Below are 227,076 nucleotides of genomic sequence, written 5' to 3'. Positions count from 1 at the left end.
TATGAACCAGAGAAGGTGTGCGGGTGCCACATGGTGCTTTTCCCACAACTTGCTCTAATGATTTCATATCGCATAACAAATTGCAAATGAGCGTGTGCACACTGTCATCCAAAGCATCCCAGTAGCAGCAGCTGGTTACAACAATCTGCCTTGACAGCACACATGAAACCAGCAGCATGATGTGACATTTGCCATAGAGGCCATGTGGACATCAGTGTAGTATTTCATGCTGTGACTGGGACCCCTATCCTGCAGGCTGTGCAGGATCTGTCGCAGTGAGCTAGTATTGATCGGCCGAAGACAAGCTGTGGGCTTGGGTGCCCTTTTATTGTCTGGAATCTGAACATCAGAACTGCGTGGCTATATTGATCCCCTCAATGTCAAAGATGCAAGCTCACTCGTGTGTGAAAGCATCACTTTATATAAAAGAGTGACTACTGATCACCGTTTTGAGGAATTATCTGAAATATCTGGTCGAATTCTGTAAAACACCAGCAAATGATGTTGCTCTCTTCCTCCAGTATTATGTGATCCTTGAAAACTGCAGTCATTTCCTGCATTTCATGCTCACAGCCACTAGGGCGTAGTAGAGGATAAGTAAGCTGTTTGCCTCCTGGTGTGAATCCTGCCTCACTGTTTCATTCATTCCTGGGGGCCTTTCAGACAAAAGAGGATGTGAGAGAGAAACAGTGGCTGTTTCAGAGAGGAAGTTGATCTGAGAACTGAATGTTCTGCGTTTGTAACATTGAAACTGTGTTACTGATAAAAATAACCCCCCACCCCCCCCCAAAAAAATACAAAATCAATGAGATATTCCTCGAAATTGCTACAGGGATACTAATGTAAACACAATATTCAGTATTTAGTTGTGATCCTGTTGTACTCTCCTGTATTATCACTATAATATTACTAATATAAAATATTAGGGAATAATATAAGGGAAATGATGATAAAATATGACAATGCATATACATACAATTCTTCACATGATTTAAGAAAATAATCAGCAGGACTTTTGTCTTTTATAAACCCCTTGTATTGAAAGTCTGCAAGAGGGAGGAAAAAACATTAACCTCAGATTATTTGATCTAAAGAATTTTCCTGGTGCCTGTTGTTTCTTTGCGGTGAAGATTTCACATTCTGGTGTATCTCTGGAGCCTCAGTGATACATTCACCAGTCATCTGGCAAAGCCCTTTGCCCAGAGAGGAGAAGCAGCCTCTGCCTTTGTGCTCTGCTTGCCAGCCTGAAGCTCTGAGGGGGTTAACAGGACATGGAGACAGTTGGGCCGCACCCACTGAGCTGATTTGAATAACGCCGGCATTTGGCGCGAGGCTCTGAGGAGCCAGCCTTTCTTCATACCGGCTGTAGCTCCTCCCCCCACCCCCATGCACCCTGGAGTGGCGGGAAATGCTGGAGAGAGAGAGAGAGAGAGAGAGAGAGAGAGAGAGAGAGGGAGAGAGAGAGGGAGACTGTGCTGGCCATAGACCCAAAGTGCTTTTGCGCACCTTCTCTCTACCTGCTGTCATTGGGTTGCCCTGGAAACGTGCCAGACATAGTGTACATTGCAGGGAGGAAAAGGGGGAGCGAAAGAGAAAGAAAGCAAGAAGGAAATGCATGATACCAGTAGCCGCCCCACAACACACATACACACACACACCCTCCCTGTTTTGGCGCGAGACGGATAGAGAGATAATGCTCTCTCAGCGGCAGACTGTGGGTGGGGACAAAAGCAGGCATGAGTGGAGTGGGCCAGAACAAAGAGGGTAGCAGCCCGGACACCCCCCCCACACACACACACACCACCACATCCCCCATACACACATACACACACCACAAACGCCCCCCTCCACCCCCCAACAGCACACAGCCTGAAGGGTAGAAGCAAGGCGAATGACTATTATAACCTTAATCAGTCCTTCAAAGCAGCCAGCCAGGCTTGTCTGCCACCACCAGCCTCTTTGTTCTTAACGGCAATTCTTTCTGGGTTTTGGTTTGTTCTTCCCCACTCTGCACCCATGCGCTCAAACACACACATACACACAAACACACACACATACAAAAACATATCCTTGTTTGATTCCACGCGAGCTTCCTTTTTCTTGCTTTGTCAAAGTTGAGATAAGAGCAGGCGTTCCATCCATCCAAGGTAAAGGACACATGCCAAGGTCTTTTGCTAAAGTGGCATCGCAGACCATTTATAGCTCCCACACCGCGCTCAAATGACATAATTGGATTTCTTGTTAGTGGCTTTGAAAGAAACAATAGGGTAGGGCCATCCCAAATGTTTAGCGTGAGTGGGCAGCTGACTCAGAACTAACAGCTTTTCCAGGGGCAAATTTACCCTGAGAGAGAGAGAGAGAGAGAGAGAGAGAGAGAGAGAGCAGTTCCTTTTACTTCCTGCCTCCAGTGGGCCCAACACAAAACACAAAAACAGGAAGTCTGTGCTGCCTGTGTGTTTCCTAGGCCTTAAAACACTGTTGCTCTCTCTCTCTCTCTCTCTCTCTCTCCCTCTCTCTCTCTCTCTCTGTCTCACACACACACATGGTGGGAAGGAGGAAAGGAGGGCATTGATTATTACATAAGCCTCGCAGTAGTGGTCACTCAGACCCTGACGACAACAGCGGCCACATTCAAATCGCCGGCTGAAAAGAGAATTGTGACCACGCCGCTCGCTGGGGCAGGACAAAGAGAGGCTGGTGTGAGCGCACAGAGGCATCCACACACCATCCATTCACCATCTGATAAGGAGCGATCTGATAAGACACAGTGTGTGGGCTGTGTGTGACCTGTGAGTGCACATTTGTGGAAAAGCATTACAATGTGCACTGACGCACATTTTAGCACCGTGCGCACTCACAGCGGTAATTGGTAAGTGAATTGAGGTTTGATATGTGTGTGTTATGGGGGGGTCGGGGGGGGGTGGCATGGAGAACAGGGGGTGCATGTGTGGGGGGGATTGGAGTGAGGGACTGAACAAGGCCTCACGAAGAGACAAAGAGCAGAAGAAGCACTAAAGTGGTGATCTTGAAGGGGTTCTGGTGTTTGTGGGGGTGGGGTGGGACAGCTACCGGGTCTGCGGGGGGTTAAAGGGGACAGAGGAGGGGTAAATGCCCCTCTGAGTAGCTTGGGGGAGTTTGGGATGGGGGTTGGGCAGGGGGGGCTCAATGGGACTGAATTCAAAAGATGCAGCAAGTGTCCCAACTTCAACTGAGGCAACCTTATACTTGCAGAGCCCGAGGGAAACAATGGAACATCTGCTGACTGACAAAGCAAGTAGCTCACACTGAGATCAATGGCTTGTATGTTGCACTGCCACTCCAGCAGCAGCAACAGGTCTCAACGAATTTTCGGAGAGTTTACGAGCCGGGCACTAACTTGCACTTTGGAATAGATCGCTTTATACCTCCTTTGGAAAACATAACAAAACATATTTTCTGGCGGGAGAGAGCCTGGAATAAGTAGAAGCTGATTCCATGAGTGTAGAATTCACACTCTCTCACCCTTCACTCTGTGTGTGTGTGTGTGTGTGTGTGTGTGTGTGTGTGTTGGGTTGCCAGGGTGAGGGTAGCACAGCAGCTGGCAGTGTTGAGGCCCTTTCCCCCCTGCTCTCTCGTCCTGCTGCCCTGCTTATCCATTAACCAGCACCATGGTTACATCACTGCGGCTAAAGCCTCCTCTGACATCTCCAGTGGTGGAAGACCCTACAGACACCAGATTACTTTCATAGATCCTAATGCTAAATTTCCAGTCACCTCTCTTGATCCCTTAAACTCGGAATTTTCCTTAAATTGTCCCCCTCAGTGGTTTCAAAGTGAGAGAAAAAAAAAAATAACACATTTTTTTTCCCATATTGTACAACAGTGTCACGTCCATATTCTGTATTCACCGAAGCCACATCACACTTCAACTTGATTTAAATATTCAAACTCAAGATGCCACTGTTTTATGTCTGCACCATTACATCAAATGAAAAAATATCTGGATGTCTTGTGCATCATTTTATACACATTTCCCTGTAAGTCAGGGATAGGATATATTTTGTATCTCTGGAAATCTTGGGATCACACTCATTCTAATTGCTTTCTTCCTAGACGCTTCGCGAGTGTTTCTGGCTGTTAAAACTTCCAGCACGACTGCGGCGTAAACCTCAGGTCACAGAGTTTAGGGTGAGCCACTAGCAGCTAGCATGCTGTGACGGCTTGAGGATCTTTTGATGGGTCATTATAATCACAACCGTGGTGTGTCTATACCCAGATGGTAGTGGTGTTTACACTAACGGGATTAAGATTAGCCCCAGATTAGACGGGCAAGCTGAAAGGCCGCCTAGCCCCCACGCTACTTCTCCCAAATTCGCCTCAAGATCCCACCATGGACCCCTCTATGTCTGTCAAGTCGGTCTGGCGTACAAATGAAGGTGCTCTTTCAAAGTGTGGAAAAGGGCATATCAGGCTGTTGGTGTTACACAACAGGTGCAGCGGAGGAACTTTGGAGGCTTTAATGTGTTTATTTTGTTTTAAGGCAGAACAATGTGGCGGATTGGCTGAGCTTTAAAGCACAACGCTGGTATGACACAAGTCAGCTGGGGCCAGATGTAGACGGAGAGAGGAACATATACAGCATGTTCCAACTGAATCATCGCTGTTATGTAATGCTGGCCTTAGGATGGGGAGGGAGAGAGAGAGAGAGAGAGAGAGAGAGAGAGAGAGAGAGAGAGAGAGAGACTGAGCTAAGAAGACTGACCTACATCAGCAAATGGCAGAGATAAGTACCTGAGGGAAGGGCAAGAGCCAGCAGACCATTTCTAAGGGGAGACTGAGTTCAGGGAAGAAAGGATGTGGAAAATAGAGAGAGAGATAATAGGAAAAACAGGGAAACAAGAGCAGCGCAGGAAAGACAGGAAAGCAGTGAGCAGCGAGCAGTGAAAGAATGTGTTTGTGTTTTTTCCAGGATGTGAATGTGTGTGTGTGTGTGTGTGTGTGTGTGTGTGTGCTCGTCACTGTAGGCCCGTGGCCTCATTAGGATCAGATGGACAGTAGCTGCCACAGGCCCAGCTGAGTTCCAGTGACACAACCAGGATGGAATGTGGGTCAGTGGGCAGAGATATGGAGGAAAGTTTCTGCAAGTGTTTGGGTATATATATATATATATATATATATATATATATATATGTGTGTGTGTGTGTGTGAGAGAGAGAGAGAGAGAGACAGAGAGAGAGAGAGACAGAGAGAGGGGGGAAAAGGGAGAGCGAGTTGCGTTCAAGTGTGCGTATGTCTTCCCGCTTGCACACTCAACTCCTTCCTTGACCGTCAGCCACTTCAAAATAGAAATATGGGGAAGGGTGTGTGTTGAGGAGCATTGAGTAAGACGAGGATGACAGTGAGTCGACTTCTGCTCTCCACATCCGCCGACAATCCCCGCGCCACCACCAAAAAGGAAATCTGTGCATGCGACACTCAGCCTGAATTAAGTCTCCTAATGGGAGATTATTCAATTCCACTACGGCTCAGTCCTCATCTCTTGGACTGGAGATCATAAGCTCATCATAAGATAAGCCTATCTCTGTTCAACCTATATTACACGTGTTATGTTCACCCTCATGTCAGCTGCATGTAGGTCAGAGATAAGCAGGCCAGTTCAACCATGCTCTTAGAATCACAAACCAGTGCGGTGTGTTTATGGTCCGTTTCCTCCTCCGCCTCGCTATGTAAACACACAATGTACACATGCCATACAAACCAGGCCAGTCACAACACAACCAGTTGACATGGTGGAAATATTGCTCAGCATCTCTGAATTAAAATAAATAAATACATAAATAAATAAAGAATGACTACAAAACTTCAGAGGTAAGAGATTCATCGCAGTGACACTCGGGAACTTCCAGTTGTGAAAGTTTGGCCCCCCTCTTTCCAAGAACAGAGATGTTTTTTTGTTTTTATTATATTGCTCAATTATGAGACTGACATATGTTGCAATAATCAACACAGGCTCTTCTTGCTTCAGGATCACTTTTATACAATCATCCTGCAGGTAGTTTTTTTTTTTTTTTTAGCAATAAATGCCGGAGTGATGAGTATGTGTGGCCGTGTTCCAGACCGGGGATGTTTTCACCAGAGATAAGACTTGCTCATCTGCTTGTTGTGCTGTGCTGGAAAGTTGAGTCATTGTTCGAGGGTGATGCGGTGAAGTGCCAGTGGTAACACAGATGCACCTCAGACACGCTGGATTATCCCTAAGGTCATGCTCTGGTCACAGAGAAATCAACAAGGCACAGTGAGCCTGACTGTGTTTGTGTTCTGTGAAGGCGGTCTGAATGAGAGCAAAAGTGAAATGCCTAAAAATCGGACGCAGCACATTAGGGAGGTAACACAACCGAACCACTGTCAAAAAAAAAGTACATACCGCGCACACAAGTATAGCCATTAAGATGCATCCACTCTTTGATCTCACTTTCTACATCCTCCTAAAACATATTTTAAATCAGTTAACCCATCAATCAGGTTTCTTTTAAAGTGGTTCATAGACCGCATAGCCTACCATCAAATTCATGTCTGCTGTAGGTTCTGGGTTGAAGTCTATAAAGCTATAGGAGACTCAGTTCCTATAACGTCAAAGCCACTGCACGGTTCACAGTGTCTTAGAAAGGAGATGTATGTCAGCATACATGCACGCACAGATGAGAGAAGATTGCCGGCTGTAGTGATGGAAAATACATACAAAGGGAGGTGGAAGGGAAGACTGTGTGAAAGAGTGTGTGGGGAGGATATATAAATCAAAGTGAGGTTGCTCTCTGTAACACCATGCAGCCGAATCATCAATTCTCCACAGTCCCACCCTCATCACACACATCACACACTTCTGTCTGGCCACCAGTGCAGCGCTCGCATGCTTTCTTGTACCCTGGGAATACACCGACTTCTATATGATACAGTTCACTCTCACACACACACACACACACACACCAGATACATAGGATATATAGGGGGAGAGCAACATGTTGCAGCAGTTTGGAGCTAAAAGGTCCACTTTATCATGGAAAATGAATGCAGCATGCAGATGTGAGACAATGAAACACACATGGGCCGACTGCAGACAGCCACCCACGTTCCGAGCATGTGTGTGTGTGTGTGTGAAAGTGATCGCACATGCATTTTCAGAGGTTGTGGGCGCAGCATGAACCTGAAGAGAGGAAAATCTGGTCGGGCAAGTCCGTGGAGTCAAACAGTCAGAACGGAGCGCCTCGGAGGACAAAGGGACCCTCTTACCTCATCATTTCCTCCAGGAAAAAGAGCCCTGTTTGCAGGAATATGGGAGCACCAAAGGGTAGGCTTGACCCCTCTGCAAGCTCCCAGTTTATGGCCAGTATTAGAATTATATGCTCCTCTAGGGGTGGAGAAAATTGTCTTGTGAAACCCAGAACTCACTTGACAAACTTGTCAGGCTGAAAAAAAAACTGTGTACTTCCTGAAAAGGTGACATTCTAGTGATGCATCATCCAACACCATCAATACCCTGCTATGCGTCTGTGGTTTTAAAACTTTGAAAATTTGTAACAGATGCCCACACAGTCCTGATAGCAGTAAAGCAATGCCAACAGTATGTCTCTTAAAGAAAGATATTGAACCTCCGCAACAGGATTAACTTAATTATTGATTTCCTAAACGTGTGTGCTCCATCACTTCAGATAAATAAAGTGGTTGCACGGTTACAAGAAACATATCAGGCAGGTTGTCCCTATCTGATCCAAGGCCAAATATCTGATTGTATTGTGCTCTCACTTCCTGATATAGTATAGGAACTGTTATGTCACCACACCAGCTGTAGCTGATGGCAATCTCACAGTTTTCTCTCACTACATCGTGAGACTCGGTCAGGCATGTATTTGCTGCTATGTTGGATGAGCCGCTCTCAGTTTACCGGGTGAAAATGTAGACCTTGGAGCGTTCGGCACTGCAGAAATATCATAGACAGCGTTTCACAGAATGAGCCAAGGTGAATATCGTTATGCTGAATAGAGTCGTGCAAAAGGTTTCTGTCATCTGCTCTTCTGTTGTTTGTGGTTGGGGCCATTCAGCTCCATTAACTGAGCCTCCTGAGACCAGGAGCAGATTTTGTAAGGGAATTACTCCACTGTGCCAGAAAATGGTGCCCTTAGGGCTGAAATGAGGCCCACTCAACGGTGAATACAGGCAGGTGAAACACCAACCATTCCCAAGCCATAACAAAGGCTGCTGAGGTTTGAGACGGTTGCAGTTCAGGGTGTGCCTGGCAAGTCTATCCGGCTGTTCTTGAATGAAGCAGTTGTTTGAGTTTATTATTCAGATGATTAGAGTTCAAGTCTTTGTCAGCCAGACTTGCGGAGACTTGTTGGTGAGGTCACTGGTACATCAGTATCACTCACCGACAAACGTGCAATATTGTTGAAAATGATGCATATTTCAGGGTACGTCCACATATCGGTCACTTTGTTTACTTGACCTCCAATAAAGGAGCAGATAGGGGTTCAGAGTCAGGGAAACAGGTGACCACAGGGAAACAGGAAACTCTTAATATGCAGTCAAACACTCTCCCACTGCAAACAAAACTCAAGGCGGGCTGTTTGGTTAATGGCAGCAAGGCGCTAACTAATCTAGTGATGCCTTGCTAAGTGCCCTCAAATTGTGTGAGTGGCTCTCAGGGGCCAACAGCGAGGCCAGCTGTGTGTAAAGGAGGGCTGACTGGCACATGACACATGGACTTCAAAACTACAGATTCAGGAACAAAGGTCCAGGCCAGTGACAGGTACATCCCAAAACAAACACCGGGCAACGACACAGTGAACAGGGACATTAAACTAGTCTGGGTCCAGTAATGCAGAAGTGATTAAGAGAACATGGACTTTTGCCTCCGCATGTCAGCCACAGAAGTTCAGCACTTCACTCATGTGAGGTGGTGATGCTCACTCACTGCATACCTGTCCTGATAGCATCACACTGAACTGAGCTCAAAGTAGCAGTTCACACAATCCCTCTCTCCGAACCCAGGGGACTGTTCTAAAGATATCGATTGTGTAGTGTGTGCATGTGTGTGTGTGAGTGTAACCTAGTTCAGAGCACATCAGGTGCCCAGCATGCAGCAGCCACTGCAGAGGGGAGGATCCTCAGAGGTATCATACACACTTCAAGGGCAAATCTCAAGGACACGCTCACTCTCACCTCCTGTACACTTACTGTTAGCACACATGATGCACTTCTCTTAAACACTGCCTAAGAATCAGTGTTATGGAGGGTTAAATAAACCAATCATTTTGATAACCTGCCCCCATTTTCAGTCCGTTTGCATTCAATTGATGTTCTGAGAGGCGCTATCAAGTTAGCATGTTTCAAAATATATGTGGTATCAGCGAGAGGCATGATAAGCCAGAGGCATCTGATACCTCAACCTCTGACATTTAAATCAAGGTCTCATATCAATTTGAGTTTTCCTCAGGTTACCATAGAAACAGGTAAAAAAATTGTGCTCATGTTTCTGAAATGAGAACAAAATCACTTCGATGGCAAGGTCAAAGTGTTCGGAGACACCAACGATAAAAAAGCATTTGTATCCCTGAGAAATTTTTATAAAGCTGACAGAAGGAGGAGGCATACAGTAAGTTATTACTTATTAACAGCACGTTGCATTATTCTTCATCTAAATGGAAAAAAACTCCAGGACTCCAGGATTATATGCAAATATGGTATAAAAATTTAATGTTGCTGGCAATGTAAGCATGCATCAAAAAAAGCATTGAAAAAAAAAATCACACAAAGTGGCGGGTGAATATAAAGTACACCAGTGCTTCATATTTATATTTTTTTTGCCCATTTTTTTTATATTTTCTTAACAAAATAGAGGCCCTTAATGCCTGATGGCATGCTGTACAGAGGAGCAAAGTTCAATGACAAGTTGAACTTTGACAATGACAAGTGATTCTGTCTCCTTCACCAGGAGTGATAAGATATTATTTACATAATAATTTGTACATCAAATGAGAGCTATTCACAGAGTATTTACACTTTTCTCCAACAGAAGTGTGCAATAATAAAATTCATTGATAAGCCCAAGTTTGTTGTTTTCAGCACATACATCCTGTAGATTACAGATATTCACTACCACTAGAATTTTTTTTTTTTGTCATTTTTTAAAACAATTTCTCTCATCACACATCAATGCATACCTCAGTCAGAGCTACATTTATACAAAAACACAGTGCAAATGAAAATATAATTCACATGACACAAAGCTCTAACGTCCAGCCTCCGCCGTCATGGGTTCACAGGCCAGCCAAGAGTCAACTCATAGGAAGCTCATAGCAATATGAATGAGGCTTTTATTAGAAATGAAATCCATTGCTCTTCATACAAGGCATGTTATAATATAAAGTCCGTAGTGTTTTGGAAAGTGACAGTGAAGTTTATTTTGGAACCAGCTTATGTGGGTCTCAGGAGCGTTTTAAGTCGGCTAACTTGCGGAGGAGCTGCTGCTGTCGGGCTTTGAGCCGCTTCTTCTCCTGGACCTGCTGCTTCTCTCTGGTGTGCAGCTGGACCAGGTACTCTGTTGCCTGAGTCAGGATGGCCACCTTTGGGGTCTTGGCAGACTCCACCAGACCAGGGATCTGATCCCGCAGGGCCAGGAAGCGGGACCGAAGGTCATTCCGCCTCTTCCTTTCCAGGAAGTTGTGGTTCCGTCTGCGGTCACTGTCCTCTGTGTCGGAGCTCTGAGGACTGTCTGAGTTGGAGGCTGAGTGGGAGAGGCGAGCAGAGGAGCCCGGCTGCTGACTGGACTCCTGGCAGGTACGTTTGCACTGAGGTTCCTCCTCAGACTCGTCCTCTTCCTCGTCGTGCTCAGGTTCTGGCTCACTGTCCGGTGAGCGGGCAGCGTAGTTGTGCTGCTGCCGGTGGACAGACATGTGAAAACGTTTGGGGCAGGGGTCGGCACGGACTGTGATGGTCACCGGTTTTCGGCCATTCACCTGCCGCGTCCGGTTTTGCTTGCTCTCCACAGTGACAACATCAATTTCCTCCTCATCATCTGTGATGAACGAGAAAGACAACCATTCACCCATCAATACACAAAACCAAACTTTTTCAGTTTCACATATCAGTACATTAATAAAGAGCAAACTCTATATGCCACCACATCAGACCAAATCTAAATTTGACAAGATCTGGATATCTTGGGGGTGTAGATTCCCCAGGAAACTATGCAAACTAACATTCCTCAACATGAGGGGGGCAGAGCACAGGATAAGTGTTAATGGAGAAGTGGTCATCCATGTGAATGCCTGTAGGGATTCAGGCTTTTGTGAGTGCGGACCGAGCATATTCATCAACAATTTAAATGAGGAGACCGGTGGGCAGAGGCTCTGCCTCATTTGGGAAGTCTGAAAGAGTTTCTCTCACGGTCTGCCGCTGTGTGTGTGTAAAGTAATAAATCATCAGGGCTCCCATCATCCCGCCCCTCTGCTGCACTCTAATTGTAATGCAAAGCGAGTGGAAGACATTCTAAGAGGGGAAACTCAAGCAAAACGGCCGGGGGCGCGGTTTTTAAAAGACTTGACGGCGTAAGCACAGTGTTGAGAATATACATGCGCGTAAGTATGTCGCCAAAATGAGTGAGTTTAGGTGACTGCATTGCACTGGATGACCCCGCTGCACCAGACGTCAAGAGTTATGCAACACCATACTTTAGACTTATAAACAGGGATGCGCTCTGCAGCCCGGCTCTCCAAATTACGCATCGTTAGAGGGCAATATAATCCCGAGGCATAGGCAGGGTGGGGCAATTTAGTGCATGACTGGTTCCTTACCAGAGGAATCGGAGCGAGACTCGGAGCCAGACGACGCCGACTTCCTGCAGCTGTTTGCCGGGAAGGTGAGAACAGCCGCGGGGTCGACGCAGTCTGTCGTTGAGGCGGCCAGTGGCGCACCGGGCGAGACGCACTGCGCTTTGCTCGGTCTCACGGAGATCTGAGCCACCGGGGAGACGCCAATTTGTGCTGCGGTGGACAGCCTCCCACTGACTTTCTCCAGCTGCTTGCTGGCAGAGAAACTACTCCACATGCAATCCTGGATGATGATGGAGCTGAGGTTTCCGAACAGCTCTTCCGTGTCGTTTATAAACTGACCCTCGCACTCCTCGTCCTGACCCAGGACCTTGGACAGCCAGCTGAGCTTGTCTCCCGGGGAAAAGTGCACGGCAGCACCGCTCAGTGTCCGGGTGGGAGACATAGGAGGGGTGGGCAGCAGCTCGAACTTTTTCCAAATGTCCTCGCTTGGTGCGGTTGACTTGTAAAAATCTTCCTCCGTGTCGAAGTCGTCGAAAAAATAGTGCTGGTAACAGTCGAGCTCCATGTTCCAGCGGATAAGATCCTCTAGTGTTTAGACCAGGAACTGATAACAAGAAAGATGACACCAATAGCCTCTGTAGTGGGGTCTTCACACAACCTGAAGGGACAAATTGCAGTAATTAACAAACACGATCTTTTGGAGCGGACTTAGCGTCACTTTCCGGCAGATGCATGATCACATTTCAAATATCCATCTAATGGCCTATTAGGATATCACATGCCGCTAATAGCCTACTTTCTACAAATGGGACCACATTAATAATTGATTGCATCTTGCGGATGCTCCCTTTGCAGTGATGGGCTCAAACCGTCCAGGCACACAAGGTTATTACATAATGTAGTTATATATGAGCTACAGTTTTAATGCAGCACTCTGTGTACAGTGGAGCGGATCTTGGGAAAGGGAGTTTTACAGGAAAATCCGACAAATAAAACTACAACATTAAGGCATGTCCAGAAATGTAGGCTTTGTTCCAAATGCATCTCAGAGGGCAGGCATCCGATTCGGGTAGACACAAAAGTGCACTGCTTCACACTCTACAAATGGGCATGGCTGGAAGTCGGCTGCGCTGTCCTGTATTTCCTCCTTTGAAACTTTCATAGGTCGTCGATGGCCAGAATAAAACTACTCACCGGGTCAGGCTCTCCAAGAAACACCCAATGCGCAATTCAGGGCATGGAACATCTCCCAGTGAAACCAAACTCCACAGTTTGAGGAGGGGGGGAAATGGATAAAGCTGTCCGAGTTGACGAGATGAGGGCGTCACTTGTGGGGAAGAGAGATGTTGGCTTTCGCCGCAGTGAGTCTACTTCTTCTATCCGGCAAAAGCGCCGACAGGGCTCAAACAGGCAACTGGTCCGCCCCGCAACCTCTAATAGAAAGCCACAGTGCGTTTTTCGCGCCAGTGAGATATCCTGTTATAAGGTGATAAAGTGCAGGGAGGAGCCTCGCAGTATCTGCAGCGGTAGATCCGGGTAAGCCCTTTCATTTGCATAAAAGGCGGGGGAAAGTGCTCGGCCACGCCCAGCGCGCAGAGCCATTTGTGGTCATGACATATATTATGATAGTCATTATTTCTTCTTTCTTTCTTTTTCTCCTTCTTCTCCTTTATTTTGTTTAATCTCAGTAACAGGACCCCTTCATACAACAGCAGCAGCAAAATAAATACATAAATAAACAAACAAGCAAACAAACAAATAAGAATAAGAATAAAAACAACAACAATCATAATTATAAGGAAACTTTTTTTTATCTTTTTTTTTTTTATCTTTCAGGAGTCAGATTCTAAAGCTAATAGTGTAACTATAAATAGTGTCAGCTTTGTCCCAAGACAACGTGAATTTTGTCATGATCAAGCCTGAGGCACTGAATTCACCTTTTCCTTCCAACTGTGACGACTCAGTTTCATCCCGTACCTGCAGGGAGTGAATATTGTTCACTATACCCACAAACTTCTCCAACTGGCGTCTTTATTCCACTGAGTGGCGAATGATATCCTGCATGTTGCTGGATTAATATTTCATTACAGCAGCATGATCCAGTCCAGATATTCCACCAGGCAATTAGACGCTGTGACTGTGTCCACTCAAGGCAGATGTCTTTGTCCACTGTTTCAGCACCGTGAGGCACCAAGTCCCACCTCCACAGAGTATGATGTAAAAAATACATCAAACATTAGTTTCCAACTTTATTCTCGTTTCCATTAATCCCATCTGGGTTTCCATTAATCCCATCTGTCAGTGTGACACAAGAGGGGAGCATCAGGGGTCACGTTTAGCTTTTTAAAATATACAGCACACATGAACAAGACTTTGTGTGTGAACTGTACATGATTAAACACGCATGCACACAGAACTCCTCTTTCTGTTTTAACAAATGTTTCTGTCTTTTCTTCAGACAGTTAGAAGGCTTGTTTGTTCTTGTCGGTTTCTGTCTGTCCACAGGTGGATCATCCAGCTGTAACTGAAAGGTAAATATTTCGAAACCACTTTGGAAGGCAGACAAAGAAGCTGTGCAGCGGTCTTGAGCGTTAAATATTGACAACTTGTCATCTTGGTACCACAGCTGCTGTGGTGTGAATTTGTATGACAAAAGATGAGAACGGAGCATGCACTGCAGTTTAACCCAGAGGAAGGTGCATCGTTTATGAGGTGTATTCAAAGAAGACACTTGAGAATCTAAAACATTTACAGAGGAGGAGGGTGCATGTGAGTGTCATGTGTTTTAAGACAAAGGAGCACAAAAAGTACACAAGCAGCAGAGGTTCACAGCTTGAAGTGTCCACGAGTGTAAGTGAGGTAATCTTCCTCTCCGTGCTCATCAAACAAGGTAACATGTGAAACAAACATCACTGTATTCGGTCTTTAGGAGATGTTTACGGACAGGCTCTGCTAAAGACAAAAAGCACCCCACACACACACACACACACACACTCTTCCCCTTTCACATGAAACTCACACACTCACTGACTTGACATTCATGATAGCGGCTGAAATCATTTGAACACTGGCATAACGGCATTGAGTCAAGCAACGATGAAACAGAGACGTAAACACATTTCAGCGTCAGAATGGATTCCATGAAAATAAATGCTTTGTGCTTGGTGCCTTCAGGCAAGTGAGAGGTCAGAGTTCACCAACGTCCCGTGACAAGACAAGGTCACCATCGTATACCTCTGGCCCAGTCTCTCCTCCACCTCCCTCTACCCGACGTATTGATCAGAGGAGGCCATAGCGTGCCCACCCTCTCCTTAATTAAGCATCTCGCTGGTCGAGACAAAGCCCCAGCCACATTCAGGCCAAGTTAATGACACTGATTAGTGGGGGACATCTGTTGTCAGAGAGGGGCCTGAGGTCAAACACACTTACAGCCCGAGAGTGGCGTCTCAGGTTGGACGGGCAGGTCACAGTATGGGCGCTTGGGATTGCTTATGGTACCACCTGGCAGTACAACAAGCAGCTCAGCTCATTCCAAGTCGTGCCAGTTCATCATAAACCTGTCCCTGCATCAATCCAAGCCACTCTAGAGCCCATTGTCTATGTTAAATTACAAGAGTAAGAGCCGTGTGGTTATACTGCACACACCCATGTGATCTCGGTTGAAAATAGACCAAAAAAAAAAAAAAAAAATCAATACAGCTGTAAGCTCTCCACCCCCTTGTTTTGATAAGTATTGTTTATATACTTCTTAATTAAGTGCATATGTTAAAGCCAGACTGTGCAGTTTCAAAGGGGACGGTGAACCACTTTGTTATGACACAGTAAAAGATGATGAATGCTCATAAATTCTCAAAGAATTTAACGTATACATGCCTCAAGAGTTTTGCGCAGCTCTTTCACTCCATTACAACCCAAATATAAGGGCATTTTGCTCTTTTTTTCAGCATTTTTATGGACATGTAATATCAAAAGACTGGGATTTAAGAGACATTAAAAAGTGTTGCATCAATGCCATTGGATATCAGAGTTCAGATTATGTCATAATCTGAACTCTGATATCATATCAATCATATTCATAATGAATATGATTATGAACCTTTACATTAGTAGACAAAGTGGTGAAACTGCATAGTAAGTAGGTACATTGTGCTCATTCTGCTGTAATAACTAAGAATGGGATTTAGAATCAGCTTGTCACTGAGTTCCTCATGTGTATATTTTATTAGCATTTTAAGCCCTGTTTATACATTTTTACTTACTTCTGTGGGGCTTTGCTATGTAGACTGACACAATGACCTGTGTGTCATGATATGTATTGAATTGGATTGTGCTGCCTTTGCCAATTAAATATCCTAGTTGTAACAAGTAATATTCATGTGATGAGAAATGTGCAGATACTTGGAAGTTTTTAAGTTTTGGAGATCCTTCACTCATAAAGCCGTGTCTGACTTCACATCATTGCAGGTCATATAAATTCACGTCTCACATTGCAAAGCGGACCACCCCCCAATCTGCTATATCAGTAACGCCTCATCTCCATCAATGACAGGACAAAACTTCTGCCCAATAAAATTCAGATGAGGGCCTTTACCCTCCCTCTGCTCTTCCATTCTTTCACAAGGAATGAAAAGTGGAAGAAACTTTCCTCAGCAGGGACATTGTTGGGGTAACAATGCTTAACACTAACAATAGGCAGAGTCCCAAGTCATCTCCAACTTAACTTCAAGTGGTGGCCATTGTCCCTCATTGTTGGAGTAGCATATGTGTGAGGTGGAGAAAGACACTGGTGGTGGTAGTATGTGTGTGTGTGTGGGGGGGGGGGGTCTAGCTTTGGGGAGTACTCATGCAGGACACATTAACGCCCACCGAGTCGCCCAGAGAATACAGGACAGAATACACTGGAGGAATTTGGAGGTTTACGGGGACTGTCCCATGTGCGATACTAGGCGTCTAATGCCTCAACCCCATGACCTCTGTGACACAGCCACCCCTAATCCCACAACCTCTGACCTTCCCGTCACAACCCCCAAAAATACAACCTGAAACAGATTGAAATGAGTCCGGTCACCCTATGCTGTGAGAAAAGCCATGCAGATGAGGAAGCAAGAGAGAGAGAGAGAGAGAGAGAGAGAGAGAGAGAGAGAGAGGGGGGAAAAAAACAATCACAGAAAAGTGTTATTGCTCCCCAGGGATGTAAAACACCATAATATGACACACCCCCTCGAAACGCTGGGAAGCTGTCACTTTACTGCTGCGAATTAACAGCAGTATACATCGTCTATGTCTGGCTTTTCTTACATTACGTCAGCGTTTATCACTGATTACATAATTTGTGTTTTCATTTCTGCCTACTTAAAGCGCTTTGTAAATGTGTTTTGAGCGCAGAATAAATAAAGATTATTATTCCAGTATATACAGCATATTATATCTGTCCAGGTTATTGATTTAAGTCTTGGATTAGAAATGTGTTTAGACTCAACACTCAAAAAGCAAACATGCAAATCTTATGCCATAAATATATGGAACACTCAGTCAAAAACGAATTCCATCGCCTTGCATGTTATCAGGTCTGGAGTGTTGTCAAAATGGATAGTAAAGTGAATATCAGTACAATATTGGTTCTACACTGGTACAAAGTTTATTAATGGTACAGTTATCATTCAGTTCGGTACTGTTAACATTCAATACAGACTTTTTTTTTTTTTTTTTAACTTTAATTACTACTCTACTGCAACCTACACCAAACTGAAAATGGCCTGAATGAAAATGTAAAAAGCACTGAGCAGTTATGTGAAGTATCTGACATGATTGTAACATCACAAAGAGACAAGTCCTTGGACAAAGAGAGAGTCCAGCAGCTCTGTTGCTTCACTGCAGACATGAATTGAGCTTGGCTGCCACCTGGTGGTTTGTGCCAGCAACTGCTTGGGAAACATGGGTCAGAGAGGCAGGTCAACTGACAACTAACACAGTGACATAACACACTGACCCAGGACAGGCACAACTGTTGCTAAAATCTTCCACACGGAACTTTGTAACCGAAGAGAAGTTATGAAATATTAAGCTTTTATTCCATAGTCTATTGCAACACTAATGCATTTATAATTGTATTAGGCAATATGTGAAGATCCATTTCAAAGCTGTACTTCAGTGTTTGACAACAGCATTTAAATTGTAAAACCACTCAAAAAGGTAAACTTACATTCACTTCTAGCTGCTTGTGCTGCTGTCTTCACCAGGACTCCTTGGTGCAAGAATTCTCGTATCTCAGAGGGAACATCCTGGCTGAATAAAGAATAAATGAAAATAAAAGACAAAACAATTTGAATGTTAAATGCATGAACAACTGAAGATTTAATGCTTTTTTTCTTTGCAACACTCCGTCTTGCTGTCTTAAATGCTGTGCAGTGTCGACAGTAGTGATGCTTCAAAATCTCCACAGAAATAAAACAAAACAGACAGCATTATTGTAAGAGTGTTGCTTGTGAAATCTTTTATTGAACAGAAAAGGGGTGGAGGCACAGGTGTCAATGTGCTTAGGTACTTTTGTGAAGCCATTCAAGAGTATGTTGAAGCCATTCAAGAGTATGTTGTGGTCATTGCTAGATGATGACTCCTTCTTCTCCTTTGTCTTCTCCTTTGCTTGTCACCTTCCTCTGTTTGGAGGTGAGGAACTTGATTTGTCTCTTTGACTTTTTCTGAATTTTCTGTCCAAACTCCCTCTCATCCCAGTCTGCAGGGCTCCTCACCCCTGCATCTCTGCTGTTAAGTTTTCCCTGATGACAGAGAGTCCCGTTCTCCATGTCTGATACCTTCAGCTTGAGGGCCTGCCCTTCCAGCTCTTGGTGCAGTGCTGCCATCTCCTGGCCAAGAGAATCCCTCGCCTCCATGTCTTTTGAGCAGTGTTGTGTGCTCCCGGATGTTTAAGCTCCTCTGGTCCTGGAGTGTTTTCAGGTCCTGGATTTCCTGGCTCGGTGCTTTCTCCATTTCCCAGGCCTGGAGCCTCAGGGTGTGCTCTTGCTTGTTCAAGGCCCTCTCCCCCTCACGAGTTTACTGAAATCCTCTGAAGTACTTCCTTCTACTGTTGAAGGGCCTCCAGCTGCTCTGTTTCTACCTTGAGCTTCATGGCCAGGTCTTTCTGGAGAAGGTTCAGCTCTTCTGTCGTTTTCTTGAGCTTGTTGGAATACTCCTGGCTGCTTAAAGTCATCTGTCCTTGGATCATGTTCAGCTCCTCGGGTTTTTGGTGCAGTGTCTCCTGCACCTCACAGGCCTTGGTTTGTTCCAGGGTGTTCGGGGCCCTTTCTTTATGGAGCATTTGTGTCAGCTCCTGTATTTGTAGGCAGTGGTCCTCTTTCTCATAGCAGAAAGTCTTCCTGTCTGCCTTGCAGGTCATGTGCATTGTTGTTTTTAGGAGAGCCTCCCTCGCCATCTCAGTCCTTTCCCTGTCTGGGTGGCCTGTAGGAGCCTGAGAACTTCTCCTTGCGAAGCTTCACTTTCCAGTCCTCCAGTGTTTGGTAGACAGCCCTGTTTGCTTCTTAATACTCAAGCATACTGACCCCCTCCTCCACTGCATGACAGAGGTCCTCATTCTCATTGTGGAGGTCTTCATTTTTCTTGGTGGAGGTCTGATACATTCTGTGACTTAAACTTGGAGGCCTCTTCTGGTCAAGGGCCTTTCCCAGGAGAAGTTTCAGCTTCTGCAGTTCCTGATTAAAGTCAAAACTTCCACCTGCCATACCTTGTTCTAGCTGATGTTGGCAATGCTGTGATTTATTTTTAAAGATAGGCCTAGCTTGCCAAAAGCATGGACATTGTTCTCAGACTAAAATGGCATAATGGCAAAAATTTAATTATATGGGTATTTATTTATTTACTTATAAACTCAGCTACCTACTTATCATGATTATGGATGTTATGTGTTATAAAGTTTGACTATAAAACAAACAACAATAAAGAACTCTTTAAGGATATAAACTTGAAAATGAATAAAGTGTACTACATCCAAGGTGGCAGAATGCCCATTATCACAGATCTGCTGCCTTCCTTACAACTCAAAGCTCACTTTGTAGACATCATAAGACCACCAGGTCATAAATTACATGTAACCAGAGAGTAAAGTTGTACCTGATCAAAAAAATACAATGAATTGCAGTTAAGATCTATATCTGATTACCTGTTCCTTCAAATTACAATGTTGACTACTTTTCAAATCCTGAGGAAGCATGTTTTTAATTCTATATATTTCATTAATGCCCAGCAGATGGCGCCACAACATTATCTCAGCAGATGTTTTCTGTTGCAATAGTGACGCTGTATTCCCTCTTATTTCATTTCAGTCTGTTTTTCCATATAAACATATATCGAAACTGAAATGTATTCAGAAATGAGAGAATGTTTTGTTCAAGTAGAAAAACAACCATTGGTCATTTGGGGAAAAAAGTAAGTAGAAGTAAAAGTAAAAGTAAAAGTTTATTTCTAGAGTGAAAGGATGGAAATACAATTAGATTAGAGGCCAGGAACATGATGATGCATGGGACAGAAAGAGTGTCTGTTTATGTTCCTGGAACTGAATCTAACTCATCAAGGGCAAAAAGACACTCCAGGGAAAAGTGTGCAAGTGCGCACAAGCGTGTGTGTGTGTGTGTGTGTGTGTGTGTGTGTGTGTGTGTGTGTGTGTGTGTGTGTATGCGCGCGCGCCTATAGGCACACATGCTGGGAATCTACAAAGATTAAGATACTTTAGGTCACTGTGTGTCATAAGACCAGCTAATTTCCCTGTACCACCGGCCAGCCATACATGTGTCCTTTGTTTCCAACGCTGGATCAGCACCCAATCAGGGGCGAAAACGGAAGAAAAAAAAACTATTTTCATCTCAAACCCCAGCCCCCTCAGTAGCATAGCAGGAGCCAAGATTTTATTAAACATATCAGAGTACAGTGCATGAAGAGGATCAACTTGATCTGACAGATAATGACTAAAACGGTAATCTGAGATCAGCATTTCCTCAGAAAGGTTTGTTATAGTCTCTGAAGACCTTAAAGCATAAATTATATTTGTTTGCTGCACAAGTCTAAACTTCAGTATGGAGAGGCGTTCTCATGAATAGCTTCCCAACAATCCATAAACTCTGAAGTGGGACTTGCATGACCTCACACCATTTTTGGACTCCTCCTGTCCATGTTTGCTAACAGAAAATGACTGACTCATGAGATCAGCTTCACCCTCCAAAACTGAACACACAGACCCACGAGCAGTGCAGTGGAGCTTCATGGAGTCAAAAGGAAACTATGTCTGGTGTCTGTATGGTGTGTGCTGCTCTCTAAATGAGGGGAGGAGCGGACAATCAGCTGATGTAGAGGCCAAAATGGGAGCTAAAGGAGACATCAGGTCAGATTATGTATGTAAGGTGGGAGGAAAATAGGGAAGAGGTAAAGAATATAGAGGAGGGGGCATTGCATTTCCTTCTCTGCTGGGTGTGTTTGATGAGAGTGGAGTCAGGTGTGTTTTCTGTGCAAATGGTGGGAAGGGTTTGTTTAATTTGCTTTTTCCAGGTAAAACATTGTGTGTCCTCAGCAATGAGGTCAGTGGCTGTTTTTTGCCAGCATGAAGTCAAAAGAAAGAAGAGAGAAGTTTTAAAAGTTTCTGATTAAAGTGAGGAACTGAGCGGACAAGATAAAAGTAATAGGATACACATGAGGAAATCAAAAGCAGCACTTGTTGAGGCAGGGTTATTTAAAAATTGTGCAATCCACTTGCTAACTGTATATTCCTTCTTAACCCACTTAACATAAAGCACACACAGTGCATTCAACCCTAAAAGCTATGCAGCATACTGGCATTATATAAAATCATGCAATACAAGCCCCTGGTGTTAGTGAAAGGGAACAGGTGGTATCTAATTTCAGGAGCCCTGGGTTCACTCTCTCACACTCACACACACACACACACACACACACACACAGTGGGAATTAAATACCAGGCTCAGGAATAGACAGCAAACGTCCTCTCTTTCCACTCAGAGCTAATTTTGAATTTTGACACTTGGTCCACAATGTCCAGTACACTGGAGAGAGAAGTAAGAACTTAATGTAATGGTAATTAGTTCAAAATGAGGAAGCGGGGACCACTTTACATTTTTCAAAGTGATGTTTTGACAGTACTCTGTTGCCAGTTTCCCCCAAACCACAGGCTTCCAGATGATGCTTAAAGCCCTCAAGTGTAAAAATAAGACACACCACAGTTTGGATTTTCCGTCTGATTTATTTGCATATCATTTGTATCGACGGGAAAGCTGACATGTGGCAGTCATATGTGATGGGGCCCTCCCAGGGACGCCTGAGTGCCACTGTCTGTCTGCATGAGGCTGATAAGAAAGTTCTGTTGAAGCTGAAATTTACACCGAAATCTTCACTTCCTGCTGACATAGTAGCGGCAAGACACCTGCGGTTCTCGGTCTGATGCATAAAAGGAGAGAAAGAGAGTAAGACGATGAATCTCTGTATGAGTCAGCAGTGTCGCCTTTACAGGTATGACGGGTTGCTTGTAGCGTTTACAGCTTCTCGCCATCTCGTGTGAAAAAATATAAATATATAAATGCGCATTCCAATTCTTTTGCCTGAAACTTTCCCAAATTAGATCCTAGAATAAATGTGTTGCCTTTTTCATCTTCATCACCTACATCTTTTTTTTTTTTTTTTTGAGACGTGACGTGACGTGACGTCGAGGCGTAGTACTGAGCTTGAATGAGCGGGGGAGGCACCGAGGGACTTTCAGTAGACCGCAGACAAGCCGCACGGAGCTCTGAAACGGTTCATTGAACACGGGCACATTTTCCTTCATATCGACACTAAAAAAAAAAAAAAAAAAAAAAAAAAAAAATAGAAAAGAAAAGAAAAGAAAAGAAATTGCCCCATCCTCTTGACAGCAAATTGGGCGATGGCAAAAGGAGAGGGCGCCGAGCAATACGCGGTGACAAGTTTATTACCAGTGAAACCAATAAGTGCAGATGGAATCAAGATAGCAAAGGTAAGTGAATGACTTTTTTATTATCAAAATGTTGTCTGTTACAGCGAATTTGTTTGACTTCATGTGTTTGGCTACTCCTGTAGATTATTCTCCAGGGATGTTGGAGCGCAAAAACGCGCGCCCTTAATTCTAAGCACTTGTCCGGCGTTTTTTGAACAAGGCTTTAGCGTGATTACACGCACACACACACACACATCTAGTGAAGTACCCCATTCAGACGCTACACATTTCTGTCCACGGGGTTTTAATTTCACCCGGCTTGCCCATCTGCCTTCACGCAGCTGTTTGCTCATTACACATTTCCATTTTTAAAGGGGCCTCGTCATAATTAAAGCTGCCAAATTGTCCTACCACCACCCGGAGCTCCGCAGTCTTGTCAAATTAGCCCAATATTGACCGATGCAACCGCTGAACATCAGCCTACAGACAGGTGTCACACCACCCGAACTATCTGCAGTATCATTTTGCCTATGTGCTGTTATCTTAAGCTTTCGATGATTATTTGCATGATATCTGTGAAATAGAGATAAAGAGAGAATGTGATGATCATCCCTGTCATCATCCTCCAAGCAGCATGTTAGTTTTCAGTAATGCTGACATCTGGTCTCCACATCAAGTGATGCTGCAGCTGTGACATGTGGATTTGAAGCTGTGTGGAAGACCAACTGTGTGTGTGTGTAGCTGATTGGTTGTTGGCTGCAGGATGTGATCAAACTCCTGACTGTCTGCTGACTACTGACTGCTCAGCCTGAAATGTCACACTACCTACAACATCCTATTGCTAGAGCCAATGGTTGCGCTGCAGCCAGGCACAGTTTTTTTATGGAGTGTGTGTGTGTGTGTGTGTGAACTGGAGTGACCTTACATTCTCACACCACTTTCTAAGCGGCGTGTAGGACCAGACCACATCGTCATAGGGGATTTGTTTCTAATCTGACTTTCTGAGCAGTGGGGTGAGGAGAGCTGGCCAATCTCATTCCTTCACTGTAACAGGTTGTTTAACGTGCTATCAATTATGCCCAAAGTCTGAGAGCAGGCGGTGGCTTTGGATATCAAGGTCATGTTGGCAAAGCAGCCACAGTGTTAGGACGGTGTGGGATATGATTTTATCTTAATAAGATAAAGTTTCAGTCTGTACTTCTCATTTCAGTCATTTTTATTTCAGCAAAATGGGATTTTCAAGAAGACAGGCTGTCATAAATGTTGCATCAATACTTGGCGATACAATATTGATACTTGGGGACTGTGTATCAATAAAGTATTGCCACATAAGATATTGCAATACTATGATGTATCGTCTCTTCCCCCATCCCAAGTCAACGAGGCAGATTGAAGGGCTGAAATATACTGTAGTGCAGTCACAAGTGATGATCATACCGTGCACTGCTGTTTAAGTCACACCTCCCTTTGGAATATAAAGTTTTTCATTTTTAGACAGTTAACAGGCACAATCTGTTTCCAAGCCAAGTGATAAGTGGATCACAGCTCCGTTCCACTGCGTTTCTCTGCAGAAACACACGACCTCTTATCCTCACAGCTCATCTTCTCCACTCTCCTTTTTTTTCCAGAAGAGGGACGAGAGGAGCCGCCTGTCAGTGTGCAGTAAGCTGTGCTATGCCATCGGCGGGGCGCCCTACCAGATCACCGGCAGCGCCTTGGGCTTCTTCCTTCAGATCTACCTGCTGGATGTGGCCCAGGTGACTGAACACACCTCCACACACATGATCAGGCCTTACAGCCCAGGGCCTGAATGTTGATTTGTAAAATATGAATACCTTTGCATTTGCATCAACTGTATACCAAAACTAGATGCAAGGTTAACCATCAGTGGCCAATGGAGTAGAGGAGTTTAAAAAGTCAGAATCTGACTGTTGACTGTTCATTTCAGAATTCATTAAAATATACAAAATAGAAACTTTCTACCTATCTTTTTTTTTTTTTCAAGCATGTGCTGATTAGGCTGAGTCAAGGCCAAAGCTTGTGTTCACTCCTCGGAGCCTTGTATCATTTTAACAGTCTCCAGCTTGCAGGAGCTGGTCAAAAGCATTAGCCCAGACTCCTACTGCTTTGCTTTGTCACTCAATTAGTCAGTGCATCAGCAGGGCCCAGTGCTCACTGTAGGAACCTAAATAAGTCCGGGCAGCCCAGGACATGAGCTCATTAGAGCGATCTTGAATGCTGCGTTGTTCTTAAATGGCCTTGGAATGTCTGCAAGTCATGTTTGAGGCATAATCTTGCAGATGTAATCCACTAGTGGTGTCACTGCCCTTGTGAACCCTTGAAAAGAGCAGGTCAGCAGTGCCATATTCAGTAAAGGTTAATGTTTTCCCTGGAGTCTCACAGCTCTTTCTCCATCTCTGTTCCCTCCTCGTAGCTGGATCCGTCCTATGCCTCTATCATTCTGTTTGTGGGACGGGCCTGGGATGCTGTGACTGACCCGACAGTGGGCTTCCTCGTCAGCCGGTCCAAATGGACTCGTTTTGGCCGCATGATGCCCTGGTAGGTGCCTCAGTCACGTAGCGGCACACGTGCTTTACATTTTCAAGGTCACATGTTGTTGACGGGAGAGGAAATGAAATCTGTATGAGGAAATTAAAATAAAGGTTTGGAGGAAATTGAGAGGTTGAGTCTTTCTCAGAAATGTTTAAGCAAGTGGCCTTACTGTCAGGCAGAGAGAAAACACCACAGGAGCTGTGAACAGTAACCATGACAACAAGTTCAATGTAGATAAAGTTGAAGAACAAACAAGAAAGTGTGAAGACAGTCTGTTAATGTGTGAAGGATCTGCAAAAGTAAGTGCATGTTATGACTGCATTAGAGATCTGTATGTAAAAAAAAAAAGCTACAACAGTAATTAATGCACATTAATGAGTCTTACTGCACAGGTCTTTTTAAAGTGGTGTAATAATTCATTGCATCCATTGATTACAAATTCTGCAGATTCCACTGCGTGAAAGTATTTAAATTGAATAATTCACAATTCACGTGGAGTTTAGACCTTTGTCATCATGGCTTTTCTCACATTTCAGATGAAAAAGTATAGTTTTGCATTATTGCATGTGTTAACTGAATGGCTGGAAAAGTACTGGATGGGACCATGGTTTGCAAAACTCCAAGTGAATCATATCGCTCAAAAAAATTCACTGGTTTTAAAGCAAACCGCCAGCTTGCAAATAGTGATTCACACCCTTGCTCTTTTTTTTTTTTTTTTTACTTCTTCCTCGGTGCATGACCAGAGCCCACAAACCCTTCAACTCTAGCCCTCTTCATCAGTAATGGGATGTAACATTTCAAAGTCTTTTCTTTTTGCCGTGAGTCGGCGCTGTGAAAAGTTCCAGGAAGAGGTGGTGGAGCTTTGTTTGAGCCCTTGGCTAAACCGCTGCGAGTTTGCCAGTTGGTGCCAGAGGGCATAGACGGAGGAGAGGTAAAACTCTCAATGAAGTGATTAGCTTCCAAAACAAACACTGACATAAAAAAGTAGGCACCTCACTACAAGTCATGTTTGAATTATATACATTTTTTAATCTAAACATTGAGGTGCTATACATGAAACGAATTAGGCACATCACATTTGGCAAGGAAACTACAGGTTTTGGACTGAGATGCTTTGAAGAGTTGATGAGTTCTTAGTTACCACATATTTCATCATCTAACTGAGATAACATGGCTGTCATATCTTGATATTCAAATTCCTGGAAGAAGTGTGTTTATACAGAGATATCTTGATAGATACACAGCACTACAACCCTACAGCACCTGGCCAACTAGCTTTCACCCGTGTACTGTATGTAACTCAATATGCCCGTGCACACTGCTGATCCCCGGCTGCCATCGGCTTGCTGAGGGTCACAGTGGTCACCCAGGCTCAGTTTAGCCACTGCAGTCATATTAAATAGCAGAGTAGATGTGCTGACCACTTATGTGCACATGGCAGAGAACTAGTAGAATAAAAAACTCCGCCTGGGTGAAAGATGTTATTTTCATTTGCATGGGGACAGACCTAAATATTTTTAGGTTGTTTTTTTTTTTTTTTTTAACACAGGCAATTTGAATCATATCACAGGACCCTGAATGTGCAAAGCAGCATGCCGACTGTGCAGCCCCGGGCAGCATGTTGCGCGTGTGTGGGGGAGGGGACTATACCGGCTTCTCCTGCTGTGATTGGTCCAACCCACAACACACCATTGAGCCTCAGACCAATAGGGGGGTGCAATGTGTGTGTGTGTGTGTGTGTGTGTGTGTGTGTGTGTGTGTGTGTGTGTGTGTGTGTGTGTGTGTGTGTGTGTGTGTGTGTGTGTGTGTGTGTGTGTGTGTGTGATTTCCCAGAGTGACAGTTTTGGGCGGGGCCTGGCAGAATTGCAGGAAGGTTACCTTGGGTCAAAGGAAGGCCTGATGCTTGGCTGCATGTCAATGAGGTCATTGTTACACAGAGGCAAATGTGTGTGTGTGTGTGTGTGTGTGTGTGTGTTGGCTATAGGCTGGAACAAAGCTAACGTCCCAACTGTCATATGAGGGCCCGTCCCTGAGCAAAGAGACAAGGATGTCTTTCTAATTATTTGTGGCTCAATATCTGACGATTGGTGTTTGCTGATTTTGTTTGAAGTGCTGTGAATGATATTTGGCATTAAGTTATTTGAGGTGGAGAACTCATATTTTATCACAATTTATCACTCAATTTTCAGAGAATGCACACTATCAGTCTTTTAGGAGCTATCTTCACAAATGAGCATTTTACAGTGTGTGTGTGTGTGTGTGTAATGGAAATGTGCCTCAAGGTCATTACCAGTGCCTTACTGACCTCCAAATGTGACACACACCCACATGCACACACACACACATCTGTGCGCTGTGCATAATCAGCCATGGCATCGCAGCCAATCAAAACGCAATCTGACCTCTATTGCCAGATAAATGAAGCGATTAGCTCTCATTAACCTGATTCGGTCAGCCAAGAGCGAGACAGGAGGGGCTTTCTTATTTGCGCGTGTGCATTTACAAGAAGGGTGGGAGCTTCCTATGACCAGCCATGCGTGTTTGGAGAAGTGTCCCATTCAATAAACAAGCATGTCTGTGTGTTTAGTGAGATGATACGCCCCTGAGGGAGGGTGAATTCTCAGCCCCCTCCCCACCCAATAGCTCAAAAAAACGAAAAGGCAGATGCTGCAAAGCTGACTTAGATGTTTTAGCATCCCTTTTAGGGTGGGGGATGACTTCAGGGGATTTTAATGGTTGGTGTGTGTTGATACTGGTGCGATATAAAGGATACACCCTCTGTCCTGCTAGTCCTGTCAGTGTTCGTTTGCCTTTCCGGCGCAGCAGCAGTGACCATGTCTGCGGCCGAAATCTTGCCCTGCTGTGGTCGGGTGCACCCCCCTATCTGTCGTGAGCCCCTGCTTTCAAAAAAAAGCAGGGGCTCAAGAAAAGACGTGGTGTTTCCAAACCCAGACCTCGGTCTCCAATTAATACTGTCAGCAAGGTCGGCTGGAGGACATGCAGAGCTAAGGAATAGGCTGTTGAGATTCAACCACTGTGCGATTGTGAGCGAAGAGTGGGGTGAGAGTGAGGTGGGCCAGATTGGCTCCAGCGTACGGCCGGCCCACCCTCCTCTCCCGGCGCAGTTAAGACTGAGCCCATTCTCCACACACAAGCTCTAACACAGCGGGATTAGGGGGATTATTCACAAAAGACCCGCTTACAAAGCATCAGGGGCCAAGAGGAAAAGAAAGTGACTGTAGGAAAAGGAAAATGAAAGGCGGGGTTAAGCTACAGTAACCATTGGCAGAATGCATTAAACAAACTTCAGCGGATAACAAAGCCAGCACAGTTTTGGTGTGAAAGGTGTATCAGTAGAGTCTCATATGGGCCACAGCAAACCTTAGTGCTGTGCCATGAGGTGCCAATGCATATAAAATTGCCACCATGAAGTGAAGAAAAGCAATAATATAGTTGTACCAAGTCCATTTGAGCTCAGCAAGATGCTCGTCATGTAAGGTGAATCCCAACCTGTCTGATTGCACAGCCCTAAATGAAAAAAGAGAAAATGTCTCTAATTGTTTTACAATACAGATACATGAACATATCTCTGGTGTCATTTTAACAAATTTTAACTCTGATTTTCATGTTTTAACTGCACCGAATTATATATGCCTTCTGTATGAGGTTGAGGATGAACTCAAAAATATTTGGTGGTCAAGCTAGGGTATTTATCTCAGCTCCTGGAAAGTTAACACTTTGGAGTTAAGACTGTCATCCAAAGACAATGATACCTTTGAGAACCAGCTTTATCATACCGTCTCCGCCTGTTTCTCCCAGGATCCTCATATCTACTCCGTTTGCGGTGCTGAGCTACTTCCTCATCTGGTACGTTCCCTCGGTTGAGCATGGGAAGGTCCTCTGGTACCTCTTCTTCTATTGTCTCTTCCAGTCAATGCAGACGGTCAGTACCTCTTATCTCAAAGCTTTGATTCCCTGTTGTGTCATTAAGTGCATGCACCTCACTTTGGTTTGTGTGTGTGTGTGTGTGTGTGTGTTTGCAGTGCTTCCATGTGCCCTACTCGGCCCTCACCATGTTCATCAGCAGCGAGCAGAAAGAGAGAGACTCTGCCACCGCCTACCGTGAGTCGACCCTCCCACAGTCAAGAGGATTTGCTGTAAATGTCACTCACATGCTGACACTGTGACCATCCCTTTGTTGCTGTCAGGTATGACGGTGGAGGTGCTTGGCACAGTGGTCGGCACGGCGATCCAGGGGCAGATAGTGGGTGGAGCGATTGCCCCCTGTATCCCCACTGAGTACGATACCCCGGCTGGTGGGAACTCTTCGTCCGAGGGCGACGGGCCTCATATGTCGCTGGACACAACGGTGAGACTTGCGTCTGTTGGTTGGTGTCGCATAAAAGATAAATATTGGTAAAAATCCATTTGCACGTAACATGTTTCTTTGCACCAGTGCCACCTCATTTGTCTTCTCCGCTCACAGAAACAAGCTTACATGATTGCCTCAGGGGTCATCTGTGCCATCTACGTCTTCTGTGCTGCCATCTTGTTTCTGGGTGTGAAGGAGCAAGAAGGTGAGAGTCCATGAACCAACAGGACAAGTTTCTTAAAGCTGCGCTACGCAAAACTGACAAGGCCAAGGACCCTTTAGATTCAGCTGACAAAAAACTTAAAGGAATACTCCAACATTTTGGGCAAAATACCCTTTTTCCAACTAACTGGAAATACTATCCATAGGAACCAAACCATGCAGAGGTGAAAATGGTATCAAACATCTTGTCTCAGTCTGGGTAAGTCCGAAAAAGGGGATTTTGCCCAAAATGTTGGTGTATTTAAATAGATTACATGCTTTTCCACGTTTTTGTCAGCTGAGTGTAAAGGGTTCTCAGTTCAGTCAACCCTCAGCAATTTTTCATAGCATACTTTAAAGTTTGTATCAGCCTTTATCAGTTGTCTTTGGCAGACACTGTGCCACCTTCAACATTCAAATAGTTCTTTTTCTGTTACAACAAAACACAAATATACAAAATATTACAAACGTGGTTAGATTAAAATGTTTCTGATCACACTGGCTCACTGAAAATGTTTGCTGATATTTGGCAGGATGGAAGCTGTGAAACTGATTTTTGTTCTGTTTCTCTCCCCCATTTTTGGATAATAGATAATGTGCGAATGAAGTCAGAGCCCATCACTTTCTGTCAGGGCCTGAGGCTGGTGATGGGTCACGGACCGTACGTCAAACTTGTCTTGGGCTTCCTCTTCACCTCTCTGGCCTTCATGGTAAACTTCATTTCATAATCTGTTTTTTTTTTTGTATTCGACACCAAACAAATATTATTTTCTGGAAATCACGTCGAAGGGTCGCTGTTGTTTTTCCTTGAAAACGAGTCTTTATCTGTGTATCTTTGGCAGCTGCTGGAGGGAAACTTTGCTCTTTTCATCACGTACGCCCTTGGCCACAGGAACGACTTCCAGAATATCCTCTTGGTCATTATGGTGAGTGTTCCCATCTCCACCGAGGAGCTCAATACCTTACAGTCTCCATGTAAAATGGGAAGGACATCAGTACAATCAGCAGACAGCAATACCGCTCTGCTGGATGTAATTAAAATCTGGTCGGTTCTCCTCGTGGTGAACAGTAGCTAATCAGGATGTGCGGGGGTTTCCGGCAGTCTGTTGGGGGGCTTTCCTCACGCGAGGACAGGCATGGTCATGGGGCTGAAAGGGCACATTTTCAGGGTGAGAGGAGGTGTTGTTTGGGTCCCTGGGAAATCGTCCCCTGCTCACACACTCGCTCCACGATAGCAGGAGATCCAGAGGGAGAAAGGACACAGTGGAGCTTTTGTTGCCCAGGCGCTCCTTCAGTGCCACCATGGGAACGGTGCTTCGGTTGCCCCCTTTTTGCCATCGTTCACTACTTTCTGCTCTACTGCCTCCCCCTCTTATTAGGAGAGGAAAAAAAATTTGAGCGCTACCACATCAGCAGAGGTGGGAGTCAGCATGGAGGGTTCTACTGTATTTGGTCACTTTCAGCCACATTGGTATTTCTCAGGCTGTTCATTCCTCAGGGGCAAGCTTGTTCCTGTGTGGTCATTTGACACCAGTTGACCCCGTCCTCCCCAGAGGTCAAAGGTTGCCCACCCCCTGCATGGTTATGTTAAGACCCCACAAAGTACACTCTGCCCTTGTCCCATGACCTCTTCCTCCTTGGTCAGTTTATCCGGTTCCCACATTTTCCACAGTCCTTAATGAGGTCCGGTTTGCACAGCATTCATACTGACTGACCAAGAAAATATAGTCTTTCTGCCTTCTGTGAGGTCATTTAATAGTGATAACAATAAATTAAACGACAACTCTAACATGCTTTCCATCATTTCCAGCTATCAGGGACTGTCTCCATACCTCTGTGGCAGTGGTTCCTGACTCAGTTTGGGAAGAAGACAGCGGTTTACATCGGCATTACGGTTAGTAGAGGATGCTCGTCTTTGGCATGCATGTCTCAAAAGATAACTGGTGTGGAATCGGTTCTCTCAAGTCACGCAAACCATGTTGCCCTGTCCCTCCACAGTGGGCGGTGCCCTTCATGATCCTGATTGTCTCCATCAAAAGCAACCTGATCATTTCTTACATGGTCTCAGTGGCAGCAGGTGTGAGTGTGGCAGCAGCTTTTCTCCTACCCTGGTAAGGGGACGTTTATTTTCAGAATCCTTCCCCAAATTTCTAAATGTATCACTTGGTTTCGTTTTGTTTTTGGGTTTTTTTTTCTTTTTCGAATGGCTCTCTGTCTTTGATTCAAATGTTATTTGTCCTCGCAGGTCGATGCTTCCGGATGTGGTGGACGACTTCAAGGTGAAGAACCCAGACATCCACGGTCATGAAGCCATCTTCTTCTCATTCTATGTGTTCTTCACCAAGTTTGCCTCCGGTGTGTCGCTAGGTGTCTCGACCCTCAGTTTAGAGTGAGTTGGCTGATGATTTTTTTTTTTTTTTTAAGCAGTGTCAGATAGGCAGAGTTAATGGCAGCTTTGTGTAGTGAATATTGACTCTTCATCCTGCATCACTATACTGTGCAATTTGACCTTTTTCATCCTCTCTCCCACTCATTATGAGCGTCCTCCTCAGTGCTCATATTTGCAATTCCTTCTGCAGAACTCTGAGTGCGGAGGAAAAAGAAATGTATTTGAGTGGGGGATTATCTTGGTCTATACAGTCTCTATGAGATTAGCTCCATATTTACGGTCCAGCAGTCCAGATCATGTGGTCAGCAATCACATAATCCTTCAACTTATAATTAAGCCAAACTGTATTCACATCAACTCTCTTTTCCCCTCCATCCCTCCCTCCACATTTTTGCGCAGCTTTGCCGGATACATTACCAATGGCTGCTCACAACCTGAGACTGTCATTTTAACCCTGAAGATGCTGGTCTCCCCTGTGCCAGTGGTTCTCATTGCTGTGGGACTTCTGATATTCAAAACCTACCCCATCGACGAGGAGAGGAGGCAAGGCAACCGCGAAATGCTGCAGGCAATGCTGTAAGCGAGGCCAAATGCACTCACACAAGCACTTCTACACTTAGAGAAGAACACAGACATCTGCACTTTATTTATTCTGGCTAAACAAGGCCAGACAACTATTGTTGCACAGCAGGACTCATGCATGACCAGACCTGTCTCCTCCACTAAACATGCCGCTTTGGCCATAAAACAAGCCCGGTGTCCAATAGCATCACCATGCGATGCTAAATTCAGTTCCGTCCTGGCATGTGGTTGTATACCTGAGGAAAATTCAAATTAAATCCTCAAACAAACTGTTTACGGCCTGTCAGTGTCACACATTATGTCCCCTGTTTGGCCATGCCAAGTCCTTTGTGTGTGACTCCTGGCTGTTCTCCCGTCTTTTAAACAGGGACTCTGAACTGGACTCTGAGTCGGACTCTGCGGAGCTCGGGAATGTCGTGTAGCAGAGTGAGGCGGAGGAGGAGAAGCCAACCAGAAGGCCACCGCTGTCTTGCGTGTTTGCACAGGCTGACAAGAGGGACGAGACCACCAGGCTGGCTGGACGGGTCTTGTGTGTTTTGGGGTCATCTGGACTAACACAGGACAGACCACAGACCACAATGTGGCGGGCTGCCCTGACGCTACCTCAACTCGACAGGCCTCCTCCAGTGGATCACACAGGTTTACGGGGCCCTCTAGTGGCTGACGTCATCCTATGCATGACTTGAGTATTCTCGGTTTGCCATCATCTGTGGTTTGAGCTGCTGTTTATGTGTTTGTGTGTTTACGAGATTGAGTTTTTACCTGTGCAGTCTAAGATTGGAGCAAAATGTTACCTAATCTATTCTTAGGTCAGTGGGGGAAAGCTACACTACTTACACTTTTACACTTCATTCAGCTGCTAACCCCCCCTCGAGGGAAATATACAGTATCAGCCCTTATTTACAGGAGGGCATACCGATAACACTTCCACTGGGATTGCCATTATGTGGAGCTGCTAAATTTATGCTCATGTCTGTTTTTGGAGTTGTCTCCTGAGAGCGAGAGTTGCCTGTTACACATCTTTTCTGCTAACACAAAAGACGGTTCTCAGTGTACTTGAATTTTCTGGTGTAAAACGCAGGTTTCCATGGTATCACAGACTTGACTCTGGTGTATCTAGACCAAGTAAATCACTGCCTTACAACCACACATATTATACAGTTAGCTGTGCTGAGATTTTCTGTTGGACTTGTTTTTAACCAGACTGCGTATTTGGGTTGATGTTGGGGTTTTTTCTGTAGTCTTTCTTTTTGCTACCTAAAAGGGTTTCTCCTACAAACTTTTTGGGAAAGTGCTTTAAAAACTTCAATCTATCTCCATCAAGATTGACAGCCATTTCTGAATCCTAACGTGCTTTGTGTTGTCACAGAGGGCGACTAGACACTTTGAAGTCGTTTCAGTTAAAACCATGGTACTCCCCAAGGGAAGAGAAAGGCTTTATTTAACTATTTATTTTAACTAGATAATCCAAGGGATTATAATTTTCTGATAAAAGCACATATAGTACTAATTTGTTAACTTCTAGGTTGTAATAAATTCTTGTAAATATGAGGGTAAATCATGGGAATATGGGTGTTTGTGATGGTTTGTACAGATCGTAGGCTACTGTTTATGTATGCATGTCAAGTGTGTGTGTGTGTGTGTGTGTGTGTGTGTGTGTGTGTGTGTGTGTGTTTTATAAAGGCAATCTGTGACCCACATAACAAGAGATTGTCAAATCATGTGAAGAACTCAGACTTTGCCAAAATAATGAAGAAATTTGACTGGGGAAAAAAAAAAAACATTGAATCATGTCATGTTCTGGTGTTATAAACAAGCTGCTTTTATTCTGACAAGAGCAGCTTCAAACCACTTCCTTATAAAACACATCAGAACAAACTTTTCACTTCAGATGCCTTGATTTAATCTCAGTGCTGCCAGCTTTCAAACTTAATTTTGTAGATTAAATTCATATAAATAAATCTTGATCTGCCCACATTTTTTACTCTAATTTTTCAATCTTGGGGCATTTACATGGCACTGAATGAAAGCACATGACTCGGTGATGTTAGATGATGTGTGTGTATATGAAATGTAAATTGTACATACTGTTTTCATACGTTTGACCATGATGTGACAATGACCAATATCATGTAAATTAGTGAGACAAATTGATGTACCATAAATTAGAATATGTGAATAAACTCTAGCAAACAGTGAAAAGTCTTTTATTTTACTGCACACGGCGGCTACCAACACAGTGTGTCAGTGTGTTTATTGCAGAAACTGAGCAATTGATTTTTGTTTCTGTTAGTGGATTTATTTGTTTTGACTTTATTCTGACCACTGGATGGAGATCATGGTTTATCAGTCTTTAAATTTGCCATACATCACTGCAACTGATGTAAGGTACTATACAGAATATCTCAACTCACGCCACAAATGAACAACAGGGGCTCGCATTCAGTGGACAGGGAAGTAGATAGTGACCCACATCCCTCCTCAGGCGCTGCAGAGCAACTCATTGGTCTGCTATTGTGTCTTGGAATAAAAAATGTCCAGTGGGATGAGATCATTTCACTTGCTCCCAGTATTAATCACTTTGTTTCCTTCAAGCAAATAACCGCTGTTGCTAAGGGTGTATTAAGATAACCTCTTACTAACAGCATCCTGGAGTGGAAACAAAATGATCCCACCCTAATGACATTTTGTCAGGTTTTATGATTACCTGTGATTTGTGTGAAGACAATACGAATAAGTGCATATGATAATGTCTGCTGGAAATCTCCAATAATGCTTTTCAGTGGCTGAGTGGATGGTTTCTTCCAGTGAAACCTCCAGGCCCCTGTTTAAGAGGAAAGCTGCTGATTCGTTCTCGCCAATAATTACCCCCAGCTGTGACAGAGCAGCGGATTTACGCACAGATATACAGACAGGTAGGACAATCTTGGCTCTTGCGATGAAAACAAAGTGGCGTCTCTTGGTTTTTTGGAATGTTTTATCACTGGGCCTCGTCAACTCGGCAGCGGACACCCTTAAATCTCCGTCTGTATGGCGCCCCACTAGAGGGATAAAAGTTTCTAAATTGGGGGACCCAAAAAAACCCGCCGACACAATCAACTTGTCGACAACAGGCGACAGAGAATCCGGCCAGAAGTTTCCCACTCAAAACATGAGTTTCCCCTCACCTCGACGCAACACTGAGCTGCCACTGACATCTACATCTCCTTCTCCAAAACCCAAAATACGCCGATTTGTGCGTCCAGAAAGGCCCGAAGCAAAGATCAGCCCGGACTTTGCTTCCCTCCCAGACGTTTCCGTCACCTGCTCCACGTCTGACCTGGTTGTGCGGGTCAAAACAGCCTTCTATGGTTTTGGTGCAAATGCCGAGGAACTGAAATTGGGCACCTGCAAAAGCAATGGGGTTCTCGGTCCCTATGGCGACCTGCTCTTCACGTATCCCCTGACAGAGTGTGGTGCCAAGCGTGAGGTAAGATCACATGGTTGTTACACGCTCTTTGCGTTTTCCTGCATCCTGATCTCGGTTAATCCAAAAATATGACACCTCCCGACAGATGCCCCCTGGTTATCTGGTCTATAAGTACGTGCTCCACTACGCGCCCTCGCCAAAATGGTTCCCGAGCAGAGCGCATCGGATCGATGTCAACATTGAATGTCGTTTTCAAAGGTTAGACTTGTCTTTTGCCTTTTCTCGACATCTTATGTGTGTAAAGGCTCGTCCTCTCTAAACCTCCATCCTGGCCAGGTATCATCATGTGCGCCAACTGGCTGTGCGTCCCACCTGGCGAACTGCTGTTGTGCGTAAAAGGCTGAAGGCGGGTCTGAAGGCAGGTCCGAACGACTTCCAAGTTCAGCTGATGGATGGTATGCATAATAATCTTGGTACTATAGGGTTCAGTGGAAATGTATTCAACTCTGATAAAGTTTTCCAGTAAATAGGTATATTTGGTAGATTCATGCTGTGATACTTTTCAATGGACTATCTTAGGTCATTGGACCGGGCCAGTCAAGTCCAGAGTGTATCAGCTCGGGGAGAATGTTAATTTCCAGGTTTCTGCTTCACGTCTTCCCCCTGGAGGAAAGCTGTACATCAACAGCTGCTATGCCACACTTTCCAGTGGCTCTAAATCATCCATCAAGTACACCATCATCGACAACTTTGGGTGTGTACTGTGGGCGGTCATGCTTAAAAAATGCTGTGGCTTTGCCCTTGGACACTGACACAGAGTGGAGGTGTAAAACAATTACCATGGACTGATGTCAGTTCAAAGGCATATTGTTGTCCTTCACAGCTGCATGGTGGAGAGCCAGAGGGACCCAGGGGCCTCTCATTTTGTCTCTCCCAGAACAGATAAGACTCTGCGATTCTCCTTTAGAGCCTTCCAGTTCATTGCTAACCCTGACACTGAGGTGAGCGCAGGCTGGATGCTGACGTTTTCTTGCGTCAGTGGTAACACTGCACGATATTGAATTGAAACTACAAACAGCTGAAGTTTGTGCAGTTGGGAGAAAATCCTCCAGTTTAAAATGTTAAATGTGCATGTCTTTATTTTAGGTCTACATTCACTGCAAACTACTTGTGACATCAAAGGACCCAAGTCCTGCACACAAATCCTGCACCTACAGGGAGAGCAAGTATGCTTCAACACCACAGACAAAATCCCCCACCCGGACTGCGATTGGCTTTTCTTTCAGTGCTTGTTAAGAGGAATGAGTGATGTTTTGCCTCTGCCATGACAGGTGGAAGGCCCTTACTGGTGACGACTCCATATGTGAGTGCTGTGACTCACGATGTTTGATCCCTGAACCCCGGAGGGCCATGATGGAAGGTTTGTGATGTTGTAGCTATTTCTGAATAATTAGCCAGACAGTTATTTCTGGCAATAAACATTCTTACTTAAATTTGCCATCAAGGATATTATGATGGTTTTAATTTCCACTAACATGTCATCCCTCTAGCAGTCTAATTCTCTTTCACCTGGGGGCAACTACAAATATCCATGTCCCTTGACTGCCAAGTTTTCCATTGCAAATGTTGATGCTCCCATTACTGGTGCCATCCTCTCTAATTTGACTCTGTGTCCTTAGGCTCTGCCAGCAGCGGGCCGATGTTGGTCTCAGATCAACCACACAGGCTGGAAGATGGCTTTTTACCAGTTACAACATCTCTGGTCAGCATGAGCACACACAGCAACCCTGAAGACACAGTGGTGTTTGAGACCAAAATGAGCCACCAAACCACTGAGGAGATGCACAGTCCAGACTATGATGTTGATGATGTTGATGATGCTGTTGAAGACCAGCAAAGCTACAGACTCTTGCAGGAAGAAAAAAGCAGGATTATTTTTGACGGAGTGAAAGAAGCTGGATTAGATGAAGTAGGTTTCAGAGATGGGCTTTTTGAGGATGAGAGGAAAATGTCTGGTATGACAGATTTAGAGGAATTTGCAGTGGATGGCTCAGGGTATGTAGTTACACAGGATTATCTGCAGAGAGAAGAATCAGGATCACAGACAGAATCTGAAAGAGGACCAGAGCTGAGAGCAGTAGATGGAAAGGAAGATGATGTCTTCGATGAAAAGCAGTTGAGTCATCTACAAGAGCAGGGAAATGGACAGCCACCACATGGTGTGGGGGTGAAGGAAATGTTGGCATCAGAAATAGAAGTTGACTCACAGTCTATTAAGACATTGAGGGAGGATAAGGTGCAGCCGCCGGAAACTCAAAGTAAAGAAGAAAAAGGAGAAAAGAACACAGGTAGAGATGAAGAACCAGAGAGGGCGACTGTCTCTAAGACTGAGAGGAAGAAAGATGATGGTCAGGCAGAGGCAGAAACAGTGGATAGTCAGGAAATGACTTGGTATTTCACATGGATGTAGTATTAGTGCATCACTGCTCAAAGACTATTGTAGCCCACAGTAGGTTATTCTGCTGACACATTTCAATAAAAATACACAACACTGAAATGCAGCCAATCGCTTGTTCCTTTATGCTATAATTTTAATCAAAAATGTTGTATTACAGTTTTTCCCAATTGCTAAAACACATTTCTTGAAACCTCCACCCATTTTCTCAAAACCTAAAACCCAAATCCAAAGCCTCAAACTACATTCAGAAAACTCCAGACTTTTCACCTCAAAACCAGTTACACTGTGTTCAAAACCAAACAATGTGTGCAGATCATACACACAGCAAGTAAAAATATAGTCACCTCAGAGCATTCATCAGACACTACATCAAATAATTTAGGACACAGCATCCAGGGCACGTAGTAAACAGAAAATGGTCATTGTAAATGCATTTAGCAAAATAATATTGTAGTCAAAGCAATATCTAGACTACATTCAGCCTCTGAACGTAGTCCGCCTCTCTGTATGTTTCTGTCCATTTTAGATGAATGCACATGTGCCACCTGTGCACTGAAAACACTGAACTGGTTTTTATCCTGCCCAATTGGTCTGATCACATCATTAGAAACGCGTGTGTTCAGTATTGAGTTGTTGTGTGTAAAAGATGACAGCTGTGTTGGACTTGTGTTCACATTTAGCTGTCTGTATTTACAATTTTGCAACACGAGTGTATGACAGTGTGAAATGTGTTTAGTGACTGAATATGTGTTTAAGGTTTAACAAAAAAGAGCGGATGAGTTTTGCAAATTTTGTCCAAGTACCTGAACACTGTTTGGCCAAAAAAAAACACATGAAAATGGTTGAGAAATAAGAGAGTTATGATTTTATGTTATGACTATTACCAAAATATAAACAAAGGCTAAGACAGGAACCCCCGGTATCGCAAGAGGTCAGACGCTGGTCCGCCCAATCAGAGGCCACACTACAGGACGCACTGAGTGACGTAGACTGGGACTTAAGTAATTCATGAGCAATATTGCAAACAGTGTTTTCCCATGGTAGTTACAAGCTATGTGCCCACCGGCAACTATAGTTGCCACTTGCACAAATTTGCCCATAAACAAAAAACTATTCATCCAAGGTACAACATTTTTTGGGGGGTTATTCAAGAGACTTGTATGATTAAATACATATACACATGTCATGGTTGAAAACATCAGAATTTAAATTAAAGAAAATTAGCTCTTTCTGGGAGGGTTTGCTGCTGGCATGTTCTCGGGAGGAAGGGGTAGGAAGTCGACGTCATGTGACAGGAAGCACTTGCAAACTTTTTTTTTTTTTCTTAAAACCTTTGTCTAAGTTGTCTACTATCATGTAATTGAAGAAAATTATATGAGTAACATTTAGATTTTTTTATTTTGAGTAGAAAATGACAGGCATAGACTTTGGCAACTATAGTTGCTGGTGGGCTTAAATGGGTTAACTGACATCAAAGATGAAAGGAAATCTGTTCAAGGGAACCTGTACCACACTCTTCATAATATTCTGCTCACATTTACCTCATGTTAGATTTTCAGAAGTTAACAGGTTGGACCAAAGGTATATCAGTATCACATTTCTTTGACATTCCTCACATAGTTGACTGGTAACAAAGTAATGGAGAGGGCGAGCAGCCGTACAACTGTGCTGCAGGCTGCACTGCTTCTGTTTCAAATTAAACAACTTTACCAAAGTAAAACGCATAAGTTGGTAAAGATCAGTACTGTCAAAAATTAACACTAAAAAAATGTTTGTCTTTGATAAGGCTCAAGGAGGGACCACGTTTCAACCTCAGGTTCTCTGCTTAAGGAAGGCAGCTTGGATCACAAGATATTGCATGCTTTATTTAACCGAGATAGTATGTTGTACTTTATTTGCTGGTCCATGTTTGAATGTGGATTTTACGTTGTATTTGTACCAAAATTTGAGTCCATGCTGTCTGGAACTCACTGAGACTTGTCTAAAAAGTAGGTCAAACATTTAAAAAATGTATATTGCTTGTTTAAAAAAAAGGCCCATTTTATTTGATAGGCATGTTTTGCTGTTTAACCGACTTTATCATGACTCATAGTGTAGAAATTCATCTCTGGCCTTAGAGTTCAATTTAACTTCATCTTGATAGGGTTTCTACTCATTTTCCATTATTATTTTTTCATTATTTATTTATTTATTTATTTATTTCAGACTTAATGTGTTATCTAGATTTAAAGATTTTGGTTCCAGACTACCGGGAAATTATATTATTTTTATATTTATTATTATTATATTAAAATGGGGAACAGGGTCTGCGCAAATGTATGCAAAGGCCAGTAAAGAAATAGAGGAACACTGGATTAGAACAGTTGGAGAAAAAGACCAAGGATCCTCGACTTGAAAGCCACTCAGTCACTGGCATTTTTCTCTCTTGGTAAATGTTTATTCTGTTTATTACACATAATACATATTTATTAGATCTCAATCACTGAAACCAGTTTGAAATATATTACAATTCCACAGAAGGTTCTTCCAGACTTTGACCAATGATCTTTATAACTGTAATGTAAAACAAAGCTCTCAATTAACAGTAACTAAAAGCAACAGAAAATGTGCCTCAAAATCATGGTTCATCAGATTTTTCGTGACACTGATTTACATAAAGAGCTAAGCTCATCAATTTAAATATTAAAAGAAATATTAAATTCTTGATTGGATCTTCAAAGAGTTTGACATGACACTGATGTGGGATTTTTGATAAAACACCCCAATAAATTTGGACATCATGAGGGCCTTACTTTCTTATAATCCCCAATAGAATTGAACATAAAGGGAAAAATAACTTATGGTAAATATATTTTTAACAAACATAAATGGGTATATTCCCACCTCTGGGAAAATACAGAACAGAATTCCACAGCGCACATCCATAATGACTGGATATATTAAATATACAACTTTCAGTTATATTTACAGATGAGCGCTCATAACTCCCATGGTCAGAAGTACTAACTAGAAGCATTCAGCTTGCTCCTTGCTCCACTCAGCAGGAAAAGTAGTGGTACAATCATTATTTGACACTAGAGGGTGATATATCCTCATCTCTTACAGTGGACCACCATGAACCAGCACTACAAAGGTAAAGTTCATCAGACCCTCTGGCAAAGAAAATATATTTACTCTTAATATAATACAAAACGAGTACTTGAGAAATTTAAGACCCACACCATTAACATCAAATTCAGAGAATCTCTCTTTAAAACCCCAAATTCTTCAAAAAATAACCATCTTCTCCATCCAACTTTGGCTTTTTCTCTCTCTCATACATACACACTTCAACTTGCAGTAAAGTCCTTCCCATGTTAACTATTCCCAGGTCTTCTTCAGTCTTTCCAATCATGTTGACGTCTGTCCTCCCTCGGCGCTACCTGCAGTCCCATTTGGTTTCTCTGGAGTACCTGAGGTTGAGGAAAGATGGCAGAATTTAATTTAGTGTGTTGGAGAGACGAGGGGTAATATATTCAAATGGCCTATCTGAACCTGAGTTACACTCACAAAAAGTGAGTCTGTCAGCTACATCACCTCTTCAGTCATGCATCAAAGTCTAAGGGTTATGTGTATTGACTATAGTAGATAACGTCTTACCCTTGGTGCTCTCTGGCTGTGCTTCCTGTCCAGCAGTCTGCATTTGCTCAGTCTCCACACTGCTCTCTATTTCTTTGGCCTTTGGTTTGGGTTTCTTTGCTACAGGTGGTGGCACCTTGGCTCCCTTCTTCAGTAACTCTGTTTCATTTGCTGACTTTGTTACAGAGGAAAGCTCAGCCACTAGGTTCTTCTGGTTGTTTGAATTAGCCTCGGGTGAGGTCACAGTCTCAATCACCACCTTTTTGGTACTTTTTGAAAAGATAAAGCTGGCAGTGCTGGAAGGGGATTTGCGGAAATCTCCACCTAGTGGTGATGTTGGAGACGGCAAACTGAGGCGAGAAGTAGGTCCATCCTTTGATCTTGCTGCTGTCCTCAAGCGGATGGCCTCCTGCAGGTTCATGGAGGGAGAGGAGGATATGGCAGGAGGAGACTTCTTTGTAGGGGAGATAACTGTGGATGAAGAGGTGGGCAGTACCATGGTGGTCTGGGACTTTGAAATGGTAGGTTGTGAAGTGACTATGGCTGGTGGAGATGTGGATGTCGGAGAAGTTATGATCAGAGATCTTCTGATGGGTTTTTGAGGAGCCTCACCAGCAGCAGATGGAGCTTGACCCTGATTACTGGGATTCTGGGTCCTCATAATGACCTCAGGCTGGGTTTGGTCCTGAGGTTTGATAGGGTCAGGACTGCTATTGACTGACTTCAGCTTGACCACCTCCAGAAGGGAGGTAGTCATGGGAGTGGCCTCCTCTTGTGGGGCAAGGGGAGAGGTCTGCTCTTGGCTTCGGTTCTCTGCATCCAGTAGAGCAGTTTGGTGCTCAGTGTTAGCAGGAGCTTGGACAGGTAGAGGAGGAGGAGAGAGAATGTTTATAGGTGGAGGAGGGGTGTGTTCTTGAGTCATTTGTGGTGCATGGGAGGTCTCAAGAGAGGGTAAAATAGGGATTTCAGAAGGTGGTGGTGGAGAGGGCTCCTGAGCTGCTGGATGGCTATCATCAGTTTGTGGAGGCTCTGAGGGAGGAGGTGGTGGAATACTCTGTGGTGGCAAGAGTATGCTAACTGATGAGGAAGCTGGCTCTTGGGAGAGTAGAAGGGCAACTTCTTCAGCAGATGGTGGGGAGACCTCCTTTGGTGGTAGTGGTGTGGAGACTTCTTTAGGTAGTGGAGAGGAGACCTCTACAGGAGGTGGAGGGGAGACCTCTTTTGGTGGAGGTGGGGAGATTTCTTTCGGTGGTGGTGGTGTGGAGACCTCTTTTGGTGGTGGTGGAGGGGAGACCTCTTTCGGTGGTGGTGGGGAGACGTCTTTCGGTGGTGGTGGAGGGGAGACCTCTTTTGGTGGTGGTGGAGAGACTTCTTTCGGTGGTGGTGGAGGGGAGACCTCTTTTGGTGGTGGTGGGGAGACTTCTTTAGGTGGTGGTGGAGGAGAGACTTCTTGAGATGCTGTAGGGGAGACGTCTTTAGGTGGTGGTGGAGGGGAGACCTCTTTAGGTGGTGGTGGGGAGACTTCTTTCGGTGGTGGTGGAGGGGAGACCTCTTTTGGTGGTGGTGGTGGAGGGGAGACTTCTTGAGATGCTGCAGGGGAGACGTCTTTAGGTGGTGGTGGAGGGGAGACCTCTTTAGGTGGTGGTGGAGGGGAGACCTCTTTTGGTGGTGGTGGGGAGACTTCTTTAGGTGCTGGAGGGGAGACGTCTTTAGGTGGTGGTGGAGGGGAGACCTCTTTAGGTGGTGGTGGTGGGGAGACTTCTTTAGGTGGTGGTGGTGGGGAGACTTCTTTAGGTGCTGGAGGTGAACCCTCCTTTACTGGTGCTGTTGGAGCTGCGAAGGGCGGTGGTGGGGGGATACTTGGAGGTGGAGGAGGAATTCCTTGGGACATAAGATACATTTTGGGTGCAGGTGGTGGTGGTTGTGCAGCACTAACTACCTCCTCTGATGCAGCAGGCTTGTCCCCACTGGGGAGAGTTCCTGCAGCCACCCTAAGACATTCTGCATTGACCACTGATGCAACAGATGTGATTGTACAAGCAGAGTTAAGCTGCTCACTGTTTGAGTCTTGTAAAACAGCTGTACTGGGAATATGCTGCTCTGGTGGGACCTGAACTGGTATAACTAACCCCTCCACACTAAATAATGGGGGAGGTGGAAGGGGAAAATCCATTACATCATTCCCGCCAAGGATCCCGGAAGCTTGTTCCATTGGTGGAGGTGGTGGAGGCCACAATGACTCACTTGTGGGGGATACCACAAGATGTGGTGTTACAGCAGAAGCAGCATCTGAGGCAGCTAAATGTGTGTCCTGTTTTGTGGGGGGCTGAGGTGGGTGGTGTGGTGGAGGAGGAGAGGGAGCAGGGGAGACACGTACTAATGAAATGGCAGGTAATGTATCCATTTTCGTTTTCACTTCTGTAACTGAAGTGTTACTGTGTGTTGCCGGTTTGACCTCGTCCTGTTGCATTGCTGCTAGCCTCTGCTCACGTTTCTCTGCGACTTTCATTAACATCCCACTTAGTAACTCACTCACTCTGACCTTCTCGTCTTTTTCTGTGACTTTGCTATTTTCTTTCACATCTACATGCGGCTCTACATGAGCCAGTCTTTCATTGATCTCTTTGTGAACCTCTGAATTCAGCTCCACTGTGGAAGTGTGATCCTTCTGTTTTCTTTCTCCAGACATGCTTTTTACAGATCCCTCTTTAGATGTTGGAGGAGATTGCCTCTGCTGTCTCCTGTCCTTTGGATTCTTCTTCACAATTGCATAAGTATTATCTGGGGCTGGAGGTCCCAGCAACAACTCAAAGGTGCGTTTGTTGTGAGCCCACACCTCTGGGGGAGGAGGTGGCGGTGCATGGACATTGGGTGGGGGTGGGATGTTGAAGAGCTCTCTTAGGGCCTTGACTGAGGGGCTGGCAGTGACTGTGTCCACTGAAGGGTTGGGTTGAGGCTGGGGAGGTTCAGTGGACTTTTTGCTGTCAGTGACGTCTGGCTGTTTAAGAGGGGATGGAGCTGAAACTGTAGGGGCGGGACTGGACTTAGGAAATAAGCTCTGCAGTTTGACCAGGATGCCTTTTTTATGCCTCGGAGAGGACCTATGGGACTGTTTTGAGGGTTGAGTAGGTGTGCCATCTTGGCTGGAGTAGCCACTGGAGGGGGAGACAATTTTCTTTACCTCATTGTCCGGAGGTGCTTGCTTCTTCTCAGGTGAAGTGTCTTTGATGCCTGGTTCCTCTAGCTTTACAGAGTCCTCTTTCTCTGGTGTCTGCAGCTGGAATTTGATGGATGAACCCGTGGAGTCATCCATTGAACTGATGTCTGCAGAATAGCCAGGGCTGTCTATGGTCCTGGCGGGCATAGGAGAGGGTCCAGCCTCCTTTATCTGTACCATTTTGTTTTCTGTACTTTCCTTATCTGATGACAAGCTTTGGGGAGAGGATTCCCCTGAAATCACCCTTACCTCTGCCAGGTCACGTGACCGCCGTTTCATTTTATTGTGGAGGGAATAAGAACGGCTTGGAGGAGGAGGAGCTTTCTTTGACTTCATCACTGAGAGGCTACGTACAAAGGCACCATCTTTCTTTACCTCACCTACTTTGGACCTGGGTTTGCCATTAGAGGTGGATTTGGAGGACTTGCTGATAGACGAGTGGACACTGACTTTATCTTCCTTAGCAGAACTTCCCAAATCTCCATCCTGTGACTTTTGTCTAGGGGTGCTGCTGCTGGAGATGGTGGAGGAGTCAGACACCAGTGTCTCTGAGGACTCAGAATTGCTCCAACCCGAGCTGTCTGACAGCTTGGGCGGCTTGTGTTTGGAGGCAGAGGAGAGGGTGGAGGCTCGAGATGAAGCACGGGAGGAGGCTGGGCTGGCCAGCAGCAGGCTGCTCTTGCTGACAGTACGGACACTGTTGCGGCTCCGCCCACGACTGATTTCCACCACGTCAATGGCAGGTGGCATCACGGCATTTGGAATTATTTTTGACAGGTAGGTGGCCTGTGGGGACATGGACATGACAGGGCTGGGCGGCTGCTGCTGGAGGCTGTTGGCAGTGGTCATCCAGGGGACAGCGAGGGAATGGGGCCTCTGCTGGTCTGACAGCTCAGGACCAAAGCGGTGCAGCAGGGCCAGGTCATCCCTGTGGAAAGCCTGAGTGGAGTTAAACTGCTGGACTTGGTCTTCGCTGAGAGGCTGAAGGGTCTCAATGTTCTGAAGGCTGACACTGGTCCCCTGTTGAAGCTCTGCTGCCTGCTGTGGGCCATCAGTGGTGAAGGTATTGATGGTCTCACCATTAGGGAGCTGTTCCTTATCTAGTATTGGACTAATTGTCATGCCTGTTCTGTCCAGCCCTAAGAGAACATAGGAGGAGAGTAAATAAGAAACTAGACATGGAAAGTACATGGAAAAAGAACAAAATAAAAAATTCACTTAACAAATGCTACCATCCTCTTCCATTCTAAGTTAGTCCATGAAGTAGTTCATGCTATTCATAGAGAAACATCTTTCATAAGTAATGCATGTAAAAGATTATCTACACACCCAGTTCTTTCTGGACATGATGTGGGATCCCCATAACTGTCTTCCTGCTTCTCCTTCTGGTCTTGGCCTTCTCTGGCTTCTTGCCAGCGTTCAGGGGCCTGAATGTCGATCCTGTGTAAACAGGATAGAGACATGAAGATATAAGGTATACACAAAAAACTAGTCCATACATTCATCATACCTGTCAAATATTTACAGTAAGTACACGCACACATTTACAATAAGCACATTGCATAAGGAACAGAAGGGGATACAACTAAAGCATCTTATTCATGGTTGTGGTTACACTGAGCTACCTTGTCTGGAGATTCCAGAACGGGAAGATCTTGTGGAGACGGTCGACTGTGTAGAGACAGTAGAGGAGGCATCAGGGATGGTGCTGTCAGTCATAAATCCTCCACCATCCTCCTCTGCTTGGACTGTCACCGATGACTGTCAGGAGTGGAAAAATATATATATACATTTTTCAGAGGATAATGGTTTATACAAGTATGTTTTTGTGTTCAATAACACAGCAATGTTGGAATGTTGGAATGCTACACTTACAATGGTGCTTTCATCATCCTGGAAGTACACGCCATTGTTGGTTTCTGTGGGGAAAGTAAAGCTTTTCATTAATTTATAAAGTTATTTTTTAAAAATCTCATTAGTGCTCATGTCCTCATGTGTGTACCCAGAGGTGGAAAGTAACTAAGTGCAACTATGATTTGAGGCACTTGACATTTCCAAGGGAAATATTGCACTTTTTATTCTAGTCCAGTTACCTGATGGCTGTTACTTTGCAGAATAAGGTCTAGAATTCAAAACATACAAAAGCTCATAAACATAAAACCTACAATATTAGAATGATTCTTACAGGTTAATGCAAATGATTTAACAGTCTGAAAAGGACCATTATTTAGAAAGGATATTTGAGTGTTGATACTTAAGAACATACTATTGCTAACACTTTAAACAGAAGGGTTTTACTTTTAATGGAGCACTTTTAGATTATGGTATTACTACTTATAAGCATTTAAATACTTTTTCCCACTGTTGTGTAAACAATCTTCCACCCAATGAGCGCTGCAATAGGCTCCAGCACCCCACGGCCCTAATTAGGCTAAGCGGCTTGGTAAATGAATGAATGTGTACATAATATTTAGCAGTATGCAGACGGATGCTGACATGTTGATGCAAGGCACTCCCAGTCTGGAAATAAAGACTGAACTGTCACATTGTATGTATGATAGAAGCAGGATTTTAGTACCTTCTTGCTGCATCAGCTTCAGTCCTTCCTGGGCCTCAGTGTGAAGGTCCTCCAGGTATTTGGGCCTGCTGGCCTCAATGAAGACATTCTCCTGGAACAACGGGGGCACCTGGACCCTCTGCTCATCATCTTGCTTTGGGGCAGCTAGGGGAAGAAAGAGGGGAGAGGGGATCAGCCTGGATCAGCTCAAAGCTTTATGTTACTGTGTTACTGTAACAGCAGATAAGGCAGCCATATGGACAGGATGAGAACATCCAGGTATCTGCCAGAGATGCTTAAACATGGGATTAAGCGCCAGTGACTGTGACAGTGATTTTTAAAAAGGGGATTATCATATCAAAAAGCCATCACCACAAACATATGCTCTATTATTACGTTTAGTCTAGCCAAACAGACATTAAATAAGTGAAAGTAAAAGCGAAAAAGAACATTCATTAAATTGTTATGTGATTATTATAAAAAGTCTAAAACACAATGTCATAAAAACAAGCAACTCTCAAAGAAACTAATAATTTGCCATGTGATGTAACTTGTGTTAAGTCAAATGTGAGTTTCAAACACTACAAAAAGAAAATTGGAATTAACTTATTTATAAATTATTTATTATAGGTTTTTTAAAACATGCAAAATGAAAGAAAAACCTCAAAATTGAGTGTATTTATTTTGACTGAACACTTATTAAGTATTTCAAGTAATGAAACCTAACCTAGAACAAAGACTGAAAAAAAGAAAAGAAAAAGATAGCATGACAGAGGCTTTTTGTTTGTAATTAAATGGCATGCTGGCCACCTGGCACTTTATGTGACCCTGTCATGCTTGTGGTGCCCTCACACCTCTAGGGCACAATCTGGGATCAGTGGGCTAATAACCTGCTAAGAGACTTTTATGTAATGGTGACAGCTGCTCTACATTTAGCCGCCTAGTGAACTGTACTGTCGAGGCTGTCAGTACAAAACCATGCTGAAATTAGCTCTGACAGCCATGTGCTCAGTGATCACTGCTATAGTTAACAGCGTTTCCTCTGTAACAGTATTAGCGGTTCAGAATTCAACCTGGAGATAGGCATTATGTGACTGACTGCAGCACATCTGGTCAAACATAGAAACTCCAACAACCGGCATCTATAAATAATCAACTATAAATAAACAACATCTATAAATATTACAAATATCTATAAACACACAACATTCAAATTTAGAAGAAGTGTAGGCTCGTGTCACTTATCTATTACAGGCAATCACAGATAATTAGGCAATCTCAGACCAGCATGACAGTGGATTTTACAGGCAATACAATACAATAAATGACAACACACTGATTATTTTATTGCCTGTATTAGATGAACTACTTTACCCTGCCAATCCTGGGCACTTAGAAGTACTTGAATGGCTGGAGTGATAAATCAAATTCACTATGCTGCTGTGTGATAATTGAAAGCATCCACACATCAACAAACAAACTTCACTCACCTTTCCTCTTGAAGGTTGTTGGAAAGCAGTACAAATGACTTTGTTTGTTACTCAGAAGCACCACCATGGTTTCTCCTTATAATGTATAATGTATTCCAAGAGGTATGCAAAAGCTATGGCCAAGTGGCATAAATGGAAAGAGGAAGAGAAACAAAACACTGACAGATCAGAAAAAGCATCCCGGGAAGATCAAGACGGGATCACAGTCTTGCTTGTTTTTGATGAAGTTGTTTTTGTCATGGCAGCAGGGCCATGTGCAGCGCACAGGGACTCGGCCACCAATAGACAATCAGAGCTCAGACACTAATCCTCTGACAACGCCCCCCTCACCCCTCCCTCCTCCCTTTACCAATTTACCCAACATCCTACCGCTGCTCCCCATTGGTATACATGCTCACCCTGATTGGTCAGCCAATGCACAAATCATGCTGAGATCATACATGTAAACATTCTAAGAAAGCGAAGGCTGTTGTCAGGGATTTGAGGCTCAAGTAAAAGGGAGTTAGAGGGAATGGGGTGAATCCCTCTCACTTGAGCCGCTGCTTTAGCGACATTAAAGCCACTGATTACACCTCCACGTTAGGTCTAACAATGCTGTCTGTGCTAAAAGTCAATATGGAAATCTAGTAACTTCAACTTCCTGAGACTTCCATTAAAGTCATCTTCTACATTCTTTTGCCACAAGGGGGAGTAAGTGATTTGAAATGATTGATTCATTCCTCAAACAAGATTAAAAACATGTTTTAAAAAGAGCCCTGCAGCTCCACCGCATATGGTTACACATGTGAAAAATGTTCCCTGTTCCATTTGTACAAACAGGACACCAGAAATGCTCCTGTGCATCAAGAATAAAAAGACAAGAGAAAATGTTCAATTTCTCACAGATCTCCCAGGAGCCTACAATAAGTCAAGGAATGAATTAAACTAAACTTTACAACTCCTGAAAACTCTCTTTTCCTTTTGCTTCAAAGTTGTTTTTCAATTGCTGAACTTCTTCTTCTGAGAACTCATTTCTCTTTTCCCATCTTTGCGTTAGGACACCTCTAACTCATCTGGGGCAGAGGTTTTTTTTTTCACTTCCTGGTGCGCTGAGCAGACATGACATGGAATGTATGACATCTGAACAAATGGAAAACATTCCCATAGCCATGATCTTACTGAATGACTCAGACAAAAGCAGACTGAAAAGAAATGAATCACATGTGTTGCCAGCTGCCATTTACAGTACCTAACAACGGGCAGAAAATGACGCTCGATTGCCGTATGAATATTATTTCCACAGAGCCCATTGCTAAAGCAAACGCTTCATGGATACAAAACAGGAACGAAAAATTAGTACGCATGGGTACACGTAATAAGAACAGGACAACATGTTGCAAGCCTACAGGCACACACTTGATTGGAGAGGCCTAAAGTTAGGGGGAGGGTGACTTCCATGTTTGATAACGAGGGACCCACATTACCACTGGCCGTGTGATCACACTGTAATTGTGTCCATATTAATCTCTGAGATATTAAATACACCATCTGTCACTGCTGGACTATGACAAAGCTGGGGGTATTAACAGGCTGTGTACGAATCCCATCCTGATGTTTACAACAAGGATTTGGATCAACATGCCAAATCTAATGGACGCTATACTGTTTGTGCAGCTTAAAGTCACCAACATGCAAGATTTCTGCCTCCCATGAGGAAAAACAACATGGAAAAAGTCAGATTAAAAGGGGAATTATGATTAGTTTTTCTGACATTTAAATAATAGTGGATTTGAAGTGGAACATTTTAAGTAAGCAAACATCTGCTGGCGAGTATTGTTTTGGTAAAATATGACTTCTCTCTCAGTAAACAGAGCGATGATCAGAAGAATTCGGGAGTTCGGCTTGCCTCATCACTGTAAACAAATACAACCCGTGGAACAGATGGCAATGAAGAGAGTTTGTCAAACGCAACTATGGCAAAGCTTTCTGACAACAACACATAATATTTTAGCAATTTCTCCTCGCACTGCATTACCTGAACTGATTTAGGTAGAGTAACAAGGCTGTGAAAAGATTACGAAGGTCTCAGAGCCAAGATATCATTTTTGAGCCAAATGGCGGATAATGAAGGGCGTATCAGAGTATGAGTCTTAGCCCAGAGTCAGCACTGAAGATAAAGTGTCAGGTGTGTAGGCAGTGGCTTCAAATAGAGATCCACACACATACACACACAAACACGGACAAACTGAAGGATTCATGCTGCGACTGGAGGGACTTTTGATGGGGATTACACAGACACACATACCCCCACACACCCCATGCTGTCCCTGCCCTAACTTGCCCCTTTTCTCTTGTTTTGCACTGCCAGGCAGACAGCCATGCAGAGACATTCTCTCCGACTCTCAGGGTGCCGTCTGCCAGGTGCTTAAGCCTCTCCGAGCAGCACAAACCCGAGTGAACGCAGCCTGGTGACAGTGGGAAAAGGGCTGCAGGCTCGATGTGCCTGTTGTGATCGCGGGTGCATGTGTGTGTGTGTATATGGATGCACACCTGCCCGCAAGCGCATGCGTGTTAACAGGTTCACATCAAAGGACGCGTGCTCCACCGAGCTCTTCACAACTCTTGGTTTTCAATGAGTTCAATATAAACATCCATTCGTCAGAGCTGAAAAGAAGGAAGAAAGAAGTGTGGTGTGACAAGGATAACAGGCCGGGTAACTGATATATCTGCAGATGTCTGGCCCACAGTGTCACACTCAATTTCACCGTCAGACAACACAACCAGCACACACACCTTATCGTAATCCCCCAAAAACACATGCAAACATACATGAAGCGGTGCATGCACACGCACACGTCACCCTTTAAGGTCGTTACACCAATTTCATTCTGAACCTCCTCACCGCGTTCACCTGTCACCTCACTAATCACGCACACCTAAAAAGGTCAGGAGTGAGCGGGCCCACTGTTTTAAAAGTCAGTGCCAACTCCATGGCAACCAGGCCTCACTTGATAGGCTTTGCCATGAGCAATGAATCAAATCCCATTAAAGAGTGTGTAAGAGAATGTAAAATATTCAGGTCTGCACATGTACTGCTTGGCTAGAGAATGCATCCATACGTCCCCGGGGCCCTATAGTTCTTCTGTTTATGCAGGGACTATAGGATTGTGCAAGTTGCTAACATGTATGATGTGGCCAATGTCAACTTTTGTAATGTTTTGTAATGTTAATAAAAACTGCGTTTGAGCAAGACGGTATCTTTGGAAACATCTTGGCCATTAATACCATTTCAGATTTTACTTTCTGAGCATGCAATGCATCAGACTATGCAGATTTCTGTTATATAACAAAAACAAAAGTTCTTAATTACTTTTTATGTTGAGGAAACATGGGACTGAGGAAACATAGGGCTGTTTTCAGTTTTAAAGACATACACAGAGGGACCACAGGGTGAAGCCCCTTTGCTGCAGGCTCATATTAGACAGGATAATAGATTGAGTGAAACTGCCCCACATTCCCATCAGTACAACTTGTAACAGAAGTGTCAGAAGACACTAGTAAACAGACTGGATGAACCCGGGGTAAAGTGCTCGACAAACTGTTGTGAAAAGTGAGAGATTAGATAGAAAACTGTCGTAATATCCCAAATCTAAGCTAAATGGTCTATCATGTAAACAACAAAAACGGCAGACAATCACCAAAGGTGTTGCAGGCCGTGTCTGTAACTGCAGAAATCAAAGTGAGATGGAGTGAGAGGCCGACTAATTCACCTTAAATTTTACCTTTTCAGGATAATGAAAAGGTACATTGTAAAACAGCACCACTAGGCACTAAAACAACAGTTGGTGTTGGTGTTGCTGAGTGAAGGCTTATCAAATCGCCGGTCCTTGAACGGGCTTAGAGAGAACAGTGCGTTCTGGAATAGGAAACTGCATGTCAACGATTGGCATTGGGACTATCTTGACTCCAACGATGCTAAAACTATGCCACACTATTCGAGTTAACCTCCCAAATCCTCACTTTAGTTCTATAAATCTCTACAGTCCAGAGTAATCCCCATGAATCCATAACAGATTAATTTGACAGCCACAATTGTACTGATTGATGACTCACAAAACTTTCCATGCTCACATTTATCAGTGTCTTTGTGGGCTTGCCACAGTGTGTTTGCAATTATTTTTCTTGGGTGACAGCAACCTGCGTGGTGTGTGCAAAGCTAATGTAAAGTATCTGCATCTCTGGACAATAAAATGATCTATGATTTCATGAATAATAACTATTGCTGGTGGCCATCGTGCTTGGCTTGGTATCACTGAGACCAAACATGACAAAGCATGACAATGACCACAAGGAGCTTATTGAAATGTAACCCCAGCATAATTATACAAGAAGAACCAGAGGGCATATTGGCACTTAGTACACCTCTTCCACCTTTTGAGTGACCTGAACCTGATCTACTCCAAGAATAAGGTGTGGTGTCTGTTGGAATAAAGTCTTATCAAGCGCTTGTGGAGCCTTGTGATTTTACACAAGCGGCTGTGAAGTTGTTTGTTCTGCAGGAAGTCAACTTCTCTAACTACAGACCTTATTCCCACAGTGGCCATTTTGAGCTTATGCCTCAGTGAGGGAAACAGGCCACAGGAGTGAGAGCAGCCTACCACGACGAAGCACTGGGAATCACACAAACATTTATCAAGTCTCAGACACCCCACTGAAAATATTAGAAACAAATGGGTCACAAGCTGACGTTTTAGGGTAATACATTTAAACCACTGTGGCTAATTTGACATCTCTTGGGTCTGTCTGATATCCCGACTTTAAGTCCTGATATTAAAAAAACATTCAATAGCAGTCTGTGCTGATCATATCTCTGTAAACCAACACACTGAGTGACTGTTCAGGGCTGAGTAATTAAAAACATCTTTCAGCTAAGAAATCATTTTTGTCTATCTGAGCGAGTTGGTATGAATTTAGTGTCTGACCGATATGGGATTTTTGAGACCAATAATGATAGCAATTTTAGAGGGGAAAAATCCATAGACTATCAATATGGCAGCCGATATTGTCAATTTTTGAGCTGGAAAGAAAAAAGACCTTTTCTATGTGGATTGTGCAGTAATTTTGCACCAATCAGCCTATACTAAGTTATGCAGAAGGCCACTTTTTTAAACAAATAACTTTATTAAAGAATATTAAACATTATCATACAATGTTCCTGACATACACTGGTTCCCAAACAAGGCCTCAAGGCTCCCTGCCCTGCAGGTTTTAGTTTCAGCACTACTCTTTCACACCTGATCCATTTAAGGGCTTCATGCTGATTGGCTGAAACACATCTACCTGAACAGGGCATGCATGAAGGTGCATGGGCTTTGATTGGGTCAGGTGTGCAAGAGCAGAGCTGGGACAAAAACCTGCAGGACAGCGGGGCCTTGAGGACTGGTTTGGGAACCACTGATATACAGGATCAAATACACATTTTTTTTTTAAAAAAAAAGCACCTTTTTCTCAACAAATACACTGATACCAATATGATTCTGATATATTTGTGATCGGCCAATATCGGCTGATAATACTGGCTGACTGATATATTTCAGTGGGGCTCTGGTATGACATGAGACGATGTTGAGGAGGGCAGCCTGACTGACTGCTTCCCGCCATGACAGCAGTAAAGTGAAACCCTATGAGCACGTTTCTCAAACCTGTTTGCCTGCCCTCCATAGTTACTGTGTGTCTCCTGAGCACAGGTGAGCTTAGCCATCTTGGCTGCGCTCCACGCACACATGCATTATGAAACTATGTCATTAAAAGGTGCTGTGTGTCATCCATTGTCAAATTAACTGTGATATCTGGGTATAATAACTGGAAACAAAAAAAAAAAAACAACCACGCTAACCACGCTAGAGAAGACTCTTGTTTGTGCTAGTGTCAAAATGCCACATTTCCCGTAAGGCCACAGCCTGCTGTTGCAAAGAAAAGCTGCTTGACTTGTCCTGCCAACCAATGAATGGCAGCGTCCCATTTGCATGTGTTTTCCCTTTCACTTTAATGAAGATGGCAAACCCAGGCAGGAGTTTTGCCATCAGCCCGTCACTTGTTACTCCATGTGCCATGGCAAGAAATTGTGACACTGGAAGAACAGCAGTCTTCTTACTAATTTGTGCCATAAAGCAATATCCCATGGTGCCCTACAACAAGATCGCAGATTTTGTGCAAAATGCAGGGTAGAGGCTTGTAGAGGTTGCCACTCATCTCCACTCTGTCCTTGTTTACAGTGTATATTGTAATGCTACACATATCACCTTTAAGTAATAGAATTTCCCACCACATGAATAACAGCATACACAAACAGGTAAGTGACTTATTGATTATTCGTATATTTTTACAATCCTGCAAGTATAGAGAGGTCAGTTCTTCATAATCTCTAACTCCTTTCAACAATGAGCTCAAATAAGATGATTCATATGAAGCGGCCCTGGCATGCATGCCAGCACACTGAAACGCCAAACACACACACACACATACACACACACACAGAGCCCCCTATCTCCAGCTTCCTCAGAGAGATATCTTTATACAGCTCAGGAATGTGAGGAATCCCCAAGGGAGTGCATTGGAAAGACCAGGTGACCTCCCGCAGGTGCCATGTTAACACTGTACAACTTAATCCCTCTTCCTTCTATTTTGCTACCGTTCCTTCCATTGTGTTTGTTCCATTTAACGAAAAAAAAAAAAGCAAGATAATTCCTGTTCAAGCCCATGTGAAGCTACGACAGGACGTGACAGGCCGGAGTTGCATCAGAGAAGTCTGCTGTGGAGTTCTAAAGAGGATCGAGTAAAGCAAGAGCGCCGCAGGGGCATAAATCACTGCTGAGACACATGCGCACCCACATACACAGATACAAACACACACACAGACACAGTGACTTGAACATGTGTTGTAAACAAACAGAATTGAAGTAGCATGCATAAATACAGGATGAAACAGCGTGTGTGTGTGTGTTGTCGATGCAGAGTTAGTGGGCCAGTGGGTTTCCACACTGTGAGGGCCCGGAGGCCAGAGTTTATCTCTAAAGACTAGCTACCGTGCTGCTGCATTCTCCATGGTCAAACTCCATGCCTCTTGTTTACAATAACACATTCGTGGAAGAGCAAAGGGTAAACCTGCACGGGGGTTCAAAACTGAAAGGGAAGCCCAGTTACTGTCATCCTCAAATGAAATGGGAGAAACACACACATTAGGAGGCAACATTCTTGAATCCTATACGTTAATTGCGGGCTCCATTATCTGACCAAAGACTAGAGCATTCCCATCACATGAACGCAAGCATACAAACAATAACACACACACACACACACACACACCATTTGATCTGCTATGGGTGCCAGTCTAATCGCACTGTGAGGAAGAACAGTGTTAGTGGTGGGGTCAGGAAAAACAGAACCCCTTGTTCCTCCTTACTGTAACGGTCCTGGCATGGCCTTTAATTAACTGGCACCAGGCCAACATCTCTGCCCATACCAGGCATGCGGCGGGCAAGAGGCCCCTTTGGCATCAATACAAATCATCATCAGGGGCTCAGCTGGAGGTATTCCATTTTTTTTTTTTTTTTTTTTTTTTTTTTTGAGGGGGGGGTCTCTGTGCTTTCCCAGCGGGTTACACTGCCCCGTGTCCTGCCAGTAATAAAGGGCCTCTGAACGCAGCTTGGTAAATGCTTAGTTCCTTTTCTAGTCTGAGGGAAGCGTCTGCTGAGATGTTTTTGTGAGGTTCTTGCCAAGGCCGGCAGTCTGCAACTGCCACACACGTTCATTGCTAAAGGGCTAATAGCAGCACATATTAATGCCTTCTGGCACATAAATCACCATTAATGGTTGACACTTCCTGCTTTTATGATGATATCTATGACCTTAAGGCCTGGGAAACATCAACAAGTCATGTCATGTATTCAAAAAATGTTTGTTGTGGATGCATCATTCACACTAAAGCACCTGGCACGATTACAATGTTGGAAGGCCAAAGCTAACCCAAACAAACACAGACAAACAAAACTGAAATTATTACTTTGTACTGATTCTAGTCTATTGGGAGCGGAGTGTAGTGTTGTGTGGCAGGCAGCCTCTTAGCTGACCTTGGCAGGGGAGAAATGCCTTATCGCTCCACACAGTTTACTTTCTCTTACAAAACTCTCAGCTTCACACTTTTGTTGTAATCAGTCATGAGTCCTCGTAGCAGTATGCGTGTGTGTGAGGCAGCGTGATGATTGTGCAATGCGGTCCGTGAGCGCACGCATGCGCTGGCCGATGTCAGCGTGACGCAGTTGTGTATGCATTCATCACGAACCAACACCGCAAAGATGTGACTCCAAGTGTGTTTACACGTATCCATCTTCTCCAGTGAGGGGATATTTTAACTGTGAGTGACTCAATGAGGTTGGACCCGGTGGAAATCCCCCCCAACACCCTTCCAAGTTGATCCACCAGCTCTGGGCTTCCACTTGGAGAACAGGCATGAACAGAAAGAGGTAGGGCCTCTTCTGTCTGTAAAGCAGCCAAGACTGCACAAGCACTGCCAGACAAACACACATAAAACAGGCCTTACCAAACAGTTAGCTGCACTTTTTGTTTTCTTGCATGAGCTGACTGAACAAGACATGCTAGGACAATTAGAAACATTAGGGGGGAAAAAAAAGTATTAGAAGAGGCCTGACTGCACCACTGAGAAAAGGGTGTGATTCTTCAGACATTTGGTTGAGCGTATAGACCTTAAGTAAGTAATTAAAAATCACTGTATAATGACTTTAAAAATGCTGCGCTTGCACGACTTATTGCAAACAAGTGCACAAAACCCCACTGATACTGTTCGTCATGTCAACATATGAATGCAAACGTGCAAGCTCAGACACGATTTGCCTCACACGATTCTGGGAAAAGCTAGACTGCTGCTGCCATGATCATGTGAGTGTGTGGATTAGTGTAAAAAAAAAAAAAAAAAAGTGTCTAAGTGACAATACAGGTTTCAACTGAGCTGTGTGAGCATGTTAAGATACATACTCAGCTCCACGTCGTCTTTCCTACGTGGACGGCAGGCACAGCGCCTAAACCAACCAACATGTAACCTGAAGACTAGGTAAGAGCCAGTATCACGGAACAGGACAGACGGAGATTTCTTCACAGCAAACAAAGGCTGCCGAAGGTCAGAGGGCAGGCAGTGAGTCAGTCTGTTCAAACATCCATCCGGTGAACAAACACACTACGCCTGAGAGACAAGGAGCGAGATATTCAACTGGTTCTCGGCGCTGTTTCTTACTGAAATAAGGACTTTGACGAAACACAGAGAGAGAGAGAGAGAGAGAGAGAGAGGTTACTAAACTCCTCTGTCTCGAATCCTATCATTATGTTAACATACTTACAAAGAGCTGGTTGCTAAACTGTGATAATTTAACAATGTGGTAGTGCTGGGTCAATTCATTCATTTCAAATCTGAAAAAAATAGGTGTTGCTTTTGCGTCATTGTTCAATCATATGTATGTGCCACTGCCAACTAAACTTAATGGTGTTCAAACTGAGGTTCCGGGACGTCCAAAAGGCCTTGAGGTGGAGATTTAATGTCAGCAGTCCGAATCCATTTGTCGCTGTTCATATGACATCCAAACAACTGAATACTTGCCACAAACAAAAACATCTTTTCATGTCAGGAATCCTAACGCAAAAGCACTTTAAATGGGGGTCCACATCTTAATTAAACACAGCTTGGGGATCTGGAATATGAAAATGTTTAAAAACCCCTGAACTGAACAGCAGAGGTATAGACAAGATGTGAATACCCTTACAAAATACTGTAGTGAAACGGCTACATCTTCAAAAACAGTTTGAAGATGGGGCCAGGTCTGCGTACCTGTCTGCTTTCCCGCCTTCTGGACTCCTTTCTGCCCGCCGTGATGCGCAGCAGGATGCCCGTCCAAGTCTAAGTCAGGCCCGGGGCCCAGGCCCAAGCTCTGGCCATTGGCATTGAGGTCCTTCCTCTTCTTGCCTTTCAGCCAGCCCAACGCTCTGCCCAGGGAGTGACTGCGCTTCTTGTGGCCTCTCTTGGCAAGCCTTTCCTGGGCAAAAACCTCAACCACATCCTGGGGGATCAGGTCCCCTGTCCCCAGCGAGTCGCGATTTGACATACCACCTCACACTGGAGCTACACCCTAGAAATGAGAGAAGGACAGGGAAAAAGGAAAGGGGGGGTGGGGGGGTGTAAACACATCAAATTTAGTCACCATGCAAGCACAACAACTTACGGTAATCAGTGTGCATACATGTAAACATCGTTGAAAGAAGTTGCAGTTGGAAAAAAATACTGCGTCACAGAGCAATTTTAAGTGCAGCAAAGTATTATTCTTCAGACTACTCTGTTCCATATGTGCGTGTGTGTGTGTGTGTTTGCTGAGGGTGCCCTTGTGGGCAAAGCTCAGCCCAAACATCCAGCCTCCACAGACCCCCTCCTACCTCTAAACCAAACTCCACTGTTCTGCAAAGAACTGGCACTGCTCCCTTCATTCCATAACATGGAGTCATAATTCACAAAGCCCCACCCAAAGGCACCACACACAACTTTGCACACACACCTCCACCAGGCACATCAGCATGCTCAGAGCGGTACGAGAACAGGAACATAAACTTTCACTTACGTGAGCTGATGCATTTCTACCATATGGTTTCCATTCATTGGCAAAAGTTCTTCTCTCCCTTTGTGTCTTCTCCTTGTTATCTCTCATTGTCTTGCTTTTTCGCTCTCATTACAATGAGATCATCACTTTCCCTCTCTGTACCCTCTTTCCTGCCAAAATCCTCCACTTTGGGGCAGGTTTCCCAAACTAGCTCCTGGGGATCTGAAGCTAACACTGGGCTCCTTCCAGCTGCGCGCTTTATTAGACCCTTATCTCCATATCACAAGCTTAGAGCAGGAACAGGCCCCATGAGAGGACCGGAGTCAAAGCTTGTAACTAACAGATGAGGAGGAGTTTGGGAAGGTAGACGGGGGTGGATTTGAAGAGTGACAGCAGCTATGAGTCCCTTCGCACATTTGGACACAGAGCACGACAATCACTTGGTGACAGGATGATTTGTTGATGAGAAAGTTCATGAAAAGTCTTTGGCTGCCACAGTGGAGGATTCCTGACATGCATGAAACGAAGCACAGACAATTTTCAGCCCTTGCAGTGTGTGAGGCATGCAACCAAATAAACAACTTCCCATAACACTGTCTCTAGGAACAGTTTCCTGCAAGTGCCAGCCAAACACATGCGAGCTCGACCGCATAAACATATGCCGAGTTCCTTAAGACTTCAAGGTCCTAAATGAGACTTTTCACAAACAGCGTGTCTTTATCAAAGCTGAGAGGGAATTGTGATGAGAAATGTAAGACGGCTCTGGTTTGGATGGAGCCTTTTCAGGAAGATATGCACTTCCCAGAGCCAGATGCCCTACATACACTAGCAATAAATTAACCATTTATCAGTCAAAACTTGTCTTGACAATGTCAGAATTTCACTGCTGGAATCTGCACTCTGTAAAAGACATGAGGATTACTCACGTCTTGGATCACCGTGTATACATGTCCGAAGAGGCTAACATTGAGTTTAGTTTTGGCCTCTTAAGGGAAGGAGCTTGAATTCAAACTGAGGTCAGTGTTGTATGACTAGCGCGGGACGATGCTGGAAGCACTTGAGTGCATTTACAAAGATCTTCAGCGGGAGTTTTGGAAACGGTTTGTCATGTCCTCGGCGTGGCCCAAACAAACTTGTTGCTTGCTTTAATCACACTGCTTGTGCAGAGGAGACGCGTGTGCAAGCTGTAGTGAAAAGACAAGTCACAAGAACGGGCATCCGTCCTTCTCGGGGAAAAGTAACAGACCCTCTCATCACACGGCACGAAGCCCTGTGTTTCTCCTGCTGCAAATTACAGTCATTTGGGCATGACTAAGATCCGTGCATCTGTATTGGCTAAAGCCGACAATATGCAGACGCCTCTCTCGGGGCAGAGAGAGCTGGCTCATTCATTTATAGCCCAAGGGTGACTGGAAGTGGACTAAATCCCTGTCTTATTTCCATAACAGAGGGACAAGAGAAATGCTATAAGAACCTTGGGATATTAGCAAAGGACCACCCACTTGACTGCTGTGTAGTCCAGTCACAGGCAGCTGACTCACGCCACTGCTGTCATGGTTACAGACAACAACCAGCAATTTTCAGTTTAGCAAACTATTAATATGGACTTTACGAGGTGACGCACGCATCAGGGTGCCCATCAAAGCTCTCACCGCTCTAAAAATATCGCTACTTTAATTATTGACTTTTTGTAATTTGTTGATGTATCTGTCCATACAATTTGTTCTGTGCTTTACTAAAGTGTGAATAAGAGCTCTTAGGCTTATCAGGGGAAATGTTACTATGGCAATCTTCTCTGTAACACACATAAAAACAGCCTTGGACACTCAAAGTCTTTTCAAACAAAGTTAAGTACCCTTGCCAATGTCTAAATTACAGAGTTGCTCCATTGGCACAGTAATTACGTTACCCATAACCACACCTCTCAATTTGTGAATGTTGATACACAAACAATGCACGCACAAAAGTATTAAAAATTCAATCTCGTGTGAAACTCACTGCACTAGGAGAAACCACAGATTTCTAAGTTGGAAAATATAAGAGTTTAGTCTATTTTTGGCACTGTAGATCAAGATGTGTCACATCAAAAAAGAACATCATGCCCTTTGTTGCTTAATCAAGCCACCGTGGCTAAGCTGATTCACATACACAGAAGTAGTTCTCTCTCTCAAACACACACACACACACACACACACACACACACACACACACACACGCTCAGACTCACACACAAAGTAATCACCCAACCCACTGCGGTTTTTGAGCCCAGCCCCAATCCTGCTGGAGCAGGTATGTGTTTCAACATGCTGTTTATCCCAACAGAAGACGGGAGGCTTTGACATTGGACAGGAGCTATCGTTCTCTAGTGCAAACCTCAACATAATGTCAATAACTGCAACGGCACTGGCTGATCACTGGTCCTCTGATGCACACACACACACACACACACACACACACAGCATTGTGAAATTTAATGTCGGACACTATGTAGCAGACTTTCACATTTTTTTGATTGGATGCTTTATGTCAAGTTATATGTCATGGAGCTCCAGGACATAAATTCCAGAGGAAATCTGGGTCTTCGCTCCACTTTCATGCAGGCCAACAAAGTTAAAGCAACACAAAGCACTAACACCTGCCTTGCCTCAAGCAAACATCGCAACACAGGTTAGTGTATGTGCCCAAATCCAACCCCAAATCCAACATAATATACCATAGATTTCTATGTTATGCTGGGCTCTGCTGTAACAGGCTAGTGTCCTCATGAAAAAAGAAAAAAAGAAAGCCAGTTCATATTATATTCAAAATTGACTTTAGTTTACACAACTTGAGCAGACCTTGGTCAAATAGTAGTTAGACATGATTCTCAGTATTTGTTTAATTTGCCTGAATTTACCAGATAGGTGGGGTTCACACCATCAGACAGTGTCAAATAAGCTGCTAAGAAAGCTTCACTGAATTGACTTTCAAACAGTTTCCTGCCATTCTCTCAGCTTCTCTGACACACACTGTTGTCCTACGTGGCAAACCCCACCCATGCGGTAAAGAAGTTGGTAAAAACAAATGCTAAAACGTGTTTGAAAATGCTAGTTGACCAAGGTCTGATCCCAACTTAGAGTTGGCCTGCTTCCAAACTCCAGCAACAGACTTAACATGGTGCGGTAAAGCCTCTGTCAATGACACAGCGCAATGGAAACTCACGCAAGCGCACATTCTGCGCAAAGTTGCAATCGGCTCCTTATCTGCTCTGCCGAATATGAACAATGTGAATTTGAGGGAAGCTGACGGTGCCAACTCCACTGGTGTGCTGCCCCATGGGGATAAGGCTGAGGCCAAGAGGGAGTGGCAGAGCTACAGGCAGCCACCTTTGTTTGAACTAGGACTGGCTTAGTTTAACCAGGAGGCCATTCACGTCTATCTCTAGGCTGCTGTGTTTATCATGGCATGACTCAGGAAAGGTAAAGGTTAGGCTGAATATAAAAGCTTTTTCTCCACAAGGGGGAATTATCTGCTAATTCTTAAAAAAAAAAAAAAAAAAAGATTAATGTTGTTTGTTGCCCGGGGGGAAAAAGGATGCATGAAGTCACAAGTTAAGATGCTCACCAATATGACGTACAGAGATCACTGCTGCACAGCAACAGTGAGTTTTGACAATTACACTTTTTAAGCCCCACTTGAAAAGAGTGTGTAACCAAGTAAATGGGATGTGTTTAGTGGCGGGAAAGCTGGTTTTACTGTACGGCACCCGTAGGCATCAGTCAGGGCGTTGCCTGTCTTCTCTGGGCATTATCAAACAAAGGAGAGTCTACTGCTGCTAAAGAGCATACTTAAGAAGCCTTGTCTGGGCTCGAACACGACACATTCATGTACACATATTAAGGAAATGAGATGAGTAGACGGGTGCTGTGCGACTTAAGGTGAGGCCTTGAAGGGAAAAAACTGGAATTACTCAATTCCATGTCTTGAGGAGCCTTCCAAGCGAAACTAACGACGGCATATGGAACATGCTCTACTTCATGGTTAAGATTTTGGAGACTGATGTCTTTGGTTGGTAACAGAACATTTAGCAACATTTTGCTGTGAGCAGAGACAGGCTTCTGAGCAGAGCAGGCGTCAAACCTCAGGAAACGTGCAAAGGGTCATTTTAAAACCTTTACACTTCATAGAAAGGCACTTCACTCAAGGCGCTTAGTCTCCCCAGATAAAGTGGACTTATTTTTGTATTGTCAGATTGCAGGAAATATCAATAATAACACCAAATGGCCCACCAAAAACGCTTTCAAGAGCAAGGGGAGCCCTGAAGTTTCCTAAGAGTTGGGCTTGTACCAGAGCATCAGCGTAAATACACAGCGGCAAAGTACTTGGGCTGAAAGACAATCCCTTTACTGACATTATGTGGTCCCTTTGTTTGCTGCTGGAAGGATACAGTTTCAGAAAAAGACTATGTAGGTAATGACAGTGATAAAAATAAACACCACATAAACACCGCAACATTGTATGACAATAATGACACAAGTAAACCAAATGTTCTATGCAACTGAAGTCAATAGGGTCACACACACTCACACACACACACACAGGCTGTGTCTGTGTGTGTGTGACCCTATTGACTTCAGTGTGTGTGTGTGTGTGTGTGTGTGGTACCATGCAGAGATCTGTGGACGGGGCAGTGCCAGTGAGTGTGCTGCTAGGCCACTGTAGCCATGCAGCGGCTTGTCTGGTAAGAGCAGAGGCTGCATTCCTGAGAGATTGATAATTACTGAGGAACTCTTCTCTCTAAATCTCCTTCACTCCTTCAAACACCCCCCACCCCACCCAACCCCACCTTCTCCTCCACTCTTGCTCTCCCTTTCACTCCCTCACCACCACAACCTAATACAGTGGCCTAGGAGACCGAGCCATAATACAAAATGGATAATGGCTGGCGCATGAGAGTCATTTCGAGATAACATTATAATATGCGGCATTATGCTCTGACCAAGGTTATTGTTCATTGTGCATGTGTTTCAATAGGAAGTGACTAATGTGTCAACTCCCATGTGGAAAGATATTTCTCATACATATTACAGAATATGACTGGTGATATGTTCAAAGCATACAAAACAATATCACAAACTACGTATTTGTACATGATATTTGTTTGAGTTTCATTTTGCAAATTAAATATATTTTATGCTGTACATTAGACATTTTTTGGTCAATTTTAGTCATTTTTGACAGAATTCCCTAAACATAATCTGATGCACTGTATATATTAAATGCAGTTTTGTTTCGTTTTGTTTTGTTTTCATTCAGAGGCGTGGTGCGTGCAGTGCCTTTGGCTGAAGCCCAGTAGACTTGATTCCTCATATATATGTTATTTCCTTTCTTTCAAGAAAACAGCGGACAAAAAGGGCTGTGGAACCTTGAATTTGCTCTGGCAAAGCACTCTGGGATGTCAGCCAGTGCAAGCGGGGTGGAAGAGCTCTATAAAGAAGGTTGAGATTCCAGCATTGTTTGCTGAGCTTCCTGGAGTTGCCAGGGGTCGAAAGCCTGGACTGCAGTCTCTATGGAGTTTAAGCTCCCCGGTCCTGACAGGTCACACTTGGGACAGAGGAAACTGTTGTGTAGCTGTGACCAAGTAGCAGTGCAGGCAAACACAGCTGGACGGAGGGGTTTAAAAATACATCCTGGTATCTCTAAGTCTCTGTTTTCTCCCAGTCAAAACAAGACCTCAGTGACTGGATTGGAATAACAACTTCCCTCTAAAGCTCACTCATTTAGACAGTTCCCTAAAGAGACAAGCTAAGGGTCAAAGACAGAAATAGGATGGGACTTGGACTTGGAAACAAGTATAAAATCATGGCAATCATAAAGAGGCCTGTGCACCCACCAGTACTTCAAGGTGTCGCTGCTCCTTTAACCTATTGATTAGTTTCCGATAGTGCTGATAACGACCCCATGATGAGTTACTGATCAGCTAATCTCTCTGATCAACAGCGCACTGTGTTCCACTCTTCTCACTGCAGGCCTCACTGACAGCCCAGGTCCCATTCACACATAATCATCTTTTTTGTCCCTCTGTGACACCAACTGTTCCTCCAACTGCCCTTTCTTGACCAGCAGCTTTCCTCTCTGCTCCAATTATCTGGCCCGTTTTCAATATTGACAACTCACCAGTCACCACAGCACAGCCCAAAGTGGACAAGGGAAGACCTCAAGCTCTCTGGGCTGCCTTGAATTGAAAACCAGGTGCACCATATCACCATGTGACTTCTTCAGACTTGAGTCAGGACTACACTTTTACATTTTCCCAGGCGCATCATTATCCTGCTCCATCCTCCATCTCTCACCGCTAGTGTCACTACAGTACCTGCCTATCTACCTTTATCTCCCTGTCTGTGCCAGGCTATCTATCAGGCTCTGCCAGGCCACTGGTGCTTACATAACACACCTGTAATCTCCATGGGTACAAGCCCTTGCATGGCAAGCTGCAAGGGAAGAAGGAACAACATTATGAGACACACCCTTCCTAAACAAATGCCTCTGTATCCACCTCAACTAGCAGAGTACATGAGGTCAGCTTGAAGCAATCTGGCTAAAAGCAACGGTCAACAACACCTGCAGTGACAAGTGTGCCCGGTGATGTTTCAAAAGCTCACCAAGCCTGATAAACAATGTGACAAAAGGAAGTGTGACTGCACAGACGGAAGCATGAGGAAGTCCATCAGATCACTGGCAGTGCTGCTGTTAGTTTTCAGAGAAGTATGGATTTTGGCGCTGGTTTCTGATCCAAAGTCCATGGAGAAGCTGCAGGCAAACAGTTGGGGAAGACCCCAAGAGGTCCTGAGATGGTCAGGTTATCTCCAGTCGGGTTAATCAACAAGCACTGGGTCTACATCAGGGCACACGATCAATGAGCTGCACCAGCCGCCACTGCCTGGATTACATTGAGCCAAGTGTCACAGTGTAGTATCACAAAGTCATTTGCTGGGTCACTGATGGAAAAAAAAGTACAATAGCCTTCATTGTCACGGGCTCCGCGGTTGGGAGAAATAGATGGGTTTTAAATTACCTTTGCTTAGGATCCCTCAAGGCCAAGCACAGCAAATCTCCCACACCTATTTTTTTCCATGGATGCCAATATCCAAGCTGGATCTCCTGTAATCTAATTACAGCCCACTTGATTTGATTACATTTTACAGTGCTGAAACTATCATGCACCGATCTTTTTTTCCTGTCACATTTGTGTTTCTATACCCTGCCTCACCATATAGAGATTAAACGACATAATGCAGCTTGTTTGAGCTGAATCCCCCCCAAGCGGTGCTCATTTAGAAAACTTAACGCAGTGAGTTCAGGCGACTTTACTTAAAACAGCCAGCTTTCGTCTTTTTGAGAATATTACGCACGATTCAACACTTTTGAGATGGAAATAATTCTACTGATGAACCAGGACACAATTTCTCCAAATTTAAGACAAAGGCAAACAAACAACTGTTGATCATACCTTAGCTGCAGGCTACTTTTATGATCCAGATGGGGAAATTCACTCTCATCTGCTCTCCATTTGAAGCGTCCCCCCGCCGCTGCGCCCTTCCTCTCCGACTCCAAACTTTAGAGCTCACCGTCCCGAGTGAAACTTCAGGTACAGCATTTCCGTGAGAAAAAAAAGCACTTCGGAAAGCGAGTGGAGACTGGAGGAGATGTTTCCCACCGGGATCCGCTCTCGGGATGTCTGATCAGTAGAGTCCCTCTCTCAGTCTGGCTGCTTGTGAACGCTCAAGTGGTTGGGAGAAAATGAGAGAAGTTGCGCTGCCGTCGTCCTGCTGCTCCCACCTGGAGCCTCCGTGCGCCCAGGTGAGGAGGACACGCTGCAATCATTGTTGTGAGGCCATCTAGTGGCGGAACAGCGGAACAACCAACACCTTAGCCAGGCGATGAGGATACGCAATTCCTCTTCCCCCCACGCATTTCCCCCCATGCACTTTCCACTTTTACTGCAAGCTGATAGTGGTCGTATACAAACAGAAATGCATTCCTTAAATAAATTGATAGATTGTGTTCCTAACTTTGATGAAGGTTGTTCTGCAGCCACCATGCTCTTGATATTCATGCCTCATGTCTGGGAGGGTGTCACGGTCAAGTACACAGAAAAAGTCACAATGAGTGAAAACGAATAACAATAAATATCTAGGTCACGTATACAAAAAGTGCTTGTAGGTAAGGTAAAGTCATAACATAGATTTAATTGATGAATTTGATGTCAGTGTCACATAATTACAGGTACCATACCTACAAAATTGAAAGTTGAGGCAAAAACTGCAGAAAGCAAATAGTAGGAGAGTGTGCACAGGTCCGTTACAGAGGCATTTCTGCTCATAGATTGAGACAAAATGTGTCTGAAATAGAAAATGCGCTAAGATCAGCAGCCTTTTAGGTCAGTTAAAGCCTGTCTGGTGACAGCCTGCAGCCATGATGTAAATACCTTGTTTGCCGGGTGCAAAATATCGGTCATAAAGCTGTCTAAATATACCCAGGCCCTGTCCAGCAGTGGCACACAGGCCGGTCCAGACATGTGCCAGCTAATGCATCCAGAACATGTGGGCTAGTCACCCTCAGTAACTAACAGAGTGTGACCCCATGTGGGGGTATGACAGCGTCTCCCTCGGAGCCTAGATATAGTGTTTCTTTCCTGCCTCCCATGTTATTAATAAACACAAAGTGTATGTCTGTTTTCCTGGAGACAGCTCGCACAGCAGTGCTCCTGAGTCTTAAGCACACTGTTTCCATAGCTGTCTGTACCTGCTGGGACTGCCATTTGTCTGGATTGTCGTCTAAGTAAGTAGAAATATGAGTTGGTATGATTTTTCACAGCAGGCATACACAGGTGAGGCTTTTCAAGGGCTTCCCAGGCTTGTGTGTGGTCTTTGTCCTTGTCCTTATTGATGTGTTGTTATATTTTGCAGCCACATAATCACAAATAAGAAATAATTACGTTTGCACACATTGCACCCTTATCCAGGACAGCTTGTCCCATCATGTACTGCCTGTGTGTCATCAATCTTAATCTGTTACAATTGTTTAATTTCTCTATCTCATTCCTCTCAGTTTGCCTCTTGGCTGGTGATGGACACTGACAGATCTGTGCAGGACTCCCAGGATGGACTTGGCATGGCATCTGCAGTGGACTCACATGCTGAAATTAGATTTGTTGAGGATATTATTGATCCAGAGAACAGCCACACTGACTCTCACACAGACATTACTTACCGTGAAAGCACATGTGACACTGGGTACCTGAGACAAAGCCCCATTGCTGAAGCAAGCCAGTCCTCAGAGAGATGGACAGAACACACCGTGACAGAAGCGGACCAGGCGGACATGGACAGGCTGGGGCAGCGTTTCGACCAGAGTATCCAGCAAGTGTCCCGTCTAGAGACAAAGAGGGACGAGCTGATACAAGAACTTCTCCAGCTGCACCAGCCCATGCTGCGAGTTGTGGATCACTTGAGAGGCACGCTAGGGCAGGCACGGAGACGGCTCACCCTGGTGCAGCTGGATTATATCGCTGTGCATGAGGATGTGCAACAGGTGAAGAAGAAGCTGTTTGCCACAGCGAGAGACTGCATCGAGAGCCAGGTGATGCTCACTGCACAGGAGTATGAGGTGGCTCAGTTTGCTGTCACACAGGTAAGAATGCAGTCATGTGTTGACTTCTCATAACACCTTGATTTACAGCTTGTATTTACTGTTGCAGGGTCTTGCAGATTATTCAAAACACATTTGTTCAGCCATTTGCGTGGTATAAGTCTTTGATAACTATGATCTGGCTTGATGGGTATTTGATGTTGTGAATGTCTTTAAAATTCACCTTTATTTGTCCAAAGTGGGCAACTGATTTTGGAGCACATATTAAAAATGTTGTGAAATGGCATGTGATTAACAAGCACAACAAAGAACAGATGATTCAAGGTGTCAAAGCACAAGATAAATCATTGATATCTTTATTATCATTACTGTCATATTGATCATGATATTATGATCAATAAACATGGCCCTCATCCTCCATCTACAAACATTTTAAGCAGCAAGAATAAAGGGCTCATTATGTCTGTTTTTCCTGATAGCAGTGACACTGGCACGGACTAATGGGACAGTAAGAGATAAGTGATAAGTTTAGAAAGACAATCATACACATTCACAGCTTTGTTTACAGTGGCTTCGGTCAATAATGCTATTGTGTGCATGGCACTTTTTTGTCTTTCTCACCTCTGCCTGCAGGAGGAGCTCAAGGCCCATATCCTCAGTCTGACCGAGGAGCTGTCCCAGCTTCAGGAGGACCACCAGAACCAGCTCAACACCTTGAAGGACCAGGCCCACAAGCTCAGCCGGCCCAGGGCCATGAGCGACGTCAGCCACTGTCGCCGGGCCTCTCTCAGTCTGCAGCGGCGGCTCAGCGGCAGCATGAAGGTGCTGGAGGGTTGGTACGAGCCTCGGCTCATGGCCTTGCTGAAGAGGAGGCAGATAGGGGAGGACGCTTTGAGGAAGAGCAGGGAGCAAGGGCAGGACCTGAGGGCCCGCCTGAGACCCCTGAGAGAGGACATCCAGAAGCTGGAGCTGCAGAGAGCCTGTCTGGAGGAGAGACTCGCCCTGATGGAGAGGGACAGGCAGGAGAAAGCTGCACAGCACAAGGTAAAGTACAGTGGGGGTATAAATCTGTGTAGATCACATCACATTAACCCTCCTGTTATGTTCTGGGTCAAATTGACCCGTTTTAAATTTTGAAGATCTAGGAAAAATAGTTAAAATTATTTTTTCAGCATGAAACTTCTTCTGCTTGCCTTAATTAGTGTAATCAACATATAATATGAAAATGGTTCATCTCACATATTTGCAACCACCCCCTGCATGTATATATTACATAGGTACTGTCTTGGGTCAATTTGACCCGGCAGTCAAACTGGAGGTAAAAGGGTGTCAGAAATGTCTGACTATTCAACTGTGAGACATATTTCATCACACACCTCCTCTGTGCGCGCACACACACACACACACACACACACACACACACACACAGGTGCAGGTGTTATGACTTTTGACGAGAACCATTTATGTTCTTGCGGGAAAACTCCACCCACATTCAGAGGACACTCAACAGGGGAGGGGCAAAACATATAAAAGATTCTCTGCATGGGAGTCCTACCAACATTACACTCTGGCAAACCTTTACAAAATGAGCAGCAGAAGCAAAAGGATGACAGTCCAGGAGGCTCTGGAGGTCATCATTGATCATGACAGTGAAATAGAGGAGGATGTGTCTGAAGATGAAGACCATCTTGAGATAAATTCTGATTCTAACGATTCTGATTTTGAACCAGATGTGGGAATTGATATTCCTATTCCTCCAAGCGAGACATACATGTCAAAAAATGGTGAAATACAGTGGTCTTCATCCCCAAATATGCGTCAGGCAAAACTGTCCGCAGAAAACATAATCAAGACAGTGCCAGGGCCCACTAGGATGGCAGTGACTCGTGTGACTGACATCAAGTCAACTTTTGAGCTGGTCATGCCAGATTCAATAAAGAAAATCATTCTGGAAATGACTAATCTGGAAGGGAGGCGTGTTTTTGGGGAGAATTGGAAGGAGCTAGACAAAACACATTTAGATGCATATTTGGGGCTACTCATCCTTGCTGGGGTCTATAAGTCGAAGGATGAATCGACAAGAGGCGCATCTTTCTGGAGGAACTGGGGAAGGCGCTTGTGACACCACATATCTAACGGAGGCAGCACCTGCCAAGGACCCCAGCCACTGCAGCCTCGGTGAGGGACATCCAGGAGAGGACTGCACCAAGTACTACACCAGTGCGTGAGGTAAGTAAGTGTGTGTGTGTGTGTGTGTGTGTGTGTGTGTGTGTGTGTGTGTGTGTGTGTGTGTGTGTGTGTGTGTGTGGTGTGTGTGCATGTTTGTGTATAAGTATATGAGAGTGTGTTGTGTGTGTCTTGGGATCAGCAAAAATAAAGTAAAGTAAAGTAAAGTAAAGTAATCATTGTCCTCTTGTTTCTAGGATGCTGCAGAGGGCAAAAGAAAGAGGAAGAGGTGCCAGGTCTGCAGGCCATCTGACGATGTCAAGACAAGCATGACCTGTGTGAAATGTGCAAAATTCATTTGCACAAAGCACAGTGTGGTGACATGTCACTCGTGTGCTATGTAGATGCGCGTGCGCACACACACACACACACACACACCTAGACAAACACACGCACCCATGTTCATATTGCAATTGCTTGTTTGTTGTATTGTTGTACTGCGATTTTGTTCATTTCTGGTTCACACACACTGCATGTATGTAAATCAAATTTTAAATGTTATGTTTCAATGTTATGTAAAACTATAGTGTTTCATATGTTGGTCTTTCAAAAGCAACAAAGTGGTGAAACATTAACAAAAAAAAGGTTGAACATGCATTTTGTTATGAAAAATGAGTGAATTATCCTAATTGTTAGAGGTGAGGAACACCATTGCACTAAATATTGATAGAATAGTTAGTAATGGAGTTAGTAATGAAGTATTCACACTGCTTGTTTGGATTTTTTTTGGTTTCAGACATATTTCGGATAATTAAACATGCACCGGGTCAAATTGACCCGGAACACGATTGCTGTTCCTGACAAATGAACATAACAGGAGGGTTAAAACTAGGATTTAATGTAGGGCAAAAATCCAAAGATGCTTCCCCCTCCACCTCAGGAGACTGTGGAGACACTGGAGGAGACCATGAGAGAACTGAAAATGGAGTTTCAGATTCAAAGAAAATCTAAGAAAGATTTGGAAGAACTTAAAGACGGCCTTTTAAGAGAGCTGGACTTTCTCAGGTGAGCTGTTATTCTGATCTTTTAGATCAGTATTTTGACTTTATATTGTAGATTGTAGATCAGCATGGAATATTTACAAATTGTCCTGTTTCTGCAGAGGCTGTGATGAATCCAGAGAGGCCACAGCAGAAGAGGATCACTAATTTTCTATACTTGTTACAGGATATTGGTTATTGGGATTCTACAATGTCAGATCACACAATGATACTGCATGTATGTTAATCAGACAAAACACCCTAATTAATATATTCTCATTAATATACAACCTATTTCAACTTGGTTTAAACTTAAACTGCATTGTGTAGAAACTTAAGTCTTATGTATGAACATAACATCTGATATGCTGTGCAAAGAAACAAAGCAAATGTCTACTGTAAATATAATTTTATTATGAATACACTTACAAAGAGCATGAGAAAATCAGATGCAGCGCAGAAAAATAAAAATGCAGAGGGAAAAGAAAACACAGGGACATGACATGCAAATTGGAAAATTCATACTATATCAAGCAAATAAAATGAAAACCTATGTACATTTTTTATAAAAATGGATCTCTGTAGAAATGTCTATGAATGGGTGTAACCAACTAATTCATAAAGATGAAAGCACACAATCAAAATGCAAATGTGGACTACTGGTAGATCTGTGATGTTTGTTCCTGTCAATCAAAAGTTGAGAAATGGGTTTCAAAAATGTAAAGACCTAAAATCTGACCAATACTGTCCTTTTATAAATACATGACATACCGGGATTACAATGCAGCATGTCTTTCTCTTTAATTTTCTACAAAAACACTGCTGCAAAATGTAATTTAAAAAGACACAGGACATGTGTGTCCAGCATTAGAAAATGGATCCATTTTTAATGAGGAGGTCGAAGGAAGAGATGCGAAGAGTGAACGAATGGTCCTGCTCATGCCTGGACCTCCGAATCTGCAGCGCCCTCTGGGTCCTCGTCGTTGTAGATATTTTCAGCCTGCGGAAGAAACGACGAGGATTTAATGTTAAAAGGGCATCTGAGCAATGAAAGAGTTCAAGGTGACATGTTTCACCTTGGCGTAGCTTCTATAAACATGAGCATCCTTACCATCTGCCAGACTTGCATGATGTTGTCTTCTGACACAGAGCAAATGACCCACGGCTCGTTGGGGTTCCAGGAGAAGTCGGAGATCTTCGCTGTGTGTCCGCCATGGATGAACTGCAGGGAGGAGAATCACAACAGCAGCTTAGATTCACATTAAAACACACACGCTCTGCAAGTGACCACGGATCATCGATCATTTGTGACAACCCACCAGCAGCTCAGGAGGGCCGTCTTCAGCATCTTCTGGTGACTGCTCCTCTCCGATTTTACTGAGGTCCCAGACGTTGAGCCGCCTGTCTGTGCCGCTGGAGGCCAGGATGGTTTCGTTATGGGGAGACCACTGGACCTGTGGGGAGGAGACCGGCGTCAGTTCCACAACTGGCAACAAGATGAACCACAGCATTTTTCAAATAAAGACAGAAATTGTTAAAAGACACAAACAAAACAAAATTAAAATGCATAGCCACAACCATAACCCCCATACAAAACAGCCAAAATATATCCTGATCAACAAAAAGTCTAACCCTAATATTAAATATATCACACTGCTCTTGGCAAGTTGGGCAAGCAATGAGATGAGCTGTTCACTCAAACAAACGTCATGCTTATTTGATTTTTTTTTTTTTTTTTGTCAGCCGAGTCTAAAGGGTCTGCATCATGGGTCAGACGATGAGATCAATGGAGACTTAATCAAACTTCATGGAAAATCCTTTTGTCAGCTGAGACTGTAATGTCCTCACTTTTTCAGGAGTTTTGCACTATGCACCTTTTATTTAACATTAGAATTTGTCAAGACAAGTTTTTATGCCACAGGTGGATCTCATCTTACCTGGAAGATCTCGTCTTTGTGAGACTCAAAGGAGTGAAGCTTCAGTTTCAGGTTCCTCAGGTCCCATAGAGCCACAGTCTAAAATAAAACACCAACCAGTCAGCTTCCACCAACTAAAATTACTACACAACTGTAGACAAAACAATCAGAAAAAATGCTGCATCACTAGAAAGGAACATGCAATGTACTGGGGACCAGACCCACCTTGTCTGCAGAGCCGGTGGCCAGAATGAACTCGCTGTAGGGATTGAAGGACAGGCAGTTGACCTCAGCGGTGTGGGCGTCCACCGCATGGCTGGGCTTGGAGGTGTTGTTGGACCGTGTGTCCCAACTGTTCCCCAACAGACAAAAGCACCATTGTTTATAGGAATTTTAGAGAAGAACAACAACTCTGTCAGTCGTGAGTCATCTCTGAGCTTTAGTTCTGTTGTCAGTGGAGAGTTGCTTACATCATGAGTTTCTGGTCGTCGGCCACAGACCCAAAGAGCGACTCGTGCAGCAGGTGCCAGGAGACGTCCTCCACCACAGCGGTGTGGCCAGTGAAAATGGTCTTGGCGTCCACAATCTTACCCTCCTTGGGCACTGTGCTGATATCCCACAGGCAGATGGTCTGATGAAGGACGGAGGGAAAATCTCTATTACCGTAAATGGAAAAATCACAGGGGAGAGAGAAGCAAATGCACCGTGACTGGTACTTACATGGTCATCAGAAGCACTCAGGAGGCAACCACTGAGGTTTGGGTTCCAGGAGAGGCCGTAGCCCTCCTTCTGGTGGCCTCTCAGGCGCAGGTCTGGTGTACACTCTCCTGAGGGATCTACAATTCAAAGTAGTATAAAAATGATGCAAAATGACACTAAAAAAAGAAGAAAATCTCACTTTAAATGTGTTTTAATTAAGTGTGATCCCACCTGGCTTGGAGGGGTGCTTTGTGTAATCGAACACCAGCACGTCGCTGGTGGGGGTCTTGGTGGCGATGATACAGGGGTTCTGGGGCATGTAGCGGGCTCTGTTCACTTCTCCCTCATGGTTGATCTTGATCTCAATCTCTATCTTACCGCTCACAGATCCAAAGCCTCCAAACTCTGAACACAAAAGATTTAAAATCACCGTTACTGGGGAAATACCCACATGCCGAGTCATGCGCTATTCTATTAAGTGTGTCACTCACAGTACCCCTGTCAAGGTTACACTTTACTTTCCTTTTCATTCAACATTTTTCCTCCAGGGTTTAAGTATATATTCATCATGTCACTGTAAAGCTGAATGTTTTTCTGTACAGCCACATAAAATGTGCAGATACATGACTTGAGGCCGAGTATTCTTAATGTTCACAGACCTTGATCTGTAATTTCCAAACTTCTCAAATACTAGAAAAAATCAATTTTATTTTTCATACTTCAAACTTCCCAGGCCTTTGTCAGAAATCAGTACATCAGTGTTTTGACATGAGCTGATACCTGGACTCTCTACAGTGAGTCTAAGTCATCAGAATCAAAAATACTTTATTGATCCTCCAGCAGAAATTGGGTGTATATCACACATATATATATATAAAACAATATTAATGGTAATAATGTTCTGCAGTGTTAATTAGCTGTGTTCTGTTGGCATTGACAGAGATGAGGACAGTAATGGAGGTGTGTCATCCACAGTCTTTCTGGCTGTGTATGTTTTTTGATTTTTGGTGGATATGCCTTGTGACTTGGCGTTGTGTATGCTCTCCCCTTCATACAATCAAAGCAAGACCTTAAAACATAGTTTAATCTACAGCAACGCAGCAGCGTGTCCACATGTACACATCTCTTCTCACCTCCTTTCTCACTGTCATAGTGTGAGGCGTCAAACTGGGCATCATCGTTTGGAAGCTGGACGCTGGCAATAACCAGGTGGTTCTGCTCATCCGAGGTGTGTGTGCCGAGAACCAGCCTGTGCACGCTGTAGTCTTTTCCCTCTGGTCTGCAAAGATGGAGCAAACAGAAAATCTTCAACATTCATTTGTGGTACATTTAAAAAAAAAAAAAAAAATCAGTTGCAAGTACAGGCTGCCACACACGATACAGTTTTCAAGCAACAGTTTTAAACCAATTCTTTTATGTTTATGATATTTATCACAACATGCAATGGTGGGTTTAGGTGTGGGCTTCCTCAGGTAAAGGTAAGGCAAGGTAAGGATCTGGACCTGTTGAAAATAATTTCCCTGCTTCACGGTGACTCTCAGCTGTCTAAACCTGGTGCTTACCGACACCTGCAGCTCGATATTCCTCCCATTTTTGATAGTTAGTTATCATACATGAATCGTGCGGTAGGTGCAGCAGGTGGCGTCTCACCTGGTGACATCGGGCAGCCACTGGGCGGTGAGGCTGGGCCACTCCAGGGCGTGGGTCATGACCAGATCATACAGGAAGGGGGTGTTCTTCTTCCAGATCTTGTACTCCTCATTGATCACCCTCTCCTCCACGGCATCATCAAATGCGGCTGCACAGTTAGCATGCACCAAAAAAACAAACAAACACAAGTTATGGTGATATTGAAAAGGTACGCGATGCAGCCTCTACCTCCACTGAGGCGGAAACACTTAAATATTCCCTTGAAACTCAAGTCAGGTCCTTGTTAAGACAGCAGACTCAGCACCCAGACTTTATTTTGGTGACTCGCTAGCAGCCTGGATAGCATCACACTCAATGCTACGAGACTAAGCTGACTAATAAAACACAAGGCGGGTGCTAATCTTTTGTCTCAGCGGCACCAAACAGAAACGCATGTGGGTAAACGGAGGCATTATGTTCCCCGCGCTAGCTAGTCAGCTAACAGCTAGCTCGTTAGTTTGTAACAATGAAAGGTGATGCTGGATGGCGCGCCAGGCACCGGCGTAACCTGACGCGTGCGACTGCCATTTTTTAACAACACACACACACATTTTATCACACACCCCAGACAGGTTAACGCGTTTACCTTCTTTATCAGCCATGGCGTCGCAGCTAAACCGCTAATTCAGGAGCAGAGTGATAGTTTTAGAGACAGCGTTGCGGAGAGACAGCGCGAAGCCCTGCTATGGCGCCAACTCCGTGGAACGCGCTTAGCCAATCAGCGGTCGTCAAAACCGCCCGGAAGTCGTCACCGTAGCACGCGGCTACTTCCTGAATCTCCTTACATGTTGTTGCGTGTTGTCGCGGTGCTATTAAAGATCAGAGTGGTTCGTCTTAACTTTGTATAAATGTGAATAACTCCACATCCGGAATGGACGACCGCGAATTGGATCTGACGGAGGAGCAGAAAGAAGTTAAGGCGAAATACCCGCCGATCAACAAGAAATATGAATGTGAGTCTTAACTTAGTCTAACAAATCATGTGGCTTTTTACTGGCCTCCACACTGTGATGTTGGTGACTGGTTTGATTGGTCTGCATTTATGAATCACTCTGCTTATCTAAGTTAAATCATGTTGACTCTGAAATGGGTTTTGATATACCTACAAGCCACATGCTGTGTCTAATCACACACCTTATGTTTTTACCTTTCAAGATCTGGATCACACAGCAGATGTGCAGTAAGTGCATGTTATAAAGTGTTAAACTGTCAGATGTCATGTTGGACCGCTGGCCAGCTGCTCATGGTCATCATGATGTCTGCTGTCCTGTCTGTGTCAGGATCCACTCGTGGGGAGACTCTCTGGAGGAGGCCTTCGAGCAGTGTGCCATGGGCATGTTTGGCTACATGACGGACACAGAGACAGTGGAGCCGATTGATACTCTGGAGGTGGAGTCTGAAGGTGAGATCCAGTCATGGCCGCAGTCATTGCCACTTTGCCCACTTTAATCACTCAGTGCTAAACTCTGTCCATCCTTTTGTTTTCTCTCATGTGTCTCCCCCGAACAGGCGACGACATGGAATCGCTTCTTTTTCACTTCCTAGATGACTGGTTGTTCAAGTTTAGTGCAGATCTCTTCTTCATCCCCAGGGTGAGTGACCCCCCTCCCCTTCAGCTGCTTGGTCCTGGACATTCAGACCTCCCCGTGTCCAAACAGCCATTTGTTGAGTGATCAGTAAAAAACAAGTTGTAGTTTGACCAATTGTATGAATTTAACTCATCCTTGTTTCTCTGTGTTAACCACACGATGGCTTGGCGAGCTGTCGGTGTACCACAGCTGTTTGATATGCTCTCTGATATCAAAATGCATCATTCTTGTGTTGTGGACAGGATATATTAATTTTCTTTTTGTCTTGTAGGAGATCAAGGTTGTGCACATTGACAGGATGCACTTCAAGATCCGGTCCATCGGGTGAGTGTGTTGTACATTATCACACTACATTACCCATCAAGTTAACAGAGAGCGCTGTCCAGCCTTGCATAGGGTTAGCTGTAGGCAGAAAACCCAATTTATCACAAATTTTTTAGAGATTAGACTAAATCTGACAAATACTGAAAATTTCATGACCTGAAAGTTTCTCTGGAGGACCAGTTGTTGCGTGGTGGTGCTATATGACAGCTCTGCTTTAATAAATGGTTTGTCATTATTTGCATACCTGCTTCCATATTTTTTTAGGATAAGGATTTGAGTCTAATAGAAGATTATTCAAATATTTTAAACATTACCATGATATGCTAGAGACAGTAATAACAACAATAATCCATTTTTCTCCTGTTAATGCCGGTGACGTCCCACACATCAGGTGTTTAAGTGAAGTCAGAAGAGCTCGTCTTGTGTTTGGCACTAAAATCCAAAGCATCTCAGAGCAATTTAAAGAGAAATTTAGTCAAGTAATCACTCCAATAAAAAGGTAAATTTAGATAAACAACTTAACTGAAAGCTTACCTTGCTGTCTGTCAGATCTAAATCATAATTTTGAGTAATCTTGTCCCTGAAAGATCAGCGGCGATTCATGTTAAAATAATATTCAAGGTTAGGCTGGATGAATCTCTTCAGCTGTGTCGACTTGAGGCCAGTTGATTCTGGAGCGAGAAACACTTTTTGTTGTCCTGTCTGTCTGACTTGTTTCCCCTTAGCTCTGTTCTCTTATTCCTTCATTTCTCTCTCGTTTATTGAAGGTGGGGTGAAGAGTTCAGTCTAAATAAGCATCCACAGGTAAGCAAGTGGAGGAAATGCGTAGCTTGTTATTGCACCAAAAACACCAACACCATTACCATTAACACCATGACAACTGGGGATATTTCTTTTTTTGTGTGTCACTCCTGCAGATATTACATATAAAGATACAGAAAAAGCTCTTGAGAGTTGAATACTGTGTTGTCTTTGCAGGGGACTGAGGTGAAAGCCATCACATACTCTGCGATGCAGATCTACGATAAAGAGAAACCAGAGATATTTGCCATCGTTGACATCTGACGCAGCAGCCTGAGGTGGATCACACAGGAGAAACTGGACTACAAAAGCGACCATTTTGTACCGTTGGATGGTCGTTCACACTAAGGCACTGACCATGAACTTCAAAAATTGGATTTTCTTCGAAGGGAAATACTTCCTGTGATTACGGATGCACACGATGCAAGGGAAGAGATCCCTAAGAGTTTTCATACAGGTAGATAAATTTAATAGAAATACATGTCACAAAAATTTCAATCTGAATGAGTTGCAGAACATTTTCTTTTGACTGGAAAACCTCTGATTTAAAATTTAATAATTCTGTATGGGCTGGGAAATATATGCAAAATCAAATATCACAATATTGTAGGGATGACTGTAGGAACTTTCAAAAGACATTACACATAAGACATTTTTTAACTAATAGTTTCAGAAAACGGCGTCAAATAACACAATATTGAAATTATGTTGATATATCTCCCAGCCCTATTTACATAACATTTTTTTTAAACACGTCTTGCAACTCATATCTGTTTTAAATGCTTTACTAAGATCTATTTGAAATTATTTTTATTTATCGGAACATTAAATTATGTTGATCCTTTATCGAATATTCATTGTAAATAATCGTTTCATATGATACCTTTTTCTATAAGGACTGATTAAATGGTTACTTTGAAATCAAGTTTTTCCTTTAGAGTGTTTTGAGTTTTTTTTTTTTTAGTTTTCAGCAGCAAAAATAAAACAAACCAAAAAAACTGTAATATCAGGCCAGTTACACATGTAATTAAGGGTATACACATAAATCCCATAACCACAGGGAATATGTGGTATCTGCTCTTTTATTTTTTATTTTTCAATTTCAATCATATGGTTACCTGGTAAAACTGGGATTATTCTAAAACCTTCAAAACATACAGATCATAAAGACAAAAATCCTTAAATCAATGTTCCTTGAGCGTGAGACATAAAGTTTCCATCTTGCGTGATTTGTGCTGCTATTTTCATGAGCACCTGCAGCTAAAGGTACATTTCAGACAACATGGTGTAAACCAGTACAAAGGCTTGTAATTTGAGAATATAATCTTAAAAGGCAGAATGCTTCCTGTGAGTCAACATGGCTGAATAGTGTGGGATTTTCTTTTGAAATATCTTGGCTGAGTACCAAAGCACACGCAGACAAGCATGCACACTAAATTACAGTTTCACTATTTTTAGAAATTTACAATTGAGTAACTTTACAAGAGGCTGGTTTGTTTTGGTGGAGAATTACAGTGTTTCCCCTGCATATGCACCTGTAATCCAGTAAAGACACAAGCTCTTTTAAGACAGACTGCTGGTTTATTTGCAGTTAGACTATTTTTGAGTGAGTTTATGTTTTTTTTCTGCCCCCATAACTGAGATTCGTATAATAATAAATATATATTAAAGTTTCATCATTTATATGAAACACCATGCAGATCACAGTAGACTGAGGCTGCTGATCTGTGTTCAACATGAGCACAAAGGGTTCTCTTTGTACTTTTTCATAATTTAAACAGAAATTGATAAAGTATTTATTTTTAAGATGCCATGAAACACTCTTATTTTCACGCCCCATAGTACACCATATTTTAAAAATAGACCTTAATCATTTGGACAGCACACTGAGAAGTTGAACTTCAAAAAATTGACTGTTGCGCCTGTCCTCTGTCTGTGATTAGATCAGGACTGAACTTGCAACTCATCTCAACAAGCCTCTCACCAGGGAACAATGGGACTTAACAAGAGTGGTCATTATAAATCCTGTTCAGTGAAACATCAAACACAGGAAGAGCAGACTTTAAAAAAACACTTTTGTGTACCAGAGAATAGAGTTAGTTCATGTCTGAGCACGTGTATGTTTTTTCTAAACCGATGTCAGACTGTAATGCCTGAATGAATACCTTGGATAACAGAGTATTGTGGATGGAAATACAACAAAAAGTAAAGTACTGGCAGGGCCCACAGCCTTCTTACAGGTAACAATATTTATGATACTAAAGCTGACAAATATGGTAGTAGACTTGTTACCGTATCTCCAGGCTTGGAGCAACTTAACAGAATATAATAACCTGCAGATGCAAACAGTGTTGTTCCCTGACAGCACCCTTGCCTGTGAGGAACAGCAGTGATGTCAGCATTTTATAAAAAGCTCATGAGAAGATATTAACAGTGACTATAGTCTAAAGCAATGCACAGCAAGAATGCAGAGTATTCACTGCCTGGCAGATTGATGGAAAACAAGGACAGTGACTCCGGCTGGCTACTCTTGTTCTTCAGGTTACGCAGCAAAATGAAGCGCTGTACGACAGTAAGCCGTAAGACAGTCCTGGTTTCTCTTGTTCCCACTGTGCTCCACCCAGGATGGGAACTGTCCTGATGTTTTATCTGCCTTTTGTCAGAGACAGACTGTGCACTTGCTTGTTTTAGCTGAGGGCAGCCAGTACCAAATTACAGCAAATCATCTTATACAGAAAGAAAATTAGTACAAGTGATTTATTTTTAATTACATGTAACGGGAGGACCTGGATAATGTTCAACATCATCTGGACACACATGGACATAATGGTAGGGATGTTTTTTATAGTATTTATTTATAGTATATGTTTTTATAGTAATTAGAGTGAATGCTCTTAAAATTTGTTTGTTGGCATACACCGTGTTTTAGCAGTGTACACTACTGTAAAATTTATTGAGCACTGACAAATATACAAGTAATATACTAGTAAACTAGTATATTTGGCAAAAGTATAAGATCTGAGGAGTAATATGTAATGAGAGTGTTATGGTATAAAGGAATGAAGAAAGACAAAGGAAACAACAGTTTAAATAATCTTATGAAGCTTTCCCTGCCCAGTGTCAATTGCAGTTTAGTAACAGATTTTGCAATTTGGCATCTGGCAAGAAAGCAAGCAGCAATATTTCTCAAAATCGTTCTTTCATTACACTCAAAATGTGCAGCAGGGTTTGACAGAGGAATATTGGCAGCGTATGACACAGTGAAACAAACAATAAAGGATTATACATGCCAGACAGCACCATTTATTCTCAAAAAAGTTACAGCTGAAATTAAAATAATAATAAAAAAAATCTAACTGCTGACACAGCCAAGCATATAAATTCGCCACACAGTGCACTTCAATAAAAAAGCGAATTATGTTGTAGGTCTAGTGTTTAGCCACTAGGAGGCAGTACACCACCGTTACCTCTACTGTACCTCTACTGTTATATTCTTTCAGGGGGCTGTAGACAACTGCTGCCTCTTTGTGGCACAGAAAACTATTTTTTGTTGACGGTACATAAAGATAAAAATTAAGATGTAAAGATCATGTGAGATATAAAATTACATTCATTTCGGAATTGATCTGAATAGTGGAGAAGTCTTTTTATCAGTCAGCAGGTGACTGTGTGACTCAGATTATTCATCATTTGTTTGTCAGATCCCACCAACTGTATAAAAACTTGTGGAAATCCATCTTAAATATGCCCTAGTAGATCTGTACGCCACATAAGCACAAAGGCAGACGTGGACCAGAATGATTTATAACATTTCTCTTTGTACTTTTTCTTAATTAAAGTAGAAACTGCAGACAGTATTTATTGCTACGATGCCATGACACGCTCTCATCCTGATGCCTACGCACAGAACACCTTATTTTAACTTCAGGCCTTAAGAGGCTGACCGTAGTGGACCGATCATTTGGACAGCCCACCAAGTAGCTGAATTTTGGGGGGGGGTCTAACAAGTATTTTACTCTGGACGGAATAAAAAAAAAAAAAAAAAAGCATATCATGCATATATCATCAGGTCCTCTGCCACGTGAGGGCTGCACTTGCAACTCAACGCAACAAGCCGTCACTATAAAAAAATTATGTAAAAACTGATTATGATGAATAACAAATAAACTTATTATCAATGTGCATGATTGGTGCCCGAGATTCCGACCTGCCCTGACGTCACCACGCACTCCTTTGACGCTCCACGCGCCGCCGGAAGCCATTAGCCACAAGTGGAAGCTGGTTGGCTACTCTCTCACAAGCAGCTGCGCCATCCTTCCTTTGTCCATTGACGAAAAGATACCGGACGATTTTTCCAGCCGTGTCGCTTACTCCACTCGCGGCGAATACTCTGCCGTCCCAGTTAGCCGCGTTTCTTTTTGTTGGTTTTGAGAGGGAGCGTGCTAACCAACGCAGCTAGCGAGCCTAGCCACACGAGCATGAGCCTTACGAATGCCAAGAACAAGTCTGAGTCCGCCTTAGAGTCAAGCCCAGCGCAGAAGAAAAGCAAAATGGAAGACAGCAAGTACCTCCCGGAGCTCCTGGCAGAAAAAGACAGCTTGGATTCGTCGTTCACGCACGCAATGAAGCTCATTTCAGCAGGTAAAAGGCAGTTTTTCACCGATAGAGGAGGGGCTAACGCGGGCTAGCTAACGGGGCGTACCGCGTGGGGCCTAGCACAGGGTTCTCGTGCCCCGGCGCTACAGGCCCCAAAGCCTGACACGGGCGAGCTAACGGTCGCCCCGCGTGAGGCCTAACGTGCTCGCGCAAGCCTGAACCATGGTGAAGGAGACACTCAGCACGTGTGGATTTCCGCGAAAATGTGTTTTACCGATTTGCGTTACTGAACGTGCATCTATGCATCTCTTGTTTTCCTTTATTTTTAAAGCGCCTATTGTGTTTGTGATACCCCTCCTCCTTGATACGACTTAAAAAGAAGTCATGCTTCCATAGCTGTTGCTTTTTTTTTCTCACTTGGATGAATGTGTGTCTGACCTGCCGTCTCTCCTGCCTGCAGAGATCGAGAGGATCCAGAAAGGTGAGACTAAGAAAGAGACCGACAAAGAGACGTACCTGGACCTGTTCGCCACCAGGAACCTCAAACTCAAAGAGCGGGTGCTCATTCCCACCAAGCAGTACCCAAGGGTGAGTGTGTGCTAGGGCTGCACAGCATGGACAGATACTTCGATTGGGATACAGTATAGGTTCACTCTTGATTGAAATATCTTTGATCAGAACAGACCAATCACTGCCTGAGGGATAGCCCTAACCCTAGATGTGACACCATCCATATTGTTGCTTTTTGAGAGATTAATCGCGTATGTTCAAGTCTTAATAAAGATGTATTGTTCAGCTGTAGGCTGTGTCTCCACTGTCTTAAAGACCCAACCAAACATGCTTGGACCACAGCTGAATGTTTTGAAATCTTACGTGACTATGAATGGAATGGCAAAACTCGCCTTGTGCGATTAGTTCAGTGGTTCTCATGAGGAAGTAAATGTCGAATCAAGTTGTGCAAGATGCATATCAAGCCCAGTTGTATATCCCTGTTCGTAGACACCGCACATCGTAACACACCACAGCTAGCCCCAGCTGACTGCACAGCACTGATGGACTCATGACATTTCACACAGCTTGGTGCAGCTCAAATATAGAATAGGCAAATTTAGCACGATAAAACCCCCTCCCTCTTTTACTGAGGCGTCCTTTCTTCCTCTGCTGCTCCTGTGTTTGTCAAGTCATGCGTTCAGCGTCCTACTAAGCTTTTTTTCTGCATGAATAAGTGTGCAGTGGCGTTAATATAGTTGACCAGGAATAGAATGACTGTCGCAGCCACTCTCGAGTCGAGAAATGGATGACTCCAGTTTAATTTTTTTGTTTTGGGACAGGCTGTGGTTCAGCTCGTGGCATCTGTACCTGTATTCAAGATGCAAAATTAACTTTATGGCTCATCTGCCAATGGCAGGTAGAGAGTAAGAATTTACCAGCCAAAAATGTGCATCTACAAAACTGCACCATGTATTATTTATTTATTTATTTATTTACTTCTGATTTTCATATTTTGACCAGGATCGCTGGGCTGTTGCATCGTTCAGACAACATGTCTTGCAAGAATGCCGACCTGCATTATTTTTCTCTTTGCCTTTCTTTTCTTTTTAGAGGCTTAACACCAGGAATGTGCTGCCACATCTCTAACAACAGTTAATGCATAGAGATGTACGATATCGGAGTTTTTGCTGATATCTGATATTTTTTTCCAACTCTTTCGGCCGATACCAATACAGATACATGCACATTTTTTTCCACCAAATTCTAGGGAACATCAAGTCTCTCCTGCAGTGGAATGAACCTCTTATTATACCTGCTCTCACTGTGAAGGCCCAAAGGCAGATGCAGACATAAAATACAATGATTTTCAAAATACACACATTCCACTGGCACAAAATATTTTTATATAACATTTTCTTTCAAACAAAACAATGTAAGATTCATCCTGCTCACAGAAGATTGGATGGTGCTCTCCCTGAGAAAAACCTAACAACAGCCACAGCCAAGGCTGTTTCACATATTGGCATGTCGCATTGGCAGAAATCTTCATTTTGGGCCAGTACCAATATTTCATTTCTAAAGCAAATATCAACTGATACTGATGTCTTGCTGATATCATTATGCATACTTATTAATGCATTTTTTTTCTTACTGTAAAAACATAGACAGACATGGTATAGAATGCTCCAAATAGCAGTAAACAGCTTTGATTTGACTGGCTGATGTCCCTATAGGTTAGATGGACAACAAGGGTCACATTATTCTCAGGTGGTACACGTTAAAAAGATGTAAGAAGAGAGGTAGACCTGGTCCTACACTGACTCCAATGTATTTTCCCACCAAACCCAAAATTTACCAGCATTACCAGCAACTTTGGCCTTTGGTACTTTGGTACCAAAGTATCAAAGTTACACATGATACCATGTGTAACTTTAGTATCATACCCCTCTTTTCAGTAGCAAAATGACAGGGCTACAGCAGTTAAGGGAATTTTTTTTTGTATTATATTTTGTCCACAGGTCAACTTTGTTGGTAAGATTCTGGGACCTCAAGGCAACACAATCAAGAGACTCCAAGAGGAGACTGGCGCCAAGATCTCGGTTCTTGGAAAAGGTTCCATGAGGGACAAGAACAAGGTAAGAGTGGAATAAAGCTTCGTTGGCTGAGGTGTTTGAAATGAGCATATGTTATTGTGTGCTGCTGCTAAGCAGGACATCATGTGTTGTAAGTTTCCATTTGCATGTGATGTTCCTCAGGAGGAGGAGCTGAGGAAAGGCGGAGAGGCTAAATATGCTCACCTGGCTATGGAGCTGCATGTGTTCATCGAAGTGACTGCACCCATACCAGAGGCCTACTTGCGCATGGCTCACGCCATGGAGGAGGTCAAGAAGTTCCTTATCCCTGTATGTATCCAGAACGGTCTCTTTATCTCTTACACACACAGTCTTTGCAGCATTTCCAATATCTCTCACAGTGAATTCCGCAATTAAGTCCATGTCTGGTTTGTAGGAGCCTGGTGAGCAGGAGCAGTTCATGGATCCTCACTTCCTGAATGGTGCCCAGGATGGTTCAGGCAGGGGGCGGGGTGGCCCTCCAGGCAGGGGTAGAGGTGGACCACACAATGCTGGGGGACCTAGGTAAGCCATGGATGTTCTATGTTAATGAGAGATGAATATGGAATAGCTAACATAAACATTTTGTGAATATTTTTCTGCTGCTCGGTTGCATTGAAATGCAAAGATTCGCACATGAATCCCAAGAATATATTCTGTGATGTATTGTATTGAGCTGATGGTTTGCTTTGAGGTGGATCACTTATTGAAACGTGGTTAATGTTCCACAGGGGGCGTGGAATGCCACGTGGGGCCCCTCGCGGAGCACCCCGTGGTGGAGCTCCACGGGGAGGAATGGGCAGGGGCGGTGCACCTAGAGGAGCTCCATCTGGCAGGGGTGGACTTCCTTCTGCGCCTTCCAGAGGTGGTGCAGCTCCTCGCTCTAGGCCCCCTACAGCAGGAGCACCAAGGATGCTCCCTGCACAGGCCTTGTCCCATCAGCAGCTTGCTCCCCCTCCTTCATCACAAGCCAAACCTGACGGCTATGAGGAATATGTGAGTTTCTTACCTTTAGCTTTCATAATTTGTCTCCTTATGATGACAGTAATTGTTTTTGGCATTTGTTGTACTGATTACTTTCATTATGATTTTTCTGAACTCTACACCGTTTAATGCCCCCTGCTTTCCCCTTCTAGCCTCCTTATGAAGACTCCTACTCAGAGCCTGCCTATGAGGGATATGATAGTTACTACAGTCAACAACCTGCACCCGCGTAAGTCAACATTGAGTTTATTTAGTGACGGGTTTTGCCGGTTTCTTATGTCTGCATCTAAATTTGATGGGATACACTTGACATTCTCTCCTCAGGGATACTGAGTACTATGATTACGGCCACGGAGAACCACAGGAGCCGTCATATGAACCTTACAGTAAGATTGCATCTACTTTTTTTCATTAATCTTTGTTTCTCCCATGCACAACATTTAGTTTTTTCTGTCACATAGTTCAGGCCTTGCCCCATAACCATATAACACATCAGTCATCACTGAGTACTCCTCAGCATAGCACATTTAATCCGGTCATTACGCCTCTCCTGTCAACACACACAATGTGTCTAGAAGTTGACACATTTTCTTTTCTTTTTTTTTCATTGTGTCCTTACAGATCAAGATGACTGGGATAGTGCATGGTCCGGCACGGGGTCTGGAGGGAAAGCCCCCCCATCAAGGCAGGCGAAGGGATCATATAGAGAGCATCCATATGGAAGATACTGAATGGCCTCTGGTAGAGAGTTGCTGCGGCAACTGTCTCCGATTGTAACTCACTTAACTTTTCGAAAAGTAAATTCCTCCTCATTTGTCCCTTTTTTTTAAAAAAAAATGTCTGTTTTATGTTGACTTTTTTATCAGCTTGAACAAGATTTTTGTTTGGATGTATTATAGAGTGCCAGAGAAATACGTGAACGCAGAAAGTTTCATTGTTTCCATTTATTGTTTGTTTTCAGTTGCGTAGTTGACAGTAAAGCTCCTAGTTACTTAAACCTATCAGTAAAAAGTGGTATTTAGTAATATATGTTGATGGTTACCATTTCAGTTAGTTGTTCTTAACAAGATGTAACTGTGGCGATTTAACTTTATCACTTAGGCTGCATTTCAAATGTCCTTCATGACTGGACAAAAATCAGTAATGCCTCAATGTAAATTCACTAACTAGAATAGATCTAGTTGCAAATTCAAATACAGCTCTGAGCCGTTTTGATTAAAAACAAAAAACAAGAGAGGTGTTATCATTTTTGTTTATACTATTCAAATCAACCCGTGTGAATTTAGGTAATCTCTTAAAATCTCATTCAAATCCATTTAATTTGACTATTAGATAAATGCATCTAGTTTTGCCATTCTTGGAACTGGTATACTGTCGTGTATTATTACTTGCTAAATGATCACTGATGAGCCACTATTTGTTGTGCAGTTTGAAGGATAACAATCCTTAGTCTGTAACGAAAGCTGCAGCCAACTCAATATTTTGTACATAACCTTAGGACAACTGTATATGCTTAAAGCCGTGCCGTCTCCAAAATGCCTATTGCTTTGTGTTCTCTTGGCTAAATAGGATACTAAATATATCCCAAAATGTTTTGCTGCAGTGCGTTGTATCAATAAAGTTACTAGTTTCTTTTTAATCAATCTAAATATGGTATTTTTCCTTTGTTGTACCAGAGGAATGCCCTCAGTTTGTGAAAGTGGTCCTCGGTGGTTCCAAACAATACTGAATAAGTTATTCACCTGTTTGTATACACGACATCAGCCGGATTTAAAAAAAAAAAAAAAAAAAAATAGAAAATGTTTTTATCTCCTTACCATGAGCCCATCCTCTTCGTCTCTGTATTCAAAACTTATCCAAATGACACCTGTAATGGCATCTCAAAAATAAAGCTATCATTCTTTGAGGTAATGTATTGCCAAATACATGTTTGACATTTGAGAATGATATAGTGTTTGAACGTGTATTATGTCATCAACCTTAGTTAGTATATCTCTTCAAGTTCCCCAAAGAGCCATGTACCTTCAGCCATTTGAAATAACTGAATTTCAACAGTATTTCAAATCAAGCTTGCAGGGATCTTACTTGACTTTGATGCAAAGTCATGCTGGCTGGTTTTTATAAAAGAAAAAAATCGCAGAGGAGAGGATTCTAAAAGCCTAAAGATCGCCACAAGAAGGTAAAACTAACCCCAACACTCATTTGTTAGATTCTTTGTTTTGTTTTCTGTACAAAATACCAAGTAATGCAAGTCATCCAAAACATGTTACCCAAAACATTTAAGTACATTCAAGTACAAAATCGGCTATGAGTAGTAGTTTTTCCGAGCAAAATTAGCCATACAAAACAATCAGAAATGGTTGTAATGCAACTCATGCTCAAATAAAAACGATAATGCTCCATTCATATCACTCACAAATACTGTTAATCAGTTCCCATCTTGATTTTTATAGAATGCTGAAAATTCTCAGTTGCACTGAAAGCGTAAAAACATTTACATTGATCGACCAAAACCCTTCAGCTTGAGTTGCATGATACTTTTCGTAGTATAATGTTAATCTTGCATGAGTGTGTTGTCCATTGTGCATGTAGTCACTTGTATGTCCAAGATCTCATGGTTTTTTTTCTCTTCCTAGGTTGTCAGAACTGTCTAGTTGCAGATGTGACATTGAACGCCAGTTTGCAAGTCCTCATGGTCAGTTGAGAAATAATGGCAGTAGTTAATTTATCCTTTTTAAATATTAATCATTGTTTCACCTACTTGTTTTTCTCCATTGGTATGGAATTTAATGTGAAAATATGGACTCAAGAACATTGTCTGCTGCTCAGGGCAGACACATTGAATGTTGTAGGCTGTATTAAATAATCACAAAAGAGTCAGGGTAGACACCCTTTCAAACACTATCATGATTATAAAATTGTATCCTCCATCTTCACAGGACCCGTCCACTGAAAAGGCACTGGAGGCAGTGAAGGCAGTGTCTTGGAGTGTCTCTAAGACTTACAGCTGCCGGATATCCCACCAGTTCTTATCACTGAAGAAAACTCTGGAAACCATGTAGACTGAACTTGTTCCACCGCTAATTACCATCGGTCCGCTTTGTGGAGATCCTGTCATTTTGGTAGTGAAAGTACAAAAGTGTTTTTAAAGATGGTGTACTGTGCTTCAGTATGGTACTCAGAACTGAAGGAGCTATCTCCTTTGTGAAATGTATGTTACCTGTTTTTATAGTAGGCTTTTATATTTTTGAAGATTTTCCCTCATGAAATTGGAAAATAAAATTTTGATATTCAAAATATTTGTAGTTACACATTATTTAAGAGCCAGTTGTGAACATTTGTAGGTTTGTGTAAGATTGCCCTTTCATTTATGTGACCTGATGCAGAACATAAAACATACATAACCTGTGAGTTTATCCATTTTGGTGATATTTTGAACTGCTGGGCACTACAAGGAAAAAGGACGGGGAGAATCTTTTATTCATACCTGTCATTTGCCTTCTGTCGAGGGGAGTTTCATATTAGTCTCCTACAACAAGTGCAGACATACTTTCCTATTTCCTGTTTAGTCTGCTATACTATTTTCACTTTCAGCGTGGCCAAGTGGAGAAAATAATGAGCTTCACCAACTACCGTGGAGACAGATCATGCAAGGTTATAATTAACAGCTAAACACTACACCAGCTGTTTTCAAAAAGTAACCTGTCCTCCAGAACAAGAAACTGAGTGAAGGAGGCTGCTGTTGAGTCTAGCTACTATAAAAACCTGTCAAATCTGTTCACAATGGACCATCACTGAGAACTAATGCTGTACCTAAGAATACCTAACCCAGGCACCATGAGGAAGCTCTACCCTGTGTGTTTACCTCCACACTGACACCTAGCGGCGAGAAAAGTGCAACAGCAACTCAGTTCGTCTTCCCTCTGCTGAAGCGTTCAAAGAGCGCTGCTATTTAAAGGTCAAACTTATTAATTCTGCTGAGTTATCTGACTCATGACATGCATTTTTGCACTGTGCAAAATGAATAATGGACAAAAACAGTGGGAAGGGGCAAGACTGGAAAGGGCAGAGACACTGAATGAGGAAAAAAAAAAAGTCAGTGCATACATTCCTATTTTTTATCAGCATTTTCTGAAGTATTGTAAATATTTTTGCTGAAGACATAACGTTACAGGAAAAACCTCTGCATTTTTCTGAGAGGGATTTGTGCCATCACGGGTTTGTTCTGTTTTATTTCTTGCTGAGGAGTCATTAAGTTGAAAGTAAGTTAGTTATAAGTATAGTACTATGATCTATGGTTATCACAAGTGTACTATCAGTGTGACGGAAATACCGGCCTGTAATAAACTCACTTTATGGTTGTGCAGGCACATGACAGCGGAGACATGAATCCAGGGTGGTATTTACATTATGTTAATGTCAGATGTTTAATCGAAACTCAAAACATTTGACCACGAGCCTGTTTTTGTTTTAGTTTTTTTCTCTCATGGATGACCTTTTTCCTTTACCTCGCCTCGGGTCCGAAATTTCGGGTTGAACTTCGCTTCTGTTTGAATTTCAGCGGATTGTCCCTTTAAATGTCTCCGCCCACACGTCGCTAAACATATCCGCGCCCCTCATCCAGCAACGGCAGCTAGTTTCACATCAACAATGAGTATCCTCGTTTGTCACAATGAAAAACACGCCGTCGCAAGAAAACAAATGAAAATGCACCGCGTTTGAGCCGCTGGTTTTTGCGCCCCGCAGCCGTGCCTGATACAGACCAGCCCCGCTGCCGTCGGTAAGCTGCATTTTCTCGGGCTTGTCTTGTCTAGCCTCTCCGGTCGGGCTGGGAGCTACAGCTAACTAGCTACGGCGACTCATAGCTAGCACAGGCCTCAATCTTTTGTATTTTGTCGAGCATGCATTTTCCTGTCTTGGCGGAAAGATTTGGGTCGGTGGCTCATGTGGGGTACACGTTGTTTTCGCCCGCAGCCTCCTGCTTTAAGTATTTACACCGCACAACACAGATATTTGATCTGGCAAGTGAGTAAACGATGCTACTCGCAAGCTAACTAGTAATGTCAGCTTCCGCAAAACTTATCACATATTTAAGGGAGCGATACAGACTCTGCAAACTTGTTTAGCCGCGGCTAGTAAAGGTTTATGAGGCAGGATGGGGTGAGGGCCAGCTGGACTATTTGCCCATGCACATATTTTGATTTGCCGCAGAGTCACCATCATTGCAACATAGGTGCTTGTTTGGGGTTAATGCACCACTGTTTGTTTTTATTATCAATCTTTTGCCGCGCCCTAATCCAATTATTGACCAAGATATCATTTCATTTGCAAACTGAAGCTCGGTGTCAGTCTGATTTATATAGATCACAGATTGATTTGAAGTGTTTTTCAATCAGCACCATCACACAGTGCAAGATCAGCTGGCCCACTTAACAGTGTCTGACCTTTCTTGGTGTAAACAGATACAAGAACAGGGAATCACAACACAAGACGCACGGAGAGTGTGACAGAGTGAGCTGTGCTTGTGTATGCGATGGCTGGTGGGAGAAGAGGGGCGAACCGGACTACTTACTGCAGATCCCCGCTCAGCAGTGAGCCCGGCTCGGTCAGCAACGGCAACCACTCCACCAGCTCCCCGGTCACAGGGGTGCGATCTCGGACAAGGTAAGAGCACTGGCCCCCCACACTGTGGAGGAGTTACAAAATGTACAATCATTGCATGGGGGTCAGCAATGAACTGTGACTGTAGTATGTAATGGGTTGGTGTAATTTGATCCCTCCTTTGATTGAATTATATATAGCCTTCAGTTTGCTGCCTTATTTGATAATTTGAAGTGTTTTTCCACATGGAAGACAGTAACTATAATGGGTTGCAAGGGTGCACAGTGATGCACAAGTATTCACGGTTAGCTGTCCCCCCCTTTACCCATCCCCAGGTGAGCATTCAGTGCAGGACTGATTCCACCAAGATGCACCTGATAGCCTGGGTTCTGCACACTATTTAACTGTTTACTTAACTATTTCACTATGCAATAAGTTATACCTGCAGGACATGACACTTAAACACTGCAATGTCCCTGTGTGAATATATGGTGTATCTGGGTATACCTTTTACATTTGCTTAATTTCTTATGTCTGTATTTCTTGTTGTAATATTTTAGTATTTTATGCATAATGCACACACTTTTTACAGCTACTATTTAGAATTAATGCACATTTATACATAATCCACATCCTTTTTTTAAACAAATTTCTAATGCTCATTATATTTGCAATATTACTTATAATTATGTTTATAATATATTCTTCACTTGAGAATTTGAGCAGCTGCGATTGATCCAATTTCCCCTCAGGGATCAATAAAGTATTTCTGATTCTGATTCTATAGACCTCCATATGAATAATAAAAGGTACAGAGGTACATGAATTTCGGTGCTGTGGTTGACAGTTTGTCGTGTGTGCAGGAATGGCTCGGGAACGTGCATCTCCAGCCCGCCGCTCGCAGCCCAGACGGTGGTTCCTCTGAAGCACTGTAAGATCCCAGAGCTGTCGGTGGACCGCAACGTGCTGTTCGAGCTCCATCTGTTCTTCAGCCACCTCATTGCCCTCTTTGTCCACTATGTCAACATCTACAAGACGGTGTGGTGGTACCCCCCCTCCCACCCCCCTTCACACACATCGCTGGTGAGCGCTCGGTGGTCCGCTGGTCTAGCAGTGATGCTATCTGTGTGGTTATCAGGGTTTGTTTATGTTGACCTTTGTGAGGGTAGCTAATGATTTTTGCCTACAGATGTGCTGTCTTATACTTACTGGTGTGCAGAGGTGTTGAAGATTAATTTATATATATCTTGTTGTAAATAGAATTGTAGATTTTTGTGTATGTGTTTCTTGATGTTGGCAAAACAACTGAAGACGGTATATGATAGTGCTGGTAATTTGTTTTTGGGACAGGAGTGCACTGGTGTTTTAAGCATTTTATGTTTTTCTTTTACAGAACTTTCACCTTATTGATTATAATATGCTGGTGTTCACAATCATCATACTAGCACGAAGGTTAATTGCAGCAATTGTTAAAGAGGTAAGAGGTGGTTTTCTGATTTTTCTCTTTAAGCATTAAGTATTTCTTAGCCTGGCCAGTGTTTCCCCAACACCAATTAAGCAGCAGTGTCTACAACACATTTGAATAAAAATGAGGGCAATAAAATTTTGTTTTATTGCAAGATGCAACACTCAAAACTTCTGTTTCCAAAGCTTCTGGAGAAAACCTATGCTCTTTGATTTGTATGTTTTTCCACTAGTGCTGTTTTTCTTCTTTCTCTTTGTTTATATGGATGTCTTTGTTTGTTTAGATTATTTTTTTTCCGTGTGACACAGCGTTTGTTTCCATGGTGAATCAAATTGCATTGATGTAGAATTTAACTCCTGCCTCTGCTTCTCCCTTTGCCTCTTTCCCCGTCTCTCCTGCAGGCATCACAGAGTGGGAAACTCTCCTTCCCACACTCCATTTTTTTAGTGATGGCGCGGTTTGCTGTGCTGACACTGACGGGCTGGAGCTTGTGCCGCTCCCTCATATACCTCTTCAGGACCTACTCTGTCCTCAGCCTGCTCTTCCTCTGCTACCCGTAAGTCTGACGTACAGTGCCAAATAAGGACAAACATTTGGTTTATTAAACATGAATAACTTAATGTAGATGTAGATATCAAATTTCAATTATCTTCTTCTCGTTTCCTTGAAGACTTGGCAGCATATGCCATTTAGATGCTTTTATCCAAAGTGCCTTATTACATCAGGAGTATTAACATTTTTCAATGTGGGCGGCCCCACTGAGAACTGAGCTACTACCCAACAAGCATTTGGCAGATGGTAACATGTAAGAAGTGGCCACATTCAGAGCCAACCCAAATAGGCACAGTTTCCTGATATGATGGCATCATAAAAAAAAAAAAAAAAAAATCCATATCAAAATATCTCTGGAAACCATTTCAGAGAGACATCAGAAATGTACCAATTTCACAAAAATTATGTAGGTAGCTCATAACAAAGATTAGAGGTGTTAATTTTGTGGTTTTATTTACATTTGCTGTCAACATTGGTCCAGGCTACTGTGATATCATCTATTGAACATCAGAATGTTTGCTGGGTTACTCTGGCAGTGACAGGCTGTACCCATGCTGCTCCAGGTCCAAAAATTCCTAAAATCAGCTTCAAGTCTCGCCCCGTTGCGTCCCACAGATTTGGAATGTACATTCCCTTCTTTCGGCTGAGCTGTGACTTCCGGCGAGCAGGCCCGCTCTCGCCCATCGCCAGCATCGGCTCCAAGGAGGTGGGCAGCGTGGGCCGGGGCAGGGACTACCTGACCGTGCTGAAAGAGACGTGGAAGCAGCACACCAGCCAGCTGTACGGCGTTCAGGCCATGCCCACCCACGCCTGCTGCCTGTCTCCGGACCTCATCCGCAAGGAGGTGGAGTACCTGAAGATGGACTTCAACTGGAGGATGAAGGAGGTGCTGGTCAGCTCCATGCTCAGTGCCTACTATGTGGCCTTTGTACCTGTCTGGTTTGTCAAGGTGAGACTGGGCTTGATGTCTTCATGTTGTTGGTGTCTCAGCTTTATTTCAACACTTTGTATGTGTTCTTTGTTTTTCCTACATTGCGTTATCCTAGTTTTTAAGACTGAAAATGCAGCACAACAGGCATTTTACAGAGCTGTTATTTTGATGTGAAATTGCAGGGTAAACACAGGTGTTACCAATGATGTTATTAAGGCTCTGTTCACTTTTAGGTCTAACAGAGCTTGGGCCCTGGTGTTCTGCACCTTAAATAGAACAGAACCTTAATAAATGTCATTAGTAACACCGTTTTTACCCTAGTATTTCATGTCAAAATGTTGAAAAAGGTAACTCATATAAAATACATAACTTTTTTTTAACTTGTGCATTGATCAGATACATGCTTCTGGCGTTCCTAAATTCTTTCTCTGTTTCCACATCCCTGCAGAGCACACAGTATGTGGACAAGCGCTGGTCTTGTGAGCTGTTTATCCTCGTGTCGGTCAGCACCTCAGTCATCCTCATGAGGCATTTACTGCCGCCACGCTACTGTGATCTTCTCCACAAGGCTGCAGCTCACTTGGGCTGCTGGCAGAAAGTAGACCCCTCACTTTGCTCCAACGTCCTGCAGCACATGTACGTATTTAGTGCTGGCTTGCTCACAGCACGTTGGGAGCCAAGGGATGTTTATATAGGGCTCTATTTGAGATTCTCTCTTTTTTTTTTTTTTTTTTTTTTTTTACTCAGCCCACTCTGCAGGAAGTGCTGCGTGCACAAAACAAAGATAATTGCATGGTTGTCTTCACGGTCATCAGTTTTAGTTGCATACAGGCCAGTTGGAGTAAAAACCTCACCTTCCTCTTTTTGCATAGATGGACAGAAGAGTACATGTGGCCCCAGGGTGTCCTGGTCAAGCATAACAAGAACGTCTACAAGGCCATGGGCCACTACAACGTGGCCGTGCCCTCAGATGTTTCCCACTATCGCTTCTATGTGAGTATTACTGGCTGAACACACAGGTCCTACAGGAGAGAGCTAGACACAACAAATGACTCCAGAGCACTTATGGCATTGCGGCACTCTTATTTGAATGACAAAGTAGCAGACCTGATTTCATCAAAGTCTGCCTTGATTAAATCAGACATGTTCCTGTGTGCTTGGAATGAGAGCCTGTACAGGCACAGCCTCCTTTTGTAAGAAATATTTGGCATTTCCATACAAGATGCAATGATTTATAGAGAACCCTTTGTTCTGTTTTTATCACTCACAGTGCATCTGTTTTTTTTCCCCTACCCTCCAGTTCTTCTTCAACAAGCCTTTACGAATATTGAACATACTCATCATTCTGGAAGGTGCCATGATATTCTACCAGCTTTACTCGTTGATATGCTCAGAAAAGTGGCATCAGACCATATCCCTGGCTTTGATTCTCTTCAGCAACTACTACGCCTTTTTCAAGCTCCTAAGAGACAGAATCGTCCTGGGAAAGGCCTACTCATATTCAAACAGCTCATCTGACCAGAAAGTCAGCTAAAAGACATAACTTATTATCGGTCACATTCATCATGGAACAAGTGAAACATGCATGAGAGCTTTGTATTTTTTCTACAACTGCGTTTTGTGTCACCGTTGGTTTTTTTGTTCTGATCTGCCATAATAAAAAGAAACATATTTTTGTATTACTTTAAACAATTGCTTTGTTTTTTGTTTGTCTTTTTTGTTTTGTTTTTAATGCCTCGAAGATATTTATCCAGCTTTGACCACAAGGGGCCTCTCTGTCACAACACTTCAACTCAAAATGATCCCCCTCTTGTGTTTCCAAGCAAATAAGCGTATCATAATTCATGCATTTCCAATCTGCTAACAAGATCATTTCAGTGGCCTTGCATAAGAAATGTCATCCCTTTGTGCATTATATTGTGGAATTCAATGCTAACTTATGAATATAAATTGAACTACAAGGAAAGTCAGTGGTAGAGTTATATTATTCCCATTTGACCTCTAAAAAAAACGACCATTTATTGCAATAATCGAAGTTATTAATGAAATGTAAGTGAACCGTGCAGAAGGATGGAGACGCTCAGCCTCACCATGGAGCCTGTTATCTTCTCTAGGTCCCATAGAGCTGCAGTGGACATCCAACAATGTGGGGTTAGAAAAGAACCCCATGCAAATCAAGCAGGATGTGAGACTGCAAGGCGCTGTCCCCGGGTTATAGATGCATTTGGCAGCACACAGCATCCTGCTACTGCACTTGTCTGACCGGCAGCTGAGTAAACAAATGCATCGATACTTCCTCCAGCCCTGCCTCTGCCTCTGCACCGTCCCAGCTGGGTGGACTGGCCCTTTAAGAGGGATAAAGACAAGCTCCGCACAGGCAGAGCGCGTTGATGCCGCGCTTCACATTTCGTCGGGAATTTCTAGCGGTGTAGAGGAGGGAAAAAAATCAGCATCGTAGATTATCCAAATGCTCGTTTCTGCTAAATTCTCCCTAGATGTTTTAAAAATCCCAGGAGAAGAAATGTGATCCTGTGTCCGGCGGGTTTGCTCTTGGTGCATAATTGATCCGGTAAGTCTTATTTGTGCCATCCGAGCAGCGCTGTCCATTGTGTCCACACGTCATTTCAGATGCTTAATATGACCACAGTGTGTGGAGAATTCACCGTCTGCACTGTGACCTTAGATCCCGTTTCACAAGTGTGTGAAACGGGTTTTCAGCGTGTAAAGTTGGCACTGTGTTAGTGGCCATCTTTGGACGGTGAACCATTAAATCCTACTATAGCAACAGAGACTTGCGTAATATGCATAAGATAACATATGTGTATGATGTGATTTCAATTATTGTATGGCATGATGCGTTACTCTGGCCCTTAGTCTATATGTAGCAGGTGTAATGCAGTCTTTGTACTCAGTAACATCTTGATAAAATGATCCATAATAATATGTAGTAAACGCAGAGGTTTCTCCGACACAGGGGGTGAGACGGTGCTTCACCAAAAAAATCTTAATTTCTATTTGATAATAATGTATTTTAGTATGTCTGTTTATGTCAAGTGTCCCCTGCCAAGCCCATAAATAAAAGTGCTGGGGTTCAAAAACATGCCCGACAAGTTATTATTTTTGTGTGAAACAGCACCACCTTCTGGACACACAAAGAAACCTCTGAGGCAGGACGTGTCTCATTGACTCACTGGTTCAGGTCAATTAACCAGACGCTGATTGGATAATTGATGACCATGACGCGCCTTTAAATTAGGCCCACCTGCGGGTTACTGCCTCCCAATCAGCAGTCCTTTCCCTCACACGTTTCCCGGAGGCGAGTTTGCTTTTTCTAGTACAGCAACAGCACTGTAATTTATTTACATTCACTCCCTAAAGCGTTTCCCTAAAGTCAGCTGCCTAACCTTAACCTGACCTAACCCTAAACCCAACCTTAACCTTAATTGCAACCACACTCGCTAGAGTTTGAACATAGTTTCGCGAGAATTTTGCAAGAATCTAGATTTACCCTCCAGACAGGACGCTGACCTCTCACAGGAATCAGACAGTGGAGCCTCCTAGTGGCCACAGCCAAATATTGCATCTGATAGGTCTGGCTGTTCTAGTTGGACTTCACGGTAACACTTAACCCTAACCCTACTCAAAGTAATACTATTGCTATTGTTAGTTTTCATGGCGTCTGTTGTTTATTGTGTAAATATTTCTGAATTAAGCTTAAATGACTAAAATTTTGGGCAGGAGTCAGTGAACCGCCAGCTAGCAAGTTGCTGATTTTAGCTAAGCTAGCCCGGCTTTTACCTTCTTCCATAACATTTCTTTTTAAAATCGTACTGCTGTGTTAACCATCTAGCATATTGTTTCAAATCGTTACTACAGCCCATGATTCTTGTCACAGTATATTAATCTATTGATATTTTTGATTAATTATCTAATCGTTTTGTCTTAAACCTGATAAAATTCCCACTGCCCACTGATGTTAAGTTAAGTTATTAGAGCCAAAATCAATACCAGTATTTTAAAATGGCTTTGACAGTCTAACCAGCGGCCAAAAAAACAAAACAAAAATAGCATTCATTTGATAACAATATGAAAGCGAGAAAAGCGAGCAAAGCATTTGAATCCGTGTATCATTCGTTCTTTCTATTTTCAATTGCCAATCAAAAATTAAAAAATGAAAAGGTGACTGGTTATTTTGTTATTTGTTTTTTAATCTAACACCAAAATCCAAAATATGCATGGTTTTTCATAGTTTAATTTTAGGCTCGGATCAAAAATACGAAATGGAAAAACGGGAATCAGGACTGAATTTGATTTTATTATTTAATTGGTCCGGTTTACGTGGCCCAGAAGTTTGGTAATGAGCGGTAGCTCCAGCAGATCACAGCAGCCAGGTGCATTCAGTCCCACCACCCTGATCACCGCCACCATGGATAGTTATTATGTGTCGAGGACCAAAGCGTGTGACTCTAAAAGAAGAGGACATGACAACCGAAAAAATCAGCTGAGCTGAGCGGCACCGGACGCTCACCTGTCAGATCCGGCAGACCTGACCGCGTGGGCGCGGTACCGTCCGGTGCCGCGGCCGGCCCGCCTGATGCCGTCCGGTGCCGCGGCCGGCCCGCCTGATGCCGCGGTAGGAGTAGTAACATGGAAGGGCGCAAGCCAGTAATTTCGCCTAGGGCGGCAACATAGGCAGAACCGCCACTGTGCAATTTCACAGAAAAGGGCCGGGTTTCCCAGATCGGTTAAGAAGGTCTCCGGAGCTACTACCCATCATTGTTAAGAAGCTCAGCTGATTTTTTCGGTTGTCATGTCCTCTTCTTTTAGAGTCACACGCTCTGGTCCTCGAAACAACACGAAATAACTATCCATGGTGGCGGGACTGAATGCACCTGGCTGCTGTGATCTGCTGTGAGCTACCGCTCATTACCAAACTTCTGGGTCACGTAAACCGGACCAATTAAATAATAAAATCAAATTCAGTCCCGATTCCCGTTTTTCCATTTCGTATTTTTGATCCGAGCCTAAAATTGAACTATGAAAAACCAGGCATATTTTGGATTTTGGTGTTAGATTAAAAAACAAATAACAAAATAACCAGTCACTTTTTCATTTTTTAATTTTTGATTGGCAATTGAAAATAGAAAGAACGAATGATACACGGATTATTTGTGACTATATATGTATATACTGTAACTAGCAACTGTTTCTCATATTTATGAGACACATTAGCTCTCTGTTCATAAACTAATCAGTTAATCACATCATCGTTTTAGCTCTAACTTTAATGATTATGCTGAAAGTCAGTTCATTGTGGATATTTGTTCACTACTATTAATGTATATTTTAGCCACTACTGGTTAGGCCTGGATGTACACATTTGATTGGTGGGGAAGTGTGTTTAAAACAGCACTGAACACACAAGGCGCTGGCTCCCTCAAGTCTTGGCTCAATCAGGTTGGTCTAAAAATACCTCTGGTACTGTTGTCACTCCAGCTTGTTACAAAGAGGAGGCATTTTGAAATAAACCAGAAAATGCTTCATCACCCTCCACCCATCATTCACCCACCTTTTTTAATTCCACACACTCTTGATTTGAAACTTAGAATGGTCCTAAGATGATTTCAGGGTACTAAGATCTAAGGACACTGATAAAGCAATGCAAGTATCCCAAAATCCTTGTCTGCAGGGTGGAGATCCTGATATGCAACTCTAAAGTTTGACACTGTTTTTGCACACTCTCGGTCAAGGAGGGGGGGAAACTGCTGCCTTTCAACTTCCTACCTTTGTTGTTTCAGGACGTCCCGTGCACTGGCCAGGCATTGCCCCCTCGACTTGACCCGGAGAGTTTCACCTAAAAAAACTAACAAACAAACCAAAAAAAAAACATGGAAGACAAGCGTAAGAAGCGGAGCCCAAAGGTGTCTCTCCCCCAGCCCCCTCCTCCTCCCATCAACCCCCGCAAGCTCTCCGTCCTCCCTGCCAGTAAAAGTGCCACCTTCTCCCTCGGCCTGCCCCAGCCTCCCTCGCCCAAGAACAGAGGCAAGTTTAAGAGGTCCATAGGAGCTCCGGGACAGTCCAAAGAGGTGCTCACCGCTGTCGTAGCTCCACCAAAGACCACCAGGTTAGTGTGTCACCCACAGTGTCACATATACCACACTGGATAAAAATGAAAGATGATTAGGTCTAAAAGATGGGATTGTGTACACAGCATGAGAAGGTGGAAGGGTGGGCTGTGTTCACATGTTGTTGTGAGACTGGGCGAGACACTGAAGTGGGATCTTGATGTTCTCTGTTTGTGTGTCTGCCAGGCCCCACAAGGAGAAGCCCAGGGCCCCCCAGCCTGCGGGGCCCAGTAAGGTCGTGCAGTCTTCCCCCCTGCAGCACTCCTTCCTCACAGATGTCTCGGACGTGAGAGAGATGGAGGGAGGGCTGCTCAACCTCCTTGATGACTTCCACTCAGGCAAACTGCAGGCCTTCGGTAAGGCGACCTTGATTAGCCCGGCCACCCAGGGAATATTCCGTTACGGGCTGAAAATAAAGCCGGTTGAAAAGTGGCTTTGTTGCACCGAACAGAGCGAAATCGAATGAGTTATGGTTCTATTTCTGTCCATCTATCACAGTGATGTGACTTTGCTACAAGCCCCCACCCTGCTGAAATGTCCCCTAATGTAACTTCAAGGTTGGAAAAAAAAAACATTTTTTTCCATGTTGTATGGCAGCGTCACATATACATCCTGTATCTGCTGGTTGCAAAGCACATCACACTTACATATAGTTGGATATTTATAACTCAAGATGCCATTGCTACATGGCTGCAGCCTTACATCACATAGAAAACATTTGTATGTCTTGTCTTGTGCATCATTTTGTTCACATTTCCCTCTTTATTCAGCAGGATATATTAGGTATCTTTGGAGAGCTTGGCATCTCCAGTAGAATTTAAAATAAAGCTCTGTGGTTTGGAACAAAGCTCGGATTTGCAGCAGTGAGGAGTTCGCCTGTGTGAGCGGCAGAGCTGAAGAGGTTGGTTAAATTTTTGCTCTTCCCCAGGCAAGGTGTGTTCCTTCGAGCAGCTGGAGCACGTGCGGGAGATGCAGGAGAAGCTGGCGAGGCTGCACTTCAGCCTGGACAGCCACGTGGAGGAGCTTTCAGAGGACCAGAGGAAGTGCGCCTCTGACCACAACCTGGAGCGCCTGCTCTGCAATGTAAGCTCACAGCGGAGGTTTCTACACGTTTTCATGCTTTTAGCCCACAACTTGACTTTAAAGCCTCAAACCCCCAATCAACTGAAACCCAGCTAATAAAATGCTCAAGGTGGGATGGTTAACCGCTACTTAAAGGCAGGTTTTACTGCAGGTTTTACAGACTGCCAACCCTGCAGCTTCCACACCACAGCCCACCCTGAACCTTTTGGTAGTCACATAATAAAATACATTTTTATTATTTTGTTGTTCAGTGGCTCTCCTGGACAACTCCATTTTCCTCCCATGAAAGACTGAGGTAAACAGAATGAAAACCATATCTGATTGGATAAAACAGATTTTTGCAGTTGTCAAGAGGGAATACAATTGCAATACATATGTTAATCCTATGACAATACTAATACTAATCATAATAATGTATCATGGTTCAAGTATTATGATAATGTCACATCATGGGTCCTCAGGTGATTTCCACTCCTAGTGGATAACACTGACAGGCTGATATCTGATTGTTTGTTTTAAGGCTAATATAAATCCCCAATGTGAGCAAATGGCTATTTTAATCTAACTCGGGTTCCCACAAATTTGTATTCCAGTGTTCAGGAAGTTGTACAGCGTGTTCATTAGTTCTATGTGGAGGCCAGAAGAGTAGATGTTATCGTTTGTGACAGCTAGTGGGGATCCTAATAGACTAAACTAAACAGGAATGCACCTGAATGTTTATTTTGTCTCTACAGCAGGCTCAGCTTCAGTGGAAACCAGACTGTTTACCCCTTTAGAAAAACAACACTGACCAATCCCTAAATCCAGGCAGGAATAAAATCTGGAGGTCATGGAAGCGCTCTGACTTTGTAATGGGCACTCAGGGAAAAGTCATCATGTTCTGGCCTACATCTGGGCCACAGTGGCCCGCCTCTCCTCAACTTTTAATAATAGTAAATGCTGATATGCTCCAAGGGTCAGCAGACCAAAGCAATTATCACGCATCTGCAATGTTATGAGTCAAGCTCCTGACGTTTGTGGGTCGCACGCCCCTCCAACCTACTCATTTCTTGAAAACACACTCTGTTGGAGCAGGCAGGCCATAAGGTAATGTCAAAGCAGCAGAATAAAGACTAATAGTTTACATGAATCACAAACAGGTGTAAATGTTTAAATTGTCCTGTGGTGAGATACTACAGCAGTGTGTTTAATCTGATCTGTCTCAGGACATGATATGAAGCCCCAAGCTGGCTTGAGAGTGTGTGCTGTTAGCCCGAGGCTCCCGGTGAGCCTCTGCTGCGGCTGCTATGCCTTACTGAAGGGAAGCTGCTGCACTCCGTGTGAGGGCGGTGTGAAAAAACCCTTCAGCTCATTACAGATAGCGATGCCAAGAATATGAGGTAGCTGTTCTGCCACAACACAGATGGGCTGTGAAAAGATTCTCCATTGTGTGGATAAAGGAGGGAAATTAAACATTTGCTCTTGCAACAAAACAACTGGGGTTGCGGGATGATTGCAATTTGATTCAAGTTATTGATGTGACACGGGCTGTTATGTAATATGATCACATTTAATGATTTTTTTTTTCCCACTTGCACTGACACTGCCGCTCACACGTTTTCTATTTCTAGCTGTTTCTATTTCTGTCGCGCCTCCCACCCAATCATGTCTTTCATTTTGTTCCCACAGCTGGAGGAGCTCAGCACCTCAATGTATCCTTTTCTAATTGAGCGTCTGGTTATTTTTGAGACTCACCTGCCACTCCACTTTTGAATAATGTGTTCTCAGTTCTCAGTTCCTTGTGGGTTTTTTTTGTGGTTCTTGGTGTGAATCCTCAATGTTCCCGTGTTCAGACAAAAGCTTCACTTGGCCGAGAACCAGGACCTGCCCAAGACATCTGGCCCCTGACAAGTGAGGTGTGGACACCGGCGACCGCTCATCTTCTCACTACATCCAAACCCCGTCCAGGTTGCCATGACGCTGATCCAGCTGCCTTACCAACAGAGTGGAAATGTCCACAGGGGGAGGGGCCTTTATTTTTCCATTTATGTCAATAAAAAAGAAGGAAAATTGCAGTGAGGTCACGCAGGAGCAGAGTACAACATGAACTCTCTCAACCAAAAGCTTCAAGTCCTCATAGACTCATCTACTATTTGTGTTCTAATTTCCATGAATCGAAGCACATTTAATGAAAGTTAAGGGATTTTTCTGTCATCTTTCATATTATCATACCTATTTCCTGCATCATTTAAGGAAGGTATTTGTCTTTATTAGCAAAGGATAAGAAAATTGAGCCATACTGAAGCAGAAAATGGCCCTTTGTGTCGATAAAGCCACTATGGGTAGCTCAGGGCCTTTGAGGGATTTTTCACTCTTTTGCTATTATTCAAAATGGAAAAAAACTCCCTAATTTTTATATCTTTGCTAAAAGTTTAATACTGGAAAACTGACTGGATGTCACTGACTGGAGGCCGGGTGACCGACTCCTAAAACTGTGATGTATGAAGGGAGAATTTTGCATTTACAGCAAGACACAGACTGCAATGTACAAAAATGTATATTTGATGAAACTGAAATATCTACAGGATTGTGTGTAAAGTTGTCGATGACATGATGTATTGTTAATGTACAGTTCCCAGTGTACAGACTGTATGTGTTGGCACTGATTGTTTGATACAAGGAGCTGGCAGCTTTTGTCAGCGCTGTGTGAGAAATGCCTTGGCTTTATTTCTATAGCCACGTCTGAGGGGCCCAGTAGCAGTAAGCAGAATCTCATCTGAAGCACAAGCCAGCCCGACTCGCTACTGCAATGCTGTAAAACCTACTGTAACATTTAGGTCAGAGGGATTCTCTCCAGTCTGACACAGCTCGTCTCTCTCCCATGACACACACACTGTGTTCAATAGCTTATTCACAGAGGATAATGCAGCAGCAGGCATAAAAAAAATCTCTGTTCAGGACAGTTTCACCAACGGCAGCTACTCCGATCATTTTTTTTTTTCTTTTTCTTTTTCTTTTTTAAATACCAAACTTGGAGGCAACACACCTGAGTCATAACCCATAAACCTTGACACAGCATTTAAAGTGAAATTAGTGTTTTAATTGAAATATCAGAGCATGTTGCTTGATTAAGAGCAACTTATTTTGGGTCATCAGAAAACTAATATGAGCCTTTCATTCTACCGCTTAATAATCCTACCTCTTTTTTCCCTGTGGTCTTGGCCTACATAACTCTGAAGACCTGTAGCCTCACAACAACATGGTACATTTCTGATGTTGGTTGCTCTGATTTTCCATAGATCAGCTTTTGCCTCGCTGTATTTTTGCATTGTTTTACATCAAGAGATAATCCATCTCAAACTGATGTCCTTGTCTCCAGTCTGAACATCACTCCATTTGAACTGGACGGTGTGAAGACAGAGAACTTTGGCTGAAATATTTTTTATGTGTATTCATTAAGTAAATAAAATGAAATTCTGGCTTCAATTGCTGTGTTCCTTTGATTGTGTTTAACTCCTTTTTTCATCTGATGCACCCTGATCAACATGAAAATGCAGCAGTGATGATAAGATGTTTTTGCTAACAGTTATTTTAGTCAAAAGATTGTAAACACTATACCAGGGTAGTCCAGGGATGATGTGACCACTTACTCAACAAAAACGACATCTCTAGGTTTCTTGAAGAAGGCTATGGTGAAGTATAAATATGTTCACACCTCCCATTAGTCACGACCAGATCAACATTAAGATTGTCATAGCTGACATCACTGTCTGAGGACTAATATTTTGATGCTTACTCACAGCTTCACACAAAAAAAGAACATGGCCATGACATTAACCATACATAACTCCAAACACATACAGCATGTTTGTCTACCTTCTTTATGGGATAGTTGTGGTTTAAATGAGGCAACCAAAAGCTATTTTTACAGAAATAAAACACTTTATTTATATATCAATCTGTCTTTGCTCTTATTCACAGACAAGTTCAATATAATTTAACAATAGAGTGAAAAGGCTACTTAAAGACTGGCACTATACTGAGACAGAATCACAGATTTGGGCGTCACCATTTCTCAATAAACCATCAGTGTAAAGCTAAATCCTTTCCATGTTAAACCCGTCCTGAAGAATTAGATCAAACCCAATCCTGATTTAGGCATCAGTGTACATAGATATCTCTTTAACAAAAATATTAACATTCTGATCCCCTGTCAGTAACTTTTGGTCATGCAGAAAAGGGATGGTATTAACTCAGCACATTATTAACATATTTCTTACAATATGACTTTCAAACCGTAACGTTACACAATAGATAAATTATATACTGTAACATCATACAGCATTCGATTCGATTAGGCTAATACTGTGCAATTACACATTTGAACTGTACAAAAGTATTTTGTAATATCAGTTAATCTCAACGCACATTTTTTCAAAACACCTATGTAAGACACATTTTAAAAATATCACATTTGATGAAACAGCAAAAATATACACCTTTCAGGTCCCTTGCCTCCTCATCTTTTTGTGCATTTCAATGTTACATTCTGCAATAGTGTCTGATTTGTCTACAGTACGTATGTTTAGATTCTTAAACAAAAACAGCAATGACAATCATAGGACGGTACAATGTAAAACTCATGTCTATCATGATGATGAGCTACCTTTTCAAAGTGCAAAGAGAGCAGGTTGTTGAGTAGATGTGAGACCTGATGCCAATGTTTGCCCATGCATCTGAACCAGAGGAAATGTCGCTGAGATAAGGACTGAGTTAAGAGCTCATAATTTTTAAGGACTTTTTCTTTAATGATATAAAAGTGCAGGCACTATTAGAAATGTACAACATCTCTGTCTTCAAGTAAAGTCAGTGTTAGTGTTCTTCTCTTCCAGCGTTTGGTTGCCTTTGGATTTTATCTTAATTTCTCAGGGTTAGGACAGGGTCCTCAGTAATTCATTGAGCCCCCTGTGGACATTGGCATCCTGGGAGGCAGCGGACTCGGCCAGGCTGGGCCCCATTTGGGCATAAAGGGCTTGGCACAGGTTGGCGGTGGCCCCCCGGACGCTGCCGCCCCGGCCGTGAATAGTACCGCTGTGGCTGGAGGTGCCCAACAGGTGCCACAGCAAAGGCAAGACTTTTTGCTCCACCATCTGGGGCTTGCGAGGGTAGAGGTCTGTCACAAGATCTGGATCCAAAAAACAGCAAACAAGAGGAAGTGGTAAGACAAACAATGGCTAGTTCAAAGACTGGAGCCATAACTGATTAATCCCAGTGTTAATAGTGCAGTGGTGCCTTATGGGACAGAATTTTTGCAACAGACATACCTGCAACCTTTTCTATAAGATCCACCTTTGCTTTTCCAGTTAAGAACTGGGCCTTCGTGCAGAAAGGCTGGAGGAGGAGTACATTATCTGCCATGGAAACAAAGAAAAAGGTGAAACAGACTTAGCATTTCTCATACTCTGACTGATCATCGTATTTCAGATATAGAAGAGTATTTAGATATAAATTTCTCAAATGAATACCAAGATTTAGGATAAGTGCGTTAATGGCTCCAATAGCAGCGGTGTAGATGTTGTTGTTCTTGGAGTTGAGGTGATTGTCCACGATAGCTGGGACCAGGATGTTGACCACCTGGGAAAGGCTGTCCTTCATCAAGCTGATGATTTTCTGTAGAGACTCCAGGGCATGCAGGTTGACCTTGCTGTTGGACTCCTGCAGCCTGGCCTTGAAGGCATCAAACACCTAACAGAACAGCAGTGAGAGGAAAAAGTTGGAGGTAAAAGAGACATGAGAATGGTGGTGCTCTCTTGTCGAAACAGACGTGTATGATAATTAATGGATTAGTTATAGTCAGGTGCATAACAATGGAATACTGGCGTTAGCAGAAATAGCAACTGGTAGAAGATACTAACCGGAAATAAACTATTGATGATCATACTGGGGTTGTGCTGGCAGTCGGACACTAGCTGGTCGATTCCCTTGATCCGCTCTCTGAAGTCCTTTGAGCCCAGCAGAGAGGAGATCTGCTTGATGTATTCGGTCTTGTCTGCAATACTGTGTACCTGAGATCTGCAGCTGTACTGACTACTGGACTCCCTGTAGATGGAAAATTATATGAAATACTATATAAACCTGTGGGTAATTATGAATAACATGTCTATATAATATATATGTAAACTACATCTTTGCGCACAAACTTCAAGGTACTTAATCAGAGGCTAACACAAAGGGACTTAAGGGCATCATGGAAAGAGTCTGGATTTAAAGCACTGTTTACAGGTAACTAAGGTGTTCAGATGAATGTGGGTGCTCACCTGGTGGTCTGGTTGAGTGGCTCTCTGGTGAGAGATGAGGCTCTAACTGTGCCACTGCCTGGGAGGGAACGTCTGCCCCTGGCTGATGGGGTGTCTTGGGGCATCTCACCAAGACCCTAATAAACAGTAATAACATCAAAATTACATCTCCATGTAACAAAAAAAGCAATGTTTTAGCATCATTTCTGTGGTGGAAAAGTTTTTCAGCCTCTGCTGAAAAGCTTTGAATCCTGACATTGAGGGACATGCACAAACACACAAATATTGTACCTTAGTCTTGAGCGTGAAGACGGTGTCTCTGACAGTCGCTAGGTCTTTGGTGGGGACATATTTCTCTAGGATCTTGTCAAAGTCACGGTGAGATGACAGAGACAGCAGCATCCGCCGCCCAAAGTACCTACAGATTGAACCAAAATATAATGCGCAGTCAGACAGGAATACTGATAGGAATTACTTGGAGCCACACAAAAGCCCTCTCTCTATACCTTGCTTCTTGTGAGGAGTCCTGTGCCAGCTTGATGATGGCAGGTAGAATTCTGTCAGTGAGATCTTTCCCTCCAGACAAAAGACGGGCAGCGCCAACCTTCTCAACCAGATTGGCCAGGTGCTGGGCTGTGCATTTCCTCACCACCGGGTTTAGATGACTAACAGCAGAGGGAAAACCAGAAGTGGTTAAATAAATGGTTGAATAAATTGGTTAATTTGGAACACGCCACTTTTTGGGAGTCTATCACATCCACAATCAGACAAGCAGAACAATACCAAGCTCATCCCTGTGTGTCCAGTACAGAGAAAGCTACAGGCTGCATGCTAACCATTCTAAAACAATGAATGGCAGCGGGTGGAAACAGGTAGCCTAAACCCTGAGAAATCTGCAAATGACACTCCCTGTTGTCACCAAAACATCTGTCTTAATAAAATGAACACATGAAACAAAGAAAATAGCCCTATAGCCCGAATAAGCTGATCTCCCAAAAACATGACATGTTCCTTTAAGAAATGCAGAGTTCCGTAATTAAATGTGTTGATGCAGCTGCCAACAGTAGCTTGATTGTAGGTTGAGTAAGCACCCTGACCTGAGTCCTCCAGTGAGCAGGGCATTGATGCTGCGGGTGAGGGTGCAGTGTTGCACCATGCAGTCCAGTGCTGCATCCACATCCTGCCTGATAAAGGCGTTGCTCTCCCCGGCCTTCTGCAGCAGGGCCTTGGCTGTCCCCTCCAGCTCCTGGTCCATTGCCTTCTGCAGGTGGCTGTATAGATCGCCCAGTGTGCACACTGCGACCCTCGAGACACCCGACCGCAGGTTCTTCACCTGGAGAAGATGAACTTTATTGATCTTCTAGGGAAAGTAGCATCATTGCATGAGCAAATATAGTAACTGGTGGCAACACAATTAAGTAAAAACATTCATGACTAAAAATATAACATTACTGATACGCAAATTGGAAAAACAGACAGCATGAGTTTTGTATTTTTCAACATATGAATCAACATATACATCTATATCTATATGTATCTATCTATCTATATATATGTGTGTAAAAAAAGATAGAGATAAAGCTGAGGTTAGATGGGGTGAGTCAGCACACTGAATATGAGTGAGTGGGATGAGAAAGTGTGATACTGAGATGTGTTACCTCTTGTATGAGAGACAGGCACACATCATGGAGCCTGCTGTGAAGTGTGTCCGAGTGGTAATGGGCCAGACAACGCAGGAGGGTCAGACCCTCAATCTTCTTCTCCCTGCATTCAAAAATGACAGCCTGTCTTATAGTTTCCTGCATTTTTTAAATACCATATATCTTCTACCCTTTAAGTTTGTTTTTTAAAACAAATCTGAAAATTTGAACAGATGTTAATTCTAATGTATGCTGATAATGGATAGCAAATATGTCCTTTCATCTATGACATCTGTGAATTATTGCCATTGCAAGATTCTATTTCAAAGCAATATGTGAAATTATTAATTCATATAAAATGGGAGGTCATTTTGAATTTGCACTTTACAAGTTTTCAGCCTATTTTAATGCTTAACTTTTCAAGACTTGGACATTATCAAATTCATTTTCCAACTTTACTCCATATTTTTTTAAATCTCTGTAGGAACCCTGACACTGAGTTACCAGCATGATGGATCAAAGCCATTAGTAACATGAACTGTTCAGTAGGTTTTCCTCTGAAGCTGTGTGGCCTGGATAATGTGACTGCACTCACCAGTCATCTGAACTGAGAAGTTTGAAGCTCTGCGTCAGCGCCAGGTCGGGTTTGGAAAATGGACGGAGCTCTGGAGACTCTGATGGATCTTTCTTCTGACTGGGAGTGCCAGGGGACAATTCATCTGGATGGCCCCACAGACACACACAGACACACAGACACACAGACACACACACAGACACACAGAGACACACACACACACACACACACACACACACACACACACACACACACACACACACACACCCAGTTTCAGTCTCATGTTACATCTCTATCTGAAGACAAGCAGTGTGGGTGGAGGCTCATTAAAAGTAGGTTGTCAAAACAAAGCATTGTGACACTACGTTAGACAGACATGTTCACCCATGCTCTGTTAGTTTTGATGGTCTAATTAATGTACCCACATGGTCTGTAAACATAAGCCTGTTGAAGCACTGGTTTATTCAAAATGCAGTGAAGACCTGTTGGGCTGCAAAGCTACATAACAAAGTGCAAAGGTCTACTGACAGCTGAGGAAACAGCAACACAACAAAAATACACGGAAATACAAGTACATTTTGTATGTTTAATGTATAGACAATGGAGCTTTACATTGGGTGCAGTGTGTAAACGAGCACTTGCTGTTAGCTCCACTGACCTGAGCTATGGGAGAGTGAAGGTCGGGTCCTGCTGAGGCTAGGGGCCCTCCTGAGGCGGGACGAGGTTTTGGGGTTGGGGGGCACTGTGGGTGGGCTAGGCTGGTGGGGCGGAGTAAAGCACTTAACGGGACTCTGAGGTCCTGGGGGGCTGATAGGACTGGTGGAGCTGATGGGAGATTCGCCAACGGGAGGGTCTGCCTTGGTGGAGGTCACTGCGTCACCATTCAGATGCATATCTACAACAGAAAAGAGCATCCATTCAAGCCTCTGGCTGCAAATGGTGTGAGCTACACACATGGGGAATATCCTCTGCATTAAGGGCAATCAGTCACAGCAGTAGTTCACCTACATTAAAAAAGTGAAAATAGCCAACATTTTGACCTTTCAATAAACTCCAGATTGTATGTTTAAGGGAAAATACCATTAGATACAAGCAATGAAGTGTCTTGCCTTTGTTGCCTAATACTGTATTCTCCTCTGTGGGTGCCTCAGACAGCATCTGTCTGACGCGGTGGCGAATCTCCTCTCGTGCATTGTCCACCTGACCAAACTGACCAAACTGCCCTTCTGGCTGATCCAGACGCTGGAGGCGCAGCTTGTCCCGGCTAAACCTTGCATTTTTAACCCTCTCCTACACAAAAATAGAAAACACACCATGGAAACTTAAGTTTTGCAAAAAAGAAATTCTTGTAATGGTGATGATCATTTCTATTCTGTATTTTACCACTGAAAAGGAGTGGGACAAACCTCCTCTGGACGTGGGCTGTCACCACTGGAGAATGAACAACCAGACACGGCATGGCCATAGATGCCCTCTAGGGGATCGCTCGGGGGTTTAACCACCACATGACCCTGCTCAAATGATGCAATGCCAGGACGGCTGGACAAAACTGCAGAACCAAATACACCTAGGAGGTGTAAGGGGAAACAAATGCAGAAAGTTCAAACATACGGAGAGGGGGAGATCTCTAAACAACTATCCTTTGAAAACAATGTGGACACTAAGTTTGTATAAAGCAAGACCATTACTAGAGCATTACCATTTTTTGGCTAAGACACGACTTTGGGGAGCATGAAGTTTTGCATTTCATCTGTTGTAAAACGCAGCACTGAGCCAGAGCTTAAATAAAGACCGGTTGAGACTGACCTCTGCCAACAACTCCTTCAGATATGTCTGTGCCTGGGGAGTTCCTGCTGCTGTAACTCTGTGACCCTGAGAGACAAAGAAGAACAGCAGTGACCAAGGGGTTAAAGAGAAACTTTCAAAACTTGAATTAAATGACTGCTTCAATAGTTGTGGTCCTAACATTTGGCACAATGTAATCTATCATTTACGTTACATTTACACATATTTTTCTGATAATTCACAGTAGTTCAGGACACATTCAAGCAGGCTGCTGACTGACCTTTGGCTGGCTTCAGAGCTCTCATTGGTTCACGGGAGGTTGGTTTGACTGGGGGAGAGGAGGGCTCTCTTGTCCAACTCTCCTCCTCAGTTTTAATTGTTCTGTTGGGGTAGGAGACTCTCTGGCCAATCACACCCACCTCAGATGGGGGCTTGTCTCTCTGAGACAATCCTAGAGAAAATTCAAACAAGAAAGAAAGACCTCGATAAGATACAGAGTGATAACACAGAGTGGCTAAAACATGTAGTCTTTACTCTACCTTGAGGACTGCTGAAGTCCATGGACACAGAAGACCTCAGTTTTGCAGAAGGCACTCTTGCAATGCGAGGCTTCGCTGCTGAAGAGGCAGAGTTTCCAGGACTGTTGACAGGTGTGACAAGTGAGAAATGATCATCGAGTCACCCCTTGGCCTTGTCACAGGGTTTGGGAGTAATGCTTATTCCATTTGCTAAAATAATATATCAAGAGGAACTTCAGGTGCCTATTGCACCAGAGTCCCCATCATATATTTACGACAGCTTGTTATGCTATTGAGGCTGTTTATTAAGCAAATCAATGCATTCATAAGCAAATATTTCTATGTCAACTTACTTGTCTTCTCATTATACATGGAGAAGGGGGGTATTAATACCACCAGCTGAGGGTTTATATTAGTTTAAAGAAAATCCGTTTTCATTCATTTCATTTCATTAGTATAAAGACTAATGCAGAAAGGTGCCCTGACATCTCATCAGATCATCTACTCTAAGAGGGAAAGTTGCGGTGCGAGTATCAAGTTTCTATAACACATGTTCATGAGTTATTGTGTCCCTAAGAATATGGCTACACACAGACAAAAACACAGATGCTACAATGACGAAATAAAAAAAAACAATGGATACAGAACCTATGTGAACTTGCTGCAAAATGCAGATCCTTTACCTAGTTTTGATGCCATTGAGGGTGAAGTTGGGGGGTGAGTGCAAACTGGAAAGGCCACTCTCGCTGACTGGACTGGTTAGGATGGGGGAGGTGTGAGAAGGTGAGTCAAGACCCAGCTCAAGCTTCACGGCTGAGTCAGGGCTGTCTGGATCCGGCTCTGAACTGCTAAGGCTCACTTTGGCCCTCTTTTTGGCAGCGCTGTTGCGCAATGAGCGGAGGGAGTTCAGCATCTGTAAGCAACACAAAAATTGGCACACATGAACACGGGGTCGGGATGGGGAGGTGGTGGGCTGTGGGTCCTGGATGTGACGCAAAACTGTCTCATTAATCACAACACTGGTCCTGTTTCTCATCAAACTGCTGGATCAATAGCAATTTAAAAACAATCAAAACCTCCGTCACCACCTAAGACTTCACAGGAAAAAAAACAAACAGTTTTTCTGACCTCCTCCACATCTAGAGGCTCATCATCTTGAAGATCTTGCACTGTGCTGATGCTCATGAGATCCAGATCAATGTTCCTCTCTAGGTGCTTGTTCTGGGGGCTGGCAGGAGCTCTGTTATTCTGGCCATTATGAGACTGGACCCGCTCCGATGAAGGGAGAACTGGTGACACAGGGAGGTTTGCCCTTGTGTTGCTCAGAGCCCGGCGGAACGACGAAGTGGAGGAGGAACTCACCAGGGATGCTCGAAGAGGTCTGGGAGAGCTTTTGTTAGAAATCTGGTCCCCTATGGGAGGCAGAGCAAAGACAATGGGGAAGAAATTTTCATTTTTCATTTTCAAAATTATACAATGAGCAAGAAAGTGGCCATAATATCTTTACATTTAGCTGACACCCTCACACATGATTCACAGTCCTTTTACTATATTGCCCCTCCCCGTCCCCTTGCCTGTGTTGTCTCTCCAGGGGCTGGGCTCTCGCTGTTGAGGGCTACTCTCTCTCTTGTTTGGCCAGGTGTTGGACATAGAGAGTGAGGAGTCTGCTCGACGGCGGGACAGCGTAGGAGTGAGCAGGCCTCCTCGGAGTGGAGAAAATGGATAAGAAGGCAGTAGAAAGGAGCCAGCTGTGGTGGGGTTAGAGGGTAGGGAAAAGGTGCGCTCAACGCTGGGGTTCCCAGAGAGAATGCGCGCCTTTGATGCCACTGTGAGACACAATCACAAGGATATTTATCTGTAAGAACCCCCTCCCAAAAAAAACACTAAAAGGCTGAAAATTGTAAAGGTAAAGATTCCTTACCACCATCTGGGTCAGAGAAGTTGGTTTTAAATATCTCAGGGTCTAAGTCGAGACTTCCACTTCTCCTGAGGCGCACAGGGGACTCCCTCCTCCTGGATGGGGGCTTTTGCACCTCAGCAGAACCTGCATGGAAATTTTCTGTCATTCTCACAAGAAACCTACCAAGGTTACATAATACTTCAGTAGTATCTATTGTGACCATAATAAACCCATGTTATATCTATGATAAGAAATGTAGTGGACAAAGTCATTGTAGGTATTGTAACCATCCAATTATTAACATTTAGAGTTGTTGTCACATATGAAAAAGTACATGGTTAGACAATATCAACCACTGAATATTAAGAAATTTTTACTGTTCTCTGCTGATAAGGTATACATCATGTATTATATGTTATCTACTTGACCTGGTGGTATCATGCACTGAACGCTTATTTTTGTAAACACCCTCCCTGCCTTTTTAAAACAATGTGCTCGGTGAATGGATGGTCAATGTAACTGTTTCCACCAAGGACATCCAAAACCTTTATTTAGAATGGATGTCTGAGCAGATCTAATTATTTCAACTGATAAATGTTTATGTCCAAGTTTAACAAAGCTGACCTTCTGGCTGAGATGCTTCCATCATAAGGAGCACTTAAATTCAGTCATGACAGATAAACAGATTATACAAGAATGAAGTTATTGGAGAGATTAGACTGACATTGTTTGTTTGACCTAGGTGGTAGAAACTTCTGGCAAAGTCTGCGGTCCAGTTAGAACAGAGTCAAGTCCAGTTTTGCCTGTAAGCACAGGCTGTTCCTATACAGAGGCTATGTTGAGAGTAGGAGTGTAACAATTCTGAAACCAAGATTGAAGTTGCGATACAAACTTTGGGACCTATAGCAACAACAACCAGAATTTTCCACTACAGGGACTGACTACCCCTGAGTGTCTTTTCTCTTGCCATTAGGCCAGGCTCAGACTACAGGAGTTTTGGACTGAAGAGAAATCTTGGTCAGTGCCAATATTCAGTCCAGACAGCTCCAAAACTCACTGGGCCCTCCCCAATCATTTCCAAACATGTTTGATATTTGGAATTTCAAATCTGGATGATTATGTCACTGCTTTCCGAGCAGGACCACTATAGCTAACAAGCTGTTGTGCAGGAGCGTTGCAAGGCTGAGATGGAGGAAAGGGTTGTCGATATGTAACAAGAACATGTCTGCCCTATATAACCCCCAATATAGAACAAACTGTACTGTATGGACAAAGAAAAGAGCTGAGGAGAAGTCACCTCTGCTTTGAACATAACAGGAGAGAGAGAGAGAGAGAGAGAGAGAGAGAGAGAGAGAGAGAGAGAGAGAGAGAGAGAGAGAGAGAGAACATCTGAACTGAACATCTTATTTTTACTGAGAGAGACTGAGAGAAACACTGGACATTTGCACTGTTACACAATGTTACGCATGATAGGAAAACCTTAGCAAAGCCCCTGAATTGAGTAGTATTTGGTATGGAAAAGCCAACTGAGATCTGACTTCAAATCTCACCAGCACACCTGCTACAGTTCTAATCTTTATTTAAGGATTACAACTAGCGTGTGTCCAGATTACATGAGCTATGGTAGCAGCAGCGGAAGTGAGCCTAAGCCCCACGTAAGTAGTCAGATATCAAACAGCTAAAAGGGTCGAGAAAGGAAAGTCTAATATCAGAACTGTGATATAACAGTGACGTGACATGCTTGCATGTCACGTCACTTTTCTGTCTGAGTAATTCCCATACCAAGTCTGAATATTCCCCATTATTAAAGCCCTTCTCTTCACTGTTCTCCTTCTAGCTGAGTGCTTGTCAGTTTAAGCACCTGTTGGCAAGTTCTCTTTAATTGGACTGCACTTATAGGGTCCGTCTGAACCCGCAGTCCACTGTTGCAATTACAGCAGCTGTAACACTGCAGACTGGCTGCACATGATTCTCCAGTGCAGTTTGCTAACTACAGGACCTCAGACTATTGATAATTAGAGGAAAAGAAACATGTGCATTAGAGATTACATTCTCCTACCAGTGTAACATGAAGTGACATTTTTGGGGTTTAATTACTACTTTCAATATGGTACTGCCTGCATGGCTCATACTCTCAATCTGTTTATTGAACATCTACTAATGCAACTGATATATAAAGTTATATAAAGGGTTTCCACAGAGTGTGCCTCTGACTTCCTCATCAACGATTAATCTTGTTTACTAAAATGACAATTCAGTTGTTACATGTCTGCAATATTACAGACTTGCAACCCACATGCATTAAAGTAATCAGATGAATTGAAGTGGTACAGAGCAATGGCATCTTACGAGGCTGGTATGACACTTATCTGCCAAGCAACCTGTTCACTCAGAGCTTGTTGTAGCATGTGGTAGGGTGGCTCCTTCAACTCAGCATGCTAATCCAATTGAAAGCTTGTCTAATTCTGAGTCCAGCTAATGTTGATAGCCACTCAACTACACCTGTCACCTCACATAGACTTCATGTGAGTGTATGGGAGAGGGAGGTGTGTGGGCACTTGCCAAAACTGGGAATGTAAGTCTCTGGACTCAGCTTCCTGGACTGGGAGAGGCAGTCTTCACTGGCCACCTAAGAAGGGGAAGAAATACTGTGAAAATCATTTCCTTTGAGAACAAAAAAAAAGGGTGAAGTTCAAATTGCAGCCATTTCAGATGCAGCCATGGCTCCTTTGAAACCCTGGTCTAAGATAAATAGGTGAAGTAGAGAGAGAATGAGAGTGATGACAGACTTTTACATCACTGCTCACATCTGATCCTTTGAGGCCATCTATTGCTGAGGTCATTCCCAATGTCTGCTATCTGATCAACTCACATTGCAGAGCACTGAGGATGGCTGTAATTGTAATTAACACTAGAGCAGTAAATAAGTCTTGTTTTACAACCACAGCCTTGTGATGCAACCAATTATGTTTCACACCCCCTCCAACAAGTGTGCTGTGCGGAAATGGTGTTGCTGGGAAACAGAGACTGCTGTAAACAGAAGGTTTTCAAGAGAAGGCTCTTAGCTGGGTAATAGTTCACAGAACAAAATATGGTGAATTCATTCCTCATAAAATAAATCCAGTCATCATAGCCAATGGAATTAATTTCAAATTGGTTCTTTATAGCTGAATGTTTACTGAATAAATTATTCTAATGTTTGTTTTCAAGTGATATAGTTCCCTATGATACAGTCTCCACATTTCGCGCCTTAACCAAATAAAGCGTTAGGCATTACAAGGCTTATTCTCCTGTCACTAGGCTGCCTTCAGTACCTATTCCAGGGATGTCACTCCTGAAAGCATATAATAAAATAACCACATGTATTTTATGTAATCTGTTTCAACCAATTAAACTCATTTCTATACTGTATAATATGATGAAAGGTTTCTGTATGTGTGTGGATGGCGGGGGCTCTGATGTGAATGCTACAGACCAAGCTGTGACTATGACACTGCATATCTGTATGTAGGAAGGTGAATATGATGTGCCTGTCCCTCTCTGCCCTACTCCACCTGTTCAGCATCATGAGGTGTAATTACATTTATCTATGTTTTCCAAAACCTATGAGAAAAGTGTCACTGCTGGGATTTCATTAGCTCTTCAGACTGCTTATGGTCTCTGGGTGTAAATGAGGCTACTCAAACATTAGGTGTACAGGTAGGAAAAAAGATTTTCAATATTCTGACTTTTGTGTAGTCTAACAGGCAGTGGGCAGATTAATGGTTGTCAAGACATCAGCTATTTAAGGATGAAGTGTCTCATCAAGGTTTAACTTAAAAAACCCTGTATGAACTGTGCAAGACACAAATCCAACAGAGAAATCATGTTTTGCACACAAGCACACACAAACAACCTCCTTTCATGCTCCCTGCAATTACTGTACTTGTGACTGATTGCAGAGAAATCAATCAAAGTGCCTGCCCCTTGAGATGCAAGGTGATTTCAAAGTCAATATAGCAACCACTTTGGTGATGCTAAAACCTCTGCTAAAGCAGTCAACAAATGACCTTATTAAGAACTGATGGCTTTAGATTTGCAGTGTTATTTTTAAAAGCCCTTTAAACAAAATCAATGTGCATATTTTGTTGAGTCATTGATTGCTTCATTAGTGTCAATCAATGACAAAACTGCAAAACTGGTCAGCTATCTTAAGAAACCTAAATCAGACTATCAATTTATATGCCTGAAGTTGTGAAAACAGCATTATAAAGCCAATAACAATGTAAGGTAAATGCATAAATATGTGCAGATTACATAATTAACCTATGAGATAAATGTGAGTATGACAATCAGTGATGATGGACCCACCTGGTCAGAGCATTTTCCATTGGGGGCGCTGCATGACTGGTCACTTTCAGTGGATGAGCGGCTTGACATCTCCCAGGGTAGCTTGTTCTTCCCTTTACCTGCACTGACAATCCTCCTCTGAAGTGGAAAGTCATCAGTGAGGGAGCCTAAGCTGCCATAACCATACAACCGATCAGAGCCTGGTTCAGTTCGGTGGCTCCTGGCACTGCTTATCCGCCCTCCACTGAGCACCCAGTCTATGTCAGCTCCAGAACCAGACTGTGGGGAGCACCGCTGTCCTGGTTTGGGCAGCACCAAGGCATACTCCACCATCCCCTCTGAGGAAAGTTTAGGAAGGATGCGTCTTGCTCGTCTTGCCTGCACAGCTGCCATAAGGCCTTCCACATCCTCATTGAGCTCCACCATGTCCACAGCTTTCATCAGTGGCTGCTTTTTTCCTGTATCAAGGCAATGGTCAAAAACTGCAACTAGCTCAAGGGCTGCATGGCGGACCTTCCTTTTGCTGTCTGCCAGATATGGTGCAACTTCAAAACAGAGTTTAGGGATGTTGAACTCCTTCCTGGGATGAGTGAGCATAGCTGCCATGATGATATTAAGGACGTCTTCTCGAACCCTTGAATTCTTGTGTTTCAGGTTTCCAATTACAAGATCCAACACTTGTTGAGGCCCCACAATTTTCATTAGCTGTCGAAACACGTTCATGTATTCAGTCCTGGTGACCGTGTGAGTGTCCCCTAGGGCCTTCAGAGCCACAAAAGCTATTTGCTTGAAATATCTGTCTACATGGGAATCTAGCCTCTGTATGAGTAAGTTTATGACTTGTAAGGTGCCATACAATACTTTAAAATTGCTGTCATCAAGAAGCCTCGGGAGAAAATTGATGAACTCCTCAATACTGTCAGATGGTACTAACTTCATGTCCAATTCTGAGAGGACGTGTTTAAGTTCTTCTACCCCATTTGTGCGATTTTGGTAATTCTTCAGGTCCAGCAACTGCTCGTGTAACTCCTGGGAGATCAATCCAAGTATCATCATTGATGGTCTTGAGGATGTTGTCAAACTTGAGAAATCAAAGGCGTAAACACAATCCAGTGAGGATAACAACATCCTTCTTTCCTCCGAGGCTCCATCCCGAGTGGCTGGCGATGCAGAAATGCATTCCTGTTGCGAGGTTTATAAATCCAAAACATAAAAAATTAACTAAAGTATACATACATACAATGAGATGTATATCGAATCGCACTAAATCTAATATAGTGAAAATGACCAGAATCAAGAGTGAAATGCGTCGTGAGAGCATCAGAAACATTGTAAGTAAACATGTTGCAGCACTGAACAGTGATTACAGTCACGTTATATGGACTGACGATAGACAGTGTTATTGCTACACAACATCGAGTCCAGCAAAGGGAACAAAATAACCCTAGTTAAGCGCCAGAAACACACAACCACTTGTGGCTGTCACTGGCACCGTGTCTGCACGGTAGTTAAAATAGCCTCTCCTGTAGTCTCGTCCCCGCTAACGTAACGTTACTTCATAGCAACGATGTCGACTGCAACCCAGACACTTCCAATACAGTGCAAAGCCTCCACTGGACTAGCGATAAATATACACTAACGTTAAGTAACCTAATCACCCGACTGCATACATGGCTCAAACAGTGCTAAGCTACCTAGCCAGGCTAACCAACGTTATGTTAGGTCGAGCTGGCAAAGTTAGGAAAACAGCAAAAAACAGACCTCGCATTCCCTCAAGTGCTCCTTCGGTGACGCTCGACCAGAGTAAATACGTCGTCAAAATTTCCATGACATGCTCCGGCGGCTCCTGTTCTCTAAATACATGTAGATATACACATGTATCATTGTTTGTAACATTAGCAGGTAACTGGTGTGTTAAAACACTTTGGAGCTACAGAGGCATTCGGCGAAAAGCCCACATACACCGAGGCAGCAAAATGGCGAATACATGTCGCAAACGGAGCGCTTCCATGGTGACGCGAGCTCCCGTCTCCAGGAGCTCGGGGGGCTGTCACGTGTGTGCGGCGCAGGATGCTATCAAAAGTAAATAAGAAACAAGCAGCGTTGGACGGGCCCTCGCCCCCCTGTGCACGTCGGGGATGGCGCGCGTCGAAGTGCAGATAATTCGTCCGTTTATGCCATTTTGAAGTGTATTTTTCGGTGCTTTTATTTTGAAAGAGTTTTGGGCTTTTATTTTGAAAGGCCGCGGAAGTCCTGGTGTGTGACCGACACGAGTACTGGCAGCTGTGGCATGATCACAGCAAAATGCAGGCAGACAGAGAAATCCTCATTCAATCCAATGGAGAAATCCATAAAACCCACTCCTGTTTGAGGGATCACAGCTCGGTCACCGTTTGAGTTACAGACTTGATTCAAAGGTTAAACGAGTCACGAGACTCGGATCTATAAATCTCCCATTTACATGATTTTGCTATCTTTAGTTTGAGTGTTTTCTGCTCCCTCTGAGCTCTTACAATGGGTGTGTATTGCGCATTCCTGAGGCAGCTAGAGTGAGTCACATGTCCAGGCAGAGTGCAGAGCAGAGCACACCAGAGTCAAAAACATTTGAAAACTCTTCACAGCTCCCACAAACTTGGTCCAATCCACATCAAAACTACATGTTTTGGTAGGAAGTTTTGTCCTCTTTCCATCTGCATAGTTTTCAAAGCCGTCAGACTTTTACTTTAGACTCCAGGGGCCTAATTAGTGCCAAGTGTCAGCCTCTGCACACCAAACTCCATGGGAAAAAATGAGGTTTTGGTTTTGGCCACTGACTTTGAGGGCTTATAAAATCCAAACGATTCAAATTAATAAGTCTTTAGCAACTTTTGTTCAGCACTGTGTCCTCTGTCATCTGTTAAATTTTCAAGCCGCTGCCATTTACGCCCTGGGAGGAGATAGATTTTGTTCAAAGCGGAATTTTGGCCGAGAATGTGAACATTCCAACGCAAATTGCGGACTTCCTGTTGGTTTTAGAGGGGGGGTGTCAGCGGGTGATTTGTAGGCCTTGATGAGACCTACATTTCGGCGTTGGTTTGGTGTTTCTATCACATTCCTGTGGGCCACAGCGGCTGCCTTTGTGTGCCTAGGTGGCGCTACCGAGCCCATTTTTGGACTTAGGGGGTCCGTTTGTCCATTTTATCAAATTTTTCACCAGACCTGGCCTGCATGCCGAATTTGGTGAGTTTTTGAGCATGTTTAGGGGGTCAAATTAAGGCCTAATGACACGAGATAATAATAATAAGAAAAAAAAACGAAGCAAAAACAATAGGGCTTCGCACTGTTCCAGTGCTCGGGCCCTAAAAAGAAAGAAATTAAATGAGAATAAGAACCTCTAAACTAAATAGAATTATATGGCTGACCGGGATTCTTAATGTTTTCATTGTTGTCTACTCCAACGATCAATAATGAAATATACTGTACATTATTTTATATTAGGCCTATTATTACTGTCTCAATCCCCTGAGTTCACAGGTGTTCCCTCATTAACCTCACGAAATTAACCGTTTAACTTTGGTAGAGTCTGTGGAATAAATATGGAAAAAGGAGGACTAATATTAGACAATTGGTCTTACTGTGAGAACCATGTAGACTCAACAATCGTGTGCCTATTCCACTATTTGTCAGTTGAGTCTACGGGGTCCTCACTTCAAATCAACCCCTGGCAATTTTGCAGAATGCACCTTTAAAAGAATCTAGTTTGAACTTTTACCTTTTTATAAGTGCATAGAAAAGATCACACCTAACACAGTTACTCTTTTGAAAAAGTAACTCTAACTTTTACCGAGTACATTTTAAATGAACAACTTTTTACTTTTACTGCAGTAGACTTTCACAGCAGTACTTCTACTGAAGTAAACTATGAACAAAGTACAGTACTTCTACTTGAGTAGCCACTGTCTATTGGTTGATAAATAATAAATGATAAATAGTTAGTACATACTGCAATAACCAATAAAAATAATCTGTCCAGCAGACTCCATTGTTCAAGATATTGTGATACTTTGTGTGGCAGGTGAGATATAGCTGAGCAGATGTTGCTCATCTGTAAAATCCTTTATTACATGTCTTTATTACATCTACATTTTAAATCATCTGCGTTTTTATGTGGAAACAACATTGACCAATAATATATCCTTATGGAAGTTTTTTTTTTGTTTTTTTTTTTTTACTCCAAAATAGTAAACACAGCATTTCAAGCTCTAGTTCAAACATGATGCATCTTACACATACATAATCAGTGAGGGGGGGGCAAACCACATATGAGTCAATAAAAGAGACAGACATTATTTTATTGCATCCTTTCACCTATATGAGGATATCTGGATTTTCGCTGTGGTCGACTGATTTGGTGGCACACCTGTATACAATTTTTAACACATTCAGTTGCAGTCAGCATCTTTTTTAGCTATAAGGTAATGTTATCCAGGGTATTAGTCAGTTGGTGTGCAACCTGTTCCTATGTATTTCCATCAGCAAAAATTACTGTACCACCAGCATACATTATAATATTGGTGTCAGAGCAAACAGATGGCATATTACTAAAAATAGTGTGCGTCTATACATCCATAGTTTCATTGGTAAATAACTGTAAACAATTCTTTAAAAAAAAAATAAAAAAAAAAGACAGACAGACTTTGTTAGTAGATGTAAATGAAGAAGTAGTTTGCATTCACTTGCAATTTTCTGAAACACTTCTTTCATGCTCAAAACTCTCCTGTGCAGTGTGCAGCCACTATTTCACATGTTTAAACATTTTGGGAAGCATATTTAGCCTCCATAACTGTGGACATGCTGAATTACAAATTATTGTATTATGCAGGTTCTGCCCATATTAACATGTAGGCTGTGGCTCCACTTACCCAGCAACTGGCTGTGAACTCTGTCTCAGGACAGCTTAATACACCCTGCACCCTCAGCAGGGATAGTCATTGCCCACATATGAACATATGAATATTTTTCTTTAGGGTGTAATAGTCATCGCCCTCATTGCTATTTCACTGAGTGCAGGGCAGAACATAGAAATGAGGGAACAAAGACCTAGGGCCTACAACAAAAGAAGAATAAATACTGAGAGAGCTAAGGATGATGTAGGTTAAAGGAACAAGACCATTGGTCAGAGGGGTATTAATAATAATGGTATATTTCATGATTTTTTTTTTCTGCAAGAGTAAAACAGGTACTTAAATTACAATGTGCTCAGTTGTTACTTGTACAGTAAAGTAAAACAGGTAAGTAAAACCTAGAATAAAACAGGTACTTAAATTACCTTGTGCACAATTCCCCTCATAGTGGATATTTAAGACGTAGAATAGATATATGAAAACAGTGTATTTATAGGGATGTTCTAGTTCGAAAACATTTGAGAGGCAGGAGCACAAAATGTCCTTGTCTATTGTAACTTAGCCCACACTGAATCTTTTCTGCTTTATTTGAGTTACAGTAGAGGGAGACAGGACAGGTCCTGTCTCCCTCCACTGTAACTGGAGAGAGGGGATGACATGCAGCAAAAGGCCCAGGTTTGAATTTGCATGACCATTTGTCAGCCTTGACAAATACTCTATCAGGTGAGCTACCGGGGCGCCTTAACTGATCAAATTCATAATGGAAATAAATTAATCTTCGATTAACATCCCCAGTTGTGAACCCAAGTGGTGTGGGGTAAAACTATTCTGTGTCAGTACAGCATCATTACAATGAGTATTGGCCATGTTCCCCAGTGTCTCCATGTGTCACAACCACGACTTCAAAATGACTGTACAGTCAGCTTCATCTTAATGTACTTTATGGTGACAATCAAACAGATGTGGGTCTTCAGTCCAGCCCTCAGGGGCTCCTCACAAATTCCACTTCCCCCATATACAAGTTGTTCTTGGGCTAAAGCACACCTAAACTACTCAGTAAAGCTATGACTCATTAAATATGAACTGAATGGGAAAATTTGGGGTCTCTGAGGACTGGACTGAAAATCCCTGTAATATAATAAAACCTTAGCTATTCGACTTAAAACGGTGCAACTGATGGACAGCGAGCACATATACAGTGTAACTAACCCCCTGTTTGCACTTGGTTTTAACATACATTTTGTGTGTTTCGGACACAAACAGACAGCCGAGACACATCACGATTTACACTTGTCTTTATCATGTATCTCAAAAGCGTCTTTAGCTGACCACTTGTGTGCAGATTTCATTACTGCCCACATCACTTCATTCACTACTTTATTGGCGTGCAGGTATCAGGACTCATTAGCATTTACACTACAAATGAAATGTGGTCAAATGTGTCCAAGCCCACCTAAGTAAATGGTTTGAGTGACTGGATCACACTGCATCTTTGTGGTTGTTAACACTTGTGTTTAGTGCCATCCAGTTGTGATCCAACCACCCAAACACGTTAAAACCAAGTGTAAACAGCGCCTAAATCAAACACTGACATCTATCCACATCAACACACATCAGCAAATATTATTTTAGCAGTCAGAATCAGAATCAGAATCAGATATACTGTATTGATCCCCAAAGGGAAATTGGGTCAGTTGCAGAGAAGAATTAAACTATAACAAAACAACAAAGAAGAAATAAGAAATATAAAAATATGTATAAAAAAGGATGGATTATGTGTGTTATGATTTTCCTGACGTTTTACTTATGTGAGGTTGAGCAAAAATGCAAGACACCATAAATGGCCAAACATTTTCTCTCAGACATTTGTTACGCCCCTGATATTAACCACCATCATTCTTGCACCTAGGCCACACATTTGGAGACGGCTGCACGTGTGCTTTTATTTTGAAGTCGGCGGAAGTGGATCTGCTGTTCTTCGGCGGCTTGCTATTACAACAGGAGCTCCTCGTAGCTTCAGATGTGGCTAGCTTGGCACTAGGTTGTTTTTCTGACAGCCGCCCGGGGTTCTTACAGACCGCTGCTGAATTTCGCCACTGCAACATCGATCTTTTACAGCGGCACATCAGACGCACAACAAGTCACAGGTTTGCGTTTTATGCACTTGACGTAATTACAGCTTGACGTTGTCTGACAGCTAAGGCTAATGATACGTTTCTGTATTTTTCAGCCATGTTACTGTATATCAATCAATGATGCAGCTAGCCACAGTATCCGTGTTTATTTTTAGCAGCTAACCTGCACTGACTGCAGTGCAACGAAATGGAGAAACGGGCGCTGTGTATTTGCTGGAGTCGTGTCTAGTTAACACTGCGTTGGGTTGATGTATGCTACCTTTTCCCTCTGTGGAACTAAACGGGGCATTCGTGTGAGGTGTTTCCGCACTAGCTAGCATTGCTAAGTTGCTATCGAGCCCTTTTCAGTGTATTAGCTGGCGTTGTTTCCGGATGAAATGTGAAGCAGTGAGTCTTTATCGGTGAGTGTGTCTATGTCCTTCGTTCAAATCAAGCCAAGGCCTCAGTCAACAAGCTAACCTTAGCTGACGTGAACGCGAGTCTACCTTAAACAAACAAAAACGCACAAGTTTGTGGTCACTGTCGTTGGATTAAGGCGGACAACTTCAAAACGAAGATTTTACGGTGCAACGAAATGCCGAAATGATGTTTTTGAGTTACCTTTGTAAACGGTGATAGCTACCGTGTTGTACTTAGTGAGGTTGTAAACGTCCACCGCTACTTTAAGACAGGGAAGATGCTTGATAGCTTTCCAAACAGTGGCCAGCTAACAGGACGGACCCGACTAATCTCTGGATGGCTACAAAACATTGCTGAGCTCGTCATACTTCTCAAGCAGTTTTTTTTTTTTTTAAACTGTATTTGTATCGAAACAGCTGAATAACTGCCTTTCACAAATGGTTCGTTTTAAAAATTCAGTAAACTACAAGAGAAAAATAAAATTCAGAAAAAATAACGGTGGCCATAATTAAGTGTACAACTTAAAATAGCGAGAAAGAGATGGCAGAAATAAAGGGCAAATTACATTATAGGCAGAGATGCAGTTATAGCATTCGGCTCAACAGAAACTTTATTGTTCTTATGTGGTTTTAGATAGATAAGTAGAAAAAATAAACTCGGATGTACAGTAAACAGTTTCTCTTGTGGTAAAAGACGTTTGCCAGTGAAGAATTTGCTGATTAGTATATTAATATTTACCATAAATTTTACTTTTGGATCTTGAAATGTGGAATAACATCCTTAAAGGAGCAACTTTATATTGTTTTTGTAGTTTTGAAAAAGACACAGAATTTCACCAAAAGTATTTACTGTGTGATTTTAAAATATATTTTTCTAGCTTATATCAGGTACACTTCTGTAATTGCACACTGCAGCACCCAAGTGTGTTTCTGTAATGCCATGTTGTGTATGTTAAGTTGCCTTTACATCAGGGAAATCTTCATTGACTAGCTGACAGCCTGTCTGTGTTTATTTTAGTTGATTGGTCATCACACTTCTCTCATCACTTAGTCAGAGAATTTTAATGAAGCTGTAGGCTTTTACAAATGTCAACATGACACTAATTTGTGAGTTCCTGCTTTCAGATGGACCAGCAGGCCCAGTCTTATATGCTTGCCAGTCTGACACGGCCGCACTCTGAGCAGTTGCTGCAAGGCCTCCAGCTCTTGCGGCAGGATCATGAACTATGTGACATTGTGCTGCGTGTGGGTGATGCCAAGATCCATGCCCATAAAGTAGTGCTGGCCAGCATCAGCCCCTACTTCAAGGCCATGTTCACGGGCAACCTGTCAGAAAAGGAGACCTCTGAAGTGGAATTCCAGTGCATCGACGAGGCAGCTCTCCAGGTACGCTTGTAGCCAGCATATTTTTTTTAAAGCTGCCCTGATCAAGTGTTTTACCTCTGTTTTTGTTTTGATGAAGCCTTTACAGTGTCTTTTCTTCTTTCCTCCTAGGCCATCGTCGAGTATGCATACACTGGCACTGTTTTTATCTCCCAGGAAACAGTGGAATCTCTGCTACCAGCGGCCAACCTGCTCCAGGTCAAGCTAGTGCTCAAGGAGTGCTGTTCTTTCTTAGAGAGCCAGCTGGATGCTGGGAACTGCATAGGCATCTCCCGCTTTGCTGAGACTTATGGCTGCCACGACCTGTGTCTGGCTGCCACCAAGTTCATCTGTCAGAACTTTGAGGAAGTGTGTCAGACAGAGGAGTTTTTTGAGCTGACGAGGGCCGAGTTGGACGAAATAGTGTCCAACGACTGCCTTAAGGTGGTCACTGAGGAAACTGTGTTTTACGCCCTGGAGTCGTGGATCAAGTATGATGTGACTGAGCGACAGCAGCATCTGGCCCAGCTGCTGCACTGTGTGCGCCTTCCTCTCCTCAGCGTCAAATTCCTCACCCGCCTATATGAAGCCAACCACCTTATACGTGATGACCACGCGTGCAAGCACCTGCTCAACGAGGCCCTCAAATATCATTTCATGCCTGAACACCGGCTGTCCTATCAGACGGTGCTGTCCACGCGACCCCGGTGTGCCCCCAAGGTGCTGCTTGCAGTTGGAGGCAAGGCTGGACTGTTTGCCACACTAGAAAGGTAATACATGCAGGGTTGTCATAAGAGGCAATATTTGGATACCAATTCAAGACCAAAATTTTGAGAACCATACCAGTAATAGTGTTTTTAGTGTTCGTAGTGCTGATGAGGTTTGATAAATCGCTCTGTAACTCAGTGTTGTTAATCTAATGTTGTCTTAGTCTGTATGTTAAAATACTTGAAACAAAATTGCATTCATGCGGACAGGGCTGTAAATCTAATTGAGAGCACATAATCACATGTATTTATTGATACAGCTGGACTGGAGGCACTTTTTTCTTTCTTACACAAAATCAGTCAGTGTCAGTGTGTACTGAATAGGATTTATGTTTTTGCCGTGGTGTCAGTTCACGCATTAAAAATATTTGTATTACCTACCAAGACTACCAAGACTCTGGTGTCGTGATATTCCTAAATGCCAGTAACCTTTTTTGGTTTTCAAATCAAGGTTTCAAATTTCTATATGGTTGGTATCATCTTTGTAAGTAAAGCAAACATTTATTTACTGGGTATTTTCTGTCTTTACTTTGCAGCATGGAAATGTATTTCCCTCAGACAGATTCATGGATAGGGCTCGCACCGCTCAGTGTGCCGAGATATGAGTTTGGAGTGGCAGTGCTGGACCAGAAGGTGTACGTGGTGGGAGGCATCGCCACGCACATGAGGCAGGGCATCAGCTATCGGAGACACGAGAGCACGGTAGAGAGGTGGGACCCGGACACCAACACCTGGTCCTCGGTGGAGCGCATGGCCGAGTGCCGCAGCACACTCGGGGTGGTGGTCCTGGCTGGGGAGCTGTACGCCCTGGGAGGTTACGACGGCCAGTATTACCTCCAGTCGGTGGAAAAATACGTTCCCAAGATGAAGGAGTGGCAGCCTGTGGCACCCATGACAAAGTCCCGCAGCTGCTTTGCCACTGCTGTGCTGGATGGCATGGTGTACGCCATAGGAGGCTATGGCCCAGCCCACATGAACAGGTACTAGCAACAAGTGTGGTTAGCAGTTGTTCTATCTGTGGAAATGTAAGTTCTCCATCACTGGTTTTATAAATACAACATGTACTTTGTATTAGGTGGGGCTGGGTGACGAACTGTCTCTAAGCAATTTATTTCAAAATTCCTATTACATTTTATTTAAAGAGAATTAGCACAATGCACCTAACATAACATGGTGCACTAAAACGTAAATGTCATAACATTTGAAAATGAAGCGCATAAAGGATACACAAAGATACAAAGGGCTAAAGAATCAATATAATACTACCAAAAATAGCACTATATTGTCAACTGTATTGATTTTCTATTGTTTTGCACCGCGATGAGATTAGGGATGGAGAACATGTCTAAAAATCAAAGTAGCAAAATACATCCAACTTCTGTACAACCCAGACAACATTAAAAAACGTGTTGTGTGTGTGTGTATAGATGAGTTGGCATGTATGTCTGTGTCACACAACAAGCAGTTGACTTTGTGATTTTATCTTACTCAGCGCTGCTTTCCATTTGTTCAACTTATGTTTTACCCTATTGGCAGTGATTTATGACATTGCACACCTCCTTCTGTTATCAAAGTAAGTGTAAGTGACTGACTGTGACCAAAGCTGCAGAAAGCCATATAACCTCAGAACATGCCTCTAACCCTTCTTTTTTTCTCACAGATTATATTTGATATCATATTTAACATGTTTATGTTTTCTTACATGGGCTTTGATCCTGTGGAAAATCTTTGAGCCCTCTATAAGCTCTAAGCAAACTTTGTTTCTCAAGGTCCTGATAGTTATCTAATAGAAGTGGCAAACAAGTGAAATATGTTAAGTGTTGCTGAGAAAATGACCAGTGGCCTGTTAATGAGTAGAGAGGAAACTTAACAGACAGAAGTGGCTTCTGAAGTTTTTGTAGAGAAGGAGCCTGTGCACAGCCGGTTGGATCTGTGTTGTTGCTGTGGATCAGTGGAGAGGAATGTCTCTGTTGTTGCTGGTTTCCCTGACTCCCCAAATCTCTCAGGAGAGTGTGTTTGGACAGAGAATCTTTGGGGACTGTTTTTCTTTCCCCGGTGGCTTGTATACCCGTACATACTGTGAGGCAATTCCCAAATCACCAGTTGTTGTCAAGGGTTTCATCACCTTGACTCTGCTAAGGCAATTCACAAAGGCCATAGGTGGGCTCATTAGACTAGTTGCACTGGGTTCATGATCAAACACAGTGCAGGGCATAATTTAACCGTTTGTTCCCTCTGTACCTTTTTAAGAAATACTATCTGAGTATTTTTGGTCCATTTTTAAGCACTACATCTGTGCAGTTTAGGTGAATTAGTGCATGAAACCACTTAGTGTTGTCTCATGCGACAGTTAACACCTTGGTACACTATTACCCGTTGTGATTCTGGGTTCCCAATCACAGAAAAATGCTACTTAAAAATTAGCTTTTATGCAGAGTAGATTTACCTAAGATTGTCTGCTTTATTGTAAAGATGAACACCAAAATCATTCTTCAAATGATCAGATTAAAGTGATTTTAGGGTTTATTTATATAGTCTGCCTTTACTTAGAAAGTCACCCAGTGCACCACCACTCACCCGCAGGATTATGGTGCTTACCTTTGTGTGCGTTTTGCAAATCAGGCTGTGCTTGCTGTTCACAGTGTGGAGCGCTATGACCCCAGCAAGGATGCCTGGGAAATGGTAGCCCCCATGGCAGATAAGAGGATCAACTTTGGAGTTGGGGTCATGCTAGGGTTCATATTTGTGGTAGGCGGACATAATGGAGTGTCCCACCTGTCCAGCATCGAGAGATACGACCCACATCAGAACCAGTGGACAGCTTGTCGGCCCATGAATGAACCTCGAACTGGTGAGTTGAGATCATTAAAAAGTAATTAATTATTCCATTCAGACAGTGAATATTAGGAGAAATACCTTAACTCAATTATGCAGCAGTTATTAGGTTTTTATATGCTGTTGTGCTCATAAGTTTACATATCCTGGCAGAGTCTGTAAGATGTGCACCATTCTTTAAAGAAAACACGAGTGATCACGCAAAACACATCTCTTTTATTTTTAATGGGATTCAAACTAAACTATAAGGCATCACAGAATAGCACAATTATTAAACAAAACAGCAATTAAGAAAATGAGATGGTAACCGTTCAAAAGTTTGCATACCCTTATCTCTTAAAACTGTGTATTGTCCCTTTTAGCCGCAATGATTGCTTGCAGTCTTGTGTGATAGTTGTGGATGAGGCCCTTTATTTTCTCAGGTGGTAAAGCTGCCCGTTCTCCTTAGCAAAAAGCCTTCGGGGTCAGTGAATTCTTTGGTTGCCTTACATGAACTGCACGTTGGAGATCTCCATAAAGTGACTCAGTGATATTGACCATGTTTCCATGCACACCATATTCCTGTATTATTCGGAATATCCTCAATATTCCGGTTGCGCACGAATCATGTAAACATGTACCGAACCTGATTAAGGTCATATTCCGGTTGGAGAAAATTCCGAATAAGACCCCTGGCTTATGCCTGTTTTAACCAGAATATTGTGCCATGTAAACGCCTTAATTGCAAAATGCCCTGTACCGGAATATTCAGTTACGTCTGCGCATGCTTGATTCGCAAGGAGTTCTGGGGCGTCTTTGTTTTTATGGTTACTGCAAGCAGGGAGAACAACATGGTGAAAAACATGGAGAAAAGCAAGAGCCAGCATGTTAGGAGTGAGGAGGAGACTGCGGTCTGCCTTCAGGTAATGAAAGACTAAATATCATGGAGTATATCGAAAACACAGAAATAGCGACATCTTCTTCTTCTGTATTTCCGGCAGACCAGACGCCTATAGGCATATTGCTGCCCTCCGCAGGTTGAGTGTTGCTTTAAATAAGAGTGTGGATTACGAAACACGGGAATATGCCATGTAACATGTAAACGGAATATTCCAGTTTCTGCAGCGCATATAAACTCCTTATTTGAAATTTTACCTTAACCAGAATATTGACCCGAATCGGAATATGGTGTGCATGTAAACGTAGTCATTGAGGTCAGGAGATTGTGATGGCCACTCCAGAACCTTCACTATATTCTGCTGTAGCCTCTGAAGGTTCGACTCGGCCTTATATTTTGGATCATATTGGAAAGTCCAAGTATGTCTCATGTGCAGCTTCTAGGCTAATGAATGCAAACTGTCTTACAGTATTTTCTGATAACTTGCTGCATTCATCTTGCCATCAGTTTTGACTAAATTCCCTGTGCCTTTGTAGCTTACACACCACTAATACATCAGAGATCCACTTCCATGCTTCACAGTAGGGATGATGTGCTTTTCATCATAAGCCTTGTTGACTCCTCTCCAAACATAGCATTTATGGTTGTGACCATAGAGTTCAATTTTAGTCTTATCACTCCAAATGACTTTGCTACAGAAGTTGTGAGTCTTTTCTAGTTGCTGTTTGGCATATTGTAAGTGGGCTGTTTTGTGGTGTTGGCACAGTAACATCTTTTTTTCTGGCAACTCGACCATGCAGCCCATTTTGTTCAAGCACCTCCTTATTGTGTATCTTGCAACAGCCACACAACTTTATTGCAGTGAAGCCTGTATTTCAGCTGAAGCTGCTTGTGGGTTTTTCTTTGCATCCCGACCAATTTCCTGGCAGTTGTGGCTGAAATCTACTGATTGGCGTTTTCAAATCTTTGGATATCTTTACATATCCTTTTCCTGATTTAAAAAGTTTAACTACCTTTTCTCGCAGACCTGGATGAAATGTGCTTCTGTGTTTCTTAAGAGCTAAGAAACTCACTGACTATTTAAACTGAGACACTAATTACAATCAAACTTACACTTAATGGCAATTTAAACCTGTGTGTGTCAACTTGTGTGTATATTATCAGGCCAAACATTGAAGGGTATGTAAACTTTTGATCGGGGCCATTTGGGTGATATTAGTTATCATTACGATTTAAAAAGGACACATACAATCATGTGATAATAAATGGCTTTGCCTGACCACTGTTCCTAAATAAAAGAAAAGTTTTCTGCATTATCAGTCATATTTTACAAAAAATGTCAATATTTGACAAATTCTGCCAGGGTATATAAACTTCTGAGCATATATTTTCCAGTGGTTATTTAGAAATAAGTGGAATTTTCAGTGTTGACTTTATCTTAAGTTTTATTGTTTATTGTTTATTGTTATATGTCATTGTTTTCTGTCTCCCAGGTGTGGGCTCTGCCATCGTGGACAACTACCTCTATGTGGTGGGGGGTCACTCGGGGTCGTCCTACCTGAACACTGTCCAGCGCTATGACCCTATAACAGACAGCTGGTTGGACTCTAGTGGCATGATGTACTGCCGTTGTAACTTTGGTCTGACTGCCCTTTGACCCATGGCCCGACTGGCTAGGACCCCGTAAGAAAACTTAGACGAAAAGGCTTTTCTTTTTTGTTGTCTCCTCCTTCCTCACATTCATCCTCCAGGAGCCGTGGAGGACTGCACACCGACGTGAACACCCGAGAAGAAGAAAGCCTGCTGTGTGGATGGGTGCGCCGGGCTAGCTGGCAGGTACGGGACCAGAGACATGGCTGGAGAGCTGAGGACGAGCTGTGTGTGCGCGCGCATGTGTGTGGATAAGAGAGGAAGATGATCGGACGGCTGTTGTCACGGAGATGAGGAGACGACCACTCTGCTGCTGCTGGACCACAAGGACTCTGAACCATTTACCAGAGGATTGTGGGAGAAATCTGTCACTTTGTTTCTTTCAGCATTCTGTGTTATGTTGGCAGACATTGTTTTTGTTCTTGTCCTTGATCTTGTTCATGCCATTAATTCTGTGTGTAACACTCTAGTCTTTTTTTAATTTTCCTGCAAGCAGAACTATATGTTCACATTTTGTAGAATCAGTTTGCTTGTGTATTTTTGTGAAACTGTGGTTGTTGGCCATTTAGTGTGTATGTCTGCGTGTATGCTCGGGAGTACGTGCATGTCAGATAGAAGGATTGTTTGTTTTGTTGCGTGTCTGTGTGCAGAACTGATTGACACGGGAGTTCGCACACCGAGTTTGAGACCTCTGCATCGAAATCAGTGCTTCACAAAAAGAGAAAAATTGGAATCTTTATATTTACTTAAAAAGGGCTGCCTTTTTTCTCTCTTGTAAATAGTCTAAATGAAATATATAGATATGAATATATCCTCTAGTGCATTGCCTGTAAATGTTTTTCTGCACTGGGTCACGTGTGTGTGGGCGTTTGTGTGTGGGCGTGTGTGCAATTTGATTCAAGGGTCAGTATAGAGGTAAATGACAAACAAACCCCGCTGAGGTCCCCTGAAAATATTTGCTACAAGTCTGAGTTATCCTCGGAACCATCCAGTAATCCCCCATGTTACAGCTTCTGTTACACCTTCCTATCGTCAGGTCACGCACTTCGCGCCTCTTCACAGTTGTTGAAATCAACCTTGGCCCCTCTTTTCCCCCCTTAGTCTGTACACAATACTAACTGGTGCTATATTTAGGATTCAGGATTCAGCTGTTTGTGTCTGTGTTGCCTCACACAGTGAGGTCAACCTCTGTTGAGCCTCTGTTAAGTTACTGTCTTAGAGATGTGCATTAAAATGCTCAGAATCTAGAAGCCCTGTCCCCACCATGCAATAAAAAATGAAGTAGTAAGGGAGGCCTGTGGTTTGAAAGCCACAAAGTTCATAATTTCTTTATCTCTTAAGTCTGTGAATTAGCACTATGATTTGTTTATACTGATCTTTGTTGTCGTCTCTCCCCTTCCTTTGAGTTTCCACAAAGCAATGGCTTCCTTGACACATTGCCCTGTTGCAGGATATGAAGATGCTTTTTCATTGTCTCAGAATTTCTATAGCCGGTGTGTTGCCACTCTGTTGCCAGCTAGGAACAAGGCTTTTTCTGTTTCTGATTGGCTCTGACACCCGCTCTTCATGCTCACTGCCCAGCCACCAAAAACATGTGAGCCTCATGTGGCCAAGGTCTTGCTGGCAAGCTCAGGTTAGAGGTAATCTGTTCAGAGCCCCATGTGAAGTGCCAAAAATGACCTCCTTTCTCAAGTCTGATAGAACTTTCCCCAACCTCGAGAGCTATGAATAGCTTTTCCCCTTGTGCCACAATAATAATAAAAAAAGTTTCTCCCTTATTGCTCATGTAGAAGTGCTACATTCTTCCACGCTGTCATATTGAGGGGGATTATACTGCAGGAAGGGCTGTACTAGCTGACTCGGGCCAAGTTTTCCCTGTCGCCAAACCTGTGGCCCTGGGAGAGGAACCAGACCAGTAAACTCTGCGTCCTCCCCATGGTTTGTGTGACTGCGGGCTGGCTGTACACAGCCTGGGGCTAGACTCGAGAGCAACGGATGGCTCAGGCAATGTGAGGCAATAGATGGAGCACTTGACTATGACAGATTAGGCGTGTCTTTTTTGAGTCTCTGTTTTTGTTTGAGTTCAGTCGGAGTTGCATTGTACACGTTTGCACAGAAGTGGAAACTTAAATAGAGCTCTGCATTGCACTTACCAAACTATTTGATACATATTGTAATTTGTACATATGTTTTAATTTAGGCTGATGGCATTTAGATGATGCAATAAGATTTATGTTTCCTGTGTTGGATCAGTTATTTTTTTTTTTGTGTATGTGTGTGTGTGTGTGTGTGTGTGTTTAGTCTTCAAAAGCCAAGGCATCTCATCTCACAGTAATGGAGTCACACATGGCATGTCTGTTGTTGGCTAATAACGCTTGTCTGAAACATCAAACGGTACCACTGGCTTTGTCTCATCCTATCATGTTAAACTTGTGTTGTGTGTGCTGGCTCATTTGTCCAAGGCTTGTTTTTATATTTTGTCAGATTCAAAAGGAATTGACCGTGTTATTCTTCATTGGCAAAATCACATTGAAGCCTTTTAACAAAAACAGGAGACAGCACACTTGCTCCTCCTGTTCATCCTTGCACTCTTAAGCTTAAACGTTTAAGTAAAAAAAAAAAAAAAAAAAATACTGACAGTTTCTTCTCAAAAATCACTACTACAGATGAGAACTTGCGCCTTGCTAACTGGCCAGGGTGTTCCTAAATTAAAGAAAATGGAGGAAAAAAATACAGCTGGTGAGACATTTCCAGGTTATGATGTTGCAGATAGGTTGCATCTGTAATTTCCTGTTAATTTTTAAGATTGTTTTTCCATAACTCAGTGCAACCCATACGCTATAAATATGTAAGTTATGTTTAGAATGGAGTTTGTTTCATTATATTTATAATAATTCTAGTTTTTATTCATGTTCTTAACATTACCTAGGCTGGTTTTGATTGCAAATTCTGTCTTCTGTCTCATGTTTATTGTGGTTTGTGTTGGTCACTTTAAACCCTAGGCGTCGTTAACTGGAGCACAAATCACGCAGGCGTAATTGTGTGCTGCTGCCATCATTCATTTAGTGTTGCGTACATGTGTCACACGTTGTGTCAATTTTTAAGAACTGTGTTGATTTCCAAGGTGTATACTGACTAGTTCATTTTTGGGGAGAGCCTGATGAAATCTGCAAACGTGAATCTGCAAAAAGAAGGGATGTTGTAAGACGAAGTTCATGCTCGTTTTTATTATGGCCTAACCAATGTCTTGTTTTTTGTCACCACTCTCACCAAAGTGCTTGTTTTAAAGAAAGCAGGAGGAGGAGTAACATCAGGTCTGGAATGGACTGCCACTTGAGTGTTTAGTGTGTGAAAGGAATCCTTTGAAACTGATGTCAATGTTAGCCAAATTACCACTCTGCTTCTTTTACATTTCCCATTGTGTGTCTGATTTAAGGCGATGATCTTGAATTTTATATCCTGTGGATTATTACTGGAAGTACAAGATAACCTTAGATGTAGAAGCAGTAGCTTTTTTCACATTTGATCATGTTTTGATTGAAGACATTTTACATACATTTTAGTCAGTTTGTGTGGTGCAGTTGTACCCAGTTAAAATAAATAAATGCCTGCCTTAAAGGTACTGTTTGCTCTTATTGGCCTCACTGTACCCATCCATGCAATGCACAACAAAACAACACAACAAATCAATACAAGTGCAGTATAAAAATATCTGTATTACATTTGAAAAGATTGACAGCAACTGCATAGAAAAATGGCAATTAGGAACTGTAACGGCTGGACACAGCAACTTTTACCAAATAAGAGGATTTCGTTTAGTTTTACACACTTCATTGGCAGAGGCACTGTGTGATACTGATAATTTGAGGTCTTGTGCTGTATGTGCTGAGCTATAGTGTTAAATAGCTTCACTTTAGTTGGATCAATATGGAAAATGTGCCAACTTGGTGCCCCCAAAGGCAAATAAGCTTGTACACAGGTCATGTTTGTGCTAGAATATTAGTGTGAGAAATGAAATCACATTTCTGGCTCTACTCAAATGTTGTACAACCTCTGAATATCATTTGAACTTTTTGTACCACTTAGTTTACTGTTTACCTCCACCAACTAACATCTCAACAAAAAAGAGAGAAATTAACATGACGAACAAACTCAAAGTGTTACTGAATTTGGTTGATTTCCTCTTAAACCACAGTGTAAATAGAAAGAGCACCAGTTCAATTTGAGGCAAGGGCTGATATGCAAAAATGTAATGCAAAGAAATGCTAACAGGCTCACATTAAAAGCTGTACATCAGCAAGCTATACTGGAAATATACACTGTATTTCCTGTGTAGACCTCCTAACACTCCCCTCATGACAATTGTGGGTACAAGACTGCTTTACAGCAAATACATGTAAATGTAATTAATTCATCTAACCATTATCTTGTTAAAACAGTATGACATTTCTCATGTGAAGCTTTGATGTGTAATATTTAGTCGAACTATCATTTGTGCATACCAGCCCAGAACTATTATAGTCCATTATATTCTTGGATTCCAAGCATGGCCAAAAAGGAGAAGCAATTTTCATTTTGCTCAGTGAGCTTTCTGCAAGCGTTCAGGCAAAATAGAGCACGTGTCATTCAGCAGTAATAATCTCAGAGCTAACAGACAAAGCCACTGTTGGAAGGAAGGAAGCAATATCAAAATCTAAATATGGAATAAGTTGTGAAACGGTATGTTGAACGACTACGCGAGTAATGTAATGCCTTCAAAGGGGTTAGGGAGGACGTTTCCGGTCCTGTCACGGTGTGCCTGCTGCTTATCCCTTGTGCGTCCAGTTGACCTCAGATTAGTTCACTTCTCCGAGGCACGGATGTAGACCAGAGAGGAGAGCAGCAGGAGTTCAGGAGGCTTGTGTAACAGGATCAGATTGTCACTCCTCAGGCCATCGTAGTGCATCCAGCAGCCGTCTATCTGGAAGGCTGCTGAGTAGTGATGCTCGTCCTTGTTGAAGAGTGTGGCGCCCTCCAGTGAGTACCTGCAGGAAAAACAGGCTTATATGAATACTCCTGTGTTTTAATACCACCCCTTTTACGCTGTGTGGAGGAAGCCCAAAGTAAACACAACACAAAGAAACAAAGAAAGGTGTATGAGGAGTATAAGTCACAAAAACAGATGTGATGTAAATCCTTGAGAACTGGAAACAGCGATTACAGTGCATGTGAATTGAAAAATTGAATCAATGTCAAATTTGAAGCTCTAACTACTGCCTTGCAGATATTAATGCTGGAGGTTACAGAATTATCCACAACCTAAGAAATCTAAAATAGAAATTGTTTGTTCTTTTCCAGCCCACCCAGCTACTTTCAACTGATTTCACCATGATTTAGAAACTGTCTGCTAATGTCATGCCAACAGCAAGAGACTCAGGTGCAGTCTTTGATGATAACTTGAGCTTTCACAATCAAGTTTGGAGAGCTGTTCGATTTTATGTTTTTCAAGTGCTGAGCGTTTCCAAAATTAAACAGTTTTTTATCATCTTGACATCTGTCATCCATGCTTTTATCTCTTTGCGCTTTGACTACTGTAGCCCTACTTCCTGCTTCAGCCAAAAAAAGATCTCTCTCTTCTCCAGCGAGTGCAAAATGCAGCAGAAAGGATTTATGCTGGTGCAAAAAGGCATCAACTTGAATTTAGCATCTTTACATTGCCTACTGTTTTGTTACAGAATTGATTATATGATTGCTACATTACATCTAAGGCCTGGCTCTGGCACAAAGTTATATATATCACAGCTCCTATTTAGCTCCATTGGTCCAGACTGTAGCCTCAGATCCTCAGGCAAGCCTTTTCTGGCTGTCCTAAAACTCAGATTAAAATTGGCAAGATCAAGCCCTCAGCATCAGGGATCCTGTAGTTTGGAAGAACCTGCCTGGACAGCATGAACTGGCAAAATCTGCAGCTTTTAAATCACATCTAAAAACTCATTTTTATAGATTTGTTCAAAAACCTTATTTTTATCAATTTGCTTTTATGTAATTACCTATTTTAGCCTCCCTTTTGTAACAGCTGCCTTGCTTTAGCACATTATCACATATTTAATGGTTTATGCTGTTGATTTGATGGTTTTTCTTGTTTATTTTTGTTACAAAGTGCAATTTAAGTCATATAAATAAAGATTACTATTATTAGGATCAAAAGTGTGAAAGGAAATGACAGGAAGAGATGATAAAAGGATAAAACTTGACTGTTGTTTATCAGGTCACTAACTGATGAACAATCTCTCAGCACCACCTCTATTTTCATTTCCTTTTTTACTCCCTCTACTCTTCATAAAAAGCATGCACCCAGCTGAGCTAAAAAAAAAAAAAAAAAAAAAAAAAAAAAGCAGCTCCATACCTGTGCTGGGACAGAGCCAGGTGGTAAGGAACATAGGACAGCTCTTCTGACTTCCATTGCTGCATGTTGAGAATGACAAAGGGAGGCGGTCCATGGCAGAAAACCCTCTGAGAGAACTCCCTTAGCCCATCGCACCTATCAGACAAATAGTTAATAGTCAATAAACCGTATCACTGCAGAACTGAATGAGGGTTTGATAAACATGGCTCACCCGAGTTCTTTGCAGAGAAGGATCCTGGGGCAGAAGAACTCATCTACAGCTGACTGAATAGGATCTCTGTGAGGCAGCTCGTGAGGAGGGCTGGACACACACACACACACACACACACACACACACACACACACACACACACACACACACACACACAAAAAGAGAACCACATAGATTAACTCAAACCACTCCTGCCACCAAGACATAACTCATCAGCCTGGCTTCTTTTGAGAAAAGAAAAGGTCTTAGACAAACATGATTTGAGCAATGATTCATAGATATAATCCACTTTCTAAACAGTGCGCTGCATGCTGTGGGTGAGCATGCTTTTACAGTATGTGGGTCTACCCGAGACCAGCGTGGGTGGAGACAACTTGGAATGAACCCTCTCCACCTCGCCTCAATTAGACAGCTGGACATTATGAGCTAAGGTTACATATGGAGGAGCAGACAGAAAAAAAAAAAAAAAACACTTGAAGATGAAGTCCTACAACAGCTGACTGGAACTGACAGTAATATTTTCAGTAGTGACAGGACCCTCTCACTGGCACAAAGTACATCTGAGCTCTGCTTGGGGCTCTCCTCATAGCTTCTATGTCTATATTTAATGTTTCACACCAAAACTGCATTTCAGCGATGCAAATTACAAATAAGCACTTTTCTCTGTGTGTGAAAGAGTTCTACCATGCAGTGACTGCTAACCAAAGTTAAACAGTGTGAGACGAGGTTGGCTTCAGTTTGTTGCATCATATGCAGTATGTGTTGGGCTTACTTGATGCTGATTGTCCTTTTGATGAACTCCTGGAAGCGGGCAGGACAGCTCCAGTTGGTGCACAGGCTCTCCTGCACGGTGGACATGAGGTTCTCCAGGTTCTTGGTGAAGTTCTCGTGCTCATTGCCAAACAAGTCAATCTCTAGGGCTGCTTGATGGACAGCGGAGCGGTACTGTCTCTTGGACATCCTGTCCCAAATCCACAGCATCTTCACTGTGGTGTAGTCGTAGGAGTCCATCAGGTAGAGAAAATGCTCCACAAACTGCTTGCCGAGGAAGACGCCCAGCTCCCTGGGAAAGCCCTGGTTGTCTCGTAGAATCACATACAGGATCATGAGAAAGCCATCGATGGTGCAGGTGTTTTTTAGGTTTATCTTGACGTACAGGGGGGTGCATGATATAGCCTTCCGTCCCGCCCTGATGGTGTAGACACCACCCCATGGAAGCACAGGCCTCCAGAAGGAGCTTTCCTCTTCATCATTATTGTAAATGGAGGCACGAATCTCTTCAAACAATGTCTTAGACCTGAGAAAACAGGAGCGTTACAGCTGAAACAGCAGCTGATTGACGAGCAGGTAAAGAGAAAACTGTTTTTTTGTTTTTTTTGTTTTTTATGTGGAGGAGATCCCAGCCAGTGGGTCTGTTTTCTCCTCGCTGGATCTGGACGGCCAGTTTTTGACATTTTGGAGCCTTTGGCAAACTTTCGCATCACAAGATGTTTTGTTAGACTATACAGCTACAATGCAAAAGTAAGCTGACCATCGACTTAATCGGATAATGTCTAGTCCTATCCCGGGGAATAGACGTAGCCCTATAGGGCAGTTTACCAACAAGCTAGCTAACGTTAGCAGCTGCAGCCAACCTACCTCTCAAACTGCAGACTCTGCTCGGTGTTAGAGATTAGCGTCTGGAGGTCCTCGGCGTCGTTCAAAACACATAACTCACTCTCCATTGTTCTCTGAGTTTCTTCATGTCTCACTCCAGGTTCACAGCCACACAGCTCGGTGGTGTTTTCTCGCACTTACTGGTGGTTTCTAAACGCTGGCACCTCCTTGGCAAGGGGTTTACAAAGCACATCCTCGGCTAACGTCAAGTTACGCCCATAAACATCTTCTTCTTCTTCGTTTTGTTTTATGGCGCCTCGCAAACAATTATAATGCATTACCGCCTCCTACTGGATTTTAACACTTCCACGTTGCAACCTATTTTCAGTGATGCAAATCCCTTCCTCAATATATTATCCGACTCATCTCTAATACCATCTTAATCCTCTCTGATTTCCTTGTATTTCCACAGCACAATTTATAACCATGGCAATGAATGCACCAAACCCGTTTTTGTCCATATAGATGTTTTGATCAGTTCCTTTTCTTTTCTCCTCTGGTTCCTTTTGCACTGCCACTATTTCATCATTTTCTTCCTTTTTCTTAACAGCTTCAGTTTAAGATAATGCCTTTTCTTCTCTGATCATATTCACATTCACTTCTTTAACCCGTATCGGACACTGGTGTGGGAAGTGGTGGTGACTCCCGTTGTAGTGCAGACACTTTGCCTTTTCTTTACAGCTCTCCACACTGAAACCCTCTTTCCATATCTCCTGTCTCTTCTACAGTCCGCAGCAGCATGTCCTTGTCCCTGACAGCAACAGCATCTGTAACTGTAATAACACCGCTATATTCTTTCAGACAATTCCTATTCGAAAGTCAAACACACCGACCATGACTCCTCAAAATCCACAAAATCTCCTAGTTTTTTTTTCTTTGGCGTCGAACTTTCCGACCGCATGTGGGTCTTTGAAGATCTCGTCGGTTTGTGTCGATGTGCTTTCATCCCAACGAGAATCACTTGATATACTTCGACCCTTTCTTCCCTTCGTTTCTTCTCCTCCTCTCGTATCCTCTGCCTCATCCTCATCCTCAGTTTGAATTTCGCTCTCTGCCTCCTCATCCGACGCCATTCTCCATTAAAAAAAAAAAAAAAAAACATCCATTAACCTCACCCGTTGTTGGACAAGAAACTAAACCGACGTCGAAGCAATGCTGCCACCTGCCGTCTCTCCATGTCACTGCATTTGCCAACAGCTCCGCCTCACCGAGGGGGAGGGGTTGGATTAGTAAAAGTCATCTTCTTATTGGTTCATGTCGTCTTCCCACATTTGCTTGGAGCTATCTGATTGGCTGTCAGGCTTGACAGTTCGACAACAACCCCGCGCTCCTCTGTGTCACTCTACCCACTGGCGAGTAGGCGAGTCGGAAGTTACGCTGTAGATGCTATTCTTGAAACTTAATGCGCAGATTATAAACCGTGGCGCTCGTTTTGTCAGCCGGGTTTACGTTACTAGCGTCGCCCCATCTTCTCTGACGCTTTGGGATAAAGTAAAGTTTTTCAGCAGACCACTCTCTCTTCTTGTCAAGAGGCAGACCAGCATCACAGTGGACCAGTGGACTGTCAAGGCACCACGATGGCGGCTCAGATCATTAGTGGAAAAGATGTTTCGGCGTGAGTAGCTATCTGGTTTCATTTGCCTACATGCATGCGTGCACTACTAAAAGTGAGATCAGCTTCCAGGATACACCATGTGTCAGGGTGCTAGCTAACCAGGCAGCTAACTTAACCAGATGGGTTACGCCAAATAACAAATGTCTGTCCTGGCTGACTCTACTGATATCTCAAGTTGTTTGGCCACTTTGCGGGCAAATGTTTTGGAGTTAAATGTTGCATCCTGTGCTGGGATCAAACACGTTTTAAGACTTTGGTTACTTAGTGTGACATGGTCTTGGCCACGTGTGGCAGGTGATCAGGAAACTAACTCATGGTACCAGCTAAACTTAGAGTGATTTGTAGATCAATAGATGACAGATGGTTTCCTACAAATATTATATGGGATATTTGTCTCCTAATGACTTTGTATATTTGTCCTGGCAAAGTTATACCACTGACCTTTGAGTGATTATCAGAGTTATGATATGGTATACACATAAAGTCAGCTCACAGAAAACTTTGGCTTGAAAGATTATAACTTTTGCATTATGTAAGAGCCTGCCTGCAGTGTGGTCTTTGCCCTATTGCGCCAGTGACCCCAAATGACAAGGCTGTTAGAAACTCACTTATGGGACTATATACCTCCATTGTCACCTTTTTACATATGCAATCTACTGCTTTTAACCTGAATCCAGTTTACAAATGGATTGCCAGCTTGTTCAGAGTTTGCCATAGTCCAAATGTTGGAGATTGCCAGTAGGTTGGTCACATTCAAATGTAAGTCGAATAGAGAGAATTTTCCCTTTTTAATGATTCAACAAAGCATAGCACGTTTAGTTACACATGCCTGTCACAAGCCTCGACTGTCAGTGTCTTGTTAACTAACTCCTCACAGTACTCATTAGTTCATTATGCAACGTGCTGACCTGTGGGCCACTCAGCATCTCTCACAAGTTGCACAAAAGCCGAGGTGCTGCTGCGTGATTGAATCAGATAGAAAGAGAGATAGAAATGGTTTGGTTTGAAATGACACACAGTCATTTGCTGTGGTTGGCTGTGTCCTTCAAGAAATGTCGTGCTCTGCAAGCAATTAAATTTGCCGAAATCTGTTTCATAGAGAAGCTCCGGCGACAATTTAATACCCATTGTTTGTAGGCATATGGCCTGCTTGATCAGTCACCAGGAAGGGATGTAACAGGCTGCCGTTGCCAGGAGGATTCTGGTTATGAAGCAATTTGTTATATTGCTGTGTTTCATAAAATGAGGTCTTATCATTGTCTCTTTCTTTGTCCACTCGACAGATAAACATAAAACATGTCTGGTGTGTGGATTATATGACCATTTCTTTGATCTAAATCACTGGATTGTATTGTTTGGACTCAGTTACTTACACAGAATGCAACATTGCTGTGTCATTGTTGGACTATATGGGTTAGCTCACAGAGAGGCTTAAAGGAGAATAAGCATCTGGGGTGGGCTTATGTGGTTTTGGGGGTTGAAGACACTAAGGTTGAATGTTTTCAGGGGCAGTGCTGTTACAACACACTGTGGGCTCTTACAAAAACAACATTATCAGACAATTAAACACTATTATACCACATAGTAATGTTTTTTCATTTACTTGTCACTGGGTAAAAGATACAGCGAGACATTTGCTAATAAGTCAAAACTTAAAGAAATAACCCAAATTGGTGTCACTCTGTTGTGTCATGCCTTTGCAATAAATGGTAGTCACATGCTGCATCTCATTATTACTTCCAACGATATTCATGTGATGCACAGAGAAAATGTGCAGCTCCTGTGAGCCCACTTAGTCTAAATCTGTGTTAAATCTGGGTTAGAGTTTTGAACAAGATCATTAGACTGTCTTTTGACCCCTTTGGAGCAAATCAATTTTTGCTCTTACCCACACAAGAGAGAGATCAATCAAGAAGAGTTTATGTGACTGATTGCTTGAATGGAACAGAAAAGAAATTTACTCCTGTTTGAGCTTTGTTCAAATGAAGACTGTATATCTTATAGGGCAACTGGATTGCCAAGTTGTGACACCAAGAGCTGGCATTGCTTTTAATGAGTGAGCTAAAGATCAGTGCCTTTGTATCAGAGATATACAGCTTGTGCTTGATTGTTTTTGTTGACTTTGTACAACCTTTGTCTTATTTGGGCCTAGTTCTGTTCTGTCATCTCATGTTTTGGATCATTTCCCAGTGTCCAGCCTGTACAGCAATGAAGATAAAACATTCATTTGAAGTTACGAAAGGATCATTCACCTGAACTGACCTTATGATGACACAGTCTAGTGTGAACTGTGTTATCACTGTGCACTTAAGGATAGGGGGAAACTAAAACAATTAAGTTACAATTGTTTTGCTGACCCCGAATTGATATATTGTCTGGATGTAAGACATATTTTTATGTTGTTGTTGGTAAAGAAATGAGTTCTGCTGCCCCTCATTCAGACAAAGTATGATTTAGCTGTTCTCCATCATACAGTGTTTAAAAAAAAAAAAAAAAAAAAAAAAAAAAAACAATTAGAATGGCAAGAAATCATGATCTTAACACGAAATTACAATATTGCAAATTGCATATTGACTTGCCAATGAATCATATTGTATGGGGAGGCCTCTGCTGATTCCCATCTTCAGTACCACTGCTTGTACTATAGTTATTAAGGCCCATGGGTGGAAATGTGTAATAAAAAAAAAGAAATAAAATCGGAACCACTCCCATAACAAGATGGTTAAATGGCATGAAAATAAGAACAAAATCATATAACCATAAACAAAGGGAAGGAACACTGCAAAAAGCCATGTGCTCATGCCTGTGGCTTTCTTATAGTTTGGTCCCTCGTTGGTTGTTCTTTATAAATGTCCACCTGCCACTGCAATATGACTAAAAATGTCAGTCTGTTCCTCTCTATTCTCTTGTGCTCTCAGGCAGGTGAGGGAGAGGCTGAAGAAGGAGGTGGCGCAGATGAAGGCCCAGGATCCCAACTTCACACCCAGTATGGTGATTTTACAGGTAAATTCAGGATGGGAGTTATGATGGGTGAGGCTGATATCATGTGTGTGGATGTTTTGCTGTTTGATTTCCCATGGCTTGACCTCACAGACCATCAGCAGGTAAGAATTTGGATCATGCATGTGTCCTTGACCAGTTTGCACTGGGTTGTATGGACACATGTGGATACACAGTGTATCAGTGAATCCTTCCACTGCCAGTGTACAGTAACAAGTCTGTGGTTGTAGATGGACATTCTTGCTATTTCTGTGATGTGTCAGCAACACAGTTGTGCGCCAAACGTGCCAAATGGCAGATGGCTTGTGTTTATTTTATTCATACAAGTGCTGAATGATGCCATGGAACTAAAATGATTGTGTTCACAGGTGGGAAACCGAGATGATTCAAATCTCTACATCAGCATGAAACTAAAAGCTGCAGCTGAGGTAAAGAGGCTAAATGTGTCCATACTGAAGTGAATATGCACGTGTGCCCAAATTTTTGGTGGAAACCGGTTGCAATCCATCTAGCTTTTAGGCCTAAACTCTCTCTCATTCCACACAGATTGGAATAAATGCCACACACATGAAACTTCCCAATACTGCAACAGAGGAGGAGGTGAGGAGGGATTAGAGGGTTCATGGTCTTTTATTTTTCTGTCTACATTCTGTCTGAGGAAAAGAGAGTAAATCCGTTTTCCTCGTCTTTAGGTTCTTCACAGCATCAGAGAGGTGAATGAGAACTCGTCCATCCACGGCCTTATCGTCCAGCTGCCCCTGGACTCCATCCATAAGATCGACACAGAGAAGGTCACCAACACCGTGGCCCCAGAGAAGGATATAGATGGGTAAGCAGCTGCATAACATGAAAATGAGGGTGTTCAACTTGCTGGACCAGTAATGATCCTGAAGGTGTGTTTCCTCCTCTTGAAAGAGGTTATACAGTAGTAATTTGGTTATTGTGATATATTGATTCATTCTACCAATGATTGTGTTTCAAAACATCTTTTTTGGGGAAAATATCTTATGAAAGCACCGGTGGTCATCCCTACAATATCATCACAGTATCAGCTGAGATATTTGATCAAGTATATTGTAATATCTTATTTTGTCCATATCTCCCAGCCCTAGTTTGCAGGACAAAGTGACAAGTTGAATGTAAACAAGGAGTCGTTTTTTCTAAGGGCTTCTTTCAAACAGTTCATTACTTTTTATGTGTTTTGATGTATTTGTAGACTGACCAGCATAAATGCAGGGAAGCTTTCTCGTGGGGAGCTGGGCAACTGCTTCATCCCCTGCACTCCCAACGGCTGCATGGAGCTGATCAGACAGGCTGGTAAGTTACAACAGGCAACATCCACAGTCATATAATTTAAAAGAGTCCATGTTACAGCAGTATGTAGAACATGGCAATGAATCAGACTGGACTGAATGAACCACTGCATTGGGTCTGCGCCTTTGCAGGTGTGTCTGTGGCAGGGAAGCGTGCGGTGGTGATTGGCCGCAGTAAGATCGTGGGTGCACCGATGCATGACCTGCTGCTGTGGAACCACGCCACCGTCACCACCTGTCACTCCAAGACCGCCGACCTCGCCGGAGAGGTAAGCCAGCCCACAGCACTACCATCCATCTCCAAATCGGACACATACCCATGAGCCATTATTTGTGTCCTGTACTATGGCAATATTGTACACACAGTTTCCTGATATTCATTAAATATTCGCTCACTTTCATACATATTAATGCATAACGATTATCTGTCATGTGCTGGTTTATACATGATTTCATTGGATTTGCATGTTTTTGTCCGTCTCAGGTTGGCAAAGCAGACATCCTGGTTGTTGGCATCGGGAAAGCTGAAATGGTGAAGGGGGAGTGGATCAAGAAGGGAGCGGTGGTTATTGACTGTGGCATCAATCACATTCCAGGTTTTTGGTTAACTTCAGTCACACAGCTCTCAGCTTTGGTTATTGTCACCCATATCGATACGATGTCGACATCATGGCTTCTCCCTGTCTCTTTCAGATGAGACCAAGCCTAGCGGGAAGCGGGTGGTGGGCGACGTCCACTATGCCTCGGCTAAGGAGCAGGCTAGCTTCATCACCCCGGTGCCTGGCGGTGTGGGACCCATGACTGTGGCCATGCTGATGGCGGTAGGGTTCATCCATAGAGTTCATCCTGAACTGAAGCTGAAGTGTGTTTAGATCTTCATTAAAGTTTAATTTTGCTGGAAGTGGCAGGCCATTGTTTGCATGTGTCACAGTTAATCTCACAAAGACTCACCTCTTTTTAATAGAGTGACACACAATGACTGTCAATTGAGCATGATTTTTTTTTATGCAAGAGATAAACTGCCCTTTCAATTTGCCGTTATGCCTCTTTTTGCCACAGTACAGCAGTAATTGCATTCTTATCACGACTAAATGAATGTCAGTGACTTGATTTGCTTCATTTCATTTTCTGGCATGCTTATTAAGATTTACAGTGATTTTCTAGAGGAAGAAATTATGTGATTAGTTCCTCTTTTGCAATCTAGATGTTAAATCAAAGTGTGTGTGTGTGTGTGTGTGTGTGTGTGTGTGTGTGTGTGTGTGTGCACGTGTTTGTGTTTGTGTAGAACACAGTGCTGAGTGCAAAGCGCTTCCTGGACAGCCATCAGCCAGGGAAATGGGACATTTCGTACACCAAGCTCAACCTGCAGAAGCCTGTGCCAAGGTTGGTGTCTTTCCCCTCTCTGGAGGCTCTTCTACCTTGTAGACATGTGCTTTCTTAATGTTTCACTGCAGAATTTGTTGAATAATTCAACAATGCACACACAAGTAGAGCCAATTTAATTCTTTAATTCGGGTTTGAAGTCTTTGAATGTGCTCCTTGCATGACATTCCCTGCAGATTTTGTGTATCTATAACTCCAACAGTGACATAGTGATTTCTCGCTCCTGCGTACCCAAGCCCATTGACTGTCTGGCGAGGGAGGTGGGCCTGATGTCCGATGAGGTGGAGCTTTACGGCAAAACTAAGGCCAAGGTCCAGCTAGATATCATCAAGCGCCTGCAGGCCCAGCCCGATGGCAAATACGTGGTGGTCACTGGGTAAGATGTTAGTTTGTGTCCTGTCTGTCCTCCCCTGACCTTTTCACCCTCATTTTGAAAGTGAAAAGGCATTTATTTTGAAGTGAAGGTTGTAAGTCTTTCCAATATTTCTCTCTAAAATGTTTTGTGATGAAACTCCACTGCCCAGTGTTATTTTTGTCTTATTTGCGTCAAGCTGGTGGAAAAACATGCCAAAAATCATTTTTACCAGCCAAAATGTGTGTGTGTGTGTGTGTGTGTGTGTGTGTGTGTGTGTGTGTGTGTGTGTGTGTGTGTGTGTGTAATCACTAAATGAAATCTGAAACAAATTAGGGAGTATTCTTTGAAAAATGCAGTTTTATCTTATATATTTATACACATCATACACATTATATTTATGAGCATCAATTTGATTAACTCACAAGGGATTGTGTATTTGTTGGTGGATAGCATTACATGTTGTAATTTCTTACAAATATCATTATGAATTCTGTCCTTATCTTCCAACTCAACCTAAGTGCAAGAGAGTTACCAGCCACTGTGACCGGTGACCCTTATTGAGGACAAACTGTACCAGCAGTTGTTTGGTTGTAGGTCATTTAATGTTAAAGTTGATCAGTGGTTTTGTGTCCGCAGCATTACACCCACCCCCCTGGGGGAGGGAAAGAGCACCACCACCATCGGCTTGGTCCAGGCCCTCGGAGCCCACATGAAACTCAATGTCTTTGCCTGCGTCCGACAGCCTTCCCAGGGACCCACTTTCGGCATTAAAGGTCAGTTCCAGGAACACTTAGTGCACATGAAATGGATTGCACGCTGTTTAACTGTGTGCTTTTAACTCCTGTATGTACTTATCTCCTGTTCCGGTGTGTTCTCTCTACAGGCGGTGCTGCAGGAGGCGGATATTCTCAAGTGATACCAATGGAAGAGGTACCTGGCTGGTATTTAGAGACAGAAATAGTGCAGTTTATATAGAAATATAATTATAAAAAGTGTCATTTACCTCTGCTGATTTCAGTTCAATCTCCATCTCACTGGTGACATCCACGCCATCACTGCTGCCAACAACTTGGTGGCTGCTGCCATCGATGCCCGCATGTTCCACGAGGCTACCCAGTCTGACAAGGTGAATACCTCTTCCTTTATGGCGGTTTTTATTAAAAATTACACTGCTTACATGGGTCGTTAATATCGTATTTCTCTCTCAATTCATATCCTCAGGCTCTGTACAACCGGTTGGTCCCCCTCAGTGGAGGCCAGAGGCAGTTCTCTGCCATCCAGATCAACAGACTTAAAGTAAGAAATCATATCACAGATGTGTAGGTTGTATTTATCTTATGGTTTAAGTTTTTTTTTTTTGTTATTTAAGTTTCTTTCTACGTGTTTAGAAACTGGGCATAGAGAAAACTGATCCCACCACTCTGACTGAGGAAGAGATCACCCGCTTTGCGCGCCTGGACATTGACCCTGAGTCTGTCACCTGGCAGAGAGGTATGGATGTCTGCACTTGAGTCTTAGAGACTCTTAACATCATGTGTGCCACATGACCCGTGTCTTTGTCTGTGTATGTGCTCATGCTTTATGCGGCATTAATGAAATGCGCATTTGATTTTTGTATGTCTTTCCAGTGTTGGATACCAATGACCGTTTCCTAAGAAAGATCACAATTGGCCAGTCACCTACGGAAAAGGGATACACTAGAGAGGTAAAGAGATCAAATCCATGAACCCATTTGTCATTCATTTCAAAAACAGACAGTGGCATCCACAGGTTGTACAGGGGTTTCTTAGAGCCCCCGGCAAAATCAGTCATTTATTCACTTTTATTTCAGTCACTAGAGGAAAATGTAATGTGAGGGTAAAAATGTTTTGATGAAAGGTCTCACAGTCCTTGCTGTTACCTTCCCAGCTACAAAAAAATCATAATTCTGTGGCACATGCGGTCCCTTAGGGCAAAATTTCAGTCAAACGTTGATCTGTTTAGGGAACCTTCCTTGACTTGGAAAAGTTCAGAAATCCCTGAGTTTAATGACATTTTTAATCCTTTTATTTTCCTGACTTAATATTGAATGTAATGTCTCTAATCCCAGTTGCCTACATTGTTACTGATGATAATGGAACATGCATTTGTGCACCCCTTCCGGGTGAATACATCCAAAGAAGTCAGAAAAGTTTAAAATACAATGTCTAGGCCTTGGAAAAGTTATGGAAAATTACACTTTTACTGGAGGTTTTGAAAAATTATGTCTACTTAATGCAGGATCAGCACAGTTAAAGATTAATTGAACAATTAAAACAACAATCAATAGCTTATTTTACCTCTATATTCTACTATCCATATTTTCTGGTCAAGCCATAGTGTTTGTTTCAGCTCAGACTAGAATGATAAAAAAAAAAAATAATAACTTACCTAGGTGTATGTCTTTTAGTTATTGTATAGAGGCTCATACAGAATACTTGAAAGATAGACTTTCACAACATGTATTGTTTTCAGCGGCAACTCTAAAAATGTGTTTCTTTTGGTCATGGAAATTTTGCTAAAATCTATGGAGCCACTGGTGGAAAAGTGTGTGACCCCTGTCCCGTCCTCTCGGTCCTCCAGGCCCAGTTCGACATCACTGTGGCCAGTGAAATCATGGCGGTGCTGGCCCTCACCAGCAGCTTGGAGGACATGCGCCTGCGCCTGGCTAAGATGGTGGTGGCCACCAGTCGTAGTGGGGAGCCCATCACCACCGAGGACCTGGTCAGTGGACTCCGATCTCCTCCTTCTGCACCTCCAAACCATATGGGCCCTCTGTATACTTATCTCTGCTACACATGTTGACATTACTGCTGCTGGTTAACAGTCATGTAAAAGAGACGGTTAATCCTCTTGTGTGGAAAAAGGCACCATTTTGATGTAGTGAGGTTGTCTATCTGATGTGCTGCTTTTCCTCTACAGGGTGTGAGTGGAGCTCTGGCTGTACTAATGAGAGATGCCATCAAGCCAAACCTCATGCAGACTTTGGAGGTGGGTGAAATGCAACACAGACACGGTGTCTTAGTCAACTACTCAGGCCAGAACTTTACTACCCAGAGAGACAGTGTGGGAGTAAGCGCTCAGGTCTTTAACTAGGTTAGGAACCTGTGCACTGGCGTTTCGATCCACCAAAATCCTCCTACGAGCTTCCCAAGGCAGTCCGAGACCGTCTGCAGAGCACAGATATCATTTGCTGTCGGCTGTTTGTCCAAGTTGTGAGCGTCCCCTCTTCCCGTCTCTGATCTCAGGCAGCAGTGGGCAGAGAAAGTGGCTCATTGGCTTGTATTCAGTGCACTGATCTTTTGAAGCCCGTATTTTCATTTCAGCTGCATTGCAGTTTTCTTAGTGATATCAGCTTGTTTTCACTAAAACGATTCCAGAGAGAACTCAATTTCAGAGTGTGCCTGAGAGATGACATTGCCTCGAGTTAGGCACTTTGTCACTGTTATCACATGCAAGATTTCTCACTCCGCAGGGCACCCCGGTGTTCGTCCACGCTGGGCCCTTTGCCAACATTGCCCACGGCAACTCCTCCATCTTGGCTGACAAAATCGCTCTGAAGCTGGTTGGACCCGAGGGCTTTGTAGGTAAGTGGAACTGAGAAACTGGCTGTATGGACTTGATCTAGTACTGAGGGGCTTAGTTATGACTCCTATACCACCGTAGATCATTTGCTGGTATGTTTTGCTTACAGTAGTGATGCTGATGTATGAACGTAAAGAAATACTCCTACATTTTGGGAAAAATACCATGTTCAGTTACCCAGACTGCGACAAGATGTTTGATACCATTTTCACCTCTGTGTGTCCAGTGGTTCGGTTCCTGTGAGTTGCATTTTGTGTTAGCTTAGCATAAAGACTTGAAGTCTATGGGAGTCATTAGCCTAACTCTATCTGTCTTTTTGCACAATGTAGCATGTGTATTTGGAATGCACTCTTGGAAACGGTATCGAACACTTTGTCTCAGTCTGGGTAAGTTGGAAAAAGAGTATTTTGCCCAAAACGCTGGAGTATTCATTTAATATAAATATAAATGATTCTGGATTGTCACCAGTGATATTCTTCAGTATTACGGGTTCTGCTACTCTTTAAGCAGTCTCGCAGCCTCACACATCCCTCTCGATTGTGTCCAACAGTGACGGAGGCTGGTTTCGGTGCTGACATCGGCATGGAGAAGTTCTTCAACATCAAGTGCCGATACTCCGGCCTGAGGCCACACGTGGTGGTGCTCGTGGCGACTGTCCGAGCCTTGAAGATGCACGGAGGAGGACCAACAGTGAGTTTTCTGGGCTGTCGCTGATAGCAAGATATATGCAGCTTCAGCGACCTTGTCTTTGAAATACTCTGTTATTACATTCATGTCAGTTTTTATATATATTTTTACAGCTTTATTTGTTTATTTAAGGATGCCAATGAAAACTCAGGTAACCTTCCTGGGGTCTCACATATGGCACAGTGACAAAAAAATACTACTACTACTACTACTACTACTAACAATAATAATAATAATGATAACAACAACAACTCACATGACAAAAGAAAAGGAAAAAAAGAACAAACTGAATCTTTTGCTTTAATTCTTGTTATTCTTATTCTAGGTAAATGTCTTAGAATAAGGGTCTCTGTTACTTTACTGTGAATCCTACTCCCAAATTCACCTTGAACAGCAGCCACACGTCACATGAGATCTTTGCCTCATGCAGTGCAGCGCCTCATTTCTCTCTCCGAATGCTCGTGCACAGCCATGAATGTCATTACGTTTCCTGCTGTGTGGAGGTCGCTAAACAAAGGCCCATTCATATTCCACCCCACTTTTTCTTCACTCATGCAAACTGTTGCTTGCATGGGTGAAGACGAGGGAAACAGTTGAGGAGGGATGATTAGAGGTCTTTATTGACAAAGATTAATTGTTGTATATTGTGTCCCTGTAGGTCACCGCTGGGATGCCGTTGCCTAAGGAGTACGTGGAGGAGGTAATGCATAGACCACCCACAGCTATAGAAAGTTGTATCCCTCTTCTCGAGCATATTTCCTCAAACTGAGCACAAATGTATCCTTTCCTCTTTATGATCATTTTACACTGATTGCTTATGGCTTGAGATCCAGTTGTTTAGAGTCTTTTGCATTTATTAGTGTGTACCTTAACCCTGTGTGTGTGCGTGTGTGTGTGTGCGTGTGTGTGTGTTTATAGAACCTCCCGCTGCTGGAGAAGGGCTGCAGCAACATGAGGAAGCAGATAGAGAACGCAAAGCACTTCGGGGTGCCTGTGGTGGTGGCCGTCAATGCTTTCAAGTAAGTGGTGTGGGCACTGATGGCAGTGTATGTTATGGAAAACAAAGGACTAAATAAAGTGTGATTTATTGAATGTGAACGGCTGAATGTTTACTGCATTATGGTTGAAATTTCCTCAATATCTCAGACAAGGTTTTACTCTCATGTTAATCTTGATAAAGACATTATACAACAGCTGGCGCACGAGCTGTCTAATTCCTGGCTTGGTTATATTTTCAGCATCTCCTGAAGGAAAAGCACTTAATTCACATTTTAAATTTATGTGACGTTTCCAGAGTTTGCTGAGAATTTGCCTGACAGTTGGATGGAAATACAGCTCGTGTTTCTGTTTATCTCTAACCTCTTGTTTTTGATCTGTGCCGGCCCGACCCGCAGGACAGACACTGAGGCTGAGCTAGATTTGATCTGCAACATGGCCAAGACCGCGGGGGCGTTTGATGCTGTGCGTTGCTCCCATTGGGCCGAGGGTGGCGCCGGTGCAGTGGCACTGGGCCAGGCCGTCCAGAGGGCCTCTGAGGCCCCGAGCAACTTCAAGTTCCTCTATGATGTGGAGGTAGATGTCAGCATTATTTTGCATATTAAGGGGTTTTGAGATGTCTAACGTTGACCCCCACTCAGAAAATGCCATCTTACATATTCATCATCAGTATCAATGAAAAATGAATAGCAGTAATAAAATACAACAGCCTCATATCTTTGTTCCTAAATAATCAAGTACTATAAATGTATAAATTAGTCTTCCTTGCAGTGCTGCAGAACATAACTCTCTCACAGCCTTTAATCATTTAATGAATACTTACATTCCTGTGTTTATGTTTTAGCTCCCCATTGTTGACAAGATTCGCATCATCGCCCAGAAAATCTATGGAGCTGATGATATTGAGCTGCTTCCAGATGCCCAACAGAAGGTGGAGCGCTACACCAAACAGGTCAGCACCCATGGAAGTGTTTTTTTTTTTTTTTTTTTTTTTTTGTGTGTGTGTGTGTGTGTGTGTGTGGTTATTGTTAAACCTGTTTTTTGGGATCTCCTGTCAAACAAAATCATTGCCTTTTTTAATTACAGGAAAAAGTCTAATGTACTTGTTTTCATTACCCCTCAGGGTTTCAGCAACCTGCCAATCTGCATGGCAAAGACACACCTGTCACTCTCTCACGAAGCAGACAAGAAGGGTGTGCCCACAGGTTTCATCCTACCCATCAGAGACATCAGGGCCAGTGTGGGCGCTGGCTTTCTTTTCCCTCTGGTTGGCACGGTAAGCGCTCATTGACACCCACAGCAAGCACAGGCACCGTCATCATTAAGAGGCAAATTGAGGCCAGTCAGTCGCCGTGTGGCGCCTCACTCCCTAAGGTCTGGCATATTCCACAGCCCTCGTCAGGGAAGACTTTTGTTAGCGCCAATGAACACCAGCAAAATGTATCTATCCGCACCACATTCTTAGTCCTTGGGAGGAGATAGAGCCAGTTTGCTGGTGTTCTTCAGCAGGAAATAGTTCCCAAGGAAACCCCATCCCCCTAATGGCAGTGGGTTTTGGTGGTATCTGTGGGTCTGCAGAATAATCACCACAAATATCAGACTAGACTACTTTTGTATGTACTTGTGTTTTTTCAGTTTAGCTCTGATGTATCTTTATCAGTTCATGAGTGAAAACTTTCCAACTGCTTTCCTACTCTGTCCGTCCCTCCTAGATGCCCACAATCCCCGGGCTGCCCACCAGGCCGTGTTTCTACGACATCGACCTGGACCCAGAGACCGAGCAGGTCAACGGGCTCTTCTAAAGCACTGTTTACTGGTAAGGTGGCTTTGTGTACAATGAGATCACCTTATATCCATCTCAGCAATAGTGATGGTGCTGTCACTATATGGTTATTTACTCTATTTGCTCTTTCTCTGTGTGCAGAAATGGCCTTCCACCCCCCGCTGAGCCTTAATGAAATTTGATGGAGTAATAACTGGAGCGCCTTCCTTTCGCCTGCCAATGTTTTTCTTCTTCTTCACAGTTTTTTTTTTCACTCAGTCACTGACATCTGTAAATAATTCATTTGCTGTGCCCAGGCCACTGAGGGATGAATTAAGAAAGCTAATTAATCACAGAACGGTTTCTCCCCAGAGACTGTCACTATGTGTTGGACTTCTCGCAGGGAGGAAATGTCCTATTTACATTCCTATAAGATACGTTGGTGGCTTCACATGAACAAGCCCTCCCCAGGGTGCTTATATGCTGCATTGAATATCCCCGTCCCTGTACTCCTGATGATAATTATGATCATACATTTCAAATTTGTTTGGGGCCAGGTCTGGAGCCTTGCATCAGGTAGTTGTTTATGTTTGTGTGTGTTACAGCTGATACTGTCATTAACAATGAACCGTACTGACTGTGCCTTTGCAAGGAACACACTGTTCAAAATTAGGCAAAACTAATGCTGCCTTACAAAATGTTTTGTTACAATCTTTGCTGTTTAAAAAGACCTTGTCTAATTGCACCGCAGATTTTCTATTTTGCTCGTCATGTTTTCTAATAAAATAATTTGGGTCTGACACTGTCGGAGTAATTTTGCACTGCTGTGAAACTGACGAATCATGATGCTGTACATCAGTGGTTTTCACTTTTCTGTCAGAAAAGACTGAATAAAGTCTCTTGGCTGTTCTACCTGTTAGAAAGGAGGTATTTACTCTCTTTCAGTTTAGTGTTTTTTTTTTTTTGTTTGTTTGTTTGTTTTTTTATGGCTTTAAATATTCAACTCTATTGTTATGTGGGTGTTATGTGTGTGTCTCCAGATGGTGCCTTGATGCCATTCATTACACATAATGTTGAGTCTGACATGACCACATGCTGGGACTCTTTATCTGTCAAGCACAACACAAATATACACTGACGCTGATTATTTTCAGTATAAATCAAGGCTATTGTTAGCACAACCTCAATTAATCACAGCAAATGCTTTAAAATGCACCACTCTTCAAGGCATGTTTGTGTATGAGCTGATGAATAAATAGCCCGTTTTCTTACTCTGGCTGATCAGTGACGCAGGACTGGTTGGCAATTTCTTGCATCGTGTGACACGTCAATCATTGCATCACTATGGAAACCCATGTGTGGTGTTGCTGCTGATGATAGCGGAGCTCTGCTGAACAGTGAAGTGCAGAGGCATACTCAAGCATGCTCGCTGGTATTTTATACACTACATATTTTTACATGGAATAAGAGGAATGATTTTTGACAGGTAAGAAGTGATTTTCCTTAAAAGCCACTAAATGGCTTAAAGCAGTTCTATACTGATCTGTAATATATTAACCCATAGATGTACCTTGAGCAATTTTTAACTTGTAATTGCATGTATGCATTTCCTCAAAAGTAACATGAATGTAATGTGATCATAGGTACATTGGAAGTGAATTGTCAGCCTAAATAGACAGGAAACTTTTCATTTCAAAACATGATTTCATGGGCAAGCTAAATACCCTGTGTACTAACTTGAAATATCCATTCAATAAATGAGTCACAGGTATGATCAGACAGCCTTGCTAGGAGGTTTATTAAATATTTGACTGAATGATTGTGACTCACCGACACAGACTGCTTGACCGTGGACAATAACATGATGAGACCGGTGTGACTAGAGCAGCTTTGCAAAGAGACACTAGAAAAGACACTAATTTCATTATTTTTTTGATATTTGAGGGAAAGATAACATTGATCTTTCACATATGAGTAATTTAACAAATGCTCCTCCATCAGGAAAGAAAATTGCTGAAGACCATGTCATTTAAAGAAACCTCAGCTGGGCATGGCTCAGTTACAAAGGTGCTGAGGAGAAAGCTGACCAGCCCCCCGCATCTTTTGCTGGGCAAATCAAAGGCAAAAAACGGAACTGGAGGCGGGAGCGTCCGGGCTTGCAGACACAACGGCTCAAATAACAGCTGTAACGTGACAGAAGTTTCAGGACGAAGCTGTGAAGAAGACGCCAGTGAGGAGGTTGCAGCAAAGTCCACCACAGAGTCTCAAAGAGGTTCAGTTAACAAGGAACAGAAAGAAATTGGAAACCGGGGCACAACAGCCAAGTCACCCCTCACAGATCAAACTAAAGCAGCAGCTGACAAATCTGACCAAAACCAGGTTACACAAAAACGTACTGTTTTAAAGCAAGTTTTCTCGCCATCTGTCCCTTGCTTCAGATGTATCCGCACACCTGATGAGGGTGAATATGATGCTGTCACTTTCTTCAACAGACAAACCCGAGACTCTGTGGACCTGACGGCTCAGTCAGCTTTGATATTCAGCAACACCACAAAAATACAACAAGACAAGTCTGCTGTGGCAAAAGGGGAAACGAGTAAAACCAGGACATTTAAACTCTTCAAACGACTCATTGTTGATCCCAAATGCCAGTCAAAAGCAAAATCAGTAGCACCAGAAAATTCTGTCCAACATGACACTTTGATTCCCTGCTCCTTTAAGAAGCAGCCAAAGACGTTCTGGAGGCAGAAACCCAAAAAGCCTTCTCCTTTCTTCCACGAGTGTATTGGAGAATCCAAGGACTATATTGAGGAGGAGACAATTGTCCTGGCCAATAAACATACTGATGACCATATTGTGAAAAGTGTGACCCTGAGCCCACACCTTGAAAATGAGCTCAAATGTCATTGCCATGAGATGCTGACAGTGAGTGTGGATGTAACATCAGCGATCAAGGATGCTGCTGAAATTGAAGGTGCCAGGGCTTCTGAGACACCTTCACATGTAAGAACAGAGGTCAAAGTGATGGTACAACTTCAAGGGAACCTGAAAGAGGGTCTGATTGAAGGCAAAGAGACTCGGATGAAACCACTTTCTCTGGAGGAGCGCTGCAATGTGGAGAGCAGCATGGTGAGTGTGAGTCAGGGTTTCGGAGTTTGCCAAAATGTGGACATTTCACATGGGCAACAAGGCATTAACAGTCCTACCATCATCTCAGCCCTAACTGCGTCAGAGCATTTGTCAGGAGGGAAGGAGACCAGTTTGAATCCTTCATGTAAAAGTGATTCAAACACAGCTCACCAGGACGCTTCTGCAGGGAATGACAAAAACACACCAGGGGGAACTGTTACAGGTGATGGTGCAATTGCAGGAGACTTGCATTTGGACAAAATTGATGGGGTCCAACCGTGCACTGAACAAAGCATTTGCACTGACACATTTTGCACAGGGGCGGCTCAATCTGAAGAAAATGCTGAGCAAGGGTGTGATGAAATGGAAATGCTCCTGATGGAAACAGCCTGCTCTGTGGTTCAGGCCGCCATGAAAGCGGCACTGGATCAGTATAAAGACGAGCTAATGGACTCAGGGAGCAGTGTGGACTGAGCAGTGTTGGATGTGAAAAAGAAAACTACTATGTTTATGGATACACAAGATATACTGTAGCTAAAAACTAACATCAGATAAATCACAAATCAGATCATGTACAATAGATAGGATACTGTATATTCTGTGTTGTATCATGAATAGTCAAAAATGTACATATTTCTACATCGTGGATGATGGAGATGAAGCACCCTTTGCGTATAGATACTCTTGTTGTCTCACTTGGCTTCATTGTGTAGTTTTCTAGGTTTAGTGAGGGAAAAATGTGCATCATATTTGTCCAAAATCATCACTATGTGGAATATGTGACTACGATTATGACAGACTTTTTTTTTTTTTTTTTTAAATAAATAATGGCCAAAAACGAGGTGTGGCAGTTTTCTTTATTATGCAGCTTATGGCATTAACTGCATGTAACACACATGCATTATTTCACTGGCAAATACAATTTATTTGACAATTGCTTGTGTCCCTATTACAGTCAAAATGACAAATGTAGCTGGGTTTTGAATTATTCTTATAGATGAATTTTGCATGCCTTACACGGTATGGTTATTTAGTGGGTCAGTAATTTCTTGCAGTCCATAGACACGTTTAAAAAATGGAAATCAGACATCAAAATAGCACATTGTCTACCAAGAATTAAAAAAGCTCACACATTAACTTGGACAAGTCAGTTGAGAACAGGTTTACAGTAACAGCCTGGTCAAAAGGACACACACAACAAAGACCATAAAAAACAATAATTAAAGATTTCAACATAACTAAAACAAACTGTTATTGCATACCTGTAAGCTGCTTTACACAGTCATGGCAAATATCCTTGAGTTCTTGTGCATCTGTTTTGTGTGAATGAGTCATTAAGTTTACTACAGAGGTTATACAAAACTGCCTGAATAAACAATATGACAGACTTAGTCTCTTCTGGATTAGTTGATCTGGGGTCTGTATGTATTTAATATTTCATATCTGTAATTACAGACGGGAAAGGTGAGGATCTCTACACTTGTCAGAATTCACTTTTTACCCCCGTGACTGTGACGGTGACCCTGACCCCGGCCATTACCTCCACCGCCGCCGCCGCCACGGCCCTTATTCTTGCCTCTTCCTTTTCCCTATGAGAAAAAAAATGAATGAAACCATTTACAGTGGGTGGGTGATAGATATTGTTTAAAATAAGCTTGTAAATCTCCTACCTTCTTTTTGCCTTCCTCTCCTCCAGAGCTTCCCTGTGGAAGATCAAATCAGTTCAGAAAAGTTCCTGAGAAGTTACTGAACCCATCACAGTGAAGTAAAGGGGTTTAATATCAAACAAAACATTAGCAAGTTGAGAGATCTTACCTCAGATTCAGACCCAGACCCCTCATTGTCACCAGAGTCCTCCCCCTCCTCCACTGCTGGTTCCTTACCCTCCTCCTCCTGCACCAGCTCCTCAGATTGGACGTCCTGCATAGCAGATCTCATTAGTATACTGCATGTAATGTCATTCACGTAATATTGCACCTTCTGTGTTTACAAGCAAAAATGTGACTTACTGGTGTTTCGCCAGTGATGGAGCACAAAGAAGGAAAGGAAGAAACAAAAACAGTTAAATATATGAATCAAGAAAGGAGTTAAATAAATAATAATAAAAAAAAAAACAACTGTGAAATGAGGTGGCCCATCATACAAATGGTTGAGGATATATTACTAGAAATCAAGGCAGCATGAGTGCACTGGACCATGATGTAAAAAAAGACATGAAAAGGAAGAAGTGTGTGTCCAAAGCACAAACATGTATGACTGTCCTCCCTGCAAAGCTAATGTTTTCATGCAAGAAACCAAACTAAGTTATTTCGTTTACTAAAATCTCCTGTCGACATGGAATCAGAATCAGAAATACTTTATTGATCCTGAGGGGAAATTGGGTCAGTTGCAGTTGCTGAAATTCTCAAGACAAGAAAATATTGTAAGGATAAGTTAAAGTATTATTACAGTTTTTTTTTTTTCAATCGCTTTACCTCCTCTGTCAACTCAGAAACCATGGTATCAAAACAGTTAATACAAAGGCCTAATGAGAGGAACTCTGCCCAAAATAACACATTTGGTTTGCAAAAGGCTCTTACCATGGCAAAACAGTTCAAACATGCAGCAAAAGCACATTTTGCCACTGCCCAATACAACTTGCAGTCAGGTGAGTAAATCCAGCCACTCACTCACTTCGTACTCAACACCAAAATGCAACATACCCTTTTCAGTCTGAGCAGGTTCCACTTTACTTTTTCCTGTGTGTACTGCAGTCATTTTTTTTTTTTTTTTGGACAATTTACATCTTTACATATTGTAAAGCAAGTAGCAAAAGCCCATATTTCCCTCAAACAACTCAACTTATGCCCAAATGATTAGATTCCTTCAATCAGCTCTACTGTACTGTAACACAGCTGACAACAGAATACAAAATACAGCTATCAGTTTGAACAAGGTTCTCCTGTGTGCTACACATTCAAATGTGAACTTAGAGTAAAGAATTGCATCCAAACTCAGAAAGACTTTGAAGTGAAATTTTACTGTATTGATGGCAAAAACCGAAATACTGTAATTTTTTGTAGGTGCATACTGATTGATTGGTGAATGGTGATTTGTGGAAAAGGTAGTGATGCAGGTGCACTAGTGATTTCACAGTGATGCGGGTAATTTCTATCAGCTGATATTACACTGATGAGTTGTTGGAGAGTTCTACAGTTATTATTGCACAGTTAAATGGTTAAATTTCTGAGACATGAGCTTGAGATTTAGATGTGTGTATGCGGTATGTCAGCACAGTATCTTGATGGTGTAAGATTTTTGCAAGCCAGTTTGTCTCTTTGCATTTTTAATCTCTGCTGAAAGTTAAAAAAGAGAAACAAAAAATCACTTATGGAAACTTACTTGGGTCACCCATTTTGGTTTGTTTTTGTCAAGCACGGCAGAAACCACTGTAAGAGACGATGAAAATATCAATTATAGATGTTTCTTGAAACCATTACCTGCATCAAATAATCAAATCATAATAAAACAGTGTGAGAGAGAAGCAGATCATACCTGGTTCAGAAGTGTGAAAGACTATGTCTAACCTGCATATTCAGTCAGTATTTATAAGGTATCATGGGAGGGAAGGAATGTGGGTGTGTGAAAGCTTCACCTAAATCTAAGGTTTGGATGTGTGATGGACGCTGGGTGAGGCAGTGGCTGTGGGCCAGGGTGTTTTCTGGCTCCACCGAAAAATATTAAATGAAGGATTATATAATTACAGCTGTCAGTGCTAACTTTGTTGTCGCAGGTTTTTGTCTGATCAAACCTGAATATCCAGGACACCAATTCTAAATAACATCTGTACACACCCTCACTTTAACTTTAAGTTTTAGAGTCTGACTCTTTGTAGAGTAAATGTATGAGTTTGTATTTCTCATTAAATTCTGTATTTAGGTTAAATACAACACACAAACAGCTAAAGAGTGGTTTAAAGGAAAATTCCGACTCACCAGACAGAGACGAGATAGATGTACAATAGTATTTTCACCTCTGTATGTCCAGTGGTTTGGTTCCTATGGGTAATATTTCATGTTAGCTCAGCATAAAGACTTGAGGTCTATAGGAGTCATTAGCCTGGCTCTGTTAAACAATAATCTTAAAGATTTCCAGTAGACTCTCTGATTTCCAGGTGGGAGGCCTTGAGGCCCTGGGGACAAATAAAGATATATTGATATTGATTGACTGAGGATCAACAACTTTGGACACACAGCAGCCAGTTATCAGCGGATCCAGAATTAGAGCATCACTGCAGCTATAACTAAATCTAAATGTCAACCAGATATCTGCATTCACTGTTTATCAACCAGTTATATTGAGTAAAGCACTAAACTGTACCACCCATATGCCATATTTTCCTGATATGTACATTAAGAATGTCACAAAATGTTGATATATCAAATATCAATTTAGCACTTGAATATACTGAGAAATTTCTGAGGATTTGATCTATTAAAATTACAATGTCTCCTGTGCAGTGTTTGCACTCAGCCACAAAATCCCAGATTCAAGCTTGATGAGTTTTGGGGAAAAGGAAAAAAGCAATCTGTGGTCTCTCTTTGGATTTTATAAAGATACAGGTGGCCGATGTCCACAAAATGAAAAAGATAATGACAGTTTTGACAAATGATCAGAAGTGCAGCTTCACCACTCATGAATGCAAAACCAGTTATTCTTTTACTTGAGGTGGCCAAAAACAACCAGGGCTTATGCAATGTTAAACAGCTTTTCTGTTGGTTGCTTAACTCCACCTATAAACACAAAAATCATACCACCCCGCAGCATGTTGACGTATTTACACTAATGACAAACAATACAAGTCCAGGGCACATTTCACACTCTTAAGGCATTCATGCACACCTGCAAGAGGATGTGTAGTGTGGGTGTGTGACAGACTAAATCCAGCACAGGTGTCACACCAGGTGAATGTGGTAACTGAACGCCATGCCAGACATACAATACAATACAAAGACTGACTGGCAGGAGGTTTGGTAGGATACACCCAAAACACTGTGAGCTGGGCACTATGGCAGGTAGACGCGGCATTCATTTCCCTTCAAGGTGTATCTCTGAAAAATGTCAAACAAACATTTCATCTCAACAGTCACAGGCCACAGTGCAGTTATAGGTAGTGATGAAGAGGATTATGAAAGCAGTGAAGATGAGCAAGATGAGGGTTGTGATGATGAGGCGGAAACAACATCAAGACGTGCCAAAGAGCCTCATTGCACAAAACCCTCCTGAATGTCTGCCTTGTGCATCATAACAAGTGAGAAAGTTAATCCTAATGTGCATATGTCCATAAAAATCTGAGCTGCTCCACAGTGAACCTTAATACAGTGGTTACTGTGTGTAATGACCTCAAGCATTTGTCCCTGATTTTCCGTTCAATAGATGAAAAGCAACACATGTATGTCTAAAAATGTCAGTGTGTGTCCTTCGAAGGGTTAAATTCTTTGGCAAACAAAGTGCTATGGGTGTACTCAAGCATCGCCACATTGTTTGAATGTGTGTGAGACACTAAACAGTGAGTCATCTCTACTATCTGTATAAAATATGTATCTGTTTGGAGAAAAAAACAAAAAACAAAACAGCAATCCTCTAAAGCTGGCAAATGTCTGAGGAACTGAGACTCTTCATCACTCTGCCAACTTTTCTCATAAATGTTTGCAACTGCAGCGTCATGACTGAGAAGTTTATGCCATCAAATTAACTTTTTTTCCCAGCAGATTTCTGAACATGTAAACCTGAGATGATGATGAGTGGCAGCACTCACAGGGAATCAAGCCCTGACTGAATTGTTTTAGAGGATATGAGGGAGCCACCTGGTGGACAAAATGTAGAACAGCTGTTGACTGACATAAAAGAGAACGTGTTGAGGAGATGAGGCCAGTTTTTTATTTGATTCCCTATTAAGGAATTTACATGTTACACAAAGCAAGTGTGTTATTACCCTTATGAAAATAAACCATGACTGTATGTTAAACAAGCTGGTAGCTATGTTACTTGGCGGAAAGCAGCCTAGAGCCATCATGGTTGTATTATAGTGTAATCACTGTTTTTCTTCAATAGCCTATTACAACTAATTAATCACAACTAGGCAAACCATAAAATAGGCCCACCTTAAAAATTATATCGTACTGTGGTAATTTATGTTGGTAATCAATATTTTAACATTAGCCTACTCATTAATAAGTCATCTACTTCCTTATTAAATTGAACGTTTGAATATTTAAATTTTCATATTTTCATTTCATAATATGCAATATTTTGCTAGGTAATATTAGAGATCAGTGTAAATTTTCTTTTCTTTTCTTTCTATCTTTCTTTTTTTGTTTTGTTTTGTTTAATGTTATCTCATTACGCAATTTTAATTCCTTTTTGCTTTATTTTGGTAGTCTGTCAGTACCATAGTGTAACTGTGGTAGCACCACGGTTAGATATAGGGCCCTATCTTGTGCCACCCGCTATCCGCTGCCACTACCCGCTACCCGCAAATTGCGGATTTAGGAGCTTCCGCTATCCCTAAACGGTATCTTGCGCCACCCGCTATCCGTTATGCCGACTGCATCATTTGCGCCTGGAGGTGTGTTCGTGGGCGTGTTTTATGCGCTTTCCCTAAAGTTGCTATCTTGCGCAGACACTTTAGGGATAGCGGATAGCGGGTGGTCCTGACCACCCGCTATCCGCTTTAAAGTTTGGGCTGTTGGAGAGCGCGCCCAGGCGGCTTCAATGCGCGCCCCGACGGAGCCTCGCCACGCACACGGTCGGACTGATACCGGGACGCCGCCGGAATGGACTGAGTATAATATATAGACTGTTTAGAGGAAAGACTGTTTTAATTGGACACTTACGCCAGCACGTTTTATTGTTTTATCATAAGCCAGCAGCTGTGCTATATTTTTATTTTTCATATTTTATTTGCCCAATCTACCTTGTCAATAAATTAGTTTACACATAGTTCCACCTCTGCCTCTTGTGTGTGTGTGGTGTGGCCGGGGATTTTACTCAATCAGTACAACCTTGTGACACGTCCACTTGGACACATGTGGCTCCACCTCCTGAATTAACTCGCCTATGATATAATATATAATATGTATATAAAGCCAACTTGCTTTAGCCTCAGTAGAAGCCCTGAGAAAATCTACCTCCCTCTCTCCATCGCGGGTTTAGGATTTAGGATTTAGGATAGCGCATCCTGCCCTTAAAGGCAATGGCACCTGGCACACTGATTGGTTTAACTGGCGTAACGCCCAAAACACGCCTATTCATAATATAGCGGGTAGCGGAGGTGTTTTGCGGATAGCGGGAGGTGCACAAGATAGCAACTTTTACGGGGGAACGCCTCTTCCTAAATCCTAAATCCGCAAATAGAGGGTTTAGGGAGTCTGGCGCAAGATAGGGCCCATAGTCTTTAGTAATCACAGTTTTCATCCCCGCTACATTCACCCATATTTGCGGTGTTATGAGCCCCCCTGCCACCTCGACCACGTCCCCTGCTTGGCGTTGCAGAATGCTTCCACCCCGGCCACGCTGAGGTGAAGTATCCGCTATACAATGTGCTGATTGTGGACTATGGCGCGCGGACTCGCCGTCACTACTAACGTCAGTTTCTGCTTCACTGGACAACTGCATGTCTTCCTCCTCGGAATCGGAGTCAGCCAGTACCAGTACTTCGTCGACGGTAAACCGACCTCTCAGCATCGTGAGTAAATGAAAAAACACTCTTTCGCTCTGCTCTGCTCTCGCTACGCTCAGCACTACTACCACTGCTTGTTGCAATTTTGCGACTTTGGCGCTTAAAGGGTTAAGTCAAAATTTGGACGCAATACACACTAATGGTGGAATGTTCGGAGAGCCTGCCAGGGAGAAAGTCCCCTCTCACTGACACAGAGATACACACGCGGCTTTGTATCTCTCCTATTCTGTCTCAAGGGCCACTAGCACTGCAGCCAATGCATCCCAGCAATAGCCCCAAACACTAATGTAACATCCCAGCAACCCCATAGTAACCACCCTAACTACCATAGCAATCACCCAAGACACCATAGCAACTACCTATCAACACCCTAGCAACCATCAGGAACACCATAGAAACACCCTAGCAACCACCCAGAACACCATAGCAACCGCCTAGCAACGCCCTAGCAACCATCAAGAACACCTTAGCAACCGCCAAGTAACATCATAGCAACCACCAGGAACACCAAAGCAACTGCCTAGCATTGCCCTAGCAACCATCAAGAACACCATAGCAACTGCCTAGCAACATCCTAGCAACCACCAGGAACAGCATAGCAACCGCCTAGCAACGCCCTAGCAACCATCAAGAACAATACAGCAACCGCCTAGTAACATCATAGCAACCACCAGGAACACCGAAGCAACCGCCTAGCAATGCCCTAGCAACCACCATAGCAACCGTCTAGCAATGCCCTAGCAAAACATAGCATCCGCCTTGCAGCACCTTAGCAACCAACCAATATACCATAGCAGCTGCCCAAAGACATCCTAGTGGCCACTGAAAAGATGATAAAAATTGCCTGGAAAATACCCGGACCACAGTAACTGCCTTCTAGCCCTCGAATAACGCTGCACAACCTACAAACAGCAAAGGGCTGGCTGTTTACCACATGGCCACACGGTCGGCAACGGTGGCAAGCGCATTTAAAGTTTCTTCATCTACATCTATCTGTCTGTCTGTCTGTCTGTCTGTCTATCTCTATTTCAATATCAATTCAAAGCCTTGATTGGCATGAAAGTTACAAGAACAATTTTGCCAAAGCATTAAAGTACAATTTGTTCAAATATTTGGACAGTATGCAATAACAGTACATTTAAACATTAAATAACACATTAAAGCATTTAAAAAACATTAATATTTATATTTGGTAAGTAGGTGTATACTGTGTATCCTATGCATGTGTATATGTGTGTGTTTGCTCTGCCAAACCAAAGTTTGGACTCTACTTCAAATTAGACACCAAGTTCCCCCCAGAAAGCACAGATTAAACTTTTATATACTCTATTTAAGTTTCATTCCTCTTTCCTCAATAGAAATTACAACAAATAGGCATCAGGTCATCAAATCTGAATTAGATGAACAATTTACATTTGCAGCTGCTCTCAGAGGCCTGCTTCTTTTCTGGTATGGGAAGAAAACACTCACATTACTGTTACTTGTCCTTTTCAAATTAGTATTCATACTTTTAATTATGCTAAAGCAGTGCTTCCTTTGTATCCGCTGACCTGACCTCACACACATATATCAAAACTGCTAATAGCTCGGTACTTTTTATTCTGAATTAATTACCACAAACTTCTCCAACAGTGATGCATGGTTTTGTTAACTAATGTTCACACAAAGTGAGAGTTCGAATGGAGTCATATGGGAAAAACAAAGTGGCACGATCATATATAAATAAATATACTAATGAGCTGAAGACCACACTGAAAATTATTAAGTGAAGAAACAATTCCATTTATGGGAAGGACACAGTGGCTTTCAGTTGATTTATCAGTGAAGTGGTCCTTTGATTGTTTTTGTTCAAAACAGAACTATGCACAAGTACTTTTTCTAAAGCTTTTAGTCAAAATATTTCAGTGCCCTTCCCCCCTTGATAGTAGCTGTGCACTAGACAGCCTCAGCTACTTTGTATTCAACTCAACAACAAACAACAGTCAAAGCTTACACAATCTCTGATTGTTGTTTTGCTATAAACCTACTCACAAGGTTGAAACCCCGAGTTGAGTTTAACATGATGTCTAATGCACAGCTTCACAAGGCACTGACATGCCAGCAGCCTGTGGAACAGTTTCTCTAGGGATTTCTCAAGGTAATCCTAAAGCATGTAAACTTCTTGTAGGGTAAAAAACAAATGTAAAGGGTTTTTGCTTGTTAGCATGTTTAATCCGCTAGAAATGCTGTATGGTCTTTAGTGTGTATAAAACCTGGAATGTTTTAGTTCAGACTGGCGACTATCAATGATGTGTCTGTTTCCATAACGCTTGGGAAATTGCAGAGCACTGACATCGAGTCTCAAGTGACTGACTTCACTGCTGCTGCAGCCCTCAGCCTGCTGCAGCCTGTGGCATTCTTGTCTGCCAGATTGACTGCTTGCTGCATGTCATTAGCTCCTAAACTTACAGGCAATACGGCTTGCATAAAGAATTGTGGGAATTCCAGCAGGCAACCCCCCCTCCCCTTTTAGGATCCACGTATAGTCCTGTGAAAATGTAATTAGGAGCTCGCAGACAACGCAGCTGTTGAAACGACAGTGGGATTGGGACCAAACAAACCATGCATCTCATTTGTGATGTCTGGAAATGTATAGTGACAGGTTGTTCTGTGGTGACTTGCTCAAATGAGAAAGAGACTTTGCCAGAATGTGAGAGGTGAAAGCTTTTCAGAAATGTAAAGAGGGAAAAGATTTTGTAAATTTGTTGGGTGAATATGAGTGAATGTATGGAAGACATTCTTTAACTAACCAGCTTTTAGCAGGGAACAAGTGAGGAGGGGAAAGAGCAAGTGCTCTTCAGAGTGAGACAGAAAGAGAGAGAGAGAGAGAGCATGTGTGCCGAGGGGTGGGAGGGTTGGGGAGAGAGGGAGAGAGAGGGAGCGAGAGAGAGAGAGGACAAGCGGGTGGGTGCTGCGAAATCCGTTAACAGGGGAGCTCTGTGCATTTGTTAGACGTCTTGGCTGCTTGCCCAACTTGGCTCATTGTAATCAAGGCATGATCGTCGACTCCAGGCAGCCCTCTCCGCCGCCTCGGCTGCCTAGTGCTTGGACCCAGCCTAGCTTTCACCACTGACATGGAAAGACCCGTGAGTGCCTTCTCTCCTTCCCTCTCTTCTCTTCTCATCCCGCTCTAGCCTCCATACTCTTCCTTGCGCTCTTGCCTGTCTGGTGTTAGGTTCCCTCCTCTGCTCTGTCCTCTCGCTGCTGCCAGAGATTTAGCTGTGGCTAAATGCAGCGTCTCAGTCAGCCGTTGCGTCTGTTCGCCTCCCTGCTGGCTTTCTCCCCTGCAGTAGGTGGCAGGAGCGCTGGGCAGGGATAAAGGCTTGGCAGCTTTCAGTCCGCAGGCCCCCCACCCCCCTGCCTGCCTGCCTGTCCGGGCATGGGTGCCGTCCGCTGGCAGACCAACAGCTTCTCTTTCTCTGTGTTTTGTGATTGTGTGTGTATGTGTGTGCGTGTTTACGTGAGGACCTGCCTCCCTGCCTCACAATTAGAGAGCCGCACACACACAAACGAAGAGAGTTACCCAACCAAACCCCGAGGGGTACCATTCCCACACCGTTTTTCCCCACACTGAGCTAGCAGTGGGCTTCGCTGGCTAGTGGAGGCCGGCGGTCTTCAGGCTTCGTCATTGGCCTTACTGAGATTTCGGCAGCGTGTCTCTGCCTCGCTCCTATTCTTGGTGGTATGTCCTCACGCTCTGTTGTGTTTGGATTCCCTGACAACCAGAAGCTGTGAGACAGCGAGCCACTTCCCACCCTGCTGCCGCTGTGAGTGAGTCCCAACTTTTCTCCTATAGGCTACTGACTGTGTTTTTGCACGTCTTGAAACATGCTTTCTTAGAAGCAGTTGTATTCTGGGTGCGGATTCTTTGTTTTTTCTCACCCCAGGATTGTAGCGACGGCTGTCTGACCACATGTAATCAAACAGCTCTTCCATCACATTTTAGTTCACCTCACAGTTGTTTGTGCTTAAGTGTTTGGTGATATTCATTTAAAATGATAAGTCTAATGTGGTCAAACTGCCCAACAAAATCTAATGTTCCTGCAGCAGGAAAGTGGCAGCCATTCTTTGCAGGCGGTAATAGTGGCGGGGATGGAAATGCATGGAAGAATCTCCTGCAGCCCAGTGTGATGGTCTCTGTGTGCTTGCTAGCCATGAGTCATCGTTCTGTGCTAGGAATATCACATGGAGCAGCAAGGACTCTCTTTTTGTCATCACTGGGGCAACAGTGGGGGATGACTGACTCACTAACTGTTTGGCACTCCTGCTTCCTGTCTCTTGCCTGTCAGGAAGGCCTGACCCATTAATGCAGTGTATACACAAAAAGGGGAATGGGATACTATCAAATCAGCGGAGAATTAGGCTTTCGTCCCAGTGGTACTACAAAGGCCCTGACTAGAATTGGTGCAGCCTAGTAAAAGTAATGGCCGCAGCGTGCTTGTAGTGGCAGCTTTTTCGTTTTACTATGAATTATTTTCACCTCTCTTCAACTGAGAATCACAACAGAGGGTGTTAGTGTCAATATAAAGTGAGAAACATTTGTTTTGTTTCAACCGGCTGAGTGGAGACCTCCCTTTTTTGACTGTCACTGAGCCGAGGGTTACCCTGTTGTTTGTGAACTGGGTTACATCTATCAGTCCAGGTTCCTTGATTGCTGTTACTGCGGTGTGCACATAATGTAATGAGTTGACATATTCTCCACTCATAGTGCTGAGTGTAAGTGGAGACAGGAGTGTTTCTTGGCATTATGTCACTGTCTTAGGGCATTTGAGTTTGAAACCATATGTTTGCATAGGAACTGCCAGCACTCAGGCTTGAATTTTATGTTTACTAGTTTATATAAGGAAAGCATGCCATAGGGTCTTTGCTGCAATGCCAGCCGTCTTCCAAGAAAGCAGAGTATCTTGACAATGGTTAGTGCAGAGTGCGTAAGATGAGAGTCACCAAAATGCCACGCTGCGATCTGTTGACTTATGCACTTTTGACCCTCTGTGATCTTGTTCCTTCGTGGTATGACATGGCATGAACCTGACCTAGGCCTCTGGCAACCTTGTACTTTAAAGAAGGCAGCTGTACTCGCCTAACCCTCCTGGTGCAGAGATCTTCCTCATTCCCCAGACTTGTAAGACATGCGCCCTTTAGCCCACTCTGTGACCGTTTAAAGGAAAAACGCCACCGCCCACCTTAGGGACTAGATAAATGTAATGCAGTGCCAGATTGCAAGATTTCTGTAGAGATTTTTTCTTGGAGTTGCTCTACTTGGTACCGTGTTATAATCACTAAAGCATATTATGTTATGCTACCTTGTTATACATTTTTTTGTTTGGAAGTGGCTGGCACTGTGTTGTTGATTTTTTTTAGAATGATGAATGTCCTACTAGCTCACCTTGTATAACACGTATTACATATCAAGATTAGTCCATACTTCAGTGGCATGGGTTCATATCATCCTGTCACTACTTTTACCATTAGAAAGCAAAAATACAAATGCAAAAAATAATCTTAATGAAAAAAGATGAATGGCATGTCAAACCTCTCCTACAAGGGGATTATGATGGTGATTATGAATAATGATGAAAATGTTTTTTGAAAGTAGTATTGAAAGTGTTTTTGATAGTGTTTTTAAACTCTGATATATGTAATATGTATGCAGATTTGTATGTAAGCAATATATATTCTTCCTGTGCATGATTTGATTTGGTTTATGAATTAACAAGTTAAAAATATACTTGATACATGATAAAAACACATGACCCTGTTTGACCCCACCAATGTGAGCATTATTCCAGTACATGGACTCGTCTTTTCGAGCTGCTGCCTCTTAGTGCAGTGCGCACACTACAGCCATCTGGAAGTTAGAGCAATATTCAAGTCAGCAGCCTTACAACAGATCCTCCTCATAGTGACTGCAGTTTGAAGACATGTTTTCTTAAAAGTAAGTGTGAACACCTAGTTACAGTGCCATGAGAGCATGTGGAGGGTTTCAGTAAGGGGCCTCATGTCGTGTGAAGAGGCTCGCCCTGCTGACCTCATCGGGATGTTTAGGATGCTGTGCATATGCATTCTCACTGTGCAACTGAGCTTCATGATGAGCTCTCCATCTGTGGGTGTCAGGGCACACTAATGTTGTGTGTTATTACACTCTATAGAAAGAGAGGGACATGTTTTTTGTGATTCTTCCAATTGTCCGTTTGTAAGCAAGTTCCTGTATTCAAAAGGGGCCTAAATTTAAAGTTAGATGTTATTTTTATTTGTCTTTATTAATTCTGTGTCTGGTAAGCACCAGCCCAAAATCTGAGGGTATAGCAACAAGAAAGAAAGCACACCCATTTTACAGATGTGAAGGTTACATGTTATTGTACTGATTGCCATGCTGATCGCTGGTTCAGCTGATTTGTGTTCCCCTTCCAGACCCCCAGTGACATGATGCCCAAGAGGGATCATGAGAGGGACGTGGAGCTGGACAAGAAGATCGAGGCCCTTCGCAGGAAGAATGAAGCGCTCATGAAGAGATACCAGGTATGGGGCACATTTCTTTTCTGTGGGAGCCTCGGGCTCTTACAGGCTTCTTGAAGTCACCAGTTTTGTTGGGTTGCATTTAGGAGGTGGAGGAAGACAGGAAGAGGGCAGAGGAGGAAGGAATGGCACTGCAGAGCCGCAAGGGCAAAGCTGATGACCTTACCATCACTATCAGCAAGTCCACTAGTGTGAGTATCTACAACAAGACTTCAGTTTGTACAATAAATGCAATAGGTGATGGAAGATTTTCTGATGGAGACTTGAGCTAAATGTTTTAAAGCATGTCTTTTGTTTTGGGATGGAGCAGGACACTCGTGTGGTGGTGACCAAGCTGAGCAGTGGAGGTTCGTCCAGTGGGAAGGTTCAGCAGGACGTAGGGCCTGATGGGGGAGACGGCCCTCAGCTGGGCCTGGGCCGAGGCCGCCGGAAACAGCTAACAGTCACCATGGCTGGAAAAAAGGTAAAAAAAAAAAAAAACAACAACAGCTACAAAAATAACTTGGATCATGTGATATCGAATAGCATGTCAAATAACATGAACATCTGGAAAGTGTGAACCCACACTGTGTATTTTTTTGGTAGCAAATATCATGATTAACAGAAATGACCGAAAAGCACAATCTGGCTGTCATTTCTGATTCAGACCAACAGGTACAGCTGGATGGAAGATGAAAGCCAGCAATGAATTAAACATCCAAACTGAGTGCAGCTGAGATGAATCAGACCACAGCCAAAATAACAGAGACTAGTGAATTAAACATAATTCATATGATTATTATTATACAACTATGGGAGACTGTCTGTCCCTTTTAGAAAACATTTTGTGAGAAATCAAAGTCTACATAATGTCTACCTATGCTTGTTATTGTTGATTAAGTAATAAAAATTGCAATTTTATTATCAGTTGGCATATTACACCATCATTATTAGCAGTTATGTAAAGATATATAACAGCACAGGGGATCAGGATGTTTTATTACTTTGGCCCGGTGCATCTCTAACATGTCATAGCATTATGAATACAATTTTGAATAAAGCAGGCCTACCAGAATCACAGTATTAGTGCTCCATGAAAAAGTAAATGCACAGAGAGAAAAAAACATGTTGACACTGAAGAAAATGTTCTTATCAGATTTTTTGCTGATTGCTTCTTAACAGATATTCTTTGGTTTAGTTCACTTAAAAGATAAGGCGAGTTGACTGCTGCTGCATCCCCCCAGGGATGAAAACTGTCTGTGGCTGACCTTCTGCTCATTGTAAGACAGTAACAATACAAAAAAAGAGTAGGACTGGTTAATATACATATACAAAAAAAACAAAAAAACAAAACAAAACAAAAAAAAAACATTGATCCCATTCAAAGTGCAAAATCATGCTTGCGAAAAAACATATTGCAATTTCCAGACATTACCATGTCATAATGACATTACCTGGTCACTAAGGAGACATTGACATTTTTAATTTAGATATATTACAGCATACTGCTGCACACATTTTTGTGAGAGGTGTACTGATGTAAATAATTGTCTTTCCAGGGTAAAAGGGTGGTGAGTGAGAAGACAGAGCGGAGGCCGGGCCCTGTGGATTTTAAGAATTCGACTGATGATGGACAGGCGAGGCGTGTGGAGTCAGCAGGGAGAGGCAAGCAGCCAACTCACATGACCAAGAGAGACACAGCAGCACAGGTTTGAATCACACTCTGCTCATAAGCTCCAGCATTTAAGAGCAGGCACGCTCGCTCTCTTGTGTGTTTCGGCTCTCTCTTCCCCGCTGTGTCTGTTCTCTCACGCTGCTCCAGAGTATTTTACATAGATGTCAGACATGTGGGCCGGCCACACCCCTTTGTGATGGAGAACAATAGCCTCGGGACGGGAGGTGGACTTTGGGGCTGTGATTGACTGGTGGGGTGGGGCTGGGAACAGAGTCTGCAGAAGGCGATTATTAACTCGTTGAAGTCTGATTTTCCCTAAATTTTCTCCTTAAGTAGATTCAAAGTTAGAGAAAAAAAAAATTTCATATCATACAACAGTGTCACATATATAATCTATATCTGCCGGTTGAAATGCTTCATTGAAGCTACATCATGCTTATATTGAGTGAAATATTCAAACCCAAGCTGCCATTGTTTCATCCTTTTGTACATGTTTCCCTATAATTCAGCGGGACATATTTGATATGTTTGCATTTGTAATTAGGAATCCACCAGTACAGCTAAAGAGGTTTTAAGCTGTGTGTTGTCATATGTTATGTATGTCTTCGTAATGTAATCCCATTCTGCTTGTTTGTGTTGTTTGGCTCCTCCTTAAGAGCTTTTGTTGTATTTTAGTGAGTGAAATATGAGTTAGCGTCTGGGTATAAATGCATTTGGTTATGTGGAACATCCTGTAAAGTTCATAATATCCCTCTCAGGCCATGAAAGCCAGATAACTGCTGGGATAGATCTCATTTCGATGAGTTCATCATCGCTCTACCTCTTTGTTTGTATCAATAATATTATTGTTATTTTAGTAACACAATCCATTGGGAGGTTCTTTGAAAAAGGAGATCTTGTATTTAACACAGATAAGCAGAGACACATCTACACAAATGTGGTACCCCCGGCTGGTCTGTGAAATGCCACACTGTCACTGACTTAAGGCCCCCTGGGTATGCAGAGACTCTGGAACAGCTGCTCTGGCTCTCCCTGTAGCCTGACAGGCACACACACATGCGTAACACATATACACACACATGCACAAGTCAGCCAATCAACAAGCTGATGCACAGCGCAGACAGCTGATCCTCGCCTACTGTAAACACAGACACAGCCATATCCTGGTAGCAGGAGGGGTCTAGAAACCAGGGTGGGGGGTATTGAACAGAAGCCTATTCTAGGTGTGTGAATGTGTGTGTATTGGCTGACGTATTGAATGCTGCTCACTGGCCCATCCGGGTTAATGTGCACTAAATCTCCGAGCTGAACATGCTGTTCCCTTGTCTTTATTTCTGGCCTGCCTGCATTCGGTCAGTCCCCTTTATTTATCATGTGGACTGAATCAGCACTTGAACAGAGGCCAGCGCTCCAGTGCACCAGTCATCTGTGAATCGCAGAGACCTGGTTTCCACATGGCCGCTGTTTACTGAACCAGCGTCAGTCAACGTGGTGTGCGGCTAATTAGCCGACAGCAGCAGGCAAACGCTAAAAAACTCAGGGAGCTGAAAATGTCATGTGTCTCTTTGGCAACTGAAAGCTGGCAGACAGGGGTTTGCATGGAAAAGATTTGTATAGAAAAGATTCATGTTATCATGGTTTTTCCCTGAGACAGTGAAAAACAGAGAGTGTTTTCCTGGATACTGTGGAAATTGACGATGACTCCAGGAGAGGGGTGTGTGTATTTGGCACGGTCCCAGGCAGAGTGTGATGCCTGGAAGTTGTAGTACCTCACAACTAGACTGTCATAGAAGGAAAGAGGAGAAAGGAAAGGGAGAGGGCGGGGAAACAGGGAAACAAGAGAGAGAGAGAGAGAGAGAGTCCTGGCTGGCCAGTGTCTGTTTCCAGTCTCATTTTCCCCTCCCCAAGCCTGGAGGAGTCTCCTCTCCTCCGCCACATTGTTTCCCCATTCCCACCATCCTGAAAGGGCTGATTTGATCTAATTAACATTCGACTGCCTTTTTACTGTGAATAGGCTCATTATGCTGCTAAAGGAACTGGCGTGGCATGGTGCCAGGGAAGGGTCAGAGATGGAGGGAGAGGAAGGAGCAGTGTGAGACATAGGAGAGGAGAAGGAAGGGAAGAAGGAATGGGTTAGCCAGAGGGGTGTGTGTGTGTGTGTGTGTGTGTGTGTGTGTGTGTGTGTGTGTGTGTGTGTGTGTTTGTGTGTGTGGGTGTATGGGGGTGTCGTTGTCTGTGGGTGAACTAAATCGCTCTGCCTCATTTCTAGCATCTTTTCCTGTTGCTCGGGAAAATTCTGCTCCTAATGGCAACATGACTCATCCGCTGTGTTCACCAGAGCACAACTTTGAGGTCAGAAATACACATAAAACATTGGACCGCCAGATATAAAATTCACACAATGCTTCGTATGGAATGAGAAGAGACTGTCATTTTCCAAACCACTGAATAAATCCACTTACACCATCTTCTGCTGGAAATTGCAGTCCACTTTGCTGACCCCATTACAGAGCAGACTTAACAAACACCCAGATCTGACCATTACCACATGTGTCCACTTGGGGGCAGCATTGGCCTTGCAATGTCTTCTTGATGCACGAGTTGGTGTCCTCACTTGGTTTGCTGCTGCTGTTTATGGCAGCAGTGATGGGCAAGAAGAGGCCATGTTTAATTGGTTGATAAACAGATGCTGTGTCACTCTTGCTGCAGTTGTGTGAATCTTCCCGTCTTTCTCGTCTCTCCTCTGTCACAGGAAGAGGTCAGACAAGCGCAGAAACAAACTGAGGAGCACCACAGGCCTTCAGAGCATGACCAGGTATGAGGAGGCCATGAGTAGTAACACACACACACACGCACACACAGATACATAATGTGTGCTTTTTGGATATCAATATGATACAATACTTGGATAGAGGAAATTATTACTAATATAGCTCACAATATTTTGAGTCTCAAACATGCAGAGTGCAAAATGAGTTTTTCTTTATCAGCGGGTCACTTAAAGGTGCACTATGCACAACTGATTGAAGTGAGGACCATTTAGACTCAACTGACAACAACCATAAAATAAGCATGTAATCGATCACTGAGTCGGTCAAACCATGTAGACTCAGCCATCAAATTTCATGCCTATTCCATGTCTTTTGTCAGCTGAGTCTAAACGGTCCTCACTTCAGTTAACCCTATATACATTTTCCCCAGTGTATCTTTGAATATCAAAAAAATAAATAAATAAATAAAATAGATAGGATTATTGCAAATGCAGAGATGGAAAGATGTTACAGAGAACATTTGGTCACAATCAAAAAGAACTGAACAGAAGAGGAAACATTTCCTAACAAAAGAGAAAACACAATGACAAATCAGAAAACACCACAACAAATCCAAAATCACAACGGTAAAACAGAAACCACCGTCACAAATCGGGGAAACACATCAACATTAACTCAAACCAGAAAAAGGAAGGTGCCTATTGAGCAGGATTGTTGCTGAAGTATAGAATGCAAAGATGACGTCATGCTGGGATGCATCCGCTTCCAAGGGACATCATCATTTTGTTAATATCCGTTACCTAGCACCTGTCACTTTCATATCAAGAAAAAGAGTTGACATTTCAGCATGAAAACAAAGATATATAGAGAAACTGTGGGTGATGATTGAGATAGATCTTTATGAGTTAGCAGCTCAGGACTGAATTACAGACCAGTGAACTAACACTGCTCACATGTCCTGACATTGTGAACTACCTAGTGTTTGGATTAAGTGCATACACTTTGCGTCAGTTCAGAAATTATAAATCATTGGAAGTGTGTGAACAGTTTTGTGGATGGGTGCAAGTTCTGCAAATTCCCAAGCCGGAGAGCTGCAACAGCACAGCTGCAAGGGACACTCTTTGTGGCAAAAGAATTAATAAATGCCCTTGCAGAGCAGAGAAAATTAAGTAGTCTTAACATTTTTAGGTCACAGTTTGTGACCAGGTTACAAATTCCTGGTTCGATGCACAACCAGTGTACATTACAATTACAACTACAATTCACATTTGGCAGACGCTTTTATCTAAAGCGACATATATATATGAGATTTTTATACGCCAACAACATCATCCAGCCAGTTACTAGCTCGACACGAGAAAACTCACCTGACTGAAAATGTAGAGAGCAGACTTTCCATCAACTCAGGACTTTTTTCCAATGTTACCGATTTCCTTCTGATAGCCGCCACCGATGCCATCCAGCGTCTTTTTATTAGCTATGAGCTGCTAACTCATAAGGATCTATATTAATAAAACTCAAAATTTTATACAGCTCTTGCATTATTTACCATATTCAAAAATCACAACCAATTTAAGGACACAACCGGGTCTATATTTATTCAATGCTTTTCACCCAAAGTGGTCATTCTTGATCAGAATATGTTCGGTATAAAAATGATTCATACACAGTATTAACTTTTCAAGGCATTCCTCCCCAAAAAATGTCTTTATCTAAAACAAAGCAAAGATATGTGAAACTAAACTGAGTCATTTTCCACTCAGTTTCCACTGTGTCATTCTTTATTTTCTTGCAGATTGTATCTACAAATCTTCCCTGAATCCTCTCCAATGTTGTTGTGTTTTGTTATTTGCTGTAATGTTTTGTGATTTGTTGTTGTGTTTTCCCAATTGTCCTTATGATTTGCACTTCACGGCCACCGTACACATCAGCTATTAAAACCTGATAATGATGCTTTTTCATAAATATTGACCAATCAAATTGGTAAAATGGGTCAGACGGTATCACATATGTATATTGTAATAACATTATGTCATTATCTCCAAAATGTTAAATTTTCAAGATTTAAGACAACTGTTTTATTTTTTGACTTGGCTGCCATGCATTATCGGCTTAGCCAACAGATTTTGGAAGTGTTTGCTTTCATTCACTTAAAAGTGTTTTGGAAGGGGTAGTAGAATTTACCAAAATCTTGTAATTTTTCCATTGAAGTAAAAACTAGAAATCACAAAGTTCTGGGGGTTTTCATGTGAAACAGTGGTATGTGAGCATGCAAACACACAGAGAAGATGTACACATGTACATACAGGCACAGTGTTCTGCCATGTGCGCCCCCTTTCATGCGTTTGTCCCCATCTGCCTCCCGCCGGCACGCGTGTTACCACTGCCACTGAAGGTTTAGCCGGAGCAGCTCAGAGCTGTCTAACAGATCAGGCGTACAATAAACAGGCCGACTGCAGAGGCAGGAAGGACGGGCTTCAAAGGCCCGCAGAATAAGCCCCATGACAACTGATGCTGTTCATGCCTCTCTGCGTTACCTTGCCTGCTTTGCAGCCCAGGCTGTGTGTGCTGAAGGTTGCACTGTGCAATCTTAGTGTTTTTGAAGTGTTGCATAAGCACTGGAAGGTCAGGCGGCCCTGGGCTTTGTCAACTGCTTTGGTTAACAAATACAAACTCCTTCTGTCGTTTTCTGGGCTGGCTGAAGCAGCTTCCAGTGCACGACTAGTAACGGCTCAGCAACCCAGAGTAAAGACACTGTCATTGAATTTCTTATCCCGAGATTTTCAAACCTTCTGATTTTCTGGAATCCCAGTGTTGACTTTCATTAACCCCCATTTGAGGTGATTTTGCCCTAAGGACCTTGATATGAAAATATATTTTGGTTTGTGTTAAATAATAAAAGATTTAGGAGTTTGAAAACTGACAATTCAGTGTGGCAAGATTAAAACAGAATATTGAAAAAGCACTAATACATTTGTTTTTAATTAATTGTAATAAGTTCTACTAAATCAAATGACACTGAAAGAAACTATTCCTCATCTAGCTGAGGACCTACCTGTGAGCCCCTCAAGGACACCCGGAGGTCCCCAGACTCCACTTTGAAAACCACATCTCTTTAGTATACTGTTGAATTGTTGTATGGACATTGGCGGATATTATGCCACCTATATGTCCCGTCCTGCCTCGGCCCCAGATTACATCCCTGCAAGGCCCTGTGGAGGTGACAAATTGAAAAGCGCTAATTAGCAGGTTGACTGGGGTGGCAGCCTGAGACGGCCTGTTGGAACATGTGAGCGGTGCCATCCCTGGTGGCTTTGGCGTTCTCCAGGGCCAGAGGAGAGGGAGGAGAGAGGAGACGGAAAACAGAGGGATGTCTCTGAGTTCTCCAATACTGCCTGCAGGAAGGCAACATGTTTACCTGGCTCTGATTGGCCCACACCTGTGAGGAAAAGCTAGCTTAGTCTCTCACAGTCTCTCTGCTCTCTCTCTCTTTCTCTTTTGCATTCATGCTTGCTCTTTCTGTTTCTTTAAGCCTTGTTTTTACAACTTCTGGGAGAAAGGATACATGAAGCAGCATATAGATTTGTTCTCCCTTTTGCTCAGAGCTGCACCGTTGTCAGGTCTCTCCAAAAATCAACACGCTGCCCCCTTTCCACATAGAGACACTGAGTACCGACACGCAATTTCTCTTAGAGTCTGCTGGTCTTTCAGGTGATTTCCCTCGGAGCACAGTGGTGTTTGTAGCTCTGATTCACACTTTGTAATGAGAACACACAGCCTCTGTCCTCTTTGATGTGTTAAAGAGCATGCATCTGAATTCCCCTCAGTATTAGGCAGGCAATTCGTTCAGCTTTATCACAATCATCCATAAACAGGGTGAAGGAAAAGAGAAAAAGGATTTAATTGCATTTAATGTATGCTGCACTTTTCCTCGAGTATCTCCTCAAAGAATAGAGATTTTGTTGCCTTACAGTCATTGTGGTAGACCAACCGGTGGTTTATGTAACCAAACAGGGTGACGGTAACGAACTGACATCCAGAGGCAATGATACATGATTACTGTAATGCACTGTAATGTAAGAATACATGAAGACATGAAAATAGCATGAATATGAGAGCTAATCCAATATCCTTATTTGTTCTCCTTCATTTATGAATCAGTTTCTGTCTGACTCAACCCCCTGCTGCTCTTCTTATTGCTCACATTGCTATTAATTAATTTGTGTAGACATGAGAAGCTGTTATTTGTTCAGACCACCCGTGGTTAACATGAGTGTATTGCTGGGTCAATTGTCACCATTGCTCCCATTAGTGTATAGAGTGATGCTTCAAATATAATACAATGTGACAGAAGTGGTTATGGTATTTAGTGGTTATGAGTTTAGTGACTTTTTTAGGTGTGCTTTATCATATCTATATTAAAGAAGCCAATGGCAGGTCTTATGCATTAATAAGCACTCGGCTGTTTTGTGTCTTCTCAGGAGTTTGAGAGTCAGCAGGCGGGCACTGACCTTACCATTCCTACATCGATAGAGGAGCAGGAAGAGTATCTGCGCTGGAAGCGGGAGCGGGAGCAGATTGACAGGGAGCGGGTGGCAAGACACAAGAATGCCAAGGGCCAGTGGAGGCGAGCATGGGACATGGACAAGACGGAGAACATGTAAGACAGTTTACCACTCATCATCCCCAAGCTGCTCTGCCTGCTGTTTTTCAAGCTTTGTCACGTTGTATTTCATCAGTTTCATTGAGTCTTTGAAAACTCACTTTTTGCTTATTTCTCTGTTTTTTATCCTTAAACCCCTGATTTTCTTTAAATTTCCTCTTAAGTAGCTTCATACTTAGAGAAAAAAATCTATGTTCTTCAACAGCGTCACATCCATTCTGTATCTGTTGATTGCAGTGCCTCATTGAAGCTATGTCACGCTTATACAGAGTTAAAAATTCAAACTCAAGATGCCGTTGTTTGATGGCTGCACCATTACATCAAATAGAAAAATAAATGGATGCCTTGTGCATCATTTTATATCAATTTCCCTGTAATTTAGTGGGACATATTTGGTATCTATTGAAACCTTGGGCTCTCCACTAGAATTTACAATCAAGTTCTGTGGGCTTGTAATAACAAGTCCACTTTTTATAAATGTGAGGCAATGCCCTGCCTCACATTTATACTCATTCTTGGCTTTGGCCACTGAGCTGTTGGGGGATTTAATACCTTTGTTGTCCCACCCAGTTCAGGGATTCAGTCTGGTGATGTGCTGATTGTAAGCCAGCATCTCAGGTACCATCTCCTTCAGCTTAAAGTTTTATCACCAAATAAAAATGACTTCTAACCTCATGCAATTCAGTTTGGGCATGCTGCCAGCAATCCCAACTGAGGTCTAATGTCATCTGCCAAGTGACCAGCGTCATCAGCTGAGCACGTGCTCCACTGTCAGTACGTTCGAGGGTTTATAAATATAAGACTGTACTTCTTACCCCTTCTGTCCTTTCACTTCTCAAGTATCTCTGAATGGTTTTCTTCACATTTACTCACACAGATAAGGAGGCAAGCTGACCCCGCACACAAGCTGTGGCTTCACTGTTTCCAATTAGATTATTGAGTAGAACAATCCATTAGATCAGGTATCTCCATGCTGTACCTCATGATGGCAAGACTAAATCTGATCAAGTCACAAGGTATTGTGAACATAGTAGCATTGCAAATTAAATTAAGGACTTAGATCATCAAAGGAGTATATTTTAGAGTAAAAAAAAAAAGTAATGTTTCGTAGAATTCAGTCTGCATTCAAAGAGTTGCAATATTACACTAGAGATAGCAGTTGTTGAGTCTTCATACATGGAAGATGATATAAGTTAGACCTGGGGAGCCAAATATAAACCCATCTATTGGGTCGAGAACATGGCTTAGTCTAATTTTAAAATGAGCCATAAACATGTTCAGCATACTTGATGTTCTGAAAGCCTGCTATCCAAACTATACAATAGCACTCCAAAGTATCTGGAGTTAAAAATATCCCCCATTTTTTGGTGTTTGTTAGATTTTAAACAAGCCCAGCTGTAGTGCCCAGAGTGACCAAGCAGCAGAGTAAATTAATGTGCTGTTTAAAGGAAGCAACAAAATGTAAAGAGACAAGGGGAAGAGCAGCTATTTTTAGCAAGGGATGGAATGCGTTACCTTATTTGGCAAGGCTTAAACAAGGCCCTGGGCTCAGAATAGAAGAGGAAATGTCTTTTTGATTCAACAATTCAGATGTTTTCAATGGAAAAGTGTGAGTCAAACAACAAAACTGCTCAGTTGTTCTTCATAATTTCAAATTATGGTCCGGCAATGATGTTGCTGAAATGTCAGGAGGGTCTTTTTAATGGTATCCTAATGGGTGTATATTATTACGTAACCTATGCAAACACTGAGATGATGAATTGTCACTGTACTGCATGGACTTTCCTTAAACAATGGGGAAGTATCCACAGAATTTGCATTGTTTATCGTAAACACAAATCCATCGTCTGTCTGGCCATTTATGGAAAACACTGGTTGTGTGGTAGCCTGTGTTTTGTGTTTCTGTGTAAAATGAACTTCTGCTTTCAGGTTTTCAGACAAATCCCTTGCAGAGAGAGACCGAGGCCCTTCCAGCAGAGGTGAGACATTCACACAGTCTGAGATAAACCATGGAGCCTTTGCACATCAAAACATTAGAAAATGATGGATGTTGGTGGAAAACTTGGTCATTCATTCACATATTCTTTGATTTCCAGGTGGACGAAATGCAAGAAGAGGGCACCCCAGGTCGAATGCTGACTCACGAGGTATCTGCACAGTCTTGCTTTACTGTTGTCAGCCTTCGTTTCAGTGCCCTCAGGGCATCACTTCCACAGAGGTGGAAAGACGTCTATAAATTGTAGATACATGCCTTTATTTAGTATTTTTCACCCCTAGGTCATGACATACGAGGCAAAGAGAAGGGGGCTAAAAATGTGCCAGTCGTGAGCAGTAAGGCTAAGGGCAAGGACCGTCTGACTGGCAGGGCGAGGAGGTAAGATACGCTCACCATGAGACACACAGCAGCCTGACATAGTGGCATGTCAAACAAATTAAGTTGATTCAATCCTCAGATTGCCCAATGTCTCTTGCCACTGTGTCAATTAACTGTTATGAAACAGCTTTCTGTAACTAATGAAATGCTTAAAATGGATGTGGGAAGGCAGTTTGTTTTCCTGCGCTGGGCCCCAATTTACAAATTCCCCCAGATGTCATGAGACTTGATTTAGAAGTTGCGGCAGCTGACTAAATAACCCAGAAGGCCTCATTCACATCTCACTGCATGCATTATTCTCCAGCTTTTCTCCTTTGAAAGCAGCTACTGTGTGGATTTCTTGTGGAGTCAGTTAAGGTGGTGAGGAGACTTTCAGGGTGTCTCACCCAAGCGTTGCTCATAATCTCAAAAACCCACGAGACCACAGACCTGTAAATTAAGCAATTTTGCCTTTCACCGCAGAGACATGAAGTGCCAGATGGCCTTCCATCTCCATGTCCTGGCTAGTAATAGAGGTTGGTAAGGGGCCAGGGGACAGTGTAAGAGAGTACTCACCTCTGTCCAGACACATCCTTGTTGTTAGACTCTGCTGCTGTCAGATGGCTGTAGATCCACGTGTGAAAGGAGGCAGCCCACAGGCCAGTAAGACTGCAACGGCTGTGACTGAATACTCAGGCCTGTGAGATGCAGTACCTACAGCTGCCCGTCTCTTCCCTCCTCCTCCTGAACCTTCTCCTTCTTGCCTGATTGTGCAGTAGCTCACTTTTCCGTGTAGTTTACTTTGACCTTATCTTATATCTCATATCTTACATGTTGTAGATGTCAAACAATCAGTTGATTCTGTTGCCATCTGAAACCATCTGAAACAATCTACCATTTGCAGTTCCCTTACTGCTGTGTCATCAAATGCTTTTTGATAATCTTTTCAATTTTCAGATGGGGTGCGAATGAGGAAGAGGCGGCACACTTACAGGTGAGAGGTCCAGACTGTGTTGCTATGAGTAATAATGATGCCTGTGTGTATAAAAGCTCATACACTTTAATTTTTTATCACCTATAGACCTCTGAGACAACATTGGAAGAATTCTTGGAGCAACTTGATGCCTTGACCGACGCCGAGGTGGAAGATCACAAACATCATGACCCAAAAACGGAGACGTCAGAAATCCCTGACACGCCGAATAAGTCTGATGAAGCGGTCAGCAGCTGTGACTCTGTGGGTGTAGAAACAAGCAGCAGATCCACGGGTCTCGTGCCAGCTGCAAACCCGGGAGAGGACGCTCGCACACAAGGGAAGGCAGAGGCCTCGTCCCCTCGAGCTTCAGAAAAGAAAGTGCGCTTCTCAGAGGAACTGATCCAGGGGGCAAGGCACAGCGCAAGCACAGGCGCTCAGGACTCTGCCTGCGCAGAATCCAGAGGACAGAGCTCATTAAAAGCTTCCCCACCCAGCAAACTCAAACATGAAGAGCAGGAGCATCTCGAAAGTGCCAAGGAGGATAATTGCAGTACTGAAGACCAGGGGGAACCATCTGCTCCTGTTGCCCAGCAGCAGCAGGTCCCCGAAGCTCTTACTGCTTCTGAAACTGCATGTACTAAAAAAGACACCGTACCCCCCACTATTCCCAGCTCTCCCCCTGTTGAAAAGGCCAGTGCCTCTCCACAGGAGGACTCTGTCCAGCATGGAGAGATTGCCAAGTGCAATATCAGCAACACAAACACAGGTATGCTATAGCGTTGGTGGCCCAGACTGGCTTGGCAGAGCAGTCAGGCACAGCATCCGGATGGTTTGACACTGAACTAATGTTGGTTTTCCTTCATAGAGGAGCTAATAGACTCCAATCTCTCTGTCCTGAGCCTGGAGTCAGGAGAAACACATCCAGTAAACAGCACCAGCAGCGACAAGGTCAGTACGAGAAAGAGGAATAGGGATGGGTAAATCGATGGAGGGGTACATTGACGGATGGAGGCAAAATAAAATGTCATATTTCTGCATCGCAGCTGTGTTATACCCAATTTTGGTGTGAGCATATTCACCACCTCTGTGAGGCCTGTTAGCAGTGATGAAGTGGAGTAGAAATAGTCTCATGAGAGAATGCCTTTTCATCTCATATGCCGCTGGACCAGCCTGATAATGCATTACCGCCCACTTAGATCATGCATATAGAGAAACTGGGGGCCCAGCTTCCGCGGTGTCCAGAGAATGAGAAATTGCATGTAGCTGCTGTACATATGTGGACGGTGCAAAAGAAAATCACTGCATTAACAATAAAAATGCTCTGTTTTGCAGGCAAGAGAGAATGGAAAGATTGTCTGAAGGACGTGTTGAAGATGGACATCATGCGTGAGAAATACTGAAACCAAAACACAGTGAGATAGATCTCTGCCTTTCTGTAGTTTGATACTGCATTTGCTTCCAGTAGCTCATTTGAGATACTCCGTTAATGGCTGACACATGAAGCTGTGTTTTAATTGTGCCGTGCTGTGTCCCACTTGTCGAACACAGTTATTCCTTAGCAAAGTCAGAACACTTTGTTTTTTCGAGTATTTAAGAGTTCACGTAGGGATGGTGAGAAGTGTTTTTCTGAGCATTTTCCTTGCTCAAATCCTTTGCGTCCAAGCACTTTATGAGTATTAAAATTATGAGTATTGGCACATTATTCAGTATGTTAGCATGCTGTTTAATTGCAAGCTCACTGAATGTCTGTCTCTGTTTACATCTGTATGAAGATTTCAAGGTACATATCAGGAGGCTAGCGAATCAACTTACGTGGCAGCCCTTGACAATAAACTTCAGCCACAGTCAAATTATCTTGTGGCTGATTCTGCCTTAGGGATATTTTGAATACTGAAATGTAATTTGCATTACATGCTCATAGTTATAAACCTAGAGTTGGTGTAACTACACTCAAAATTGTGTAAAAAGATATTATTTATCAACTGCTTCCAGCATCATTTAGTCAATGGCCTTTCATGAATCAGCATTCAAAGTGCATTACTAAAAAGCACATTAAAGACTCAGAAAGTCCTTTCTTAGTGGCCACTGAACACGGCTATAAGCTTCCAAAACATTATTACTGACTAAAATGTTATTGTTTTGGAAAGAATGGGATGCTATTGAAAGTCAGTGGGGTACAACCAGGTTTTGGTAAGTTATCAGCAATAAAACTTGATTTTAAGAGGCATTAGGATTGTCACCAGCTCACAGCAGGCTGATGGCATTTTCTCCAAACATACATTACTGGCATGAGAAGCATTTTGGATGTCCTAAAAAAAATTCTTGTTAAGTGATCAATAAAACAGTAGACTTAAAAATCAAGCCTGCCCTTGAACACGCAGTTATTTTGCTCCATAAAACCTGTGTAGTTTAAAATTAAGATTCTTTTCAAGAAAGTTTACAAGGGCCTCATTCACAGTTCAAAGCATAAAATACATGAATTTGTGTATGACTAATGTGATTTGTCAAAATTTTGGAAGAAAATGATTACTCATGACGCTCTAATGGAGTAACACTTGGAGTATAAACCTGTGCAGGCCATTTATTTTTATTTTTTGGAGCTTGAGGATTTATTAATTACATGGTTTGACATTCTCTTTGCATTCATCACTCATACTTTTTTTTTTCTAATACAACCCAGATGCTGAATTGCTGATGCTGCATTTGCACAGCCAACTTAAATATTCCTGGTTTAGTAGGGTGGAATGGTCTTGAACGTTTTTTCTTAATTCAGACCCTTGACCCATTTTGGACTGCTGAGAAATTGGAAATACATCAGTCCACAGTCCAGACATTGGGATTCAGCTGTAATTCCCACCGGAAATGTCATGTCCTGTTTTATATTAGTGAGTGACAACTAATACGTTTTAAAGGCTTCCTCTTTGAGAATTTAGTCAGTTGCTGTGCCTTGCATATTAGGTTATTCAATACTGAAGATGTACCTCTTTATTTCATGGTTTATTATAAGATAGTGTACATGTACTGTACTAACAGAGTTTGCACAGTGCATCATTATTGCTGATTTTATTTATTTGCCTCTCCATTTGGACAAGTGAATGTTAACTAGTTTAATTCTGCAAAGCTAAATCACTTTTGAGACAATGTTTATGTGCATTAGTGACTGTTTTTTTCTGTAAAATTAATGGATTTCTTTTTTATTTATTACTATTTTATGTTATCTCACTTTGGTATCGAGTTTGGTAACAAGTAGAGCCTCATAACATACAGAGCTGTAATTGTAAGTAGAGAACATAGTGGACATCCTCTGCCAGGTCCCATAATCTGCAGTTAAGAAAGAAAGAACCAGTCAGAGGGGCTGAGGCCATTCCAGCTGTCAACACCCAAAATTTAGTGTTCTTTTGAACTATGGCCTTATTTTATATAAGGAATGACATGATATAGGAAATGCTCTTTTGTTTGAAAAATTAAATAGTTCATCAGTTCACGTGATTTACTGATTTGCTTTAAAGTGTTTCTTAATCCTTCTGGGATTCAATCAGTGAAGTTCTAATCTGGAATACAGAGTGGAATAGGCCTCAGCCGTGCTGCTGTTGGGAAGCTCCTCCCCTGTTCATTTTCAGCACACAGTAATTATTGTTGTTGGTGTGTTTCAGTAATTAATTTGCTGGTTCAAGGGTTATTAGACGTCTGCATCATCACCGTGCTTCATGATAAATATGACAAGTGATTGTGTTGCTCCCCTGGGTGTCCACCACTGTCCTCCATGTTCTCATACACTGTAGGAATCTGGGAAGGAACAAGTGTGTATGAGTGAGTGAGCGAGTGTGTGTGTGTGTGTGTGTGTGTGTGTGTGTGTGTGTGTGTGTGTGTGTGTGTGTGCGCGTGTTTGTTGTGTATCGAGGTGTGTTTGCAGCTTTTTATTGTTCAGGAAAGCTCCTGTGTGCAACAGAACTAATTGTAAAACAATTGGAAGGAGGCATACAGAACATCAATAAAGGTTTTCCGCATTTCCGACCGTGTCTCTTCTGTTCTGGCAGCAGAATCTCTGTCATGACTGGCATTGTTTTGTTGCACTGTCACAAAGTCTCACGCTCTCCCTCCCTCTCTGCCTCACCTCTTTCTGTCCGATGCACCTGCGGCTCAGGTCACCACCGTCGACGTGTGAGAATCAGATCTCTGGAGAGCGCCGATCATTACAGAAAAACAATGCTGCTGCAGTGACAAAGGAAGTGTTTGGGAGTGGCTTCACTTTAATTAAACAAGTGGTTTAATTACACTTTGCTGTAGCTTGCTGGTAGTTCAATTTAGCAGTTAGCTCCTCTTGCTATTTTTGGTGTCGGTAATTACAGTTTTTTAACATTCGTAAGTTGATTTATCTTTCTTGACCATTGTAGTTGTGAAAATTGTACAACTAAAATTTTTCAAAATCTAGATTTGATGTGTTTCACATACAAGAAAAATATTACCACCCTTAACTCCCCCCACCCAATGCAAAATCCAGATGAGACTCACTTTAGACAGGTGTACGTTTCAGGGGTTTTTTCCAGGAAGTTGGATTGCTGTGGCAAAAAAAAAAAAAAAAAAAAAAAAAATTGTAAAACAGTTTGAATTTTGAAATGTCAAGTAGTAGTCATTGCTATCTTTTAAATTGTTGTGTGCTATTTCTGAACTTACCTGTGCTAAGTAATTCTGCTTGGTGCAAACTGTCATCCCTGGACTCCAATTTCTGGAAGGCAACTGTCTGAATGATGGGCAATGCATCAAAAAACAAAATCATTTCTTTTTTCTTTTTCTTTTTTCTTTTTCTTTCTTTCTTTTTTTTTTTTTTTACTGTGTGTCACCCATTAGCAATATAGTCTGCAGGCAGAGTGATGAAGTAAACAGGTGAGCTTTTTGCAGTAAACCCAAATGCATTTTTCTCTGGCATGTGACTTAATTCTGTATGAATTGTTATAATAATTTCATAGTTGAGTTGAGGATTTTTATAAAGTAGTCTGGACTACTTTATCAAAGCAGCTTTGGTTAAGTGTATTTCTCTTGAGGTTCGCTTTGCTTTAGTTCAACGCTGCTCTCAAAGTAGCTTCCCCAGCACTGGAGACAGAAAGGTACAACGCATCAACAGCACATGAAGTTTCACCTTGGACTGAGGGTCAGAGCAGATGAGGCCTCTGTGGAAGCCAAGTGTTGTCCCTGTAAATCTGCCTCCATGCTGGAGTCCTGTCTGATTAATTTGAATTGAGCTCTCTGCAGGGCTGTTACATTGGAAACGCTCCCTCCCAGCATTACAAGTGGGACATCTCCTGCCTGCTACTCTTTTAATTATCTCTCCCAAGGCACTCGCCATGGCAGCCTTCTGTCCTTGAAGCCACAGCACTTTGGGCTTGTGACCTTATGCACAGTGGCCTTGTTTCTCCTTGATACTCAGTGGCCTGCTCACTGCACTGAAAAACAGGTCAAAGATCCTTGATTCATGTACTCACAGAGTCACCTTTTTAAAGTAACAGCCCGTTGTTTCACTAGTGATAATGCTCCTGTTTGACTTTGGTGGCAAGTTAGCTAATAGTTTGAAGAGTCTGATGCAATAGCACCGTTACAGTACAGTGGGTGTTGATATGGAAATAAGTCCTGTAGGCTGTGATGGAGAATTGAAGTGCAGTGTAGGATTATGTCAGCTGCACTCCGCAGTGGAGTAAAGCCTAACAAGCTTTTCTTCGAGAGGAAAAATGAACGGGAGCTCAACTATTTGTCCAAGCAGCTCAAAAGCAAAACAGTGCACATGCAGCCAAGCCTGTCACCACAGGAAATGGAGGATCCTTTGCTGTGTGCAACAACATGCCTTAGTTTTTTTTTTTAAATACTGATTTCAAATAGTGCCTGGAGAGAGGACTATAGGGGTTCCTGACCAGAACATGCCACTATACCAAGCTGTGAAGATGCTTGGATTGATATGAACTTCTTCCTGCAGTAATGTTGGGAACATAAGCCCCTTAAGATACATTAGCAGCTGCTGCAGGTAACCAAGAATTCAAGTTAAAAGCTGACATGCTAATGTGATGTCTTGCTTGACAGCCCATGACAGTCTTGGATTGAGCACAACGACCTGCAGGAGGCTCTTGAGGTGTTTCATTACAGCTGATTGATATAAGTTAAATTGAAGGAGGCCTGGGCTGTGCTCTGTGACCCTAACAGAACCATACACACACAGGGTGATGGTCCCTACTGAGTGTGTGCGTCATCCCCCCGGCCCTGTCGCGGCACAGGATGTAACAACCACGCCTCAGCAGCTGTCCTGATCACAGACAGTGTCGTCCCCCACCCCCCTCCCTGCCTTTTCTCCTTCCTCCTCAGCCTGGAAACAGGAGGCTGGGCTGACAAGGCTGCCCATGTTCTACCTGCCATGCAGATCTGAAGACAGACCCCTTTTGTTAGCACCATCAAACAACCTCAGCTGACACCCTTTCATTACAAACACACACATATTTTTGTGTTTTTGGATTTTTATAAATGTACAAAGCTGCCCAATTCAGCATCCAGTTCAAGCAAACAATCCTGCATCACATTAGGATGTTCTGCTGCATGTTTTGCTTAAATCAATTTGATTTAAGCAAATAAAACTGGTCGACCTCTAGTGTTACAACAAAAGGTGGTTTCACAAGCGTTACAGTGTGCAAAAAGTTGCGAGTTTAACCTTTCAACAAATCCCCGGTGATTCAGTGTTGACCTTTGCAGCTAATTCATTCATCATTATAATTTTTGCTTTTGTTGGGTGACAAATTTTAGCTCCTGGAAAGTGAAAATTAAATCGCTGGGTGCATATAAATATTCCATACCATTCAATGTCACACCGTATGTATGTTCATCTTTTGAGCCTGACAAAAGGAATCGGAATCCTATAGAATTAGTAGCCTATGTTGTAGTATTGATTATGTGTTGTTATATCCCTGCAAATATATAAACACCTGGATCTTAGGCAATGCAGCATAGGACAAAAACAAAAGGCCTATTGGAGTGTCGGTGTTTGCCTGCTTACTAATACATTAAATTGCCTGCACCTGTGTCCCAGTGTTTCAATGCCGTAGTAATTAATTCATGTAAACATTTATGGTTCAACGATGAATGGAAAGGAAGGTTCCTTCCAGTCAACATTACAAAAAAAAAGTCAGGAGACAAGATTAGGCAACAATACAGCGCTTACTAAAGCACACAGCGACCCTTTTGTTTGTTTAATTATGTATCACCCTTTAATTTTGTCCCTTTCATTGATGAGAAGGCTATTGTACGCTGTTTCTATGCAGGCAGTATGTCAGTATCTGCTAACATTTGTGATGTCTTGCTGAAACAATGTGATACTCAAATGCCTTTGATTCCTCCAGCTTTGCTCGAAGGGTCTCTCTAGAATAACATTTCAGCATAGCATGAGCATGAGCATGTCACCTCCATGCTGATTTTGAGAAGCACTTTTGCACTGAGGAGCATTATCTTTGAACAGATTCCTCTAGCTTGGTAAATATTCTTATCCTCTATCTTCTATATGGCAGGCTGTTCCCTTATAATTTTCTTAACAATGTCTCACTTTAGATCGCTATTGTAAGTAATATAACTGGATCCTAACTCTCCATGGCCGGCATGGTGTTGAGGAGATAATGCAATTTTGTTGTTTTTTAGGATAGTGACCAGTACAGCTGCAAGACAGGTTGATTGCCATGCTACAAAGATATTTATAGTAATGAAAAAAGGTAAAGGGAAGCAGTTATGATAACATATTTTTATGTTTTGATCAGTAGGCTAATTGAGGTGACTTGATTTAAATCAAGATTTGACCACATATAGCACTAATCAACCCTGGCAATCTTCAAAGACGACAGTAAAAACCTTCCATTAAACCTTTTTCATTCACATGCTCTATGAATATGTGTTAATGCATTGCTAAATTTAATGTTTTTCTTCATACTTTGCTGCTTAAAAAAGACATCTTGCAATCTACCGCCTAGCCTGAGCCAGAATGAGAAAGCTACAAAACAAATTAATCTCATCTTTCCCTCTTATGTAATGTATGACTGATTTCCATCAAATAATGTGATCATCTCTCTGGGTGACTGGGTTCAAGAGTCATAAGGTCAGTTGCCGTTTCCCAGCTCCAACGTAGCTGCCAGCAATAACTGTCAGCGCTGATGGACTCCTTCATCAATAGGTCGGCCATTGCTCCTTGCATACATCACAAGAGGCCATAAGAGCCACTGAGAGCCTGTCTGTCAAGGCCGTTTTGATACGCACAGACTGCAGCACTGGCTAGTCTGCCATAGTGTTGTACACACTGTGTTGCAGCTCTCTAGGACACACATGGCTTGTGTTGTGGTGGAGGATGTTAGTCTGTTGTGCAATCTTCCCTGATGAATGGACATCCTGTTTACCACCCAAAACAGATGCCTTGGCTTTGGCTCTGAAAATCTGTCACCTGATGGTTCATATTAACAAAGCAGTAGGTCACCTAACCGTCTCCCAGCAGAACAGCGTAACATACCCTGCTACTGAGGCACCGGCTGCTTCTGGTGGCAATCAAGTGAAGTTTTATTTTCAGTGTGAATGATGCTTGTCACTGCCCGCATGAAAAGCAATCTTTCAGCCAAACAGGCCTTTCAGAGAGAGGCTGTCTCAAAATAGCACCAAGCAGTATTGTGTAATGTGTTCTTCTTTCCTTTGTACACTGTAACAACAGAGCTGTCAAATCAATACACCTCCCTCACATGCTGCTCAATGTTCAAGCAGAAAGCGCACGGGGCGGTTGGTTCTTATTTCCACTTCATAGTTCACCACATGTGACTGTGAAGTGGTTGTGCGAGAGCTGCGGCGACTAGAGTCTGAACCCTGGCAGGCTGTGAGGATGAATGCCTCTCTTTTGCAGGGGAGCCGACAGTTTCCTCTGCTCACACACTTTACAGTTCACAGGAGGTTTCCTGCTTTAAAGTGCATTGATTTGATTAAATGCTCAGGTACCAAGACTGGCCATAAATTGAGTGCTATTTGTACTGGCATGGTTATTATCACCGGTCAGCATAATTTCTCAAACCCATTAAGAGCAAAGGAGACTTGGGTTAAACAGTGTGCATGGTCTTTCCAATCTATATCTACGGCCTCACAGCCAAAAATATATTACACTCCATGAAATGCATCTGGCTTGTTGGAAACAAATGTAAGATGTTACCAAAGAACCAACATTTATTCAAATATGTATTTTCTATTCTATTGTGGCTCTAAAAAGCACTGATTAAATATGGCACCAGTGATTTCACAATTTGCATATTATAAAATCATAGAAATGAATCATTTTCTAAGGATGTTTATTGGTACCTTGTGATATAGGTATATCTATTATACATACTGTAACCTTAATAAAAAGTTATCTAATTACACTAAAAGTTCATCAAGGCCAAAAGATGTATGCCTGCCCTATGTACATTACCAAATACACTATACATTTACATGGTTATATGCACATACCTGAGCGTAACTCAATAATGCAGGTTCCTCTATACTCGGAATCCAGATTTCATCCATGAAAGAAAATATAGCCTATGTAAAATGCAATAATGCAATATTGATTTCGACCAGCCGATGAATGGCAGTGATTTTTAAGCGCCGTATGCCTGTGAGTTATATTTATGTCCTGTGTTCTATTTAACAAAATATCTATACCAATGTTGTCCATATACAGTACATTGACAGGCTAATAACCTCAAAAGCTGTCCAAGGTAAAGTAGACACACATTGACTTAAGGCATACAGTTGGCCTAAAAGGAAAAAAACGCATAGTTGTTGAAGGGGGGGAGAAAAATAATCATTGAAGAAGAAAGGTCTCGTCGTTTCAGGATAAGGTATCAGTTACACGTGCATGAAGCCTGTGCAATTCAGCATCCATAGGCGCTCTGCAAAAATGAGTTTGAAGAAGACCTTTGTTATCCGACCCGCGGCATTCAGTCTGCATGTGAAACACTCCTTGTTGGATCAGTGTGTGTGTCTTTTAGTGTGTGTGTGTATGTGTGTTTGTGCGTGTGCGTGTGGGTAGAGAGGCCTGATCAGTCTCCTCTGCGCAGGCCAGCTTGGCTCGTCGCGGAGGCGGCCCCGGTAGGAGAAACAGTGGCAGCATCTGCAGCCGCTTGCTCGGGGTCGCGTGTATCCGCGCCGTCAGCCCGCCTGTGCGCATCCCGCTCCTCGTCTTCGTTATGCGCCGCTCCGGACGCCCTGGTGCCTGACGGGATGTAATGGCTCACTCCGTGTTGAGATGCATGTGTGTCTCTGGTCAGAGTGCCTGATCTCTCCGCGGCTCCTGTGGTTGTGTGGCCGTGGGAAGATGCGTAGAGTCCTTCCTCCTGCTGCGAGTGCGCAATTTCTGCTCTTGCACCGTCCGCGCTGTTGGCTCTGCCATCCCATTGAAACGCCTGGCTGTGTGCTTTCGCACCCTGCCTGGTCTGGTTGAAAGATAGCAGCTCTGTCTGTGTAGAGTTCGACTCTGATACATTGTTACTAGTGGAAATATTAGTTGAGATGTTTGCGGTGGTGGTGACCTCCTCAGGCACCCCCGGCTTCCCCGCATATGAGGATGCACTGGTTGGTTTCCAGATCAAGCTGTAGTAAATTGCCAGTATAATGGCTGCTAAGGATACGGACAATACATATGCAAAAACAGTGGCTAGTCTCACCCACTTCTTGTTAGTCTTAGCAGCCATCTTTGCCTTTTTGTCCCCCGTATAAGTAGCAGGTTTGCCCCTCTCCATATTGGGCATGAAGTCCCGCTCTCTCATATTGCCCCTATTTTTCCCTCGATGCTCCACCACCCCGTCCGTCTTGAAGGCTTCTTGTTATCCACAATCCAAGAGAAGACAGGAACCAGAAGGTTGAGGGAAAAGATGCTGGACCACCTCGAACCGAATATTTTGCAGCTAAACTGCTGTGTGGCAATTCATTACATATCAGAAGCACTGCGCCTTATCTTCGCTACCCAGTGCAGCACTGCATTTCATCATGGACATCAAACATCCACTGGCGCGGCTCAGCATCCGACAGCGGCAAGACAAACGTGTATCCCCTACGACATTTCCAGGGAACAGCTGGCTGTGGGCCCACGGCGAATCCGCAGTATAAGATTTGATGTCATTTATTAAAACGATTAAGTGAGATCATACGGTACACAACTGTCTGTCTCATCCAGCAAATGAAGTGGCTGGCTCAGCTAAAAATACAGGAGAGGGGGCGGGCGGTGGCTCTTAAAGAACCAGCATCTGTGCAGAAGCCTGGAGAACCACTGATGAAACCACACACACACACACACACACACACACACACACACACACACGCACACGCACACGCACACGCATACACACAAATAATAATAATAAAATAATAATAACAATAATCAGCCACATCAGGAGGATGCCGGTGCTTCACATGTGCACATGGAGTGTGCTGCAATAAGGATGAACATTTAGCCAGGTGATGCTGTCAAGTGTTTAGGCTCCCGTGTGTTTATCTGGGCAGTCAGGTGTGGAGAGGATGAGGGCCAATCATGTGCCATCAGTCGCGTGAGAAAAGAACCACGGATGAGGTAATTTATAGATTCTGACCCAGGCCACTACTCATTTTTTACCCGGTGCTGCATAAGGTTAATTCCCCCCAGGAGTGAGGAACAAGTGGCCATAGCTTTGCCTACAGGCGGCAGACAGTTCACTCTGGCTCAGTTGTGACCGCAGCCTACCTGTCGTCCGGTTCACTTGAGTGACAGCGCATCGTTTCAGCACCACGGCCAGCGCCTGTGTTTATTTACCCCCGCGCACTGACCTCCGAGCTGAGCTCCTGCGTAGGTAGGACAGGCTGCTAGAGGGCACCAACATCTGATGTAGAAAATGTAAAAATTACAATAAAAGCAACCACTAATGTATATAATAGATTTTTTTTCAATTTTTATTTTATTCTATTTTTATTTATTTATTTAGTTTGGAAACTCATTAACCCTTAAAGACCCTGATACGCACCTAAATTATATCGGTTTAATAGTAATTGTTGAGATGTAAAGCTACTAATTTAGTAAAGTGAAAAGGTTGGACTTCTTCAGTGCAATAGGTGAAAATGTGTTCCCTGCTTTACAAAGCACTGAGCCCTCAATAGGCTATGCACTTAGTTTTTACCCTTAGACACTTAATGAGCTCTTAATTTCAGCACTGAACCCCGTCATTTAATGTAATCGAAGACAATGGAAGAAAGTGGGATGATTGAATGGCTTTTAACCCTTCAATTACAAAATTTACTAACATTTTTTATCAGTTGGGGTCAAATTGAGCTCAGTAATAACTAAACATTATTATTGAAGTTTATGTTAGTTATGATAGTTCTTTAAATAGAATATAACCCTCCCCTAAAGATAATAGGAGGGTTAAAATACTGGAAATCTTATCTTCCATTGAAGTGTGAAGTCAAGTTTTCATGTCAAAAGTGTAACTTCGGGGATGATTCAGGAATCAACGTAAAACCGTGGGAAACTCTTGATTTGCTGTTTCAGGAACTGATTAAGGGACTAATCAAAATGACTCAATAGGACCTTTTTAAGTCACATGTTATAGTATTCTAGTGTTAGATCAACATTTCATAATCCATGTACACAGCCCTGCTGCCTGAGCCCTGAGCTGCATGTACCACAGAAGCCTCTCACTGTGCTCTATTTTAGCTCTTTATGAGCCTCTTTCTCTGCACTGACTAAGCAGTTAACAAAATTTCACTCTTTACCTTAAAGTGGCTCCAACCTTTTTATGTAGTTGGCTGCAGGCCTCTTGGAAGCCATCATTATCCTCCCACTGTTCTCCAGTGGATACTGCATGTAGGTCATAAAGATGTATGTCAGACCAAAAAAAAGAGGTCCAAATGAATTTTAGTGGATTTGCTTCCTGCTACATCCTTTATCTAACCACTGACAGTCAACAGAACATCATGTATCATCTCAACCAATCTTCTAGTATCATGAATTCCTTAATAAAATGACATTAAATATTATTATATTTTGCTATCTTAAAATGAGGAGTCCTAAAAGTAAAGTGCACTGCTGAATCGGTAAGCTACAAAAGTGAACCTTCCCCACATGTGTTGTCAAAGTATTAATCTACCTCCCAAAAGCTTGCTCCCCTGCAAGCATGCATGCACACACTCAGGTGTTTGGAAGGGTGGTTGTTTTTACCTGCATTTCCAAAAGGGGTGGAGATGTGAGGTAAGAGTTTATGAGCTGAAGGAGTTTGCATGACAACATCTTGGCTGAGAAAATGATATGCATTCTCCTCTGGTAAATTATAGAGGATTATCACAAAAAATGAAGTGGGACAATTCCAGCTAACTGAGTCTGCTGTAATTTGTCTGGTGTCGCTTCACTTGTCCCTGCTTGGCTGTACATTTGCATATGATATTGCACAGTCTCAAGATTTATTTGCATGACATCCAAACAACAGGGAGACTTCAGTTGAAACTACCATTCTGCACCATGAGCTGTCAATAACCCCACCCCCACCCTCCTTGTACTACATGAGACTATAATTTGATCCTGGAAAGGTGGCTGCAGCATCGTTTAGCCAAATAATAGACATCAACATTATAAATTTAGTGAATGCAGGCCAAATGATTTGATTTGCTGGTAAAGCGAAGAAATATGAAGCTTCCCAGTGCAGCCATTCATTTGGATTCTGTAACAACACCTGTAAAGAAAATAACAATGTTAAAACCATGTCCACACATAAAGAAATTTTTGCACTTTTACTGAGATGAATAGTCTGTCCCAGGGATGCAAAACATCCTTTAGCTTTTATTTATTTTTTTATTTATTTATTTTTATTTATTTTTTTTTTTTGGCAAAAGCAAATGACAACACAATCTCTGAGTATAACAATAACTGAGTTTGTGGGTTTCCTTTTACTGCCTCAATCTTGAGCCCTGACTCCACTCAGCAGCACAGCCACCTGTAGTCATGTTACGCTGTCAAAATCATTTGCAATGCATATTTCTTGGGTTGCGTCCTCAGAACCGTCCAAGGTTATCAGCTGAAGATCCAGATTAGTGCACAGAGAGTAAAATTGTATTAGATTACGCTGGAATAAAAGAGCACTTTAAAAGGAGAAAAAAATGAAGAAAAGGTACACTCTGGAGCCTCCAGTGGTCAAAGACTACCTGGTCAAAGGAGACAGGTTCACCAAATGGTCAGAGGTGAGTGAGCACTGCTGGAAAATGCTTGCTTCCTTTAACAAATCAGAGCCACTGATTCTGAAAAGTTAGTTGAAGGCAAATATACTGGTGGAAAAAAAATTGAAATTACTGAAGGGAAAGTGAACAGTTTTGCGTTGTTTGCCAGACAAAATGTGAATATAATGTTATGTGGCAGTAAAATTCCACCTTTACCTTGTAAAAATTCAATGAGTGATAAACTAATATCACTGATGTTGAGTGGCTGGACTGTATTATTTATTTAGTTAGTTAGTTTGTTAGTTTAGAATGATTTTGTCATTCATAGGCATTAGTACACACAAACTGTACAACCAGTAAAATTTATATATCATATAATTGAACAACAGCAAGAAGTAGCTCCATTACAACAGCATAAAACAAAATCTTGTCAAGAAATTACAACAAAAACTCGGTTTTCTGTATTGAACTAGATCAAATTTTCCTATGATTTGTAGGAAAAGGATTGTTGAAGGTGTTTTTCTCTCTGTTATGGACTATGGTGATGTGATTCATAGTTACGCCTCTGTCTCTGCTCTTAAACCCCTGGATGCTGTCTATCTCTCGGCTTTCAGGGTTGTTACTGGTGAGGTTTATAGCATCTTTTACCAGAGAGCTGGGTGGTCTTTTCTGTCTGTGAGATGGGATAGACACATATATTTGTTTAAGTCTGCTGTAATTTGTCTGGTGTCGCTTCACTTGTCCCTGCTTGGCTGTACATTTGCATATGATATTGCAGAGTCTCAAGATTTATTTGCATGACATCCAAACAACAGGGAGACTTCAGTTGAAACTACCATTCTGCACCATGAGCTGTCAATAACCCCACCCCCACCCCCCTTGTACTACATGAGACTATAATTTGATCCTGGAAAGGTGGCTGCAGCATCGTTTAGCCAAATAATAGACATCAGCATTATAAATTTAGTGAATGCAGGCCAAATGATTTGATTTGCTGGTAAAGTGAAGAAATATGAAGCTTCCCAGTGCAGCCATTCATTTGGATTCTGTAACAACACCTGTAAAGAAAATAACAATGTTAAAACCATGTCCACACATGAAGAAATTTTTGCACTTTTACTGAGATGAACAGTCTGTCCCAGGGCTGCAAAACATCCTTTAGCTTTCATTTTTAGTTTTTTTGTTTTGTTTTGTTTTTTGGCAAAAGCAAATGATAACACAATCTCTGTCACAGTCTCTATGATTTTGAAAAGCAGCTGTGAGAATCATGTCATGAAATCAATGCCAAAACTGAGTTTGTGGGTTTCCTTTTACTGCCTCAATCTTGAGCCCTGACTCCACTCAGCGGCACAGTCACCTGTAGTCATGTTACGTATTTATGCTGTCAAAATCATTTGCAATGCATATTTCTTGGGGTGCGTCCTCAGAACAGTCCAAGGTTATCAGCTGAAGATCCAGATTAGTGCATCCTTCGGCCAGGGATAGAAGAGTAAGCAGCTTGATGGTTACGGCCATGCTGTACACGTAGAGAGTAAAATTATATTAGATTACGCTGGAATAAAAGAGCACTTTAAAAGGAGAAAAAATGAAGAAAAGGTACACTCTGGAGCCTCCAGTGGTCAAAGACTACCTGGTCAAAGGAGACAGGTTCATCAAATGGTCAGAGGTGAGTGAGCACTGCTGGAAAATGCTTGCTTCCTTTAACAAATCAGAGCCACTGATTCTGAAAAGTTAGTTGATGGCAAATATACTGGTGGAAAAAGGGAGAGTGAACAGTTTTGCGTTGTTTGGCAGACAAAATGGGAATATAATGTTATGTGGCAGTAAAATTCCACCTTTACCTTGTTAAAAATTCAATGAGTGATAAACTAATATCACTGATGTTGAGCGGCTGGACTGTATTATTTATTTAGTTAGTTAGTTTGTTAGTTTAGAATGATTTTGTCACACATAGGCATTAGTACACACAACCTGTACAACCAGAGAAATTTATATATCATATAATTGAACAACAGCAAGAAGTAGCTCCATTACAAAAACATAAAACAAAATCTTGTCAAGAAATTACAACAAAAACTCAGTTTTCTGTATTGAAGTAGATCAAATTTTCCTATATTTGTAGGAAAAGGATTGTTGAAGGTGTTTTTCTCTCTGTTATGGACTATGGTGATGTGATTCATTGGTACGCCTCTGTCTCTGCTCTTAAACCCCTGGATGCAGTCTATCTCTTGGCTCTCAGGGTTATCACTGGTGAGGTTTATAGCATCTTTTACCAGAGAGCTGGGTGGTCTTTTCTGTCTGTGAGATGGGATAGACACATGTATTTGTTTAAAATATTAGGTCCTTATTGGGAAGCTGCCATCTTACATCAGATTTATGCTGACTTGATTCTTTGGAGCATCAAACTCAGTCTAATGACCGACTTTCTCTACAAGTTCCTCAAGTTTGCACTGAAGATCTGGTTTTAGTTTCTATGCTCCGACTACCTGGAATGCCTTAAAAAGCTCTTTCTTTAGAAACTCTTGGTCAGTTTAAATCCAGGATCTCAAATCATTCAGCCTCTGTTTGCACCTGTTTTAATTGAACTGTCTTTGTATCTTTTATTTAATTAACTGTATTTATATAGCCTACTTGTCTTTGACTGATTGTTCTCCTTTAGCTTGTATCTATGCACCTATGTATGTACCTATGCATTTTTTTTTTTTTTTTTTTTTGATAATTTTGTTTTTGGACTTTTTTTTTTTTTAATTTCTTTGTATATTTTGTTTATGTCATTTTATTTGACATAATTGTAAATGAGGGCCAGACCTCAATGGTTTTTGAGATTAAATAAAGGTAATGATAATAATAATGTGCTATAATAAATCATCTATAATTAATTATCTATAAGTTATCTCAGAAAAATGTACTTTGCAAATCTCTCACCTAAAACTAGGATTCAACAAAAACTGTTCCTGTCATCATGAAGATGGACTCTAAAGGCTACTACCTCTACTGGACCAACCAAAGCAAGGTGATCAAATTTAAGAAATAACAATATATTACATTAACAAACAGCATTGCTCCCAAATCTAGACATGAAAGGTATTTTTTTCCCCTAAAAGATGCAACAGGCTACACAGCAAATGGGATTAAAACAATGATTAGCTCCAGGGACAGGCATGTTTTGATGATTCAGTGGCCCACATCCACCGTGTGTGTGATGTGCACACATGTGAATAGGATCTAGCCAAGGTGTGGGATAAGTGAGAGCTGCATTGCACCCAGCAGCCTGTGGAGATTATTGATCGGTGCTGATGTGGGTTCACCATCCTGCCGTGCTGTGCAGCTGAATTCTCCCTGTGATTCATACTCGTTTGTGAAGGCTATCTGTCTTGTCTGTTCTCTCTCTCTCTCTCTCTCTCTCTCTCCCCCTCCCTCGCTCATTGAGGAACCTTCTGCTTCTCCAACATGTGTCTGAAAAACCAGTGTGCATCCTCTTTGTGTGTGCTCACTCACCTCTGGCGTGCATGGGTTTGAGCACAGACTACAAAGTGGTCATAGAGATTTTAAATACAGTATACCACAGCACTTTCCCTCTTGATTTTTTAAAAACTTTGCCATCAAATATTCCCCACACCAACAAGCAAAAGTCCCATCGTTTTTTGTTTTTTTTTTCATCCTGCCAAAAGATGACTTGTATTGCAATCCATATTTGGGTTGGCGCCTACATGTTGAATTCAGTATTGGAGATGATTCTTCTGTTTCTTGTTTCTAGGAGACAACGTTCCTGGATGTTGCTACCATCAGAGATACCAGAACAGGAAAATATGCAAAACTTCCTAAAGTGAGTATTATTATGTAACGTAGTAACCCTTTCTCTGCTCTCTGGTCCGAGGCAAAGGGTGTGTCTGTTGCCTCCCTCATCATCAAAAAAATCTCTGGGTGTACAGCCCAGAGATTACCCATTAGCAGGAGTGGTGTATTTGCATTACAAACAAGGCAGTGGACACATTAACCCAGGACACTCCCCCAACACAAGAACACACACACACACACATACACACACACACGCGGACACATGCACATAGCAACATGTACACACAAACAAACACAGGCACACAGCAGCATGCAACACACTGAATCATGATCTGATTTCTTTGCAGTACATGTGTGTCTATCTGTTTTCTTCTTCTTTTTTCCTTTTCTCTGAGCAGCTCTCGTGGTCCAGAGCTGATTAAGTTTGACAGTTTAAGCTCTCTTCCGCTTCTCGCTCCCACCCATCACTAGCCTCCACAGAGAGTTGCTGAATGCAGCTGTTTTCACTCCCCACTCAGGGTTCACAGGGTGAAATCTGTTCCAGCCTGGTTGGGGTGCTGTTGGGACTCAGCACATCCTCTTCCTCGGCCCCCTGAGGACCTTTGGGAAACCAGTTTTGGTGACGGGTTTAGCTCTATGCTTTTACCATTAGTGATAGCCTCGACTGATGGCTTGTAGTGTAGCAGACACACTGTGGGGAGGTAGTGTCTGAATCATTCTTCTGCTCTTGGTTCTTGTATGTATATATGTGTGTCTTTGTTTTGTGTATTTAGCATTTATTTGCATGCCGTGGTCAGCAAATTTGCTTGTGTGGGAAAAGCTTTTGCGCCCAGGTGTCCAGTCTGATAGGATTTCTGCTGGTGTAAACACACAGAGGAGGAAGGTGAAACAACTTAATTAGTTAAATGAGAAATCACTTTGTAATCATAAATTTGCACCATATTTTGAGGTCCTTTTTTTTTTTCCCCTTTCCCAGCACCCTAAGGTCCGCAATGTGTTCAACCTGGATTTTCCAGACAGCAACCACCTGGCTAAAACCCTGACCATTGTCTCAGGTTTAGATACGGTTAATTTGACTTATCACAACTTCTTTGCCTCCAAGGAGAAAGTGACACAGGTAATAAACCACTGTTTGCTCTCTTTCATCTGTTATTGACACTATATCTCTCTTTTTATCTGTTTACTATTCATCTTTTCTCTCACTCATCCCCTTTCATTGCTCAAACACAGCTGCAGGCCATTATACGTTATACAATGAGCCTTTGCTTCCCCCAACAAGGCACCCTCTGTCCCTTTAGTCTTTATTGGACTTTATGACTCCAATATCCGGATTTAATGAAATCAGTGTTGGGTTTTGTTCAAAGGCAACATGCTTTACTCTCATTTCCTGAGGCACTGATTGCATCAGTGCCCTCTAGTGGTTGGATTTTCATAGAAAGGCTTTTGTTGTATGTGTGGAAGATGTTAGAAGTACATCAACTTGACATTCGGTGTAATGTTCCTGTATGTGTTTGCAATTAAATTCACTCTAGAACTGGGCGAATGACATTCTTGCAATTGTCTACAATCCTGCAAGAAACAATGCATGCAGACAAATCTTCCTAGATAAAATGTAAGTGAGCACGGTTTCTAGCTTTTATTATTGTTGAATGAGCACGATACCATTTCCCTGTCTCCAAAAATGTGCCTACATGTTGATGAAATAATACCTAAAACAATGTTTTGACACAACATGCAATGTTAATCCTCTGTTTGATTTGTCTGTTCAATCGTAGATACGTGCGCATCTCTCTTCAGACCAACAAGGATGGCAAGATCCCTGTCAAAACGTAGTTCACAAACGTCTGAAAATGTTGTGTAGCACGCATTTTTCAGTGTTTGATCTTTTTTCCCCCTCTCAATGTTTTCTCTGTGTTCATGTTCTCAGTATTTATAAGATGTTTCCAGCTGATAAGAAGCGGGTGGAAAGTGCCCTGGCATCAGCACGCCTCCCTAAAGGAAAGGTTAGACCTTTTGGTAGTCTGTCTCTCTGCACAGCACTAACATAAAAGTATCTGTCTTTCAAGGTTGTTTACTGTGTTTCTCTCACCTCCTCCCTTGATGCTCTGGTGTGCGTTGTGATTCTTGAGTGTTATCTCAATGAATAAATGAGCCCCCCACACAGATATTGCACTGTAATGCACCGCTCGTCCTGCATAAATGGGATAAGGCCCACAGTTTCTGTTTATGCTTTTGCTGTCATAAACAGGAGATGATTTTTTTCTAATCATGATACGCACTAAGACATCACTAATTACTGTTCAGAGATGATGCTGATGTTGTGTTTACATGCCAGCATGACACCATGAAGCCTGACGTGTTCACTGAAACTGCCTTCAAGGCCTTCCTGACAAATCTCTGCCCTCGGCCTGAGATCTACGAGATCTTCACTTCTTAGTGAGTCTTCCTCTACTGCATTTCACTCCTCATCTTCTGATGTGGCTGAATAATCCTCTTTTCATCATAGCTTGTCAAAGACACACTTAAATCATTTTCACATATAAAATTCATATTAGAATTTGTTCATCAATTTGCATTCAGATTATCAGTATTAGTATTCTCACTTTTTAATTGCACCAGGACTCCAATTTGGAGTATCAGACTAGTTGTCAATCAAACAAAATTGAGTTGCCTTCATTTATTATTTACAGCAAAGTCCATCACTCAGCAAAATCCATCTGGCACCCAAGGAGGCTAAAACAATCTATATTTTGCAAATGTTTAACCCTGATCTCTAAACTGCTCTCAAAAGCTTAGCAAATGTTTTATTTAATAGCTATAAAGCAGGGTACGCGCTGCTTCACATGTACCAATTTGGAGGTACAAGGCCAGAGGTACCTGGTGCAAATTTCATTATGCCTGCCTCATGCTTGGTCAGTCAGGGCCTTCAGTTTATGCATTAGCTGCAGTACCTGGCACGGGCTCAGGTAGCAGGTAGTGGGCCGTGATGATAGGCAATGGCAGAATTATGTACGGTGCTGATGCGATTGTCACGGCTCACTGTGCAGCTCCACCAAACCCTACATGACCAAGGACAACTTTGCCAAGTTCCTCAATGAGAAACAGAGGGACTCACGGCTCAACGAGGAGCTGTTTCCTCGTCTGCGGCAAGACCAGATCAAGGCTCTGATAGACAAATATGAGCCCTTATCCGCTAATGCCAACAAAGGTGAGAGGCATTGATTACATGTTTGAATACAGGAAGACTGGCATGCAGGGCTGATTGATCGTACTACACTGTAATGGCTTTGTTTGTATTTGCGTGTCTCGGCCATCTAATCTGCAGGTCAGATTTCTCCAGAAGGTCTCCTGTACTACCTGATGGGAGCAGAGACATCAGTTATCATCCAGGACAGACTGGCCAAGTGTCAGGACATGACCCAGCCCATACCCCACTACTTCATCAAGTCATCCCACAACACATACCTGACAGGTCAGAGAGGAGACCGATGATGATGATGATGATGATGATGATGATGATGATAATGGCACAATGAAAAACCTCATGAAATACTGTACATTACATTTTCATATTACCTGATCTCTGCTGTCACATCTGTGTTTCTTTGACAAATTTCAAGTTTCTTTGTCAAATAAGTTGAGCAGGCACTGGTGCAACTTGATAGTCAGCAATCCTTAATTAATACGGTGATATCAATATAGTGCTGATATTATAGAGAGAAGTATCTGTGGTTTAATAAAATATGTTCACACGAGAGGTTTTTGATATACATTATATCTGTGGATGTTGTCAAGCTGCTTTTTCTAATCAATACTGACTAATAGAAACATGTCTTTTGTGTTTCAGCCTAGCAAGATTCAATGGCAAACAAAACTCCAGGATTTGCAAACAAAACTTTAACAGTCAATAGTTTTGCTCTCACATTTATTTTTTGATTGCAAACCTATTCTGTTTGATTACATAAAAAAAAAAACCTCCACAGATGACCAAGCTAATAAGTTAAAATACATCCCTTTACTGTAATGCAGCCTTTAAAACCTGGAAAAGGCAACTGTTAATCCACAATATTATAATATGCAACATCCAAGACAATATCTCATATCATGATATCAATATAGCACCCAGTCCTTGTCACATATGTCAGTTTCAGTTCCTAAGTTCTCTTGATCCCCATAAGATACTGAGCAATACTTAATTTGGTATATTTGCGAGTATGACATGTTCAGTAATTTGGGGTTATTCCGGGGCACTTCTGCCACCTTTGTGTTTCATGTCCTCCAGCTGGTCAGTTCTCCGGCGTGTCGTCTCCAGAGATGTACCGCCAGTGTCTGCTGTCTGGCTGCCGGTGTCTGGAGCTGGACTGCTGGAAGGGCAAACCCCCAGATGAAGAGCCCATCATTACCCATGGCTTCACCATGACAACTGAGATCCTCTTCAAGGTGCTGATGTGCTGTTTTGGTCACTGCTTCACTGGGCTCTGATAACACAATAGTGTAGTAATGGTTGTCTTTATTATCCCCAAAGGGAATATACTAACCAAATCTTACTGGATACTGTATATATCATTCATTTTGCAGGATTCAGCCGTGAGCATGAATATATCCTGCTGTTACGTGTTGTCCTGTTGTAGGAAATGACTGTGCTCCAAGCCGTAGTGCCGTGTGTTTTGCCTCAGTGTGACAGATTCCTATGTACACGTGCCAGTTGCTGTCCATGGTGACTGAACATGATATATCATGCATATCATAATAAGCCTGAACATTCACTGAGCCATTTATGAATGAGCACATTACTTACAAAGGGCAAAAGGGTATCCAGGCTTAACTGTACACACATGCACACACACACACAGGCATGTACCTTCGTCATCCTCTCTGCCTCAACACTTCCATTTAAGGGCAGGCGGACCGCCACACTCCCTGCGGCCGAGACAAAACACCTCAGTTCAGTTTATTGTCAGTTTCTAGATGTGATAAGTTTGGATCTGACTCTAGGTCCTCTGCACAGAGGCGACTGCTGCACTGCTTGTCATGTTGTCTCCCTTCATTTTTTAGGAGAGATTGCCTCTGTCTGTCTTTTGATTGTAGTTTTATGTGTGTTGATTTATGTGGTGCTCCGCAGCGTTTTCATTTGTCTTGATGATGCTTTCTTGACAGGCGCTCCTCTAAGATAGGATTTTTAAATGTAGTTAGAATAGGGGTGGATAAATACATAAAAAATAAAAAGCATGTCTGTTTGTCACACGGGACAGGATGTGATTGAGGCCATCGCTGAGAGTGCTTTCAAGACCTCGCAGTTCCCTGTAATCCTGTCCTTTGAGAACCACGTTGACTCGTAAGGGTTTTTCCATGAACTCATGCAGTGTAATGTCATTATCACAAATGTAATAATGCTCTAATGCCATTATCGCAAATGGATTATTGATGGAACATATCCAGGGTATGACTGAATCTTTTACTCTGTCAGTAACACTAGCAGGGGTTATTGTGCCTCGTTCCAGGGTGAAGCAACAGGAGAAGATGGCCAACTACTGCAAAACCATATTTGGTGATGCCTTGTTAACAGAGCCACTGGAGAAATACCCTGTGAGTAATGTTACAATGCAATTCGCAGTCAAAAACGATTACATCATGTTTTTATAAAGGCATATATTAAATAATATTATCACTATAAGCATTATGTGAACCAGAATTAATTTTCTGAGAAATTAAACAATAAGGTGTTATTGTGTCTGACTGTGTGACTTAGCTGGATTCTTAAGTCTAGTCTTATTAGCTGCAAGGAAAAATATGACAAAACCCAGGCTTAGCACCCTGTCCTGCTCCTTAGTCCTGCTGGAATTGACCCTTCTGGGCTCCCATACCCATCCAACTGATTTATGTGTACAGCCAACTTCAGTTCACCTCTTCTGAACTGTGTGTGTTTGTTTTTGTGCATGTGCATGGATGTTTGTATGTGTTTGTGAGGCAGCGAGAGTGCATGCACAAATTTGTGCAAACAGCGTTAGTGTGTTTTGCCCAGTCCTTGTCTTGTTTTGTCGCTGTTTGCCCCCAAGTTTGTTTCATCTCCAATTTGTCTCCAACGTTCAGCTTAAAGCAGGCCAGCAGATCCCCAGCCCGTCTGAACTTATGGGCAAGATCCTATTAAAGAACAAGAAGAGCAGCCATGAGAAACCAAGCCAGGCAAAGAAAAGCACCGCAGCAACCAGTGACCAGACTACAGCCGCAGCCACCCCCACCCCCGCCCCCGTACAGGACCCAAACAGCACCGTGCAGGACCCCACTAACCCAGCACCCACTGCACAGGAGAGCCAAGGTGAACAGGAACGGCCTGAAGCCAAGTCACACTGTACTGTAACCAACCACTTCTCAGGCTGGTGTGATTATTTTGAGGTGTTATTGACTATGTTGTGATTTACACTCATGAAGTATTTATTTATATGGTTTATACGGTCAATCAGAGGGGGACGCAGGTGTGGAGGACAATGAGGAACAAGAAGACACGGAGCAACAGGACGAGGAGAAGATGAAGACCTCAGATGAGGTAGACGATGACGATACTGATGACGATATTGCTGCTCTACGTCGTCTGTGTTCAGCCAAAACAATTGAGACATCACTAACAACCTGTCGATCCCCCGTAGGGCACAGCTGGACAAGAAGTCATGGCATATGAGGCAATGTCTTCCCTGGTCAACTACATCCAGCCCAACAAATTCATCTCTTTTGACAATGCTAGAAGTACGTCTGTGCCTCTTAATATTACAAACAAATTCAACTGTAAAACTGATAAACTAAAATATGTAAGTCAGTGGTTATGCACATGGTCCTTCATTCTAATGAATGTTATAAATTAAAAATCTTACATACTGTTAAAGACAGTATTACACTCAAACCAAATACTGATCTCATGTAAAAACAAACAACACAACCTAATGAAAATCACTTGAGTTATATAATTATCACATTTCCCATCCTTTGTTTTCAGAGAAAAACAAGAGTTATGTCATCTCATCTTTTGTGGAGACCAAAGGGGAGGCCATGATATCCAAGACTGCTGTGGAGTTTGTTGAGTATCCTTTAAGGCTATGGCTTATGCTGTTAACCTACAAAAATGTGGTGACCTCTGTCCAGATAGGCTGGGGGAAAAAAGCAGTAAATTAGTCCAAACTGTATTGCTTTGAGCAGGCAGACTCATGTATATAGAGCTATAAAGCCATGCTTCCTAACCAGTGTCCTCCAGGTACAACAAGAGGCAGATGAGCAGGATCTACCCCAAAGGAACCAGGATGGACTCGTCCAATTACAACCCACAGCCTTTCTGGAACGTGGGCTGCCAGATGGTGGCGCTCAACTACCAGACTATGGGTAGAGAGGGACACTGATAACCTCTGATAAACATCATCAATATATACATTCATAACAATACAGTCCTAATTTTGTTGCATTGTATGAGAAAATGTGAGCTGTCAGAGTTGCCATTTCATGAACAGTTCTTAGTGAGTCTGACAGATTTGTGTTGGTGTCTTAATTTTTACACTTGAGGTTCTGTTTTCCACCACAGCAGGTCAGTGTTGCGCCGTTTTGAGCTGCACGGGGCCCTGTTGTGCTTTGCATGCATAATGTTCACGGCTCCTCTTTGTAATGAGAAGAGGGGGCATGAATGGGCTGTGTCTATTTTCAGATTTCCCCATGCAGCTGAACATGGCCCTGTTTGAATTCAATGGGCGGTCCGGCTACCTGCTCAAGCATGACGTGCTACGGCGAGGCGACAAGAAGTTTGACCCTTTCTGTGATAGGATTGACACCATTGTGGCGAACACACTGACTATAAAGGCAGGTTCACTGTCCTGTCATTTGACTATATGACATTCTGCTGCTCTCATTTAAACCAGTGGTGTATTGTTTGGCATAAGGCTGCCCATGCAATATCTGGTCAAAATACAAAATGAGAAAATATCACTCTTGCTACATACTGGTAAATATTCATATTTCCTAAAATAAACTCCATGATTCATTGTGTTACATTATAGGGTAATTGGACAACAAGCATCACGTATAGCCAAAAGCTGTTTTCTCTCTTGGTTTTAATGTAAAATGGCCTCTGTATGTGATTACATATACTGTACATGTGGATTTCCACATCTCTGTGTATAGCCCATGTTTGTCAGAATGAGGTTGTCCTTCCAATTTACTGTAAGAATACACTGTCCGTAATAGCACAGTCCTCCTGCTGTGCCTGTTTCCTGGTATTAGATAGACTCCGCCCTAGTGCAAAATTGAACTCTATTTATACCCATAGCACAATATCCCTGTTCCCCTGTCCCACCAGATCTATTCAGGCCAGTTTTTGACTGACAAGAGTGTGAAAACAGGGGTTGAGGTGGAGGTGATCGGGCTGCCAGGAGACCCCAAGAAGAAATACCGCACCAAGTGGTCGACCACACCCAATGCCATCAACCCAGTGTGGAATGAGGAGCCCTTTGTTTTTGAGAAGGTGTCTGTGTGTGGTTCTGTGGTTCTGTGAAAGTGTGTGTGTGTGTGTGTGTGTGTGTGTGTGTGTGTGTGTGTGTGTGTGTGTGTGTGTGTGTGTGTGTGTGTGTGTGTGTGTGTGTGTGTGAATACATGTACCAGATAAATGCATTCAAATGTGCACATATGTATGTATGTGGGAATTTGTTTGAGTACCTGTGTGTGTGTGTGTTTAATGGTGATGTAACAATTCATTGATTGCATTGGTTATAAATTCTGCTGATTGAACAGAATCAGTCTGTTGAGTCATTCAGATCTTGGCCTGAATCAGTATAAAATGCCTTGAATCAGTTCAGCCACACTTGTTGTCTTTTTTTCATATTTCAGAGGAAAATGCATAATTATTGCACGCTTATTTAATGGATAAGAAACTGTGGCTAAAAGCCAAATTAAATCATTGAGTCAAATAAAATCAAATTACTCAGTGGTGAATCTTGACTTGAACTGAATCAATTGTAAGCCCAAGATTTATACCCCTAGTGTTTGTGTGTACATAATTGAAAGCAGTCGCAGACAAAATGTAAACTCTAAAGTTTTGGCCATTATTTAAGTTCAAGGACACTTGTGAATAGGAAGGGCTTAGGTGTCATAATGCTGTTATTGTTATGATGGATAGATCCTGCTTCCAGACATGGCCTCTCTGAGAATTGTAGTCCATGAAGAAAACGGTAAATTCCTGGGACACAGAATCCTCCCTGTTGATGCTATTCAATCAGGTCAGTGGAAGTGAGGGGGGGCAGCGTGCTTTATCTATCCTACACACATTTCAAACATCCCCAAGTCAACTTGGGATATTCAGTGACCCAGATTGTTGAGCTGGCTTGTGAGTCAGAAGAACTGCTGCCTTGTCTTTAATTCTCAGAGCTTTTATGCCCCGCAGGCTTCCACCACATCTGCCTGCGCAGTGAGAGCAACATGCCACTCACACTGCCAGCTCTCTTTGTGTACATCGAGGTCAAGGACTACATCCCTGCTGCCTTCGCAGGTACTCCGCTTTTCACTTAGTGTTTTCACAAAAAGCACCGCTGCATTTAAATTTGTTTTGGTAGAGTGACAGTCAGGGACAGGGTTCAAATTTAATTTAGTCCTGTGTATTGCAGCAAAATGTTGTTTATTGCAGCTCATTGTACACATATGTGTGTATGCGCACACAAACACACACACATTTCAGTTTGATTTAATGTTGAATTATGACTTACTGCGGCATTATGCACTGACGCATTTGATTCTACCTCAGATTTCACTGATGCCTTATTCAACCCAACAAAGGGTACAGAGAAGACCTCAAAGACGCAGGAGGTAAAAATAAGCTGATGAAGCCAATTTAACTTTGGCAGTGGCCACTAATGACATATCAATAATGTCCCCAATTCTCCCATAAGTCCATAACAGCACTAATTGTCTTCCTGGAAGATGCTCATACTTGCTAGGATCTGATGTTCCTGTCCTCTGTTTGCACCCACAGTCGTCCTCGGACTACATCTCCCCCTATGAGCTACCTCTTGTGGTCCCACCCCCCACTGACAAACCTGGAATTAAGGACAGTGCTGCAGGTAATGGGGCTTGTGGAGGGAACACATTTCAGTGAAACTCATTTGTGAATCTTTTTTTTCCTGAATCATATGAATTTTTTTTTATGACATTGGCCCCTAAAACATTTGGCCCTGGTGGTAGGTACCTCTAGAGGTGTAGACAAACAAGTCACCAGTGGCCGTGCCCTGGGTGTATTTTTTTATTTTTGATTTTATGTTTTGTATGAGTGTTGTGCTGTGCCTGAGACAATGCTGCTTGAAGCTTGGGGATTTTTTTGGCCTTGTTGGTGCTGTGGTGGGCCAGTCAGTTTCATTTTGTGCATATTTCATTATCAGGATAGAGAGATCATTTCCTAAAGATTCATCAAATTTGACCAAGCAGTGTCTGAAATATTGATCATGGAGTTTAGGGCCTTGTTGGCATGGTGATGGTGCTGTGATGAGCCATTCAGGTTTATTTTTAAAATGCTGAACCACAGTGTCAAAACCCATCTTTCCCCCAAGTTTGGTCCACAATAAACCAGCTTGGGCTGAGAAATCGTGTGTGACATACATAGGAGCCCAATGCACAGAATGGTATCCAATGGAAAGTCCCTTCACCAGGCTTTGATGGTGGAGGACAAAAAGGTGATATGACCGCTGATGTGTTGAACGCTCTTCTGCCTCTCAAAACAGTCCCACCAGAACCTAAGACCTCCCCGGACCCTGCTGACCAATCATCCGAGTCTCCTCAAGATGCCAGCACAGAGGAGCCCAGCACAGAGGCTGACAACACGTCAGACACTCCCGCTGCAGATGCTCTTCAAACTTCAGATGAGACTGCTGCTGAAGACCCAGACCAGGACGCAGCCACTCCTGAATCCCCTCCTGAATCCCCTCCTGAGGCAACTCCGTCCCCTGACACTGAGGCCACTCCTGTATCAGAGCCAGTCCCAGAGCCTGCCCCAGCTCCTGTAGCCGATGAAGAGCCCGCTGATGACTCCAGTACAACCCCTGAGCCTGGCCCAGAGGACAGCCCCAGCACAGATACTACAACTGAGTGTGCTGCTGTGGATGCGCCCGGTCCAGCGATTGTGGTTCCTGTCCAACCCAGTGACCCAAGTTCATCACCTGAGCCTGCTGGATCAGATGACTCATCTCAGCCGACATCCGGTGGAGGTAGTGCTGCGTTTCATGTGCTGTGCTGGACACATATTCCCCTCTATCATTGTAGCTTAAGGCAACAATTTCTTAGAGGACAATGCAGACCAGTAAAAAATATTTTTGTTGAATAGTTTTTGATCTCTTATAAATGCATGTGTAGTGTTAACAAAAGTAGGACTTCTACAAAAGTAGGATTTTTTTTCCACCGTGCTCCAAGGTAGCCTGTGTGTGTGTGTGTATGTTACAGAGCTCACCACTGTGACTACTGAAGAGCTGACGCAGCACAAGAACTATCTGAAGGTCGTCAAGCGTCAGGAGAGAGAGATGAAGGAAGCGGAGAGAAAGTGTCAGAAGAAAGGAGAAGATCTGATTCAGAAATACTCTGAGTCCTTCAAGGCCCTCAAGAAGAAGGCTTCAGTGAATAAAAAAGAGTAAAGAGATTTGTGTCTTCTTTCTGTGGTTGTTCTGTTTCATCCGAGTAGAGCTGATATTTGCCAGAAGGTTTGAGAGAGATAAGTTGACATGACAAAAGGGGCAGAAGGAGGAGAGGCTCTGCATGTGCAAGCTTGGTACAAACAATATTTTCAGTGAACTAAGACTCACTTGTCCAACTTTGTTTTTATGTCATTCACCAAGCAAAGCTCTATGTTTCCAAATTGGTGGTGAATTATGCAGCATAATATTGACCCACTAATAAAGTTGTTGTTGTTTTGGCCAGTGTCATTAATGAGATTATATTTAGAAGCACAGAGAATATTCTTTGGCTAATGTGTTTTTCTAGGCGAAACAGAATATTAGAGGATGAAAATAACAGCTAAATGAACACGCTTCAAGGGTTGCAGTGCTTTTTGTGCACAGTTGTCCAGTAAGCTTTCATTAGCAAAGATGCTTAATGCAAAGCCCAGGGAACATTGTTATGTTATTTTCAGTAACTGCATGACTGAACATCATGTGAAGTTCACAACATTCATCTGGAAAGGAATCAGTTTTTATCCCTCAGTGATGTTCTCCCCAGTACTGAGGGGAGGGCCTCATTTGATGTAGCACATTCTCCATTACCTGATAGACTTGATTACCTTTTCAAACATCCTGTTATGTCTTATCATATTTTGGCATGATGTGTTCCTCAGAGGAGGGAGCAGCGGTTCAGGCTCCACTAACTTGGAGAGGGTGCAGGAGCAGAAGGAAAAGCTGCAGGCCGAGCTGCAGGCTCTGTGGACGGAGCAATGTGACCAGCTGAAGAAGAGGAAGGAGCAGTGTGCAACAGAGGTACCTACAATACAACATTTAACACTCCCTCAAGGGCCTCATCAACCCATTAAGAAGTTCTATTCCTGTTTGAAAAATGCAGCTGTGATTAAGTGATAACTGAGTGGCTCCACCAGCCGTTCTGTCTCCCACACAAAAAGAGGTTCACATGTTTAGCATGAGAGGGCATGCATTGTTGTGCTTGATTCAATTGGCAGGGAGCAATTGACCCCGATTTCCTGTCATTTCCAATATTTTTTTCCAAGAATGTTTGGAAATTTACATAATGTACGTGATCTTATTCAACAATGATGTATTTTACTCTTTTACCTTGAAACCCAAAATAGATTCTAGCGCTTTTGGATGGGAACATGAAAGGCACGATACAGTACGTTCTGCTCCTTGTCCCTCTGCAACCTCCTCTCATACGCTCCTCATCTAAACCCCACTCGCCACTTACCCAGGCTCTCTTGGCTCTCTTCATTGCACTTATTGATCAACCTCCAAACTAGGACTCATTTCCATGGCTCAGGATGCATTCACATCTCCCATGGAGCGCCTCATTTCACCTCCTTGTGCTGTGAGTCTCAGATCACGGGCGAGCAGCCAGGGCTTTAGAGACTCTATTGATTAGACATCACACCTAGGTGCTCTGCTGTGCTCTCAGCCGAACTTCTGAATCTGCATTAGATTGAGAGGTCAATCAGGTAATTTTCCAAGGGTCACCAACAAACTAGACAGAGTATAGACCGTGTGAAGTGCAGCAGAGCAAAGGGACAGCTAATGTTTTGTATTATAGTCTCGGGCCAAGCGCTTCCACGAACTCAAAGCCAAGGTGCATGCAAATAAAACTCAGGTCTACATTAAAGAGAATTGTCTGGATTGGCCACCTATACCTCCTTAAATTTAAATTTTCCTTTAAGCTGCTGCAAAGTTAGAAAAGACAGTTTTTCCATATTCTACCACAATGTCATATACATATTCTGTATCTGCTCAATCTACATCCCTCTCATAAATATTCAAAACCAAGCATGCATGCATTTGTAATGAATTTGTGATGCAGGGTTGCAGAAGTTAAGAAAATCTAATCACACACATAGCAGGCATCGTCAATGAGAGGCATTTACCATAAGCCTCTCTGAAGTCACTTGTTAGCTGTGTTTGGATCACGCGAATGCTTTCACTCTGTCTGTGCCACTTCCTTTTCCCGTGTGACAGCGGCTGGCCAAGCTGTTGGAGATGGCCACAGAGAGGCACACCAGCGAACTGAAGACCCTGGAGAGGTGTGAGCACACATACAACACTTTTAGTACATGCTGTACACACTGATGGTGTACGGGACCTTGCTGTGGCTACCCAATCTGTGTCTTCAGTTTCTGCTGTGAGAATGCCCGTGTGCATGCTGTCTGAGGTGAAGTGTCTGACATTTTGCAGGAAGAATACTTCAAATAATGAATAAGTCACCTCAGCGTGCGGGTCCTCTGTCGTCCTTGCTTGACTTATGGTGTTTCTAATGTGTATTTGTGAGTGCACGTACATTTGCATTTGTTTGAGGGTGCTGAAAGGTGTGAATGTGTGTGTCAATGTGTGTGTGTGCATGTGTTATCCACAGTCCCCAGCTGGCAGATGGTTATCTAAGGACAGCCATTATCCAACAGGTGTTTAAACAGCAGTAGGGAAGCAACAGCCTCGGTCATCTACCTGTCCACCCAGACACTGTAACACAGCATTTAAACCCCCCCCCCCCCCCCCCCCCCCCCCCCCCCCCCCCCCCACTGTACAGAGAAGGACACTCAGGATGCACAGCACCGCATCACATGTTTAAGGGAGATGGTATTTATAGAAGGAGCTTCAATCAGGCAGGCACCCTTAAACATGTGTGTTTATCTTGTTGCCAGCGAAACTAAAGAAAACAAGAAGAAAGGGCTCACAAAACGCTCATCTTCTGAAAAGGCGAAGTGAGTTCACGGCATGACCTTGCCTGCTTTCAGTCAATTTCAGTTTGACGAATGTTTGTCAGCATTTGGTATGAGGGCGCTAATTGAAAATTATAACAATTTTCTCAGGCTTAAAAAGGCAACGAGCTGTGAAATGTTGGACGAAGCCGCTCCGCCCGATGCTGCAGTGAGTATGGAACAGCAAGCTGGCAGATTCCTCTAATGTGTTGGATGCAGAGCATTGTCTCAGCATTTCTGGAGATCAGTTCAAATAGTAATCCACAATTCATATTATATGAAGTCTGATATAGTTTCAACAAGAGTTATTCTTGTATTGTTAGTCTTGTATTGTTCATTAGTTTTTATTTTTATTTAGTTTTTAAATTTTGTTGTCATTGCAGTCTATAGTTTCTAGTTTACAGAGTTGTTTCTTATTGTTTAAAAATGTTTAGTTTAGTTTTTTAATAATTTCAGTATTAGTTTTACTTATTTTTTATTATAGTAAGGGGGGTATTTTTCAGATGAAATTTTTAAGAAGTTCAGAACAGGTATTACAATCTAACACTTTGTGAGGGCAGTCAACTCCCAGTCATGTCGACGTCCCAGTCTCTACAAACATCAGCACCAACCCCTCTTCATGTTGTTGTGCTGATAAAATTGACCAAACTGATAAAAATGAAAGACATTTCCAGTATATTTCTGTTTATTTTAGTTAGATTTGTAAGTATACAATATCACTTCAGTTAGTTTTAGTGGTAACACTTTACAATAAGAGTACAACAATTAACGTTAGTTAACGTTAGTTAATGCCGTAATGGTTAATTAACTGTTAGTTAATGATTATCATTTACTAATGTTAATAATATCTACAATAACCCTTAAATAACATATAAATTAATACCTTAGCATGAACAGCATTAGTACATGGATTCTTAGACATATTAGTTAACGGTTAGTAAACTGTTACTTAATGTTTATTACGGCATTAACTAACCTTAATTGTTGTACTCTTATTGTAAAGTGTTACCGTTTTAGTTTTTTCTAAAATCTAATTTTTACTTTTCAGTTAACTAAAATGTTTTTTCACATCTAGTTTTAGTTTTTAGTTTAGTTTGTATTTAATAACCTTGGGTTGAAACTGTGTACATGTATTGTACATGTGGATCCAGGTGAGACCCTTGCCTTGTTGTGTACTGGTGAAACTGTGCATATTTCTACATGTTTAGTCATTTTTAGGCATTAAAAAATTATTGATGTTGCAGCGTACACATAATATCCACTGACCCATCAACATATATCCTCACTCTCAGGCTTTCTCCTCCATACTGAGCGAAAAGGTCCAGAGAAAGGCCGTCCACACACGCTGTCCTCTCATTGGTCTCTTGAGTTCTCCATGACAATTTGAGAACCCAGGTTTAATGATTTCAAGTCTCTTCAGTAGCGTGACGGCATACTGCCTCTGAAAGACAAATCGTTTGACAATGACTTGTTTGCGTCCACACGTCCCCTGGGGAAATATGTTCCTCAGGTCAGGTGGAAGCAGAAACCCCAAATTTCTATCTGTCCAGTAAAAACAGAAATCCAAGGAAATAGGGGAGTTTCGACATGGCTAATTAGCATGCTGTATTAGCCAGAGTTACTATGGTAACATGATGAAAGAACATCTCTAAAGATGCAAACAAAATGAGAGAAAATGCCGACCCCCGTCGAACGGCCATCCTTTCCTTTTCATCCACATGCATGTTCATGTACACTTGTGTCTGCAATTACACTCCTGCACACACACACACACACACATGCACACGCTGTTACACACTGAGTAAAGGGCAGTGGACCCTGACCATAGTCCAGGCTTGTCCATTTCTCAAAGAGTATTTCTTGGGAGCCGAGCGGGCCACGTGTGGTCAGTGACTCAGTGCGCTGGCTGCTGTTGCGGCATCGGCTCATCAACATTCAGGCCAGTTGTATCAGGGTTATGGGCCCAGCCGCTCCACTCACATCAACCCAGCCTGGATAACAGCGAGTCCTCCCACCTCCCTCCACACATTAGGTTGCATTGCAGCTCATTTTGATCCACTTAATCAGCATTTGCCCATTAAGTGCTGCAACTATTTATAACACAATCACTTGTTTAATCAGCACAGCCTTAGTATTGAATGGCTGGCTGCATTAAGGGCTGTGTAATTGAATTGGACAAGTCCAACCTGTTGTGACCCAACAGTATCGATCCTCTCTCTCAGGTTGCATCCCGTGGGCCCACTCCTCTCGACAAGTTCACTCACAGAGAGAGAGGGAGAGAGAGAGAGAGAGAGAGAGAGAGAGAGAGAGAGAGAGAGGGAAACATGAGCAGATGAACTGCTCCCAGACATGCAAACACTCTTTGTCTCCCACTTTATAACATCCACACAGACAACACATACATACATACACAGACCACACACACACACACACACACACACACACACACACACACACACACACACACACACCATTATCTCTACGTCACCAAGCAATCTGCTTCAAAGCACTGTATATAGATATAGATACACCATTAATCAATTGTGGGGGTTTTTGTGTGTTGTTGTTGTTCTAGTCCCCAGATTACAATCTTCAGCAAGAGGCTCTGATGAAGAAACAGGCTGCCACACTGGAGGAGATCAAAGTCTTGGCTAACCAGGTACACACACCTACACATTATAGTTATTATACCTTTGTGTTTTTCATTAGTTTTTATATTTATTTTGTTTTCAGTTTCTGCTTTCAATTGAGCCTAGTTTCAGTTAGTTTCCAGAGAGTTTTTTTATTGTTTAAAAATGTTAGTTTTTATTAGTTTCACTATTAGCTTTAGTAATTTTTATTGTTATAATATGGGGGGTATATGTCAGAGGCAAGATTTAAGAAGTTCAGACAAACTCACAAACTCAATGCAATACAATCTCAGCCTCCTCAAGCTGGTTGTGTTGACAGATTCGACCAAATTAACAAAAACTAAACACATTTTCTGTATATTTCAGTTTTATTATAGTTACTTCTCTAAGTACACAATATCATTTCAGTTAGTTTTAGGATTTTTCTGAAATCTAATTTGTATTATAGTAAACTATTTTTATTATAGTGAACTATAATAACCTTGTATCAAACACACACATTCGGACACACACCTACAGCGCACATCATGCCAACACAGAGCTGCCCATCAGCTACACTGTCTGCCTGGCCCCCCGTCAAGTCACTGATTATACGTAACTCTACAATGTGATTCACCGAGTCCAGTCCAAGCTCCCACCGCTGTAAATGATGTCAGAGCACTTTTGACATGGTAAAGTCTTGGCAGTGACTTCATACTGAGAGTAAAGTGTTGGCCATTCACAGAATAGTTTAGACATTGACGTGTAAACGGCAGATGGATTGAGATTTTGTGTGTGTGTGTGTGTCTCAACAATGGTTTCCGCTGACGACAGTTTAGTTGATGACATAAGGGGACAAGTGATGCTGAATGTCCACTTTCAACAAGGGAGATAATCTTTGCTCCCCGTTTATCTCTACTGAGTTTGAGTGTTGTTTTTTCCTCACCAGGCACTTACAGTCACATTACAGGGAAAACGTTTCTAAATTTGCTCTTCCATCCTAAAATTAGCTCGTTACCAGTTCTTACCTGCGTTCAGACTCGTTCTTTCCTTGTGATTACCATTATCCCCTACTTTAACTTGCACTGTTCCCACTGTTGCCTGGCGAAGAAAAAAAAAATGTCTTAGCTTTCTTTTGCTTGTGACCTCTCACTGACCTTTGACCTGTGTGTCTGCAGCTCAACCAGGAGGCCCTGAAGGGGCACGAGGAGAAAATGCGATCTCTGCCGGCTGAGGTGAAGGAGGCCGTCAATGCCTGTGTCGGCGCCCACTTTCCTGAGCTGGTTGACCAGGGCAAGGACAAGAGGGTGGACGGCGTGGGCTTCTACGGAGACGTTTTCCTGGGTTAGAAGTCCAAACCCTCTGCAGCGCACATGAATTTGTGTGTGTATGTACATATGTGCCTTTTACTTTGACTCTAAAACAGCTCCATGCTTTCTCTGCTCTAAGAAATAATGTACATGTCCTTTGTTATAGTAACAAAAATCCATAATCTGACTTCAGTACTTCAGTAAATGATATTTGTAATGGTGTATATCAACAATGTATGTATTGCAGCTTGACCATAAACACCATTTCAGATATCATTTACATGTGCTGTACTATCAGATTATGCATTTTCATGAATACACCAGAGGTATAAACATTATTCTTCTGGTTTTATTAAGGGAACATAGCATTTGGTGTTTTTCAGTTTTGAAAAAAATATGAGGAAATATAGGACCTTGAGAAAATAAATTTGCTCCTAGTCTACTTTCTTTCTTTCTTTCTTTTTTTCCACATTCTGCCTTTCTTTTTTCAACCACTCGTATACAGGTTGACTACTGAGCTGTAGAATATTAGACCATTAGGGAAACACTGTGTGAAATTTCACTTTAGAGGTGCTGTTCATATTAGGAGTATTTTTTTATAAGTTTTAAGGCATAATGGTGTTTTCATAGATGGCCAAACGTTAAATTATTTGCACAATATGTCACTCATTTTCCCGCTCTCTATCTCTGTTGCTCTTTGCTGGTAGCAAAACTACCCTGAGTTGAGCTGTGCTGCATGAAGTGTCTTGCAGATGAGGACCTCTCACTGAAAGCCTTTGTTTGGTGGCCTCACAGCCTCTATTCTTTTCTGTTAATAAGTTCAAGACTGAGATTAAATGTAGCAAGAGAATGCAACGGGGAAGACTGGGTTATCAGAGTCTGCAGGCTGAATCAAGACAATGACTCAATCTGTCACACTTCAGCACAACTCGATTCCACTCGTGTGATACTCCCATACACACATTTCATAACGCCAAAGCAAAGTGTTTAGTCAGAGATTGAATTGTAGTGAAAGTTTTTCAGATGGAAAAGGTGTATTTACTGTGTAACTGGGACGAAAAAGTAGGCCAAGATGCCATCATCTCTTTATTGGCTTTGCAGAATTTGTTAATGAAGCCACTATGGTTTAGTCGAATGTTGTGTGTTGTCATGAACATACACAGCATGAGCATTTCACTGGTGGTCAAGATTTCAACTTAGAATACCTGCTATGTGTGATTTGCACTTGTGGCGAAAATCTCTCAATAAACATTCATTTGCATTGTTTGTGAATGTGTGTGTGAATGCTTCTGTACACGTGCAGTTGTGTGCACATCAGCGAGTTATTGTTGGTACACCACGTGCCGAGATTATAACAAGGCAGAATGACAAGAAAACACGCAGTGACTCATCAGCGTGCCCACTACAGAATGAAATGAGTGCATCTTAATTAGAGGTAACAACGTGAAAGCAAGAGGCAAATCACACAAAAAGTCAGCCGTGTTATCTGTGCGCACGATGTCATGAGCCGGTGCAGTCGCTCAGGTTCTGGCTGCTTATGTTTTGATACATGTAAAGATTAATGATGGTCTCTCTCTCTCTCTCTCTCTCTCTCTCTCTCTCTGCTTTGCAGTATTGGAGAGTATAATTTGACACAAAATGGCATGACTGATTCATAATTCCACATAACTGCTTTGTCTCCTATCCAACAATTTCAAGGCCTTCAATGAATCCGGAGCTCCTCTAAAAGCAGAGGCATTAAAATGTTGTGTGGACAAAGCAAAATGTGTTATATCAGCTATTTGGCAGCTAAGAAGCTGATGACGGACATGAGGCAATATGTCACATCAATGAGAGGCTTTTTTTTTTTTTTTTTCAAGCCCACAGAATCTTAAGTGTGTTTACACACAGTTTGCATGCATATCTTAATGAACACAGCTTCCCTCTGATTCACCATCCAGGCCAGTCTGTCCGTTTTTCTTATTTTGCATTTAATATTG

At 42.8% G+C, this 227,076-nt stretch overlaps 17 protein-coding genes and 1 long non-coding RNA gene across 27 annotated transcripts; 11 read left to right on the top strand and 7 right to left on the bottom strand.

Annotated features, from left to right (window-relative positions):
- Window positions 1-9,701: 9,701 nt before the first annotated feature.
- On the bottom strand, window positions 9,702-13,279 carry LOC115354756 (protein L-Myc-1b-like). Its single transcript, XM_030045257.1, has 3 exons — window positions 13,002-13,279; window positions 11,829-12,465; window positions 9,702-11,050 (listed from the first exon to the last, which is right to left on the bottom strand). The coding sequence occupies exons 2-3, from the start codon at window positions 12,370-12,372 to the stop codon at window positions 10,461-10,463; spliced, it is 1,134 nt and encodes a 377-aa protein (XP_029901117.1). The 5' UTR covers window positions 12,373-12,465; window positions 13,002-13,279; the 3' UTR covers window positions 9,702-10,460.
- A 9,269-nt stretch (window positions 13,280-22,548) lies between these two features.
- LOC115354195 (sodium-dependent lysophosphatidylcholine symporter 1-B-like) lies at window positions 22,549-35,066 on the top strand. Its single transcript, XM_030044449.1, has 14 exons — window positions 22,549-22,833; window positions 24,402-24,530; window positions 25,208-25,332; window positions 29,146-29,269; window positions 29,370-29,448; window positions 29,535-29,695; window positions 29,813-29,903; window positions 30,491-30,609; window positions 30,742-30,825; window positions 31,710-31,793; window positions 31,898-32,010; window positions 32,145-32,288; window positions 32,688-32,864; window positions 33,238-35,066. Exons 1-14 carry the CDS (start codon window positions 22,744-22,746, stop codon window positions 33,290-33,292), a joined length of 1,575 nt encoding a protein of 524 aa, XP_029900309.1. The 5' UTR covers window positions 22,549-22,743; the 3' UTR covers window positions 33,293-35,066.
- Window positions 35,067-35,734: 668 nt separating this feature from the next.
- Window positions 35,735-38,840, top strand: LOC115354194 (zona pellucida sperm-binding protein 3). Of its 2 annotated transcripts, XM_030044448.1 has the most exons (9): window positions 35,735-36,339; window positions 36,425-36,537; window positions 36,616-36,734; window positions 36,859-37,033; window positions 37,163-37,280; window positions 37,426-37,505; window positions 37,611-37,699; window positions 37,959-38,140; window positions 38,693-38,840. In XM_030044448.1, the coding sequence occupies exons 1-9, from the start codon at window positions 35,809-35,811 to the stop codon at window positions 38,747-38,749; spliced, it is 1,464 nt and encodes a 487-aa protein (XP_029900308.1). In that variant the 5' UTR covers window positions 35,735-35,808; the 3' UTR covers window positions 38,750-38,840. The 2 variants fall into 2 exon arrangements, with proteins under 2 accessions (XP_029900308.1, XP_029900307.1); XM_030044447.1 differs by having other exon boundaries at window positions 35,737-36,339; window positions 37,959-38,840.
- A 2,319-nt stretch (window positions 38,841-41,159) lies between these two features.
- LOC115354278 (uncharacterized protein KIAA1522 homolog) lies at window positions 41,160-68,056 on the bottom strand. 4 transcript variants are annotated; one of them, XM_030044593.1, is made up of 9 exons: window positions 67,743-68,056; window positions 59,494-59,791; window positions 48,151-48,294; window positions 47,448-47,491; window positions 47,198-47,333; window positions 46,902-47,012; window positions 43,935-46,711; window positions 42,377-43,904; window positions 41,160-42,189 (listed from the first exon to the last, which is right to left on the bottom strand). In XM_030044593.1, the coding sequence occupies exons 2-9, from the start codon at window positions 59,765-59,767 to the stop codon at window positions 42,128-42,130; spliced, it is 5,076 nt and encodes a 1,691-aa protein (XP_029900453.1). In that variant the 5' UTR covers window positions 59,768-59,791; window positions 67,743-68,056; the 3' UTR covers window positions 41,160-42,127. The 4 variants fall into 4 exon arrangements, with proteins under 4 accessions (XP_029900453.1, XP_029900455.1, XP_029900454.1 ...); XM_030044595.1 differs by having other exon boundaries at window positions 42,377-43,700; window positions 67,743-68,055; XM_030044594.1 differs by having other exon boundaries at window positions 44,013-46,711; window positions 67,743-68,055.
- sync (syncoilin, intermediate filament protein) lies at window positions 68,033-73,257 on the top strand. The gene is made up of 5 exons (XM_030044914.1): window positions 68,033-68,092; window positions 69,344-69,925; window positions 70,517-70,927; window positions 72,990-73,114; window positions 73,212-73,257. Exons 1-5 carry the CDS (start codon window positions 68,033-68,035, stop codon window positions 73,255-73,257), a joined length of 1,224 nt encoding a protein of 407 aa, XP_029900774.1.
- A 224-nt stretch (window positions 73,258-73,481) lies between these two features.
- LOC115354343 (histone-binding protein RBBP4) lies at window positions 73,482-78,137 on the bottom strand. Its single transcript, XM_030044698.1, has 11 exons — window positions 77,980-78,137; window positions 77,355-77,502; window positions 76,838-76,983; window positions 75,936-76,109; window positions 75,726-75,841; window positions 75,476-75,636; window positions 75,231-75,357; window positions 75,027-75,104; window positions 74,409-74,543; window positions 74,201-74,311; window positions 73,482-74,089 (listed from the first exon to the last, which is right to left on the bottom strand). Exons 1-11 carry the CDS (start codon window positions 77,993-77,995, stop codon window positions 74,027-74,029), a joined length of 1,275 nt encoding a protein of 424 aa, XP_029900558.1. The 5' UTR covers window positions 77,996-78,137; the 3' UTR covers window positions 73,482-74,026.
- A 16-nt stretch (window positions 78,138-78,153) lies between these two features.
- zbtb8os (zinc finger and BTB domain containing 8 opposite strand) lies at window positions 78,154-81,032 on the top strand. The gene is made up of 7 exons (XM_030044699.1): window positions 78,154-78,346; window positions 78,549-78,573; window positions 78,674-78,795; window positions 78,903-78,985; window positions 79,254-79,306; window positions 80,074-80,110; window positions 80,285-81,032. Exons 1-7 carry the CDS (start codon window positions 78,265-78,267, stop codon window positions 80,369-80,371), a joined length of 489 nt encoding a protein of 162 aa, XP_029900559.1. The 5' UTR covers window positions 78,154-78,264; the 3' UTR covers window positions 80,372-81,032.
- Window positions 81,033-84,353: 3,321 nt separating this feature from the next.
- LOC115354201 (KH domain-containing, RNA-binding, signal transduction-associated protein 1-like) lies at window positions 84,354-91,589 on the top strand. Of its 2 annotated transcripts, none has more exons than XM_030044456.1 (11): window positions 84,354-84,748; window positions 85,164-85,291; window positions 87,214-87,330; window positions 87,451-87,597; window positions 87,704-87,831; window positions 88,038-88,302; window positions 88,443-88,519; window positions 88,615-88,676; window positions 88,912-88,975; window positions 90,927-90,985; window positions 91,230-91,589. In XM_030044456.1, the coding sequence occupies exons 1-11, from the start codon at window positions 84,586-84,588 to the stop codon at window positions 91,241-91,243; spliced, it is 1,224 nt and encodes a 407-aa protein (XP_029900316.1). In that variant the 5' UTR covers window positions 84,354-84,585; the 3' UTR covers window positions 91,244-91,589. The 2 variants fall into 2 exon arrangements, 1 of the variants encoding a protein (XP_029900316.1); XR_003927766.1 differs by having other exon boundaries at window positions 84,356-84,748; window positions 88,912-89,087; window positions 91,230-91,309.
- A 1,294-nt stretch (window positions 91,590-92,883) lies between these two features.
- Window positions 92,884-98,623, top strand: tmem39b (transmembrane protein 39B). The gene is made up of 9 exons (XM_030045213.1): window positions 92,884-93,070; window positions 93,753-93,954; window positions 94,755-94,974; window positions 95,285-95,368; window positions 95,758-95,912; window positions 96,524-96,857; window positions 97,288-97,475; window positions 97,712-97,832; window positions 98,140-98,623. The coding sequence occupies exons 2-9, from the start codon at window positions 93,824-93,826 to the stop codon at window positions 98,371-98,373; spliced, it is 1,467 nt and encodes a 488-aa protein (XP_029901073.1). The 5' UTR covers window positions 92,884-93,070; window positions 93,753-93,823; the 3' UTR covers window positions 98,374-98,623.
- A 632-nt stretch (window positions 98,624-99,255) lies between these two features.
- Window positions 99,256-107,512, top strand: ccdc28b (coiled-coil domain containing 28B). 5 transcript variants are annotated; one of them, XM_030044999.1, is made up of 7 exons: window positions 100,100-100,456; window positions 102,190-102,296; window positions 102,638-102,963; window positions 103,151-103,320; window positions 103,893-104,047; window positions 105,716-105,738; window positions 105,880-107,512. In XM_030044999.1, the coding sequence occupies exons 3-7, from the start codon at window positions 102,728-102,730 to the stop codon at window positions 105,932-105,934; spliced, it is 639 nt and encodes a 212-aa protein (XP_029900859.1). In that variant the 5' UTR covers window positions 100,100-100,456; window positions 102,190-102,296; window positions 102,638-102,727; the 3' UTR covers window positions 105,935-107,512. The 5 variants fall into 5 exon arrangements, with proteins under 5 accessions (XP_029900862.1, XP_029900863.1, XP_029900859.1 ...); XM_030045002.1 differs by lacking the exons at window positions 100,100-100,456; window positions 102,190-102,296 and adding an exon at window positions 99,256-99,408; XM_030045003.1 differs by lacking the exons at window positions 105,716-105,738; window positions 105,880-107,512 and adding an exon at window positions 104,782-105,674 and having other exon boundaries at window positions 100,099-100,456.
- A 401-nt stretch (window positions 107,513-107,913) lies between these two features.
- togaram1 (TOG array regulator of axonemal microtubules 1) lies at window positions 107,914-123,048 on the bottom strand. Its single transcript, XM_030044679.1, has 24 exons — window positions 123,031-123,048; window positions 122,830-122,921; window positions 121,090-122,250; window positions 119,302-119,368; window positions 116,761-116,883; window positions 116,414-116,665; window positions 115,968-116,251; window positions 115,523-115,752; window positions 114,861-114,961; window positions 114,602-114,772; window positions 114,343-114,408; window positions 113,943-114,103; window positions 113,646-113,826; window positions 113,195-113,431; window positions 112,558-112,681; window positions 111,981-112,086; window positions 111,420-111,655; window positions 110,829-110,987; window positions 110,614-110,740; window positions 110,344-110,459; window positions 109,942-110,125; window positions 109,552-109,771; window positions 109,351-109,437; window positions 107,914-109,211 (listed from the first exon to the last, which is right to left on the bottom strand). The coding sequence occupies exons 3-24, from the start codon at window positions 122,194-122,196 to the stop codon at window positions 108,958-108,960; spliced, it is 4,593 nt and encodes a 1,530-aa protein (XP_029900539.1). The 5' UTR covers window positions 122,197-122,250; window positions 122,830-122,921; window positions 123,031-123,048; the 3' UTR covers window positions 107,914-108,957.
- Window positions 123,049-127,966: 4,918 nt separating this feature from the next.
- klhl28 (kelch like family member 28) lies at window positions 127,967-139,593 on the top strand. The gene is made up of 6 exons (XM_030082038.1): window positions 127,967-128,098; window positions 129,610-129,870; window positions 129,979-130,616; window positions 131,150-131,593; window positions 133,256-133,464; window positions 135,819-139,593. The coding sequence occupies exons 2-6, from the start codon at window positions 129,610-129,612 to the stop codon at window positions 135,980-135,982; spliced, it is 1,716 nt and encodes a 571-aa protein (XP_029937898.1). The 5' UTR covers window positions 127,967-128,098; the 3' UTR covers window positions 135,983-139,593.
- Window positions 139,594-139,671: 78 nt separating this feature from the next.
- Window positions 139,672-145,332, bottom strand: dorip1 (dopamine receptor interacting protein 1). The gene is made up of 5 exons (XM_030082039.1): window positions 144,210-145,332; window positions 143,344-143,868; window positions 142,572-142,661; window positions 142,361-142,495; window positions 139,672-140,999 (listed from the first exon to the last, which is right to left on the bottom strand). Exons 1-5 carry the CDS (start codon window positions 144,293-144,295, stop codon window positions 140,816-140,818), a joined length of 1,020 nt encoding a protein of 339 aa, XP_029937899.1. The 5' UTR covers window positions 144,296-145,332; the 3' UTR covers window positions 139,672-140,815.
- Window positions 145,333-145,629: 297 nt separating this feature from the next.
- On the top strand, window positions 145,630-159,850 carry mthfd1b (methylenetetrahydrofolate dehydrogenase (NADP+ dependent) 1b). The gene is made up of 28 exons (XM_030045057.1): window positions 145,630-145,842; window positions 148,761-148,845; window positions 149,211-149,270; window positions 149,389-149,442; window positions 149,535-149,671; window positions 150,059-150,159; window positions 150,288-150,424; window positions 150,640-150,751; window positions 150,849-150,976; window positions 151,441-151,538; window positions 151,741-151,914; window positions 152,530-152,666; window positions 152,777-152,823; window positions 152,912-153,019; window positions 153,115-153,189; window positions 153,282-153,384; window positions 153,522-153,598; window positions 154,495-154,635; window positions 154,834-154,902; window positions 155,387-155,498; window positions 156,047-156,186; window positions 156,842-156,883; window positions 157,102-157,202; window positions 157,578-157,755; window positions 158,024-158,131; window positions 158,303-158,455; window positions 158,892-158,995; window positions 159,104-159,850. The coding sequence occupies exons 1-27, from the start codon at window positions 145,805-145,807 to the stop codon at window positions 158,979-158,981; spliced, it is 2,805 nt and encodes a 934-aa protein (XP_029900917.1). The 5' UTR covers window positions 145,630-145,804; the 3' UTR covers window positions 158,982-158,995; window positions 159,104-159,850.
- Window positions 159,851-162,960: 3,110 nt separating this feature from the next.
- LOC115354530 (uncharacterized) lies at window positions 162,961-163,990 on the bottom strand. The gene is made up of 3 exons (XR_003927778.1): window positions 163,886-163,990; window positions 163,741-163,773; window positions 162,961-163,659 (listed from the first exon to the last, which is right to left on the bottom strand). It is a non-coding gene; the product is annotated as an uncharacterized LOC115354530 (long non-coding RNA).
- An 8,758-nt stretch (window positions 163,991-172,748) lies between these two features.
- ccdc9b (coiled-coil domain containing 9B) lies at window positions 172,749-192,736 on the top strand. Its single transcript, XM_030045302.1, has 14 exons — window positions 172,749-172,915; window positions 176,241-176,348; window positions 176,432-176,536; window positions 176,656-176,808; window positions 177,884-178,033; window positions 180,752-180,814; window positions 185,252-185,430; window positions 187,363-187,412; window positions 187,530-187,580; window positions 187,711-187,807; window positions 188,744-188,780; window positions 188,868-189,528; window positions 189,628-189,710; window positions 190,095-192,736. The coding sequence occupies exons 1-14, from the start codon at window positions 172,904-172,906 to the stop codon at window positions 190,119-190,121; spliced, it is 1,776 nt and encodes a 591-aa protein (XP_029901162.1). The 5' UTR covers window positions 172,749-172,903; the 3' UTR covers window positions 190,122-192,736.
- Window positions 192,737-198,083: 5,347 nt separating this feature from the next.
- On the bottom strand, window positions 198,084-199,944 carry LOC115380728 (uncharacterized). The gene has a single exon (XM_030081923.1). It carries the CDS (start codon window positions 199,559-199,561, stop codon window positions 198,836-198,838), a length of 726 nt encoding a protein of 241 aa, XP_029937783.1. The 5' UTR covers window positions 199,562-199,944; the 3' UTR covers window positions 198,084-198,835.
- Window positions 199,945-202,913: 2,969 nt separating this feature from the next.
- On the top strand, window positions 202,914-225,262 carry plcb2 (phospholipase C, beta 2). Its single transcript, XM_030044913.1, has 32 exons — window positions 202,914-202,994; window positions 205,906-205,983; window positions 206,728-206,796; window positions 207,745-207,885; window positions 208,301-208,380; window positions 208,544-208,597; window positions 208,696-208,771; window positions 209,104-209,204; window positions 209,816-209,976; window positions 210,094-210,240; window positions 211,051-211,208; window positions 212,021-212,103; window positions 212,270-212,354; window positions 212,859-213,084; window positions 213,230-213,312; window positions 213,413-213,509; window positions 213,757-213,841; window positions 214,012-214,136; window positions 214,453-214,604; window positions 215,101-215,265; window positions 215,917-216,016; window positions 216,181-216,285; window positions 216,538-216,599; window positions 216,766-216,853; window positions 217,508-217,990; window positions 218,223-218,406; window positions 219,106-219,244; window positions 220,442-220,506; window positions 221,122-221,181; window positions 221,290-221,347; window positions 223,754-223,837; window positions 224,966-225,262. The coding sequence occupies exons 1-32, from the start codon at window positions 202,914-202,916 to the stop codon at window positions 225,134-225,136; spliced, it is 3,846 nt and encodes a 1,281-aa protein (XP_029900773.1). The 3' UTR covers window positions 225,137-225,262.
- Window positions 225,263-227,076: the final 1,814 nt, after the last annotated feature.

Source organism: Myripristis murdjan, chromosome 22, assembly GCF_902150065.1.
Source record: "Myripristis murdjan chromosome 22, fMyrMur1.1, whole genome shotgun sequence".
Lineage (NCBI taxonomy): Eukaryota > Metazoa > Chordata > Actinopteri > Holocentriformes > Holocentridae > Myripristis > Myripristis murdjan.
The sequence above is the reverse complement of the archived record's forward strand: the minus strand, read 5'-3'. Positions and strand labels throughout refer to the sequence as shown.

Bases quoted from the DNA above. Each gene is read 5' to 3' on its own strand.
- LOC115354756 (XM_030045257.1), bottom strand. From the start codon at position 12,372: ATGGAGCTCGACTGTTACCAGCACTATTTTTTCGACGACTTCGACACG. The intron at 11,051-11,828 runs GTAAGGAACCAG...CGTTCATCACAG, and splicing joins GTCTCGCTCCGATTCCTCTG to ATGATGAGGAGGAAATTGAT.
- LOC115354195 (XM_030044449.1), top strand. From the start codon at position 22,744: ATGGCAAAAGGAGAGGGCGCCGAGCAATACGCGGTGACAAGTTTATTA. The intron at 30,610-30,741 runs GTAAACTTCATT...TATCTTTGGCAG, and splicing joins TCACCTCTCTGGCCTTCATG to CTGCTGGAGGGAAACTTTGC. The intron at 32,289-32,687 runs GTGAGTTGGCTG...ATTTTTGCGCAG, and splicing joins GTCTCGACCCTCAGTTTAGA to CTTTGCCGGATACATTACCA.
- LOC115354194 (XM_030044447.1), top strand. From the start codon at position 35,809: ATGAAAACAAAGTGGCGTCTCTTGGTTTTTTGGAATGTTTTATCACTG. The intron at 37,506-37,610 runs GTATGCTTCAAC...CTGCCATGACAG, and splicing joins TGCACCTACAGGGAGAGCAA to GTGGAAGGCCCTTACTGGTG. The intron at 37,700-37,958 runs GTTTGTGATGTT...CTGTGTCCTTAG, and splicing joins CCGGAGGGCCATGATGGAAG to GCTCTGCCAGCAGCGGGCCG.
- LOC115354278 (XM_030044592.1), bottom strand. From the start codon at position 59,767: ATGTCAAATCGCGACTCGCTGGGGACAGGGGACCTGATCCCCCAGGAT. The intron at 47,013-47,197 runs GTAGCTCAGTGT...CTGTTTACACAG, and splicing joins TTCTGGAATCTCCAGACAAG to GATCGACATTCAGGCCCCTG. The intron at 46,712-46,901 runs GTGTGTAGATAA...ATGTTCTCTTAG, and splicing joins TCATGTCCAGAAAGAACTGG to GGCTGGACAGAACAGGCATG.
- sync (XM_030044914.1), top strand. From the start codon at position 68,033: ATGAGAGAAGTTGCGCTGCCGTCGTCCTGCTGCTCCCACCTGGAGCCT. The intron at 68,093-69,343 runs GTGAGGAGGACA...CATTCCTCTCAG, and splicing joins TGGAGCCTCCGTGCGCCCAG to TTTGCCTCTTGGCTGGTGAT. The intron at 70,928-72,989 runs GTAAAGTACAGT...CCTCCACCTCAG, and splicing joins AGAAAGCTGCACAGCACAAG to GAGACTGTGGAGACACTGGA.
- LOC115354343 (XM_030044698.1), bottom strand. The intron at 75,358-75,475 runs GTAAGCAACTCT...GTTGGGGAACAG, and splicing joins GACGACCAGAAACTCATGAT to TTGGGACACACGGTCCAACA. The intron at 74,312-74,408 runs GTGGGTTGTCAC...TCCTCCCTGCAG, and splicing joins ACGGCCCTCCTGAGCTGCTG to TTCATCCATGGCGGACACAC.
- zbtb8os (XM_030044699.1), top strand. From the start codon at position 78,265: ATGGACGACCGCGAATTGGATCTGACGGAGGAGCAGAAAGAAGTTAAG. The intron at 78,796-78,902 runs GTGAGATCCAGT...TCCCCCGAACAG, and splicing joins TCTGGAGGTGGAGTCTGAAG to GCGACGACATGGAATCGCTT. The intron at 80,111-80,284 runs GTAAGCAAGTGG...TTGTCTTTGCAG, and splicing joins GTCTAAATAAGCATCCACAG to GGGACTGAGGTGAAAGCCAT.
- LOC115354201 (XM_030044456.1), top strand. From the start codon at position 84,586: ATGAGCCTTACGAATGCCAAGAACAAGTCTGAGTCCGCCTTAGAGTCA. The intron at 87,598-87,703 runs GTATGTATCCAG...TCTGGTTTGTAG, and splicing joins TCAAGAAGTTCCTTATCCCT to GAGCCTGGTGAGCAGGAGCA. The intron at 88,677-88,911 runs GTAAGATTGCAT...GTGTCCTTACAG, and splicing joins GCCGTCATATGAACCTTACA to ATCAAGATGACTGGGATAGT.
- tmem39b (XM_030045213.1), top strand. From the start codon at position 93,824: ATGGCTGGTGGGAGAAGAGGGGCGAACCGGACTACTTACTGCAGATCC. The intron at 93,955-94,754 runs GTAAGAGCACTG...TCGTGTGTGCAG, and splicing joins GGGGTGCGATCTCGGACAAG to GAATGGCTCGGGAACGTGCA. The intron at 97,833-98,139 runs GTGAGTATTACT...CCTACCCTCCAG, and splicing joins TTTCCCACTATCGCTTCTAT to TTCTTCTTCAACAAGCCTTT.
- ccdc28b (XM_030045002.1), top strand. From the start codon at position 102,728: ATGGAAGACAAGCGTAAGAAGCGGAGCCCAAAGGTGTCTCTCCCCCAG. The intron at 104,048-105,715 runs GTAAGCTCACAG...TTGTTCCCACAG, and splicing joins TGGAGCGCCTGCTCTGCAAT to CTGGAGGAGCTCAGCACCTC. The intron at 105,739-105,879 runs GTATCCTTTTCT...TCCCGTGTTCAG, and splicing joins GAGGAGCTCAGCACCTCAAT to ACAAAAGCTTCACTTGGCCG.
- togaram1 (XM_030044679.1), bottom strand. From the start codon at position 122,196: ATGTTGTTATCCTCACTGGATTGTGTTTACGCCTTTGATTTCTCAAGT. The intron at 115,753-115,967 runs GTCAGAAAAACT...TGTTGCTTACAG, and splicing joins AGCCTCTAGATGTGGAGGAG to ATGCTGAACTCCCTCCGCTC. The intron at 109,438-109,551 runs GTATTCATTTGA...TTTCCATGGCAG, and splicing joins CGCACTTATCCTAAATCTTG to ATAATGTACTCCTCCTCCAG.
- klhl28 (XM_030082038.1), top strand. From the start codon at position 129,610: ATGGACCAGCAGGCCCAGTCTTATATGCTTGCCAGTCTGACACGGCCG. The intron at 129,871-129,978 runs GTACGCTTGTAG...CTTTCCTCCTAG, and splicing joins TCGACGAGGCAGCTCTCCAG to GCCATCGTCGAGTATGCATA. The intron at 131,594-133,255 runs GTACTAGCAACA...TGCTGTTCACAG, and splicing joins GGCCCAGCCCACATGAACAG to TGTGGAGCGCTATGACCCCA.
- dorip1 (XM_030082039.1), bottom strand. From the start codon at position 144,295: ATGGAGAGTGAGTTATGTGTTTTGAACGACGCCGAGGACCTCCAGACG. The intron at 143,869-144,209 runs GTAGGTTGGCTG...CTGTTTTCTCAG, and splicing joins CAGAGTCTGCAGTTTGAGAG to GTCTAAGACATTGTTTGAAG. The intron at 142,662-143,343 runs GTAAGCCCAACA...GTGTGTGTCCAG, and splicing joins AAAAGGACAATCAGCATCAA to CCCTCCTCACGAGCTGCCTC.
- mthfd1b (XM_030045057.1), top strand. From the start codon at position 145,805: ATGGCGGCTCAGATCATTAGTGGAAAAGATGTTTCGGC. The intron at 153,190-153,281 runs GTAAGAAATCAT...CTACGTGTTTAG, and splicing joins TCCAGATCAACAGACTTAAA to AAACTGGGCATAGAGAAAAC. The intron at 153,599-154,494 runs GTAAAGAGATCA...TCGGTCCTCCAG, and splicing joins AAAAGGGATACACTAGAGAG to GCCCAGTTCGACATCACTGT.
- ccdc9b (XM_030045302.1), top strand. The intron at 176,537-176,655 runs GTGAGTATCTAC...GGGATGGAGCAG, and splicing joins CTATCAGCAAGTCCACTAGT to GACACTCGTGTGGTGGTGAC. The intron at 185,431-187,362 runs GTAAGACAGTTT...TTCTGCTTTCAG, and splicing joins ATGGACAAGACGGAGAACAT to GTTTTCAGACAAATCCCTTG.
- LOC115380728 (XM_030081923.1), bottom strand. From the start codon at position 199,561: ATGAGAGAGCGGGACTTCATGCCCAATATGGAGAGGGGCAAACCTGCT.
- plcb2 (XM_030044913.1), top strand. From the start codon at position 202,914: ATGAAGAAAAGGTACACTCTGGAGCCTCCAGTGGTCAAAGACTACCTG. The intron at 206,797-207,744 runs GTGAGTATTATT...CCCCTTTCCCAG, and splicing joins AATATGCAAAACTTCCTAAA to CACCCTAAGGTCCGCAATGT. The intron at 216,854-217,507 runs GTAATGGGGCTT...CTCTCAAAACAG, and splicing joins AATTAAGGACAGTGCTGCAG to TCCCACCAGAACCTAAGACC.